This window comes from Microtus oregoni, unplaced genomic scaffold (assembly GCF_018167655.1).
Source record: "Microtus oregoni isolate MIOR12 unplaced genomic scaffold, Mior012 000118F_ref0000498, whole genome shotgun sequence".
Lineage (NCBI taxonomy): Eukaryota > Metazoa > Chordata > Mammalia > Rodentia > Cricetidae > Microtus > Microtus oregoni.
The window spans coordinates 1,893,350-2,180,404 of record NW_024544747.1 but is presented as its reverse complement, the minus strand read 5'-3'; the positions used below and the strand labels follow the sequence as shown (position 1 = coordinate 2,180,404).

The window sequence follows — 287,055 nt, the reverse complement described above, 5'->3', positions numbered from 1 at the left end:
TCTGTGGTCATGCGTGTATGAAAGTGAGGGAATCTTGTGGGTGTCTTCCTCTTCTCTCCCCAGCTTACATTTTGAGACAAGGACTCTCACTGACCCTGGAGCTCACAGACTGGCTAGACTGCTGGGGAGGAGCTTCAGGGATCTGCCTGTCCCAACTGTCCCCAGCTTTTACATGATGCAAGGAATCTGAACTCCAGTCTTCATGCTTACACAGCAGGCATTTTACTGACCGAGGCTTCTCCCTCGCCCCTCTTTCCAACCTTTGCAAAGTCTCAAGTTGCTTCTCAATAAGAAAGTGTTTTAAAACTGGACTGATAACTCGGCGGTGGTGGCACAAGGTCTTTGGAGGCAGGCAGAGGCAGGCAGATTTCAGTGAGTTCAAGGCCAGCCTGCTCTACAGAGTGAGTCCTAACTGCTTCCATCACTACTTAGATGCCATGTCTTGAAAAAGCAAAAATACACAGAGAGATAAAATAAAATAAAAAAGCTCCAAATTTAGACCATACAAGATAGCGACACATTGTCTCTTGAGTGGTAGGATTGCACGCATGTGCTACCACATCCGGCTTTATACAGAAACTTTGAGGGCTCAGTTGGGGTAGGCGCTTGCTACCAAGCCTGATGAATTCCGTCCTCTAGACCTCCATTGTGAGAGGTGAGAACAGACTCCCTTGGGTTGTCCTCTGGCTTCCACATATGCTCCATGCCACGAATATTCACTCATAAACAAATAAGCACATAATAAAATGATGATAAAAGGAAACAGGACCAAGCTGGGCATGGCGACACGTAGCTTTAATCCCAGCACTTAGACATGATCCTTATACTTTTAGACCTTGAACTTCTGATTCTTCTAAGTTGAAGGAGAAGGATCAGAACTCTCAGGCCAACCTTGGCTCAACAATTCCCAGTTGGAGGCTAGCCTGGGTTATATGAGACATGGTCGTAAGTAATAAACAAGTGGACCTAGAACCCGTGTGATGCCCGTATGCCTGAAATCTCACCAGCTGGGAGGCAGACAGAAGGATTATAAATTCAAAGCCAGCCTGAGTTACATACCAAGTTCCATGCCTGCCTGGACTGTATAGTAAGATCCTGGCTCCACAAAAAAACCCAACAAGGATTAGTTGAATATGGCAGCACACGCCTTTAATCCCCGCACTCAGAAGCAAGAGATCTTTGTGGGTTCAAGATTAGTCTATATATGGAGTTTCAGGACTACAAAGAGACCCTGTCAAAGCAATGACAAAAAAACAAAATCAATAATTGATTGAGGGAAGAAAAGGGAGAAGGAGGTAAAGACATCACGCACTAATTGAGTATACGTACACACACATGACCACACATGTTACATACATACATACACACAAACACACACAAGCTGGGGTGGTGGCACATGTCTATACTTGAGTTCTTCAAAGGTCCTGCAAATATGATGTCCCTATTGCAAAATAAATAGATACGTAAATAAAAGAAAGAATTAAAGTAAGGACAGTTAAATGCACCATGGGATCCACTACATTATGGAATAATATGGATCTGGAAAGATGAATAAAAATTTCTTAGCCAGCCTCAGTGGCACATGCCTGTAACTCCAACACCTGAGAGGCAGAGACAGGAAGATCAGAAGTTCAAGGCCATCCTCAGTTAAATATTGAATTTGAGGTCAATTTGGGTTTCAAGAAATCATCTCTCAAAAATGAATAAAACCTTGCAGTAAGAGCCTCAGTTTTTAAGTAGACACACCTGGCGAGACAGAACCTCAAAGAGTTGCCTTCACCTGATTGGCCAGCAGACATGACTACAGGGTGTGTTCTTAATTGTTAATTCATGCAGGGGAGCCTAGGCTCATTGTGGTGGATAATGTGATCCTGGGACAGGTGGTTCTGTTGTACAAGGAAGGTAAAGGCAGAGAGACAAAGCCAGTAAGCAGCCTTCATCCATGGTCTCTGCTTCAGTTCCTGCCTCCAGCTTTGAACCTCAGCTTTCCTCATTGATGGATGGTGAAGTGTAGTAGAAAACAAACCCCAGTCTATCCGAGTTGCTATCAGTCATGGCGTTTATCACAGCAGTGGAAACCTAACTAGGAAAGACCCAAAATGTGAGTAGACCTCTCAGCCATTTCAGTCCCTTGGGGGAGCCTCCCATTGACTATCACAATAAAGACCAGTATTTCCTGAGGGTCTAATTCTCTACAGTGGTGCAACCACCCTAGAAGATTCCAGCCAGGGCTTGTTAAGATTAACCCTTTCTGGTCCTGACTGAAGGCAGGTTTTGCTGTGAGGCCACTCTACCTTGAGACCAAATAAGGCTTGGTCCCAGCCATCCATCCCAGAAGGCTGTTCACGTCACCCCTGAGAGATAAGCAAGGTCAAAGCGCTGACAAGAGTCAAAGGTCACCTTCCAGAGCAGATCTAGAGCTGCAAGTGGCTCTAGCAGATGTGATAACTCAAATGGACTTATAACAGACATCGATAGAAAATTCCATCCAAACAGAAAAGAAAATACCTTCTTCTCAGCACCTCATGGAACCTTCTCAAAAATTGAGCACATACTAGGTAACAAAGCAAACCTCAACAGATACAAAAAATTTTAAACACCCCATGCATCTTATCAGATCTCCATGGCTTAAAATTAGACTTCAACAGCAATGCTAATTCCAGAGCCCACAAACACACGGAAATTAAACAATGCTCACCAGCCACAGGTCTCCTTGCCTTCCAGCTTGCTGGATGAAAGCAGGCTATGTAGATTCAGGTAGGGGTTCGGGGAGATGCGGTAGTCCTTTGGGGTCTTAACCAACAGTGACACCCCAGGGGTGGTTGGCAGGGGCACATTGTCCTTCAGGAGGCTTCTAACAAAGACTGGGGCCTCAGAGCCCCACAGCGGCTGGGTGTGGAGTGAGCTGGGATGTTGGGGGATGCAGACTCATGAGCTCCCGGTCACCCCAGAAGGGCAGAGCAGTGGTGGTAGTAAGGGATTGTGGCTTCCCTCAGCAGGTTGCAGTTCCAGAGCCAGCATCACCACCTGAAGACACCTCGCTAAGGAGGGAATTGGCAGGTTGGGCACCTGCCTGGAGGGTACCCAGAGGGGAGTCTCCCAGGATCTCAGGTTTCTCCTGGCTCTGGGTATGCAAGGCTAACTGGAGCAGTGCAGTGGACAGGGAAGGTCCGCTGAGCCGTAGAATGAGGGGGCACAACCAAAAGGCCCTGCTGGCCACTGGCACTTCATGCAGCAGAGGACTGAGCAGCAGCTGGAGGGAGGCAGATGGGCCCAGAATGTCCAACAGCAGCAGAATGTTTGGCTCAGGCGGGAGTCCCTTGCCTCGATTGGGAGCCGTGGCCTGGGCAGCAATGAGTGCTGTCAGCTTACTGTGGCCAGGAGGACCTGGAGCACAGAAGGACACACGTAGGTGACTGCCACCCATGGCCAGGCCACCTGCCCTCTGTTCTGCAGCCTCTGCCATCTCTGCTGTCTCATACTCCAGTACTGAAAAGCCCCTCAGCTGCCCACCCTGGTCACATGGCAGGTGAAAGAAGGTGGGCACATCGACCGCGGACAGTGCCTGGTGCAGGGCATCCACATCATTGAAGCCAGGTGGCAGGTGGTCCACACAGAGGCACCGGGAGTGCAACGAGGCAGGGGACAGCTGCCCAGCATCTGTGCGATGCACATACAGTGTTTGGGGGCTCCAGTGGTTTGCCCGGTAAATCAGCCTTGCCCTGGCAGCCGAGTCTTTCTTCATGTACTCTGCAAAGCCATAGCCCAGAGAGCGGCCTGTGGGCTCTCTGTAAAATACGAAGCAGCGCTCCAGGCTGCCAAAGGGTCACACCAGCTTCTCACACTGTGCCTGGGTCACGCTGGAGGCAGCTTGGGCACACACAACAGAGCATGTGTAGGCTGCAGCTGAACTGACAGCTCCTGCTCTCGAAGCCGGCTCTGGTGGAAGGCCGCGATGGCAGCTTCACCCTGCTCCCCTTCCAGCAGGGTCACGAAAGTTGTCCCTTTGTATTTGTCCACCAACTGTCCTTGAATTCATAGTCGCTCAGACGATCGCGATCGCCTACTTCCTGGTTGATCAAGTCCCCCGGAAGACCCCTATTAGTATCATGGCGGCAGTTAAGGAACTGGCACTCAGTAAGGTCCAGGCGCTTCCGGATCTCTTCCGGTTCCAAGGACAGCAGCTCCTGTGCAGGTGCTCATCGATAGGCGGTCCACAAAGTTTCCCCTTTGGCCTCCGCCGCCAAGTTGACCAGCGGCCAGTGAGTCAAGAACTTTAAATCTTTGAAGAAAGAATTTGAAGAAGACACTAGAAGATGGAAAGATGTCCCATGCTCTCGGGTAGGCAAAATTAACGTAGTAAAAATGGCAATCTTACCAAAACCAATCTACAGATTCAAAGCCATGTCTATCAAAATCCCAGCAAAATTCTTCACAGACCTCAAAAGAACAATACTCAACCTCATATGGAAAAGCAAAAAGTCCACGATAACCAAAAGAATCGTGTACAATAAAGGAATTTCTGAAGGCCACACAATCCCTGACTCAAACTCTACTACAGAGCTACAATACTGAAACCGCCTGGTATTGCCATAAGAACACACAGGAGGACCAATGGAACTGAATCAAAGAATGGATATCAATCCACACACCTGCAAACACCTGATTTTTGACAAAGAAGTAAAACATAAAATGGAAAAAAGAAAGCATATTCAACAAGTGGTGCTGGCATAACTGAATATCAATATGTAGAGGAATGAAAATAGATCCATATCTATTGCCATGCACAAAGCTCAAATCCAGAAGGATCAAAGACCACAACATGACACTAACCACACTGAACCTCATGGAAGAAAAAGTGGGAAATACACTTGCACAGACTGACACAGGAGACCACTTCCTAAATATTACCCCAGTAGCACAAACACTGAGAGCAACAGTAATAAATGGGACGTCCTGAAACTGACAAGCTTCTGTAAAGCAGAGAACATGCATGCTCAACAAGACAAAATGGCAAGCTACAGATTTGGAAACGATCTTCACCAACCCAACCACCCCCCATCAGACAAAGGGCTGTTCCACAAAATATACAGAGAACTCAAGAAATTGGTCATCAAAGGAACAAATATTCCAGTAAAAAATGTGGTATGGAACTAAACAGAGAACTCTCAAAGGATGAATCTAAAATGGCTGAAAGACACTTAAGGAAATGTTCACCATCCTTAGCCTTCAGAGAAATGCAAATGAAAATAACTCTGATATAACATCTTATACCTGTCAGAATGGCCAAGATCAAAACACCGATGACAGCATATTCTGGAGAGGATATATGGTGGGGTAAATGCTACACTCCTGCATTGCTGGTGGGAGTGCAAGCTGATACAGCCACTTTGAGCATCAGTATGGTGATTTTTCCAAAAATTAGAAAACAACGTTCCTCAAGACCCAGCAATACCACATTTGTATATATATATATATATATATATATACATATATATATACACAAATATTTATATTTTGGATATATATATATCCAAAAGATGAGCAATCATACCACAAGGGCATGTGCTCAACTATGTTCATAACAGTATTGTTTGTCATAGTCAGCACCTGGAAACAACCTAAATGCCCCTCGACTGAAAAATGGATAAGGAAAATGTGGTACATTTACACAATGGAGTAATACAGCGCAGAAAAAAATAATGACATCTTGAAATTTGCAGACAAATGGATGGATGTAGAAAGCATCATTTTGAAGGAGGTAACCCAGACCCAGAAAGACAAATACCATGCACTCCCTCATGAGTGGACATAAAGCAAAGAAAACCCAGCCAATCATGCACAAACCAGAGAACCTGGACAACAAAGAGGACCTTAAGAGTGACATACATGGATCTAATGGACATGTCAAGTAGGAAAAGACAACTCCTGAGTAAATTGTGAGCATGGGGGTCATAGGAGAGGGTGGAGGGGAAGGGGAGGCTGGGAGGGGAAGGGAGAAAATTATATCTCACTAAAAACGATAAATGATTGAAAAATGTAGAGCTTGGAGTGGATAGCTGATCTTGTGGTTTCGTCTTGGGTTCGACTGGCAGGACAAACAGGCAGTGGAGACATTTGGAGAAGGTGGGGTGTGGCTGTGAGGGACTGGAGGTCAGACGGTGACAACAATGAGAGCCCTACCAGTAGGAGAAGGCTCAATGCAGGTGTCCATAGCTGTTATTTCTGAGGCATGAGATCATAAAGGCCTGGAATTGGAACAACACTAACTGTACCAGGGTTTAGAATCCACAAAGACAGAGACACAAAACAGAATTAAAATCATCAAAGGGGCCATGAGAGCTAAAGGAGTCTAAGAACACTCAAAAAGGTACTTGGGAGTTGCCCTAGCTCTGAGGTCTGCTCTAAATTTTTCATTTGCATTCTCAAGTATTTTGGTGGTTATTTGGTTTATTTTGGGAGGATTTCCCCCTCTACTTTCCCTAAAATATTGGCCCAGAAGATCAGGTGTCATTGAAGAAACCACATGTGCCAACCCCCTTCAGGAGGTGCGGATTCCGGGACCACTGATGGATTTTTTTCCTCTGATCACTTTGAACATATCAACCCACTGCCTGCTGAGGTCCTAGTTTTCTGTCTGGTGGGAAATTGGATGAAGAATTTATGGAGAAAATGTGACAAAGTCTATTCCTCTCAGCCCCGAAGAAGTTAGTCACTTGCCCTGGAGTGTCCTGGGAAACAGAGCATTGCCACAGCATCCCAGAGTCAGTCAGAGGCTACCATGTTATTCTGATCAATGTGAGTCTACTAAAAAAGGAATTGATTGCTTTGAGGATATATGTGATGGGTTCCATGAACCAAAAGTCATGTCAGTATGTTAGGGTCTGTGAGAAGTGGACCATGCTCCCCATCCACTAATAGATGGGTGTCAGTGTGTGCCAGTTGGATTTTGTCAACTTGACACACGCTGGAGTAATCTGAGGAAGAAGGAACTTAACTATCTAATAGGTAAGTCTATGGGGAATTTCAATCAGTGACTGATGTCCCTAGGCCGGAGATCATGGGTGTATATATAAAATAAGCTGGCTTAGAGAGTCAAGGACAGCAAGTCAGTAAGTGGCTTTACTCCATGGTACCTGCTTTGGTTCATGCCTCGAGGTTCTGGTCTTGACTTCCGGCCCTGACTTCCACTCATGGTAGCTTCTGATAGGAAAGTGAAAGGGAAGTAAAGCTTCCTTCCTCCAGTTGTTTTAGGTCATGATGTTTCTTCACAGGAAGAGAAAGCAAGTATACAGTGTCCATACCCGGTGAAGGACAACCTCCAGTGCCTGTTATAATTCACATGATTCTACCTACTGTGATTATTAAAGTGGAAAGGGTTTCTATTAGGGATTGGATGTGTAATACCCAAGGAAGGATCCTGTGTTTGAACTCTGATCCCTAGCATGTGGACATGTTTCAAAGTTGGGGAAAACCTAGTAAATAAACCCAGAAGGAAAAGGTAGGTCATGGGGTGTTGAAGAATATTATTTTAAGGTGTGTGACTTCTGTTTAGGTTGCACTTGTTGAACTCTGTGAAGCTGTGATGCTTTGCCTGTCTAAAACACCTGGTAGGCTAATGAAGATTTTAATGGCCAAACGTAAGGCAGGAGAAAGGATAGGTTTGTCAGTCACACAGAGAGTATAAATGGAAGGAGAAATCGTAGAGGAAGGAACAGAGAAAGAGCAAGAGAACAAGGAGAGGAGGATGCTAGGGGAAGCTATCCAGTTACCCAGCCACTGAGTAATAATCAAAGTAAGATACACAGAGTTTTGTTTTTTTTTTATTAAAAAAAAAGCCTAAAAAGCCCAGAGCCAGAGTCAAAGGTGGACAGAATAATTCAAAGATAAGAAAAACTGGAAAGGAACAAGCCAAGCTAAGGCTAGGCATTGTAAGTAAGAAGAAGCTACTGTGTATAATTTAATTGGGAGCTGGGTGTCAGGTCCCCAAAAGAACAAAAGAATGAAAAGAACAGACACGATCAACAAAAAAGGGAGATACAGTGAAGGCTAACTGGGTGTAACCAGCCTCCCCAGGCCCCTACCTGCCAACTGACCAGGGTAGCCTTCCTGTACTTAGGGACAGAATGTGAAGAAAACCAGTGATCTAAGCCAAGCCATCATTGGTCCATTTCTTGCTCTGACCTCACAATGACAGAACCCTGTTTCTTAACTGCTCTGGCTGAGGCTGCCTCCTCTCCTTACAGTTGAGAGGCTGATCTTCAGTTGAAATAGTGATTTAGATAGAAGTGAGCTGGTCCACTTGGTGGATATTCATTAGCTGTTGAATCTGAACACAGTGAGTTTCCTTCTAAGGTCACAGATTTGGGGTTTAGAGGTTTGTGTTTCCAGGATTGAAAATAACCCTTTCTTCCTTTCTTTCTTCCTCGGTCTGGGGTATAATTTGGGGCAATTTTTATTATCTGCATCAATTAGATGTTTACTCTATTTTAATCTTTAGTTTTAATATTTTCTCTGGGTTCATTCCTTCGTTCACCATTTTAAAACATTTGTTTACATTGACTCTCCAACATGAGTATTCTGACAGTGACATTGACCTTCACGCACATGGAAAGCTTTGACCACATTCCCCTGATTTCACTGCCTCCTTCCCACCCTTTCCAAGTCCCTTGGGGTTCTCACTTACTAACTCAGTCAGGTACTTTTCTAGTCCAGGCCCAGTCATGTGGACTCCTGTCCAGAGGACTGACAGGCACACTGGATGGTGTCCTAAGGAAGGGCAGAGATGGATTTCTGCCTGTGCTCTAGCAGAAAGCCTCCTTCAAAGTGGTTATCTTAGGATCTTCCTGGCAGTTCAAAGTCAGGGCTGGAGAGGGCCAGAAGTAAGAGTTAGATCCCATTTTGGGATGCTAATGATGGAACAGGCAGCTGAAAAGGATTCAAGAACAGAAAACGTGAAAGTCTAAAAAGAACCTGTTCTTTGAGGAAGAGAGGAAGTTTCCTTGGTGGGACATAGCACACCAGGTCCCTCCACTATCTTCTGTCCTTCTGTGTGCCTGAAACTGGCCTTTTGTGGGACGTTTTCATTTTCTATCAGGGGGCAGGGCGATTGCTCGTGTGTTATCAGGCACGGGGTGGGGGCAATAATCATTTGGAAGCAAAGGATCAGTTCTGTTGGCCAGAGACCTCAAGGAACACATTCTTGAACAAAACTACCTAGTGCTGGGATGTTCTGCCCAGCACTCTAGAGACCCACCCCAAATACCTGTCCTTTTGGAAAAACAGGGGGACATTTTGTGGACAAGGACTGCCTTTATTTGATTATCACAAGCCTGGGCTAGAGGAAAACTCTTTCATCTCATCCTTTCTTTATTTTTCCAGACAGGGAGCCTCTCAGTGTGGCTCTGGCTGTTATGGAACTTGGTTTGTAGACCAGGCTGGCCTGGACCTCACAGAGAGCTGCTAGCCAGTAACTAAGTGTGTAATGTGTGCATATACGATGCCTTAGGGGAGTGAACTTTGTATTGACAGAGAAGGAAAGTCCTGCTTGAACTCTCATAAACTTCCATCCAGTTTCTTTGGCTTCTGCCCCATAGCTGGTTCTGGGTGGGTCCTGTGAGGTCCATTTAAAGGGTAAATCTGTTGATTACTTAGGCAAGGTGAAGACAGCATAGCTTCAAGAACACAAAAAGGCTGAGTGCCACCCTCCCACCTCAGGCGTTGATGTCACACTCATGACACACTTGTGTCCATTGTGATGAGGAGCAGCGGGCCGCTTCCTGCCACCCGGCTAGCTTTGCCTGAAATAATTACACAGAAACTGTATTCTTTTAAACACTGCCTGGCCCATTAGTTCCAGCCTCTTATTGGCTAGCTCTTACATACTGATCTAACCCATTTCTAATAATCTGTGTAACACCACAAGGTGGCTTACAAGGAAAGATCTTAACCTGCATCTGTCTGGAGTGGGAGAATCATGGCGACTACTTGACTCAGCTTCTTCCTCCCAGCATTCTGTTCTGTTTACTCTGCCTACCTAATTTTCTGTCCTTTGAAAGGGCCAAGGTTAAATTTCATTTAACCAATGAAATTAACACAAAACAGAAGACTCTCCCCCATCATTTTCCCTTTTTCTGCTTAAACAAAAAAGAAAGGCTTTCACTTTAACATAGTAAGATTACATATAACAAAACAGTTATCAAGCAAGAATTACAGGTACAATATCTATTTTGTCCTTTATCATAACTAAGGAAAACTATAACTATCTATCTATTCTTCAACTCCATCAAAGACTCCAGAAGGATATAATATTACCTAAGTAAATGAGAAGTAAGCAACTTACAAAACTCTAGAAATCACAGAGACATCTCGCTGCCTGGACAGTCACCCAAAGTTCCTCTGTACCGTTGGGGCATCCATCTTCAGCCTACAGGCCCATGGTATCCAGAGCCATTTCCATGAAGCAGGAAATTTCAAAGGCAGTTCAGTCACTATCTGTTCTGTCCTGCAGAATGTCTCACAGACTCTTTCATGAATCAGGAACCCCAAAAGATCATCTCACCTTTAGGCAAGTTCAGCAGTCCTCTTTCTGCGGGTTCTTTGTGTCCAGTCCAGTTTATGCAACAGTCCAGGCAAGAGCAGTTTCTTGCCAAAATGGCTATCAAACTCCATAAGGAGCCTCTTCGATGCCCATCTTCCTCTTGAAGTAGATTGGTGCTGCCAGAAGCAGACGTGTCTCATTGTCATAAATTATTAAAACATCAAATGCCATATTCTGCAGTCTTTGAAAGATATGAAGAATGTCTATCTAATTGAAATGTATCTATATATATCTAGAAAATCTAATGAACATGACTACAAATTTGACTATTATAGATGATTATCCATTAACAACCTATATACATTACATTTTTAAATGAACTACACAATCACAATACCTTAATCAAGATTAGAAATACATATACATATAACAAAATTGACCTTAAAATCCACAAAACTGCAAATTATTCATATCTCTATCAGTCCATGTCCTGTGTCTCACAGCCAAGGTTACTTTTGAAGCACTGGGACCCTCAATATGTACAAGACAAAAGCAGTCCTTGCCCTTCTGTTTGCTTTTGCTTTTTGGTTTGGTGAGAGAGGGTGTCCTGTAGTACAGGCTGGCCTCAAGACCACTGTGTAGCCAACGATGACCTGAACTGCTGGTCCTCCTGCCTCAACTTTCCTAGCTTTAATAATTGCCATGTGCCGGGCCACAGTGGTGCATGCCTTTAATCCCAGCAATCGGTAGGCAGAGGCAGCTGAACCTCTGTGACTTTGAGGCCAGTCTGGTCTACAGAGTGACTTCCAGGACAGCCGTGATTGTTAAATAGAGAAACCCATCCTGACAAACCAATAAAAAAAGCCAAGTGCTCACCTTTATAAGACTTTTCTTGTTTTTCTGTCAATTTAATGGCCTAACCCGAATCTACCTGTATTTTAATTACTATCTTCTCCCCAGGGCCTGACAGTCAACACCTCACCATATAGGCTGAGGCCTAGCGGGATTTCTGGTCCCGCTGGTACCAGCTTGGCCACAGTCACCAAATGTAAGTTTTAACTAAGCCCCTTTTCTTCTATTTACCAATAAAGACTTGGGAGTCAGAGCCGGGCAGTGTTGGCGCACGCCTTTAATCCCAGCACTCAGGAGGCAGAGGCAGGCGAATCTCTGTGAGTTCGAGGCCAGCCTGGTCTACAAGAGCTAGTTCCAGGACAGGAATCAAAAGCTACGGAGAAACCCTGTCTCGAAAAAATCCAAAAAAAAAAAAAAAAAACACAAAAAAACTTTGGACTCAGATGTTGGGGTGATAACCTGCTAGCTCAGAGAGTCCAAGAAGCAACGAATCTACTTTCCTATTTGGACAGAGACCCAGCAAGAAAAGCATCTCTTCACTCATCCCAAACTAAAAAGACCCCGAATAGCTAAGTGCCTCCCTACAACTTCCTGTGCATCCCTCTCTTCCTATATTGCTGGCTGGTTTGTTCTTCCTTGGCTAATTCTTGTCAACTAGTTGCTCACTCCACTCCCTGAGTTTCTTTGTTTTTCTTTTCTTTCTTTATTTCAGCTTGTTGAGACAGATGGATAGGTACGCCTTGCAGAGTGAGGTTGGATATTTATTTAGTGGGTATGGAGAGAAGGGGAAAGAGGAGAGGAGCAGAGAGGAAGAGGAAGACAGAAACAGAAGAGGGAAGAGGAGTAGTGGGGAGAATGGAGCAAGGCAGAAGCTGCGTCTTCGGGAGTTGAGATGGGAAAAGCCATATTCTCCTGATCGCACTGCCTCCTGCCCACCCCTCCCAAGTCCCTTCGTGTTCTCATTTTTTCACTCAGCCGTCCTGTACATGGTGACAGAAGGGGAAAAACAACCCGTGAGCCGTGAAAAGCCACCATTTGTCCTTTTCTGTTCTGACCTCACAATGACAGGTGCCAGTGCCATCACAGCTCTGGCTGAGGTTGCCTCCTCTCCTTACAGTGCAAGCGGGCTCGTGAGGTGGAAAGTGGTTGGAGCTCTGTGCTGGTGAAAGAGACTATTTGGACTTTCAAGATCTGCTGGACTCCAACATAGTAAGTTTCCCTCCAGCTTTGTTGCCTTTGATTGTTGTTGTTGTTGTTGTTGTCTGTGTATTTATTCATTTTCTGGCTTGATTTATTAGCTTACTTTTTCATGTTTTTTTTTTTACTCTGTTTATTTTGTAAGTGTATAGGAGGAGAATTCAAGACAGAAAGTCTCTGTGTAGCTATGGCCTTCCTGGAACTCAGTCTGTAGATATGGCTGGCCTCAAACTAAAAGATTACCTGCTTTGCCTTCTGAGTGTTGGGATTAATGGCATGTGCCACCACAGCCCGGTAGTTTTTATATTTAAGTTGTGCATCTTGGGGTATAACTTTTATTATTTTTATTTTATGTGTATGAGTATATTGTTTTCTTTCTTTGTGTGTACCAAGAGCCTCGCACCTGTGGAGGTCACAAGAAGAAGACAGATTAGCTAGAACTCAAATAACAATTGATTGTGAGCACCATGTGTGTTGGGCCTGGAACCAGGGTTCTCTGAAAGAGCAGGAGGTGCTGTTAAACACTAACTCATCTCTCCAGAACCTCTCTCTTTAGTTTTGCTTCTTCATTTACTTTTGTTATGTGTTCTTTGGTCTGTTTCTCTTTTCTCATTTCAAGCCTTTCCTTGTTATGGCGTACCATATCATAGGAACAATTTAGTCCTGGCAATCGCAGGAACATCTCTAATGCATTCTGAGCACTTGATCATGTGATTAACCCACGCAGCTATGCTTTCTTCTCACACGACCTCCTCCACATTCCTAGGAGCCTCCTCTTATGTTGAGGACCTCCTCCTGCTCCCATGTTCCACATATGAGAGAAGAAAAGTGACACATTTGAAGGACTGGCTTTTCCCATGTAGAGCGATCTTCTCCAGTGACAACCATGTTCTTGAGAGCCCCACAGATTCATCCTTCTCTATGGCCGTCCTTATGTATGACTGTGGCACTCTTGCCCTTAATTCTGTTTCAATGTTGTGTTGTCAGGCTAAATGCGTAGAGATATCCTTGCAAGGATCCTTGGGAGCATATTGTAACCATGAAGTATGGCCTGACTTACGTGAATTTGGTGAAAAGTATTAAGTGGTATTATTAAGGACTTTACATCTATGTTCATCATGGAAATAGCCTCTATTATTCTTCATTGTGTTTTCCTGGTTTGGACATGAATGAGTTTGACCTTTCTATTTTGTGGAGTATTGAGGAACACTGACATTTGATTTCAAGAGATTGGAAGGATTCATCAGTAGGTTTGCCTGCTCCTGGGCTTTCCTATGCAGATTCTTTCCTCATAAATATTTCAATCTTGTTCTTTATCATATCTTCTTACTTGAATTTATATCAAGAAGTTTCTCAATTCCATCCACATTTTCCAGTCCATGAGAAGGACTCTCAGGGTTTTCAAAAACAGATTTCTTTGGGAGATGGGTTAGCCTGGAGAGACAGCCCAGCAGTTAGGAGCATGGACTCTTCTTGCAGAAGACCAGGTCTGCAATCCCATGACAACATAACTTCCTGAAGTGCCGCACCTAGGGGATCTATTGCCGTCTTATGTCTTTCCAGGTCATAAAAATAAAATTAATCAAAAAGACTTATATCACTATTATATATAGTACACGTGAGTATACATTTAGGCGACCTCAAGTGTGTGTTTGTGTGTATACATATGTGTGTGTGTGCGTGGGCGTGTGTGTGTCTGTGTTTGCCCTTGTGATCATCCACGCATGTGTTTGGATGCCCTCAGAGGTCAGAGGTATAGGATCTCCTAGAACTGGAGGCAGTGATCCACCTGACCTGGGTCCTGAGAACCAAACACAGGTCCTCTGCCGAAATAATAAACCTTCTGACCTCCTGAGCCATCTCCCCACCAAGACACTCTGGGTTTTCGGGGTTTCTGTTGTCTCATCAACTTCTCATGCATATGATTTTATTAGTATCTTGTCTCTCAATGAGTGTTCAGCTCAAGTAAGAGGATGATTCTCCTGTCCAATCAGTGGCTCGTAGCTTCTGCGACCCTTTGTTTTATTCTCTCCATTTCTGGGTGAATCCGGCCAACCTGACCTGTGTTATGTTCTGCTGTCCACTGCTTTGGAAGGTACTTCCTTCCCTTCCTGAGCACTACGTAGCTGGTTAGGTTGCCTGAAATATCGGTGACTCTTTTTCTCTTTGGAATGTAGGAATTGATAGTGATAAACATTCTCATTGGTGTGATTTAAACTGTTTGTTTAAAGTTCCCGTTGTGTTTCAGCGAGAACCTGGCCATGGAGGAGGTCAGAGAGACCCTCTACTGTGACAAGGAGACATTTAGCAGTATCTATCAAATGCTGACAACTCTGGGACGAGGAACCTTTGCCACAGTCAAACTGGCCTTTCACATGCCCACTGTCAGCTACGTGGCTGTGAAGATTCTGGCAAATGTGAATGGCGACTGCGCCCGGAACAACAATGAGGTTGATATAATGAGATCCCTCGTTCATCCGCATATAATCAGGTTCCTTCAGGAGGTGCAGACACGGGACATGACGTATCTCATAATGGATTACGCCTCCAAAGGGGACCTGTTGCGTCAGATTCGCAAACCGGGAGGCTTACAGGAGTGCGAGGCTCGAAGGCTGTTTGGACAGGTAGTACAGGCAGTGAAGTACTGCCACGACAACTGTATCGTCCACAGGGACATTAAGGCAAATAACATCTTGATCGACGCCTCTGGAAATGCCAAGCTCTGTGATTTTGGCCTGGCAGTCAGAGTTGTCCCTGGGACAAAACTAAAGACTTTCTGCGGCACTCTGGCCTACTGTGCCCCGGAACTCTTTGGAGTGGAGCCATACGATGGCTATGCCAGCGATGTTTGGAACTTAGGCGTGCTCCTCTACTACATGGTGGCCAGGCACCTTCCGTTCCAAGCGAGCTCTCCTATGGGGTTGAAGCAGCAAATTTTGGCTGCAAACTTCAGCGTTCCTCATCATGTCCCACTTGATATTTTCAATGTAATCGTGGAAATCTTCATGATCAGCCCCAACAGGAGGCCCACCATCAGTCAAATCCTGACGCGCCCCATGATCAGGGACAGCCAGGCACGGGCATCCATCCAGAGTCTCCCAGGCACCCTGAGCCCTAGCATTGTCGGCACCATGGCAGGTGAAGAAATACTTGAGTGTCCAGAAGACCAAAAATTTAATCAGGCGACGGCCACACACCTGAGACTGCAACACCAGGCACCCGGGGGAGACAGCTGCCATCACCGGGTGAAACCCACAAAACCCAAGGAGCCAGGCCTTGTCCTCAACCTGGCCGATCTTCACACCTTTTCTGGGACTCTCAGGAGAGCTGCTGAGCCTACTTCCCCAACCTTCATCGTGCCATCTGAGCCCCAGGAGAAAGAAGATGGGAATTCCAGGCAGGGTGGCAGAAGGCATAGCGTGCCTGCCACCCTGTGCTGCCAGCCAAGGAGGATCCACCTTGCCCACCTATCCCACCTGCGCTGTCCTGTGGCTGATTCCCTCATGAGCAGCAGCCTGGACAGCAGCAAGAGTTTCTCTCCATCGATGATCAGGTTGTGTGGCAGCCTGACGGCGAGTGCCCAGCCATTTTGCTCTCTGTACCACCCTCATGGGGCAGACAACAATGAGGCAGCAAATGATGCAAAGAAAGGCTGGAGCTCACTGGGGATGGCTCTGCATGTAACCCCCAAAGGCTCCTCCCTTGGAGACACACTGCAGGAAGAAGTGACCACCAGACAGGAAGAGGCCATCAGCCATGGTCAGCGCCAGGATGCCGGGCCAGCTTCCTCCCAAAACCAGAGGCATCAACGCTGGAAGAGGGTCAAGAAAACCATTGTCAATGGCTTCCGACACCTATGTTGCTGCCTGCCTCCTGCAGAGAGTAACCATGCCTCCCATGAGAACCAGGCTCCACAGTCAGGGGATCCTAGAGGCACCCACAGACCCAGGTGAGCACCTTTCTCACTTCATCTGATTTGTACTTTTCCTCCTGTCCTTTGTGATAAATGATGCCTGTGTCCACTCGTGGCACACTGTGAGCATAACAATCTGTCACTTCAGAAAGACCAGGTGTCCCCTGCAGTGTGACCTCAGGCTTGTTGAGCAACAGGGGGACAGCAGAGATGCTGAGTGAAGCAGGGAGAGGTGGGGCAAGGCCAAAGGAGGCAAAGATTCCTTGGAGGACCAGTCAGGTACTTGGGTACTGCAGGGCAGTGCACTAAGTCTTGTGTGTTTTGAAGTCACTAAGAGTCTCCTTCCTGTGCCTTTCTCTTTGAAGCCCCGAAGAGGTCAAGCCCCAGCTCAGTGGCTTCTGAGCCACGAGTTGGGGATCGGTCTGGATGAGATTCAGACAGCCCCTCTGGGGACCCATGCCAGATGCCCAGGACACTGTCTGGCCACAGGCACCTCCCGCAGAGGAAGAGCTGTCTACTCCAGAGTACATCTATCTCTCCAGGTAAAATCCCAGGCAGGAAGGGTAGGCTTCCCACAGGGTCTAGCTCAGTGTGGAGGACTGAAGTGCAAAGGTGCCCTAGGCTGTCTTGTGGAACAATAGCGCCTTGCCCTCTCCCCATGCCTGCGGAAACATCAGAAGAGGTGCTCTGGGTAGTGACTGTCCTTTGCCCCTTTTCTCTGCAGAGAACATGGTCTTCTCCATAGGGTGAGCCTTCCCTCCCCCAAGGAGAGTATTCCTAGTCAGCCTGCCCTAAGTTGGGTTGCCAGGTTGAGAATGTGTCCTGCAAGCAGCCCTGTAGAGGGCTCCTCTAGAGGGCAGGCTCCTGCAAGAACCTTTAGCAGGAATCCCCACAAGTCATCCCAGCAGGTTCCATTGCTTGAGTCCTCAGACCCAAAGCTTGGGAAAATCTGAGCTGGGGAGTGAGTGACCCCAGGGCAGCAGAGTCCCCCCTCTCCACCAATTCTGCCTTCCAGCTACTCACCTCCTGCCTCTGCCTGCTTGCTCCTTCAAGGCCACCATTCTCATCAGTGACAACTAGCTCCTGCACTTACCACCATGTGCCACACCCTGAGGGACTGGTAGGTGTCAGATTGGAGTGAAACCTGAAAACCTAATGAGGGGTCAGCAACCTGCTGTGCCTCCTGCCTCCAGCTTGCCTGAGTCTGCCTGAGTCTGCAACTGGCCAGTGAAATTCTTTAAGAAGGCTTCTGTTTTTCTCAGCCTTTTAAAGGTGAGCAGGCTTTTCCACTTCTTTGGAGGTGGGTGGGGTGTGCTTCCCGGAAGCTGCCTCGTCCATGCCACAGTCACAATGGTAAAATCTCATCTCGTGTTCTTTCTGCCTAGACCTGTCAACCTGTGACAGCAAGAGACCCAGAGAAGACTGTGCGACTGGTGTGGTGGTCCATCTCTCCAGCTGTCTTCCTCATTAGAACCATCCTGGGTATCTTCTATATTCAAGAATGTGTCCCAGCATTCAGCGCAGGTCGTTGTGGTGGCGGATATCCCGCCCTCTGGTGCCACTCTATTCTCCTGCCTCCCCACCAAATTTTATGGCGAAATCTCCGACTCGGATCCCCCTCATTTCTCCTTGGAGCGCTGCGGTTACAAGATACAGAATTGTGGCTTATTCGAGCCCCTCCAGACTTTACCCCACAGTGGTGAGTCGTCACTCCCACCCTGCCCGCTAGGAGAATCCCCCAAACACACACACACACTGGAAACTGAACCCACCCCACACTGTGAACCTAGAACTGTAGACAGCCTTTCTGATAACCCGGACAATCAGCCATGTTCTGTCTAGCCCAGGCTGGTTTCTTACGTCCCAGCATCGTCTGGCCTCAGTTTCTTGAGTCTGGAACTACAAGTGGGTGTCACATGTTCTTTTGTTTTTTAGAATCATTTTTAGTTTGTTTGTTTGTTTGTTTTTCAAGACATGATTCTCTGTAGCTTTGGAGTCTGTCCTGCTGTCCTGGAACTAGCTCTTTTAGACCAGGCTGGCCCTCAAATCACCTGCCTCCCGAGTGCTAGGATTAAAGGCGAGCACAGCCACCACTGCCTGGCTTTGTTTTGGAGAATCTTAACATCCTATGCAGTAGTTAAACTCGGATCTTTCTGCTTCTACCTCCCAAGGGCAGCTACCGAGCCCAATTTTATACAATGCTGGTGATGAAATCCAGGGCCCATTCATACTAGGCACAAACTCCATATCTGAGCCTCGTCCCTTGCCCGCCTGCCTTAAACATTACTTAACCATTTTGATGGGGATTAGATTTAATGTCAGCACTCAGGAGACTGAGGCAGGAAAATGGTAGGCTTCGCGGCCAGCATGAGATAGGGAATACCAAGCTAGCATCACACACAAAGGGTCTGTCTCAAGAAACAGCCAGGAGCCGGGTAAAGCCAGGTCGTGATGGTGCAGCACATGGGAGGCAAAGGCTGGTGGATCTCCGAGTTCCCTGCCAGCCTGGTCTACAGAGTGAGTTCCAGGACAGACAGGGCTACACAGAGAAACCCTGTTTTGAAAAGCAAATATTAAAAAACGAAGCAAGCAAGCCAGGAACGGTGGCACGTGTCTGTTTGCAGTACCTGGGAGGTGATGCAGGCTGATCAGGAGTTCTAGGCCTCACACAAGCCCCACACAACAGAAGTTAGTTGAGACAAAACTCAGGGTTTTAGCACCCTAGCCTAGAAAAGCTGCTTCTTCTAGCCCCGGCCTCCCGCTTTGCAAAGGATCTAGCCAGCCTCTGCCTTCTCCCTTTCTTTCCTCAGCCTCAATGGGTGGGGTGTGCCTCTCTCTGGCTCAAAGACTGTTAAGGGCAAACTGGATGGCAAGAGGTGCCGATGCCGGGTCCTTACCGGCAGCCCTCAAGCTGGAGAAGCCACCTTGCTGGCATCGTCAACAGAGGTGGGAGGAAGACTCACTTGCCTTTTGTAGAGTTCTTCAACCCTGTCCTTGTCTGTTCCCCTTCACTGCTGACTGTCTGTACCTTGTACTCATGGTCGTCTATTTTCTTTGCGAAAGCATATGACTCTTAAACCCCACAGTGGCATATCTATTGTTTCCTTCTAATGAAGAATCCTTTCTTTTTCTCTCCTCTTGTTTGGACTCCGGTTTACTGTATGTAGTCCCGGCTGCCAAGGACTGTCGATCCTCCTGCCCTCAGCCAACTGAGTGTAGGTGGTATAGGTATGTAACTTGTCTCAGTGTATTTTAGAAGTTTTACTTTTTAAATCATCTATGTAGGGTTGGATATCCTTGGTCTTTTAATTCTTCTGCCTCCGTGTACAAATGTAGAGATTACAGGAATTCCACACCAAGCCTGGTTTGTTTGGTTCTGGAAACCAAACACAGGTTTCTGCATGGTGGGCAAGAGTTACCCCAACTGAGTCACACCTGGAGCTCAGGCAGGCTAGCCTCAGACTAGGTATTTCTCTCTGTAGCTGAGAAATACCTCCTGATGGAACTGCAGATCTTACCCATTGACCCTGATTTTTCTCTTGCTCTCTCTCTCTCTCTCTCTCTCTCTCTCTCTCTCAATTTTTTTTCTTTTAGCCTTTCTAGATGACCTGTTTTTCTGACTGAGAGTCTTTAGAAGTTGCACACACAAGGGGTGTAGCTGGACATCACTCTTCTTCTGAAGCTAGTGAGCTGTGTTCTGGGTGGGAGGGAGGAAGAGGAGGCTGTCCCAGTAATGTATCATCTCAGAGTCCCCAGACTCTCCCCTGTGTATCCAGGCAGCGTTGAAAGTATGTTCTGACCAGAAGCCCTCGAGTTGCCCGCAACTAACTCCCTATGAACCTGCGTGAAGCAAAATGGAAGTCACCAGCCCTAACCAGCCCGTGTCCCGAACTCAGGCTGATGAAACTAGGAAGATGGAGACTCACTCCCACTCCTTGAAGGTTTAGTCACCTCACCCCTTGGGGCAATCTCCTATCCCTCACATTTAGACAGTTCTAGGGAGTTTGTGGATTTGTCTTAAAACTAGATGGTAGAGCTAGGGTGAAGGTGTATGCCTATTATCCCAGGACTCTGGAGGTTTAGACTAGTGACTAGCCATGAATTCAAGGCCAATCTGTTCTCCATGAGGCACAGTAGTCTAGGCTTTGGTGGCTCTCTCTCTAAAACACAGAAAGTGAACGACAGGACTAATGCTCAGTGTGCCTAGCATACACACTGGCTCTGGGCCTGGCTTCTTTAGCATAAAATGAAACCAGGTGGAGCATGCCACAAATGCCGGTATTGGGGGGCAGACACAAGAGGATCAGAGAGTCAAGGCCATCTTCCAACACAGAAAGTTGGAGGCCAGTCTAGGAGGAATGCCACTCCTTTTGAAAAACCAACAGCACCTACCCCCAAATCTTAATGCCCCAATCTGAGAAAACAGTGACATTCCATTCACGTATTCCTAGTGAATCAAAAGATCTTTCTGACAGAGAGAAGAAAATATGGCTTCCAGATGTGCAGGGTTATTTTCTGCGACTCACATCTGGAATTATCCTGAGCCAATTGAGTTCATCCTTGTGCACAGCGCTGAGGACTGTTGGGTAAGTACTCCCTGCTGGCCCTGTGGGAGGCACTGACAGGAAGGTTTGGGGAGCATAGAGACCCCCACCTGTGCCAAAAAGAAAAGCAGGAAGGCTGCTGGCCCTGCCACCCATCAGAAACTCTGATGTTGTGCTGCCCCCTTGTGGCACTTCTGTACCAGCTCCGTTTTTTTTTATTTATTATGTATACAATATTCTGTTTGTGTGTATGTCTGCAGGCCAGAAGAGGGCACCAGACCTCATTACAGATGGTTGTGAGCCACCATGTGGTTGCTGGGAATTGAACTCAGGACCTTTGGAAGAGCAGGCAATGCTCTGAACCGCTGAGCCATCTCTCCAGCCCAGTTCTGTAGTAATAAGAGCGGCGGGGCTTTGTTCCCAGCACCCCGGCCGCCTGCCCGGCTAGCTTATGCCCGAAATAACAACACACAAACTGTATTCATTTAAACACTGCTTGGCCCATTCTCTTCTAGGCTAATTCTCAAATATTAATTTAGCCCATTTCTAATCATCTGTGTATGGCACCCCAAGGTGTGCTTACCAGGAAGATTCTAGCCTATGTCCATCCTGGGTCGGAGCTTCATCCCGGGAGCGGGGCATGGCATCTCTCTCAGGCGTCTGCTCCCGAGAGGAGAGCTGTCGAGACTCTGACCTCACTTCCTCTTCCTCCCAGCATTTTGTTCTGTTTACTCCACCCACAGGGCCAAGCAGTTTCTTTATTGGCCGATGACCTTCCTCCATCACAGTTCCGTTTTAATGCGCCTGGTTTGCTGGGATCTCTGCTTCAATTCCTGCCACAAACTGGGGTGAGTGGGTTTGCTCAGAGTTGGGGTGGAGGGACGCTTCCACTGCTCTGTACCCATCTGACGTGATTCTATCCTTCTTTACTTCATTCCATTTCTACAGTATCCTAATAAAAGAACAAAATAGCTGTCATAGATGTTCTGTCCAGGGGTTGTCCCTGAAGAAACTTCGTAAACTACATTGCTGCTTCTTCCTGGCCCCGCTGTCTATAATGAGAAATGATTGGCACTAAGCAAGAGTGTGAAATCGACGCCCTGGGTGAGATTCAGAAGCACAAGAAGCCTGACAGTGACTGTCTGTCTGTACAGTGTCTAGTTACCTTGTTTGGTATGTGTTCATGTGCAGAATCCAAGGAAAAGACCCGGCAGGCTTGCTGAAGCTGGCCACCCCAGCAACTGGAGATGGAGACAGGTGAATCTCCATTTTTGTTCTGTTGTTGTGATTTTTTTCTTTTGGGGACAGGGTTTTTCTGTTTGGCCCTTCCACTCTAGACCAGGCTGGCCTTGAACTCATAGAGATCTGCCAGCTTCTGACTCCTGAATGCCAGGATTGTGGGTGTGTGCCACCATTTGAGGCAGATGCATTTCCTCCTCAGTGGCCTTGAGAAAGCCTGTGTTAAAAAACAAGGTGCCCAGCATTCGTGAAGTGACATCTGACACCGAACACCTGTGCTACACACACATCCCTTGAGCTTGCAAGTGTGTGTGTCTACGGACACCGCTGCACACTTACACAGTGTTAGCATATAGTGTGTGAGTGCATCTGCACACACTTAAGTCAAAATAGTGTGAGGAAGCACAAGGACAGCCTGGGGCGCTGTGGACCTTTAGTCCCAGCACTTGGGAGGCAGAGGCAGGCAGATCTTTGTGACGTCAGTTTGATCTACAACTGCAGAACTTGCTGTCCCAGGAATCCTGGGCTACCCACTGAAGTTGGTCTATAAAAAAAACAAACAAGGTGAAGGTAAAAGAGGAAGCAGTACAAAGTTAGTTGAAGAAGCAGGTAGAAGATCTGACCTCCTCTGCAGGAGCATCCTGCTGGCCAGACCTGGGAGAACGAGACAGGACGCTGCTGCTGAGAACACTTGGTGGTCCTCTCTGGATGCTAGATGGTTGGCAGAGCCCAGCAAGCCAAGCCCTGGGGAATCTTATTACTGCTGAGTAGAATTCAGTTTGTGGGCTGACAAGGTGATCCCAGCTTTGTTAGCACTGTGGGTCACCTGGATGTCTCACTTCTCTGCAGCACGGGAGTAGATGCCTCTAGAAGCCAAGACCCTGCACTAGGGAGAAAAGAAGGCCACCCTGATTGATTCTACTGGTGCTAACCCCTGCTTCTTCCCCAATCATGGCAATATATGTTTTCTATGTTGGAAATAAAATGGCATTGTTAAATGAGCTAGCTTTTGGTTGTTTGGATGCAGGGCCTGTTGTCTGAGAAATCACATCTCCATCACACACAGGAAGTAGAGAGGGAGAATTAGCTGTAAGTAGAGAGGGCAAGGCTTTAAGTTCTCTAAGCCCACCCACAGTGACATACTTCCCCTAAGAGGCTCTTGTGCTACAAGTTCCATAATCTCCCGAAACTGCACCACCAACTGAATTTAGAGAAGACATTTCTCTTTCAAACTACCATGCCCACTGGGCTAATCCACAAGCCCCAGGGTAATCTTTAGTTCTAAGGAACCCTTTGCTACAAAATTAAGTCTCAAAAAAAAAATCCAAAGGGAAGGCTGGGCATGTGGGTGCATCACTTTAATCCCAGCATTCAGGAGGCAGTGGCAGATAGCTCTCTGTGAGTGCCAGGTCTACATAGTGAGACTCGGTCTCCAAAGTAAATAAATAAATAAATCAGGCGGTTACCACCTGTAAATTGAAAAGAGAGAGAGATTTTTGCCAAGTGAGATGGTGTGCGCTCTAGTCCTTGTACTGGGGAGTGGAGGGAGGGAGATTTATTGGACGTTATCCTTGGCTAATTAGCAAGCTCAACAAGTCTAGGATTTGTGAGATATTTCTGTCTCCACATAAAGAAAGAGCCGGGTGGGGGTGATACACGTCTTTAATCCCAGCACTCGAGAGGCAGAGGCTGAGGATCTCTGTGATTTGGAGAGGAGGTCTAGGAAGAAAGACCTTTTCGAGCCTTTCCTGATGATCCCTTGGACTCTCAGAGCAATAGAAAAGCACTAGCCAGGTGTAAATGCCTATAATCCCAGCTCTGTGGAGCCCAAGCAGGAGGATCACAAACTCAATGGCAGCCTAAGAGCCCGTCTCAAAACAAAAGCTGGAGGTGGAATTCAACAGCAGAATACTTGTGTTGCATGCCTGCAGCCCTGGGTTTGAGACTCAGCAGAGCAGAAACTACAGGATAAGAGCGGCCTTTGTGCCCATTGGGCTGATAAACTGCTCTGCAGACAATATTCCTGTCAAGAAGAACCATGTCTATAACATGTTTAAATGTTTCAGGGAATACAAAATAAGTGATTAGAAATGTAAATGTTTAGGGAAATGTAAATGACTTTTGTACATTCAGGGCTGCTGCTTCTTCTTCATCGTCTTTGTCTCCTTCTTATTATTCTTATTCTTATTCTTATTCTTATTCTGCATCTTGGTATTTTGAGAGAAGGTTTCTGTGTAGCTTTGGTGGCGGTCCTAGCACTAGTTCTTGTAGACCCGGTTGGTCTTCTGCCTCGCGAGTGCTGGGATTAAAGGCATGTGCCACCAACAGCCAACCATACAGGGCTTCTTTTTCTGCCTTTCAGGTTTTTTGTTTGTTTTTTTGTTTGTTTTTTGGAATTTCATGTTGTCAAGGCTGGCCTTGAACTCACTATGGAATGAGGCTGGTTTTGATTTCCTTGCATCCAGTATTCATTTCCTTGCATTCAGTATTTTGAGTTCAGACATGTGGCAGCAGCCTACCTTGTGTGTATGTATGTGTGCATCTGTGGTCATGCGTGTATGAAAGTGAGGGAATCTTGTGGGTGTCTTCCTCTTCTCTCCCCAGCTTACATTTTGAGACAAGGACTCTCACTGACCCTGGAGCTCACAGACTGGCTAGACTGCTGGGGAGGAGCTTCAGGGATCTGCCTGTCCCAACTGTCCCCAGCTTTTACATGATGCAAGGAATCTGAACTCCAGTCTTCATGCTTACACAGCAGGCATTTTACTGACCGAGGCTTCTCCCTCGCCCCTCTTTCCAACCTTTGCAAAGTCTCAAGTTGCTTCTCAATAAGAAAGTGTTTTAAAACTGGACTGATAACTCGGCGGTGGTGGCACAAGGTCTTTGGAGGCAGGCAGAGGCAGGCAGATTTCAGTGAGTTCAAGGCCAGCCTGCTCTACAGAGTGAGTCCTAACTGCTTCCATCACTACTTAGATGCCATGTCTTGAAAAAGCAAAAATACACAGAGAGATAAAATAAAATAAAAAAGCTCCAAATTTAGACCATACAAGATAGCGACACATTGTCTCTTGAGTGGTAGGATTGCACGCATGTGCTACCACATCCGGCTTTATACAGAAACTTTGAGGGCTCAGTTGGGGTAGGCGCTTGCTACCAAGCCTGATGAATTCCGTCCTCTAGACCTCCATTGTGAGAGGTGAGAACAGACTCCCTTGGGTTGTCCTCTGGCTTCCACATATGCTCCATGCCACGAATATTCACTCATAAACAAATAAGCACATAATAAAATGATGATAAAAGGAAACAGGACCAAGCTGGGCATGGCGACACGTAGCTTTAATCCCAGCACTTAGACATGATCCTTATACTTTTAGACCTTGAACTTCTGATTCTTCTAAGTTGAAGGAGAAGGATCAGAACTCTCAGGCCAACCTTGGCTCAACAATTCCCAGTTGGAGGCTAGCCTGGGTTATATGAGACATGGTCGTAAGTAATAAACAAGTGGACCTAGAACCCGTGTGATGCCCGTATGCCTGAAATCTCACCAGCTGGGAGGCAGACAGAAGGATTATAAATTCAAAGCCAGCCTGAGTTACATACCAAGTTCCATGCCTGCCTGGACTGTATAGTAAGATCCTGGCTCCACAAAAAAACCCAACAAGGATTAGTTGAATATGGCAGCACACGCCTTTAATCCCCGCACTCAGAAGCAAGAGATCTTTGTGGGTTCAAGATTAGTCTATATATGGAGTTTCAGGACTACAAAGAGACCCTGTCAAAGCAATGACAAAAAAACAAAATCAATAATTGATTGAGGGAAGAAAAGGGAGAAGGAGGTAAAGACATCACGCACTAATTGAGTATACGTACACACACATGACCACACATGTTACATACATACATACACACAAACACACACAAGCTGGGGTGGTGGCACATGTCTATACTTGAGTTCTTCAAAGGTCCTGCAAATATGATGTCCCTATTGCAAAATAAATAGATACGTAAATAAAAGAAAGAATTAAAGTAAGGACAGTTAAATGCACCATGGGATCCACTACATTATGGAATAATATGGATCTGGAAAGATGAATAAAAATTTCTTAGCCAGCCTCGGTGGCACATGCCTGTAACTCCAACACCTGAGAGGCAGAGACAGGAAGATCAGAAGTTCAAGGCCATCCTCAGTTAAATATTGAATTTGAGGTCAATTTGGGTTTCAAGAAATCATCTCTCAAAAATGAATAAAACCTTGCAGTAAGAGCCTCAGTTTTTAAGTAGACACACCTGGCGAGACAGAACCTCAAAGAGTTGCCTTCACCTGATTGGCCAGCAGACATGACTACAGGGTGTGTTCTTAATTGTTAATTCATGCAGGGGAGCCTAGGCTCATTGTGGTGGATAATGTGATCCTGGGACAGGTGGTTCTGTTGTACAAGGAAGGTAAAGGCAGAGAGACAAAGCCAGTAAGCAGCCTTCATCCATGGTCTCTGCTTCAGTTCCTGCCTCCAGCTTTGAACCTCAGCTTTCCTCATTGATGGATGGTGAAGTGTAGTAGAAAACAAACCCCAGTCTATCCGAGTTGCTATCAGTCATGGCGTTTATCACAGCAGTGGAAACCTAACTAGGAAAGACCCAAAATGTGAGTAGACCTCTCAGCCATTTCAGTCCCTTGGGGGAGCCTCCCATTGACTATCACAATAAAGACCAGTATTTCCTGAGGGTCTAATTCTCTACAGTGGTGCAACCACCCTAGAAGATTCCAGCCAGGGCTTGTTAAGATTAACCCTTTCTGGTCCTGACTGAAGGCAGGTTTTGCTGTGAGGCCACTCTACCTTGAGACCAAATAAGGCTTGGTCCCAGCCATCCATCCCAGAAGGCTGTTCACGTCACCCCTGAGAGATAAGCAAGGTCAAAGCGCTGACAAGAGTCAAAGGTCACCTTCCAGAGCAGATCTAGAGCTGCAAGTGGCTCTAGCAGATGTGATAACTCAAATGGACTTATAACAGACATCGATAGAAAATTCCATCCAAACAGAAAAGAAAATACCTTCTTCTCAGCACCTCATGGAACCTTCTCAAAAATTGAGCACATACTAGGTAACAAAGCAAACCTCAACAGATACAAAAAATTTTAAACACCCCATGCATCTTATCAGATCTCCATGGCTTAAAATTAGACTTCAACAGCAATGCTAATTCCAGAGCCCACAAACACACGGAAATTAAACAATGCTCACCAGCCACAGGTCTCCTTGCCTTCCAGCTTGCTGGATGAAAGCAGGCTATGTAGATTCAGGTAGGGGTTCGGGGAGATGCGGTAGTCCTTTGGGGTCTTAACCAACAGTGACACCCCAGGGGTGGTTGGCAGGGGCACATTGTCCTTCAGGAGGCTTCTAACAAAGACTGGGGCCTCAGAGCCCCACAGCGGCTGGGTGTGGAGTGAGCTGGGATGTTGGGGGATGCAGACTCATGAGCTCCCGGTCACCCCAGAAGGGCAGAGCAGTGGTGGTAGTAAGGGATTGTGGCTTCCCTCAGCAGGTTGCAGTTCCAGAGCCAGCATCACCACCTGAAGACACCTCGCTAAGGAGGGAATTGGCAGGTTGGGCACCTGCCTGGAGGGTACCCAGAGGGGAGTCTCCCAGGATCTCAGGTTTCTCCTGGCTCTGGGTATGCAAGGCTAACTGGAGCAGTGCAGTGGACAGGGAAGGTCCGCTGAGCCGTAGAATGAGGGGGCACAACCAAAAGGCCCTGCTGGCCACTGGCACTTCATGCAGCAGAGGACTGAGCAGCAGCTGGAGGGAGGCAGATGGGCCCAGAATGTCCAACAGCAGCAGAATGTTTGGCTCAGGCGGGAGTCCCTTGCCTCGATTGGGAGCCGTGGCCTGGGCAGCAATGAGTGCTGTCAGCTTACTGTGGCCAGGAGGACCTGGAGCACAGAAGGACACACGTAGGTGACTGCCACCCATGGCCAGGCCACCTGCCCTCTGTTCTGCAGCCTCTGCCATCTCTGCTGTCTCATACTCCAGTACTGAAAAGCCCCTCAGCTGCCCACCCTGGTCACATGGCAGGTGAAAGAAGGTGGGCACATCGACCGCGGACAGTGCCTGGTGCAGGGCATCCACATCATTGAAGCCAGGTGGCAGGTGGTCCACACAGAGGCACCGGGAGTGCAACGAGGCAGGGGACAGCTGCCCAGCATCTGTGCGATGCACATACAGTGTTTGGGGGCTCCAGTGGTTTGCCCGGTAAATCAGCCTTGCCCTGGCAGCCGAGTCTTTCTTCATGTACTCTGCAAAGCCATAGCCCAGAGAGCGGCCTGTGGGCTCTCTGTAAAATACGAAGCAGCGCTCCAGGCTGCCAAAGGGTCACACCAGCTTCTCACACTGTGCCTGGGTCACGCTGGAGGCAGCTTGGGCACACACAACAGAGCATGTGTAGGCTGCAGCTGAACTGACAGCTCCTGCTCTCGAAGCCGGCTCTGGTGGAAGGCCGCGATGGCAGCTTCACCCTGCTCCCCTTCCAGCAGGGTCACGAAAGTTGTCCCTTTGTATTTGTCCACCAACTGTCCTTGAATTCATAGTCGCTCAGACGATCGCGATCGCCTACTTCCTGGTTGATCAAGTCCCCCGGAAGACCCCTATTAGTATCATGGCGGCAGTTAAGGAACTGGCACTCAGTAAGGTCCAGGCGCTTCCGGATCTCTTCCGGTTCCAAGGACAGCAGCTCCTGTGCAGGTGCTCATCGATAGGCGGTCCACAAAGTTTCCCCTTTGGCCTCCGCCGCCAAGTTGACCAGCGGCCAGTGAGTCAAGAACTTTAAATCTTTGAAGAAAGAATTTGAAGAAGACACTAGAAGATGGAAAGATGTCCCATGCTCTCGGGTAGGCAAAATTAACGTAGTAAAAATGGCAATCTTACCAAAACCAATCTACAGATTCAAAGCCATGTCTATCAAAATCCCAGCAAAATTCTTCACAGACCTCAAAAGAACAATACTCAACCTCATATGGAAAAGCAAAAAGTCCACGATAACCAAAAGAATCGTGTACAATAAAGGAATTTCTGAAGGCCACACAATCCCTGACTCAAACTCTACTACAGAGCTACAATACTGAAACCGCCTGGTATTGCCATAAGAACACACAGGAGGACCAATGGAACTGAATCAAAGAATGGATATCAATCCACACACCTGCAAACACCTGATTTTTGACAAAGAAGTAAAACATAAAATGGAAAAAAGAAAGCATATTCAACAAGTGGTGCTGGCATAACTGAATATCAATATGTAGAGGAATGAAAATAGATCCATATCTATCACCATGAACAAAGCTCAAATCCAGAAGGATCAAAGACCACAACATGACACTAACCACACTGAACCTCATGGAAGAAAAAGTGGGAAATACACTTGCACAGACTGACACAGGAGACCACTTCCTAAATATTACCCCAGTAGCACAAACACTGAGAGCAACAGTAATAAATGGGACGTCCTGAAACTGACAAGCTTCTGTAAAGCAGAGAACATGCATGCTCAACAAGACAAAATGGCAAGCTACAGATTTGGAAACGATCTTCACCAACCCAACCACCCCCCATCAGACAAAGGGCTGTTCCACAAAATATACAGAGAACTCAAGAAATTGGTCATCAAAGGAACAAATATTCCAGTAAAAAATGTGGTATGGAACTAAACAGAGAACTCTCAAAGGATGAATCTAAAATGGCTGAAAGACACTTAAGGAAATGTTCACCATCCTTAGCCTTCAGAGAAATGCAAATGAAAATAACTCTGATATAACATCTTATACCTGTCAGAATGGCCAAGATCAAAACACCGATGACAGCATATTCTGGAGAGGATATATGGTGGGGTAAATGCTACACTCCTGCATTGCTGGTGGGAGTGCAAGCTGATACAGCCACTTTGAGCATCAGTATGGTGATTTTTCCAAAAATTAGAAAACAACGTTCCTCAAGACCCAGCAATACCACATTTGTATATATATATATATATATATATATATATATACAAATATTTATATTTTGGATATATATATATCCAAAAGATGAGCAATCATACCACAAGGGCATGTGCTCAACTATGTTCATAACAGTATTGTTTGTCATAGTCAGCACCTGGAAACAACCTAAATGCCCCTCGACTGAAAAATGGATAAGGAAAATGTACATTTACACAATGGAGTACTACACAGCAGAAAAAAATAATGACATCTTGAAATTTGCAGACAAATGGATGGATGTAGAAAGCATCATTTTGAAGGAGGTAACCCAGACCCAGAACGACAAATACCATGCACTCCCTCATGAGTGGACATAAAGCAAAGAAAACCCAGCCAATCATGCACAAACCAGAGAACCTGGACAACAAAGAGGACCTTAAGAGTGACACACATGGATCTAATGGACATGGCAAGTAGGAAAAGACAACTCCTGAGTAAATTGTGAGCATGGGGGTCATAGGAGAGGGTGGAGGGGAAGGGGAGGCTGGGAGGGGGAGAAAATTATATCTCACTAAAAACGATAAATGATTGAAAAATGTAGAGCTTGGAGTGGATAGCTGATCTTGTGGTTTCGTCTTGGGTTCGACTGGCAGGACAAACAGGCAGTGGAGACATTTGGAGAAGGTGGGATGTGGCTGTGAGGGACTGGAGGTCAGACGGTGACAACAATGAGAGTCCTACCAGTAGGAAAAGGCTCAATGCAGGTGTCCATAGCTGGTATTTCTGAGGCATGAGATCATAAAGGCCTGGAATTAGAACAACACTAACTGTACCAGGGTTTAGAATCCACATAGACAGAGACACAAAACAGAATTAAAGTCATCAAAGGGGCCATGAGAGCTAAAGGAGTCTAAGAACACTCAAAAAGGTACTTGGGAGTTGCCCTAGCTCTGAGGTCTGCTCTAAATTTTTCATTTGCATTCTCAAGTATTTTGGTGGTTATTTGGTTTATTTTGGGAGGATTTCCCCCTCTACTTTCCCTAAAATATTGGCCCAGAAGATCAGGTGTCATTGAAGAAACCACATGTGCCAACCCCCTTCAGGAGGTGCGGATTCCGGGACCACTGATGGATTTTTTTCCTCTGATCACTTTGAACATATCAACCCACTGCCTGCTGAGGTCCTAGTTTTCTGTCTGGTGGGAAATTGGATGAAGAATTTATGGAGAAAATGTGACAAAGTCTATTCCTCTCAGCCCCGAAGAAGTTAGTCACTTGCCCTGGAGTGTCCTGGGAAACAGAGCATTGCCACAGCATCCCAGAGTCAGTCAGAGGCTACCATGTTATTCTGATCAATGTGAGTCTACTAAAAAAGGAATTGATTGCTTTGAGGATATACGTGATGGGTTCCATGAACCAAAAGTCATGTCAGTATGTTAGGGTCTGTGAGAAGTGGACCATGCTCCCCATCCACTAATAGATGGGTGCCAGTGTGTGCCAGTTGGATTTTGTCAACTTGACACACGCTGGAGTAATCTGAGGAAGAAGGAACTTAACTATCTAATAGGTAAGTCTATGGGGAATTTCAATCAGTGACTGATGTCCCTAGGCCGGAGATCATGGCTGTATATATAAAATAAGCTGTCTAAGAGAGTAAAGGAGAGCAAGTCAGTAAGTGGCTTTACTCCATGGTACCTGCTTTGGTTCCTGCCTCGAGGTTCTGGTCTTGACTTCCGGCCCTGACTTCCACTCATGGTAGCTTCTGATAGGAAAGTGAAAGGGAAGTAAAGCTTCCTTCCTCCAGTTGCTTTAGGTCATGATGTTTCTTCACAGGAAGAGAAAGCAAGTATACAGTGTCCATACCCATTGAAGGACAACCTCCAGTGCCTGTTATAATTCACATGCTCCCACCTACTATGATTATTAAAGTGGAAAGGGTTTCTATTAGGGATTGGATGTGTAATACCCAAGGAAGGATCCTGTGTTTGAACTCTGATCCCTAGCATGTGGACATGTTTCAAAGTTGGGGAAAACCTAGTAAATAAACCCAGAAGGAAAAGGTAGGTCATGGGGTGTTGAAGAATATTATTTTAAGGTGTGTGACTTCTGTTTAGGTTGCACTTGTTGAACTCTGTGAAGCTGTGATGCTTTGCCTGTCTAAAACACCTGGTAGGCTAATGAAGATTTTAATGGCCAAACGTAAGGCAGGAGAAAGGATAGGTTGGTCAGTCACACAGAGAGTATAAATGGAAGGAGAAATCGTAGAGGAAGGAACAGAGAAAGAGCAAGAGAACAAGGAGAGGAGGATGCTAGGGGAAGCTATCCAGTTACCCAGCCACTGAGTAATAATCAAAGTAAGATACACAGAGTTTTTTTTTTTTATTAAAAAAAAAAAGCCCAGAGCCAGAGTCAAAGGTGGACAGAATAATTCAAAGATAAGAAAAACTGGAAAGGAACAAGCCAAGCTAAGGCTAGGCATTGTAAGTAAGAAGAAGCTACTGTGTATAATTTAATTGGGAGCTGGGTGTCAGGTCCCTAAAAGAACAAAAGAATGAAAAAAACAGACACGATCAACAAAAAAGGGAGATACAGTGAAGGCTAACTGGGTGTAACCAGCCTCCCCAGGCCCCTACCTGCCAACTGACCAGGGTAGCCTTCCTGTACTTAGGGACAGAATGTGAAGAAAACCAGTGATCTAAGCCAAGCCATCATTGGTCCATTTCTTGCTCTGACCTCACAATGACAGAACCCTGTTTCTTAACTGCTCTGGCTGAGGCTGCCTCCTCTCCTTACAGTTGAGAGGCTGATCTTCAGTTGAAATAGTGATTTAGATAGAAGTGAGCTGGTCCACTTGGTGGATATTCATTAGCTGTTGAATCTGAACACAGTGAGTTTCCTTCTAAGGTCACAGATTTGGGGTTTAGAGGTTTGTGTTTCCAGGATTGAAAATAACCCTTTCTTCCTTTCTTCCTCGGTCTGGGGTATAATTTGGGGCAATTTTTATTATCTGCATCAATTAGATGTTTACTCTATTTTAATCTTTAGTTTTAATATTTTCTCTGGGTTCATTCCTTCGTTCACCATTTTAAAACATTTGTTTACATTGACTCTCCAACATGAGTATTCTCACTGTGACATTGACCTTCATGCACATGGAAAGTTTTGACCACATTCCCCTGATTTCACTGCCTCCTTCCCACCCTTTCCAAGTCCCTTGGGGTTCTCACTTACTAACTCAGTCAGGTACGTTTCTAGTCCAGGCCAAGTCATGTGTACTCCTGTCCAGAGGACTGACAGGCACACTGGATGGTGTCCTAAGGAAGGGCAGAGATGGATTTCTGCCTGTGCTCTAGCAGAAAGCCTCCTCCAAAGTGGTTATCTTAGGATCTTCCTGGCAGTTCAAAGTCAGGGTTGGAGAGGGCCAGAAGTAAGAGTTAGATCCCATTTTGGGATGCTAATGATGGAACAGGGCAGCTGAAAAGGATTCAAGAACAGAAAACGTGAAAGTCTAAAAAGAACCTGTTCTTTGAGGAAGAGAGGAAGTTTCCTTGGTGGGACATAGCACACCAGGTCCCTCCACTATCTTCTGTCCTTCTGTGTGCCTGAAACTGGCCTTTTGTGGGACGTTTTCATTTTCTATCAGGGGGCAAGTTGATTGCAGTACTAAAGCTCGTGTATTATCAGGCACGGGGTGTGGGCAATAATCATTTGGATGCAAAGGATCAGTTCTGTTGGCCAGAAAACTCAAGGAACACATTCTTGAACAAAACTACCTAGTGCTGGGATGTTCTGCCCAGCACTCCAGAGACCCACCCCAAATACCTGTCCTTTTGGAAAAACAGTGGGACATTTTGTTGACAAGGACTGCCTTTATTTGATTATCACAAGCCTGGGCTAGAGGAAAACTCTTTCATCTCATCCTTTCTTTATTTTTCCAGACAGGGAGCCTCTCAGTGTGGCTCTGGCTGTTATGGAACTTGGTTTGTAGACCAGGCTGGCCTGGACCTCACAGAGAGCTGCTAGCCAGTAACTAAGTGTGTAATGTGTGCATATACGATGCCTTAGGGGAGTGAACTTTGTATTGACAGAGAAGGAAAGTCCTGCTTGAACTCTCATAAACTTCCATCCAGTTTCTTTGGCTTCTGCCCCATAGCTGGTTCTGGGTGGGTCCTGTGAGGTCCATTTAAAGGGTAAATCTGTTGATTACTTAGGCAAGGTGAAGACAGCATAGCTTCAAGAACACAAAAAGGCTGAGTGCCACCCTCCCACCTCAGGTGTTGATGTCACACTCATGACACACTTGTGTCCATTGTGATGAGGAGCAGCGGGCCGCTTCCTGCCACCCGGCTAGCTTTGCCTGAAATAATTACACAGAAACTGTATTCTTTTAAACACTGCCTGGCCCATTAGTTCCAGCCTCTTATTGGCTAGCTCTTACATATTGATCTAACCCATTTCTAATAATCTGTGTAACACCACAAGGTGGCTTACAAGGAAAGATCTTAACCTGCATCTGTCTGGAGTGGGAGAATCATGGCGACTACTTGACTTAGCTTTTCCTCCCAGCATTCTGTTCTGTTTACTCTGCCTACCTAATTTTCTGTCCTTTGAAAGGGCCAAGGTTAAATTTCATTTAACCAATGAAATTAACACAAAACAGAAGACTCTCCCCCATCATTTTCCCTTTTTCTGCTTAAACAAAAAAGAAAGGCTTTCACTTTAACATAGTAAGATTACATATAACAAAACAGTTATCAAGCAAGAATTACAGGTACAATATCTATTTTGTCCTTTATCATAACTAAGGAAAACTATAACTATCTATCTATTCTTCAACTCCATCAAAGACTCCAGAAGGATATAATATTACCTAAGTAAATGAGAAGTAAGCAACTTACAAAACTCTAGAAATCACAGAGACATCTCGCTGCCTGGACAGTCACCCAAAGTTCCTCTGTACCGTTGGGGCATCCATCTTCAGCCTACAGGCCCATGGTATCCAGAGCCATTTCCATGAAGCAGGAAATTTCAAAGGCAGTTCAGTCACTATCTGTTCTGTCCTGCAGAATGTCTCACAGACTCTTTCATGAATCAGGAACCCCGAAAGATCATCTCACCTTTAGGCAAGTTCAGCAGTCCTCTTTCTGTGGGTTCTTTGTGTCCAGTCCAGTATATGCAACAGTCCAGGCAAGAGCAGTTTCTGGCCGAAATGGCTATCAAACTCCATAAGGAGCCTCTTTGATGCCCATCTTCCTCTTGAAGTAGATTGGTGCTGCCAGAAGCAGACGTGTCTCATTGTCATGAAAAGCCCTAAGTTATTAAAACATCAAATGCCATATTCTGCAGTCTTTGAAAGATATGAAGAATGTCTATCTAATTGAAATGTATCTCTATTCATCTAGAAAATCTAACGAACATGACTACAAATTTGACTATTATAGATGATTATCCATTAACAACCTATATACATTACATTTTTAAATGAACTACACAATCACAATACCTTAATCAAGATTAGAAATACATATACATATAACAAAATTGACCTTAAAATCCACAAAACTGCAAATTATTCATATCTCTATCAGTCCATGTCCTGTGTCTCACAGCCAAGGTTACTTTTGAAGCACTGGGACCCTCAATATGTACAAGACAAAAGCAGTCCTTGCCCTTCTGTTTGCTTTTGCTTTTTGGTTTGGTGAGAGAGGGTCTCCTGTAGTACAGGCTGGCCTCAAGACCACTGTGTAGCCAACGATGACCTGAACTGCTGGTCCTCCTGCCTCAACTTTCCTAGCTTTAATAATTGCCATGTGCCGGGCCACAGTGGTGCATGCCTTTAATCCCAGCAATCCGGAGGCAGAGGCAGCTGAACCTCTGTGACTTTGAGGCCAGTCTGGTCTACAGAGTGACTTCCAGGACAGCCGTGATTGTTAAATAGAGAAACCCATCCTGACAAACCAATAAAAAAAGCCAAGTGCTCACCTTTATAAGACTTTTCTTGTTTTTCTGTCAATTTAATGGCCTAACCCGAATCTACCTGTATTTTAATTACTATCTTCTCCCCAGGGCCTGACAGTCAACACCTCACCACATAGGCTGAGGCCTAGCGGGATTTCTGGTCCCGCTGGTACCAGCTTGGCCACAGTCACCAAATGTAAGTTTTAACTAAGCCTCTTTTCTTCTATTTACCAATAAAGACTTGGGAGTCAGAGCCGGGCAGTGTTGGCGCACGCCTTTAATCCCAGCACTCAGGAGGCAGAGGCAGGCGAATCTCTGTGAGTTCGAGGCCAGCCTGGTCTACAAGAGCTAGTTCCAGGACAGGAATCAAAAGCTACGGAGAAACCCTGTCTCAAAATAATCCAAAAAAAACAAAAAAAAAACAAAAAAAACCTTGGGAGTCAGATGTTGGGGTGATAACCTGCTAGCTCAGAGAGGCCAAGAAGCAACGAATCTACTTTCCTATTTGGACAGAGACCCAGCAAGAAAAGCATCTCTTCACTCATCCCAAACTAAAAAGACCCTGAATAGCTAAGTGTCTCCCTACACCTTCCTGTGCATCTCTCTCTTCCTATATTACTGGCTACTTTGTTCTTCCTTGGCTAATTCTTGTCAACTAGTTGCTCACTCCACTCCCTGAGTTTCTTTGTTTTTCTTTTCTTTCTTTATTTCAGTTTGTTGAGACAGATGGATAGGCATGCCTTGCAGAGTGAGATTGGATATTTATTTAGTAGGAATGGAGGGAAGGGGAAAGAGGAGAAGAGCAGAGAGGCAGAGAGAGACAGAAACAGAAGACGAAGATTAGAGGTAGGGAGAATGGAGTAAGGCAGAAGCTTCCTCTTCGGGAGGAGAGATGGGAAAATCCACATTCCCCTGATCTCACTGCTTCCTGGCCACCCCTCCCAAGTCCCTTCATGTTCTCATTTTTTCACTCAGCCGATCTGTACTAGGTGACAGAAGGGGAAAAAAACCCGTGAGCTGTGAAAAGCCACCATTTGTCCTTTTCTTGCTCTGACCTCACAATGACAGATGCCTGTGCCATCACATCTCTGGCTGAGGTTGCCTCCTCTCCTTACAGTGCAAGCGGGTTCGTGAGGTGGAAAGTGGTTGGAGCTCTGTGCTGGTGAAAGAGACTGTTTGGACTTTCAAGATCTGCTGGATTCCAACATAGTAAGTTTCCCTCCAGCTTTGTTTCCTTTGATTGTTGTTGTTGTTGTTGTCTGTGTATTTATTCATTTTCTGGCTTGATTTATGAGCCTACTTTTTCATGTTTTTTCTTTAATCTGTTTATTTTGTGAGTGTATGGGAGGAGAATTCAAGACAGAAAGTCTCTGTGTAGCTATGGCCTTCCTGGAACTCAGTCTGTAGATATGGCTGGCCTCAAACTAAAAGATTACCTGCTTTGCCTTCTGAGTGTTGGGATTAATGGCATGTGCCACCACAGCCCGGTAGTTTTTATATTTAAGTTGTGCATCTTGGGGTATAACTTTTATTATTTTTATTTTATGTGTATGAGTATATTGTTTTCTTTCTTTGTGTGTACCAAGAGCCTCGCCCCTGTGGAGGTCACAAGAAGAAGACAGATTAGCTAGAACTCGAATAACAATTGATTGTGAGCACCATGTGTGTTGGGCCTTGAACCAGGGTTCTCTGAAAGAGCAGGAGGTGCTGTTAAACACTAACTCATCTCTCCAGAACCTCTCTCTTTAGTTTTGCTTCTTCATTTACTTTTGTTATGTGTTCTTTGGTCCATTTCTCTTTTCTCATATCAAGCCTTTCCTTGTTATGGCGTACCATATCATAGGAACAATTTAGTCCTGGCAATCGCAGGAACATCTCTAATGCATTCTGAGCACTTGATCATGTGATTAACCCACACTGCTATGCTTTCTTCTCACACGACCTCCTCCACATTCCTAGGAGCCTCCTCTTATGTTGAGGACCTCCTCCTGCTCCCAATTTCCACATATGAGAGAAGAAAAGTGACACATTTGAAGGACTGGCTTTTCCCATGTAGAGCGATCTTCTCCAGTGACAAACATGTTCTTGAGAGCCCCACAGTTTCATCCTTCTCTATGGCCGTCCTTATGTATGACTGTGGCACTCTTGCCCTTAATTCTGTTTCAATGTTGTGCTGTCAGGCTAAATACGTGGAGATAGCCTTGCAAGGATCCTTGGGAGCATATTGTAACCATGAAGTATGGCCTGGCTTATGTGAATTTGGTGAAAAGTATTAAGTAGTATTATTAAGGACTTTACATCTATGTTCATCATGGAAATAGCCTCTGTTTTTCTTCATTGTGTTTTCCTGGTTTGGGCATGAATGAGTTTGGAACTGCTAAGGACCTTTCTATTTTGTGGAGTATTGAGGAACACTGACATTTGTTTTCAAGAGATTGGAAGGATTCATCAGTAGGTTTGCCTGCTCCTGGGCTTTCCTATGCAGATTCTTTCCTCATAAATATTTCAATCTTGTTCTTTATCATATCTTCTTACTTGAATTTATATCAAGAAGTTTCTCAATTCCATCCACATTTTCCAGTCCATGAGGAGGACTCTCAAGGTTTTCAAAAACAGATTTCTTTGGGAGATGGGTTAGCCTGGAGAGACAGCCCAGCAGTTAGGAGCATGGACTCTTCTTGCAAAAGACCAGGTCTGCCTCACAGCAATCCCATGACAACATAACTTCCTGAAGTGCCGCACCTAGGGGATCTGTTGCCGTCTTATGTCTTTCCAGGTCATAGAAATAAAATTAATCCAAAAGACTTATAGCACTATTTAAAATTATATATAGTACATGTGAGTATACATTTAGGCGACCTCAAGTGTGTGTTTGTGTGTATACATATGTGTGTGTGTGCGTGCGCGTGTGTGTGTTTGCCCTTGTGATCGTCCACGCATGTGTTTGGATGCCCTCAGAGGTCAGAGGTATAGGATCTCCTAGAACTGGAGGCAGTGATCCACCTGACCTGGGTCCTGAGAACCAAACACAGGTCCTCTGCCGAAATAATAAACCTTCTGACCTCCTGAGCCATCTCCCCACCAAGACACTCTGGGTTTTCGGGGTTTCTGTTGTCTCATCAACTTCTCATGCATATGATTTTATTAGTATCTTGTCTCTCAATGAGTGTTCAGCTCAAGTAAGAGGATGATTCTCCTGTCCAATCAGTGGCTCGTAGCTTCTGCGACCCTTTGTTTTATTCTCTCCGTTTCTGGGTGAATCCGGCCAACCTGACCTGTGTTATGTTCTGCTGTCCACTGCTTTGGAAGGTACTTCCTTCCCTTCCTGAGCACTACGTAGCTGGTTAGGTTGCCTGAAATATCGGTGACTCTTTTTCTCTTTGGAATGTAGGAATTGATAGTGATAAACATTCTCATTGGTGTGATTTAAACTGTTTGTTTAAAGTTCCCGTTGTGTTTCAGCGAGAACCTGGCCATGGAGGAGGTCAGAGAGACCCTCTACTGTGACAAGGAGACATTTAGCAGTATCTATCAAATGCTGACAACTCTGGGACGAGGAACCTTTGCCACAGTCAAACTGGCCTTTCACATGCCCACTGTCAGCTACGTGGCTGTGAAGATTCTGGCAAATGTGAATGGCGACTGCGCCCGGAACAACAATGAGGTTGATATAATGAGATCCCTCGTTCATCCGCATATAATCAGGTTCCTTCAGGAGGTGCAGACACGGGACATGACGTATCTCATAATGGATTACGCCTCCAAAGGGGACCTGTTGCGTCAGATTCGCAAACCGGGAGGCTTACAGGAGTGCGAGGCTCGAAGGCTGTTTGGACAGGTAGTACAGGCAGTGAAGTACTGCCACGACAACTGTATCGTCCACAGGGACATTAAGGCAAATAACATCTTGATCGAAGCCTCTGGAAATGCCAAGCTCTGTGATTTTGGCCTGGCAGTCAGAGTTGTCCCTGGGACAAAACTAAAGACTTTCTGCGGCACTCTGGCCTACTGTGCCCCGGAACTCTTTGGAGTGGAGCCATACGATGGCTATGCCAGCGATGTTTGGAACTTAGGCGTGCTCCTCTACTACATGGTGGCCAGGCACCTTCCGTTCCAAGCGAGCTCTCCTATGGGGTTAAAGCAGCAAATTTTGGCTGCAAACTTCAGCGTTCCTCATCATGTCCCACTTGATATTTTCAATGTAATCGTGGAAATCTTCATGATCAGCCCCAACAGGAGGCCCACCATCAGTCAAATCCTGACGCGCCCCATGATCAGGGACAGCCAGGCACGGGCATCCATCCAGAGTCTCCCAGGCACCCTGAGCCCTAGCATTGTCAGCACCATGGCAGGTGAAGAAATACTTGAGTGTCCAGAAGACCAAAAATTTAATCAGGCGACGGCCACACACCTGAGACTGCAACACCAGGCACCCGGGGGAGACAGCTGCCATCACCGGGTGAAACCCACAAAACCCAAGGAGCCAGGCCTTGTCCTCAACCTGGCCGATCTTCACACCTTTTCTGGGACTCTCAGGAGAGCTGCTGAGCCTACTTCCCCAACCTTCATCGTGCCATCTGAGCCCCAGGAGAAAGAAGATGGGAATTCCAGGCAGGGTGGCAGAAGGCATAGCGTGCCTGCCACCCTGTGCTGCCAGCCAAGGAGGATCCACCTTGCCCACCTATCCCACCTGCGCTGTCCTGTGGCTGATTCCCTCATGAGCAGCAGCCTGGACAGCAGCAAGAGTTTCTCTCCATCGATGATCAGGTTGTGTGGCAGCCTGACGGCGGCGAGTGCCCAGCCATTTTGCTCTCTGTACCACCCTCATGGGGCAGACAACAATGAGGCAGCAAATGATGCAGAGAAAGGCTGGAGCTCACTGGGGATGGCTCTGCATGTAACCCCCAAAGGCTCCTCCCTTGGAGACACACTGCAGGAAGAAGTGACCACCAGACAGGAAGAGGCCATCAGCCATGGTCAGCGCCAGGATGCCGGGCCAGCTTCCTCCCAAAACCAGAGGCATCAACGCTGGAAGAGGGTCAAGAAAACCATTGTCAATGGCTTCCGACACCTATGTTGCTGCCTGCCTCCTGCAGAGAGTAACCATGCCTCCCATGAGAACCAGGCTCCACAGTCAGGGGATCCTAGAGGCACCCACAGACCCAGGTGAGCACCTTTCTCACTTCATCTGATTTGTACTTTTCCTCCTGTCCTTTGTGATAAATGATGCCTGTGTCCACTCGTGGCACACTGTGAGCATAACAATCTGTCACTTCAGAAAGACCAGGTGTCCCCTGCAGTGTGACCTCAGGCTTGTTGAGCAACAGGGGGACAGCAGAGATGCTGAGTGAAGCAGGGAGAGGTGGGGCAAGGCCAAAGGAGGCAAAGATTCCTTGGAGGACCAGTCAGGTACTTGGGTACTGCAGGGCAGTGCACTAAGTCTTGTGTGTTTTGAAGTCACTAAGAGTCTCCTTCCTGTGCCTTTCTCTTTGAAGCCCCGAAGAGGTCAAGCCCCAGCTCAGTGGCTTCTGAGCCACGAGTTGGGGATCGGTCTGGATGAGATTCAGACAGCCCCTCTGGGGACCCATGCCAGATGCCCAGGACACTGTCTGGCCACAGTCACCTCCCGCAGAGGAAGAGCTGTCTACTCCAGAGTACATCTATCTCTCCAGGTAAAATCCCAGGCAGGAAGGGTAGGCTTCCCACAGGGTCTAGCTCAGTGTGGAGGACTGAAGTGCAAAGGTGCCCTAGGCTGTCTTGTGGAACAATAGCGCCTTGCCCTCTCCCCATGCCTGCGGAAACATCAGAAGAGGTGCTCTGGGTAGTGACTGTCCTTTGCCCCTTTTCTCTGCAGAGAACATGGTCTTCTCCATAGGGTGAGCCTTCCCTCCCCCAAGGAGAGTATTCCTAGTCAGCCTGCCCTAAGTTGGGTTGCCAGGTTGAGAATGTGTCCTGCAAGCAGCCCTGTAGAGGGCTCCTCTAGAGGGCAGGCTCCTGCAAGAACCTTTAGCAGGAATCCCCACAAGTCATCCCAGCAGGTTCCATTGCTTGAGTCCTCAGACCCAAAGCTTGGGAAAATCTGAGCTGGGGAGTGAGTGACCCCAGGGCAGCAGAGTCCCCCCTCTCCACCAATTCTGCCTTCCAGCTACTCACCTCCTGCCTCTGCCTGCTTGCTCCTTCAAGGCCACCATTCTCATCAGTGACAACTAGCTCCTGCACTTACCACCATGTGCCACACCCTGAGGGACTGGTAGGTGTCAGATTGGAGTGAAACCTGAAAACCTAATGAGGGGTCAGCAACCTGCTGTGCCTCCTGCCTCCAGCTTGCCTGAGTCTGCCTGAGTCTGCAACTGGCCAGTGAAATTCTTTAAGAAGGCTTCTGTTTTTCTCAGCCTTTTAAAGGTGAGCAGGCTTTTCCACTTCTTTGGAGGTGGGTGGGGTGTGCTTCCCGGAAGCTGCCTCGTCCATGCCACAGTCACAATGGTAAAATCTCATCTCGTGTTCTTTCTGCCTAGACCTGTCAACCTGTGACAGCAAGAGACCCAGAGAAGACTGTGCGACTGGTGTGGTGGTCCATCTCTCCAGCTGTCTTCCTCATTAGAACCATCCTGGGTATCTTCTATATTCAAGAATGTGTCCCAGCATTCAGCGCAGGTCGTTGTGATTACGGATATTCCGGCCTCCGGTGCCACTCTATTCTCCTGCTTCCCCCCCAAATTTTATGGCGAAATCTCCAGACTCGGATCCCCCTCATTTCTTCTTGGAGCGCTGTGGTTACAAGATACAGAATTGTGGCTTATTCGAGCCCCTCCAGACTTTACCCCACAGTGGTGAGTGGTCACTCCCACCCTGCCCGCTAGGAGAATCCCCCAAACACACACACACACTGGAAACTGAACCCACCCCACACTGTGAACCTAGAACTGTAGACAGCCTTTCTGATAACCCGGATAATCAGCCATGTTCTGTCTAGCCCAGGCTGGTTTCTTAAGTCCCAGCATCGTCTGGCCTCAGTTTCTTGAGTCTGGAACTACAAGTGGGTGTCACATGTTCTTTTGTTTTGGAGAATCACTTTTAGTTTGTTTGTTTGTTTGTTTGTTTGTTTTTCAAGACAGGGTTTCTCTGTAGCTTTGGAGTCTGTCCTGCTGTCCTGGAACTAGCTCTTTTAGACCAGGCTGGCCCTCAAATCACCTGCCTCCCGAGTGCTAGGATTAGAGGCGAGCACAGCCACCACTGCCTGGCTTTGTTTTGGAGAATCTTAACATCCTATGCAGTAGTTAAACTCGGATCTTTCTGCTTCTACCTCCCAAGGGCAGCTACCGAGCCCAATTTTATACAATGCTGGTGATGAAATCCAGGGCCCATTCATACTAGGCACAAACTCCATATCTGAGCCTCGTCCCTCGCCTGCCTGCCTTAAACATTACTTAGCCATTTTGATGGGGATTAGATTTAATGTCAGCACTCAGGAGACTGAGGCAGGAAAATGGTAGGCTTCGCGGCCAGCATGAGATAGGGAATACCAAGCTAGCATCACACACAAAGGGTCTGTCTCAAGAAACAGCCAGGAGCCGGGTAAAGCCAGGTCGTGATGGTGCAGCACATGGGAGGCAAAGGCTGGTGGATCTCCGAGTTCCCTGCCAGCCTGGTCTACAGAGTGAGTTCCAGGACAGACAGGGCTACACAGAGAAACCCTGTTTTGAAAAGCAAATATTAAAAAACGAAGCAAGCAAGCCAGGAACGGTGGCACGTGTCTGTTTGCAGTACCTGGGAGGTGATGCAGGCTGATCAGGAGTTCTAGGCCTCACACAAGCCCCACACAACAGAAGTTAGTTGAGACAAAACTCAGGGTTTTAGCACCCTAGCCTAGAAAAGCTGCTTCTTCTAGCCCCGGCCTCCCGCTTTGCAAAGGATCTAGCCAGCCTCTGCCTTCTCCCTTTCTTTCCTCAGCCTCAATGGGTGGGGTGTGCCTCTCTCTGGCTCAAAGACTGTTAAGGGCAAACTGGATGGCAAGAGGTGCCGATGCCGGGTCCTTACCGGCAGCCCTCAAGCTGGAGAAGCCACCTTGCTGGCATCGTCAACAGAGGTGGGAGGAAGACTCACTTGCCTTTTGTAGAGTTCTTCAACCCTGTCCTTGTCTGTTCCCCTTCACTGCTGACTGTCTGTACCTTGTACTCATGGTCGTCTATTTTCTTTGCGAAAGCATATGACTCTTAAACCCCACAGTGGCATATCTATTGTTTCCTTCTAATGAAGAATCCTTTCTTTTTCTCTCCTCTTGTTTGGACTCCGGTTTACTGTATGTAGTCCCGGCTGCCAAGGACCGTCGATCCTCCTGCCCTCAGCCAACTGAGTGTAGGTGGTATAGGTATGTAACTTGTCTCAGTGTATTTTAGAAGTTTTACTTTTTAAATCATCTATGTAGGGTTGGATATCCTTGATCTTTTAATTCTTCTGCCTCCGCGTACAAATGTAGAGATTACAGGAATTCCACACCAAGCCTGGTTTGTTTGGTTCTGGAAACCAAACCCAGGTTTCTGCATGGTGGGCAAGAGTTACCCCAACTGAGTCACACCTGGAGCTCAGGCAGGCTAGCCTCAGACTAGGTATTTCTCTCTGTAGCTGAGAAATACCTCCTGATGGAACTGCAGATCTTACCCATTGATCCTGATTTTTCTCTTTCTCTCTCTCTCTCTCTCTCTCTCTCAATTTTTTTTCTTTTAGCCTTTCTAGATGACCTGTTTTTCTGACTGAGAGTCTTTAGAAGTTGCACACACAAGGGGTGTAGCTGGACATCACTCTTCTTCTGAAGCTAGTGAGCTGTGTTCTGGGTGGGAGGGAGGAAGAGGAGGCTGTCCCAGTCATGTATCATCTCTGAGTCCCCAGACTCTCCCCTGTGTATCCAGGCAGCGTTGAAGGTATGTTCTGACCAGAAGCCCTCGAGTCGCCCGCAACTAACTCCCTATGAACCTGCGTGAAGCAAAATGGAAGTCACCAGCCCTAACCAGCCCGTGTCCCGAACTCAGGCTGATGAAACTAGGAAGATGGAGCCTCACTCCCACTGCTTGAAGGTTTAGTCACCTCACCCCTTGGGGCAATCTCCTATCCCTCACATTTAGACAGTTCTAGGGAGTTTGTGGATTTGTCTTAAAACTAGATGGTAGAGCTAGGGTGAAGGTGTATGCCTATTATCCCAGGACTCTGGAGGTTTAGACTAGTGACTAGCCATGAATTCAAGGCCAATCTGTTCTCCATGAGGCACAGTAGTCTAGGCTTTGGTGGCTCTCTCTCTAAAACACAGAAAGTGAACGACAGGACTAATGCTCAGTGTGCCTAGCATACACACTGGCTCTGGGCCTGGCTTCTTTAGCATAAAATGAAACCAGGTGGAGCATGCCGCAAATCCCGGTATTGGGGGGCAGACACAAGAGGATCAGAGAGTCAAGGCCATCTTCCAACACAGAAAGTTGGAGGCCAGTCTAGGAGGAATGCCACTCCTTTTGAAAACCAACAGCACCTACCCAGAAATCTTAATGCCCCAATCTGAGAAAACAGTGACATAGTAGCCCATTGCAACCACGTATTCCTAGTGAATCAAAAGATCTTTCTGACAGAGAGAAGAAAATATGGCTTCCAGATGTGCAGGGTTATTTTCTGCGACTCACATCTGGAATTATCCTGAGCCAATTGAGTTCATCCTTGTGCACAGCGCTGAGGACTGTTGGGTAAGTACTCCCTGCTGGCCCTGTGGGAGGCACTGACAGGAAGGTTTGGGGAGCATGGAGACCCCCACCTGTGCCAAAAAGAAAGGCAGGAAGGCTGCTGGCCCTGCCACCCATCAGAAACTCTGATGTTGTGCTGCCCCCTTGTGGCACTTCTGTACCAGTTCCGTTTTTTTTTTTTTATTTATTATGTATACAATATTCTGTTTGTGTGTATGTCTGCAGGCCAGAAGAGGGCACCAGACCTCATTACAGATGGTTGTGAGCCACCATGTGGTTGCTGGGAATTGAACTCAGGACCTTTGGAAGAGCAGGCAATGCTCTTAACCGCTGAGCCATCTCTCCAGCCCAGTTCTGTAGTAATAAGAGCGGCGGGGCTTTGTTCCCAGCACCCTGGCCGCCTGCCCGGCTAGCTTATGCCCGAAATAACAACACACAAACTGTATTCATTTAAACACTGCTTGGCCCATTCTCTTCTAGGCTAATTCTCAAATATTAATTTAGCCCATTTCTAATCATCTGTGTATGGCACCCCAAGGTGTGCTTACCAGGAAGATTCTAGCCTATGTCCATCCTGGGTCGGAGCTTCATCCCGGGAGCGGGGCATGGCATCTCTCTCAGGCGTCTGCTCCCGAGAGGAGAGCTGTCGAGACTCTGACCTCACTTCCTCTTCCTCCCAGCATTTTGTTCTGTTTACTCCACCCACAGGGCCAAGCAGTTTCTTTATTGGCCGATGAGCTTCCTCCATCACAGTTCCGTTTTAATGCGCCTGGTTTGCTGGGGTCTCTGCTTCAATTCCTGCCACAAACTGGGGTGAGTGGGTTTGCTCAGAGTTGGGGTGGAGGGAGGCTTCCACTGCTCTGTACCCATCTGACGTGATTCTATCCTTCTTTACTTCATTCCATTTCTACAGTATCTTAATAAAAGAACAAAATAGCTGTCATAGATGTTCTGTCCAGGGGTTGTCCCTGAAGAAACTTCGTAAACTACATTGCTGCTTCTTCCTGGCCCCGCTGTCTATAATGAGAAATGATTGGCACTAAGCAAGAGTGTGAAATCGACGCCCTGGGTGAGATTCAGAAGCACAAGAAGCCTGACAGTGACTGTCTGTCTGTACAGTGTCTAGTTACCTTGTTTGGTATGTGTTCATGTGCAGAATCCAAGGAAAAGACCCGGCAGGCTTGCTGAAGCTGGCCACCCCAGCAACTGGAGATGGAGACAGGTGAATCTCCATTTTTGTTCTGTTGTTGTGATTTTTTTCTTTTGGGGACAGGTTTTTCTGTTTGGCCCTTCCACTCTAGACCAGGCTGGCCTTTAACTCATAGAGATCTGCCAGCTTCTGACTCCTGAATGCCAGGATTGTGGGTGTGTGCCACCATTTGAGGCAGATGCATTTCCTCCTCAGTGGCCTTGAGAAAGCCTGTGTTAAAAAACAAGGTGCCCAGCATTCGTGAAGTGACATCTGACACTGAACACCTGTGCTACACACACATACCTTGAGCTTGCAAGTGTGTGTGTCTACGGACACCGCTGCACACTTACACAGTGTTAGCATATAGTGTGTGAGTGCATCTGCACACACTTAAGTCAAAATAGTGTGAGGAAGCACAAGGACAGCCTGGGGTGCTGTGGACCTTTAGTCCCAGCACTTGGGAGGCAGAGGCAGGCAGATCTTTGTGACGTCAGTTTGATCTACAACTGCAGAACTTGCTGTCCCAGGAATCCTGGGCTACCCACTGAAGTTGGTCTATAAAAAAAACAAACAAGGTGAAGGTAAAAGAGGAAGCAGTACAAAGTTAGTTGAAGAAGCAGGTAGAATATCTGACCTCCTCTGCAGGAGCATCCTGCTGGCCAGACCTGGGAGAACGAGACAGGACGCTGCTGCTGAGAACACTTGGTGGTCCTCTCTGGATGCTAGATGGTTGGCAGAGCCCAGCAAGCCAAGCCCTGGGGAATCTTATTACTGCTGAGTAGAATTCAGTTTGTGGGCTGACAAGGTGATCCCAGCTTTGTTAGCACTGTGGGACACCTGGATGTCTCACTTCTCTGCAGCACGGGAGTAGATGCCTCTAGAAGCCAAGACCCTGCACTAGGGAGAAAAGAAGGCCACCCTGATTGATTCTACTGGTGCTAACCCCTGCTTCTTCCCCAATCATGGCAATATATGTTTTCTATGTTGGAAATAAAATGGCATTGTTAAATGAGCTAGCTTTTGGTTGTTTGGATGCAGGGCCTGTTGTCTGAGAAATCACATCTCCATCACACACAGGAAGTAGAGAGGGAGAATTAGCTGTAAGTAGAGAGGGCAAGGCTTTAAGTTCTCTAAGCCCACCCACAGTGACATACTTCCCCTAAGAGGCTCTTGTGCTACAAGTTCCATAATCTCCCGAAACTGCACCACCAACTGAATTTAGAGAAGACATTTCTCTTTCAAACTACCATGCCCACTGGGCTAATCCACAAGCCCCAGGGTAATCTTTAGTTCTAAGGAACCCTTTGCTACAAAATTAAGTCTCAAAAAAAAAAAAATCCAAAGGGAAGGCTGGGCATGTGGGTGCATCACTTTAATCCCAGCATTCAGGAGGCAGTGGCAGATAGCTCTCTGTGAGTGCCAGGTCTACATAGTGAGACTCGGTCTCCAAAATAAATAAATAAATAAATCAGGCGGTTACCACCTGTAAATTGAAAAGAGAGAGACATTTTTGCCAAGTGAGATGGTGTGCGCTCTAGTCCTTGTACTGGGGAGTGGAGGGAGGGAGATTTATTGGACGTTATCCTTGGCTAATTAGCAAGCTCAACAAGTCTAGGATTTGTGAGATATTTCTGTCTCCACATAAAGAAAGAGCCGGGTGGGGGTGATACACGTCTTTAATCCCAGCACTCGAGAGGCAGAGGCTGAGGATCTCTGTGATTTGGAGAGGAGGTCTAGGAAGAAAGACCTTTTCGAGCCTTTCCTGATGATCCCTTGGACTCTCAGAGCAATAGAAAAGCACTAGCCAGGTGTAAATGCCTATAATCCCAGCTCTGTGGAGCCCAAGCAGGAGGATCACAAACTCAATGGCAGCCTAAGAGCCCGTCTCAAAACAAAAGCTGGAGGTGGAATTCAACAGCAGAATACTTGTGTTGCATGCCTGCAGCCCTGGGTTTGAGACTCAGCAGAGCAGAAACTACAGGATAAGAGCGGCCTTTGTGCCCATTGGGCTGATAAACTGCTCTGCAGACAATATTCCTGTCAAGAAGAACCATGTCTATAACATGTTTAAATGTTTCAGGGAATACAAAATAAGTGATTAGAAATGTAAATGTTTAGGGAAATGTAAATGACTTTTGTACATTCAGGGCTGCTGCTTCTTCTTCATCGTCTTTGTCTCCTTCTTATTATTCTTATTCTTATTCTTATTCTTCATCTTGGTATTTTGAGAGAAGGTTTCTGTGTAGCTTTGGTGGCGGTCCTAGCACTAGTTCTTGTAGACCCAGTTGGTCTTCTGCCTCGCGAGTGCTGGGATTAAAGGCATGTGCCACCAACAGCCAACCATACAGGGCTTCTTTTTCTGCCTTTCAGGTTTTTTGTTTGTTTTTTTGTTTGTTTTTTGGAATTTCATGTTGTCAAGGCTGGCCTTGAACTCACTATGGAATGAGGCTGGTTTTGATTTCCTTGCATCCAGTATTCATTTCCTTGCATTCAGTATTTTGAGTTCAGACATGTGGCAGCAGCCTACCTTGTGTGTATGTATGTGTGCATCTGTGGTCATGCGTGTATGAAAGTGAGGGAATCTTGTGGGTGTCTTCCTCTTCTCTCCCCAGCTTACATTTTGAGACAAGGACTCTCACTGACCCTGGAGCTCACAGACTGGCTAGACTGCTGGGGAGGAGCTTCAGGGATCTGCCTGTCCCAGCTGTCCCCAGCTTTTACATGATGCAAGGAATCTGAACTCCAGTCTTCATGCTTACACAGCAGGCATTTTACTGACCGAGGCTTCTCCCTCGCCCCTCTTTCCAACCTTTGCAAAGTCTCAAGTTGCTTCTCAATAAGAAAGTGTTTTAAAACTGGACTGATAACTCGGCGGTGGTGGCACAAGGTCTTTGGAGGCAGGCAGAGGCAGGCAGATTTCAGTGAGTTCAAGGCCAGCCTGCTCTACAGAGTGAGTCCTAACTGCTTCCATCACTACTTAGATGCCATGTCTTGAAAAAGCAAAAATACACAGAGAGATAAAATAAAATAAAAAAGCTCCAAATTTAGACCATACAAGATAGCGACACATTGTCTCTTGAGTGGTAGGATTGCACGCATGTGCTACCACATCCGGCTTTATACAGAAACTTTGAGGGCTCAGTTGGGGTAGGCGCTTGCTACCAAGCCTGATGAATTCCGTCCTCTAGACCTCCATTGTGAGAGGTGAGAACAGACTCCCTTGGGTTGTCCTCTGGCTTCCACATATGCTCCATGCCACGAATATTCACTCATAAACAAATAAGCACATAATAAAATGATGATAAAAGGAAACAGGACCAAGCTGGGCATGGCGACACGTAGCTTTAATCCCAGCACTTAGACATGATCCTTATACTTTTAGACCTTGAACTTCTGATTCTTCTAAGTTGAAGGAGAAGGATCAGAACTCTCAGGCCAACCTTGGCTCAACATTTCCCAGTTGGAGGCTAGCCTGGGTTATATGAGACATGGTCGTAAGTAATAAACAAGTGGACCTAGAACCCGTGTGATGCCCGTATGCCTGAAATCTCACCAGCTGGGAGGCAGACAGAAGGATTATAAATTCAAAGCCAGCCTGAGTTACATACCAAGTTCCATGCCTGCCTGGACTGTATAGTAAGATCCTGGCTCCACAAAAAAACCCAACAAGGATTAGTTGAATATGGCAGCACATGCCTTTAATCCCCGCACTCAGAAGCAAGAGATCTTTGTGGGTTCAAGATTAGTCTATATATGGAGTTTCAGGACTACAAAGAGACCCTGTCAAAGCAATGACAAAAAAACAAAATCAATAATTGATTGAGGGAAGAAAAGGGAGAAGGAGGTAAAGACATCACGCACTAATTGAGTATACGTACACACACATGACCACACATGTTACATACATACATACACACAAACACACACAAGCTGGGGTGGTGGCACATGTCTATACTTGAGTTCTTCAAAGGTCCTGCAAATATGATGTCCCTATTGCAAAATAAATAGATACGTAAATAAAAGAAAGAATTAAAGTAAGGACAGTTAAATGCACCATGGGATCCACTACATTATGGAATAATATGGATCTGGGAAGATGAATAAAAATTTCTTAGCCAGCCTCGGTGGCACATGCCTGTAACTCTAACACCTGAGAGGCAGAGACAGGAAGATCAGAAGTTCAAGGTCATCCTCAGTTAAATATTGAATTTGAGGTCAATTTGGGTTTCAAGAAATCATCTCTCAAAAATGAATAAAACCTTGCAGTAAGAGCCTCAGTTATTAAGTAGACACACCTGTGAAGACAGACCCTCAAAGAGTTGCCTTCACCTGATGGCCAGCAGACATGACTACAGGGTGTGTTCTTAATTGTTAATTCATGCAGGGGAGCCTAGGCTCATTGTGGTGGATAATGTGATCCTGGGACAGGTGGTTCTGTTGTACAAGGAAGGTAAAGGCAGAGAGACAAAGCCAGTAAGCAGCCTTCATCCATGGTCTCTGCTTCAGTTCCTGCCTCCAGCTTTGAACCTCAGCTTTCCTCATTGATGGATGGTGAAGTGTAGTAGAAAACAAACCCCAGTCTATCCGAGTTGCTATCAGTCATGGCGTTTATCACAGCAGTGGAAACTTAACAAGGAAAGACCCAAAATGTGAGTAGACCTCTCAGCCATTTCAGTCCCTTGGGGGAGCCTCCCATTGACTATCACAATAAAGACCAGTATTTCCTGAGGGTCTAATTCTCTACAGTGGTGCAACCACCCTAGAAGATTCCAGCCAGGGCTTGTTAAGATTAACCCTTTCTGGTCCTGACTGAAGGCAGGTTTTGCTGTGAGGCCACTCTACCTTGAGACCAAATAAGGCTTGGTCCCAGCCATCCATCCCAGAAGGCTGTTCACGTCACCCCTGAGAGATAAGCAAGGTCAAAGCACTGACAAGAGTCAAAGGTCACCTTCCAGAGCAGATCTAGAGCTGCAAGTGGCTCTAGCAGATGTGATAACTCAAATGGACTTATAACAGACATCGATAGAAAATTCCATCCAAACAGAAAAGAAAATACCTTCTTCTCAGCACCTCATGGAACCTTCTCAAAAATTGAGCACATACTAGGTAACAAAGCAAACCTCAACAGATACAAAAAATTTTAAACACCCCATGCATCTTATTAGATCTCCATGGCTTAAAATTAGACTTCAACAGCAATGCTAATTCCAGAGCCCACAAACACACGGAAATTAAACAATGCTCACCAGCCACAGGTCTCCTTGCCTTCCAGCTTGCTGGATGAAAGCAGGCTATGTAGATTCAGGTAGGGGTTTGGGGAGATGCGGTAGTCCTTTGGGAGCTCAACCAACAGTGACACCCCAGGGGTGGTTGGCAGGGGCACATTGTCCTTCAGGAGGCTTCTAACAAAGACTGGGGCCTCAGAGCCCCACAGCGGCTGGGTGTGGAGTGAGCTGGGATGTTGGGGGATGCAGACTCATGAGCTCCCGGTCACCCCAGAAGGGCCCAGCAGTGGTGGTAGTAAGGGATTGTGGCTTCCCTCAGCAGGTTGCAGTTCCAGAGCCAGCATCACCACCTGAAGACACCTCGCCAAGGAGGGAATTGGCAGGTTGGGCACCTGCCTGGAGGGTACCCAGAGGGGAGTCTCCCAGGATCTCAGGTTTCTTCTGGCTCTGGGTATGCAAGGCTAACTGGAGCAGTGCAGTGGACAGGGAAGGTCCGCTGAGCCGTAGAATGAGGGGGCACAACCAAAAGGCCCTGCTGGCCACTGGCACTTCATGCAGCAGAGGACTGAGCAGCAGCTGGAGGGAGGCAGATGGGCCCAGAATGTCCAACAGCAGCAGGATGTTTGGCTCAGGCGGGAGTCCCTTGCCTCGATTGGGAGCCGTGGCCTGGGCAGTAATGAGTGCTGTCAGCTTACTGTGGCCAGGAGGACCTGGAGCACAGAAGGACACACGTAGGTGACTGCCACCCATGGCCAGGCCACCTGCCCTCTGTTCTGCAGCCTCTGCCATCTCTGCTGTCTCATACTCCAGTACTGCAAAGCCCCTCAGCTGCCCACCCTGGTCACATGGCAGGTGAAAGAAGGTGGGCACATCGACCGGGGACAGTGCCTGGCCCAGGGCATCCACATCATTGAAGCCAGGTGGCAGATGGACCACACAGAGGCACCGGGAGTGCAACAAGGCAGGGGACAGCTGCCCAGCATCTGTGCGATGCACATACAGTGTTTGGGGGCCCCAGTGGTTTGCCCGGTAAATCAGCCTTGCCCTGGCAGCCGAGTCTTTCTTCATGTACTCTGCAAAGCCATAGCCCTTAGAGCGGCCTGTGGGCTCTCTGTAAAATACGAAGCAGCGCTCCAGGCTGCCAAAGGGTCACACCAGCTTCTCACACTGTGCCTGGGTCACGCTGGGCGACAGCTTGGCCACACACAACAGAGCATGTGTAGGCTGCAGCTGAACTGACAGCTCCCGCTCTCGAAGCCAGCTCTGGTGAAAGGCCACGATGGCAGCTTCACCCTGCTCCCCTTCCAGCAGGGTCACGAAAGCTGTCCCTTTGTATTCGTCCACCAACTGTCCTTGAATTCATAGTCGCTCAGACGATCGCGATCGCCTACTTCCTGGTTGATCAAGTCCCCCGGAAGACCCCTATTAGTATCATGGCGGCAGTTACGGAACTGGCACTCAGTAAGGTCCAGGCGCTTCCGGATCTCTTCCGGTTCCAAGGACAGCAGCTCCTGTGCAGGTGCTCATCGATAGGCGGGCCACAAAGTTTCCCCTTTGGCCTCCGCTGCCAAGTTGACCAGCGGCCAGTGAGTCAAGAACTTTAAATCTTTGAAGAAAGAATTTGAAGAAGACACTAGAAGATGGAAAGATGTCCCATGCTCTCGGGTAGGCAGAATTAACGTAGTAAAAATGGCAATCTTACCAAAACCAATCTACAGATTCAAAGCCATGTCTATCAAAATCCCAGCAAAATTCTTCACAGACCTCAAAAGAACAATACTCAACCTCATATGGAAAAGCAAAAAGTCCAGGATAACCAAAAGAATCCTGTACAATAAAGGAACTTTTGAAGGCCTCACAATCCCTGACTCAAACTCTACTACAGAGCTACAATACTGAAACCGCCTGGTATTGCCATAAGAACACACAGGAGGACCAATGGAACTGAATCAAAGAATGGATATCAATCCACACACCTGCAAACACCTGATTTTTGACAAAGAAGTAAAACATAAAATGGAAAAAAGAAAGCATATTCAACAAGTGGTGCTGGCATAACTGAATATCAATATGTAGAGGAATGAAAATAGATCCATATCTATTGCCATGCACAAAGCTCAAATCCAGAAGGATCAAAGACCTCAACATGACACTAACCACACTGAACCTCATGGAAGAAAAAGTGGGAAATACACTTGCACAGACTGACACAGGAGACCACTTCCTAAATATTACCCCAGTAGCACAAACACTGAGAGCAACAGTAATAAATGGGACGTCCTGAAACTGACAAGCTTCTGTAAAGCAGAGAACATGCATGCTCAACAAGACAAAATGGCAAGCTACAGATTTGGAAACGATCTTCACCAACCCAACCACCCCCCATCAGACAAAGGGCTGTTCCACAAAATATACAGAGAACTCAAGAAATTGGTCATCAAAGGAACAAATATTCCAGTAAAAAATGTGGTATGGAACTAAACAGAGAACTCTCAAAGGATGAATCTAAAATGGCTGAAAGACACTTAAGGAAATGTTCACCATCCTTAGCCTTCAGAGAAATGCAAATGAAAATAACTCTGATATAACATCTTATACCTGTCAGAATGGCCAAGATCAAAACACCGATGACAGCATATTCTGGAGAGGATATATGGTGGGGTAAATGCTACACTCCTGCATTGCTGGTGGGAGTGCAAGCTGATACAGCCACTTTGAGCATCAGTATGGTGATTTTTCCAAAAATTAGAAAACAACGTTCCTCAAGACCCAGCAATACCACATTTGTATATATATATATATATATATATATATATATATATATATACACACAAATATTTATATTTTGGATATATATATATATCCAAAAGATGAGCAATCATACCACAAGGGCATGTGCTCAACTATGTTCATAACAGTATTGTTTGTCATAGTCAGCACCTGGAAACAACCTAAATGCCCCTCGACTGAAAAATGGATAAGGAAAATGTGGTACATTTACACAGTGGAGTACTACACAGCAGAAAAAAATAATGACATCTCGAAATTTGCAGACAAATGGATGGATGTAGAAAGCATCATTTTGAAGGAGGTAACCCAGACCCAGAAAGACAAATACCATGCACTCCCTCATGAGTGGACATAAAGCAAAGAAAACCCAGCCAATCATGCACAAACCAGAGAACCTGGACAACAAAGAGGACCTTAAGAGTGACACACATGGATCTAATGGACATGGCAAGTAGGAAAAGACAACTCCTGAGTAAATTGCGAGCATGGGGGTCATAGGAGAGGGTGGAGGGGAAGGGGAGGCTGGGAGGGGAAGGGAGAAAATTATATCTCACTAAAAACGATAAATGATTGAAAAATGTAGAGCTTGGAGTGGATAGCTGATCTTGTGGTTTCGTCTTGGGTTCGACTGGCAGGACAAACAGGCAGTGGAGACATTTGGAGAAGGTGGGGTGTGGCTGTGAGGGACTGGAGGTCAGACGGTGACAACAATGAGCGCCCTAGCAGTAGGAGAAGGCTCAATGCAGGTGTCCATAGCTGGTATTTCTGAGGCATGAGATCATAAAGGCCTGGAATTAGAACAACACTAACTGTACCAGGGTTTAGAATCCACATAGACAGAGACACAAAACAGAATTAAAATCATCAAAGGGGCCATGAGAGCTAAAGGAGTCTAAGAACACTCAAAAAGGTACTTGGGAGTTGCCCTAGCTCTGAGGTCTGCTCTAAATTTTTCATTTGCATTCTCAAGTATTTTGGTGGTTATTTGGTTTATTTTGGGAGGATTTCCCCCTCTACTTTCCCTAAAATATTGGCCCAGAAGATCAGGTGTCATTGAAGAAACCACATGTGCCAACCCCCTTCAGGAGGTGCGGATTCCGGGACCACTGATGGATTTTTTTTCTCTGATCACTTTGAACATATCAACCCACTGCCTGCTGAGTTCCTAGTTTTCTGTCTGGTGGGAAATTGGGTGAAGAATTTATGGAGAAAATGTGACAAAGTCTATTCCTCTCAGCCCCGAAGAAGTTAGTCACTTGCCCTGGAGTGTCCTGGGAAACAGAGCATTGCCACAGCATCCCAGAGTCAGTCAGAGGCTATCATGTTATTCTGATCAATGTGAGTCTACTAAGAAAGGAATTGATTGCTTTGAGAATATATGTGATGGGTTCCATGAACCAAAAGTCATGTCAGTATGTTAGGGTCTGTGAGAAGTGGACCATGCTCCCCATCCACTAATAGATGGGTATCAGTGTGTGCCAGTTGGATTTTGTCAACTTGACACACGCTGGAGTAATCTGAGGAAGAAGGAACTTAACTATCTAATAGGTAAGTCTATGGGGAATTTCAATCAGTGACTGATGTCCCTGGGTTGGAGATCATGGCTGTATATATAAAATAAGCTGGCTTAGAGAGTAAAGGAGAGCAAGTCAGTAAGTGGCTTTACTCCATGGTACCTGCTTTGGTTCCTGCCTCGAGGTTCTGGTCTTGACTTCCGGCCCTGACTTCCACTCATGGTAGCTTCTGATAGGAAAGTGAAAGGGAAGTAAAGCTTCCTTCCTCCAGTTGTTTTAGGTCATGATGTTTCTTCACAGGAAGAGAAAGCAAGTATACCGTGTCCATACCCGGTGAAGGACAACCTCCAGTGCCTGTTATAATTCACATGCTCCCACCTACTATGATTATTAAAGTGGAAAGGGTTTCTATTAGGGATTGGATGTGTAATACCCAAGGAAGGATCCTGTGTTTGAACTCTGATCCCTAGCATGTGGACATGTTTCAAAGTTGGGGAAAACCTAGTAAATAAACCCAGAAGGAAAAGGTAGGTCATGGGGTGTTGAAGAATATTATTTTAAGGTGTGTGACTTCTGTTTAGGTTGCACTTGTTGAACTCTGTGAAGCTGTGATGCTTTGCCTGTCTAAAACACCTGGTAGGCTAATGAAGATTTTAATGGCCAAACGTAAGGCAGGAGAAAGGATAGGTTTGTCAGTCACACAGAGAGTATAAATGGAAGGAGAAATCGTAGAGGAAGGAACAGAGAAAGAGCAAGAGAACAAGGAGAGGAGGATGCTAGGGGAAGCTATCCAGTTACCCAGCCACTGAGTAATAATCAAAGTAAGATACACAGAGTTTTGTTTTTTTTTTTATTAAAAAAAAAGCCTAAAAAGCCCAGAGCCAGAGTCAAAGGAGGACAGAATAATTCAAACATAAGAAAAACTGGAAAGGAACAAGCCAAGCTAAGGCTAGGCATTGTAAGTAAGAAGAAGCTACTGTGTATAATTTAATTGGGAGCTGGGTGTCAGGTCCCCAAAAGAACAAAAGAATGAAAAGAACAAACACGATCCACAAAAAAGGGAGATACAGTGAAGGCTAACTGGGTGTAACCAGCCTCCCCAGGCCCCTACCTGCCAACTGACCAGGGTAGCCTTCCTGTACTTAGGGACAGAATGTGAAGAAAACCAGTGATCTAAGCCAAGCCATCATTGGTCCATTTCTTGCTCTGACCTCACAATGACAGAACCCTGTTTCTTAACTGCTCTGGCTGAGGCTGCCTCCTCTCCTTACAGTTGAGAGGCTGATCTTCAGTTGAAATAGTGATTTAGATAGAAGTGAGCTGGTCCACTTGGTGGATATTCATTAGCTGTTGAATCTGAACACAGTGAGTTTCCTTCTAAGGTCACAGATTTGGGGTTTAGAGGTTTGTGTTTCCAGGATTGAAAATAACCCTTTCTTCCTTTCTTTCTTCCTCGGTCTGGGGTATAATTTGGGGCAATTTTTATTATCTGCATCAATTAGATGTTTACTCTATTTTAATCTTTAGTTTTAATATTTTCTCTGGGTTCATTCCTTCGTTCACCATTTTAAAACATTTGTTTACATTGACTCTCCAACATGAGTATTCTGACAGTGACATTGACCTTCACGCACATGGAAAGCTTTGACCACATTCCCCTGATTTCACTGCCTCCTTCCCACCCTTTCCAAGTCCCTTGGGGTTCTCACTTACTAACTCAGTCAGGTACTTTTCTAGTCCAGGCCCAGTCATGTGGACTCCTGTCCAGAGGACTGACAGGCACACTGGATGGTGTCCTAAGGAAGGGCAGCGATGGATTTCTGCCTGTGCTCTAGCAGAAAGCCTCCTCCAAAGTGGTTATCTTAGGATCTTCCTGGCAGTTCAAAGTCAGGGCAGGAGAGGGCCAGAAGTAACAGTTAGATCCCATTTTGGGATGCTAATGATGGAACAGGGCAGCTGAAAAGGATTCAAGAACAGAAAACGTGAAAGTCTAAAAAGAACCTGTTCTTTGAGGAAGAGAGGAAGTTTCCTTGGTGGGACATGGCACACCAGGTCCCTCCACTATCTTCTGTCCTTCTGTGTGCCTGAAACTGGCCTTTTGTGGGACGTTTTCATTTTCTATCAGGGGACAAGGTGATTGCAGTACTAAAGCTCGTGTGTTATCAGGCACGGGGTGGGGGCAATAATCATTTGGATGCAAAGGATCAGTTCTGTTGGCCAGAGACCTCAAGGAACACATTCTTGAACAAAACTACCTAGTGCTGGGATGTTCTGCCCAGCACTCCAGAGACCCACCCCAAATACCTGTCCTTTTGGAAAAGCAGGGGGACATTTTGTTGACAAGGACTGCCTTTATTTGATTATCACAAGCCTGGGCTAGAGGAAAACTCTTTCATCTCATCCTTTCTTTATTTTTCCAGACAGGGAGCCTCTCAGTGTGGCTCTGGCTGTTATGGAACTTGGTTTGTAGACCAGGCTGGCCTCGACCTCACAGAGAGCTGCTAGCCAGTAACTAAGTGTGTAATGTGTGCATATACGATGCCTTAAGGGAGTGAACTTTGTATTGACAGAGAAGGAAAGTCCTGCTTGAACTCTCGTAAACTTCCATCCAGTTTCTTTGGCTTCTGCCCCATAGCTGGTTCTGGGTGGGTCCTGTGAGGTCCATTTAAAGGGTAAATCTGTTGATTACTTAGGCAAGGTGAAGACAGCATAGCTTCAAGAACACAAAAAGGCTGAGTGCCACCCTCCCACCTCAGGTGTTGATGTCACACTCATGACACACTTGTGTCCATTGTGATGAGGAGCAGCGGGCTGCTTTCTGCCACCCGGCTAGCTTTGCCTGAAATAATTACACAGAAACTGTATTCTTTTAAACACTGCCTGGCCCATTAGTTCCAGCCTCTTATTGGCTAGCTCTTACATATTGATCTAACCCATTTCTAATAATCTGTGTAACACCACAAGGTGGCTTACCAGGTAAGATCTTCACCTGCTTCTATCTGGAGTGGGAGAATTATGGCGACTACTTGACTCAGCTTCTAGCTCCCAGCATTCTGTTCTGTTTACTCTGCCTACCTAATTTTCTGTCCTTTGAAAGGGCCATGGTTAAATTTCATTTAACCAATGAAATTAACACAAAACAGACGACTCTCCCCCATCATTTTCCCTTTTTCTGCTTAAACAAAAAAGAAAGGCTTTCACTTTAACATAGTAAGATTACATATAACAAAACAGTTATCAAGCAAGAATTACAGGTACAATATCTATTTTGTCCTTTATCATAACTAAGGAAAACTATAACTATCTATCTATTCTTCAACTCCATCAAAGACTCCAGAAGGATATAATATTACCTAAGTAAATGAGAAGTAAGCAACTTACAAAACTCTAGAAATCACAGAGACATCTCGCTGCCTGGACAGTCACCCAAAGTTCCTCTGTACCATTGGGGCATCCATCTTCAGCCTACAGGCCCATGGTATCCAGAGCCATTTCCATGAAGCAGGAAATTTCAAAGGCAGTTCAGTCACTATCTGTTGTGTCCTGCAGAATGTCTCACAGACACTTTCATGAATCAGGAACCCCGAAAGATCATCTCACCTTTAGGCAAGTTCAGCAGTCCCCTTTCTGTGGGTTCTTTGTGTCCAGTCCAGTTTATGCAACAGTCCAGGCAAGAGCAGTTTCTGGCCGAAATGGCTATCAAACTCCATAAGGAGCCTCTTCGATGCCCATCTTCCTCTTGAAGTAGATTGGTGCTGCCAGAAGCAGACGTGTCTCATTGTCATGAAAAGCCCTAAGTTATTAAAACATCAAATGCCATATTCTGCAGTCTTTGAAAGATATGAAGAATGTCTATCTAATTGAAATGTATCTATATATATCTAGAAAATCTAACGAACATGACTACAAATTTGACTATTATAGATGATTATCCATTAACAACCCATATACATTACATTTTTAAATGAACTACACAATCACAATACCTTAATCAAGATTAGAAATATATACATATAACAAAATTGACCTTAAAATCCACAAAACTGCAAATTATTCATATCTCTATCAGTCCATGTCCTGTGTCTCACAGCCAAGGTTACTTTTGAAGCACTGGGACCCTCAATATGTACAAGACAAAAGCAGTCCTTGCCCTTCTGTTTGCTTTTGCTTTTTGGTTTGGTGAGAGAGGGTCTCCTGTAGTACAGGCTGGCCTCAAGACCACTGTGTAGCCAACGATGACCTGAACTGCTGGTCCTCCTGCCTCAACTTTCCTAGCTTTAATAATTGCCATGTGCCGGGCCACAGTGGTGCATGCCTTTAATCCCAGCAATCGGTAGGCAGAGGCAGCTGAACCTCTGTGACTTTGAGGCCAGTCTGGTCTACAGAGTGACTTCCAGGACAGCCGTGATTGTTAAATAGAGAAACCCATCCTGACAAACCAATAAAAAAAGCCAAGTGCTCACCTTTATAAGACTTTTCTTGTTTTTCTGTCAATTTAATGGCCTAACCCGAATCTACCTGTATTTTAATTACTATCTTCTCCCCAGGGCCTGACAGTCAACACCTCACCACATAGGCTGAGGCCTAGCGGGATTTCTGGTCCCGCTGGTACCAGCTTGGCCACAGTCACCAAATGTAAGTTTTAACTAAGCCTCTTTTCTTCTATTTACCAATAAAGACTTGGGAGTCAGAGCCGGGCAGTGTTGGCGCACGCCTTTAATCCCAGCACTCAGGAGGCAGAGGCAGGCGAATCTCTGTGAGTTCGAGGCCAGCCTGGTCTACAAGAGCTAGTTCCAGGACAGGAATCAAAAGCTACGGAGAAACCCTGTCTCGAAAAAATTCATAAAAAAAAAAAACACAAAAAACCTTGGGAGTCAGATGTTGGGGTGATAACCTGCTAGCTCAGAGAGGCCAAGAAGCAACGAATCTACTTTCCTATTTGGACAGAGACCCAGCAAAAAAAGCATCTCTTCACTCATCCCAAACTAAAAAGACCCTGAATAGCTAAGTGCCTCCCTACACCTTCCTGTGCATCTCTCTCTTCCTATATTACTGGCTACTTTGTTCTTCCTTGGCTAATTCTAGTCAACTAGTTGCTCACTCCGCTCCCTGAGTTTCTTTGTTTTTCTTTTCTTTCTTTATTTCAGTTTGTTGAGACAGATGGATAGGCATGCCTTGCAGAGTGAGATTGGATATTTATTTAGTGGGTATGGAGGGAAGGGGAAAAAGGAGAAGAGCAGAGAGGCAGAGAGAGACAGAAACAGAAGAGGGAAGAGGAGAGGTAGGGAGAATGGAGTAAGGCAGAAGCTTCCTCTTCGGGAGGAGAGATGGGAAAATCCACATTCCCCTGATCTCACTGCTTCCTGGCCACCCCTCCCAAGTCCCTTCATGTTCTCATTTTTTCACTCAGCCGATCTGTACTAGGTGACAGAAGGGAAAAAAAACCCGTGAGCTGTGAAAAGCCACCATTTGTCCTTTTCTTGCTCTGACCTCACAATGACAGATGCCTGTGCCATCACATCTCTGGCTGAGGTTGCCTCCTCTCCTTACAGTGCAAGCGGGTTCGTGAGGTGGAAAGTGGTTGGAGCTCTGTGCTGGTGAAAGAGACTGTTTGGACTTTCAAGATCTGCTGGATTCCAACATAGTAAGTTTCCCTCCAGCTTTGTTTCCTTTGATTGTTGTTGTTGTTGTTGTCTGTGTATTTATTCATTTTCTGGCTTGATTTATGAGCCTACTTTTTCATGTTTTTTCTTTAATCTGTTTATTTTGTGAGTGTATGGGAGGAGAATTCAAGACAGAAAGTCTCTGTGTAGCCGGGCAGTGGTGGCGCACGCCTTTAATCCCAGCACTTGGGAGGCAGAGGCAGGAGGATCTCTGTGAGTTCGAGACCAGCCTGGTCTACAAGAGCTAGTTCCAGGACAGGCTCCAAAACCACAGAGAAACCCTGTCTCAAAAAAACCAAAAAAAAAAAAAAAAAAAAAAAAAAAAAAAAAAAAAAGAAAGTCTCTGTGTAGCTATGGCCTTCCTGGAACTCAGTCTGTAGATATGGCTGGCCTCAAACTAAAAGATTACCTGCTTTGCCTTCTGAGTGTTGGGATTAATGGCATGTGCCACCACAGCCCGGTAGTTTTTATATTTAAGTTGTGCATCTTGGGGTATAACTTTTATTATTTTTATTTTATGTGTATGAGTATATTGTTTTCTTTCTTTGTGTGTACCAAGAGCCTCGCCCCTGTGGAGGTCACAAGAAGAAGACAGATTAGCTAGAACTCGAATAACAATTGATTGTGAGCACCATGTGTGTTGGGCCTTGAACCAGGGTTCTCTGAAAGAGCAGGAGGTGCTGTTAAACACTAACTCATCTCTCCAGAACCTCTCTCTTTAGTTTTGCTTCTTCATTTACTTTTGTTATGTGTTCTTTGGTCCGTTTCTCTTTTCTCATATCAAGCCTTTCCTTGTTATGGCGTACCATATCATAGGAACAATTTAGTCCTGGCAATCGCAGGAACATCTCTAATGCATTCTGAGCACTTGATCATGTGATTAACCCACACTGCTATGCTTTCTTCTCACACGACCTCCTCCACATTCCTAGGAGCCTCCTCTTATGTTGAGGACCTCCTCCTGCTCCCAAGTTCCACATATGAGAGAAGAAAAGTGACACATTTGAAGGACTGGCTTTTCCCATGTAGAGCGATCTTCTCCAGTGACAACCATGTTCTTGAGAGCCCCACAGTTTCATCCTTCTCTATGGCCGTCCTTCTGTATGACTGTGGCACTCTTGCCCTTAATTCTGTGTCATTGTTGTGTTGTCAGTCTAAATGCGTAGAGATATCCTTGCAAGGATCCTTGGGAGCATATTGTAACCATGAAGTATGGCCTGGCTTATGTGAATTTGGTGAAAAGTATTAAGTAGTATTATTAAGGACTTTACATCTATGTTCATCATGGAAATAGCCTCTATTTTTCTTCATTGTGTTTTCCTGGTTTGGGCATGAATGAGTTTGGAACTGCTAAGGACCTTTCTATTTTGTGGAGTATTGAGGAACACTGACATTTGTTTTCAAGAGATTGGAAGGATTCATCAGTAGGTTTGCCTGCTCCTGGGGTTCCTATGCAGATTCTTTCCTCATAAATATTTCAATCTTGTTCTTTATCAAATCTTCTTACTTGAATTTATATCAAGAAGTTTCTCAATTCCATCCACATTTTCCAGTCCATGAGAAGGACTCTCAAGGTTTTCAAAAACAGATTTCTTTGGGAGATGGGTTAGCCTGGAGAGACAGCCCAGCAGTTAGGAGCATGGACTCTTCTTGCAAAAGACCAGGTCTGCCTCACAGCAATCCCATGACAACATAACTTCCTGAAGTGCCGCACCTAGGGGATCTGTTGCCGTCTTATGTCTTTCCAGGTCATAGAAATAAAATTAATCAAAAAGACTTATATCACTATTTAAAATTATATATAGTACATGTGAGTATACATTTAGGCGACCTCAAGTGTGTGTTTGTGTGTATACATAAGTGTGTGTGTGCGTGCGCGCGTGTGTGTCTGTGTTTGCCCTTGTGATCGTCCACGCATGTGTTTGGATGCCCTCAGAGGTCAGAGGTATAGGATCTCCTAGAACTGGAGGCAGTGATCCACCTGACCTGGGTCCTGAGAACCAAACACAGGTCCTCTGCCGAAATAATAAACCTTCTGACCTCCTGAGCCATCTCCCCACCAAGACACTCTGGGTTTTCGGGGTTTCTGTTGTCTCATCAACTTCTCATGCATATGATTTTATTAGTATCTTGTCTCTCAATGAGTGTTCAACTCAAGTAAGAGGATGATTCTCCTGTCCAATCAGTGGCTCGTAGCTTCTGCGACCCTTTGTTTTATTCTCTCCGTTTCTGGGTGAATCCGGCCAAACTGACCTGTGTTATGTTCTGCTGTCCACTGCTTTGGAAGGTACTTCCTTCCCTTCCTGAGCACTACGTAGCTGGTTAGGTTGCCTGAAATATCGGTGACTCTTTTTCTCTTTGGAATGTAGGAATTGATAGTGATAAACATTCTCATTGGTGTGATTTAAACTGTTTGTTTAAAGTTCCCGTTGTGTTTCAGCGAGAACCTGGCCATGGAGGAGGTCAGAGAGACCCTCTACTGTGACAAGGAGACATTTAGCAGTATCTATCAAATGCTGACAACTCTGGGACGAGGAACCTTTGCCACAGTTAAACTGGCCTTTCACATGCCCACTGTCAGCTACGTGGCTGTGAAGATTCTGGCAAATGTGAATGGGGACTGCGCCCGGAACAACAATGAGGTTGATATAATGAGATCCCTCGTTCATCCGCATATAATCAGGTTCCTTCAGGAGGTGCAGACACGGGACATGACGTATCTCATAATGGATTACGCCTCCAAAGGGGACCTGTTGCGTCAGATTCGCAAACCGGGAGGCTTACAGGAGTGCGAGGCTCGAAGGCTGTTTGGACAGGTAGTACAGGCAGTGAAGTACTGCCACGACAACTGTATCGTCCACAGGGACATTAAGGCAAATAACATCTTGATCGACGCCTCTGGAAATGCCAAGCTCTGTGATTTTGGCCTGGCAGTCAGAGTTGTCCCTGGGACAAAACTAAAGACTTTCTGCGGCACTCTGGCCTACTGTGCCCCGGAACTCTTTGGAGTGGAGCCATACGATGGCTATGCCAGCGATGTTTGGAACTTAGGCGTGCTCCTCTACTACATGGTGGCCAGGCACCTTCCGTTCCAAGCGAGCTCTCCTATGGGGTTGAAGCAGCAAATTTTGGCTGCAAACTTCAGCGTTCCTCATCATGTCCCACTTGATATTTTCAATGTAATCGTGGAAATCTTCATGATCAGCCCCAACAGGAGGCCCACCATCAGTCAAATCCTGACGCGCCCCATGATCAGGGACAGCCAGGCACGGGAATACATCCAGAGTCTCCCAGGCACCCTGAGCCCTAGCATTGTCGGCACCATGGCAGGTGAAGAAATACTTGAGTGTCTAGAAGACCAAAAATTTAATCAGGCGACGGCCACACACCTGAGTCTGCAACACCAGGCACCCGGGGGAGACAGCTGCCATCACCGGGTGAAACCCACAAAACCCATGGAGCCAGGCCTTGTCCTCAACCTGGCCGATCTTCACACTTTTTCTGGAACTCTCAGGAAAGCTGCTGAGCCTACTTCCCCAACCTTCATCGTGCCATGTGAGCCCCAGGAGAAAGAAGATGAGAATTCCAGGCAGGGTGGCAGAAGGCATAGCGTGCCTGCCACCCTGTGCTGCCAGCCAAGGAGGATCCACCTTGCCCACCTATCCCACCTGCGCTGTCCTGTGGCTGATTCGCTCATGAGCAGCAGCCTGGACAGCAGCAAGAGTTTCTCTCCATCGATGATCAGGTTGTATGGCAGCCTGACGGCGAGTGCCCAGCCATTTTGCTCTCTGTACCACCCTCATGGGGCAGACCACAATGAGGCAGCAAATGATGCAGAGAAAGGCTGGAGCTCACTGGGGACGGCTCTGCGTGTAACCCCCAAAGGCTCCTCCCTTGGAGACACACTGCAGGAAGAAGTGACCACCAGACAGGAAGAGGCCATCAGCCCTGGTCAGCGCCAGGATGCCGGGCCAGCTTCCTCCCGAAACCAGAGGCGTCAACGCTGGAAGAGGATCAAGAAAACCATTGTCAATGGCTTCCGACACCTATGTTGCTGCATGCCTCCTGCAGAGAGTAACCATGCCTCCCATGAGAACCAGGCTCCACAGTCAGGGGATCCTAGAGGCACCCATAGAACCAGGTGAGCACCTTTCTCATTTCATCTGATTTGTACTTTTGGTCCTGTCCTTTGTGATAAATGATGCCTGTGTCCACTCGTGGCACACTGTGAGCATAACAATCTGTCACTTCAGAAAGACCAGGTGTCCCCTGCAGTGTGACCTCAGGCTTGTTGAGCAACATGGGGACAGCAGAGATGCTGAGTGAAGTAGGGAGAGGTGGGGGCAAGGCCAAAGGAGGCAAAGATTCCTTGGAGGACCAGTCAGGTACTTGGGCGCTGCAGGGCAGTGCACTAAGTCTTGTGTGTTTTGAAGTCACTAAGAGTCTCCTTCCTGTGCCTTTCTCTTTGAAGCCCCGAAGAGGTCAAGCCCCAGCTCAGTGGCTTCTGAGCCACGAGTTGGGGATCGGTCTGGATGAGATTCAGACAGCCCCTCTGGGGACCCATGCCAGATGCCCAGGACACTGTCTGGCCACAGGCACCTCCCGCAGAGGAAGCGCTGTCTACTCCAGAGAACATCTATCTCTCCAGGTAAAATCCCAGGCAGGAAGGGTAGGCTTCCCACAGGGTCTAGCTCAGTGTGGAGGACTGAGGTGCAAAGGTGCCCTAGGCTGTCTTGTGGAACAATAGCGCCTTGCCCTCTCCCCATGCCTGCGGAAACATCAGAAGAGGTGCTCTGGGTAGTGACTGTCCTTTGCCCAGTTTCTCTGCAGAGAACATGGTCTTCTCCATAGAGTGAGACTTCCCTCCCCCAAGGAGAGTATTCCTAGTCAGCCTGCCCTAAGTTGGGTTGCCAGGTTGAGAATGTGTCCTGCAAGCAGCCCTGTAGAGGGCTCCTCTAGAGGGCAGGCTCCTGCAAGAACCTTTAGCAGGAATCCCCACAAGTCATCCCAGCAGGTTCCATTGCTTGAGTCCTCAGACCCAAAGCTTGGGAAAATCTGAGCTGGGGAGTGAGTGACCCCAGGGCAGCAGAGTCCCCCCTCTCCACCAATTCTGCCTTCCAGCTACTCACCTCCTGCCTCTGCCTGCTTGCTCCTTCAAGGCCACCATTCTCATCAGTGACAACTAGCTCCTGCACTTACCACCATGTGCCACACCCTGAGGGACTGGTAGGTGTCAGATTGGAGTGAAACCTGAAAACCTAATGAGGGGTCAGCAACCTGCTGTGCCTCCTGCCTCCAGCTTGCCTGAGTCTGCCTGAGTCTGCAACTGGCCAGTGAAATTCTTTAAGAAGGCTTCTGTTTTTCTCAGCCTTTTAAAGGTGAGCAGGCTTTTCCACTTCTTTTGGAGATGGGTGGGGTGTGCTTCCCGGAAGCTGCCTCGTCCATGCCACAGTCACATTGGTAAAATCTCATCTCGTGTTCTTTCTGCCTAGACCTTGTCAACCTGTGACAGCAAGAGACCCAGAGAAGACTGTGCGACTGGTGTGGTGGTCCATCTCTCCAGCTGTCTTCCTCATTAGAACCATCCTGGGTATCTTCTATATTCAAGAATGTGTCCCAGCATTCAGCGCAGGTCGTTGTGGTGGCGGATATCCCGGCCTCTGGTGCCGCTCTATTCTCCTGCCTCCCCCCCAAATTTTATGGCGAAGTCTCCAGACTCGAATCCCCCTCGTTTCTCCTTGGAGCCCTGAGGTTTCAAGATGCAGAAGTGTGGATTACCCGAGCCCCTCCAGACTTTACCCCACAGTGGTGAGTGGTCACTCCCACCCTGCCCGCTAGGAGAATCCCCCAAACACACACACACACTGGAAACTGAACCCACCCCACACTGTGAACCTAGAACTGTAGACAGCCTTTCTGATAACCCGGATAATCAGCCATGTTCTGTCTGCCCAGGCTGGTTTCTTAAGTCCCAGCATTGTCTGGCCTCGGTTTCTTGAGTCTGGAACTACAAGTGGGTGTCACATGTTCTTTTGTTTTGGAGAATCACTTTTAGTTTGTTTGTTTGTTTTTCAAGACAGGGTTTCTGTAGCTTTGGAGTCTGTCCTGCTGTCCTGGAACTAGCTCTTTTAGACCAGGCTGGCCCTCAAATCACCTGCCTCCCGAGTGCTAGGATTAAAGGCGAGCACAGCCACCACTGCCTGGCTTTGTTTTGGAGAATCTTAACATCCTATGCAGTAGTTAAACTCGGATCTTTCTGCTTCTACCTCCCAAGGGCAGCTACCGAGCCCAATTTTATACAATGCTGGTGATGAAATCCAGGGCCCATTCATACTAGGCACAAACTCCATATCTGAGCCTCGTCCCTTGCCCGCCTGCCTTAAACATTACTTAACCATTTTGATGGGGATTAGATTTAATGTCAGCACTCAGGAGACTGAGGCAGGAAAATGGTAGGCTTCGCGGCCAGCATGAGATAGGGAATACCAAGCTAGCATCACACACAAAGGGTCTGTCTCAAGAAACAGCCAGGAGCCGGGTAAAGCCAGGTCGTGATGGTGCAGCACATGGGAGGCAAAGGCTGGTGGATCTCCGAGTTCCCTGCCAGCCTGGTCTACAGAGTGAGTTCCAGGACAGACAGGGCTACACAGAGAAACCCTGTTTTGAAAAGCAAATATTAAAAAAGAAGCAAGCAAGCCAGGAACGGTGGCACGTGTCTGTTTGCAGTACCTGGGAGGTGATGCAGGCTGATCAGGAGTTCTAGGCCTCACACAAGCCCCACACAACAGAAGTTAGTTGAGACAAAACTCAGGGTTTTAGCACCCTAGCCTAGAAAAGCTGCTTCTTCTAGCCCCGGCCTCCCGCTTTGCAAAGGATCTAGCCAGCCTCTGCCTTCTCCCTTTCTTTCCTCAGACTCAATGGGTGGCATGTGCCTCTCTCTGGCTCACAGACTGTTAAGGGCAAACTGGATGGCAAGAGATGCTGATGCCAGGTCCTTACCGGCAGCCCTCAAGCTGGAGAAGCCACCTTGCTGGCATCGTCAACAGAGGTGGGAGGAAGACTCACTTGCCTTTTGTAGAGTTCTTCAACCCTGTCCTTGTCTGTTCCCTTCACTGCTGACTCTCTGTACCTTGTACTCATGGTCGTCTATTTTCTTTGCAAAAGCATTTGACTCTTAAACCCCACAGTGGCATATCTATTGTTTCCTTCTAATGAAGAATCCTTTCTTTTTCTCTCCTCTTGTTTGGACTCCGGTTTACTGTATGTAGTCCCGGCTGCCAAGGATCGTTGATCATCCTACCTTCAGCCAACTGAGTGTAGGTGGTATAGGTATGTAACTTGTCTCAGTGGGTTTTAGAAGATTTACTTTTTAAATCATTTATGTAGGGGTAAATATCCTTCATCTTTAATCCTTCTGCCTCTGCATAGAAATGTAGGGATTACAGGAATACCACACCAAGCCTGGTTTGTTTGGTTCTGGAAACCAAACACAGGTTTCTGCATGGTGGGCAAGAGTTACCCCAACTGAGTCACACCTGGAGCTCAGGGAGTCTAGCCTCAGACTTCGTATTTCTCTCTGTAGCTGAGAAATACCTCCTGATGGAACTGCAGATCTTACCCATTGACCCTGATTTTTCTCTTGCTTTCTTTCTGTCTCTCTTTCTCTCTCACTTTTTTTCTTTTAGCCTTTCTAGATGACCTGTTTTACTGACTGAGAGTCTTTAGAAGTTGCACACACAAGGGGTGTAGCTGGACACCACTCTTCTTCTGAAGCTAGTGAGCTGTATTCTGGGTGGGAGGGAGGAAGAGGAGGCTGTCCCAGTCATGTGTCATCTCAGAGTCCCCAGACTCTCCCCTGTGTATCCAGGCAGCGTTGAAGGTAGGTTCTGACCAGAAGCCCTCGAGTCGCCCGCAACTAACTCCCTATGCACCTGCGTTAAACAAAATGGAAGTCACCAGCCCTAACCAGCCCATGTCCCGACCTCAGGCTGATGAAACTAGGAAGATGGAGACTCACTCCCACTGCTTGAAGCTTTAGTCACCTCACCCCTTGGGGCAATCTCCTATCCCTCACATTTAGACAGTTCTAGGGAGTTTGTGGATTTGTCTTAAAACTAGATGATTGAGCTAGGGTGAAGGTGAATGCCTATAATCCCAGGACTCTGGAGGTTTAGACTAGTGACTAGCCATGAATTCAAGGCCAACCTGTTCTCCATGAGGAACAGTAGTCTAGGCTTTGGTGGCTCTCTGTCTAAAACACAGAAAGTGAACGACAGGACCAATGCTCAGTGTGCCTAGCATACACACTGGCTCTGGGCCTGGCTTCTTTAGCATAAAATGAAACCAGGTGGAGCATGCCGCAAATCCCGGTATTGGGGGGCAGACACAAGAGGATCAGAAAGTCAAGGCCATCTTCCAACACAGAAAGTTGGAGGCCAGTCTAGGAGGAATGCCACTCCTTTTGAAAAACCAACAACACCTACCCCCAAATCTTAATGCCCCAATCTGAGAAAACAGTGACATAGCAGCCCATTCCAACCACGTATTCCTAGTGAGTCAAAAGATCTTTGTGACAGAGAGAAGAAAATATGGCTTCCAGATGTGCAGGGTTATTTTCTGCGACTCACATCTGGAATTATCCTGAGCCAATTGAGTTCATCCTTGTGCACAGCACTGAGGACTGTGGTAAGTACTCCCTGCTGGCCCTGTGGTAGGCACTGACAGGAAGGTTTGGGGAGCATGGAGACCCCCACTTGTGCAAATGAGAAAGGCAGGAAGGCTGCTAGCCCTGCCACCCCTCAGAAACTCTGATGTTGTGCTGCCCCCTTGTGGCACTTCTGTACCAGTTCCGTTTTAATGCGCCTGGTTTGCTGGGGTCTCTGCTTCAATTCCTGCCACAAACTGGGGTGAGTGGGTTTGCTCAGAGTTGGGGTGGGGGGATGCTTCCACTGCTCTGTACCCATCTGACGTGATTCTATCCTTCTTTACTTCATTCCATTTCTACAGTATCTTAATAAAAGAACAAAATAGCTGTCATAGATGTTCTGCCCAGGGGTTGTTCCTGAAGAAACTTCATAAACCACATTGCTGGTTCTTCTGGCCCTGCTGTTTATAATGAGAAACGATTGGCACTAAGCAAGAGTGTGAAATCGACGCCCTGGGTGAGATTCAGAAGCACAAGAAGCCTGACAGTGACTGTCTCTCTGAACAGTGTCTAGTTACCTTGTTTGGTATGTGTTCATGTGCAGAATCCAAGGAAAAGGACCTGACTGCAAAGTGTTCTAAGACTAGAGTCTCGTGCCCCATGTGCTAAAAGTCGACCCCAAGCCTTGCCCGTGTTAGCAATTCTTCATTATGTTGTGCGAGTTTGTTCAGAAAGGTCAGACTTCAAAGGGGAAATTGTGGAACTGTGAGTGTTGCTCAAGGGTAGAAAGCTTGCCCAGCAGGCCAAGGTCTGGTAATAGGTTTTCTGCCCCTCCCCCACAATAGGTTTACTGATATGCCAACGAAGCCGAATGGAAAAATAAACAACAGGTTTATTAGAACAATGCCACTCCCAGGTGGGCCCTGTGGTCCCAGAGATTGGGACCTGAAAAGTCATTCCCCTGAAAAAAAGCAGGAAGATTTTCTAGGTTGTAGACAAGGGATCATGACATGTCAACCATACAAACCATGGGCTTAGGCCAGGACTTGGGTGACTGGCAACTTCAGAGGAGGAAGCTACAATAGCCACCAATAGTATGGCTTTTTGACACCTTTCCTTTGTTGGAGACTCTCTAGGCGGGCAAGGTTTGGAGCGGGAGAGAGACAGGAATGGGGCTTTCTGGATTGTGCAGGGGGTGAGGTTCCAACCAAACACTTCAATTTGATCCTCAGCACTGGAAAAAGAAAGCAGTGAAAAAGACATGGAATTTTCACTGTGCAGAGGAGGACCCATGCCCAGGCTTTTGCTTTGTGGTAGGAGGAGTGACCCATTCAAGGGGGGGAGATGGTCACTGTGCAGGCACTTTGAAGTTGTATTTGAGGGAAACCACACACCCTAACATTGGTAATTGTTGTGTGTGTGTCTTAATGTTGTCCTTGCGATCCTGTAACTCACTCTGTAGACCAGGCTGGGTTCACACTCACAGAGATCTGCCCGCCTCTGCCTCCTGAGTGCTGGGATCAAAGGTGTGTGCAGAGTCAGGGAGGGATGGAGGCAGGAGCTGAAGCAGAGATCACGGAGGAGGTTACTTAGCCGCTGGCTGGCTGGCTCTCTCATAGTTGCTTCAGTCTATTTCCTTATGCACCCCAGGACCGCCTGCCCAAGGGGGCACTACCCACAGCAGGTTAAGTCTTCCCACATCAACCATCAATCAGGATGATGCCTCTCAGGCTGGCCCACGGGCCAATGCGATGGGGAGGAACCCCTCGTCTCAGATGACTTAATTTGGCAAAGAAACCACACAGAGTTGTGGCTCAGCCACTGTCTCAGGCAGCCCTGGGTTGGCCTAAGCAGTGGGAACATGGCTCTGAATCGGGTCCAGAAGGAACTGCCTGGTCACAGAGGGATCGTCTTGCTCAGTGTTATGCAATAAGGACAGTCTTACCAGGAAGGGGTTTTCTCACTGACCATCCACTCCCTTACAGGTTATCCTTCCAAACCCCTAAAGGTTTGCTTTCACTACCAAAATCTATCACCCTAATATCAGCAGCAATGGCAGCATCTGCCTGGACATCCTGAGGTCCCAGTGGTCCCCAGCATCGACTTTGTCCAAAGGTAGAGACACAGACATGGACTCAGCATGTCTGTCTCCTGTACTTTCCCCTCTTGCTGGTAGTGTACATGGGAACTCAGGAGGAGCAGACGGCTTGCCCAGACCACAGAGCCCTGCCCAGTCCTGTGCCCACTGTAAGGAGATGGCATGTGAAGCCCAGTACCTTTGCCCTAGTAGTTCTCAGCAGTCAGTTACTGTGTGAAGCTCAGAACTGCTAGGTGGGGAGAAGAAGACAGCATCAACCCAACTTGCATTTCAGCTAAAAGTCAAAAAGGCAAATATTAAATATGAAACGCTTCTTTTCCTTCCTTCCTTCATCCAAGGAGGACCAACACACACACACACACACACACACACACACACACACACACACACACAGAAGCTTGGCTATCACAGTGCTCTTAGCCACGGCTCCATCACGAGCATCTTTAGTTTCTAAATGGTCCACTTATCAACAGGGCAAGGGAAGGCAATCTTAAAAGGGCTCATGTACTTTGAAGACAAATGACAAAATGATGAGTTTAAAAGTTGAGAGTGTTGGGCTGGAGAGATGATTAAAAGCACAGGTCCTGAATTCAATTCCCAGCAACCAAATTGGGTCTCACAATCACCTAGAATGAGATCTGGTGCCCTCTTCTGGCTTGCAGGCACACATGCAAACAGAACAATGTAGACATAATAAATAAACCTTTTTTAAAAATTGAGTGTGTGGAATTATAGAGGTGAAGGTGGGATATATGTGCTGGAATCAAACCTAGGGCCTGACCACCTAGGTAAATGCTCTAGCACAGAGTTGTTACACACAGACACACAGACACACACACACACACACACACACACACAGCCTCTGATCTCTACAGAGGTTGGATTTGCTGCCACCTTAAGGCCAGGCCAGGCCCGAGGGCTAGAAGTGAGCCAAGAACTTCCTGCCTAAGTAGAACTGATCTCATCCCAAGAAGATAAGGTACAGAGTGAAACTACTTTAAACAAACATTTCTGAGCAGGGTTACACTTGGTTAGAAACAGATAAGACAAATGTGTTTAGCATAACATAAAAGGGCTCAGATTTGGTATCAAGAGCTTTGGCAAGAGATGCCTTGGGAACACCTGCTTCTTGCAAATTCCCGACATGCTTCCCGTCAGGGTCCTGTAGTTCCACAGTGCCTTTTCTCTGGGCCCCACTTGCAGGTGACACTTTTCCAGGACTTGTTTTTCTGTTTGTTCTGCTTCCCCTTTCCCTCCTCTGCTTCTGTCTAGACTTGTCAATCAGGGTTGCAAAGAAGGCGGGGGTGGGGCAGGTCTTTGCCTCTGTCTTTGCACTTCATCTCAGAGTCGCTAGTCTGGAGCAAGGTGTAAAAGAGTCGGGCACAAGGAAGCTCTCTGGATGATGCTGATGGTGAGGGGGAGTGATTCTCAGTCAGGAGCTGGCTCTCCTCTCGGGATGTATGTGTGTGGTATTTGGTTTTCTTTCCTGTGACACGCAGTGTTCCAGGCTGGCAGCATGCTGTGAACAAAGACAATTGCATTCTCTCATCTCCTTAGCTGGGACTTGGCAAAGGCTGAAAACAAATCATGCACCTGCTTAAACTTTCTGGCATGACAAAGAAGCCTGTCCCCTTCTCTTCCACAGGAAGTGCTTCTAGACTGCACTCGAACAAGCCCTAATTAAGTCTTTCCTGGATCCATCTTTTTCTCCAGCCTTTTCTTGGACTTAGATGTGTAATTAAGAGGAATATCAAGAGACAACATTTCTCTTGACCAAAGGGCTGGGATGTAGCTCGGTTGATAGAATGCTTGCTTGCTTGTCTGGCATGTCCAGTGTGCCCCGAGTTCAGTCCTCAGTGCTGGGGTGGGGAGCGGGGAGAAACAAGAAAAAACCAAAACAACAAAAACCAAAGAAACAAAACTGGCATAGGGCTCAGCTGGAGAGCCTGGGGTGTAGGTCTGGAGGTAGAAACACCTGCCTAATGTAGACGAGGTCCCTGGTTGGAGCGGAAAAGCAAGCTAACAGGAAAAATTAAGATGATTTTGATGGAAAAAATTGATTGCAATTATAGAACATTTTCTCAGATGTTTGTTTCTCGCATTTTTGTCATTTTGTCTCTTAGGAAGAAATGCTTCCAGCCAATACAGTCACACTCACATGCTCACTCTCTGACACAAATGCATACACATTCACACATTCTTACACACACATACACATTCATACACACATGGATACACAGTCACACACACATGCATACACATTCACCCACACATGCATACACAGTCACACATACTTACACACCTGCATACACATTCACACGCACATGGATACACAGTCACACACAAATGCACACACAGTCACACACACATGCATACACATTCACACACACATGCATTCACAGTCACACATACTTACACACCTGTATACACATTCACACAACATGCATACACAGTCACACAAACTCACAGACGTGCATATACATTCACACTCACATGCATACACATTCATGCACACATGCATACACAGTCACACACAAATGCATACACAGTCACACATACTCACACACACATGCATACACAGTCACAGACACATGCATACACAGTCACACACACATGTATACACAGTCACACACACATGCATACACAGTCACACACACATGCATACGCAGTCACACATACTCACACACACATGCATACACAGTCACACATACACACACATGCATACACAGTCATATATACTTACTCACATGCATACACAGTCACACACAAATGCATACACAGTCACACATACTCACACATGTATACATAGTCACTCATCACACATGCTTATACAGTCACACATATACACATATGCATATATAGTCATACATACATACATGCAAACACATACACACATACATTCACATTCACACTCACATACTCACATGAATTCACATACACACATGCATACACAATCACATACACACATATACATTCATGCATTCACACACAGCAACTAACACTCACCTGCATTCCTATTCACATACACACACGCATTCCATTCACACTCGCACACACATGCATACACACTCACACATAACGACATTTTGGTTAAGGGTAGAACATGTGGACACGGTGGTCCTTTAGGATTGTGTCGCGGAGTGACACGGTAGTCCTCTTAATTTGTGTTAGTAGACTCTGTTTGTGTGCAGTGTACATTACATGTTTGCACAGGGATAGACCTGCCTACCGGTGAGTATCTTAGGACCATCCTCGTCCCCAGCTATGTCTGTACACACTGCAAATTTGTGTGCTTTGTATACAGAGAGAGACTTAAACAATTTGTCATGTATCAGGGCTTTCAAGACAAACCTCTTTCTCCCAAGTGTGTGAACCACCGATGTTAAAGAGCAGAGAGAAGCAGAGACTACATCTGGAGGACAGAAAGAGAGGGTGGGGTCTATACGAGACAGGGAAGCCAGGGCTTCCAAGAGCCATCCTGCCTGGATCAGACGCACCTGGCCTCAGCTGCTGGCATCTCCACAAACCTACTGTTCTGGCTGGGTGACCTGGGGCATGGCTTCTCTAAGCCTCAGTTTCTCAACTGTGAAATGGGATGAGAGAATCTACTTCACAGAGGCGTGGCAAGGATTAGATGAGGTCATGCCCATCGAGTATCCTGCTAATTTGATGTGCCTGTATGACTTCTGTCTCTCTGTGTGTGTTTTTGTATTTTCCTGTCCACTTTACTCCCCTTCCAGGGGTCTGCTAATGCTGTTTCTTAGTTGAATGTTTTTTCTCCACCTGCTCCAGGGCCCATTTGCACTTTTTACACCAGCGTAGGGAGTGCTGGGAGCTAGAAGACTGATTCCTGGTAGCAAGGCAGCTACCCAGCTTGGGAAGGAGAGACCAAATGAGCTCTAGGAGAGAGGTCTCAGCCTCAGAAGCTCTGGCTCTGGCCTACTTTCCTTCTGTAATTCTCGTACAGGCCAGAAGATGGGACTCTGGACCCTGAAGTCAAGGGCCAGGGCACTGCCTCCACATCTGAACTAAAGGGAAATCAGATCCCTTGCCCTGCCCTGCCTCTCTTACTGTGCTGAGACCTGTCTTATGGGGCGGCCAGGTAACAGGGACATTCTCCCTTTGGCCACCACCTTTGTTCAGGGCCAGTCTAATGCTTCAGGGTTGTCCTATCAACCATCCCACCCTCTGGCAGCTTTTCCAAGATAGGGCAGCACATCCTCCAGGAACTCCAGGACCAGCCAGGCTCATTGTCCTCAGCTCCATGGAGACACGTCCCCTGTCACATAACCAGGTTCCTTCTGTCACATACCTTTGCAGTTTCCTTCACAGTGGCTGTCATAACTTACAGAATGACCTTGTTGACTTACTAACCCTAACCTAACCCCTAAGTCCCAAGGGGGCAAACTTTTCTCATTGCTGGTTCCCCAGCACTGAACAACCAGGTCTGGGTACATGAGATCTCAGCAAAGCCATTGTAATCAACAAATGCTGATTGAATCCCTGCTTAGTGATTGCCTGATCAAGACTTTGTTTAGTTTTCCTGTGATGCTGCTTTCTCACTAGTGAAACAGAGAGGATAGAGACACCACAACTGCTGCAATGAACGACACATTTTATATCATTAGGTCCTGGTATGTAGAGGGGCTCCTGAAAACCTTTAATGGTCTGATTTCTTGTTATACAGGGAAATGAAGTCTGCACTCAGTACCCAGCGCTCCACAGTCGACAAGAGCATTTTCTAAGGCAACACTCACTTCTACTGCGCCTTTCGACAGCACTTTCTGTGTTGGCCTGGTTGTGGCTACTCTGCACGTGTTACCATGCTTAATCTTCACTCTAGACTTGAGCTGTTGGCGTGCTCTTTATTTCGGCTCAATAAGATGTGTGCTGCGCATGTCGAGGCCTGAGGACAGCTTACAAGAGCTGGTTTTCTTTTTATTTCATGTCGGTCCTACTGATGAAACTCAGACAATAAGGTCCTGCTGGACCTCCATACATTGATGAGTAGACTGCATAGTGCACATGTGTTTGCAGACCTCTAGATGCTCAGCATCCTTAGTGGCTGTGTGGAGTGCAGAGGCACAAATCATTGTTTGTGAGATTAGAAACTGGGCAGCGGGTTTTTTATAGAAGATCAGAAATAAAGGTGCATGGTGTGTGTGTGTGTGTGCGTGTGTTTTGCACATTCCTGTGTGACTCACATGGGGAGGCCAGAGGTCTAGGTCTCAATAGCTCTTTACTTATTTTTTTAATGTGCACCAGTTGTTTTCCTGCGTGTGTGTCTGTGCACCACATTCATTTCTGGTGTCTGAGGAGACCAGAAGAGGTGGACCGATTCTGGGACCGCCATTGTGGATGGCTGTGAGACACCATGGGAAACCAGCCCAGGTCCTCTATGAGAGCAACAGCTTCTCTTGCTGCTGAGCCATCTCTCTAACCCTTTCCACCTTATTTGTTAAGACAGAGCCTCTCAATAGATGGAGCTCCTGGTAGATTGGTCTATACTGGTTGACTAGCAAACCCCAGAACGCACGGTTTCTATCTTCCCCAGTTCTGGGGTTACAAGCTTTTGCCACCAAACCCAGCTTTTTTCTCAGGTTCTGGGCAGGGGACTCAGGTCCTTAAACTTTCATAGGAAGCCTGTCTTAGACAGAGCCATCTCTCCAGGTATATAGTCCCTTTCCAGGGACATCAAGGCTCAGTCTTGTTTCCAGTTTTGGTTCCAGACAATGGATGGTATGCAGAAGTTGTGACTTATTTGTTCATTTATTTTGAGATAGGGTGTCACCAGGAGTCTAAACTGACCTTGAACTTCTTGCGGCCTCAGCCTCCCAGACTGGACGGTAGGCCCGCACCACCACAGGGATAGAACTTGGACTTGTCATATTCCCTTCTGGAGCTTTGGCAGAGGCTGCGAATGATTTGCATGGTTGCTTTGCCACCAACAGAGTGGACTCACCTCCAGCCTCAAGTGATAGTGCCTATGAGATAAAGGGCCCTTTCTCTCTCTTAAGACTCGCTCAGAGGATTAACTACTTTGCTTTCTTTTAAAACCAGATGGACGGGCAGTGGTGGCGCACGCCTTTATCCCAGCACTTGGGAGGCAGAGGCAGGCAGATCTCTGTGAGTTCGAGACCAGCCTGGCCTACAAGAGCTAGTTCCAGGACAGGCTCCAAAACCACAGAGAAACCCTGTCTCGAAAAACCAAAAAAAAAAAAAAAGTTTTAAAACCAGATGGAATTGACTGTGTTACTCATCATTTTCCAACCTTGCCTCAGATCTGTTAGTTCTGCTGTTAGATAGTAATTTGTCTTAAAGCTTTTTTTTCTTATCCTTTTTTGTTATTTATGTACTTATTTTTTAAGGACGAGTTGAAATTATCCTCAGTTCAAACTCCACTGTCTGCTGTCAGGCTTAGAGGCAGGTAGACCTAAGTCTCAGCCTGTGGAGGGGCCTGCCTGCTGCCTGTCTGCGCTCTCTAACGCTCTTCAATCTGGAGTTAATAAGCCAATTAAGAAGCCCCTCTTCTCATCATTGCTTCCTCCTGCCATCTTTGTTTCTGAGAGGGATTTTCTCCTAATTTAAAAATCCATCATCCGAGAAAGAAAATCCGAATAGCTAAACCCAGCACTTTCCCAGAGTCGGTGCTGCAATGCAAACAGAAGCAGTGGTTTTCCTTCCTAGCAGGCAGTTGAAAGGACCTCTGAGCCCAGAACCCCCAGCCCACCCTGAGGGAGAAGAGGAGGCGGTTTCCAAGGCAACCGGCCCAGGGAGGGGTTGGCTCTCTGGCGCCCTCCTGCCCTCTTCCTGGTAGTTCAGGATACTGCCAGATAGCGTCCACCCGTGCTCGGCGCTCCGATTGGCTGCTCGGTCCGCTCTCTGATTGGTTGTGGCGGGCGCCTCGCCGGCTGATGGTTGAGCGTTGGCTTCAGGGTTGGGGTCGCCGCATGTGCGATCCGCTCCCACGGGATCAGAGGGCGAGGACTGCTGCTGCTCAACCTGGAATCCACCGGCGAGACCGGGCTCCGCCCGGCCATGCCCGCCGGGAGCAACGAGCCGGACGGCGTCCTCAGCTATCAGGTGGGCCCCGCCTCCCGCTCCTCCCCGGCTCAGTCTGGGTCGGGTGCCCACCGCCCGGCTCCCGTTCCAGCCTGGGCTCCGGGCGTGTCCCCGAGAGCCGGGGGATGGGGGGGGGGGGGGCGCGTGGGACGCCAGGGGGCGCTCAGGGTGGCCAGGAAGGGTGACCTTGGGCCGAACCCTGAGCCGCCGGCACCGCCGCAGCCCCCGCATCGCCTGCTGCCCGGTGTCCCGGACCAGTGACCTCTGTCCGCGGGTCCCCTTTGGCGGCAGACGCCGGCTTCTGGCCTTGCCTCGCATTGCCTTAGGTGGTCGAGAGGGTATCCGGGGACCTTCGCGGGTCTTTGTGTTTTGATTCTGGTTCCTCGGTGGCTAAGAGGAAGCCTTGCAAAGACCCTGAGAATGTGGCCAGCTTTGTGTATCGTCGCCCTGCTGTCCAGACAGCCGATAAGTTCTGAGGAAGGGATTGCACATGGACCAGGGAAGCCAGGAACGACACCACCAGCCTTAAGTAGTTGATGGTGGAACTGCAGGGGCGGTTGATATTAGGAAGCATTTGGACTAGGTAGTAAGAGTGTGTGGGTTCAAGTCCCGGTCTGTTTCTTCTAGGCTTTCTCACCTTGTGCGTGCTACTTGCCTCTTTGAACCTCAGTTTCCCCATCTATTAAAATGGAAATAGTAATGTTTGTACGGTTTACTTCACAGGGCTGTTTTAAGGACTCTGTGAATCACGGTTTATTGTGTGAGCCCTAATAAGCGAGTAGTAGCTTTTTGAATTCTCACCCACCCGCCTTGTGAAACCCGGATCAGATGTGATTGCTGCCCTGGAAAGAGGATTTGAAGGAGGGAAGGGAACCGAGACGATGTTGTTGCAGAAGGGTGGTGGGTTTTGGAAACAAATGCCCGGTTGACATGGTAGTGGGGTCTGGGAAAGGCAGGGGAAACTTCCTGAGTGTTGCGATACGGGTGTGACACTCCCTACTCCTCTTCTTTCCTGGCAGTACTATTTGCTTGCCAGTCACCAAAATAAATACATGTGAGATTTTTGGGAAATCTTTCCATATCTGATCTCATGACATACCATGTTATAGTCAGCTTCTGTTTGGGAGACAGAAGCAAAAAGAGGCCAAGGTCTTGCTCCTCCCAGCTGCTGGGAAAGGAAGAGAATTAGCTTCGTTTGTTTTGACGTTGAGAATGCTGGGGATGGACTGCCTTCTTACTTAAAGGCAGACACCCTGCTGCTGAGCCATATCCCCAGCCTGTGTGTGTGTGTGTGTGTGTGTGTGTGTGTGTGTGTGTGTGTTCGGTGGCCAGAGTTTGATAACTGGTATCTTTATCACTCTATCTTTATTTACTGAAAACATGTTCTTGCACAGAACCTGGAACCATTTTAGCTGGCCAGTGAGCCCCTGGGATCTGCTTGTCTCCCCCACCCACTCGCCCCACCCCCACCCCCACCCCCAATGCTGGCTGCTTCCATGGGTGCTGGGGTCTGCGTCCAGGTCTTTATTCTGTGAGACAAGCACGTCACCCATCTTCATTTCACACAAAATACTAGGAGCCTGAGGCAGGAGGATCATGTGTTTGGGGTTCACATAGACTACGTAATGAGACCCTGTCTCAAAAGATCTGCACAAGGAACTGTGTTGTTATAAAATCAGGTGCTTTGACACATCTCAGACCATCCTGTGAGTGTACATTGACGCACATCGTAGGAGATTTTTCTAAGAAGAAAATGGGCAAAGGTCTGAAGAATGACTCTCAGCTGAAGGAAAGGGGAGGTCAGAGACTTGGAAACAGAGGAGAGGATGTACAACAGTCCTGTGGCCGATAGGGGGCGCGTTCTGCAAGGACGTATGGTGGAGCCCAGGGAGCAAGGAGGAAATGGCGGGGTGTGTCCTGGGTTCCTAACAGCTAGACACCTTGGCCCCCACTGAAGAAGCTGATATGTACCTGAGGACCAAGAGCAGTCATGATGAGCTTTAGTCCTGCTCAGATTTCCTCTGTTGAAAGATTTCTCTGGCTTCTGTGGGCGATCAAGCTCGGATGTGAGCAGACCCTGTGTCTAACATGCAGAATGTGTGCGGGTTATGGCCAGTACATAGGCACCCTTAGGTTTCTGCTGATGGTCGGTGGTTTGGGTTTCTGAACAAACAATAAATATGTTCTTTACATTGAGCTATTATTATTGTGGGTCACGGAGTGGAGAGAGAAAAGGGAGGGACCAGCAGGTGCTCGTGAAGTCAGGCTTTAGACACAGGAACTTGAGAATTCGGAAGGGGAGGAGAATGGGGACTGAAAGAGAAAAGGAAGTGGGAATGGCCTGGAGGAGACATAGTCAACCAATGGGCAGTGACCTTAGTGACCAAGCCCCCTGTGTGCCCACCCGAGAGAGCTGGGCCTTGCAAAGAGAGTAGATTGTGTGACTCGATGGAAGCAGAGAGGTTCCAGACATCTCATCCCCCATCCCAAGACTAGAGTTTTCTCTGGTGGACTCCAGCCCTTCCCTTTGATTCTCTTCACAGCCGGCTCCACCGTGCAGCCAGCGGGGTTTAGAAATGCCAGCCAGATCATGTCCTCACTTGACCCCTGCCAGCGGCTTCCTAGTGAATTTTAGAATAAAATCCTAACTCTGCGGTGGCTTACCAAGGTTGGACCTGACTGAAGCCTTGCCCATCGTGCCGGGAGTGCCCTTCTCTCTCGCCGTGCACTCCGACTCTGGCTTGCTTTGTGTTTCTTTAGTGTGACCAGCTCCCTCACAGCTCGGGAATGTGTCCTCTTTCTAGGACACTCTTCCAGCTCGGTGTCGTCATGACTCATTTGTATCTCCTGAAGAATAGCTTCCCCTGACCTCCACCCTGAGTCACACTGCTCCGTAGGATGCTCTTTGTGTTCCTCCCTAGCACACTGTGTATGAGTCTTCTTGTTTTGATGTCCTGCTGTCTTCTTGAGGAAGTTTCAGGAGGGCAGGGCGTGCAGGTGACCCTGTCTCATACATCGCCCAGTGTCCAGTTAGTGCTTGGCTGCTGGAGGGGAAGACTCGGGAGGCTGAAGTCTTTCTCTTAGGAGCTCGTGGTCTACTAACAGGATTTGCACGAAGCAGCAGATGGCTGTTAGTGGCACACTCATAAGCTCCCCGTTCTTTGGTACCTTTGCTCAGGTTAGCGAGCTGCAGAAACTTTCCCGTCTCTTCTCTGAGGAAATTCCATTCTGGCCTTCAGAGCTGGTTCCATGGAGCTCCACCAGGATTTGCCACTCGGTCTCCTCTGCCCACTCCTCCCGCCAAGCACTCCCATGTGTCCACTCTGCTCCTGCCACTTGCCCGATCTTCCCTTCGTTGCTGTGTGAGCAGGGAATGCTTTCTATGTGCCGGGCACCAAGCTGGCTGCTTTCCACGTGTTCCCCTTTCTTTAGTGACAGCGCTGAGGATTGCACCCGAGCCTCACACATGCCCGGCAAGCACTCTGTGGCTGTACTGCCCAACCTCACATCCCAGTTATCTTCCTGTCATCCTGAGAATATGCACCTGTATTGGTCCCACTGCATAAACAAAGAAATGGAGATGCAGTGAGGTGAAGGGACTTCCAGAAAGGGCAGAGCCGCTGCTCTCCCAAGGCTGTGCCCTCAACTACTGTGCGTTACCACAGCTGTTTGTCTTGCCATCTGGAGCTGCGCCTGGCCCTGAGTGAGGACCAGAAGAGCTTGGAAAGGCACACAAGGAATGCATTGGAGTACAGCCGGCTGGAGTGAGGGAGGCCAGCCCGAGGCTGCTGGCATGATGCAGGCTGTGTCAACGTGGCCTGCATCATCCACCTTGCTAAGCTCTCTGAGGTGTTACTGACATTTTAGGAGTTGATGAGCCCTTACAAGTTGGGAGTAATAGAAAGCAACCAGACAGCTTAGGGAAAGCCCTACTTTGTGCTAGAACACCCGACAGCCTCTCAGTTCTGCTGAACAGCACTTTCAGAATTGACCAGAAGGAAGTGCTGGAAGGACTGGGAGGTCGGGCATCACAGCGTCCAGGTAAGGTAGTGCTGGGCATCACTGGACGTCCAGGGAGCGTGGGGACAGTGGACAGAGGGCATCGGTGGGACGTCCAGGGAGCGTGGAGACACTGAACAGAAGGGCATCGACGGGACGTCGAGGGAGCGTGGAAATAGTGACAAGGAAAGCAAAGAAGCCTGGCTTTTATGTGCACCAGTGCTAGAACAGTTGTACCAACTCCAAACCCTGGAGACAGACATAGGAGCAAATGGCTGTGATCCCCGCACTTGGAATGTAGAAGCAGGAGAATTAGTTCAAGGTCAAAGCTAGGGAGATGGAACAATGGATAGAGCACTTCTGGACAAGTATGACCACTTGAGTTTGAACTGTGAGACCTGCATAAAGGTAGGAAAAGACAGACTGGACAGAGTTGTCCTCTGACCTTGATAGGTACACCATGGCAGCACATGCCTGCATACACTATACATACGTGCACACACACACACACAGACACACACACGGTGTAATGCTTAAAAAAAGATGAATCAACAGTTAAAAACACTTGTTGCTCTTGCAGAGTACCCTAGTTCAATTCCCAGCACCCGATGGTGGCTCGTAACCATAACTCCAGTTCCAGGGGCTCTGATGCCTTCTTCTAAAACTGGGCACACAAGTAGTGCACACACACATATACGTGCAGGTAAAGCACTCATACACATAAATCTAGAAAAAAGTTCACAATTGATGTTGGCTACATAGATAGTTCAAGGCCAGCCTGGGCTGTGTGAGACTCTGGCTAAACAAACAGCCAGGAAACGGTGCCAAACCCTGGCGTGTGTTTGATGACTGAGGCATATAGCCGGCTGGAAGAGCATGCCCCTGTCTCTTACGGTAGACCGGGAACAAACACGCAGGACAAGAGTTCCCGAAGGAGCTGTGGCTTCTAGTGTCCATTGACTTTGGCACAGGAACACAGAACCTGTTTGCTGAACAAATGAACGAGCGACTCCAGGGAGAGCAGATTGGCATCCCAAGGGTCATGGTCAGTTTGTGGTAAGCAGATGATAAGAATTTGCTCAACACTACTGAACAAAAGTGCCAATCCTGGATGGAGTTTGCCCTGTCACCTCATTGCAGAATAACAAGCCGACCCCGTCCTCTCCTAGCAGGTGGGGTGGCGTGAGAACCTGTGGGTACCCTCTGCCATGCCCTTCCAGCTCTGCTGGGAAGCTTTGTAGCAGAGCTGTGGGCCAAGCAGAGCCGTGGGCAGAAAACGGGGCAGCTCAGGCTGCACGATTACTTTCTAGGAGCCTTAGATACCCATCTCAGTGCTGTTTGCCCTGGCAGCGTAACCAGGGCCCGTAGTCATCAACACAAGGAAAAGCAGCAAGTCGGCTCTAAATGCGCTGCTAGGTTACAGCAGCACACCTTAGGAGCCTTGGTCATTTCCCATAAGGTAAGAACAAGTTCACGCTAGCTGTGGTTGTTAGGGAGTCCAAATACACACACTGCACTAGCCTCTTACTGCCTCCGTGACATTACCAGAGGCAGAGTGTCTCAAACTACCTGTGTCTACATGGGAACAGTTCTGCAGTGGTAGTCTGATGCCTTTGCTTGTAAGCATAAGCTGTCGCCAGGGCTGTGGTTCTGGAAGCCTCAGGACAGAGTCTCTTTGTTCCTTCCCATCCTGTTAGATTAAGACTAGCCCATGTTCTTTGGCTCTTCGTTTCCCCCTTCTCTTCTTCCTGCCTCAGGGCCAGAAATCACGTCTTAAAGGCCAAAAATTTTACCTCAAATCTTCCTCTCTGATTCTACTACTCTGCCTCTTTTGTTTGTGGATGAATTTTGGAAAATATTTACATGGCTGAGAGTTTTCCTTGCATGCATGTGGATGCTTCAGTTACCCCAGAGACCAGAAGAAGGCATTGAATTCCCTGGAACTGTAGTTACAGGTGGTTATGAACAATTATGTGGGTGCTGAGAACTAAACCCAAGTCCTTGGCAAAAGCAACCAGTGTATCTAACAAACCATCACAACAACCTCTAAAAGAAAGCATCTCCCTGTGTAGCCAAGTCTGGCCTAGAATTCACTGTGTAGACCAGGCTGGCCTGGAATTCACTGTGTAGACCAGGCTGGCCTGGAATTCACTGTGTAGACCAGGCTGGCCTGGAATTCACTGTGTAGACCAGGCTGGCCTGGAATTCACTGTGTAGACCAGGCTGGCCTGGAATTCACTGTGTAGACCAGGCTGGCCTGGAATTCACTGTGTAGACCAGGCTGACCTGGAATTCACTGTGTAGACCAGGTTGGCCTGGAATTCACTGTGTAGACCAGGCTGGCCTGGAATTCATTGTGTAGACCAGGCTGGCCTGGAACTTGTGCTCTTTCTGCTTCAGTCCCCCACGTGCTGGAGTACAACCACACCTGGCTTTACAATGCTTTAGATTACAGGAAGTTACTCTGGAGTTTACGTAATTTCCAACAGACTTCTTGGAAGGTCAGTTGATCAGTGATGTGACCTTTAGCTGTAGTCTTAATTCTCTTTTGCCAGGTAAAGTCACAAACTCAGATCACTGGGGATCAGATGGGCATCTCTCCAAGAGCCATTATTCTCCAAGTCTGTGCTAATTAGGAGCGACTCTAAGTGGGGTTCAAGGGAAGAATGGCAGAGCCACTGTGGAGTCTCTTTTCCCAGCAAACTGCTGGAGGGTGCGAGGGACAGGGCAGCTCATGGCTCACGACTCCTGCCACAGGCCTTGTGGACCGGTGTTTGTAGGCAGTGAGGAAGTTAGTGAAGGCACTCAGGCATGTCCAACCTTTCAGCATGAGGCAGGCACATGGCTGTCATCCACAGAGTTCACGCTCGAGAACTGCATGGCTCTTTGTTTCAGAAAGCCACCAAAAAGATCTCCTCTTTGCTTCTTTTGTTCTAAGCCAAAGTTGGACATGCGCAAGAAAAGTAGAGAGCTGGCTCAGGCTCGGCGGCCAGGCTTCCACTGAGGGCCAGAATCCAGGTGAAGAGGCAGATGGACCAGGGGCTGGAAACAGCTGAGAGCTGCTGAGCAAAAGGACTCTTGGGTATGTGAGGTCCTGGAGCACTGACGGCTTGGGAAGATGGTGTGAATCTCAAGCTGTGGGTATGAATCCATGATTAGTTTTCTGGAACACTCAAAATTGGCACTGCCTTTGCTTTGGGCACTATCAATACATAATTAATAACAAACTTGAACCTTGTAACCCCTCTCGGCTCCTGTGAGATCTTACTTTGTCTTGATTTAGGACCTTGTGAAGATTAAGTATGTGATATCTGTAGCAAAACTGGTAGGCGTTAAGTAAGCCTTTTGTTGAAATTAGTTCCTGTTCTTTGGTTGACTAGAAACCCAGGAGGTAGGTCTGAGGATGTCCTCTGTGCGGAGTGCTCGCCTGGGGGACCTGGAGCTCACTCTGCAGCACTCAGCAAAAGCTTTCTTGATGTTCTGGGTGCGAATGATGGTTGGGGGGAGTGCCGCAGCTGAAGACTGCAAACATTGGCTCCATGGGGTGGACTGGGGCTGGGGATGGAAGAGGTGTTTGAGATAAAGTTGGGATGCTCGTACCAGAAGAGGGATGGAGTTCATTTGGGCACAAGTCCAGAATAGCCAGCAGGGGCAATGTGTCTAGAAGGGGTTCTGCGTGGCCTGTGCCCACAACCTTCATTCTCCCTGCAGCTTCTTGGCTGTGTCTAGGAGTTAGGGCATTATGTAATAATAATTAGCCCTGTTTTTGTCTTTTTCTTTGTTCATCACTGAAAGCAAGGCTTTAATTTACCAAAATCAGACTCATTTTTTTTTTTCTTGAGACCGGGTCTCACTCTGTAGCCGTGACTGTCCTGGAACTCAGTTTGTAGACCAGGTTGATCTTGAACTTAGAGATCACCTGTCTGTGCCTCCTGCGTGCTGGGATTAAAGATGTGTCACCGTGTCCTGCTTCATTCATTTTCTTTAGTAATAATTTTTATGTTTTGTAATTATAATATAGTCATGTCCCAGCTCCCTTTTCCTTTCCTCTCTCCAACCCTTCTCATTCACTCTCTTGCTCTCTTTCTCACATCATAGTCTGGTTTTCTTTAATTGTTCACACAGACACACACACACGTGCGCGCGAACACACACACAACACACACAGTATATAAATACAGCCTGCTCGGTCCACATGTCGGCTGTATGGATGTGCTCTCAGAGCTGACCTCTCTCAAGTGTTGGATAACTAGTTTGGGGAGCTTTCTCCTGGAAAAGACAATTTTTTAAGGATTATAAACAGCACTTTATCTCTCAAGACATGCCATGCAATGTCAATGATTTAATTTAAAAAGTTTATTATCATTTTTGTTCGTGTGTACGTGTGTATTTGTCTCTGAGTGTGTATGTGTGTGTGCTTGCGCACATAGGCACTTGCGAGCACACATGCCTGTGGAGGCCAGAAGAGGGTGTCAGATCCCCTGGAGCTGGAGTTATTGTGGTTGATTGAAAGCTGCCTGATTTGGGTGCTGGAAAGCAAACTCTGGTTCTCTATATGAACAGCAAGTGCTTAGCAACTGACTCTCTCTCCAGCATCCCAGTGTCAAAGCTTTAGTTGAATTAGCCACCTCAGCTCTAACTAATCCCTGGGACCGTCCAATTCAGGCTTAATAGGAGGCATCATTCATGAGCCACTCAGAGGAAATATAAAAAGAGGATTACTTTACATGTTGTTTTTCCAATTCACTACTTCCCTCCCTCCTGCCCTCCCTCTCCTTTTCTCTTAAGCGTGTTTAATGTGTTTCCTGTGAATATAATCGTTCTTGAGTCACAAGGCCCTCTGAGACTCTGGTAAAAGTCGTGGGCAGCCCCCACACCACCAAACGTACATGCACACATACCGCCCCCTCCTCTGAAGCATCCACAGGTATTCTAGGAATTCATGGACTCCACATTGGTAAATCTTGCTTTCTGTGGACAGTGATGGTGGCAGAGGCAAATACAACCGTACTGGGTGGCCCCTGCAGCAGCCATAGACCAGGAGGCCCAGTCTTTTTTTTCTTTTAAACTTAACAGTTTCAGACAATTTTGGCATATGCTTGAAATTTGGGGAACATTTCAAATGTCTATCAAAGGAGAAACATTTGCATAGTGAATCACCCTGTGCCCATGACTTGGCATCAAGAATGAACACACATCTTGTTTCTTCTCTGTCTCTCTCCAGGCTCAAATCCCAGCTGAAGGGCGCCTTTTACAATGTATTGATGGCACATCACAGGATTATTAACTGAAAAGGTTTTGCAGCCTGATAAGCCTCTCTGCTGCTGCAATAGTCTAAGTCAGAGCAAACCGAATTAGAGAAAGCCTGGGTTTAACAGATACCAGCGCTCCCAGGTGGCATTCCAGCCCCCCAGAGAGGAGAAGGAAGGAAGACCAGAAACCACTGTTTGTTGTCTGTGGGGCAGTTTAAATACCCTGTGGGTGTGGTCTTGAGCATCTCTGGGGAGGGTCATCTTTTGTTGGTCTTTCTTGGAGCTGGAGTCTGGACTGAGACAACTCCCAGGAGAGGGGGCTTGGGATGGAACTTCCAAACAATTACCATACCTTAAAAAGTACCTGAGAGCAGGCAGATCTCTGTGAGTTCAAAGCCAGTCTGGTCCACATAGCAAGTTCCAGGACATCCAGGGTTACATAGAAAGACCCCGTCTCAACAACAAATTATAAATAAAGGAATATAATCAGATAGCCATTCTGTTTAAATTTCTGTGAATTAGTTATAATTATAATTATTTTTTCTTTTATTTTTTAAACATGACTTTATGTGAGCCAGGACGCACGTTCATATTCCAGTGTGGCCTTTTCAGTGTTCCAGCTGCTAATGGATGCGGATAGTGACTGCTCCTCTGGCGGACAAAGAGGACGAACATCTGTCAGTGAGCTCAGCTCTGGATAACCAAGATAAGAAAGCTTGAAGTTTTCCAGTAGTTGACTTTACTCTCTCTCTCCATACACAACGACATACATACATACATACACATAACACACATATAGATATGTATATATACATATATAATGTTGAAGATGTGTTTTTTAAATTGTTATAATTAATTTTATTCTTTGAGATTATAATGTATTTGTATCAGTTATCCCTTTCCTTCCCTCCCTCCCACCGCTATTGATTTATAGTCTTAGAGAAATCTATAAGTTCTACCTCTCTTCCTCCCTCTCCATATTGGCACCTTGTTCTGTGCTATGCCGGCTGTCTGCTGAGATGGTACTAACTATTATAAGTGATGCTGGATATTTAAATATCAGCTTGGAGACTAGCTCTAGCTGGATAGTAACTTGGTAGTCAACATTAATAATTACCTCCATATAAAATTATACCTGGCTTCAAGAGACTATATGATAACATAAAGAGTTCAGAAAGTAGGCCAGGTGGTAGTGGCGCACATCTTTAATCCCAGAACTTGGGAGGCAGAGGCAGGTGGAACTCTTGTTAATTCAAGGCCAGCCTGATCTACAGAGCAAGTTCCAGGACAGGCTCCAAAGCTACACAGAGAAACCACACACACACACACACAACATGAGTTCAGAAACTAATATTCCTCATTGGAAGTTACTTGTCACGTGCTGGCATTGTCCTAGTCAGGAAGTGACACCTGTCCTGGAGCTTACAGGGACGCATGCTGGGTTCAGTGTAGGCCACTGTGCTGGGCTCTAGGGGACACTCACGGATGACAGTGTGTTTCCATGCTAAGTGTGGTGGTACATGCCTTTAAGCCCAGCAGAGGCAGGTAGATTTCTGAATTCCAGGCTAACCAGGGCTACATACTGAGACCCTGTCTTAAAAAACAAATCAAGAAGGCAAGAAGGGAGGGAGAGCAGGAGGGAGGGGAAACTCAGGACCTGAAAGATAAGCTAGGTAAGCAGAGCGCATGTGAGTAAAGTCAGTTGTTTTCCACTAAAACGTGATTCCTAGCCCCTCGTGCACACAAAAGAGAACAGAAAATGATTCTGCAGGGAAGACTGTGGACTCTGCAACTTCTCTGCAAGTAGGAGCCTCTGTGCGCTGGAAATCGTGTTCATCATATGGGGCTGAGGGAGGTGCGGAGGTTAAAAGGTGCATCTGAGGATTAACTGAGCCACAGTGGGCAGGCCTTTAATCCCTGCACTGGGGAGGCAGAGGCAGGTGGATCTCTGTGAGTCTGAGGCCAGCGTGGTTTATAGACTGAGTTCCAGGACAGCTAGGGCTGTTAAGCAGAGAAACACTATGTCGAAAAAAAAGAAATACTATATAGGCCAATTTCAGTCTTTTTCCTTCCTCCTTTTCCTGCCACCCCTCTCCAGGGTCTTTCTGTGTAGCCTCCCAGACCTGGTTCTCACTATAGAGCCCAGGCTGGCTTTAAACTCATGGCCATCTTTTTGCCTCATCTGTGATTACAAGTGTGAACGTCGTGCTTGGCTCTGAAACATTAGCTTCATCTGATAATTCTTCGGTGTGTCTCTACACTTACGGCCTGCACCACACCAGCCCGTGGTCCAAAGGGAAGCAGGCTTCGCTGACCACAAGTGGCCTTGTCACCATTCGCATTGGCACTTGGCCCACATGTCCCATGTTTGTTCTGATTTGAGAGACTTTGAGGCAAACAGCTTTATTTTCACAGTACACTGCAGAGGGCACAGAACATTCTCTTTTGTCCCTGTCCCACCCCCTGCCCGCCCTCTTTTATTATCCACTTCCCCAGCAGAGCAGCTTTCTGTGCTAAGTCCGTAGCTTGCACTAGGGTGATGCCTTAGTGCAGGACATTCTGTAGGCTTAGATGTTTGATGACATGGGCCCCCCATGCTTAGACCATGCAGACTCATTCCCGTGCCCCCAAATGCTTTGTGTGTGACCTTTTAGCTCCTCCCCCCAGCTCTTCTTTTTTGGTCGGGGGGGAAGGAAGGTTTCCAGACAAGGTTTCTCCCTGTAGCCTTGGCTGTTCTGGAACTCACTCTGTAGGCCAGACTGGCCTTGAACTCACAGTTCAAATGGATAGATCTAGGAAAAAACATATTGAGTGAGGTAACCCAGACCCAGAAACACAGATATAAAATCTACTCACTCATAAGTGGCTTTTAGACATAAAGCAAAGAAAAACCAGCCTACAATTCACAACCCCAGAGAACCTAGACAACAATGATGACCCTAAAAGAGACTTACATGGATCTAATCTACATGGGAAGTAGAAAATACAGTATCTCCTGAGTAAATTGGGAGTGTGGGGGTAATGGGCAAGGGTAGAAGGGAGGGGATGGAAAGGAGTAGAGAGGAGAAAAGGTATAGCTTAATAAAAACAGTAAAAAACAAACAAACAGATCTGTCTGCCTCTACCCTCCTGAGTGCTGGGATTAAAGATATGCGCCATCACAACCAGTACATTCTTCTTCTTCGTTTTTTTTTAAAGATAGATTTATTTATTTATTTATTTATTTATTTATTTATTTATTTATTATGTACACAACATCCCTTCCATGTATGCTTGCATGCCAGAAGAGGGCACCAGATCTCATTATAGATGGCTGTGAGCCACCATGTGGTTTCTGGGAATTGAACTCGGGACCTCTGGAAGAGCAGTCAGTGCTCTTAACCTCTGAGTCATCTCTCTAGTCCCTACATTCTTCTTTTTTATTGTTTCCATAGCTTTGTCTTTTCCTGAATATCACAGGGCTGGAATTATTCAGTACATGGAATTTTCTTCCTTTCCTTTCCCCTTTCTTTCTTCCTTCCTTCCTCCTTCCTTCCTTCCTTCCTTCCTTCCTTTCTCTCCCTTTCTTAAAAGCAATAACAAAACACTCCAAACCCAACTTCCCTAGAACTAGTGATTGTCCTGCCTCGGCTTCCTGAGTTCTGAGGTTACAGGAGTGTGCTACCACACTGGGTTAAAAGTTTATGGAGAGTTAATAATTCTTTTTCAGTTTTCTTTTCTCTTCTCTATGCAGTGCTATAGATGGAGCACAGGGCCTCATGCATGCCAGGCTTGCTCTCCCCCACCGTCCTGTGTCTGCAGGGCCTCATGCATGCCAGGTCAGCTCTCCTCCACCGTCCTGTGTCTGCAGGGCCTCATGCATGCCAGGCCAGCTCTCCCCCACCGTCCTGTGTCTGCAGGGCCTCATGTATGCCAAGTCAGCTCTCCCCCACCGTCCTGTGTCTGCAGGGCCTCATGCATGCCAGGCCAGCTCTCCCACACCGTCCTGTGTCTCCAGGTCTCATGGCCTCTTGAATTGGCTTCTTTCACTTAATAAAATGCATTTAAGGCATTCATCTTCTTATGACTTAATAGTTCATTTCTTTTTCAAGCCCACACTACTCCATTGTCTAGATTGACCACAGTTTATCTGTTCACCAAGAAGGACATCTTGGTTGCTTCTAAATTTTAGCAATTATGAATAAAACTTCTGCATGCTTTTATGTTCAGGTTTTTGTGTTGATTTAAAACTTTTTATAACTGGGTTTCCCTGTGTAATAGTCCTGGCTGTCCTGGAACTTGCTCTATAGACCAGGCTGGCCTTGAACTCACAGAGATCTGCCTGCCTCTGTCTCCGGAGTGCTGGGATTAAAGGTGTGCTCCACTACCGCCAAAATAATGATAATAATAATAAAAATAATAAAGTTTTGGGTGGTAACTATCAACACTGATTTATAAAGTAAGAATTTGTTTTTGGAAGAAACTGTCTTCTAGTGTGGCTGCAGAATTGTGTTTTTCCCCAGCAGCAAAGAGGGAGGTCTGTTGTTACTAGTGTCCTAGATTCTTGACCATCCCAATAGCTGTGCAGACCTTGCTTTTGAACAGGGTCTGGCTGTGTACTGCATAGTCCAGGCTGGTGTGGAACCCATTGATCCTTGCCTTAGCTTCCCAAGTGCTAGGATCAAAGGTGTGCGCCACCACCGCCTGCCCCTAGATACATTTTAAAATCACGTTTCTTATCTACTTGTTTTGTATCTTGTGCACACATGCACATGCCATGGCGCCCATGGAGAGGTCAGAAGACAACGTGGGGAGTCAGTTTTCTTTCCATCGTGCGGGTCCTGTCTCAAGGATTGAGCTCAGGTTGTCAGGCTTGGTGGTGAGGGCCTTTACCTGCTGAGACATCTTGTTGGCCCTGCACAATTTTTTTTTTTTTTAAAAAGAAACAGCTAATGGTTTGAATAAAAATCTACTAGGCTTATTGTTTAACCTGCTTGAATTTTCTGGAACAGAAAATGGTGTAAGAGCCCGCGATCCCAGTGCTAATGGCGCTGTGCTGACGGCACCCGGCTGAGTGGACGGAGTGCAGTGTTGCTGACTGTATTCCATGGTGGTGTTTTCTGTGAAACCCTGTGAAAACCCTGGATTCTCGGTGAATTTGTATTTGGGTTTAGATTCTTTATCAGACTCAGGGACGATTTATACCGCAGTCCCCAGTCACTCATTGTCTCTCGTTGCTCGCTGGCAGCCACTGAAAGCCTGTGCAGTCCGCAAGCGGTTTTCAAGTGGTGTTTGGGAATTTTTAAAAGATATTTTTCATTTATTCTGTAATGAAAAGCCTCTCTCATCTGCTCTGGTTCACGTGGAAGAGAGCCTAGACAAACTGTCACCTTCCCAAGTGAAGAGTTACCTTGATAGCACTGTCCTTCAACGAAGGCTGATCAGTTCAAGTGTGTGTGTGTGTGCGCACGCGCGCAAGCGTGTGTGTGTGTGTGTGTGTGTGCATGCGTGTGCGTTTGTGTGTGCGTGTGCGTGTCGTGTGTGTGTTGAACCCAAGGCCCTGCACAGGCCAGACAATGCTTCTTGTTAGATGTTACAGTGCACAGACTCACAGATCTTAGCATATTTGTTCTGTGTAGCCTACTGAAATCCTGTCCACACTGAAGCGCAGGTTACTTGTGGTTGGCAAGGACCCTCCAAAGCAGCTGCTGGTGCCCGTGGCCGTGTGTCTGCTGCTCTTCTTGCTTTCTTACTGTCTGATAAAACGGGAGGGTTCAAACACGTTCCAGACCTGTAGCCAGCCAATTTTTGTTTTGTTTTGAGAGGGTCTTACTGTGTGGGCCAGGCTGGCCTGTAACAGTCACAGATATTCTTGCTCCTGCTTCTGAAGTGCTGGGTTTGAAGGCGGACGCCACTATGCCCTTCTATCAGCTGTTTTGTTTCGTTTTTTTCAAGAAACTCTGATTTCTTTAAGTAGAGAATGATATTTTCAGAGGTCATAATCTTGGTGCCGATGATACTTCGAGCTACAGTTGATCATGTGTTATAGGCCTTTGAAAGGACAGAGGTTAAAAATATCTACTAATTTAAAGCTATTTATGGACACAGGATGTGTCGTATGTTTTCACTGATGCGTTCCACGTGAGAAAGACGTAGCCTTTTTATTTACCTTCTGTCTCTGCTCTCATGTCTCATTTCGAACCCTTTGAGAGTCCTTCCTCTCAGCCACACTGGGGATGACACAGTTCACACAGTCAGTCACCACACAGCACACTGTGCCCTCAGATGCCGATGCCCAGTGTGAGTGCTGCGACCAAGGGCATGGTGACTGCAGGCCGCTCAGGGGGCTCCACGCAGTGGCTTACACTAATCCCGCTCTCAGGGTGGCTGAAGCAAGACAGCCCGTGGGAGGGCAGCCAGGGCTACAGAGAAAGACTTGTTCTCAAAAGCCAAAAAAGAGAAAAAGCAGTTTATGATCTTCGCTGCTGTTGTCTGTCTCTTGGGAATGTGTACTGCTTGGGCAATTGGCTACTTTGTCCTGGTTTCTCTTTGTCTCCTGTTTTGCCAGGAACTGATCTGGAGTTGGAATGCCAGCCCCAGCCGGCCGTGTTCCAGCTCTGTGCACTCTGACTTAGAATCAATCTTCTGAAATAGCTACACCACCAATTTCACGTCTGCTTGTTTGGTTTTTAATTTGAGAATTCCCTTTGGAAGAGATGTACTTTTATTCATGTGTGTCTGTGTCTGTGAACACCTGCCCTGTGTGTGCAGGTCATGTGGCGACTGGTGGAGCTCTCTCCAGCCCTGTGCTCTAAAGTCTAGCCAGGCGTTTATGTTCCAGCTCCCTTTTCTTTGTTAAGATGGAGCAAATCACAGTTTTCTCCACTTTGCTTTTAAAACTTATTATTATCTCTTAAATATTTTTCATAGTAGTAATATGTAATTTTAAATATCTACAAAAGTAAATTATCAAATTAATCACGACTTGACATTTGACATTCTATTTCTCTAAGAATATCTATGTTAATCTCATTAAAATATCGTCTCGCTGGAGAACTGGATTGCCTGTCTTCAGCATTGTGTTGTGGGGGGGTGGGCGTAGATGGGCTTGATGATGTGGGGGCTTCAGAGTGAGTTGGAGATCTGAGCTATACCTGGAGGGCGATCCTGGCGAGCTAAGGAGCTGGGGGAAGCACCAAGCCTGGCAGTGTGCACAGGCCACGTGGAAGTGAGAGTGTGCCTGTGTCCCTGTGGTGAAGTAGCCCAGTTGGAGCCTCACGCCGGGAAAGGGAAAGTAAGTCCAGAGTAGCACTTAGTGTGTTTGTCTTAGTGGCCCGATGCCTGTGAAGGAGGAGGGGACTGGGTCACAGCATTCTTTTAAGAAAGACTTTCTGGAAGCTGGAGAGATGGTTCCGTGGTTAAGAGCCCTGGCTGCTCTTCCAGAGGACCTGGGTGCAATTCCTAGCACCCACATGGCAGCTCCCAATAGTCTGTAACTCCAAGATCTGACACCTGCACGCAGACATACATGCAGGCAAAACACCAATGCACATAAAATAAAGTTAAATTAAATCTTAAAAAAAGTCTTACTGAGCAGTTACTATGTGAATGTTTCTGTGCTGTGTATGGGGCTAGAGTCTTTTAAAAATATCCCTCTTTTCCTTTCCTTTCTTCTCTGAGACAGTTTCGCTATGCAACACTGGCTGGCCTGGAACTTGCTCTATAGACAAGGTTGGCCTCTGCCTCCCGAGTGCATCATGCCTGGCTTGTTTTGTTTTGAATTATGTACACGTGTGTGAGTGTGTGTGCACGAGTGCAGTTGCCCCACGGAGCCCAGAAGAGGGCATCGGATCTCCTGGAGCTGGAGTTAGAGGCTGGAAACGGCAAGAGTATACACACTCTTAACCACTGGTCCATCTCTCTAGCCCCCACATCTCTGTTTCCTTGCTAAGCAGAATTGCAGTATGCCTTTAGGACATAAAAACTGGGGGCTGTTAGGTTAGTTTGGAAGTGAGGGGCAGTCACCATTCAAGGCAAGTGCCTGCTGGAGTTGCCTTTGCAGATGTGTAACTGGGCCATTGGAGAGGATGGAGCTGCTCAGTCTTAACTCCTTCTACCACATCTGTGATCTCGGGGTATGGTTATTTAATGTTACAGCCTGGGAAAGAGAATGACTGCCATATTTGCATCTCAAGGGGATGTGAAGTTCCAACTTAAAAATATATATAAACCACTGTTTTCCCCTCCAGGTATCTCAGAGGAGCCTTGGTATGTACTGTGGTTTGGAGTATTTGAATGATGAATATGCGTGTATTTCCATGGTCGTTTGCATTGGAGAATGAATATGCATGTATTCCTGTGACCATTTGCATATCTGTTTTTAAACAGAGACCAGATGAGGAAGCTGTGGTGGATCAGGGCGGGACCAGCACAACCCTCAACATTCACTATGAGAAGGAAGAGTTGGAAGGTGAGAGGCTGCCTCCCATGGCCAGGGAAAACAAAAGCCCTCTGGAGACCTGGGTTCACATCTGACTCTTTTTTTCCTGGCTGAGGGACCCTGTGGGGAAAACAGCTACCTTCCTTTGCCTCTTGGTCCTTATCTTAAACAAGAGCAGAGATAAGAGTGCCTCTGTCTGATAGGCTTGGTGCAGGACCCAGTAGGCAGCTTGAGACACAGGCATGGAGTACTGGGCCACTCAGCACAGATATCAACAATAGCAAAAACCCTTTCTTTGAAACTGTGAAGTGATCACTTAGTTCACTGACTCTTCGTAACTGCTACCCTTTTGTTTGTAGCACTGGATTTTTTTTTAAAACTTATTTTACATACCAACCAGTTTCCCCTTTCTCTTCTCCTCCCTTTCTCTCCACCACACCTCTTTTTTACCCCCTGCCCCAAATAGGGTAAGGCCTCCCTTAGGGAGTCAATAGAGCCTGGCATATCAATTTCAGGCAGGAGCGAGCTCCTTGCCCCTGCATCAAGGCTGAGCCAGGCATCCCACCATAGGGGGTGGGTTCCAAAAAGCCAGCTCGTGCACGAGGGACTGATTCTGACCCCACTGCTAGGTTGATCCCATGCAGGCTCCCTAGCTGTTTGGTCTAGAGTCTGTGAGCTCCCGCGAGCGGGGGTCAGCTGTCTCTGTGGGTTTCCCAACCATGATCTTGACTCCCACTGCATCTGTAGTACTGTTAATCACACAGGCAAAAATAGGACTATGACCACAATTTCTGAGATATTTGAAGCAAGCTTTATTAAATACTGGCTGGGATTCTGGACTCTGGCCAGGTCCCTACCCAGGATTTCCAGAGTGTTGGGCCAAATTACCTTAGCCAGGGGCTTTATAAAGGCAAACCCTGCAAGACTCTGCACTTCTGGCCTTCGTCCAAGCAGAGGCAAGCATATATCCAGCTGTACTTCCTGCCTCTGTGCCTCCCACTTACCTGTGATGGAGCACATCCTGTGCAGTTGGGGCCGCCAACCTTGTTTACAGAAGTGAGAACACGTGACTTGTTGTCCTACATGAACAAGAGCCCCCACATTCCAGGAAGTTATACCTGTAAGCGGGGCTTACAGGTTAGAAGCACTTTTTAAAATATAAATCTCTTAGACTCAGTAATTTAAACTTAAACATAACTTCAGCCCTCACAGTACCCGAGACACATGTTGGTGCAACTTCCAATTTAGTTTTGAGAACCGACCTGATGGTGGGGGAAGACTGGGTGGAATCCATCTTTTCTCCCTCTCTACTGCAAGGCAGACACACAGGTATCACCTCACCCTCCAGGCCTTGGCACCTTGCTTCCTCGTGCTGTCCCAACGCCTCGCAGGGTATTGTGAGCAGCTCCATTGTCCTCTAGCAATTACCTGTGCACTTTAATCCTCCACTGGGAAGTGGACATGTTTGAATGTTTTTGTGAGGGAATAGAATAGTAAACCCAGACAAGTTCTCTTGGATCTTGAGGGCCAGGTCTCATCCATCGAGGTCAGCTGAGCAACATCTCCAGATGATGTCATGCTCCCCTCTGCTGGGAAAGAAAACTGCAGGATGTCACATTGCTGGGGGACGCCGTGCTGGAAAATGACATTGCTCCTGATTAAGTGCTAGATTTATGACTCCTGATGTCAGCTTAATGCACTTTAACAAAAGCTAGTCCCACTTGGTTGTATTTGTAGTTTTAAGGAGGCTTGCCTGTGTTCCACATGTAGGACTTCCTGTGGTTATCCACTTAGAGTCATCTTGGGAGCCCAAAGGAGCAGAGTCTCCCTTAGGGCTCCCTGGTGGGTGCTCGGCCAACCGCACCAGCTGCAGTGTGGTCTGCAGCCCCATCTCTGTGGTGGCTCCAACCCATGCTTTCTCTTCTGTCCCAAAGACCCCGTGTCTCTCATTTATGGCTGTTCTCAGTGCACATGTGTGTGTGTGTGTGTGTGTGTGTGTGTGTGTGCGTGTGTGTGTGTTTGTGTGTTTATGTGTGTGTTTGTGTGTGTACCTGTGTGTGTGTTTGTGTGTGTGTGTGCGCGTGTGTGTGTTTGTGTGTGTGTGCGCGTGTGTGTGTCTGTTTCTGTGTGTGTTTGTGTCTGTGTTTGTGTCTGTGTGTGTTTGTGTCTGTGTGTGTGCATTCTTATTTTTAAAAACAGCAACATCTTTCTTACAAGTTTTACTAAATTATTTGCACCCGCATGGCCCCAGTAGACTCACTGTGACACTCACTATCGAATGAGCGTGGTTCCACACCAGTGCTGGAGTAGATCTCAGCAGGGACTTGGAGTTCACATATCACAGTTGGGAGTAAGCAGCTGCTCATCTGTAATGCAAGACAGAAAAAAAGGCGCGAGAAAAGCTTCAGCTGGGGCTCTGGGTGGCTTGGAGGAAGGAGACCACACATCTCACCGGGGAGATTAGAAACAATGCCAAGGAGGCAGAGTTTGCCGAGAATTTGGTGAGTGCATGTGCAGACAGTGCCAGCACACTTGAGGAAGAGCAGCCTGGCTCAGGTAGAGAGTGTGAACCACTGTGGATACAGCAGTTATGGAAGGCGGAGGGCGCTGAGACCAACCACTGGGTGCTGGCGAAGCTACAAAGGTGTGCACGTGTATTCTTCTCCAGAATGTTCGTTCTGTGCCAGAGGTAGGGCTACCCGTTTTGCTCTCTTGAGCTGATAACCTGGTTTTTTAGGGTCGTTTATTTCCATGTTAAATATGTAAACTTGACCTAAAGGAAAGAAAATCCAAAGAAGTGAGGAGAACTGAGCACAGTTGTCCTGGACACACAGGATGGATACTGAGAACTGAGCACAGGGATACTGGACACACAATATGGCCACTGAGAACTGACCACAGGGACACTGGACACACAGGATGGACACTGAGATCGAGCACAGGGACACTGGACACACAGGATGGACACTGAGATCGAGCACAGGGACACTGGACACACAGGATGGTCACTGAGAACTGAGAACAGGGGTGCTGCACACACAAGATGGACCATATGACTGTAACCAGGAGAACAACTCTGTAACGTTCAGTTAGTGTGGAGGGCAGGGAAGAGACCCTGCTTCGTCAGAGCAGGAGACGTGAATGGCTTGATGTTCCTGATCTATGGGACCTGTTGTGGGAATTCATTCAGCCAATAGCCTTTTGGGTATCAACCAATGAGGGCATGGTCTGAGGTCTAAGCAGATGAAAACTGTGCTTGCTCTCTGTTGGTTGGTGGTCAGAGTTTGGGTCACAGCTTCCAGCACCCATAGAGGACCGTGGCTCTCCACCCTTATCATGACTTAAAACCAGGGGCTAGGAGAGTCGCGTGTAGAAGTGAACTTGAAATTCAAAGACTGGGTCCCACTGAAAAAGAGGAGAGAGCAAGGGTCAAGAGTCACCCTTGTTTTGGGTTATGAGACATCTGAAGGTGTCCGGCGGCAGCGGCACGAGAGTACAAGGAACCCAGAACACCAAAGAAGACGGGCATCTGGAGTTCCCGGATACATGCCGGGCTCGCCGTGGAGTCTGTGGAACTGGGAGATGTGCTAGACAGAGCTTTGGTGACTAAGTGCCATCTGATGTCCTTACTGCATACAGCTTTACTAGAGGGCAGGGACAGAAGCCACAGTCAGAGGCCATGGGGCAGGAACTTGGCGGGGGGAGTGAGGCCAGTCATGATTCTTGGTGGGAAAGGAAGGAGAGGGGGAAACACGGGGAACAGCCAGTGGGAGTCTTCAAAGGTCAGCCATGGAAGGACTGGATTGAGGAGAGAGTGAGGGTAGCCATCCCAGCAGAGGGACAGGGGAGTGGGAGGCATGGGATGGAGAACTCCCGAGCCGGGCAGAGGAGCCAGACAGTGATGGACAGCGTTTCCATGAGATGCCCCGCGTCTTCTCAGTAAAGCAAGAAACAAGGAGTCAAAGGGAAGGAATGGGTGTAGGTAGGATTCAAAGACACCAGCTAAAGATGCCAGGAGCCATGGGAACAGTGTGGGCACAGCAGTGTTGCGAGTATAAGGCTTTGGAACAGCCCTGAAGCTTCTGATTCTGGGCTCCAGGCTTGGCAGGAAGTCAGGTGGAGGATGGAAACCAAAGGGGGTGTATGGGAGGAGTGGGAGCAGGAGGAGGGGCGAGAAAGGACGGCTGTCGGGTCACTTACTTCCGTGTCCTCCACTCTGTGCCCGTCTTTAGTGTCTCTAAACCCAACCACGCCCCCTCTGAGGTAGAAGGTCCGTCTGCAGCAGTCTAGGTGGTATGGCCTGCGGTGCTGGGCATGGCCTTGAGCAGTTTCTGTCCTAATCTTCTTTGCTGCTCTTGATAACCCCGTGAGTTAAAAAGAAAGAGTGCCAGCGTTCTTTTAGTAGCTGAGTCAAGAGAGGCTTGTTCATCCTCAGACATCCAGTGCTGAAAGGGAGCTTTAAGCCCAGCTGGGCTGACTGGGGCCTTGACCATGCTTAACCACTTCCTGCCAAAACCGGCCAAAGTCCCCATACAGGAATTGTCTCTTAAAATCACCCCATTGTTCTTGTAATAGCAAAAAGTAACATATATCCATAGTTTGTAAGTCATATCCCCTCCTTCCCTTCCTATTCTCCCTCCCTCTTCCAATCCTCCCTCGTCCCCCCTCCCTCTCAGAGCCTTGCACACACCAAGGCGTCCAGCTGCATTCCCGTGCTCTAATATGTGACCTGCTGTGCCCTTCACATGTCCTTCAGTCTCACGTGTTCTTCATTAGATTGCCACACATCCTCGTGAGGTTTATAGCCACATGCAAGACAGAGAAAGACACTGCCAACTCTGTGATTGCTGTCTTTATTAGTGGAGTCTGCGATGTTTAATCATTCCAGAAGGGCCTGGCACAAAAACCCTGTGGTTCTTAGCTCTCGATTACGCTAGACTCCTTTTGGGAACGGCATTCTCACCATAGGTCTTCTGCTTTCATCCAGGTCATAGAACTCTGTATGTGGGGGTTCGGATGCCACTGGGCAGGCAGGGCCATCGGCACCACCGCACTCATGGCCAGAAGCACCGGAGACGAGGAGCGCGGGGCAAAGGAACCAGCCAGGGTGAAGAGGTCCTGGAAGCTTTGGCCCATGGTAATACCTTGGGGATAGAGGGGTAGCGCTCTGGGGAGAGGGGAGGTAACACCCTGGGGAGAGAGGACCAGTGTCTATGATTGGGTGGTATGGTGATTCATGGGAATGCAGGAGGCATAGGCAGGTCGTCTTGATTTTCTAGCCCTTGGCTAGGGTTCCCAGGAAGAAGGAATGTTTCTAAGAACTAAAAATGTCTTCCTGAAATTGACATTTCAACACCTCAGTCAACACTATAAGTAATCCTTTGCTATTTAAAATTCGTCAGCTCTCTAGAAAACTAAAAAAATCTATTTTTATGTGTTTGGGTGTTTTGCCTGCATGTATGTTTATGTGCCACATGCTTGCCTGGTGCCTTTGGTGGCTAGAAGAGGGGATATATCCCTGGGACTGGAGTTAGACAGTTGTGAACTACGTGTGGGTGCTGGGAACTGAACTGATTTCTAGGTTCTCATGGGACTTCTGCAAGTGGTCTTAGTTTATAGTTCTGCTCTCTGGTTTAAATGTTTACCCTTAGCCTTTTCCCAAAGAACAAAAGAACTTTTAAATCTGTATTCAGGACATCTATATATTCCCTTAGCTGTAAGGCAGAATGCTATTTTCATTCTGACTTGGAGCTAGATACACATCCAGACCTTTCTCTGTTGGTTTTCTAGACACCCCTTCTCAGCGTGTTCAGTTCATTCTGGGCACTGAGGACGACGAGGAGCATGTGCCTCATGAGCTGTTCACAGAGCTGGATGAGATCTGTCTGAGAGAGGGAGAGGATGCCGAGTGGAAGGAGACGGCCAGGTGAGGCCCTGAAGGAGCCGGGTCAGGAGCTCAGGACAGGCAGGTGCACACCTCTCAGCAGGTGGCAGGCCTGCTTGCCCTGACTCTTCATGGCTGAAGTGGTAGCTAGGAGGCCTGGCTCCTGCTCACACTGATGTAGCTAGCGTTGATGCATGCCCTACTGTGGCTGTTTCCCAGGGTCCGAGAGAGCTAAACAGGCCAGCTGGCCTGATGCCATGTGACAAGGCTGTTAGTCTTCCGTGTTTCTGTCTTTGTGGATTTCTGAAGTCATACAGAGCACAGATAAAAATGTCATTTTTTATTAATATGGTTTGTCAATATGTCCAAATGATAAAGATTAAATTTTTAAATTCCTATAGACAATAAAATAAGTGAAGGTAAGCAAAAGGAAGAAAATGACAGTTACCTTCAATCCTACTGTCCCAAGGAGAAAACAAAGCATATATTTAGGGTCTTATACATATATGTGTTTATAATTTTAGATTTGTCTTTAAATAAAAGTGGGATTAAGGTTGAGCATTGGTGATCCTCACCTTTAGTCCCAGCACTCAGGAGACAGAGGCAAAGGAGTTCAAGGCCAGCCTGGTCTACAACGTGAGTTCCAGGACAGCAAGGGCTGTTACACAGAGAAACCCGGTCTCAAAAAATAAAACAAAAAAGATTTGCACTGTGCCACAACTTGCTTTTCCAGTTTTTTTTTTTGTGTGTGTGTCTGGGTCAGCTGTTCTCTATGACCTTTTAGATATTTTGTTCTCTTGGAAAAAAAAAACATCTTCTGTCTGTGGCATCTCATTATTGGCCGTGTTTGCAGGTGGCTGAAGTTTGAAGAGGATGTTGAAGATGGGGGAGAGCGCTGGAGCAAGCCTTATGTGGCTACCCTCTCTCTGCACAGTCTGTTTGAGCTGAGGAGCTGCCTCATCAATGGCTCTGTCCTCCTGGACATGCGTGCAAGCAGCATAGAAGAAATTTCAGGTAAGGCTAACAAAGGGCCGAGACATTTTGTATAAGTAGAAAGTATAAGAGGCAGGTGTTCTGGTGCACACCGGTAATTCTGGAAGTTGGCAGGGCTGAAGCAGGGGAAAGACGGGTTCAAGGCCTGCACTATACAGTGGTACTTTATCTTAAGCAAAACAGACAGAACAAGGAAGTCAGAAAGAAAGAAAATGAAAGGGCTGCTCAGGTGGCTCAGTTAGTAAACATATTTGCTGGGCAACTTGAGTCCCACCCAGAAACTCATAACGGAAGAAGTGACTTACGAAAGTTGTCCTCTGTCCTCCACGAAGACCCGATGGCGCACGCCTTCATCACACACACGTGCACACTAATAATTGTGACAGTCATAAAAACTCCAAGAAGAAAATTAAATTAAAGATTTAGCAGTATAGCCGGGCGGTGGTGGCGCATGCCTTTAATCCCAGCACTTGGGAGGCAAAGGCAGGTGGATCTCTGTGAGTTCGAGACCAGCCTGGTCTACAAGAGCTAGTTCCAGGACAGGCTCCAAAACCACAGAGAAATCCTGTCTCGAAAAACCAAAAAAAAAAAAAAAAAAGATTTAGCAGTATAAAATATGTCATCTAGAACAGATATGCAGGAACGTGAGCCGTAGCATTCCCATGTTTCAGCGTGGCATGCAGGATAGACCCGTCTGGTGGGGTTTTCTGATGTGAACAGACTTTAAGATACTGTGTTTGGGGCGCAGCTTTGGAGACTACCAGATGGCATATGGAACACTTCCCCTCAGATTGACTCCATTCTACTAGACAGGTTAAAGATTTCTCCATTCCAAGTGTCTAAATAATCATGCCTCTTTAAGGACTTTTGGGACCCCGGGGGATGGAGGTCAGTACTGATGGACTCCTGTGCGAACTCTTTCCGAAGGCGGTGCCCCAGTTGTACTCCCAACTGTGGGGGAAGTAGAATTAAAAAAAAAAAGTGAGTTCAGGGTTAGAGTCACGTTCACTGCTCTAGAGATAGTGGAACCTGCGAGAATGGAGCCCCAAAGTACAGTTTATACCCTGAAGACAGCACCACAGGCAAGTCTCAGGTAGTGGGCAAGCTGCCCTTAGCAATTGACAAAAACATGTTCTCTGTGGAGGCTTATAAAAACAGTAGCCAATCAGAAAGAGTGGACTCACCCTGTCCAATCAATACACCTCATACAAACAGTAGCCAGTCATAAAGAATAAACTTACTCCTGTCCAATCAATACACCTCATACAAACAGTAGCCAGTCATAAAGAATAAACTTACTCCTGTCCAATCAATACACCTCATACAAACAGTAGCCAGTCGTAAAGAATAAACTTACTCCTGTCCAATCAATACACCTGGAAGGGGCACAAAAGCACATCCCAGAACAGTTAGGTGTTTTTTAAGAAACTGAGGTCCCAACACTCATGGTTTCTTGGAGTTTTCCCAGAGCACTTTTATCTTCCCTCACACGACTCAACTCATAGACTGTAGTCCAAGTGGGTCGCATCTGTATTTCATCAACTTCTGACTATGTGTCTAAATGCCCGTGAAGTACCCCAGAAAGTTTGTGCCCTGTTTTTAGTGGAGGAGCCCCGGAGAGTTAGTGATATTATAATCATCAAGAATGAGGAGACCCTGCTGAAGTCTTGGGGGTAGTACTTGATCAAATTAGCTGTAAGAAAGACGGAGGGTGAGCTAAAGGGAGCGTGAACCAGGTTGTTGGATCTGACCAGATGAGATGGTGCTCCACTGCAGAGGAAGGAGACCTTCCCTCCGCCACCCCCTGCTCAGGGCTGCTCCTTCCTGGACCCCAGATTTGGTACAAACCACATCCAAGCACCTGTTTCTAAGGCAATCTTTTATAAGTGGGGAAGAAAAGTTTAAGTGGCTGCTGTCTGACTCAGGCAGAAAAAGAAGCAGCAGATGACCTTGCAGGTGGAATTTTAGGAGAAGGGAAGGGGGTCCATGTTACAGTGGGCTAGGATGCAGTGGTGACAGAGGTAGGGCTGAGTGGGGAAGGGGAAGCAGATGAGGGAAGGGGGTCCTCTTAAGTGGGCTAGGATGCGGTGATGACAGAGGTAGAGCTGAGGGAGGATGGGGAAGCTGATGAGGGAAGGGGGGCAGGAATATTTGTCCCAGAGGGACAAAGGACCGCCTCCAGATAGGAGGAGACAGATGTGGCACATAGGCACATAACGGTAAAGTAGGAGAAATCTGTATTAGGGTGAGGTGTTTAATTTTAATTGGGCATGTTAATTAGGTGAGTCAAAGGGGGCTTCTGATAGCTGGACTCGAGTCAGCCTCAGGAGGAGGAGGTGGAAAACAAGGGAAGAAACCTTGGTGGCAGCTTTAGGAATGCAACCCAAAGGTTTTTAAGCAAGGCAGAGGGGCTGGGGGAGAAGGGTAAGACCTGGCAGAGCCACCTGCTCCAGTGGGCCAGTGTCCCCTCAGTGGACCCTACAGCAAGGGCTGATTGCTAGAGCAGCTCAGGAGGTAGAGTGGTGGGAATCACTTGATGGACTGGTTTGGGGCAGGAAGGGAAGAATGTTCAGGATTCTAGTTTGTGGCTGGATGACTAGAAAATCCGCAGATCTGGTGGCTGGAAAGAGGATGAGTTTTATTTTGTACTTGCTAAGTTTTAGGGTGTGGGTACATCCAGATGATGTCTGCTCATGATCGGATCTTTGATGTGACTTGAGATAGGTCACACCGGTCCATGGCATTTGGTGCTTACAGTCTCCTTGCAGTTGAGATCATTGAGGATAAAAATGGGGGTGGGGACACCACCTGTCTGAGGATGACTGCGGGGACATAAGCAGGCTGATAGAAGCGAGTCTCCCGTGGAGACTGAGCTCAGGAGTGCAGATGGTGAGGGGACAGCCAGTGCCAGCTGCCAAGCCTGTGTTAGCCACCAGGACTGCTGCAACCCAAGTCCACATGTGTGGTGGTAACACCTGGAATGCCAGCACTCAGAGGGTAAGGCAGGTAGATCAAGTTCAAGACCACTCTGGGCTTGTGGCAAGATCTCGTCTCAAAACCAATCAAACAATCAGTTCGGAAGCCGGAAATCTGAAATGAGTTCTTGGCAGAGCTGTGTTCTTAAAGGCCCAGAGCAGACACGGATTTTCGTGACACTTTGGCGCTTGGCAGGGAGCGGCAGGTGATTCTTAAAGTAGGATTGTTTGCTTTTGAGAATTTTAAGTGGGAAGAGAAAAGCTAAAAACAATAGCTAGAAAAGGGCCCTCGTGGAATTTTCTTCTTTCAAAGTGCAGGATTTTGAAGCATGAGTGTATATGAGAGAAGAAATAATCATTATAAAGGCTAAATATGCAGGACTCCCGCCTTGATTGCTCACCCCTCTGGTCCCGGCACATAGAACAGGTAGGAGGACCAGCTGCTCACAGCTCAATGTGGCGGCCATCAGCATGGGGAGACATCGGCGCTGTCCTCTCTGTATAGGGGAGACTGAGAAGAGAGTGGTCATGTAATTCCAAGGTCAGATGGGTCAGGAATAATGGAACTAGGGATAGAGTGTAGGGCCTGAAGCTCTGGACATTTATCTAGAGCCCTGATGACAGAACCAAGTAAGACCTTCCGCAAACCTTGATAGTTTGAATGCTGGTGATTGGCTTCAGTGAGCAGTTAACTAATTTAAATAATACATTTTTAAACTTTATTATTTCATTTTATATTCGTATTTTGTCTGCATGTATGTCTTCTGGAAGAGCCGCCCATGCTCTAAACCACGGAACCATCTCTCCATCCCCAATTTAACCTTTCTTTAGGCTGCGCTTTCTTTTTTTTATATATACTTTTTTTAAATTTATTTATTTATTAAAGATTTCTGCCTCCTCCCCGCCACCGCCTCCCATTTCCCTCCCCCTCCCCCAATCAAGTCCCCCTCCCTCATCAACTCAAAGAACAATCAGGGTTCCCTGACCTGTGGGAAGTCCAAGGACCACCCACCTCAATCCAGGTCTAGTAAGGTGAGCATCCAAACTGCCTAGGCTCCCACAAAGCCAGTACGTGCAGTAGGATCAAAAACCCATTGCCATTGTTCTTGAGTTCTCAGTAGTCCTCATTGTCCGCTATGTTCAGCAAGTCCGGTTTTATCCCATGCTTTTTCAAACCCAGGCCAGCTGGCCTTAGTGGGTTCCCGATAGAAAATCCCCATTGTCTCAGTGTGGGTGCACCCCTTGTGGTCCAGAGTTCCTTGCTCGTGCTCTCTCTCCTTCTGCTCCTTATTTGGACCTTGAGATTTCAGTCCGGTACTCCAATGTGGGTCTCTGTCTCTGTCTCCTTTCATTGCCTGATGAAGGTTAATATTCAGGAGGATGCCTATATGTTTGTCTTTGGATTCACCTTCTTATTTAGCTTCTCTAGGATTGCGAATTATAGGCTCAATGTCCTTTATTTATGGCTAGAAACCATTATGAGTGAGTACATCCCATGTTCCTCTTTTTGGGTCCGGCTTACCTCACTCAGGATAGTGTTTTCTATTTCCATCCATTTGTATGCAAAATTCAAGAAGTCCTTGTTTTTTACTGCTGAGTAGTACTCTAATATGTATATATTCCATACTTTCTTCATCCATTCTTCCATTGAAGGGCATCTAGGTTGTTTCCAGGTTCTGGCTATTACAAACAATGCTGCTATGAACATAGTTGAGCATATACTTTTGTTGTATGATAGGGCCTCTCTTGGGTATATTCCCAAGAGTGGTATTGCTGGGTCCAGGGGTAGGTTGATCCCGAATTTCCTGAGAAACCGCCACACTGCTTTCCAAAGTGATTGCACAAGTTTGCATTCCCACCAGCAATGGATGAGTGTACCCCTTTCTCCACAACCTCTCCAGCAAAGGCTATCATTGGTGTTTTTGATTTTAGCCATTCTGACAGGTGTAAGATGGTATCTTAAAGTTGTCTTGATTTGCGTTTCCCTGATCGCTAAGGAAGTTGAGCATGACCTTAAGTGTCTTTTGGCCATTTGAACTTCTTCTGTTGAGAATTCTCTGTTCAGCTCAGTGCCCCATTTTATAATTGGGTTGATTATAGGCTGCACTTTCAAGAATCCACTGGATTTCAAGGTTGCAGCATCCCTGACAGTTACAACAATGCAGGGCTCATGGAGGAAGGACAGTAGAGTTAAGACAGTAATCGTGGGCTCTTAGTCAGCCAGAGCTGGACACGAACCCTGGCTCTTCGGCTTCGCAGATGTAAGAGCTTGGGGACTTTTGTAAGAACCGTCCCTTGGTTTCTTTGTTTGGAAGAACTCTGGCTGAGAAGTTAAGAGCATTTGCTCCTCCTGCAGAGGACTCAAGTTTGGTTCCCAGGACCACATTGTGTGGCTCATGGCCACTTGTAACTCCAGCTACAGGGGAGCTGATGATTCTCTTCCAGTCTTCCTGGGTACCTGCACACATATGGGGCATATACACACACATAAATAAAGATAAAAAATCCATTTTAAAATAGAATTAAAAAAGAATTTTCATCAAAATGCCCACTTTTTGAGTTTCAGTGAGGACTGGACAGATGAAAACCCCATGGTACAGTTCTGGGCATGCATTAAATACTCAGAGACTTCATTCCCTAAGCAATGGTTGGAGCTAAGTATAATGGTATAGTCACCGTGATTAAGTCCTACCTTAAAATTTTTTTAATTAATTAGATTTATTTTATATGGATTAGTCATTTGATATCATGTGTGCATGTACACCGCATGCCTGGTGCCCTTGGGGGCTATAAGAGGGTGTTGGGTCTCCTAGAACTGGAATTACAGATGGTTATGACCACCATGGGGGTACTCGGAATAGAACCCAGGTTCTTTGTAAGAGCAGTCAGTGTTCTTATCCATGGGGCCATCTCTCCAGCTCCGGTAAGCCCCACTCTTGCAGAAAGGTCACATTAACCCAGGAATTCATGGCAGCCTATGTAGCATAGTGACACTCTGTCCCTAAACCATGTGTTCACATTGTTGTCTCGTTGTTAAATAAGCAAAGGACGGTGTTCCATAGCTACAAAACCCAAATGCTCCTTCAGACAGGAAGCTGAAACCACCTTGGTGACCCTAGGAGAGCAGCTCGTCTCTGCCTTTTGCCCATTCCCCTGCCACCTCATACCCTTCCCCTTGGGTTCCTGAACTCTCCGTCTGAGTGTTGCTGTGAATGTCTCTTTCCTAGACCTGATACTGGACCAGCAAGAACTGTTCAGTGACCTGAATGACAGTATGAGGGTTAAAGTGCGGGAAGCCCTTCTCAAGAAACACCACCATCAGAATGAGAGGCGGAGGAACAACCTCATCCCCATTGTCCGCTCCTTTGCTGAGGTTGGCAAGAAGCAATCGGACCCACATTCCATGGACAAAGATGGTAAGGACTTGGGGGGGGGTCTCTCTTTTTTCCTCTCTGTTGAAAACACATTTGGGGACCAGTTGGTGATGCGAAATTACTGGAGGGAGAGGCTGTGACACTTAGACCCCTGGACTCTTTGATGGGTAGTGAGCTGGGTGACTAGGATGCTCCCTTCTCCCTGTGCCCTTGGATAGCATCCCAGGGGGGACTGCGAGGTGAGGGATGTATCCCCGCGTGCTCCCAAAGAAGGTGTAGCTCTGGGGAGAATGGTCACATCGATGAGGAGCTGGGCCAGAGAAGGTGAGCTGCAGCCTTGTCCAGTTAAACAAAAGTCTGCTTAGACACAAACTACCGTGGTCTAGCCAGGCCTCCAGGCTTGTGCTTTGGCTCCACCCCCTGGAGAGTGTATGGCCCTGGACAATCTTCACATGGCACTTAATAAAGACAATGGCGGGACCTTCCTTCCATTTGTTGTGGGATTTCTGTGTGTTAGCTTAGGTCCAGAGCCTGTGTACAGGCGTGGGTGGGCCCAGCTGTTAACCGCTTCTCTTGCCATGGCTGGGCAAGGCCTCACCTGCAGCTTCTCCTCCTTTGCTGGCAAGCTGTTTGCTAAGCTCTCTGCAGAGGTGCTCGCGCACTGAGGGTCAGGATGGCTCTCTGCAGAGAGAAAGGAAGATAGGAAGGTAATGGAGGACTAGACCTCTGCCTTCTTAGCACTGAGTGCTGGGACAGACGTGACGGACCCTGCTTCATAGTCCTCCCAGCCTGTAGAGGTCACAGCTGGCTGTGATGGATGGCTGGATCTGAGGGGAAGGAGGGGCAAGCCATTGGCAGATTCTGTTTGACTGTCTCCAAATAGGTCAGACTGTTTCTCCTCAGTCTGCTCCAACTACAAGTCTCGAGGTGAAAAATGGAGTGAATTGCGAGCACAGTCCTGTGGATCTAAGCAAGGTGAGGAGACATGGCAGGTTGACTTCTAGACCGAAGGTTATCTGTAGTGGAGCCCAGGGTCTTCTGGAATCTTTCTGGGGTCTGGTAAGCTCCGACGGCTCATGAGCCTTCCCCAAGAGCAGCACTGCTTCTGTGGAAAGGGACGCCATCTTCCTTGTTGTCTCCCTCTGCACACTCAGCCGGCCGACTCAGCACAGCGAAGGCAGACTGCTGCTGAGGCCCCACTGACCCTGCTCCCGGTGCATTAGTGACCCTCTGGCACCTGATGCCGTGCAGTCCCTCTCACTGTTGTCACTGCAGTATTTGCCGCTGCCTCCTAAAGCTCGTGATGGAGGGCTGTGGCTGCTGCATCTGATGGAGCAGTCAGTATTTGCAAGGAGACATAACATGACCCAGAACTCCCGAGGCGCTTCCTCCCAGCGGAGCATGGTGGGGTGGGATGAAAGTTCTCGGACTTAAACTTTGATTCTTGAGGTGGCTCAGTGGCTAAAGGTGTTGCTGCCTGAATTCTGCCCTGAAACCCACACAGTGGTGGAGGAACTGATTTTCACAAGGTGTTCTCTGGCTTCCATACATGGACTGCAGCATGTGTAGACACACACACATACAACACTCACACCCACACCCACACCCCACACACTAAATTATATATAGTGTATATGTGCTATAAATGATAAATGTGTGTATGTGTGCGTGCACACACGTGCAGGTATTCTAAACTCCGTAGTTGTAGTCAGCTTTCTTTCCCTGAATCTTAATCACTTCCCCCCTTTGTTTTTAAGTAGTGGACTGATCTGATCTATGATCGCTCCATTCAGGGTTTTTATAAAGATCAAATAAAACAGTGAGGAACTCTTCTGTAGCCTTGAGTGATACTTGAAGAGAATGATTGCCAGCGAAGCCGATGGCTCCTAAATTCTCAAAGACTCCTGTGTACTTTCAGGTGGACCTTCATTTCATGAAAAAAATTCCCACTGGGGCAGAGGACTCCAATGTCTTGGTTGGAGAAGTGGACACTCTGGACCGTCCCATCGTCGCCTTTGAGAGGCTGTCCCCAACTGTGCTCCTCTCCGGCTTGAGAGAAGTACCTGGAACAAAGCAGAGGCTGGTCTGGCTGGTCTCTGCCTCGCCAGTGCTGGGATTATGAACCTGTGCTGCCAACTCCGGCTCCTCCCACTCCCCTACCTCATGGGCTCTGGGGATCTAGCTCAGCTCCTTATCTGTTGCAGGAGATTTGTTTGTATTGTTGCTCCAAAACTATCATTGGGGTTGAACTTTGGTTCAGAGGAGCCACATTCAGCTGGCTGGAATAAACCATAGAGTTTCCTGATGGACCCAGATGAAGAATAGAGAAGACACAGAGAGAAGTAAGGAGGGGCTTGGAAAGAACTGTGGCCCTTTTAGATTTGGGAAGGTGGAGAGGAGGGTCAGTTGAACATTTCTTGTGCTGCTCTGTGAAACTAAAGGTATCCAAAGAAATGAAATTTGGCAAATGGATATACTTCATTTTGCAGAGTTTGAAAAATTAAAGTATGTGTACCATACCATAGATATATATTCAGGATTTCAATGGGCAACTGCTTGAGTTTTGAAAAGGCTGATTCTATAATCACACATTTATTAGAAGTTATGGCCATCATGTGGATACCTAGGCAAATGAAATAGTTTTTTGCTTCTTATACTATAAAGCATGCTATAGGTATACCACACAATCCCACAGGGCAGGCAGTTATAGAAAGCTCTAATCCAACTCTAATAGAGATGCTTAATAAACAGAAAGGGGTAATTAAAACCCCCAGAGATAGATTGCACAGTGCTCTAGTAACTTTAAAGATTTTTAATGCTAATGAGAAAGGAACTAGAGCTGTAGAGAAATGTTGGATAACAGAAAAATCTGCTGAATTAAATCAGCCTCTATACTTTAAAGATGTGTTGACTTCAGAATGGAAACCAGAACGTGTGTTACACTGGGGAAGAGGTTTTTCTTTTGTTTCCACTGGAGAAGAAAAGCTATGGATACCATCACGACTGATAAAGATTAGATTCAAATGGGAGGGCCCTCTTGTTTAGGAGAGGCAATAGTTCATGAAACAGCATGGCCAGACGTCTAAATTAACTTACAAGACTAACCAATGCCTTTCATTTCATCAGACTTAACCTGCCAGAGAGGGAAACTCCCCAGAGTTAGAGAGGGTTTTGTTTTTTATCTTTCAGGAGAATGAAAGCATCCAACTAAAGAATCTAGAGATCACTGGACAAAGAAGACATCTGACTAAGAAGGATGAATCATGCAGAGAAAATGTCCCGAGGAAAAGCGTATATTGGCTTAAGGGTATAGCACATTTTCAGCAGGAAAAAATTAGATAAATTTTCCCAAATCTTTGTTTCTGCTGTTCCCTACAGACATTGAAGGGAAATGGTCTTTTTGTAGCCCCGGTCCAATTAACAATTAAAGCTGACTTTAGAGTTGGGGTGTGGCTCAGTCCTCTATTCTGTGTTCTTTTGTTTTGATTATTATATTGCGTGGGGATGCTTTCTTTTTATCCAGTCTATTTGGTTTTCTTGTACCTTCATAGGAATATCCTTCTTTAGGTTGAGAAAGTTTTCTTGTATAATTTTGTTGAATATATTTTCTGGGCCTTTTAGCTGTAATTCTTCTCCTTCTTCTACTCCTATTATTCTTAGGTTTGGTCTTTTCTTGGTGTCCCAATTTCCTGGATGTTTTGGGTTAAGAATTTGTTGGATTTGTTTTGTTCTTTAATCAGTGAGTTTATTTCCTCTATAGTATCTTCAGTGTCCGAGATTCTTTCTTCTATCTCTTGTATTCTGTTGGTAATACGTGTCTCTGTAGTTCCTGTTCCTTTACCCAGTATTTCCATATCCAGCCTTCCCTCGGTTTGTGTTTTCTTCACCTCAGTCCTTCTCTAAACTCAAGCATGCTTGCTAAAGGAAAAATCCAAAATCTCTGTTTCATGTCAGAAGAGTCACCTGGTATGGGACAAAAGAAAACCCAAAGTAAGGGACTATTCTATTGTCACTAATCTCATAATTCTTTGATTTTATTTTGACTTTTAAATTTAAAACTTTTCTTAAGATATAAATATTGTCTCAAAATTTATAAGGTTGATACATACATATTTCAACTTTCTGTCATGATATTAATGGTCATATAGAGTACTACATAATTTTAGAAATAGACTTAATGTGACTCTATGTGTGATTTTGGGCTTGACCCTAAACAGGTAATTAGGAATGAGGCTTGTGTATCTCAGGTGTATTTAGTAGATTGTGGTCCTTTATTCTCTCTGAGATCTGCTGCATATGACATTTAAAATGTTTAAATTTTCTGCAGTGAACCATGACACTAACAGTGACCTTTGAAGTCTCCAAAAGAGTAATGGGGCCCCACATCAATGATTCCACCTGGATTGTCGTAATGCCACTAAGGTGACAAACACTACTCGAAGATCGGCTTTGGACTGCAAACTGCTCAGGGCAATTTCAAGGCAGTCAGCTAAAACAGTCCAGCATCAGAGACTACTCCAGCCAGGCCTTCAGATGAGCCTCGCATTTTCCCTTCACACTGAGACTAGACAACAAGTAATACAGCCTGATTTCCCAAGACTTGATCTTTCTTTTCTTACCATGAAGGTTTATTTATGATCAGTTATTTCAAAGGCAGAAGTGACTGTCAAGTTAGACTTGAGATTGGAGTGTCTTCCATCAAACTAAACAGAGTCTCTCTGAACTGTGTTCATTTATGTCTGTTTATTCAGCAAGCAATGCCACGAACATACAGTGAGCACAAGGACGTTGACATCCAATGCATCAGCCATCCGGGCGCAGAACACTCCTGTCTTTAGTGACACACCGAGAATGTGATCTGCAAGGATGCCAGTACCCAATGTATCAGACATTCAGGCACAGAACACTCCCGTCTTTAGTGACGCACCCAGGATGGTACTCAATGTATCAGCCATCCGGGCGCAGAACACTCTTGTCTTTAGTGACACACCCAGGATGTGAGCTGCAAGGATGCTGGTACTTAATGTATCAGCCATCTGGGCGCAGAACACTCCTGTCTTATTGATGCACCCAGGATGGTGAGCTATAAGGATGCTGGTACCCAATGTATCAGCCATCCAGGTGCAGAATCACCAGTGGAATCAAATAGAAGACCCGGATATTAACCCACAAATCTATGAACACCTGATTTTCGACAAAGGAGCTAAAAGTATACAATGGAAGAAAGAAAGCATCTTCAACAAATGGTGCTGGCACAACTGGATGTTAACCTGTAGAAGAATGAAAATAGATCCATATCTTTCACCATGCACAAAACTCAAGTCCAAATGGATTAAAGACCTCAATATTAATCTGGACATATGCTTATCTTATAATGTATACAAGTGCATCCTCTCTGGCAAGCATGGACACATGCTTATCTTAGAACCTATACAAGCACATCAAAGTCATCAGACCAACAGTCATCCTTTATTTTTAATTACTTATTTCAACAAATTTATTTCCTTTTCAAATCTAAAAAAAATTTTTTAAAGTTTTTTATTTTATATACCAACCATAGTTCCCTCTCCCTTCCCTCCTCCCACTCTCTGCCACCTTTCCCCCCACCCCATCCCCCCATCCAATACTCAGAAAGGGTAAGTCCTTCCTTGGAAAGTCTACAAAGTATGGCATATCAAGTTGAGGCAGGATCAAGCTCCTCCCCTGACCCATGAATGAGCAAGGTATCCCTCCATAGGGAATGGGCTCTACAAAGCCGGGTCATACACTGGGAATAAATCCTGGTCCCACTGCCAGTGGCCCCACAGACTGCCCAAGCCATAGAACTATTACCCACTTTCAGAGGATCTAGTTCCATTCTATGTAGGTTCCCCAGTTATCAGTCCAGAGCCAATGAGCTTCCATTAGCTCAGATCAGTTGTCTCTGTGGGTTTCTCCATCATAACCTTGACCCTTTGCTCATTTACCAGGACTTGATCTTTATCTCAATATTCTAAGAGTTCCCTAAAAGATACCATCACCCCCAGACAACAGGAAGTAATTTTAAGAACACGACATCCAGATACCCAAGAGGTGGGGTGGGTGGGTTTGGGTCGTTCGGTGGTTGTTTGTCATGATTTGGGGGGTTGGTTACAAGTTGTTATTGCTCATGGTCAGGGAGGAGGCTAAGTGAAGGAGATTAGATTCCTTAGTTATGACAGAAATAAATTAGGTACAAAACTTTGGATTCATCAAGAGAAGAGAGATAATGGAATATTTTCTCTGAATTTTCCAGATACAAATAGACTGGACATTGTGAATATAATTCTTATCTGATAATTGATCTTACTTTCTATATTTTACTGTGTTAGAGTTAAAACCTTTCCTTTTTATTTAGACAGAAGGGTTGGAAATGTGGGAGATCGGTTTGTATTGTGACTTTGAAACTCCCAGTGGAACTAAACCTTGATCAAGAGAGCAGAGTGCACATTCAGCTGGCCGGGAATAAACCCGAGAGTTTTCTGGTGGGCCCAGATGAAGATAGAGAGACACGGGGAGGAAAATGAGGGGCTTGGAAAGATTGGGCTTTATATCTGGGAAAGTAGAGAGGAGGGTCAGCTGAACCTTTTCTCTGTCACTCTGTGGACCTGTCATGCTTTACCTTAATATCTGACTCCTCAGCTTTATTTATTAATAGAACAATAAAAGAAGCTGCTATATGTATCCTCTCAAGACAAACATTTTACTAACCGAGCTATCTCCAGCCAGTCTGCTAACACTGCATGAGGCTGTTCAGGACCTGACTACCCACTTCATGAGAGTCCACTCAGACAATCCCCGCTTGTGTCGACCTCTTGCAGTGTTCCTTCCTCACCCGTCCCCATCAGGTTGAGTTCTTACAGCGAGGTCTTTGATCCATTTGGGCTATTTCTGCACAAGGGAGAGGACTCGGCTTCAGTTTCTCTATGTGGATATGCAGTTTTGCTGGTGCCATTTGTTTTGAAGTTGACTTTCTCCCAAGTGTGCTTTTCAGTAACTTCGTCAGAATTCGGGTGGCTACAGAAGCATGATTTTATACCTGGACACTCTGTCTGCTTCCACTGAGTGTGTTTCTGTGCCAATGCCACACTGGTTTTGTTGCTTTGGCTTTGCAGTAGAACTTGAAGAAAATGTGGCCATCCCTCCAGTGGTTTTCTTCTCTCTTGAGATCTCTTCTATCTTTATGGCCTTTGGTGCCTCCATGTACAGTTTAGGATTGTTTTTCTAGTTCTGAGAAGAATGGTATCGGAATTTTGACGAGAACGCTATTGAATGGTTGAAATTTGCTTGTGTTTCTGGCACTTTCAACTAAAAGGATACGACAAAAGAATAATGGGAATGATTATACTAACATTGCTATAGGGAAGTAGGATAACAATAAATCAAAGAATAACATCAAGAGAGTTGATTTTGTGTATGTTCACTCAAACTCAGGTCCAGTGAAGAGGAAACATAGGAAATGAGGCCTCTGATCCACAGGCCCTGAGCAGTCACTCACACTGTAGGAGTGACCTGCTGTCCTTCGAGGCTATGAACCAAGCAAATCCCTAGGTCTTAGCAGTGGACGGAAGACTGGGGAAGTGGTCACCATGGAAGGTGAGCAGAGGTGATCTTCAAATAGAGAGGCTGATCCAGAGTATTCAGAGTCTGCCCACCTACCTCTCTGTGTGGGGATCCCTGCAAACACTATAGCCAGCTGTGCCAGCTGTGCCAGCTGTGCTGTGACCGAGGATGTCAGGAAAGAAATTGGTTCAGCGTGGTTGAACCTAGACTGGCTCAAACTGACTCTGACTCCTCGTAGTTTATTTTTGGTCTATTTAGGCACAGCACAGATTTGGAAGAAAGATTCCTTGTGACAATTATCACAACAAAGCTTAAGGCGTGGGCACATCAAAACTCCTTTGCAAAGTACCTGTGACCTCTTCTGCAAGAATAGGCTCTGGGGCTGGAGAGATGGCTCAGAGCACTGGCCGCTCTTCCAGAGGACCTGAGTTCAATTCCCAACACCCACAAGGCAGCTTACAACTGTCTGTAATTCCTGTCACACAAGCACACCTGTGGGCAAAACACCAGTGCACATAAAATACAAATAAACAAATTGTGTCTATTGACTGACAATGCTGGGAGTGTGGGGGATTCAGGGGATGCCTAGCTCTACAGACAGCAAATGATCACCAGGCTATAAAGAACATCCACACCAGCCTTCGCAGTAGAAACCAGGTGAGATCCCTTTTGCTGAAGAGAAAAGCCTGCCTGTATAACATTCTTTCTTTCTTTACTGCTTCCTGTGAGCAGGAGGTGGACATTGTGCTCTCTGCACATCAGGGCACCCTCTTGCTGGAAATCACCGTTCCCATTTCCTTAGGAGCGTGGACTCTGTGTTGTGGATGTTCCGTGAAACTCCTCATTCCTGGCCCTTGTGGGGGTCTCCTCTACTGTACATAAGTGGTTTTTCTGTAACTTGCATTGTGTGTAGGTATGGTCATGGCTGTAACGATCCCTGCCTTTTTTTCCCCCGTTTCTTTCTTTTGGGTGCTGGCTGGAGCTTAAGTATGTTCCTCTGGAGCCCGGCAGTGGTGGCGCATGCCTTTAATCCCAGCACTCGGGAGGCGGAGGCAAGCAGCTCTCTGTGAGTTTGAGGCCAGCCTGGTCTACAAGAGCTAGTCCAGCACAGGCACCAAAGCTACAGAAAAACGTTTTCTCAAAAAACAAGCAAAAAAAAAAAAAAAAAAACCAACCCAAAATGTAAACAACAAACACAAAAACAAAACCCACAAAACAAAACCCAAAACAAGTATGTTCCTCTGGTAGTTTGGGCATTTGCACTCTTCCTCTGAGATGTAAACCCTGCCTCACCCTCTTCTCACTGTCTCCTGTGTGGCCACAGGCACACAGCATGGCTCTCTCCCTCTCTCCCTCCTTTTCCCTCCTCCCCCAGCTGCTAGGATTTACAGCTTGCTTGCCTTGGTGCTGTCCTTCTAACTCTGTCAGAATTATCCTCAAGATTAAAAAAGCCCAAACCAACCAACATCAAGAAAACAAAACGAAACTTACCGCCCATAAAAACAAAACTAAAAAAAGTTCATAATGATTTTGATTCGCACTCCATGCGTAAACATTATCCATTTGTAGAAAAAAGATGTGAAAAGTTCCTGTCATTATCAATTAGAGGGTTAATTGCTGGATACTGAATGCAAGAGATGAGTTATTCAGAAAAACAGACCCAAGTCACAGTATTGCAATAAATTCAATTAAGGTGGCAAATATGGCTGGAGTGTGGTAGATCATATGGCATTAAACAAATCGGGCTTTGTGTCTCCCTGGAGACACACAGGACAGAAAACAGCAGAGGTGATGTACGAGGGTTATGAGCCTGTTTCCTATCTATCTCAAAAGTAGGAAGTAAGGTAGTCGTGTATATCAGTCTGCTTCCTGTTGCATAAACACCATGACACCAAAAGAAACTCAGGAGGAAAGGGTTTGTTTACCTTACAGCTTACAGTCCACTATGAAGAGAAGCCAGGGAGGAACCTGAGAAAGGACCTGAGGCAGAGGCCCAGGGGTGACTCTGCTTGCAGTGAGCTGAGCCCTTGCACATCAATCATAATCAGGAAAATACCCAATAGACATGCCTCCAGCCAGTTCAACAATGGAGGCCTTTTCTTCATTGAGGGTCTTCACATTTAACTCTTTCTGCATCAAGTTGACAAAAAACACAGCAACAAAGTCCAGGCAGGACACAGCAGGCACAGCAGGTGGGCACGGCAGCACGGGCACACCACAGGCACTGCAGTGCCTGCAAGGCAGCAGGCATAGGCACATTTGTTCCTGTAGAAATGGCCATAAGAAGCGGGAATGTGCACTCCTAGGTCATAGGTTTCCTGCCTCCTGATAGTAAGTTTCTCTACTAATGCAGTGGGCCAGGTGAAGCTGAACCAAAAATATGACAATAGGTTTATTAGAGCAAAGTAACTCCCAGGTGAGTTCTCTGGTCCCAGAGATTGAGGCCCAACAAGTTGCACCTCCAAGCTAAAGCACGGACACTTTATAGGTTTTAGGTGAGGAGCAATGATGTGTTCACCACAAGCTGGGCTTGTGCCCAAGTATGGTCAAAAGTTGACAGCTTAGGTGGGGATTTGGGCTGCTGGTGGCAACAGGGAAGGAAACTGCATAATTGCCAAGAATGTGGAAGTGCAAGGCAGAGAAACAAGGCCAGTAAGCAGCCTCCATCCATGTTCTCTGCTTCAGTTCCTGCCTCCAGCTTTGAACCTCAGCTTTCCTCATTGATGGATGGTGAAGTGTAGTAGAAAACAAACCCCAGTCTATCCGAGTTGCTATCAGTCATGGCGTTTATCACAGCAGTGGAAACCTAACTAGGAAAGACCCAAAATGAGACTAGATCCCTCATCTTTTTAAGTCCCTTGAGGGAGACTCCCATTGACTATCACAATAAAGACCAGTATTTCCTGAGGGTCTAATTCTCTACAGTGGTGCAACCACCCTAGAAGATTCCAGCCAGGGCTTGTTAAGATTAACCCCTTCTGGTCCTGACTGAAGGCAGGTTTTGCTGTGAGGCCACTCTACCTTGAGACCAAAGCAGGCTTGGTCCTAGCCATCCATCCCAGAAGGCTGTTCATGTCACCCCTGAGAGATAAGCAGGGTCAAAGCACTGACAAGAGTCAAAGGTCACCTTCCAGAGCAGATCTAGAGCTGGGAGTGGCTCTAGCAGATGTGATAACTCAAATGGACTTAACAGACATCGATAGAAAATTCCATCCAAACAGAAAAGAAAATACCTTCTTCTCAGCACCTCATGGAACTTTCTCAAAAATTGAGCACATACTAGGTAACAAAGCAAACCTCAACAGACACAAAAAATTTGACATACACCATGCATCTTATCGGATCTGCATGGCTTAAAATTAGAATTCAACAGCAATGCTAATTCCAGAAGCCACAAACACATGGAAATTAAGCAATGCTCACCAGCCCCGGGTCTCCTTGCCTGCCAGGTTGCTGGATGAAAGCAGGCTATGTAGATTCAGGTAGGGGTTCAGGGAGATGCGGTAGTCCTTTGGGGGCTCCTCCAACAGTGACACCCCAGGGGTGTTGGCAGGGGCACATTGTCTTTCAGGAGGCCTCTAATAAAGACTGGGGCCTCAGAGCCCCACAGGGTCTGGGTGTGGAGTGAGCTGGGATGCTGGGGGATGCAGACTCATGTGCTCCCGGTCACCCAAGAAGGGCCCAACAATGGAGGTAGTAAGGGATATGGCTTCCCTCTGTGGGTTGCAGTTCCAAAGCCAGCACCACCACCTGCAGACAGCTCCCCAAGGAGGAAATTGACAGGTTGCGCCCCAGCTTGGAGGGTACCCAGAGGGGCGTCTCCTAGGATCCCAGGCTTCTTCTGGCTCTGGGTGTGCAGGACTAACAGAAGCAGTGCAGTGGACAGGGCAGGTCCATGAGCCTTGGCATGGAGGGGGCGCACCCAAAAGGCCCTGCTGGCCACAGGCACTTCATGCAGCAGAGGATTGAGCAGCAGCTGGAGGGAGGCTGATGGGCCCAGATTGTTCAACAGCTGCAGGATGTTTGGCTCAGGCGGGAGTCCCTTGCCTCGATTGGGAGCCGTGCCCTGGCAGCAATGAATGCTGTCAGCTTGGTGCGGCCAGTAGGACCTGGAGCACAGAAGGACACACGAAGGTGACTGCCACCCAGGGCCAGGCCATCTGCCTGCTGTTGTGCAGCCTCTGCCATCTCTGCTGTCTCATACTCCAGTACTGCAAAGCCCTTCAGCTGCCCACCCTGGCCACATGGCAGGTGAAAGAAGGTGGGCATATAGACCGCGGACAGTGCCTTGCGCAGGGCATCCACATCATTGAAGCCAGGTGGCAGGTGGTCCACACAGAGGCACCGGGAGTGCAACAAGGCAGGGGGCAGCTGCCCAGCATCTGTGAGATGCACATACAGTGTGCGTGGGGGACTGTGGGAACTGCAGCCCCGAGTTGATATCCCTGCCCCCATTTGAGGTGCTTATCTGCAAGGAAAACATAATAAATTCCTTCTGCTCCTGGAGTGGGGAAGGAAGGAATTTTAAGTGCATTGTGACCAGTCCTTGATCCCTGCCAGGATCAGGTTACAGTCTCTTTGCAGCCCCCTCCTCATTTGGTGCCAAGTTATTAAACCAACCCAGCAGACAATAAAGAAAAGCTGTTCCACCTCAAGATCGTGCTCTGTGTATTCATTCAACCTGGACACCCTCTGCCTGAGACTCTTGGTTCCAGCCCACGCTGGCGTGGCATCTGAAGGTCCCAACTGAGATCGGAAAGTGAAGTAAGTGGACTGGGTCGTCCCGTAAGCCGGCCGGGATGCATTGGGGAATTATATAGAATTAATTAATTAAGGGGCTGGAGAGATGGCTCAGAGGTTAAGAGCATTGCCTGCTCTTCCAAAGGTCCTGAGTTCAATTCCCAGCAACCACATAGTGGCTCACAACCATCTGTAATGGGATCTGGTGCCCTCTGCTGGCCTGCAGGCATACACACAGACAGACTATTGTATATATAATAAATAAATAAATAAAAGAATTAATTAATTAAGAAATATGGGAAATATTACGAGTAAATCGGAGTTAAAGTTTCAGTTAAAGAGATTGTTGAAAGAGCAGGGAACAGCTGTAAAATCTGACTTTAGAAGATTTTCTTAAAACTATAGAGACGTGGAGTCCCTGGTTCGTCACCAGTGGAGCCCTCAATATTTCTGAATGCGAACAGGTCCTCAGGGATCTTCAGAAAACGTTGAGAGAGGAAGGGCCAGAGGTCCTGCCCATGGCCACATTCTCCCTTTGGAGACTGATCAGGAATGCTTTGCTTACAGAGGAAGTCCAAGTTAAGCAGGCTTTGGAAGCAACAAAAAAGGTGTTATCTGAGATCCAAGATTGTGAGACTAAGGCTTCCTTTTGTTCTGAGATTGCCTCTGACATGGAGGCAGAACAGCTATCTTAGCCAGCTAAGGGAAGGCCCGGTAAGGTAGAGGAGAGAAAGATTAAAAGAAAGCGCAAACCTCCAGACGGGGGAGGGAAGTGAGTCCTGGGACGAGTTTCCTCTCAGAGCTTAGGGGCTCATCCCAAGCAAAATTCTTTGGTGCAAACACGCCTCTACCCTTCTTTGTCTGACTTTGAAGAGAGCTTGGGGGAATCAACAGGTTCAGAAGAAGTTTTGGAGGGAGAAATTGCAGACAAAGACAAAGAAAGGGGACCTCTGGGGAGCAGGAAAAGCCCCCTCCCTATCCTCTTTCTGACCAGTTCAGGACCTCTCCAGCCCCTCCCACTTGGTTGGGCTCAGAGGTGGCTTTGCTAGGAGGAGGCTCCCCGTGGAGGCGTTAAGTGCTACCCAGTGATTGCCCCTGTTGTAAAAATTCCTGACCCTAACAATCCAGGACAGGGCTGCCAGTACTTCAATTTGTTAAATGTATGTTGCAGCTTGTTTGGATCCACTTAGGCATAAGTTTTCCTCCTTCCATATTGTCCATTATATGGACGATATACTTCTGGCAGCACCAACAAAAGAGGAAAGTTTATTAATGTTTGCAGAGTTACAGACCCTTCTAGAGGGACATGAGTTCATTTTGGCCCCAGAGAAGGTGCAGAGGCAGCCCCCCTATTCCTATCTGGGCTTTCAAATCCAATCCATTGGGCTTCAGCCTCAGAGGCTGCAGCTGGATTGCTCACATTTGCAGACCCTCCATGACTGGCAGCGATTATTGGGAGATGTTCAGTGGATCCGTTCCTCCCTTTCCATTCCTACGGGAGCTCTTAAGCCCCTGTATGACATGCTACCTGGGGACCCTTCCCCTGCCTCCCCCAGGATCATGACTCCAGCAGCAAAAGAAGCCCTATATGCCTTGCTTAATGCTCTTGAGCGAGCACATCTCTGCTGCCTTGATTATGCGCACCCTTTTTATTTCATGGTCTTTTCTTCACAATTTTCTCCTACTGCTGTTTTTTGGCAAGGGGAACCCATTTATTGGCTGCATTTACCTGCTTCCCCTAAGAAGGTGGTGACCCCATATTATGAAATGGTTCTACAGCTCCTATGGAAGGCATATGATTTTAGTTTACAAGTTTTTGGCAGAATTCCAAATAAATTTCTAATTCCTTATCAAAAAGAGGAAATAACAAGGCTACAGAGGGTTCGAGATGGATGGACCTTGTTCATTGCCACCGCTGGAGCGATTTTGATAACCATTATCCTGATTCCCATTTAATTTCCTTTTTTAAGAATCATCCTGTTATTTTTCCAAGAATTATTAAAACCTCCCCCCTTAAGGGAGTGTGCTCAGTGTTCACTGATGGTTCTTCCAAGGGCTATGCAGTGGTAGTCTCTGATTCGATTAAAGAAAAGCAGCCCCTAGATCCAATTTCTGCCCAAGCTGCAGAACTCACGGCCTGCCTTATGGCCTTTTCTCTTTTCAAGGATCAACCCTTCAACTTGTATACTGATAGTATATATGTGGCAAGGATTGTTGGGCCATTGGAAACCTCACCATACATATTACCTGCCTCTCAGGTTTCCCACCTTTTGGTTCAGCTGCAAAGTCTTATATGCCAAAGAGTGTTTCCTGCCTTTGTTGGCCACATTCGGGCCCATACTGATCTGCCAGGGCCCTTGGCAGAGGGAAATAAGCTTCCTGATTCCCTCACTCGCCCAATGGCATTGTTCGTTTCTGAGGAACAACGAGCCCGTCATCTTCATGAAAAGTATCATTTAAATGCCTCTCTCTAAAGTTTCACTCTGGCTGTTCTCTAGCCACGGCTACTCAAACCACGTCCCAATGTCCAGCTTGTGCTCCATTTCATAATACCCCCAACGAAGGTGTTAATCCTCGAGGCCTCCGTCCTAACCACCTTTGGCAGATGGATGTTACCCATTTGTCCCAAGCTGGTAGACTTAAATTTTTACATGTCTCTGTAGATACTTATTCCAAGGTAATTTATGCCTCCCTACATTCAGGGGAAAAGATTAAGGACATTATTGCCCATTGCCTACAGGCTTTTGCCTATATGGGCATCCCAGACTTTCTTGGACCAGCTTATACCAGCCAATGGTTTGCAAAATTTTGCCAAGAACAACAAATTACACATACCTTTGGAATTCCACATAATCCTACAGGACAGGCCATAGTGGAGCGCACACATGCTACCCTTAAACAGTTCTTTTGTAAAATAAAGAAGGGGGAGTATATCACCTCCCCAAATACCCAATTATCTACAATTTTATACATTTTAAATTTTTTAACAGTAGATAAACAAGGTCTATCAGCAATGGAAAGACATTGGCAGAAACCCTCCCAATCTCTGGGCTGGGTTATATGGAAGGATAGTATCACAGGACAATGGCAATCACCCACACCTATGCTGGCTAGGGTGAGGGGAGCCATTTGTGTCTTCCCTCCAGGAACCAAAAAACCCATCTGGGTGCCAGAGCGGAATGTTCAGCCGGTGGAGTCGAGCCCTACTGGCCTTGATAATATGGGTTCAAGAGAAGAACATCGAGGGAGGCCTGAGATGGGCACTGGTGAGGAATCCACCCATACTGATGCCGGTAAGTAAAATAAGCTCTGTTTTCCATCCTTTTACTCCACCAATTATACCTTGGGAGTTCCTGCAGCAAATACAGCATTAGAAAGATGGGTAATTTAACGTTTGATATATCCCATGCCCTCTGCCTCCAGAGGATTAACAATATTTCAGTGATGCCTAGTGTCTCCCTTTCTGGACCGTGTGTGGTCCTTAGTAATTATTCTCTGGGAGACTTCTCTTCTAATTCTTCTGGGCATCCCTGTTTTGGATTGAGAGATATCTTTTATCCAATAAATTTTAAAAGAAGTGTTTCTGGACTCCCTACCCCTCTGAGACCGGCTCCTTTATGTTGGAAGACGCCACAGTCCTTCAAATTATATTTACCATTGCCTTGGGGAAATTGTGCTCCTAAGGAACCATGGAAATTGGAGGGAGATAAATATTTATGGTGGTTTGGTCACCGACCTACCTTTAAAAACTCCTTGGGAGGGGCCTTTGATTTTTCCTATAGAAATCCAAATATGGCAGGAGTTTCACCTACGTTCGCAGGCATGTTTCTCTGTGGCCCTCATGCATGTACAGATATTAGACCTTTAGCCCTTCAAAGGGGCTTGGCCTTCAATGCCACAGCCCGATGGAACACATCGGACGTCTTTGAAACCTCCCTCCAGATTAATTATGCAGCAGGAATGAATTTCTCTATTGTCAGCCTAGCTTGTGTTCTACCTCCCTTTATGTTTGTCTCCTTTAATGGGTCGGTCAGGGAGGATGGTGTCCTTAATTGTTCTTCCAGCTCCTGCTTTTTGAGCAACTGCTGGTCTCCGACGATGAGTCCGTGCTGATGGTGAGAATTCCTGCCCTGGTTCCCCTGGTGGTAGAAGACCCACATGATGGACGAGAGCTTATCTTGTATAGAGAAAGAAGAGACTTTGGGATCACCGCCGCTGTCATCGCAGCTATCGCCATATCAGCCAGAGCCGCCACCATTGCAGGAATCACCGTGTCCCAGAGTGCAGCTACTGCAGAGACTGTCACTCTTGCTGCCCTTGTTACCCAGGCCTTAGAAACTCAAAATACCATTAACTCACATATTCAGTTGGGGATGTTAAATTTAAATCAGCAAACGGCCTTATTATAGGAACAGATTAATGTGCTGTGGATGGTGCAACAAGCCTCTTGTTCTCATTTTTATCATTCTGCCTGTGTGACCCTTATGGAAGTGAAAAATATGTCCTTTGAGGTGCAACGCCTTAATGCTTACCTTAGGGGGCCTTGGGATGATTCCTTTGTAAACTTTACCCACTCTTTGGTACATCAAATTATTGCAATTAATGAAACTCGTGTTGAACCTGTATCTGCTGAGGGATGCTGGAATACCATGGCCCAGATTGGGGGTTGGGCACAGCAATGGGGAGGTGCCTTAAACTTGGAGATCTTGGGACTAGTAGGGGTGGCAGTAGGCCTGCTCCTCTTAAAAGGAGTCTTAAATATCTTCACCCTGACTGAGCTTGTCCACCATCAGGTGTTACTCAGTCTGGCACATGACTCTTCCAGAAGTCATGAAGTGTGGCTACAGATGCTGAAAAAATGAGGGTCTCTAAGGACGGGCAACCTGTGGGGAGACCCACCACCTAAGACAGGGCATCGGGGGCCCTATGACGGGTAAGGGAAGGTATTTCTCTCGCAGGACCTAAGACAGGACCCCTCATTATAAAATAAAATAGGGGGAATTGTGGGAACTGCAGCCCCGAGTTGATATCCCTGCCCCTATTTGAGGTGCTTATCTGCAAGGAAAACACAATAAATTCCCTCTGCTCCTGGAGCGGGGAAGGAAGGAATTGTAAGTGCATGGTGACCAGTCCTTGATCCCTGCCAGGATCAGGTTACAGTCCCTTTGCAGCCCCCTCCTCATTTGGTGCCATGTTATAAAAGCAGCCCAGCAGACAATAAAGAGAAGCTGTTCCACCTCAAGATCGTGCTCTGTATATTCATTCAACCTGGACACCCTCCGCCTAGACTCTTGGTTCCAGCCCAGGCTGGCACGGCAGGGGGCCCCAGGGGCTTGCCCAGCAAATCAGACTTGGCCCTGGCAGCTGAGTCTTTCTTCATGTACTCTGCAAAGCCATAACCCTTAGAGTGGCCTGTGTGCTTGCTGTACACTACGAAGTAGCGCTCCAGGCTGCCAAAGGGCCGCACCAGCTCCTCACACTGCCTGGGTCACGCTGGGTGGCAGCTTGGCCACATACAACAGAGCATCTGTAGGCTGCAGCTGAACTGACAGCTCCCGCTCTCGAAAGCAGCTTTGGTGTAAGGCCTTGATGGCAGCTTCAGCGTGCTCCCTGTTCATCATGATCACGAAAGCTGTCCCTTTGTATTTGTCCACCAACTGTCCTTGAGTTTGTAGTCCCTCAGAAGATCGTGATTGCCTACTTCCTGGTTGGTCAAGTCCCCCTGAAGACCTCGGATCAGTATCATGGCAGTGATTACTTGGAACTGGCACTCAGTACGTTCCAGGCACTTCTGGATCTCTTCCGGATCCAAGGACAGCAGCTCCTGTTCAGGTGCTCATCAATAGGTGGTCCAAAAATTTCCCCTTTGGCCTCTGCCTCCAGGTTGAGCAGCGGCCAGTGAGTCAAGAACTTTAAATCTTTGAAGAAAGAATTTGAAGAAGACACTAGAAGATGGAAAGATGTACCATGCTCTTGGGTAGGCAGAATTAACATAGTAAAAATGACAATCTTACCAAAAGCAAATTACAGATTCAAAGCCATGTCTATCAAAATCCCAGCAAAATTCTTCACAGACCTCAAAAGAACAATACTCAACCTCATATGGAAAAGCAAAAAATCCAGGATAACCAAAAGAATCCTGTACAATAAAGAAACTTCTGAAGGCCTCACAATCCCTGACTTCAAATTCTACTACAGAGCTACAATACTGAAAACAGCCTGGTATTGGCATAAGAACACACAGGAGGACCAATGGAACTGAATCAAAGAATGGATATCAATCCACACACCTACAAACACCTGATTTTTGACAAAGAAGTAAAACATAAAATGGAAAAAAGAAAGCATATTCAACAAGTGGTGCTGGCATAACTGAATATCAATATGTAGAGGAATGAAAATAGATCCATATCTATCACCATGAACAAAGCTCAAATCCAGAAGGATCAAAGACCTCAACATGACACCAACCACACTGAACCTCATGGAAGAGAAAGTGGGAAATACACTTGCACAGACTGACACAGGAGACCACTTCCTAAATATTACCCCAGTAGCACAAACACTGAGAGCAACAGTAATAAATGGGACCTCCTGAAACTGACAAGCTTCTGTAAAGCAGAGAACATGCATGGTCAACAAGACAAAATAGCAAGCTACAGACTGGGAAAAGATCTTTACCAACCCCCACCCCCATCAGAAGGGCTGTTCTCCAAAATATACAGAGAACTCAAGAAATTGGTCATCAAAAGAACAAATATTCCAGTAAAAAATGTGATGCAGACCTAAACAGAGAACTCTCTACAGATGAATCTAAAATGGCTGCAAGACACTTAAGGAAATGCTCATCATCCTTAGCCTTCAGAGAAATGCGAATGAAAATAACTCGGATATAACATCATATACTTGTCAAAATGGCCAAGATCAAAACACCGATGACAGCATATTCTGGAGAGGATATATGGTGGGGTAAATGCTACACTCCTGCATTGCTGGTGGGAGTGCAAGCTGATACAGCCACTTTGAGCATCAGTATGGTGATTTCTCTGAAAAATAGAAAACAACCTTTCTCAAGACCCAGTAATACTACTTTTGGATATACATACATATACATTATGTATATACAAAGGATGATCAGTCATACCACAAAGACATGTGCTCAACTATGTTCATAGCAGTATAGTTTGTCAAAGCCAGCACCTGGAAACAACCTAATGCCCCTCGACTGAAAAATGGATAAGGAAAATGTGGCAAATTTACACAATAGACTACTACGCAGCAGAAAAAATAATGACATCTTGAAATTTGCAGGCAAAAGGATGGATGTAGAAAGCATCATTTTGAAGGAAGTAACCCAGACCCAGAAAGACAAATATCATGCACTCCCTCATGACCTGACATAAAGCAAAGAAAACCCAGCCAATCGTTTACAAACCAGAGAGCCTGGACAACAAAGAGGACCCTAAGAGTGACACACATGGATCTAATGGACATGGCAAGTAGGAAAAGACAAGTCCTGAGTAAATTGTGAGCATGGGGGTCATAGGAGAGGGTAGAGGGGAGGGGGAGGCTGGGAGGGGAAAGGAGAAAATTATATCTTACTAAATGATAAATGATTGAAAAAAGTAGAGCTGGGAGTGGATAGCTGATCTTGTGGTTTGGTCTTGGATTCGACTGGCAAGACAAACAGGCAGGTGGAGACATTTGGAGAAGGTGGGGTGTGGCTCTGAGGGACTGGAGGTCAGAGGGTAACAACAATGAGAGCCCTAGCAGTAGGAGATGGCTCAATGCAGGTGTCCATAGCTGATATTTCTGAGGCATGAGGTATTAAAGGCCTGGAACTAGGACAGCACCAATTGTACCAGGGTTTAGAATCCACATAGACAGAGACACAAAACAGAACTAAAATCATCAAAGGGGCCATGAGAGCCAAAGGAGTCTAAACACACTCAGACAAGCTACTTGGGAGTTTCCCAAGCTCCAAGGTCTGCTCTGAATTTTCATATGCATTCTCAACTATTTTGGTTGTTATTTGGTTTGTTTTGAGAGGATTTTCCCCTCTACTTTTCCTAAAATATTGGCCCAGAACATCAGGTTTCATTAAAGAAACCACATGTGCATCCTCCTTCAGGGGTGCGGATTCCGGGACCACTAATGGAGTTTTTTCCTCTGATCACTTTGAACATATCAACCCACTGCCCGCTGGGGTCCTAGTTTTCTGTGTGGTGGGAAATTGGATGAAGAGTTTATGGAGAAAATGTGATAAAGTCTATTACTCTCAGCCCCGTAGAAGTTTGTAATTGCCTTGGAGTGTCCTGGGAAACAGAGCATTGCCACAGCATCCCAGAGTCAGTCAGAGGCTACCATGTTACTCTGATCAATCTTAATCTACTAAAAAAGGAATTGATTGCTTTGAGGATGGATGTGATGGGTTCCATGAGCCAAAAGTCATGACAGCATGTTAGGGTCTGTGAGAAGTGGACCATGCTCCCCATCCACTAATAGATGGGTGTCAGTGTGTGCCAGTTGGATTTTGTCAACTTGACACAAGTTGGAGTAATCTGAGGAAGAAGGAACTTAACTATCTAATAGGCAAGTTTATGGGGAATTTCAATCAGTGACTGATGTCCCTAGGCTGGAGGTCATGACTGTATGTATAAAATAAGCTGGCTTAGAGAGTCAAGGAGAGCAAGTCAGTAAGTCACTTTACTCCATGGTAACTGCTTTGGTTCTGCCTCGAGGTTCTGGTCATGACTTCCTGCCCTGACTTCCACTCATGGTAGTACTGATAGGAAAGTGAAAGGGAAGTATGGCTTCCTTCCTCAAGTTGTTTTTGGTCATGATGTTTTTCACAGGAAGAGAAAGCAAGTATATTTACCTGCCCAGCAGGTCCAGTTATTCCAGGGTCTAGAGAGGTGCTACCTGAAAGAACATGGGCGCGTGAGAAGAATCAGGCCAAGCCAAATTCTCTTGTCAAAGCCTTCGTTTATTAGCCTAATGGCAGCGGCTTATATAGCCCCTGGATCGGGGACCTGAATTCGGGTGGAGGGCTTTGCCAGGGCAGCAAATGTCACTATTCAGCACACCTGGTAAGTGGAAACATTATTTTTGTGGCTCTCAAGGTAGTTGGGATGTGGGGGCTCTCTACAAACATTCTTTGGACAATGGTCCCTGCTATCAAGATAGTTGGGATGTTAGGCAGGTTCTGTGAGCAAATAGCTCTCAAGGTAGAGGGGCTTTCTGCAAACATTCTTAGGACAATGGTCCCTTCTATCATCTTTGGGAAAATGGCTCCTGACAAATCCCCCTTCCTTGTATAAGGCAGGTAGCTATTAAGTGGAGGGCACCAGGTCAGAATCTAACCACATTGTCAGACCTAAAATAGAAGGGACTTGAACAAGGAGAGACCCTCCTCTCGAGTGGTGGAGCATTTTTTCCTCTCCTGGGAACAGAGGGGTGTCTCATGGGTCACATTAGTTCCTCAGAGCTCCTCAAATAAGCAGGTCTTTGACTGCAGGGTCCCTGTCTTAGGCTATGTGGAGGGCAATCCTCGACATCTGACATCATGCCATGTTGAGCCGGCCTGTACGGCCTCTGTATGATGTGCTGTTCAGGGGAGGGCTCCACAATATTCCCGTCATTGGGCCTCTGCGTGAATCATTAATGAAAAGACTGCGAGGAGCTCCTCAAATAAAAGGTATCTCCTATAGTTGAGTAAAGGTATAATTTGAACACTAATGGCTTGATCTCTGGACCAGAAGAAAGAACACCTTCCAAACCCAGTATACACCTTTAGTCTGGCCTATGGTATATACTCCTTCCTAAGTACCTACTCCAACATAAAATTGTGAGTGCTGCCTGCCAAAAATTAGGGTAGTGTAAAGGGATCAAAATCTAAAATTCTTAACATATGCATTAAACCCAAATATTTTACAGTGTGTGTCAAACTTTTCCCAACATCTATTAGCAGTTACAAATATCATTAGGTCAATTCCAGTAAGAGCACAATGACAGACGTTGTTAAACACCACCAGTTCCAGTCTCTGAGCAACAGTTAAAAACCGAATGTTCCCCCTTCTACGTGAAGAGGGGTTAATATTTTAATCCAAATGAGTTCTGTTTCCCAAAGATTAAAACAGTCAGATATTTAGTCTGCATCTTAGCTCCAAACCAAACAGAATTTAGACTGCAGAAAATTGTAGTCTCTATGGTCAGGTCATCTCAGCAGGGCATCTGTGTCTGCTCCCAGGTTTGGAAGCAGCTCAGCATTTGTGCTTCAGGGCAGGTGGGATTCCTGGGTGAAGCGAGCTGGATTCAGCTACCTGAAGCACATCTTGGCAATTCTCTCAAGCTTTGTTTGGACTCTGGAGGCAGAATGACACCCTGTAGAGAGGTGCAGCAGGTCCTGTTATCAGGCATTCCTCTCCATGGGGGCAGGGAAGACTGGATCAAGGATTCCTTTCCAACTCGTTTCTGGAACTCCTTTATGGGGTGTTTGCAGCTACAACATCATCGGGTCCAGCTTTTATTTTCTTTCTGTGAAAAAAGCATAAACATATCCTCGACCCCAAATATATATATATATATAGGTCGGGTCTTTTCAAAATTCATTGCAGACCCTTTCTTTTTTACCTTGCCTTAATAAAGGTCAGCTTGGTGTCATCATGTCAGATCTGTTGGCATCAGGGTCTGTTTGCAACTTTTATAAGTTGCTTTCAAGGAGCCTTGGTACGCTCCATAATTTCTTTTTATTATTAACCATATATGCAGTTCTTCCATTGGAAGAGCCATTTGTAAAATTTAGTATAAATCTTTTAAGGGATTTTTAGCTATAACATTAGCAAAATACAGTTGTGTGAATTGTAGCAATGAACATCTGGGAAAAGATTATTGTTCTGGCCTTTGAATTGAGCAAACACAATTGTCCAGGAATCAATCTTAAAATTATCAATGAATTTATTGTTTAGTTTAAGAAACATTGATCATAGTCAATATTCTGTCAAACCATCTTCCAGATTTTTCTCTGCCCTTTTGTATCAGACAGGCTACTGTTCTAAATTAAGAGTTTAATATCTTAACTGGCTAAACTGGGAAGGTTTAGCCATAAAAAGCATTTTGTCTTTTCATAAAACTGTTGTAGAATAAGTTTACATTTACTACACATACTTGCCATAGCTGTAATATACTGTACTTGTTGATTATTGTATACTTTACCTGTGATTTATCCTTTACTTGCTTGAGTACCTGTTAGGCAGCTTTTATAAGCTCTCTATTGGAAACTGGCTCATTGTTGTTTGTAAGAATTTTACCTAGCGGCTCAAGGTCTCCCATAAGAATATTATAACTAGGGCTTTAACCATTGAATATCTAATTAAAAATTTATAAGCTATCCTCCTCTTAAGTTATAAGTCTGCCTAGCAGATAGGAAAATGGGGAAAGGAAGCATTTTAACTAATGATTTAGACTACATTAGAAATCAACATGTAGAAGAATAAAAATAGATCCACATCCATCTCTGTGTATAAAATTCAAGTTTAAATGAGTCAGAGGCCTCAACATATAAAAATTACATTGAAACTCACAGAGAAAAAATTAGAAGTACACTTTGCCACATCTCAAACACAGCCTCAGTGGCATAAACACAGAGAGAAATAATAAATTAGATCTCCTGAATTGAGAAACTTCTGTATAACAAGACTATAGAGTGGGAAAAGATCTTTACTTATCATAAACCCACTCCAAAAACATATGAAGAACTCAGGAAATTACTTATCAAAAAGTTAATCCAATAAAAATATATGTTACAGACCTAAACTGAAGACTCTCAACACACGAACTTAAAAATGACTGAGAGACACTTAAAAAATGCTCAAACATAACATCCTTTAGCCATCAGAGAAATGCAAATCAAAACCCTGAGATTCCATCTTATCCTTGTACAAATGACCAAGGTTAAAAATTACTACTAACAGTTTATCCTTAAGAAAATGTGGGTAGGGGGCTGGAGAGATGGCTCAGAGGTTAAGAGCATTGCCTGCTCTTCCAAAGGTCCTGAGTTCAATTCCCAGCAACCACATGGTGGCTCACAACCATCTGTATTGGGGTCTGGTGCCCTCTTCTGGCCTGCAGGCATACACACAGAATATTGTATACACAATAAATAATAAATAAATATTTAAAAAAAAAATGTGGGTAAAGAAAAAACTCCATTGCTGGAAGTGCAAATTGACACAGCCACTTTTGGATCATACATAGTATTGAAAGACCTGGATAAATCCAGACCCCCCTCCCCCAGCAGGAAGAGAAGAATCAAAAATCCAGGACCAGCCAGCTAAGCGACTGGGTTTCAGGAACTAGCTGAAGACAAAGCCAGACTGCAATCCCAAGAACAATCCCGAGAAACAGGGAGTCTCCCCCTTGCGACCATCACCATACTGTTCTAGGAACTAGCTGATCACGACCCTGGGAGTGGTCCTGAGAGGCAGGGAGTTGCCCCCTTGTGACCATCACTGGATTTTAGGAACTTTCCATGACCCCTCTGGATTACTGGGCAGTGGCTTCTTCCCTCAAAAACTCCTTCTCCAGGTCACTCAGGGTCGAACTCCTTCCCTGCGTGGGCTATGAGCCCAGGCCCCAGTGCACCGGTCCCCGTGCCATCCCATCAACCAAAGCCCCGTGTGACCACAGCAAGGACGGTCTCCTGTGAGTCACCTGGGGGGCCGTGCCATCCCGAGACCTGAGTGAGAGACTCCCCAGCACTGGAGGCCCCTCATTATGGCAATTTTTTTTAAATTAGGCAAATATCTACCTTAAAACTCAGCAATACCCCCTTTTGGGCCTAAATACAAAAGTTGTTCAACCATATTATAAGGACATGTAGAATTACTTTATCATAGCCAGAATCTGAAAACAACCCAAATGTATCTCTTTTACACCTAGCATAAATGAGACATCATCCTTCTAAATAGCCATAAATACCACAAAATATCTTGGAGTAACTCTAAGCAAGTAGGACTGAAGTTTGGGTCCTGTTATCTCTGCTTGTGAAGGGGGAAATGTTTTTTTATTTTTAACCATTATCACTTGCTAGAGTATAACTCTGGCCCTTGATAAATTTAGTAAGAAGTCCGAGTCTCAGCAGTCCACCCTGAAGCAACACCTGGCAGCAGGAAAGGACCACAAGCTGAGACAACTCGACTCCCACCCAAGAGCAGACCATACAAATGGAAAAACTTGTATGATAAGAACTTTAACTCTTTTAAGAAAAAAATTTAAGACATTAGAAACTAAAAAGATCTCCTATTTCTTTGGGAAAGTAGAAGAATCACAGCAAAAATGACAGTCTCACTGAAAGCAATCTACAGATTCAGTGTAAATGTCCATTAAAAATTATAGCAACATTCCTCACAGAACTCACCTACAGATTTAATGTAAAAGTTCATTAAAATTATAGAAAAATTTCTCATAGAACTCAAAAGAACAATCCTCAACTTTATAAGAAAGAAATCAAAACTCAGGATAGCCTAAACAATGTTAAAATCCTCTGAATGTATGACAGTCTTATTTTAAAACTTTCCTAAAGACCCACAGTACTGAAATTAATCTACCTTGGATATAAATTTATATGCCTACAAACTAAAGACTTTTGACCAAGAAGCAAAATTAAAAAATGGATAAGAAGCATATTTAACCTCCTTTTACTGTCCTGAAGCTGTAGTTTTCTGAGGCTAGTTCCCTTTATAGCAAACCTGCCTGACAGCTTTTGCTCCCTATGGCAGGGGGTTAACACATAGGCTCTCTAGGCCTGGCAGCCAGCCTGCTTGGCAGGCATACCTGTGTGGATTGTATTATTACTTCTGGCATCTAGAGGGACTCCTTTTTGAGTCTGCAACAAACACATCCTGTTTACCGAATGCCTGCCCCATGTTTGAGGGTGAATTTCTGGCCCTGTCAACACCAACCAAGGGCATTTTATATCAATAAAATAAAAAGACGTCTACTAAATCTTTCTGTTTAACTCTTACTCCTCTCTCCCTGAGTGACTATTTAAATTCTTGTATGAATTTCTCTTCCTTTGAAATTGACTGTCCCATGTGTATTGGGCGACAGTGAACCTGCACCTACCTCGTCCTGCAGAACTGTCCGAGTCCTACAGCCAGCAGAACCTTCTTTTATTTCTTGTTGTCGTGCCGGGACTGCGATTTCATAGTCCAATAGTTGGCTGTTCGTCAGTTCCCTGTTCGGGTGCCACTGTACCCACCCAGCAGGTCCAGTTATTCCAGGATCATCAGAGGCGCTACATGAAAGAACATGGGCAAGAGAGAGGAACGAGGCCAAGCAACATTCTCTTGTCAAAGCCTCCGTTTTTTAGGATAATGGCAGCGGGTTATATAGCCCCTGGATGAGAAACCTGGGTTGAGGTGGGGGACTTTGCGGGGGCAGCACACACCGGGTAAGCAGAAACATTCTTTTTGTGGCTCTGCTTAACAAACAGCTGCAAGGTAGTTGGGATGTGGGGGCTCACTACAAACATTCTTAGGACAATGGTCCCTGCTATCAATAGTTGGGATGTGAGGCAGGTTCCATTAGCAAATAGCTCTCAAGGTAGTGGGGCTTTCTGCAAATATTCTTAGGACAATGGTCCCTGCTATCATATTTGGGAAAATAGCTACTGACAAGTATACAGTGTCCATACCGGATGAAGGACAACATCCACAGCCTTGATATTTTCAACGTAATCATGGAAATCTTCATGATCAGCCACAACAGGAGGCCAACCATCAGTCAAATGCTGACACGCCCCAAGATCAGGGACAGCCAGGCACGGGCATCCATCCAGAGTCTCCCAGGCACCCCGAGCCCTAGCATTGTCGGCACCATGGCAGGCATGGGGTACCAAAGTGAAGAAACGATTGAGTGTCTAGAAGACCAAAAACTTAATCAGGCGATGGCCACACACCTGAGTCTGCAACACCAGGCACCCGGGGGAGACAGCTGCCATCACCGGGTGAAACCAACAAAACCCATGGAGCCAGGCCTTGTCCTCAACCTGGCCGATCTTCACACCTTTTCTGGGACTCTCAGGAAAGCTGCTGAGCCTACTTCCCCAACCTTCATCGTGCCATCTGAGCCCCAGGAGAAAGAAGATGAGAATTCCAGGCAGGGTGGCAGAAGGCATAGCGTGCCTGCCACCCTGTGCTGCCAGCCAAGGAGGATCCACCTTGCCCACCTATCCCACCTGCGCTGTCCTGTGGTTGATTCCCTCATGAGCAGAAGCCTGGACAGCAGCAAGAGTTACTGGCAATCAAAGATCGGGTTGTATGGCAGCCTAATGGCGAGTGCCCAACCATCCTGCTCTCTGTACCACCCTCATGGGGCAGACCACAATGAGGCTGCAAATGATGCAGAGAAACTCTGGAGCTCGCTGGGGACGGCTCTGCATGTAACCCCCAGAGGCTCCTCCCTTGGAGACACACTCCAGGAAGAAGTGACCTCCAGACAGGAAGAGGCCATCAGCCATGGTCATCCTCAGGATGCCGGGCCAATTTCCTCCTGACACCAGAGGCATCAACGCTGGAAGACGGGCAAGAAAACCATTGTCAATTGCTTCTGACACCTATGTTGCTGCCTGCCTCCTGCAGAGAGTAACCATGCCTCCCGTGAGAACCAGGCTCCACAGTCAGGGGATCCTAGAGGCACCCACAGAACCAGGTGAGCACCTTTCTCACTTCATCTGATTTGTACTTTTCCTCCTGTACTTTGTGATAAATGGTGCCTGTGTCCACTCGTGGCACACTGTGAGCATAACAATCTGTCACTTCAGAAAGACCAGGTGTTCCCTGTAGTGTGACCTCAGGCTTGTTGAGCAACAGGGGGACAGCAGAGATGCTGAGTGAAGCAGGGAGAGGTGGGGCAAGGCCAAAGAAGGCAAAGATTCCATGCAGGACCAGTCGGGTACTTGGGCGCTGCAGGGCAGTGCACTAAGTCTTGTGTGTTTTGAAGTCACTAAGAGTCTCCTTCCTGTGCCTTTCTCTTTGAAGCCCCGAAGAGGTCAAGGCCCAGCTCAGTGGCTTCTGAGCCACGGGTTGGGGATCGGTCTGGATGAGATTCAGACAGCCCCTCTGGGGACCCATGCCAGATGCCCAGGACACCGTCTGGCCACAGGCACCTCCCGCAGAGGAAGAGCTGTCTACTCCAGAGTACATCTATCTCTCCAGGTAAAATCCCAGGCAGGAAGGGTAGGCTTCCCACAGGGTCTAGCTCAGTGTGGAGGACTGAGGTGCAAAGGTGCCCTAGGCTGTCTTGTGGAACAATAGCACTTTGCCCTCTCCCCATGCCTGCGGAAACATCAGAAGTGGTGCTCTGGGTAGTGACTGACCTTTGCCCCGTTTCTTGGCAGAGAACACGGTCTTCTCCATAGGGTGAGCCTTCCCTCCCCCAAGGAGAGTATTCCTAGTCAGCCTGCCCTAAGTTGGGTTGCCAGGTTGAAAATGTGTCCTGCAAGCAGCCCTGTAGGACCGACTCCTCTAGAGGGCAGGCTCCTGCAAGAACCTTTAGCAGGAATCCCCACAAGTCATCCCAGCAGGTTCCATTGCTTGAGTCCTCAGACCCAAAGCTTGGGAAAATCTGAGCTGGGGAGTGAGTGACCCCAGGGCAGCAGAGTCCCCCCTCTCCACCAATTCTGCCTTCCAGCTACTCACCTCCTGCCTCTGCCTGCTTGCTCCTTCAAGGCCACCATTCTCATCAGTGACAACCAGCTCCTGCACTTACCACCATGTGCCACACCCTGAGGGACTGGTAGGTGTCAGATTGGAGTGAAACCTGAAAACCTAATGAGGGGTCAGCAACCTGCTGTGCCTCCTGCCTCCAGCTTGCCTGAGTCTGCCTGAGTCTGCACTGGCCAGTGAAATTCTTTAAGAAGGCTTCTGTTTTTCTCAGCCTTTTAAAGGTGAGCAGGCTTTTCCACTTCTTTTGGAGGTGGGTGGGGTGTGCTTCCCGGAAGCTGCCTCGTCCATGCCACAGTCACATTGGTAAAATCTCATCTCGTGTTCTTTCTGCCTAGACCTTGTCAACCTGTGACAGCAAGAGACCCAGAGAAGACTGTGTGACTGGTGTGGTGGTCCATCTCTCCAGCTGTCTTCCTCATTAGAACCATCCTGGGTATCTTCTATATTCAAGAATGTGTCCCAGCATTCAGCGCAGGTCGTTGTGGTGGCGGATATCCCGGCCTCTGGTGCCACTCTATTCTCCTGCCTCCCCCCCAAATTTTATGGCGAAATCTCCAGACTCGGATCCCCCTCATTTCTCCTTGGAGTCGCTGTCATTTCCAGATACAGAAGTGTGGCTTATCCGAGCCCCTCCCGACTTTGCCACACAGTTGTGAGTGGTCACTCTCACCCCACCCGCTGTGAGTACCCCCCCCCCACCATAGAAACTGAACCCACCCCACACTGTGAACCTAGAACTGTAGACAGCCTTTCTGATAACCCGGACAATCAGCCATGTTCTGTCTAGCCCAGGCTGGTTTCTTAAGTCCCAGCATCGTCTAGCCTCAGTTTCTTGAGTTCTGGAACTACAAGTGGGTGTCACATGTTCTTTTGTTTTGGTGAATTTTTCTGTTATTTGTTTGTATTAAATCATCTACGTAGGGGAGGATATTCTTGATCTTTTAATCCTTCTGCCTCTGCTTACAAATGTAGGGATTACAGGAATTCCACACCAAGCCTGGTTTGTTTGGTTCTGGAATCCAAACCCAAGTTTCTGCATGGTAGCCAAGAGTTACCCCAACTGAGTCACACCTGGAGCTCAGGCAGGCTAGCCTCAGACTAGGTATTTCTCTCTGTAGCTGAGAAATACCTCCTGATGGAACTGCAGATCTTACCCATTGACCCTGATTTTTCTCTTGCTTCTCTCTCTCTCTCTGTCTCTCTCTGTCTTTGTCTCTGTCTCTCTCTTTTAGCCTTTCTAGATGACCTTTTCTTCTGACTGAGAGTCTTTAGAAGTTGCACACACACGGGGTGTTGCTGGACATCACTCTTCTTCTGAAGCTAGTGAGCTGTGTTCTGGGTGGGAGGGAGGGACAGGAGGCTGTCCCAGTCATGTGTCATCTCAGAGTCCCCAGACTCTCCCCTGTGTATCCAGGCAGCGTTGAAGGTATGTTCTGACCAGAAGCCCTCGAGTCGGCCTCCTCTAACTTCCTATGCTCTTCCATGTGACAAAATGGAAGTCACCAGCTCTAACCAGCCCTTGTCCTATCCTCAGGCTGATGAAACTAGGAAGATGGAGCCTCACTCCCACTGCTTGAAGGTTTTGTCACCTCACCCCTTGGGGCAATCTCCTATCCCTCACATTTAGACAGTTCTAGGGAGTTTGTGGATTTGTCTTAAAACTAGATGATAGAGCTAGGGTGAAGGTGTATGCCTATAATCCCAGGACTCTGGAGGTTTAGACTAGTGACTAGCCATAAATTCAAGGCCAACCTGTTCTCCATGAGGAACAGTAGTCTAGGCTTTGGTGGCTCTCTCTCTAAAACACAGAAAGTGAACGACAGGACTAATGCTCAGTGTGCCTAGCATACACACTGGCTCTGGGCCTGGCTTCTTTAGCATAAAATGAAACCAGGTGGAGCATGCCGCGAATCCCGGTATTGGGGGGCAGACACAAGAGGAAAGGAGAGTCAAGGCCATCTTCCAACACAGAAAGTTGGAGGCCAGTCTAGGAGGAATGCAACTCTTTTTGAAAAACCAACAGCACCTACCCCCAAATCTTCATGCCCCAGTCTGAGAAAACAGTGACATAGCAGCCCATTCCAACCATGTATTCCTTGTGAATCAAAAGATCTTTCTGACAGAGAAAAGAAAGTATGGCATCCGGATGTGCAGGGCTATTTCCTGTGACTCACATCTGGAATTGGCCTGAGCCAATTGAGTTCATCCTTGTGCACAGCACTGAGGAGCTGTTGGGTAAGTACTCCCTGCTGGCCCTGTGGGAGGCACTGACAGGAAGGTTTGGGGAGCATGGAGACCCCCACCTATGCCAAAAAGAAAGGCAGGAAGGCTGCTGGCCCTGCCACCCCTCAGAAACTCTGATGTTGTGCTGCCCCCTTGTGGCACTTCTGTACCAGTTCCGTTTTAGTGCCCCTGGTTTAATGGGGTCTCTGCTTCAATTCCTGCCACAAACTGAGGTTACTGGGTTTTCTCAGAGGTGGGATGGGGGGAGGCTTCCACTTCTCTGTACAAATCTGACGTGATTCTGTCCTTCTTTACTTCATTCCATTTGTACAGTATTCTAATGAAAGAACAAAATAGCTGTCATAGATGTTCTGCCCAGGGGATATTTCTGAAGAAACTTTGTAAACCACATTGCTGGTTCTTCTTGGCCTTCTGTTTATAATGAGAAACGATTGGCACTAAGCAAGAGTGTGAAATCGACGCCCTGGGTGAGATTCAGAAGCACAAGAAGCCTGACAGTGACTGTCTGTCTGTACAGTGTCTAGTTACCTTGTTTGGTATGTGTTCATGTGCAGAATCCAAGAAAAGGACCCGTAAGCTTGCTGAAGCTGGTTAATTTGAAAATTTTACCATCATTTGCTTTCACAGGACCCCCTACGAAGAACGTCGCCCCCATATCATCTAGAAGCAATCTTAGAGGATGACGTCCCCTCTCCCAACAGAGTTTGCCCTCAGGGTTAGGGACATCATTTAGTGGTTGGTTTTTGGTTGAGAGGATGGGGAGATATTATTTGAAATTAGGGGTATTTTCAAAAAAAGGGGGGGATTAACTGGTTTAATGGGATGATTGGTATTTGTGAATTACTGTTTTTAGAAAATTGTATTGGTACTGTTTCTTGTATATTGATATATTGAATATTAACGCTTCACGAATTTGCGTGTCATCCTTGCGCAGGGGCCATGCTAATCTTCTCTGTATCATTCCAATTTTAGTATATGTGCTGCCGAAGCGAGCACTGATATATTGAATATTAAATGTGAGTGTTCCTACCTCTATTTTTGTAAAAGAATATGCTTATAACTTTGTCTATATTGTATTCATACATCTACCATATTACAATGTACATTTCTACCTCTGATACTATTTATATAATAACATTGTTTACAGTTGAAGATCATTGTCTTCATATATTGCACAGTAGTTTATTCTCTTAGTCTCCAGATTAGATAGGTATTGAGAATTATATGTTTGTCATATTTATTTTTAGGTTAATCAGGTCTTTTAGATCCATAGAGATTATATTTAGTATAGATAGTATAATCTTCAGACACTTCGAAGAGCTGTAAAAAATGGCCTATAATCTAACCTAAAATCTTCTTAATCTAACCTAGAACTCTGTGCCAACAAGACACAATCACTCCTGGCAACACCACTCTACTCCCGAGAGAACATTGAGCACCAAAGACACTCCACTGGGAGCTTGTGTTCTTGGCAGAACTGGCCTTTGGGTTAAAAAAAGCACATACCTCAACTACTGACAAAGATACAGAATATCCATAACTGGATAAAACAGGATTGTCTTATCTTGCCAAGACAGGATTGGATAGTTCTAAAAAAGTTTCTTGCCTTTAATAATGGCATGTCAGTTATGTTAGGCTTTAACCAAAGTTGGTTGACTCAACATTACAAAGAAGACTTTAGGTGATTGCCCAGATAGTCAGTTGTCTCTGTCATTTGTTGCACATTTTGGATATCTCTGGTTTGTTAAGTAATATTTGTTCCCTTCTCAGATCTTTGACGGAGTTAAAGATTATATAATTGTAGTTACTCTCTACATTATTTAGACTCCTTGAATTAGAATGTTTAGCAAAACTTTTGATCTCAATATTGTTTGTTATAATTATGATTTGTTATTATTGTATATAGTTGTATTTGGTTTAGTTCTGACTTATTTAGACAAAAGGGGGAGATGTAAGGATAGCCCAACACCCTTAGGGGGCGTGTTCGCCTCGGGCTAATGTTTACATAGAAATCTGGCTAGCTTGAGCCTACAGTCCATCTGCTTTCCTGTTCTCTGCGGGAACCTGTGGTTCTGTAAGTCTATTTCCCCATTAAAGCTGTATATATTATTACAATCGGTCTACATTCATTTTCGCCAGTATATGAGTGCATCCCCACACACTTAAGTCAAAATAGTGTAAGGAAGCACAAGGTCAGCCTGGGGCGCTGTGGACCTTCAGTCCCAGCACTTGGGAGGCAGAGGCAGGCAGATCTCTGTGACGTCAGCTTGATCTACAACTGCAGAACTTGCTGTCCCAGGAATCCTGGGCTACCCACAGAAGCCGGTCTATAAAAAAACAAACAAGGTGAAGGGAAAAGAGGAAGCAGCACAAAGTTAGTTGAAGAAGCAGGTAGAAGACCTGACCTCCTCTGCAGGAGCATCCTGCTGGCCAGACCTAGGAGAACGAGACAGGACGCTGCTGCTGAGAACACTTGGTGGTCCTCTCTGGATGCTAGATGGTTGGCAGAACCCAGCAAGCCAAGCCCTGGGGAATCTTACTACTGCTGAGTAGAATTCAGATGGTGGGCTGACAAGGTGATCCCAGCTTTGTTAGCACTGTGGGTCACCTGGATGTCTCACCTCTCTGCAGCACAGGACTAGGCGCCTCTCAGAAGCCAAGGTCCTGCACTAGGGAGAAAAGAAGGCCATCTTGATCAATTCTACTGGTGCTAACCCCTGCTTCTTCCCCAATCATGGCAATATATGTTTTCTATGTTGGAAATAAAATGGCATTGTTAAATGAGCTAGCTTTTGGTTGTTTGGATGCAGGGCCTGTTGTCTGAGAAATCACATCTCCATCACACACAGGAAGTAGAGAGGGAGAATTAGCTGTAAGTAGAGAGGGCAAGGCTTTAAGTTCTCTAAGCCCACCCACAGTGACATACTTCCCCTAAGAGGCTCTTGTGCTACAAGTTCCATAATCTCCCGAAACTACACCACCAACTGAATTTATAGAAGACATTTCTCTTTCAAACTACCATGCCCACTGGGCTAATCCACAAGCCCCAGGGTAATCTTTAGTTCTAAGGAACCCTTTGCTACAAAATTAAGTCTCAAAAAAAAAAAATCCAAAAGGAAGGCTGGGCATGTGGGTGCATCACTTTAATCCCAGCATTCAGGAGGCAGTGGCAGATAGCTCTCTGTGAGTGCCAGGTCTACATAGTGAGACTCGGTCTCCAAAATAAATAAATAAATAAATCAGGCGGTTACCACCTGTAAATTGAAAAGAGAGAGAGATTTTTGCCAAGTGAGATGGTGTGCGCTCTAGTCCTTGTACTGGGGAGTGGAGGGAGGGAGATTTATTGGACGTTATCCTTTGCTAATTAGTAAGCTCAACAAGTTTGGATTTGTGAGATTTTTCTGTCTCCACATAAAAGAAAGAGCCGGGTGGGGGTGATGCACGTCTTTAATCCCAGCACTTGAGAGGCAGAGGCTGAGGATCTCTGTGATTTGGAGAGGAGGTCTAGGAAGAAAGACCTTTTCGAGCCTTTCCTGATGATCCCTTGGACTCTCAGAGCAACAGGAAAGCAGTAGCCAGGTGTAAATGCCTATAATCCCAGCTCTGTGGAGCCCAAGCAGGAGGATCACAAACTCAATGGCAGCCTAAGAGCCCGTCTCAAAAGAAAAGCCGGAGGTGGAATTCAACAGCAGGATGCTTGTGTTGCATGCCTGCAGCCCAGGGTTTGAGACTCAGCAGAGCAGAAACTACAGGAAATAGCGGCCTTTGTGCCCATGGGCTGATAAACTGCTCTGCAGACAATATTCCTGTCATGAATAACCATGTCTATAACATATGTTTAAATGTTTCAGGGAATATAAAATAAGTGATTAGAAATGTAAATGTTTAGGGAATTGTAAATGACTTTTGTACGTTCAGGGCTGCTTCTTCTTCTTCTTCTTCTTCTTCTTCTTCTTCTTCTTCTTCTCCTTCTCCTTCTCCTTCTCCTTCTCCTCCTTCTCCTTCTCCTTCTTCTTCTTCTTCTTCATCTTCATCTTGGTATTTTGAGGGAAGGTTTCTGTGTAGCTTTGGTGACGGTCCTAGAACTAGCTCTTGTAGACCCGGTTGGTCTTCTGCCTCCCGAGTGCTGGGATTAAAGGCATGTGCAACCAACATTCAACCATACAGGGCTTCTTTTTCTGCCTTTCAGGGTTTTTTTTTTTTTTTGTTTGTTTGTTTGAATTTCATGTTGTCAAGGCTGGCCTTGAACTCACTATGGAATGAGGCTGATTTTGATTTCCTTGCGTCCATTTGCTCAGTACTTTGAGTTCAGACATGTGGCAGCAGCCTACCTTGTGTGTATGTGTGTGTGCACCTGTGGTCATGCGTGTATGAAAGTGAGGGAATCTTGTGGGTGTCTTCCTCTTCTCTCCCCAGCTTACATTTTGAGACAAGGACTCTCACTGACCCTGGAGCTCACAGACTGGCTAGACTGCTGGGGAGGAGCTTCAGGGATCTGCCTGTCCCAACTGTCCCCAGCTTTTACATGATGCAAGGAATCTGAACTCCAGTCTTCATGCTTACACAGCAGGCATTTTACTGACCGAGGCTTCTCCCTCGCTCCTCTTTCCAACCTTTGCAAAGTCTGAAGTTGCTTCTCAATAAGAAAGTGTTTTAAAACTGAACTGTATAACTGGGCGGTGGTGGCACAAGGTCTTTGGAGGCAGGCAGAGGCAGGCAGATTTCTGTGAGTTCAAGGCCAGCCTGCTCTACAGAGTGAGTCCTAACTGCTTCCATCACTACTTAGATGCCATGTCTTGAAAAAGCAAAAATACATAGATAGATAAAATAAAATAAAAAAGCTCCAAATTTAGACCATACAAGATAGCGACACATTGTCTCTTGAGTGATAGGATTGCACGCATGTGCTACCACATCCGGCTTTATACAGAAAATTTGAGGGCTCAGTTGGGGTAGGCGCTTGCTACCAAGCCTGATGAATTCCGTCCTCTAGACCTCCATTGTGGGAGGTGAGAACAGACTCCCTTGGGTTGTCCTCTGGCTTCCACATATGCTCCATGCCACGAATATTCACTCATAAACAAATAAGCACATAATAAAATGATGATAAAAGGAAACAGGACCAAGCTGGGCATTGCGACACGTAGCTTTAATCCCAGCACTTAGACATGATCCTTATACTTTTAGACCTTGAACTTCTGATTCTTCTAAGTTGAAGGAGAAGGATCAGAACTCTCAGGCCAACCTTGGCTCAACATTTCCCATTTGTAGGCTAGCCTGGGTTATATGAGACATGGTCGTAAGTAACAAACAAGTGGACCTAGAACCCGTGTGATGCCCGTATGCCTGAAATCTCACCAGCTGGGAGGCAGACAGAAGGATTATAAATTCAAAGCCAGCCTGAGTTACATACCAAGTTCCATGCCTGCCTGGACTGTATAGTAAGATCCTGGCTCCACAAAACAAAACAACAAGGATTAGTTGAATATGGCAGCACATGCCTTTAATCCCCGCACTCAGAAGCAAGAGATCTTTGCGGGTTCCAGATCAGTGTATATATGGAGTTTCAGGACTACAAAAAGACCCTGTCAAAGCAATGACAAAAAACAAAATCAATAATTGACTGAGGGAAGAAAAGGGAGAAGGAGGTAAAGACATCACGCACTAGTTGAGTATATGTACACACACATGACCATACATGGTACATACATACACACACACACACAAGCTGGGGTGGTGGCACATGTCTATACTTGAGTTCTTCCAAAGGTCCTGCTTATATGATGTCCCTATTGCAAAATAAATAGATACGTAAATAAAAGAAAAGATTTAAAGTAAGGACAGTTAAATGCACCATGGGATCCCCTACATTATGGAATAATATGGATCTGGGAACATGAATAAAAATTTCTTAGCCAGCCTCGGTGGCACATGCCTGTAACTCTAACACCTGAGAGGCAGAGACAGGAAGATCAGATGTTCAAGGTCATCCTCAGTTAAATATTGAATTTGAGGTCAATTTGGGTTTTAAGAAATCATCTCTCAAAAATGAATAAAACCATGCAGTAATAGCCTCAGTTATTAAGTAGACACACCTGGTGAGACAGAACCTCAAAGAGATGCCTTCACCAGATTGGGCTGCAGACATGACTACAGGGTGTGTTCTTAATTGTTAATTCATGCAGGGGAGCCTAGGCTCATTGTGGTGGATAATGTGATCCTGGGACAGGTGGTTCTGTTGTACAAGGAAGGTAGAAAGGCAGAGAGACAAAGCCAGTAAGCAGCCTTCATCCATGGTCTCTGCTTCAGTTCCTGCCTCCAGCTTTGAACCTCAGCTTTCCTCATTGATGGATGGTGAAGTGTAGTAGAAAACAAACCCCAGTCTATCCGAGTTGCTATCAGTCATGGCGTTTATCACAGCAGTGGAAATCTAACTAGGAAAGACCCAAAATGTGAGTAGACCTCTCAGCCATTTCAGTCCCTTGGGGGAGCCTCCCATTGACTATCACAATAAAGACCAGTATTTCCTGAGGGTCTAATTCTCTACAGTGGTGCAACCACCCTAGAAGATTCCAGCCAGGGCTTGTTAAGATTAACCCTTTCTGGTCCTGACTGAAGGCAGGTTTTGCTGTGAGGCCACTCTACCTTGAGACCAAATAAGGCTTGGTCCCAGCCATCCATCCCAGAAGGCTGTTCACGTCACCCCTGAGAGATAAGCAAAGTCAAAGCACTGACAAGAGTCAAAGGTCACCTTCCAGAGCAGATCTAGAGCTGGGAGTGGCTCTAGCAGATGTGATAACTCAAATGGACTTAACAGACATCTATAGAAAATTCCATCCAAACAGAAAAGAAAATACCTTCTTCTCAGCACCTCATGGAACTTTCTCAAAAATTGAGCACATACTAGGTAACAAAGCAAACCTCAACAGATACAAAAAATTTAACATACCTCATGCATCTTATCGGATATCCATGGCTTAAAATTAGACTTCAACAGCAATGCTAATTCCAGAAAGCCCACAAAGACATGGAAATTAAAAAATGCTCACCAGCCACAGGTCTCCTTGCCTTCCAAGTTGCTGGATGAAAGCAGGCTATGTAGATTCAGGTAGGGTTTGGGGAGATGCGGTAGTCATTTGGGGTCTTAACCAACAGTGACACCCCAGGGGTGGTTGGCAGGGGCACATTGTCCTTCAGGAGGACTCTAACAAAGACTGGGGCCTCAGAGCCCCACAGGGGCTGGGTGTGGAGTGAGCTGGGATGCTGGGAGATGCAGACTCATGAGCTCCCGGTCACCCCAGAAGGGCCCAGCAGTGGTGGTAGTAAGGGATTGTGGCTTCCCTCAGCACGTTACAGTTCCAGAGCTGGCACCACCACCAGCAGACAGCTCCCCAAGGAGGGAATTGGCAGGTTGGGCACTGACTGGAGGGTACCCAGAGGGGAGTCTCCCAGGATCCCCCGTTTCTTCTGGCTCTGGATGTGCAGGGCTAACTGGATTAGTGCAGTGGACAGGGAAGGTCTGTTGAGCCGTAGAATGAGGGAGCACACCCAAAAGGCCCTGCTGGCCACTGGCACTTCATAGAGCAGAGGATTGAGCAGCAGCTGGAGGGAGGCAGATGGGCCCAGAATGTCCAACAGCTGCAGGATGTTTGGCTCAGGCGGGAGTCCCTTGCCTCGATTGGGAGCCATGGCCTGGGCAGCAATGAGTGCTGCCAGCATGCTGCAGCCAGTAGGACCTGGAGCACAGAAGGACACACGAAGGTGACTGCCACCCATGGCCAGGCCACCTGCCCTCTGTTCTGCAGCCTCTGCCATCTCTGCTGTCTCATACTCCAGTACTGCAAAGCCCCTCATCTGCCCACCCTGGTCACATGGCAGGTGAAAGAAGGTGGGCATATCGACCGGGGACAGTGCCTGGCGCAGGGCATCCACATCATTGAAGCCAGGTGGCAGAGGACAGCTGCCCAGCATCTGTGCGATGCACATACAGTGTTTGGGGGCTCCAGTGGTTTGCCCGGTAAATCAGCCTTGCCCTGGCAGCCAAGTCTTTCTTCATGTACTCTGCAAAGCGGCCTGTGGGCTCTCTGTAACTACGAAGCAGCGCTCCAGGCTGCCAAAGGGCCACACCAGCTTCTCACACTGTGCCTGGGTCACGCTGGAGGCAGCTTGGCCACACACAACAGAGCATGTGTAGGCTGCAGCTGAACTGACAGCTCCCGCTCTCGAAGCCGGCTCTGGTGGAAGGCCCCGATGGCAGCTTCACCCTTCTCCTCTTCCAGCAGGGTCACGAAAGCTGTCCCTTTGTATTTGTCCACCAACTGTCCTTGAATTCATAGTCGCTCAGACGATCGCGATCGCCTACTTCCTGGTTGATCAAGTCCCCCGGAAGTCCCCTATTAGTATCATGGCGGCAGTTACGGAACTGGCACTCAGTAAGGTCCAGGCGCTTCCGGATCTCTTCCGGTTCCAAGGACAGCAGCTCCTGTGCAGGTGCTCATCGATAGGCGGTCCACAAAGTTTCCCCTTTGGCCTCCGCCGCCAAGTTGACCAGCGGCCAGTGAGTCAAGAACTTTAAATCTTTGAAGAAAGAATTTGAAGAAGACACTAGAAGATGGAAAGATGTCCCATGCTCTTGGGTAGGCAGAATTAACATAGTAAAAATGGCAATCTTGCCAAAACCAATCTACAGATTCAAAGCCATGTCTATCAAAATCCCAGCAAAATTCTTCACAGACCTCAAAAGAACAATACTCAACCTCATATGGAAAACCAAAAAGTCCAGGATAACCAAAAGAATCCTGTACAATAAAGGAACTTTTGAAGGCCTCACAATCCCTGACTCAAACTCTACTACAGAGCTACAATACTGAAATCGCCTGGTATTGCCATAAGAACACACAGGAGGACCAATGGAACTGAATCAAAGAATGGATATCAATCCACACACCTACAAACACCTGATTTTTGACAAAGAAGTAAAACATAAAATGGAAAAAAGAAAGCATATTCAACAAGTGTTGCTGGCATAACTGAATATCAATATGTAGAGGAATGAAAATAGATCCATATCTATAGCCATGCACAAAGCTCAAATCCAGAAGATCAAAGATCTCAACGTGACACCAACCACTCTGAACCTCATGGAAGAAAAAGTGGGAAATACACTTGAACAGATTGACACAGGAGATCACTTCCTAAATAGAACCCCAGTAGCACAAACCCTGAGAGCAACAGTAAATAAATGGGACCTCCTGAAACTGAGAAGCTTCTGTAAAGCAGAGAACATGCATGGTCAACAAGACAAAATGGCAAGCTACAGATTTGGAAACGATCTTCACCAACCCCACCACACCGCAATCAGACAAAGGGCTTTTTCCAAAATATACAGAGAACTCAAGAAATTGGTCATCAAAGGAACAAATATTCCAGTAAAAAATGTGGTATGGACCTAAACAGAGAACTCTCAACAGGTGAATCTAAAATGGCTGAAAGACACTTAAGGAAATGGTCACATCCTTTGCCTTCAGAGAAATGCAAATGTAAATAACTCTGATATAACATCTTATACCTGTCAGAATGGCCAAGATCAAAACACTGATGACAGCATATTCTGGAGAGGATATATGGTGGGGTAAATGGTACACTCCTGCATTGCTGGTAGGAATGAAAGCTGATACAGACACTTTGAGCATCAGTATGGTGATTTTTCCAAAAATTAGGAAACAACCTTCCTCAGGACCCAGCAATACCATATATATATCCAAAGGATGAGCAATCATACCACAAGGGCATGTGCTCAACTATGTTCATAACAGTATTGTTTGTCATAGCCAGAACCTGGAAACAACCTAAATGCCCCTCGACAGAAAAATGGATAAAGAAAATGTGGTACATTTACACAATGGAACAAAAAAAAAATGACATCTTGAAATTTGCAGACAAATGGATGGATGTAGAAAGCATCATATTGAAAGAGGTAACCCAGACCCAGAAAGACAAATATCATGCACTTCCTCATGAGTGGACATAAAGCAAAGAAAACCCAGCCAATCATTCACAAACCAGAGAACATGGACAACAAAGAGGACCCTAAGAGTGACACACATGGATCTAATGGACATGGCAAGTAGGAAAAGATACCTCCTGAGTAAATTGTGAGCATGGGGGTCGTAGGAGAGGGTAGAGGGGAAGGGGAGGCTGGGAGAGGAAGGAAGAAAATTATATCTCACCAAAAACGATAAATGATTGCATAAAGTAGAGCTGGGAGTGGATAGCTGATCTTGTGGTTTGGTCTTGGGTTCTACTGCAGGACAAACAGGCAGTGGAGACATTTGGAGAAGGTGGGGTGTGGCTGTGAGGGACTGGAATTCACATTTTGACAACAATGAGAGCCTTAGCAGTAGCAGATGGCTTAATGAAGGTGGCAATGGATGGTATTTCTGAGGCATGAAATCATAAAGGCCTGGAATTGGAACAACACTAACTGTTCCAGGGTTTAGGATCCACATAGACAGAGACACAAAACAGAATTCAAATCGTCAAAGGAGCCATGAGAGCTAAAGGAGTCTAAGAACACTCAAAAAGGTACTTTGGAGTTGCCCTAGCTCCGAGGTCTGCTCTAAATTTTTCATTTGCATTCTCAACGATTTTGGTGGTTATTTGGTTTATTTTGGGAGGATTTTCCCCTCTACTTTCCCTAAAATATTGGCCCAGAACATCGAGTTTCATTGACGAAACCACATGTGCCTCCCCCTTCAGGGGTGAGGATTCTGGGACCACTGATGGATTTTTTCCTCTGATCACTTTGAACACATCAACCCACTGCCTGCTGGGGTCCTAGTTTTCTGTCTGGTGGGAAATTGGATGAGGAGTTTATGGAGAAAATGTGATAAAGTCTATTCTTCTCAGCCCCGTAGAAGTTAGTCACTTGCCCTGGAGTGTCCTGGGAAACAGAGCATTGCCACAGCATCCCAGAGTCAGTCAGAGGCTACCATGTTACTCTGATCAATCTGAGTCTACTACAAAAGGAAATGATTGCTTTGAGGATGGATGTGATGGGTTCCATGAGCCAAAAGTCATGACAGCATGTTAGGGTCGGTGAGAAGTGGACCATGCTCCCCATCCACTAATAAATGGGTGTCAGTGTGTGCCAGTTGGATTTTGTCAACTTGACACACGCTGGAGTAATCTGAGGAAGAAGGAACTTAACTATCTAATAGGTAAGTCTATGCGGAATTTCAATCAGAGTCTGATGTCCCTGGGTTGGAGATCATGGGTGTATCTATAAAATAAGCTGGCTTAGAGAGTAAAGGACAGCAAGTCAGTAAGTGGCTTTACTCCGTGGTACCTGCTTTGGTTCCTGCCTCGAGGTTCTGGTCTTGACTTCTTGCCCTGACTTCCACTCATGGTAGCTTCTGATAGGAAAGTGAAAGGGAAGTAAAGCTTCCTTCCTCCAGTTGTTTTAGGTCATGATGTTTCTTCACAGGAAGAGTAAGCAAGTATACAGTGTCCATACCCATTGAAGGACAACATCCAGAACCTGTTACAATTCACACGATTCCACCTACTGTGATTATTAAAGTTGAAAGGGTTTCTATTAAGGTTTGGATGTGTAATACCCAAGAAGGATCCTGTGTTTGAACTCTGATCTCTAGCATGTGGCTATGTTTCAAAGTTGGGGAAAACCTGGTAAATAAACCCAGAAGGAAAAGGTAGGTCATGGGGTGTTGTAGAATATTAATTTAAGGTGTGTGACTTCTGTTTAGGTTGCACTTGTTGAACTCTGTGAAGCTGTGATGCTTTGCCTGTCTAAAACACCTGGTAGGCTAATGAAGATTTTAATGGCCAAACGTAAGGCAGGAGCAAAGATAGGTTGGTCAGTCACACAGAGAGTATAAATGGAAGGAGAAATCGCAGAGGAAGGAACAGAGAAAGAGCAAGAGAACAAGGAGAGGAGGATGCTAGGGGAAGCTATCCAGTTACCCAGCCACTGAGTAATAATCAAAGTAAGATACACAGAGTTTGTTTTTTTTTTTTTAAAGTAAAAAGCCCAGAGCCAGAGTCAAAGGTGGACAGAATAATTCAAAGATAAGAAAAACTTGAAAGGAAAAAGCCAAGCCAAGGCTAGGCATTGTAAGTAAGAAGAAGCTACTGTGTATAATTTAATTGGGAGCTGGGTGTCAGGTCCCCAAAGGAACAAAAGAATGAAAGAACCGACATGATCAACAAAACAAAGGTAGATATCGTGAATGCTAACTGGGTATAATCAGCCTTCCCAGGCCCCTACCTGCCAACTGACCAGGGCAGCCTTCCTGTACTTAGGGACAGAATGTGAAGAAAACCAGTGATCTAAGCCAAGCCATCATTGGTCCATTTCTTGCTCTGACCTCACAATGACAGAACCCTGTTTCTTAACTGCTCTGGCTGAGGCTGCCTCATCTCCTTACAGTTGAGAGGCTCCTGACAGATCTGCAGTTGAAACAGTGATTTAGATAGAAGTGAGATGGTTGCACTTGGTGGATATTCATGAGCTGTTGAATCTGAACACAGTGAGTTTCCTTCTAAGGTCACAGATTTGGGGTTTAGAGGTTTGTGTTTCCAGGATTGAAAATAACCCTTTCTTCCTTTCTTTCTTCCTCGGTCTGGGGTGTAATTTGGGGCAATTTTTATCATCTGCATCAATTAGATGTTTACTCTATTTTAACCTTTAGTTTTAATATTTTCTCTGGGTTCATTCCTTTTTTCACCATTTTAAAACATCTGTTTACATGGACTCTCCAACATGAGTATTCTCACAGTGACATTGACCTTCACGCACATGGAAAGCTTTGACCACATTCCCCTGATCTCACTGCCTCCTGCCCACCCTTTTCAAGTCCCTTGGTGTTTTCACTTAATAACTCAGTCAGGTACTTTCCGAGTCCAGGCCAAGTCATGTGAACTCCTATCCAGAGGACTGACAGGCACACTGGATGGTGTCCTAAGGAAGGGCAGAGATGGATTTCTGCCTGTGCTCTAGCAGAAAGCCTCCTACTAAGAGGTTGTCTTAGGATCTTCCTGGCAGTTCAAAGTCAGGGCTGGAGAGGGCCAGAGGTAAGAGTTAGATCCCATTTTGTGATGCTAATGATGGAACAGGGCAGCTGAAAAGGATTCATGAACAGAAAAAGTGAAAGTCTAAAAAGAACCTGTTCTTTGAGGAAGAGAGGAAGTTTCCTTGGTGGGACATAGCACACCAGGTCCCTCCACCATCTTCTGTCCTTCTGTGTGCCTGAACTGGCCTTTTGTGGTACATTTTCATTTTCTATCAGGGGGCAGGGCGATTGCTCGTGTGTTATCAGGCACGGGGTGGGGGCAATAATCATTTGGAAGCAAAGGATCAGTTCTGCTGGCCAGAGACCTCAAGGAACACATTCTTGAACAAAACTACCTAGTGCTGGGATGTTCTGCCCAGCACTCCAGAGACCCACCCCAAATACCTGTCCTTTTGGAAAAACAGGGGGACATTTTGTTGACAAGGACTGCCTTTATTTGATTATCACAAGCCTGGGCTAGAGGAAAACTCTTTCATCTCATCCTTTATTTTTGCAGACAGGGAGCCTCTCAGTGTGGCTCTGGCTGTTATGGAACTTGGTTTGTACACCAGGCTGGCCTCGACCTCACAGAGAGCTGCTAGCCAGTAACTAAGTGTGTAATGTTTGTACATACGATGCCCTAGGGGTGTGAACGTTCTATTGACAGAGTACGAACATCCTGCTTGAACTCTCATAAACTTCCATCTAGTTTCTTTGGCTTATGCCCCATAGCTGGCTCTGCGTGGGTCCTGTGAGGTCCATTTAAAGGGTAAATCTGTTGATTACTTAGGCAAGGTGAAGGCAGCATACCTTCAAGAACACAAAAAGGCTGAGTGCCACCCTCCCACCTCAGGCATTGATGTCATACTCATGACATACTTGTCTCCATTGTGATGAGGAGCAGCGGGCCGCTTCCTGCCACCCGGCTAGCTTTGCCTGAAATAATTACACAGAAACTGTATTCTTTTAAACACTGCCTGGCCCATTAGTTCCAGCCTCTTATTGGCTAGCTCTTACATATTGATCTAACCCATTTCTAACGATCTGTGTAACACCACAAGGTGCCTTACCAGGAAAGATCTTCACCTGCTTCTGTCTGGAGTGGGAGAATCATGGTGACTACTTGACTCAGATTCTAGCTCCCAGCATTCTGTTCTGTTTACTCCGCCTACCTAATTTCCTTTTCCATTAAAGGGCCATGGCAGTCTCTTTATTTAAACCAATGAAATTAACACAAAATAGAAGACTCTCCCCCAACATTTCTGCTTTTTCTGTTTAAACAAAAGAAAGGCTTTCACTTTAACATAGTAAGATTACATATAACAAAACAGTTATCAAGTAAAAATTACAATTACGATATCTATTTTATCCTTTATCATAACTAAGGAAAACTATAACTATCTATCTATTCTTCAACTCCATCAAAGACTCCAGAAGGATATAATATTACCTAAGTAAATGAGAAGTAAGCAACTTACAAAACTCTAGAAATCACAGAGACATCTCGCTGCCTGGAGAATCACCCAAAGTTCCTCTGTACCATTGGGGCATCCATCTTCGGCCTACAGGCCCATGGTATCCAGAGCCATTTCCATGAAGCAGGAAATTTCAAAGGCAGTTCAGTCACTATCTGTTGTGTCCTGCAGAATGTCTCACAGACTCTTTCATGAATCAGGAACCCCGAAAGATCATCTCACCTTTAGGCAAGTTCAGCAGTCCTCTTTCTGCGGGTTCTTTGTGTCCAGTCCAGTTTATGCAACAGTCCAGGCAAGAGCAGTTTCTTGCCAAAATGGCTATCAAACTCCATAAGGAGCCTCTTCGATGCCCATCTTCCTCTTGAAGTAGATTGGTGCTGCCAGAAGCAGACGTGTCTCATTGTCATGAAAAGCCCTAAGTTATTAAAACATCAAATGCCATATTCTGCAGTCTTTGAAAGATATGAAGAATGTCTATCTAATTGAAATGTATCTATATATATCTAGAAAATCTAATGAACATGACTACAAATTTGACTATTATAGATGATTATCCATTAACAACCTATATACATTACATTTTTAAATGAACTACACAATCACAATACCTTAATCAAGCTTAGAAATACATATACATATAACAAAATTGACCTTAAAATCCACAAAACTGCAAATTATTCATATCTCTATCAGTCCATGTCCTGTGTCTCACAGCCAAGGTTACTTTTGAAGCACTGGGACCCTCAATATGTACAAGACAAAAGCAGTCCTTGCCCTTCTGTTTGCTTTTGCTTTTTGGTTTGGTGAGAGAGGGTCTCCTGTAGTACAGGCTGGCCTCAAGACCACTGTGTAGCCAACGATGACCTGAACTGCTGGTCCTCCTGCCTCAACTTTCCTAGCTTTAATAATTGCCATGTGCCGGGCCACAGTGGTGCATGCCTTTAATCCCAGCAATCCGGAGGCAGAGGCAGCTGAACCTCTGTGACTTTGAGGCCAGTCTGGTCTACAGAGTGACTTCCAGGACAGCCGTGATTGTTAAATAGAGAAACCCATCCTGACAAACCAATAAAAAAAGCCAAGTGCTCACCTTTATAAGACTTTTCTTGTTTTTCTGTCAATTTAATGGCCTAACCCGAATCTACCTGTATTTTAATTACTATCTTCTCCCCAGGGCCTGACAGTCAACACCTCACCACATAGGCTGAGGCCTAGCGGGATTTCTGGTCCCGCTGGTACCAGCTTGGCCACAGCCACCAAATGTAAGTTTTAACTAAGCCTCTTTTCTTCTATTTACCAATAAAGACTTGGGAGTCAGAGCCGGGCAGTGTTGGCACACGCCTTTAATCCCAGCACTCAGGAGGCAGAGGCAGGCGAATCTCTGTGAGTTCGAGGCCAGCCTGGTCTACAAGAGCTAGTTCCAGGACAGGAATCAAAAGCTACGGAGAAACCCTGTCTCGAAAAAATCCAAAAAAAAAAAAAAAACACAAAAAAACTTTGGAGTCAGATGTTGGGGTGATAACCTGCTAGCTCAGAGAGGCCAAGAAGCAACGAATCTACTTTCCTGTTTGGACAGAGACCCAGCAAGAAAAGCATCTCTTCACTCATCCCAAACTAAAAAGACCCCAAATAGCTAAGTGCCTCCCTACAACTTCCTGTGCATCCCTCTCTTCCTATATTGCTGGCTGGTTTGTTCTTCCTTGGCTAATTCTTGTCAACTAGTTGCTCACTCCACTCCCTGAGTTTGTTTGTTTTTCTTTTCTTTCTTTATTTCAGCTTGTTGAGACAGATGGATAGGTACGCCTTGCAGAGTGAGGTTGGATATTTATTTAGTGGGTATGGAGAGAAGGGGAAAGAGGAGAGGAGCAGAGAGGAAGAGGAAGACAGAAACAGAAGAGGGAAGAGGAGTAGTGGGGAGAATGGAGCAAGGCAGAAGCTGCGTCTTCGGGAGTTGAGATGGGAAAAGCCATATTCTCCTGATCGCACTGCCTCCTGCCCACCCCTCCCAAGTCCCTTCGTGTTCTCATTTTTTCACTCAGCCGATCTGTACTAGGTGACAGAAGGGGAAAAAAAACCCGTGAGCTGTGAAAAGCCACCATTTGTCCTTTTCTGTTCTGACCTCACAATGACAGGTGCCAGTGCCATCACAGCTCTGGCTGAGGTTGCCTCCTCTCCTTACAGTGCAAGCGGGCTCGTGAGGTGGAAAGTGGTTGGAGCTCTGTGCTGGTGAAAGAGACTATTTGGACTTTCAAGATCTGCTGGACTCCAACATAGTAAGTTTCCCTCCAGCTTTGTTGCCTTTGATTGTTGTTGTTGTTGTTGTTGTCTGTGTATTTATTCATTTTCTGGCTTGATTTATTAGCTTACTTTTTCATGTTTTTTTTTTTACTCTGTTTATTTTGTAAGTGTATAGGAGGAGAATTCAAGACAGAAAGTCTCTGTGTAGCTATGGCCTTCCTGGAACTCAGTCTGTAGATATGGCTGGCCTCAAACAAAAAGATTACCTGCTTTGCCTTCTGAGTGTTGGGATTAATGGCATGTGCCACCACAGCCCGGTAGTTTTTATATTTAAGTTGTGCATCTTGGGGTATAACTTTTATTATTTTTATTTTATGTGTATGAGTATATTGTTTTCTTTCTTCATGTGTACCAAGAGCCTCGCACCTGTGGAGGTCACAAGAAGAAGACAGATTAGCTAGAACTCAAATAACAATTGATTGTGAGCACCATGTGTGTTGGGCCTGGAACCAGGGTTCTCTGAAAGAGCAGGAGGTGCTGTTAAACACTAACTCATCTCTCCAGAACCTCTCTCTTTAGTTTTGCTTCTTCATTTACTTTTGTTATGTGTTCTTTGGTCTGTTTCTCTTTTCTCATTTCAAGCCTTTCCTTGTTATGGCGTACCATATCATAGGAACAATTTAGTCCTGGCAATCGCAGGAACATCTCTAATGCATTCTGAGCACTTGATCATGTGATTAACCCACGCAGCTATGCTTTCTTCTCACACGACCTCCTCCACATTCCTAGGAGCCTCCTCTTATGTTGAGGACCTCCTCCTGCTCCCATGTTCCACATATGAGAGAAGAAAAGTGACACATTTGAAGGACTGGCTTTTCCCATGTAGAGCGATCTTCTCCAGTGACAACCATGTTCTTGAGAGCCCCACAGATTCATCCTTCTCTATGGCCGTCCTTATGTATGACTGTGGCACTCTTGCCCTTAATTCTGTTTCAATGTTGTGTTGTCAGGCTAAATGCGTAGAGATATCCTTGCAAGGATCTTTGGGAGCATATTGTAACCATGAAGTATGGCCTGACTTACGTGAATTTGGTGAAAAGTATTAAGTGGTATTATTAAGGACTTTACATCTATGTTCATCATGGAAATAGCCTCTATTATTCTTCATTGTTTTTTCCTGGTTTGGGCATGAATGAGTTTGGAACTGCTAAGGACCTTTCTATTTTGTGGAGTATTGAGGAACACTGACATTTGATTTCAAGAGATTGGAAGGATTCATCAGTAGGTTTGCCTGCTCCTGGGCTTTCCTATGCAGATTCTTTCCTCATAAATATTTCAATCTTGTTCTTTATCATATCTTTTTACTTGAATTTATATCAAGAAGTTTCTCAATTCCATCCACATTTTCCAGTCCATGAGAAGGACTCTCAGGGTTTTCAAAAACAGATTTCTTTGGGAGATGGGTTAGCCTGGAGAGACAGCCCAGCAGTTAGGAGCATGGACTCTTCTTGCAAAAGACCAGGTCTGCAATCCCATGACAACATAACTTCCTGAAGTGCCGCACCTAGGGGATCTGTTGCCGTCTTATGTCTTTCCAGGTCATAGAAATAAAATTAATCAAAAAGACTTATATCACTATTATATATAGTACACGTGAGTATACATTTAGGCGACCTCAAGTGTGTGTTTGTGTGTATACATATGTGTGTGTGTGCGTGGGCGCGTGTGTGTCTGTGTTTGCCCTTGTGATCGTCCACGCATGTGTTTGGATGCCCTCAGAGGTCAGAGGTATAGGATCTCCTAGAACTGGAGGCAGTGATCCACCTGACCTGGGTCCTGAGAACCAAACACAGGTCCTCTGCTGAAATAATTAACCTTCTGACCTCCTGAGCCATCTCCCCACCAAGACACTCTGGGTTTTCGGGGTTTCTGTTGTCTCATCAACTTCTCATGCATATGATTTTATTAGTATCTTGTCTCTCAATGAGTGTTCAGCTCAAGTAAGAGGATGATTCTCCTGTCCAATCAGTGGCTCGTAGCTTCTGCGACCCTTTGTTTTATTCTCTCCGTTTCTGGGTGAATCCGGCCAACCTGACCTGTGTTATGTTCTGCTGTCCACTGCTTTGGAAGGTACTTCCTTCCCTTCCTGAGCACTACGTAGCTGGTTAGGTTGCCTGAAATATCGGTGACTCTTTTTCTCTTTGGAATGTAGGAATTGATAGTGATAAACATTCTCATTGGTGTGATTTAAACTGTTTGTTTAAAGTTCCCGTTGTGTTTCAGCGAGAACCTGGCCATGGAGGAGGTCAGAGAGACCCTCTACTGTGACAAGGAGACATTTAGCAGTATCTATCAAATGCTGACAACTCTGGGACGAGGAACCTTTGCCACAGTCAAACTGGCCTTTCACATGCCCACTGTCAGCTACGTGGCTGTGAAGATTCTGGCAAATGTGAATGGGGACTGCGCCCGGAACAACAATGAGGTTGATATAATGAGATCCCTCGTTCATCCGCATATAATCAGGTTCCTTCATGAGGTGCAGACACGGGACATGACGTATCTCATAATGGATTACGCCTCCAAAGGGGACCTGTTGCGTCAGATTCGCAAACCGGGAGGCTTACAGGAGTGTGAGGCTCGAAGGCTGTTTGGACAGGTAGTACAGGCAGTGAAGTACTGCCACGACAACTGTATCGTCCACAGGGACATTAAGGCAAATAACATCTTGATCGACGCCTCTGGAAATGCCAAGCTCTGTGATTTTGGCCTGGCAGTCAGAGTTGTCCCTGGGACAAAACTAAAGACTTTCTGCGGCACTCTGGCCTACTGTGCCCCGGAACTCTTTGGAGTGGAGCCATACGATGGCTATGCCAGCGATGTTTGGAACTTAGGCGTGCTCCTCTACTACATGGTGGCCAGGCACCTTCCGTTCCAAGCGAGCTCTCCTATGGGGTTGAAGCAGCAAATTTTGGCTGCAAACTTCAGCGTTCCTCATCATGTCCCACTTGATATTTTCAATGTAATCGTGGAAATCTTCATGATCAGCCCCAACAGGAGGCCCACCATCAGTCAAATCCTGACGCGCCCCATGATCAGGGACAGCCAGGCACGGGCATCCATCCAGAGTCTCCCAGGCACCCTGAGCCCTAGCATTGTCGGCACCATGGCAGGTGAAGAAATACTTGAGTGTCTAGAAGACCAAAAATTTAATCAGGCGACGGCCACACACCTGAGTCTGCAACACCAGGCACCCGGGGGAGACAGCTGCCATCACTGGGTGAAACCCACAAAACCCATGGAGCCAGGCCTTGTCCTCAACCTGGCCGATCTTCACACCTTTTCTGGGACTCTCAGGAAAGCTGCTGAGCCTACTTCCCGAACCTTCATCGTGCCATCTGAGCCCCAGAAGAAAGAAGATGCGAATTCCAGGCAGGGTGGCAGAAGGCATAGCGTGCCTGCCACCCTGTGCTGCCAGCCAAGGAGGATCCACCTTGCCCACCTATCCCACCTGCGCTGTCCTGTGGCTGATTCCCTCATGAGCAGCAGCCTGGACAGCAGCAAGAGTTTCTCTCCATCGATGATCAGGTTGTGTGGCAGCCTGACGGCGAGTGCCCAGCCATCCTGCTCTCTGTACCACCCTCTTGGGGCAGACCACAATGAGGCAGCAAATGATGTAGAGAAACTCTGGAGCTCGCTGGGGACGGCTCTGCTTGTAACCCCCAAAGGCTCCTCCCTTGGAGACACACTGCAGGAAGAAGTGACCACCAGACAGGAAGAGGCCATCAGCCATGGTCAGCGCCAGGATGCCGGGCCAGCTTCCTCCCGAAACCAGATGTGTCAACGCTGGAAGAGGGTAAAGAAAACCATTGTCAATGGCTTCCGACACCTATGTTGCTGCATGCCTCCTGCAGAGAGTAACCATGCCTCCCGTGAGAACCAGGCTCCACAGTCAGGGGATCCTAGAGGCACCCACAGAACCAGGTGAGCACCTTTCTCATTTCATCTGATTAGTACTTTTCCTCCTGTCCTTTGTGATAAATGATGCCTGTGTCCACTCGTAGCACACTGTGAGCATAACAATCTGTCACTTCAGAAAGACCAGGTGTTCCCTGTAGTGTGACCTCAGGATTGTTGAGCAACAGGGGGATAGCAGAGATGCTGAGTGAAGCAGGGAGAGGTGGTGGCAAGGCCAAAGGAGGCAAAGATTCCTTAAAGGAACAGTCGGGTACTTGGGCGCTGCAGGGCAGTGCACTAAGTCTTGTGTGTTTTGAAGTCACTAAGAGTCTCCTTCCTGTGCCTTTCTCTTTGAAGCCCCGAAGAGTTCAAGCCCCAACTCAGTAGCTTCTGAGCCACAAGTTGGGGATCGGTCTGGATGAGATTCAGACAGCCCCTCTGGGGACCCATGCCAGATGCCCAGGACACTGTCTGGCCACAGGCCCCTCCTGCAGAGGAAGAGCTGTCCACCTGAGAGAACATCTATCTCTCCAGGTAAAATCCCAGGCAGGAAGGGTAGGCTTCCCACAGGGTCTAGCTCAGTGTGGAGGACTGAGGTGCAAAGGTGCCCTAGGCTGTCTTGTGGAACAATAGTGCCTTGCCCTCTCCCCATGCCTGCGGAAACATCAGAAGAGGTGCTCTGGGTAGTGACTGTCCTTTGCCCCCTGTTTCTTGGCAGAGAACACGGTCTTCTCCATAGGGTGAGACTTCCCTCCCCCAAGGAGAGTATTCCTAGTCAGCCTGCCCTAAGTTGGGTTGCCAGGTTGAGAATGTGTCCTGCAAGCAGCCCTGTAGGGGGCTCCTCTAGAGGGCAGGCTCCTGCAAGAACCTTTAGCAGGAATCCCCACAAGTCGTCCCAGCAGGTTCCATTGCTTGAGTCCTCAGACCCAAAGCTTGGGAAAATCTGAGCTGGGGAGTGAGTGACCCCAGGGCAGCAGAGTCCCCCCTCTCCACCAATTCTGCCTTCCAGCTACTCACCTCCTGCCTCTGCCTGCTTGCTCCTTCAAGGCCACCATTCTCATCAGTGACAACCAGCTCCTGCACTTACCACCATGTGCCACACCATGAGAGACTGGTAGGTGTCAGATTGGAGTGAAACCTGAAAACCTAATGAGGGGTCAGCAACCTGCTGTGCCTCCTGCCTCCAGCTTGCCTGAGTCTGCCTGAGTCTGCAACTGGCCAGTGAAATTCTTTAAGAAGGCTTCTGTTTTTCTCAGCCTTTTAAAGGTGAGCAGGCTTTTCCACTTCTTTTGGACATGGGTGGGGTGTGCTTCCCGGAAGCTGCCTCGTCCATGCCACAGTCACATTGGTAAAATCTCATCTCGTGTTCTTTCTGCCTAGACCTTGTCAACCTGTGACAGCAAGAGACCCAGAGAAGACTGTGCGACTGGTGTGGTGGTCCATCTCTCCAGCTGTCTTCCTCATTAGAACCATCCTGGGTATCTTCTGTATTCAAGAATGTGTCCCAGCATTCAGCGCAGGTCGTTGTGGTGGCGGATATCCCGGCCTCTGGTGCCACTCTATTCTCCTGCCTCCCTTCCCAAATTTTATGGCGAAATCTCCAGACTCGGATCCCCCTCATTTCTCCTTGGAGCGCTGCGGTTACAAGATACAGAATTGTGGCTTATTCGAGCCCCTCCAGACTTTACCCCACAGTGGTGAGTGGTCACTCCCACCCCGCCCGCTAGGAGAATCCCCCAAACACACACACACACTGGAAACTGAACCCACCCCACACTGTGAACCTAGAACTGTAGACAGCCTTTCTGATAACCCGGATAATCAGCCATGTTCTGTCTAGCCCAGGCTGGTTTCATAAGTCCCATCATCGTCTGGCCTTGGTTTCTTGAGTCTGGAACTACAAGTGGGTGTCACATGTTCTTTTGTTTTTTAGAATCATTTTTAGTTTGTTTGTTTGTTTGTTTGTTTTTCAAGACAGGGTTTCTCTGTAGCTTTGGAGTCTGTCCTGCTGTCCTGGAACTAGCTCTTTTAGACCAGGCTGGCCCTCAAATCACCTGCCTCCCGAGTGCTAGGATTAGAGGCGAGCACAGCCACCACTGCCTGGCTTTATTTTGGAGAATCTTAACATCCTATGCAGTAGTTAAACTCGGATCTTTCTGCTTCTACCTCCCAAGGGCAGCTACCGAGCCCAATTTTATACAATGCTGGTGATGAAATCCAGGGCCCATTCATACTAGGCACAAACTCCATATCTGAGCCTCGTCCCTCGCCTGCCTGCCTTAAACATTACTTAACCATTTTGATGGGGATTAGATTTAATGTCAGCACTCAGGAGACTGAGGCAGGAAAATGGTAGGCTTCGCGGCCAGCATGAGATAGGGAATACCAAGCTAGCATCACACACAAAGGGTCTGTCTCAAGAAACAGCCAGGAGCCGGGTAAAGCCAGGTCGTGATGGTGCAGCACATGGGAGGCAAAGGCTGGTGGATCTCCGAGTTCCCTGCCAGCCTGGTCTACAGAGTGAGTTCCAGGACAGACAGGGCTACACAGAGAAACCCTGTTTTGAAAAGCAAATATTAAAAAACGAAGCAAGCAAGCCAGGAACGGTGGCACGTGTCTGTTTGCAGTACCTGGGAGGTGATGCAGGCTGATCAGGAGTTCTAGGCCTCACACAAGCCCCACACAACAGAAGTTAGTTGAGACAAAACTCAGGGTTTTAGCACCCTAGCCTAGAAAAGCTGCTTCTTCTAGCCCCGGCCTCCCGCTTTGCAAAGGATCTAGCCAGCCTCTGCCTTCTCCCTTTCTTTCCTCAGCCTCAATGGGTGGCATGTGCCTCTCTCTGGCTCAAAGACTGTTAAGGGCAAACTGGATGGCAAGAGGTGCCGATGCCGGGTCCTTACCGGCAGCCCTCAAGCTGGAGAAGCCACCTTGCTGGCATCGTCAACAGAGGTGGGAGGAAGACTCACTTGCCTTTTGTAGAGTTCTTCAACCCTGTCCTTGTCTGTTCCCCTTCACTGCTGACTGTCTGTACCTTGTACTCATGGTCGTCTATTTTCTTTGCGAAAGCATATGACTCTTAAACCCCACAGTGGCATATCTATTGTTTCCTTCTAATGAAGAATCCTTTCTTTTTCTCTCCTCTTGTTTGGACTCCGGTTTACTGTATGTAGTCCCGGCTGCCAAGGACCGTCGATCCTCCTGCCCTCAGCCAACTGAGTGTAGGTGGTATAGGTATGTAACTTGTCTCAGTGTATTTTAGAAGTTTTACTTTTTAAATCATCTATGTAGGGTTGGATATCCTTGGTCTTTTAATTCTTCTGCCTCCGTGTACAAATGTAGAGATTACAGGAATTCCACACCAAGCCTGGTTTGTTTGGTTCTGGAAACCAAACCCAGGTTTCTGCATGGTGGGCAAGAGTTACCCCAACTGAGTCACACCTGGAGCTCAGGAGGGTAGCCTCAGACTAGGTATTTCTCTCTGTAGCTGAGAAATACCTCCTGATGGAACTGCAGATCTTACCCATTGACCCTGATTTTTCTCTTGCTCTCTCTCTCTCTCTCTCTCTCTCTCTCTCTGTCTCTCTCTCTCTCTCTCTCTCTCTGTCAATTTTTTTTCTTTTAGCCTTTCTAGATGACCTGTTTTTCTGACTGAGAGTCTTTAGAAGTTGCACACACAAGGGGTGTAGCTGGACATCACTCTTCTTCTGAAGCTAGTGAGCTGTGTTCTGGGTGGGAGGGAGGAAGAGGAGGCTGTCCCAGTAATGTATCATCTCAGAGTCCCCAGACTCTCCCCTGTATATCCAGGCAGCGTTGAAGGTATGTTCTGACCAGAAGCCCTCGAGTCACCCGCAACTAACTCCCTATGAACCTGCATGAAGCAAAATGGAAGTCACCAGCCCTAACCAGCCCGTGTCCCGAACTCAGGCTGATGAAACTAGGAAGATGGAGACTCACTCCCACTGCTTGAAGCTTTAGTCACCTCACCCCTTGGGGCAATCTCCTATCCCTCACATTTAGACAGTTCTAGGGAGTTTGTGGTTTTGTCTTAAAACTAGATGGTAGAGCTAGGGTGAAGGTGTATGCCTATTATCCCAGGACTCTGGAGGTTTAGACTAGTGACTAGCCATGAATTCAAGGCCAATCTGTTCTCCATGAGGCACAGTAGTCTAGGCTTTGGTGGCTCTCTCTCTAAAACACAGAAAGTGAACGACAGGACTAATGCTCAGTGTGCCTAGCATACACACTGGCTCTGGGCCTGGCTTCTTTAGCATAAAATGAAACCAGGTGGAGCATGCCACAAATCCCGGTATTGGGGGGCAGACACAAGAGGATCAGAGAGTCAAGGCCATCTTCCAACACAGAAAGTTGGAGGCCAGTCTAGGGGGAATGCCACTCCTTTTGAAAACCAACAGCACCTACCCAGAAATCTTAATGCCCCAATCTGAGAAAACAGTGACATAGCAGCCCATTCCAACCACGTATTCCTAGTGAGTCAAAAGATCTTTGTGACAGAGAGAAGAAAATATGGCTTCCAGATGTGCAGGGTTATTTCTGCGACTCACATCTGGAATTATCCTGAGCCAATTGAGTTCATCCTTGTGCACAGCACTGAGGACTGTTGGGTAAGTACTCCCTGCTGGCCCTGTGGGAGGCACTGACAGGAAGGTTTGGGGAGCATGGAGACCCCCACCTGTGCCAAAAAGAAAGGCAGGAAGGCTGCTGGCCCTGCCACCCATCAGAAACTCTGATGTTGTGCTGCCCCCTTGTGGCACTTCTGTACCAGCTCCGTTTTTTTTTTATTTATTATGTATACAATATTCTGTTTGTGTGTATGTCTGCAGGCCAGAAGAGGGCACCAGACCTCATTACAGATGGTTGTGAGCCACCATGTGGTTGCTGGGAATTGAACTCAGGACCTTTGGAAGAGCAGGCAATGCTCTTAACCGCTGAGCCATCTCTCCAGCCCAGTTCTGTAGTAATAAGAGCGGCGGGGCTTTGTTCCCAGCACCCCGGCCGCCTGCCCGGCTAGCTTATGCCCGAAATAACAACACACAAACTGTATTCATTTAAACACTGGTTGGCCCATTCTCTTCTAGGCTAATTCTCAAATATTAATTTAGCCCATTTCTAATCATCTGTGTATGGCACCCCAAGGTGTGCTTACCAGGAAGATTCTAGCCTATGTCCATCCTGGGTCGGAGCTTCATCCCGGGAGCGGGGCATGGCATCTCTCTCAGGCGTCTGCTCCCGAGAGGAGAGCTGTCGAGACTCTGACCTCACTTCCTCTTCCTCCCAGCATTTTGTTCTGTTTACTCCACCTACAGGGCCAAGCAGTTTCTTTATTGGCCGATGACCTTCCTCCATCACAGTTCCGTTTTAATGCGCCTGGTTTGCTGGGGTCTCTGCTTCAATTCCTGCCACAAACTGGGGTGAGTGGGTTTGCTCAGAGTTGGGGTGGAGGGAGGCTTCCACTGCTCTGTACCCATCTGACGTGATTCTATCCTTCTTTACTTCATTCCATTTCTACAGTATCCTAATAAAAGAACAAAGTAGCTGTCATAGATGTTCTGTCCAGGGGTTGTCCCTGAAGAAACTTCGTAAACTACATTGCTGCTTCTTCCTGGCCCCGCTGTCTATAATGAGAAATGATTGGCACTAAGCAAGAGTGTGAAATCGACGCCCTGGGTGAGATTCAGAAGCACAAGAAGCCTGACAGTGACTGTCTGTCTGTACAGTGTCTAGTTACCTTGTTTGGTATGTGTTCATGTGCAGAATCCAAGGAAAAGACCCGGCAGGCTTGCTGAAGCTGGCCACCCCAGCAACTGGAGATGGAGACAGGTGAATCTCCATTTTTGTTCTGTTGTTGTGATTTTTTTCTTTTGGGGACAGGGTTTTTCTGTTTGGCCCTTCCACTCTAGACCAGGCTGGCCTTGAACTCATAGAGATCTGCCAGCTTCTGACTCCTGAATGCCAGGATTGTGGGTGTGTGCCACCATTTGAGGCAGATGCATTTCCTCCTCAGTGGCCTTGAGAAAGCCTGTGTTAAAAAACAAGGTGCCCAGCATTCGTGAAGTGACATCTGACACCGAACACCTGTGCTACACACACATACCTTGAGCTTGCAAGTGTGTGTGTCTACGGACACCGCTGCACACTTACACAGTGTTAGCATATAGTGTGTGAGTGCATCTGCACACACTTAAGTCAAAATAGTGTGAGGAAGCACAAGGACAGCCTGGGGCGCTGTGGACCTTTAGTCCCAGCACTTGGGAGGCAGAGGCAGGCAGATCTTTGTGACGTCAGTTTGATCTACAACTGCAGAACTTGCTGTCCCAGGAATCCTGGGCTACCCACTGAAGTTGGTCTATAAAAAAAACAAACAAGGTGAAGGTAAAAGAGGAAGCAGTACAAAGTTAGTTGAAGAAGCAGGTAGAAGATCTGACCTCCTCTGCAGGAGCATCCTGCTGGCCAGACCTAGGAGAACGAGACAGGACGCTGCTGCTGAGAACACTTGGTGGTCCTCTCTGGATGCTAGATGGTTGGCAGAACCCAGCAAGCCAAGCCCTGGGGTATCTTATTACTGCTGAGTAGAATTCAGTTGGTGGGCTGACAAGGTGATCCCAGCTTTGTTAGCACTGTGGGTCACCTGGATGTCTCACTTCTCTGCAGCACGGGAGTAGATGCCTCTAGAAGCCAAGACCCTGCACTAGGGAGAAAAGAAGGCCACCCTGATTGATTCTACTGGTGCTAACCCCTGCTTCTTCCCCAATCATGGCAATATATGTTTTCTATGTTGGAAATAAAATGGCATTGTTAAATGAGCTAGCTTTTGGTTGTTTGGATGCAGGGCCTGTTGTCTGAGAAATCACATCTCCATCACACACAGGAAGTAGAGAGGGAGAATTAGCTGTAAGTAGAGAGGGCAAGGCTTTAAGTTCTCTAAGCCCACCCACAGTGACATACTTCCCCTAAGAGGCTCTTGTGCTACAAGTTCCATAATCTCCCGAAACTGCACCACCAACTGAATTTAGAGAAGACATTTCTCTTTCAAACTACCATGCCCACTGGGCTAATCCACAAGCCCCAGTGTAATCTTTAGTTCAAAGGAACCCTTTGCTACAAAATTAATCTCAAAAAAAAAAAATCCAAAAGGAAGGCTGGGCATGTGGGTGCATCACTTTAATCCCAGCATTCAGGAGGCAGTGGCAGATAGCTCTCTGTGAGTGCCAGGTCTACATAGTGAGACTCGGTCTCCAAAATAAATAAATAAATAAATCAGGAGGTTACCACCTGTAAATTGAAAAAAGAGAGAGATTTTTGCCAAGTGAGATGGTGTGCGCTCTAGTCCTTGTACTGGGGAGTGGAGGGAGGGAGATTTATTGGACGTTATCCTTGGCTAATTAGCAAGCTCAACAAGTCTAGGATTTGTGAGATATTTCTGTCTCCACATAAAGAAAGAGCCGGGTGGGGGTGATACACGTCTTTAATCCCAGCACTCAAGAGGCAGAGGCAGGAGGATCTCTGTGATTTGGAGAGGAGGTCTAGGAAGAAAGACCTTTTCGAGCCTTTCCTGATGATCCCTTGGACTCTCAGAGCAATAGAAAAGCACTAGCCAGGTGTAAATGCCTATAATCCCAGCTCTGTGGAGCCCAAGCAGGAGGATCACAAACTCAATGGCAGCCTAAGAGCCCATCTCAAAAGAAAAGCTGGAGGTGGAATTCAACAGCAGAATACTTGTGTTGCATGCCTGCAGCCCTGGGTTTGAGACTCAGCAGAGCAGAAACTACAGGATAAGAGCGGCCTTTGTGCCCATTGGGCTGATAAACTGCTCTGCAGACAATATTCCTGTCAAGAAGAACCATGTCTATAACATGTTTAAATGTTTCAGGGAATACAAAATAAGTGATTAGAAATGTAAATGTTTAGGGAAATGTAAATGACTTTTGTACATTCAGGGCTGCTGCTTCTTCTTCATCGTCTTTGTCTCCTTCTTATTCTTATTCTTATTCTTCATCTTGGTATTTTGAGAGAAGGTTTCTGTGTAGCTTTGGTGGCGGTCCTAGCACTAGTTCTTGTAGACCCGGTTGGTCGTCTTCTGCCTCACGAGTGCTGGGATTAAAGGCATGTGCCACCAACAGCCAACCATACAGGGCTTCTTTTTCTGACTTTCAGGTTTTTTGTTTGTTTGTTTGTTTGTTTTTTGGAATTTCATGTTGTCAAGGCTGGCCTTGAACTCACTATGGAATGAGGCTGGTTTTGATTTCCTTGCATCCAGTATTCATTTCCTTGCATTCAGTATTTTGAGTTCAGACATGTGGCAGCAGCCTACCTTGTGTGTATGTGTGTGTGCACCTGTGGTCATGCGTGTATGAAAGTGAGGGAATCTTGTGGGTGTCTTCCTCTTCTCTCCCCAGCTTACATTTTGAGACAAGGACTCTCACTGACCCTGGAGCTCACAGACTGGCTAGGCTGCTGGGGAGGAGCTTCAGGGATCTGCCTGTCCCAACTGTCCCCAGCTTTTACATGATGCAAGGAATCTGAACTCCAGTCTTCATGCTTACACAGCAGGCATTTTACTGACCGAGGCTTCTCCCTCGCCCCTCTTTCCAACCTTTGCAAAGTCTGAAGTTGCTTCTCAATAAGAAAGTGTTTTAAAACTGAACTGTATAACTCGGCGGTGGTGGCACAGGTCTTTGGAGGCAGGCAGAGGCAAGCAGATTTCTGTGAGTTCAAGGCCAGCCTGCTCTACAGAGTGAGTCCTAACTGCTTCCATCACTACTTAGATGCCATGTCTTGAAAAAGCAAAAATACATGGAGAGATAAAATAAAATAAAAAAGCTCCAAATTTAGACCATACAAGATAGCGACACACTGTCTCTTGAGTGGTAGGATTGCACGCATGTGCTACCACATCCGGCTTTATACAGAAACTTTGAGGGCTCAGTTGGGGAAGGCGCTTGCTACCAAGCCTGATGAATTCCGTCCTCTAGACCTCCATTGTGAGAGGTGAGAACAGACTCCGTTTGGTTATCCTCTGGCTTCCACATATGCTCCATGCCACGAATATTCACTCATAAACAAATAAGCACATAATAAAATGATGATAAAAGGAAACAGGACCAAGCTGGGCATGGCGACACGTAGCTTTAATCCCAGCACTTAGACATGATCCTTATACTTTTAGACCTTGAACTTCTGATTCTTCTAAGTTGAAGGAGAAGGATCAGAACTCTCAGGCCAACCTTGGCTCAACATTTCCCAGTTGGAGGCTAGCCTGGGTTATATGAGACATGGTCGTAAGTAATAAAGAAGTGGACCTAGAACCCGTGTGATGCTCTATGCCTGAAATCTCACCAGCTGGGAGGCAGACAGAAGGATTATAAATTCAAAGCCAGCCTGAGTTACATACCAAGTTCCATGCCTGCCTGGACTGTATAGTAAGATCCTGGCTCCACAAAAAAACCCAACAAGGATTAGTTGAATATGGCAGCACATGCCTTTAATCCCGCACTCAGAAGCAAGAGATCTTTGTGGGTTCAAGATCAGTGAATATATGGAGTTTCAGGACTACAAAGAGACCCTGTCAAAGCAATGACAAAAAACAAAATCAATAATTGACTGAGGGAAGAAAAGGGAGAAGGAGGTAAAGACATCACGCACTAGTTGAGTATATGTACACACACATGACCATACATGGTACATACATACATACACACACACACACAAGCTGGGGTGGTGGCACATGTCTATACTTGAGTTCTTCCAGAGGTCCTGCAAATATGATGTCCCTATTGCAAAAATAAATCGAAACGTAAATAAAAGAAAAGATTTAAAGTAAGGACAGTTAAATGCACCATGGGATCCCCTACATTATGGAATAATATGGATCTGGGAAGATGAATAAAAATTTCTTAGCCAGCCTCGGTGGCACATGCCTGTAACTCTAACACCTGAGAGGCAGAGACAGGAAGATCAGAAGTTCAAGGTCATCCTCAGTTAAATATTGAATTTGAGGTCAATTTGGGTTTCAAGAAATCATCTCTCAAAAATGAATAAAACCTTGCAGTAAGAGCCTCAGTTATTAAGTAGACACACCTGTGAAGACAGACCCTCAAAGAGTTGCCTTCACCTGATTGGCCAGCAGACATGACTACAGGGTGTGTTCTTAATTGTTAATTCATGCAGGGGAGCCTAGGCTCATTGTGGTGGATAATGTGATCCTGGGACAGGTGGTTCTGTTGTACAAGGAAGGTAAAGACAGAGAGACAAAGCCAGTAAGCAGCCTTCATCCATGGTCTCTGCTTCAGTTCCTGCCTCCAGCTTTGAACCTCAGCTTTCCTCATTGATGGATGGTGAAGTATAGTAGAAAACAAACCCCAGTCTATCCGAGTTGCTATCAGTCATGGCGTTTATCACAGCAGTGGAAACTTAACAAGGAAAGACCCAAAATGTGAGTAGACCTCTCAGCCATTTCAGTCCCTTGGGGGAGCCTCCCATTGACTATCACAATAAAGACCAGTATTTCCTGAGGGTCTAATTCTCTACAGTGGTGCAACCACCCTAGAAGATTCCAGCCAGGGCTTGTTAAGATTAACCCTTTCTGGTCCTGACTGAAGGCAGGTTTTGCTGTGAGGCCACTCTACCTTGAGACCAAATAAGGCTTGGTCCCAGCCATCCATCCCAGAAGGCTGTTCACGTCACCCCTGAGAGATAAGCAAGGTCAAAGCACTGACAAGAGTCAAAGGTCACCTTCCAGAGCAGATCTAGAGCTGCAAGTGGCTCTAGCAGATGTGATAACTCAAATGGACTTATAACAGACATCGATAGAAAATTCCATCCAAACAGAAAAGAAAATACCTTCTTCTCAGCACCTCATGGAACCTTCTCAAAAATTGAGCACATACTAGGTAACAAAGCAAACCTCAACAGATACAAAAAATTTTAAACACCCCATGCATCTTATCAGATCTCCATGGCTTAAAATTAGACTTCAACAGCAATGCTAATTCCAGAGCCCACAAACACACGGAAATTAAACAATGCTCACCAGCCACAGGTCTCCTTGCCTTCCAGCTTGCTGGATGAAAGCAGGCTATGTAGATTCAGGTAGGGGTTTGGGGATATGCGGTAGTCCTTTGGGAGCTCAACCAACAGTGACACCCCAGGGGTGGTTGGCAGGGGCACATTGTCCTTCAGGAGGCTTCTAACAAAGACTGGGGCCTCAGAGCCCCACAGCGGCTGGGTGTGGAGTGAGCTGGGATGTTGGGGGATGCAGACTCATGAGCTCCCGGTCACCCCAGAAGGGCCCAGCAGTGGTGGTAGTAAGGGATTGTGGCTTCCCTCAGCAGGTTGCAGTTCCAGAGCCAGCATCACCACCTGAAGACACCTCGCCAAGGAGGGAATTGGCAGGTTGGGCACCTGCCTGGAGGGTACCCAGAGGGGAGTCTCCCAGGATCTCAGGTTTCTTCTGGCTCTGGGTATGCAAGGCTAACTGGAGCAGTGCAGTGGACAGGGAAGGTCCGCTGAGCCGTAGAATGAGGGGGCACACCCAAAAGGCCCTGCTGGCCACTGGCACTTCATGCAGCAGAGGACTGAGCAGCAGCTGGAGGGAGGCAGATGGGCCCAGAATGTCCAACAGCAGCAGGATGTTTGGCTCAGGCGGGAGTCCCTTGCCTCGATTGGGAGCCGTGGCCTGGGCAGTAATGAGTGCTGTCAGCTTACTGTGGCCAGGAGGACCTGGAGCACAGAAGGACACACGTAGGTGACTGCCACCCATGGCCAGGCCACCTGCCCTCTGTTCTGCAGCCTCTGCCATCTCTGCTGTCTCATACTCCAGTACTGCAAAGCCCCTCAGCTGCCCACCCTGGTCACATGGCAGGTGAAAGAAGGTGGGCACATCGACCGGGGACAGTGCCTGGCCCAGGGCATCCACATCATTGAAGCCAGGTGGCAGATGGACCACACAGAGGCACCAGGAGTGCAACAAGGCAGGGGACAGCTGCCCAGCATCTGTGCGATGCACATACAGTGTTTGGGGGCCCCAGTGGTTTGCCCGGTAAATCAGCCTTGCCCTGGCAGCCGAGTCTTTCTTCATGTACTCTGCAAAGCCATAGCCCTTAGAGCGGCCTGTGGGCTCTCTGTAAAATACGAAGCAGCGCTCCAGGCTGCCAAAGGGTCACACCAGCTTCTCACACTGTGCCTGGGTCACGCTGGGCGACAGCTTGGCCACACACAACAGAGCATGTGTAGGCTGCAGCTGAACTGACAGCTCCCGCTCTCGAAGCCGGCTCTGGTGGAAGGCCACGATGGCAGCTTCACCCTGCTCCCCTTCCAGCAGGGTCACGAAAGCTGTCCCTTTGTATTCGTCCACCAACTGTCCTTGAATTCATAGTCGCTCAGACGATCGCGATCGCCTACTTCCTGGTTGATCAAGTCCCCCGGAAGACCCCTATTAGTATCATGGCGGCAGTTACGGAACTGGCACTCAGTAAGGTCCAGGCGCTTCCGGATCTCTTCCGGTTCCAAGGACAGCAGCTCCTGTGCAGGTGCTCATCGATAGGCGGTCCACAAAGTTTCCCCTTTGGCCTCCGCTGCCAAGTTGACCAGCGGCCAGTGAGTCAAGAACTTTAAATCTTTGAAGAAAGAATTTGAAGAAGACACTAGAAGATGGAAAGATGTCCCATGCTCTCGGGTAGGCAGAATTAACGTAGTAAAAATGGCAATCTTACCAAAACCAATCTACAGATTCAAAGCCATGTCTATCAAAATCCCAGCAAAATTCTTCACAGACCTCAAAAGAACAATACTCAACCTCATATGGAAAAGCAAAAAGTCCAGGATAACCAAAAGAATCCTGTACAATAAAGGAACTTTTGAAGGCCTCACAATCCCTGACTCAAACTCTACTACAGAGCTACAATACTGAAACCGCCTGGTATTGCCATAAGAACACACAGGAGGACCAATGGAACTGAATCAAAGAATGGATATCAATCCACACACCTGCAAACACCTGATTTTTGACAAAGAAGTAAAACATAAAATGGAAAAAAGAAAGCATATTCAACAAGTGGTGCTGGCATAACTGAATATCAATATGTAGAGGAATGAAAATAGATCCATATCTATTGCCATGCACAAAGCTCAAATCCAGAAGGATCAAAGACCTCAACATGACACTAACCACACTGAACCTCATGGAAGAAAAAGTGGGAAATACACTTGCACAGACTGACACAGGAGACCACTTCCTAAATATTACCCCAGTAGCACAAACACTGTGAGCAACAGTAATAAATGGGACGTCCTGAAACTGACAAGCTTCTGTAAAGCAGAGAACATGCATGGTCAACAAGACAAAATGGCAAGCTACAGATTTGGAAACGATCTTCACCAACCCAACCACCCCCCATCAGACAAAGGGCTGTTCCACAAAATATACAGAGAACTCAAGAAATTGGTCATCAAAGGAACAAATATTCCAGTAAAAAATGTGGTATGGAACTAAACAGAGAACTCTCAAAGGATGAATCTAAAATGGCTGAAAGACACTTAAGGAAATGTTCACCATCCTTAGCCTTCAGAGAAATGCAAATGAAAATAACTCTGATATAACATCTTATACCTGTCAGAATGGCCAAGATCAAAACACCGATGACAGCATATTCTGGAGAGGATATATGGTGGGGTAAATGCTACACTCCTGCATTGCTGGTGGGAGTGCAAGCTGATACAGCCACTTTGAGCATCAGTATGGTGATTTTTCCAAAAATTAGAAAACAACGTTCCTCAAGACCCAGCAATACCACATTTGTATATATATATATATATATATATATATATATATATATACACAAATATTTATATTTTGGATATATATATATATATATCCAAAAGATGAGCAATCATACCACAAGGGCATGTGCTCAACTATGTTCATAACAGTATTGTTTGTCATAGTCAGCACCTGGAAACAACCTAAATGCCCCTCGACTGAAAAATGGATAAGGAAAATGTGGTACATTTACACAATGGAGTACTACACAGCAGAAAAAAATAATGACATCTTGAAATTTGCAGACAAATGGATGGATGTAGAAAGCATCATTTTGAAGGAGGTAACCCAGACCCAGAAAGACAAATACCATGCACTCCCTCATGAGTGGACATAAAGCAAAGAAAACCCAGCCAATCATGCACAAACCAGAGAACCTGGACAACAAAGAGGACCTTAAGAGTGACACACATGGATCTAATGGACATGGCAAGTAGGAAAAGACAACTCCTGAGTAAATTGCGAGCATGGGGGTCATAGGAGAGGGTGGAGGGGAAGGGGAGGCTGGGAGGGGAAGGGAGAAAATTATATCTCACTAAAAACGATAAATGATTGAAAAATGTAGAGCTTGGAGTGGATAGCTGATCTTGTGGTTTCGTCTTGGGTTCGACTGGCAGGACAAACAGGCAGTGGAGACATTTGGAGAAGGTGGGGTGTGGCTGTGAGGGACTGGAGGTCAGACGGTGACAACAATGAGCGCCCTAGCAGTAGGAGAAGGCTCAATGCAGGTGTCCATAGCTGGTATTTCTGAGGCATGAGATCATAAAGGCCTGGAATTAGAACAACACTAACTGTACCAGGGTTTAGAATCCACATAGACAGAGACACAAAACAGAATTAAAATCATCAAAGGGGCCATGAGAGCTAAAGGAGTCTAAGAACACTCAAAAAGGTACTTGGGAGTTGCCCTAGCTCTGAGGTCTGCTCTAAATTTTTCATTTGCATTCTCAAGTATTTTGGTGGTTATTTGGTTTATTTTGGGAGGATTTCCCCCTCTACTTTCCCTAAAATATTGGCCCAGAAGATCAGGTGTCATTGAAGAAACCACATGTGCCAACCCCCTTCAGGAGGTGCGGATTCCGGGACCACTGATGGATTTTTTTCCTCTGATCACTTTGAACATATCAACCCACTGCCTGCTGAGGTCCTAGTTTTCTGTCTGGTGGGAAATTGGATGAAGAATTTATGGAGAAAATGTGACAAAGTCTATTCCTCTCAGCCCCGAAGAAGTTAGTCACTTGCCCTGGAGTGTCCTGGGAAACAGAGCATTGCCACAGCATCCCAGAGTCAGTCAGAGGCTACCATGTTATTCTGATCAATGTGAGTCTACTAAGAAAGGAATTGATTGCTTTGAGAATATATGTGATGGGTTCCATGAACCAAAAGTCATGTCAGTATGTTAGGGTCTGTGAGAAGTGGACCATGCTCCCCATCCACTAATAGATGGGTATCAGTGTGTGCCAGTTGGATTTTGTCAACTTGACACACGCTGGAGTAATCTGAGGAAGAAGGAACTTAACTATCTAATAGGTAAGTCTATGGGGAATTTCAATCAGTGACTGATGTCCCTGGGTTGGAGATCATGGCTGTATATATAAAATAAGCTGGCTTAGAGAGTAAAGGACAGCAAGTCAGTAAGTGGCTTTACTCCATGGTACCTGCTTTGGTTCCTGCCTCGAGGTTCTGGTCTTGACTTCCGGCCCTGACTTCCACTCATGGTAGCTTCTGATAGGAAAGTGAAAGGGAAGTAAAGCTTCCTTCCTCCAGTTGTTTTAGGTCATGATGTTTCTTCACAGGAAGAGAAAGCAAGTATACCGTGTCCATACCCGGTGAAGGACAACCTCCAGTGCCTGTTATAATTCACATGCTCCCACCTACTATGATTATTAAAGTGGAAAGGGTTTCTATTAGGGATTGGATGTGTAATACCCAAGGAAGGATCCTGTGTTTGAACTCTGATCCCTAGCATGTGGACATGTTTCAAAGTTGGGGAAAACCTAGTAAATAAACCCAGAAGGAAAAGGTAGGTCATGGGGTGTTGAAGAATATTATTTTAAGGTGTGTGACTTCTGTTTAGGTTGCACTTGTTGAACTCTGTGAAGCTGTGATGCTTTGCCTGTCTAAAACACCTGGTAGGCTAATGAAGATTTTAATGGCCAAACGTAAGGCAGGAGAAAGGATAGGTTGGTCAGTCACACAGAGAGTATAAATGGAAGGAGAAATCGTAGAGGAAGGAACAGAGAAAGAGCAAGAGAACAAGGAGAGGAGGATGCTAGGGGAAGCTATCCAGTTACCCAGCCACTGAGTAATAATCAAAGTAAGATACACAGAGTTTTGTTTTTTTTTTTTATTAAAAAAAAAAGCCTAAAAAGCCCAGAGCCAGAGTCAAAGGTGGACAGAATAATTCAAAGATAAGAAAAACTGGAAAGGAACAAGCCAAGCTAAGGCTAGTAAGTAAGAAGAAGCTACTGTGTATAATTTAATTGGGAGCTGGGTGTCAGGTCCCCAAAAGAACAAAAGAATGAAAAGAACAAACACGATCCACAAAAAAGGGAGATACAGTGAAGGCTAACTGGGTGTAACCAGCCTCCCCAGGCCCCTACCTGCCAACTGACCAGGGTAGCCTTCCTGTACTTAGGGACAGAATGTGAAGAAAACCAGTGATCTAAGCCAAGCCATCATTGGTCCATTTCTTGCTCTGACCTCACAATGACAGAACCCTGTTTCTTAACTGCTCTGGCTGAGGCTGCCTCCTCTCCTTACAGTTGAGAGGCTGATCTTCAGTTGAAATAGTGATTTAGATAGAAGTGAGCTGGTCCACTTGGTGGATATTCATTAGCTTTTGAATCTGAACACAGTGAGTTTCCTTCTAAGGTCACAGATTTGGGGTTTAGAGGTTTGTGTTTCCAGGATTGAAAATAACCCTTTCTTCCTTTCTTTCTTCCTCGGTCTGGGGTATAATTTGGGGCAATTTTTATTATCTGCATCAATTAGATGTTTACTCTATTTTAATCTTTAGTTTTAATATTTTCTCTGGGTTCATTCCTTCGTTCACCATTGTAAAACATTTGTTTACATTGACTCTCCAACATGAGTATTCTCACTGTGACATTGACCTTCACGCACATGGAAAGCTTTGACCACATTCCCCTGATTTCACTGCTCCTTCCCACCCTTTCCAAGTCCCTTGGGGTTCTCACTTACTAACTCAGTCAGGTACTTTTCTAGTCCAGGCCAAGTCATGTGGACTCCTGTCCAGAGGACTGACAGGCACACTGGATGGTGTCCTAAGGAAGGGCAGAGATGGATTTCTGCCTGTGCTCTAGCAGAAAGCCTCCTCCAAAGTGGTTATCTTAGGATCTTCCTGGCAGTTCAAAGTCAGGGCTGGAGAGGGCCAGAAGTAACAGTTAGATCCCATTTTGGGATGCTAATGATGGAACAGGGCAGCTGAAAAGGATTCAAGAACAGAAAACGTGAAAGTCTAAAAAGAACCTGTTCTTTGAGGAAGAGAGGAAGTTTCCTTGGTGGGACATGGCACACCAGGTCCCTCCACTATCTTCTGTCCTTCTGTGTGCCTGAAACTGGCCTTTTGTGGGACGTTTTCATTTTCTATCAGGGGACAAGGTGATTGCAGTACTAAAGCTCGTGTGTTATCAGGCACGGGGTGGGGGCAATAATCATTTGGAAGCAAAGGATCAGTTCTGTTGGCCAGAGACCTCAAGGAACACATTCTTGAACAAAACTACCTAGTGCTGGGATGTTCTGCCCAGCACTCCAGAGACCCACCCCAAATACCTGTCCTTTTGGAAAAGCAGGGGGACATTTTGTTGACAAGGACTGCCTTTATTTGATTATCACAAGCCTGGGCTAGAGGAAAACTCTTTCATCTCATCCTTTCTTTATTTTTGCAGACAGGGAGCCTCTCAGTGTGGCTCTGGCTGGTATGGAACTTGGTTTGTAGACCAGGCTGGCCTCGACCTCACAGAGAGCTGCTAGCCAGTAACTTAGTGTGTAATGTGTGCATATACGATGCCTTAAGGGAGTGAACTTTGTATTGACAGAGAAGGAAAGTCCTGCTTGAACTCTCGTAAACTTCCATCCAGTTTCTTTGGCTTCTGCCCCATAGCTGGTTCTGGGTGGGTCCTGTGAGGTCCATTTAAAGGGTAAATCTGTTGATTACTTAGGCAAGGTGAAGACAGCATAGCTTCAAGAACACAAAAAGGCTGAGTGCCACCCTCCCACCTCAGGTGTTGATGTCACACTCATGACACACTTGTGTCCATTGTGATGAGGAGCAGCGGGCTGCTTTCTGCCACCCGGCTAGCTTTGCCTGAAATAATTACACAGAAACTGTATTCTTTTAAACACTGCCTGGCCCATTAGTTCCAGCCTCTTATTGGCTAGCTCTTACATATTGATCTAACCCATTTCTAATAATCTGTGTAACACCACAAGGTGGCTTACCAGGTAAGATCTTCACCTGCTTCTATCTGGAGTGGGAGAATTATGGTGACTACTTGACTCAGCTTCTAGCTCCCAGCATTCTGTTCTGTTTACTCTGCCTACCTAATTTTCTGTCCTTTGAAAGGGCCAAGGTTAAATTTCATTTAACCAATGAAATTAACACAAAACAGACGACTCTCCCCCATCATTTTCCCTTTTTCTGCTTAAACAAAAAAGAAAGGCTTTCACTTTAACATAGTAAGATTACATATAACAAAACAGTTATCAAGCAAGAATTACAGGTACAATATCTATTTTGTCCTTTATCATAACTAAGGAAAACTATAACTATCTATCTATTCTTCAACTCCATCAAAGACTCCAGAAGGATATAATATTACCTAAGTAAATGAGAAGTAAGCAACTTACAAAACTCTAGAAATCACAGAGACATCTCGCTGCCTGGACAGTCACCCAAAGTTCCTCTGTACCATTGGGGCATCCATCTTCAGCCTACAGGCCCATGGTATCCAGAGCCATTTCCATGAAGCAGGAAATTTCAAAGGCAGTTCAGTCACTATCTGTTGTGTCCTGCAGAATGTCTCACAGACACTTTCATGAATCAGGAACCCCGAAAGATCATCTCACCTTTAGGCAAGTTCAGCAGTCCTCTTTCTGTGGGTTCTTTGTGTCCAGTCCAGTTTATGCAACAGTCCAGGCAAGAGCAGTTTCTTGCCAAAATGGCTATCAAACTCCATAAGGAGCCTCTTCGATGCCCATCTTCCTCTTGAAGTAGATTGGTGCTGCCAGAAGCAGACGTGTCTCATTGTCATGAAAAGCCCTAAGTTATTAAAACATCAAATGCCATATTCTGCAGTCTTTGAAAGATATGAAGAATGTCTATCTAATTGAAATGTATCTATATATATCTAGAAAATCTAATGAACATGACTACAAATTTGACTATTATAGATGATTATCCATTAACAACCTATATACATTACATTTTTAAATGAACTACACAATCACAATACCTTAATCAAGCTTAGAAATACATATACATATAACAAAATTGACCTTAAAATCCACAAAACTGCAAATTATTCATATCTCTATCAGTCCATGTCCTGTGTCTCACAGCCAAGGTTACTTTTGAAGCACTGGGACCCTCAATATGTACAAGACAAAAGCAGTCCTTGCCCTTCTGTTTGCTTTTGCTTTTTGGTTTGGTGAGAGAGGGTCTCCTGTAGTACAGGCTGGCCTCAAGACCACTGTGTAGCCAACGATGACCTGAACTGCTGGTCCTCCTGCCTCAACTTTCCTAGCTTTAATAATTGCCATGTGCCGGGCCACAGTGGTGCATGCCTTTAATCCCAGCAATCCGGAGGCAGAGGCAGCTGAACCTCTGTGACTTTGAGGCCAGTCTGGTCTACAGAGTGACTTCCAGGACAGCCGTGATTGTTAAATAGAGAAACCCATCCTGACAAACCAATAAAAAAAGCCAAGTGCTCACCTTTATAAGACTTTTCTTGTTTTTCTGTCAATTTAATGGCCTAACCCGAATCTACCTGTATTTTAATTACTATCTTCTCCCCAGGGCCTGACAGTCAACACCTCACCACATAGGCTGAGGCCTAGCGGGATTTCTGGTCCCGCTGGTACCAGCTTGGCCACAGTCACCAAATGTAAGTTTTAACTAAGCCTCTTTTCTTCTATTTACCAATAAAGACTTGGGAGTCAGAGCCGGGCAGTGTTGGCGCACGCCTTTAATCCCAGCACTCAGGAGGCAGAGGCAGGCGAATCTCTGTGAGTTCGAGGCCAGCCTGGTCTACAAGAGCTAGTTCCAGGACAGGAATCAAAAGCTACGGAGAAACCCCGTCTCGAAAAAATTCATAAAAAAAAAAAAAAAACACAAAAAACCTTGGGAGTCAGATGTTGGGGTGATAACCTGCTAGCTCAGAGAGGCCAAGAAGCAACGAATCTACTTTCCTATTTGGACAGAGACCCAGCAAAAAAAGCATCTCTTCACTCATCCCAAACTAAAAAGACCCTGAATAGCTAAGTGTCTCCCTACACCTTCCTGTGCATCTCTCTCTTCCTATATTACTGGCTACTTTGTTCTTCCTTGGCTAATTCTAGTCAACTAGTTGCTCACTCCGCTCCCTGAGTTTCTTTGTTTTTCTTTTCTTTCTTTATTTCAGTTTGTTGAGACAGATGGATAGGCATGCCTTGCAGAGTGAGATTGGATATTTATTTAGTGGGTATGGAGGGAAGGGGAAAAAGGAGAAGAGCAGAGAGGCAGAGAGAGACAGAAACAGAAGAGGGAAGAGGAGAGGTAGGGAGAATGGAGTAAGGCAGAAGCTTCCTCTTCGGGAGGAGAGATGGGAAAAGCCACATTCCCCTGATCTCACTGCTTCCTGGCCACCCCTCCCAAGTCCCTTCATGTTCTCATTTTTTCACTCAGCCGATCTGTACTAGGTGACAGAAGGGGAAAAAAAACCCGTGAGCTGTGAAAAGCCACCATTTGTCCTTTTCTTGCTCTGACCTCACAATGACAGATGCCTGTGCCATCACATCTCTGGCTGAGGTTGCCTCCTCTCCTTACAGTGCAAGCGGGTTCGTGAGGTGGAAAGTGGTTGGAGCTCTGTGCTGGTGAAAGAGACTGTTTGGACTTTCAAGATCTGCTGGATTCCAACATAGTAAGTTTCCCTCCAGCTTTGTTGCCTTTGATTGTTGTTGTTGTTGTTGTCTGTGTATTTATTCATTTTCTGGCTTGATTTATGAGCCTACTTTTTCATGTTTTTTCTTTAATCTGTTTATTTTGTGAGTGTATGGGAGGAGAATTCAAGACAGAAAGTCTCTGTGTAGCTATGGCCTTCCTGGAACTCAGTCTGTAGATATGGCTGGCCTCAAACTAAAAGATTACCTGCTTTGCCTTCTGAGTGTTGGGATTAATGGCATGTGCCACCACAGCCCGGTAGTTTTTATATTTAAGTTGTGCATCTTGGGGTATAACTTTTATTATTTTTATTTTATGTGTATGAGTATATTGTTTTCTTTCTTTGTGTGTACCAAGAGCCTCGCCCCTGTGGAGGTCACAAGAAGAAGACAGATTAGCTAGAACTCGAATAACAATTGATTGTGAGCACCATGTGTGTTGGGCCTTGAACCAGGGTTCTCTGAAAGAGCAGGAGGTGCTGTTAAACACTAACTCATCTCTCCAGAACCTCTCTCTTTAGTTTTGCTTCTTCATTTACTTTTGTTATGTGTTCTTTGGTCCGTTTCTCTTTTCTCATATCAAGCCTTTCCTTGTTATGGCGTACCATATCATAGGAACAATTTAGTCCTGGCAATCGCAGGAACATCTCTAATGCATTCTGAGCACTTGATCATGTGATTAACCCACACTGCTATGCTTTCTTCTCACACGACCTCCTCCACATTCCTAGGAGCCTCCTCTTATGTTGAGGACCTCCTCCTGCTCCCATGTTCCACATATGAGAGAAGAAAAGTGACACATTTGAAGGACTGGCTTTTCCCATGTAGAGCGATCTTCTCCAGTGACAACCATGTTCTTGAGAGCCCCACAGTTTCATCCTTCTCTATGGCCGTCCTTCTATATGACTGTGGCACTCTTGCCCTTAATTCTGTGTCAATGTTGTGTTGTCAGTCTAAATGCGTAGAGATATCCTTGCAAGGATCCTTGGGACCATATTGTAACCATGAAGTATGGCCTGGCTTATGTGAATTTGGTGAAAAGTATTAAGTAGTATTATTAAGGACTTTACATCTATGTTCATCATGGAAATAGCCTCTATTTTTCTTCATTGTGTTTTCCTGGTTTGGGCATGAATGAGTTTGGAACTGCTAAGGACCTTTCTATTTTGTGGAGTATTGAGGAACACTGACATTTGTTTTCAAGAGATTGGAAGGATTCATCAGTAGGTTTGCCTGCTCCTGGGCTTTCCTATGCAGATTCTTTCCTCATAAATATTTCAATCTTGTTCTTTATCATATCTTCTTACTTGAATTTATATCAAGAAGTTTCTCAATTCCATCCACATTTTCCAGTCCATGAGAAGGACTCTCAAGGTTTTCAAAAACAGATTTCTTTGGGAGATGGGTTAGCCTGGAGAGACAGCCCAGCAGTTAGGAGCATGGACTCTTCTTGCAAAAGACCAGGTCTGCCTCACAGCAATCCCATGACAACATAACTTCCTGAAGTGCCGCACCTAGGGGATCTGTTGCCGTCTTATGTCTTTCCAGGTCATAGAAATAAAATTAATCAAAAAGACTTATATCACTATTTAAAATTATATATAGTACATGTGAGTATACATTTAGGCGACCTCAAGTGTGTGTTTGTGTGTATACGTAAGTGTGTGTGTGCGTGCGCGCGTGTGTGTCTGTGTTTGCCCTTGTGATCGTCCACGCATGTGTTTGGATGCCCTCAGAGGTCAGAGGTATAGGATCTCCTAGAACTGGAGGCAGTGATCCACCTGACCTGGGTCCTGAGAACCAAACACAGGTCCTCTGCCGAAATAATAAACCTTCTGACCTCCTGAGCCATCTCCCCACCAAGACACTCTGGGTTTTCGGGGTTTCTGTTGTCTCATCAACTTCTCATGCATATGATTTTATTAGTATCTTGTCTCTCAATGAGTGTTCAGCTCAAGTAAGAGGATGATTCTCCTGTCCAATCAGTGGCTCGTAGCTTCTGCGACCCTTTGTTTTATTCTCTCCGTTTCTGGGTGAATCCGGCCAACCTGACCTGTGTTATGTTCTGCTGTCCACTGCTTTGGAAGGTACTTCCTTCCCTTCCTGAGCACTACGTAGCTGGTTAGGTTGCCTGAAATATCGGTGACTCTTTTTCTCTTTGGAATGTAGGAATTGATAGTGATAAACATTCTCATTGGTGTGATTTAAACTGTTTGTTTAAAGTTCCCGTTGTGTTTCAGCGAGAACCTGGCCATGGAGGAGGTCAGAGAGACCCTCTACTGTGACAAGGAGACATTTAGCAGTATCTATCAAATGCTGACAACTCTGGGACGAGGAACCTTTGCCACAGTCAAACTGGCCTTTCACATGCCCACTGTCAGCTACGTGGCTGTGAAGATTCTGGCAAATGTGAATGGGGACTGCGCCCGGAACAACAATGAGGTTGATATAATGAGATCCCTCGTTCATCCGCATATAATCAGGTTCCTTCAGGAGGTGCAGACACGGGACATGACATATCTCATAATGGATTACGCCTCCAAAGGGGACCTGTTGCGTCAGATTCGCAAACCGGGAGGCTTACAGGAGTGCGAGGCTCGAAGGCTGTTTGGACAGGTAGTACAGGCAGTGAAGTACTGCCACGACAACTGTATCGTCCACAGGGACATTAAGGCAAATAACATCTTGATCGACGCCTCTGGAAATGCCAAGCTCTGTGATTTTGGCCTGGCAGTCAGAGTTGTCCCTGGGACAAAACTAAAGACTTTCTGCGGCACTCTGGCCTACTGTGCCCCGGAACTCTTTGGAGTGGACCCATACGATGGCTATGCCAGCGATGTTTGGAACTTAGGCGTGCTCCTCTACTACATGGTGGCCAGGCACCTTCCGTTCCAAGCGAGCTCTCCTATGGGGTTAAAGCAGCAAATTTTGGCTGCAAACTTCAGCGTTCCTCATCATGTCCCACTTGATATTTTCAATGTGATCGTGGAAATCTTCATGATCAGCCCCAACAGGAGGCCCACCATCAGTCAAATCCTGACGCGCCCCATGATCAGGGACAGCCAGGCACGGGAATACATCCAGAGTCTCCCAGGCACCCTGAGCCCTAGCATTGTCGGCACCATGGCAGGTGAAGAAATACTTGAGTGTCTAGAAGACCAAAAATTTAATCAGGCGACGGCCACACACCTGAGTCTGCAACACCAGGCACCCGGGGGAGACAGCTGCCATCACCGGGTGAAACCCACAAAACCCATGGAGCCAGGCCTTGTCCTCAACCTGGCCGATCTTCACACCTTTTCTGGGACTCTCAGGAAAGCTGCTGAGCCTACTTCCCGAACCTTCATCGTGCCATCTGAGCCCCAGAAGAAAGAAGATGCGAATTCCAGGCAGGGTGGCAGAAGGCATAGCGTGCCTGCCACCCTGTGCTGCCAGCCAAGGAGGATCCACCTTGCCCACCTATCCCACCTGCGCTGTCCTGTGGCTGATTCCCTCATGAGCAGCAGCCTGGACAGCAGCAAGAGTTTCTCTCCATCGATGATCAGGTTGTGTGGCAGCCTGACGGCGAGTGCCCAGCCATTTTGCTCTCTGTACCACCCTCATGGGGCAGACCACAATGAGGCAGCAAATGATGCAGAGAAAGGCTGGAGCTCACTGGGGACGGCTCTGCGTGTAACCCCCAAAGGCTCCTCCCTTGGAGACACACTGCAGGAAGAAGTGACCACCAGACAGGAAGAGGCCATCAGCCCTGGTCAGCGCCAGGATGCCGGGCCAGCTTCCTCCCGAAACCAGAGGCGTCAACGCTGGAAGAGGATCAAGAAAACCATTGTCAATGGCTTCCGGCACCTATGTTGCTGCCTGCCTCCTGCAGAGAGTAACCATGCCTCCCGTGAGAACCAGGCTCCACAGTCAGGGGATCCTAGAGGCACCCATAGAATTAGGTGAGCACCTTTCTCATTTCATCTGATTTGTACTTTTCGTCCTGTCCTTTGTGATAAATGATGCCTGTGTCCACTCGTGGCACACTGTGAGCATAACAATCTGTCACTTCAGAAAGACCAGGTGTCCCCTGCAGTGTGACCTCAGGCTTGTTGAGCAACATGGGGACAGCAGAGATGCTGAGTGAAGTAGGGAGAGGTGGGGGCAAGGCCAAAGGAGGCAAAGATTCCTTGGAGGACCAGTCAGGTACTTGGGCGCTGCAGGGCAGTGCACTAAGTCTTGTGTGTTTTGAAGTCACTAAGAGTCTCCTTCCTGTGCCTTTCTCTTTGAAGCCCCGAAGAGGTCAAGCCCCAGCTCAGTGGCTTCTGAGCCACGAGTTGGGGATCGGTCTGGATGAGATTCAGACAGCCCCTCTGGGGACCCATGCCAGATGCCCAGGACACTGTCTGGCCACAGGCACCTCCCGCAGAGGAAGCGCTGTCTAATCCAGAGAACATCTATCTCTCCAGGTAAAATCCCAGGCAGGAAGGGTAGGCTTCCCACAGGGTCTAGCTCAGTGTGGAGGACTGAGGTGCAAAGGTGCCCTAGGTGCAAAGGCTGTCTTGTGGAACAATAGCGCCTTGCCCTCTCCCCATGCCTGCGGAAACATCAGAAGAGGTGCTCTGGGTAGTGACTGTCCTTTGCCCAGTTTCTCTGCAGAGAACATGGTCTTCTCCATAGAGTGAGACTTCCCTCCCCCAAGGAGAGTATTCCTAGTCAGCCTGCCCTAAGTTGGGTTGCCAGGTTGAGAATGTGTCCTGCAAGCAGCCCTGTAGGACCGACTCCTCTAGAGGGCAGGCTCCTGCAAGAACCTTTAGCAGGAATCCCCACAAGTCATCCCAGCAGGTTCCATTGCTTGAGTCCTCAGACCCAAAGCTTGGGAAAATCTGAGCTGGGGAGTGAGTGACCCCAGGGCAGCAGAGTCCCCCTCTCCACCAATTCTGCCTTCCAGCTACTCACCTCTTGCCTCTGCCTGCTTGCTCCTTCAAGGCCACCATTCTCATCAGTGACAACTAGCTCCTGCACTTACCACCATGTGCCACACCCTGAGGGACTGGTAGGTGTCAGATTGGAGTGAAACCTGAAAACCTAATGAGGGGTCAGCAACCTGCTGTGCCTCCTGCCTCCAGCTTGCCTGAGTCTGCCTGAGTCTGCAACTGGCCAGTGAAATTCTTTAAGAAGGCTTCTGTTTTTCTCAGCCTTTTAAAGGTGAGCAGGGTTTTCCACTTCTTTTGGAGATGGGTGGGGTGTGCTTCCCGGAAGCTGCCTCGTCCATGCCACAGTCACATTGGTAAAATCTCATCTCGTGTTCTTTCTGCCTAGACCTGTCAACCTGTGACAGCAAGAGACCCAGAGAAGACTGTGCGACTGGTGTGGTGGTCCATCTCTCCAGCTGTCTTCCTCATTAGAACCATCCTGGGTATCTACTATATTCAAGAATGTGTCCCAGCATTCAGCGCAGGTCGTTGTGGTGGCGGATATCCCGGCCTCTGGTGCCGCTCTATTCTCCTGCCTCCCCCCCAAATTTTATGGCGAAGTCTCCAGACTCGAATCCCCCTCGTTTCTCCTTGGAGCCCTGAGGTTTCAAGATGCAGAAGTGTGGATTACCCGAGCCCCTCCAGACTTTACCCCACAGTGGTGAGTGGTCACTCCCACCCTGCCCGCTAGGAGAATCCCCCAAACACACACACACACTGGAAACTGAACCCACCCCACACTGTGAACCTAGAACTGTAGACAGCCTTTCTGATAACCCGGATAATCAGCCATGTTCTGTCTGCCCAGGCTGGTTTCTTAAGTCCCAGCATTGTCTGGCCTCGGTTTCTTGAGTCTGGAACTACAAGTGGGTGTCACATGTTCTTTTGTTTTGGAGAATCACTTTTAGTTTGTTTGTTTGTTTGTTTGTTTTTCAAGACAGGGTTTCTGTAGCTTTGGAGTCTGTCCTGCTGTCCTGGAACTAGCTCTTTTAGACCAGGCTGGCCCTCAAATCACCTGCCTCCCGAGTGCTAGGATTAAAGGCGAGCACAGCCACCACTGCCTGGCTTTGTTTTGGAGAATCTTAACATCCTATGCAGTAGTTAAACTCGGATCTTTCTGCTTCTACCTCCCAAGGGCAGCTACCGAGCCCAATTTTATACAATGCTGGTGATGAAATCCAGGGCCCATTCATACTAGGCACAAACTCCATATCTGAGCCTCGTCCCTTGCCCGCCTGCCTTAAACATTACTTAACCATTTTGATGGGGATTAGATTTAATGTCAGCACTCAGGAGACTGAGGCAGGAAAATGGTAGGCTTCGCGGCCAGCATGAGATAGGGAATACCAAGCTAGCATCACACACAAAGGGTCTGTCTCAAGAAACAGCCAGGAGCCGGGTAAAGCCAGGTCGTGATGGTGCAGCACATGGGAGGCAAAGGCTGGTGGATCTCCGAGTTCCCTGCCAGCCTGGTCTACAGAGTGAGTTCCAGGACAGACAGGGCTACACAGAGAAACCCTGTTTTGAAAAGCAAATATTAAAAAACGAAGCAAGCAAGCCAGGAACGGTGGCACGTGTCTGTTTGCAGTACCTGGGAGGTGATGCAGGCTGATCAGGAGTTCTAGGCCTCACACAAGCCCCACACAACAGAAGTTAGTTGAGACAAAACTCAGGGTTTTAGCACCCTAGCCTAGAAAAGCTGCTTCTTCTAGCCCCGGCCTCCCGCTTTGCAAAGGATCTAGCCAGCCTCTGCCTTCTCCCTTTCTTTCCTCAGCCTCAATGGGTGGCGTGTGCCTCTCTCTGGCTCACAGACTGTTAAGGGCAAACTGGATGGCAAGAGATGCTGATGCCAGGTCCTTACCGGCAGCCCTCAAGCTGGAGAAGCCACCTTGCTGGCATCGTCAACAGAGGTGGGAGGAAGACTCACTTGCCTTTTGTAGAGTTCTTCAACCCTGTCCTTGTCTGTTCCCCTTCACTGCTGACTCTCTGTACCTTGTACTCATGGTCGTCTATTTTCTTTGCAAAAGCATTTGACTCTTAAACCCCACAGTGGCATATCTATTGGTTCCTTCTAATGAAGAATCCTTTCTTTTTCTCTCCTCTTGTTTGGACTCCGGTTTATTGTATGTAGTCCCGGCTGCCAAGGATCGTCGATCATCCTACCTTCAGCCAACTGAGTGTAGGTGGTATAGGTATGTAACTTGTCTCAGTGGGTTTTAGAAGATTTACTTTTTAAATCATTTATGTAGGGGTAAATATCCTTCATCTTTAATCCTTCTGCGTCTGCATAGAAATGTAGGGATTACAGGAATACCACACCAAGCCTGGTTTGTTTGGTTCTGGAAACCAAACACAGGTTTCTGCATGGTGGGCAAGAGTTACCCCAACTGAGTCACACCTGGAGCTCAGGGAGTCTAGCCTCAGACTTCGTATTTCTCTCTGTAGCTGAGAAATACCTCCTGATGGAACTGCAGATCTTACCCATTGACCCTGATTTTTCTCTTGCTTTCTTTCTGTCTCTCTTTCTCTCTCACTTTTTTTCTTTTAGCCTTTCTGGATGACCTGTTTTACTGACTGAGAGTCTTTAGAAGTTGCACACACAAGGGGTGTAGCTGGACACCACTCTTCTTCTGAAGCTAGTGAGCTGTATTCTGGGTGGGAGGGAGGAAGAGGAGGCTGTCCCAGTCATGTGTCATCTCAGAGTCCCCAGACTCTCCCCTGTGTATCCATGCAGCGTTGAAGGTAGGTTCTGACCAGAAGCCCTCGAGTCGCCCGCAACTAACTCCCTATGCACCTGCGTTAAACAAAATGGAAGTCACCAGCCCTAACCAGCCCATGTCCCGACCTCAGGCTGATGAAACTAGGAAGATGGAGCCTCACTCCCACTGCTTGAAGCTTTAGTCACCTCACCCCTTGGGGCAATCTCCTATCCCTCACATTTAGACAGTTCTAGGGAGTTTGTGGATTTGTCTTAAAACTAGATGATTGAGCTAGGGTGAAGGTGAATGCCTATAATCCCAGGACTCTGGAGGTTTAGACTAGTGACTAGCCATGAATTCAAGGCCAACCTGTTCTCCATGAGGCACAGTAGTCTAGGCTTTGGTGGCTCTCTGTCTAAAACACAGAAAGTGAACGACAGGACCAATGCTCAGTGTGCCTAGCATACACACTGGCTCTGGGCCTGGCTTCTTTAGCATAAAATGAAACCAGGTGGAGCATGCCGCAAATCCCGGTATTGGGGGGCAGACACAAGAGGATCAGAAAGTCAAGGCCATCTTCCAACACAGAAAGTTGGAGGCCAGTCTAGGAGGAATGCCACTCCTTTTGAAAAACCAACAGCACCTACCCCCAAATCTTAATGCCCCAATCTGAGAAAACAGTGACATAGCAGCCCATTCCAACCACGTATTCCTAGTGAGTCAAAAGATCTTTGTGACAGAGAGAAGAAAATATGGCTTCCAGATGTGCAGGGTTATTTTCTGCGACTCACATCTGGAATTATACTGAGCCAATTGAGTTCATCCTTGTGCACAGCACTGAGGACTGTGGTAAGTACTCCCTGCTGGCCCTGTGGGAGGCACTGACAGGAAGGTTTGGGGAGCATGGAGACCCCCACTTGTGCAAATGAGAAAGGCAGGAAGGCTGCTAGCCCTGCCACCCCTCAGAAACTCTGATGTTGTGCTGCCCCCTTGTGGCACTTCTGTACCAGTTCCGTTTTAATGCGCCTGGTTTCCTGGGGTCTCTGCTTCAATTCCTGCCACAAACTGGGGTGAGTGGGTTTGCTCAGAGTTGGGGTGGGGGGAGGCTTCCACTGCTCTGTACCCATCTGACGTGATTCTATCCTTCTTTACTTCATTCCATTTCTACAGTATCTTAATAAAAGAACAAAATAGCTGTCATAGATGTTCTGCCCAGGGGTTGTTCCTGAAGAAACTTCATAAACCACATTGCTGGTTCTTCTGGCCTTGCTGTTTATAATGAGAAACGATTGGCACTAAGCAAGAGTGTGAAATCGACGCCCTGGGTGAGATTCAGAAGCACAAGAAGCCTGACAGTGACTGTCTGTCTGAACAGTGTCTAGTTACCTTGTTTGGTATGTGTTCATGTGCAGAATCCAAGGAAAAGGACCTGACTGCAAAGTGTTCTAAGACTAGAGTCTCGTGCCCCATGTGCTAAAAGTCGACCCCAAGCCTTGCCCGTGTTAGCAATTCTTCATTATGTTGTGCGAGTTTGTTCAGAAAGGTCAGACTTCAAAGGGGAAATTGTGGAACTGTGAGTGTTGCTCAAGGGTAGAAAGCTTGCCCAGCAGGCCAAGGTCTGGTAATAGGTTTTCTGCCCCTCCCCCACAATAGGTTTACTGATATGCCAACGAAGCCGAATGGAAAAATAAACAACAGGTTTATTAGAACAATGCCACTCCCAGGTGGGCCCTGTGGTCCCAGAGATTGGGACCTGAAAAGTCATTCCCCTGAAAAAAAGCAGGAAGATTTTCTAGGTTGTAGACAAGGGATCAAGACATGTCAACCATACAAACCATGGGCTAAGGCCAGGACTTGGGTGACTGGCAACTTCAGAGGAGGAAGCTCCAATAGCCACCAATAGTATGGCTTTTTGACACCTTTCCTTTGTTGGAGACTCTCTAGGCGGGCAAGGTTTGGAGCGGGAGAGAGACAGGAATGGGGCTTTCTGGATTGTGCAGGGGGTGAGGTTCCAACCAAACACTTCAATTTGATCCTCAGCACTGGAAAAAGAAAGCAGTGAAAAAGACATGGAATTTTCACTGTGCAGAGGAGGACCCATGCCCAGGCTTTTGCTTTGTGGTAGGAGGAGTGACCCATTCAAGGGGGGGAGATGGTCACTGTGCAGGCACTTTGAAGTTGTATTTGAGGGAAACCACACACCCTAACATTGGTAATTGTTGTGTGTGTGTCTTAATGTTGTCCTTGCGATCCTGTAACTCACTCTGTAGACCAGGCTGGGTTCACACTCACAGAGATCTGCCCGCCTCTGCCTCCTGAGTGCTGGGATCAAAGGTGTGTGCAGAGTCAGGGAGGGATGGAGGCAGGAGCTGAAGCAGAGATCACGGAGGAGGTTACTTAGCCGCTGGCTGGCTGGCTCTCTCATAGTTGCTTCAGTCTATTTCCTTATGCACCCCAGGACCGCCTGCCCAAGGGGGCACTACCCACAGCAGGTTAAGTCTTCCCACATCAACCATCAATCAGGATGATGCCTCTCAGGCTGGCCCACGGGCCAATGCGATGGGGAGGAACCCCTCGTCTCAGATGACTTAATTTGGCAAAGAAACCACACAGAGTTGTGGCTCAGCCACTGTCTCAGGCAGCCCTGGGTTGGCCTGAGCAGTGGGAACATGGCTCTGAATCGGGTCCAGAAGGAACTGCCTGGTCACAGAGGGATCGTCTTGCTCAGTGTTATGCAATAAGGACAGTCTTACCAGGAAGGGGTTTTCTCACTGACCATCCACTCCCTTACAGGTTATCCTTCCAAACCCCTAAAGGTTTGCTTTCACTACCAAAATCTATCACCCTAATATCAGCAGCAATGGCAGCATCTGCCTGGACATCCTGAGGTCCCAGTGGTCCCCAGCATCGACTGTGTCCAAAGGTAGAGACACAGACATGGACTCAGCATGTCTGTCTCCTGTACTTTCCCCTCTTGCTGGTAGTGTACATGGGAACTCAGGAGGAGCAGACGGCTTGCCCAGACCACAGAGCCCTGCCCAGTCCTGTGCCCACTGTAAGGAGATGGCATGTGAAGCCCAATACCTTTGCCCTAGTAGTTCTCAGCAGTCAGTTACTGTGTGAAGCTCAGAACTGCTAGGTGGGGAGAAGAAGACAGCATCAACCCAACTTGCATTTCAGCTAAAAGTCAAAAAGGCAAATATTAAATATGAAACGCTTCTTTTCCTTCCTTCCTTCATCCAAGGAGGACCAACACACACACACACACACACACACACACACACACACACACAGAGAAGCTTGGCTATCACAGTGCTCTTAGCCACGGCTCCATCACGAGCATCTTTAGTTTCTAAATGGTCCACTTATCAACAGGGCAAGGGAAGGCAATCTTAAAAGGGCTCATGTACTTTGAAGACAAATGACAAAATGATGAGTTTAAAAGTTGAGAGTGTTGGGCTGGAGAGATGATTAAAAGCACAGGTCCTAAATTCAATTCCCAGCAACCAAATTGGGTCTCACAATCACCTAGAATGAGATCTGGTGCCCTCTTCTGGCTTGCAGGCACACATGCAAACAGAACAATGTAGACATAATAAATAAACCTTTTTTAAAAATTGAGTGTGTGGAATTATAGAGGTGAAGGTGGGATATATGTGCTGGAATCAAACCTAGGGCCTGACCACCTAGGTAAATGCTCTAGCACAGAGTTGTTACACACAGACACACAGACACACACACACACACACACACACACACACACACACACAGAGCCTCTGATCTCTACAGAGGTTGGATTTGCTGCCACCTTAAGGCCAGGCCAGGCCCGAGGGCTAGAAGTGAGCCAAGAACTTCCTGCCTAAGTAGAACTGATCTCATCCCAAGAAGATAAGGTACAGAGTGAAACTACTTTAAACAAACATTTCTGAGCAGGGTTACACTTGGTTAGAAACAGATAAGACAAATGTGTTTAGCATAACATAAAAGGGCTCAGATTTGGTATCAAGAGCTTTGGCAAGAGATGCCTTGGGAACACCTGCTTCTTGCAAATTCCCGACATGCTTCCCGTCAGGGTCCTGTAGTTCCACAGTGCCTTTTCTCTGGGCCCCACTTGCAGGTGACACTTTTCCAGGACTTGTTTTTCTGTTTGTTCTGCTTCCCCTTTCCCTCCTCTGCTTCTGTCTAGACTTGTCAATCAGGGTTGCAAAGAAGGCGGGGGTGGGGCAGGTCTTTGCCTCTGTCTTTGCACTTCATCTCAGAGTCGCTAGTCTGGAGCAAGGTGTAAAAGAGTCGGGCACAAGGAAGCTCTCTGGATGATGCTGATGGTGAGGGGGAGTGATTCTCAGTCAGGAGCTGGCTCTCCTCTCGGGATGTATGTGTGTGGTATTTGGTTTTCTTTCCTGTGACACGCAGTGTTCCAGGCTGGCAGCATGCTGTGAACAAAGACAATTGCATTCTCTCATCTCCTTAGCTGGGACTTGGCAAAGGCTGAAAACAAATCATGCACCTGCTTAACCTTTCTGGCATGACAAAGAAGCCTGTCCCCTTCTCTTCCACAGGAAGTGCTTCTAGACTGCACTCGAACAAGCCCTAATTAAGTCTTTCCTGGATCCATCTTTTTCTCCAGCCTTTTCTTGGACTTAGATGTGTAATTAAGAGGAATATCAAGAGACAACATTTCTCTTGACCAAAGGGCTGGGATGTAGCTCGGTTGATAGAATGCTTGCTTGCTTGTCTGGCATGTCCAGTGTGCCCCGAGTTCAGTCCTCAGTGCTGGGGTGGGGAGCGGGGAGAAACAAGAAAAAACCAAAACAACAAAAACCAAAGAAACAAAACTGGCATAGGGCTCAGCTGGAGAGCCTGGGGTGTAGGTCTGGAGGTAGAAACACCTGCCTAATGTAGACGAGGTCCCTGGTTGGAGCGGAAAAGCAAGCTAACAGGAAAAATTAAGATGATTTTGATGGAAAAAATTGATTGCAATTATAGAACATTTTCTCAGATGTTTGTTTCTCGCATTTTTGTCATTTTGTCTCTTAGGAAGAAATGCTTCCAGCCAATACAGTCACACTCACATGCTCACTCTCTGACACAAATGCATACACATTCACACATTCTTACACACACATACACATTCATACACACATGGATACACAGTCACACACACATGCATACACATTCACCCACACATGCATACACAGTCACACATACTTACACACCTGCATACACATTCACACGCACATGGATACACAGTCACACACAAATGCACACACAGTCACACACACATGCATACACATTCACACACACATGCATTCACAGTCACACATACTTACACACCTGTATACACATTCACACAACATGCATACACAGTCACACAAACTCACAGACGTGCATATACATTCACACTCACATGCATACACATTCATGCACACATGCATACACAGTCACACACAAATGCATACACAGTCACACATACTCACACACACATGCATACACAGTCACAGACACATGCATACACAGTCACACACACATGTATACACAGTCACACACACATGCATACACAGTCACACACATGCATACGCAGTCACACATACTCACACACACATGCATACACAGTCACACATACACACACATGCATACACAGTCACATATACTTACTCACATGCATACACAGTCACACACAAATGCATACACAGTCACACATACTCACACATGTATACATAGTCACTCATCACACATGCTTATACAGTCACACATATACACATATGCATATATAGTCATACATACATACATGCAAACACATACACACATACATTCACATTCACACTCACATACTCACATGAATTCACATACACACATGCATACACAATCACATACACACATATACATTCATGCATTCACACACAGCAACTAACACTCACCTGCATTCCTATTCACATACACACACGCATTCCATTCACACTCGCACACACATGCATACACACTCACACATAACGACATTTTGGTTGAGGGTAGAACATGTGGACACGGTGGTCCTTTAGGATTGTGTCGCGGAGTGACACGGTAGTCCTCTTAATTTGTGTTAGTAGACTCTGTTTGTGTGCAGTGTACATTACATGTTTGCACAGGGATAGACCTGCCTTCCGGTGAGTATCTTAGGACCATCCTCGTCCCCAGCTATGTCTGTACACACTGCAAATTTGTGTGCTTTGTATACAGAGAGAGACTTAAACAATTTGTCATGTATCAGGGCTTTCAAGACAAACCTCTTTCTCCCAAGTGTGTGAACCACCGATGTTAAAGAGCAGAGAGAAGCAGAGACTACATCTGGAGGACAGAAAGAGAGGGTGGGGTCTATACGAGACAGGGAAGCCAGGGCTTCCAAGAGCCATCCTGCCTGGATCAGACGCACCTGGCCTCAGCTGCTGGCATCTCCACAAACCTACTGTTCTGGCTGGGTGACCTGGGGCATGGCTTCTCTAAGCCTCAGTTTCTCAACTGTGAAATGGGATGAGAGAATCTACTTCACAGAGGCGTGGCAAGGATTAGATGAGGTCATGCCCATCGAGTATCCTGCTAATTTGATGTGCCTGTATGACTTCTGTCTCTCTGTGTGTGTGTTTGTATTTTCCTGTCCACTTTACTCCCCTTCCAGGGGTCTGCTAATGCTGTTTCTTAGTTGAATGTTTTTTCTCCACCTGCTCCAGGGCCCATTTGCACTTTTTACACCAGCGTAGGGAGTGCTGGGAGCTAGAAGACTGATTCCTGGTAGCAAGGCAGCTACCCAGCTTGGGAAGGAGAGACCAAATGAGCTCTAGGAGAGAGGTCTCAGCCTCAGAAGCTCTGGCTCTGGCCTACTTTCCTTCTGTAATTCTCGTACAGGCCAGAAGATGGGACTCTGGACCCTGAAGTCAAGGGCCAGGGCACTGCCTCCACATCTGAACTAAAGGGAAATCAGATCCCTTGCCCTGCCCTGCCTCTCTTACTGTGCTGAGACCTGTCTTATGGGGCGGCCAGGTAACAGGGACATTCTCCCTTTGGCCACCACCTTTGTTCAGGGCCAGTCTAATGCTTCAGGGTTGTCCTATCAACCATCCCACCCTCTGGCAGCTTTTCCAAGATAGGGCAGCACATCCTCCAGGAACTCCAGGACCAGCCAGGCTCATTGTCCTCAGCTCCATGGAGACACGTCCCCTGTCACATAACCAGGTTCCTTCTGTCACATACCTTTGCAGTTTCCTTCACAGTGGCTGTCATAACTTACAGAATGACCTTGTTGACTTACTAACCCTAACCTAACCCCTAAGTCCCAAGGGGGCAAACTTTTCTCATTGCTGGTTCCCCAGCACTGAACAACCAGGTCTGGGTACATGAGATCTCAGCAAAGCCATTGTAATCAACAAATGCTGATTGAATCCCTGCTTAGTGATTGCCTGATCAAGACTTTGTTTAGTTTTCCTGTGATGCTGCTTTCTCACTAGTGAAACAGAGAGGATAGAGACACCACAACTGCTGCAATGAACGACACATTTTATATCATTAGGTCCTGGTATGTAGAGGGGCTCCTGAAAACCTTTAATGGTCTGATTTCTTGTTATACAGGGAAATGAAGTCTGCACTCAGTACCCAGCGCTCCACAGTCGACAAGAGCATTTTCTAAGGCAACACTCACTTCTACTGCGCCTTTCGACAGCACTTTCTGTGTTGGCCTGGTTGTGGCTACTCTGCACGTGTTACCATGCTTAATCTTCACTCTAGACTTGAGCTGTTGGCGTGCTCTTTATTTCGGCTCAATAAGATGTGTGCTGCGCATGTCGAGGCCTGAGGACAGCTTACAAGAGCTGGTTTTCTTTTTATTTCATGTCGGTCCTGCTGATGAAACTCAGACAATAAGGTCCTGCTGGACCTCCATACATTGATGAGTAGACTGCATAGTGCACATGTGTTTGCAGTCCTCTAGATGCTCAGCATCCTTAGCGGCTGTGTGGAGTGCAGAGGCACAAATCATTGTTTGTGAGATGAGAAACTGGACAGCGGCTTTTTATAGAAGATCAGAAATAAAGGTGCATGGTGTGTGTGTGTGTGTGTGTGCGTGTGTTTTGCACATTCCTGTGTGACTCACATGGGGAGGCCAGAGGTCTAGGTCTCAATAGCTCTTTACTTATTTTTTTAATGTGCACCAGTTGTTTTCCTGCGTGTGTGTCTGTGCACCACATTCATTTCTGGTGTCTGAGGAGACCAGAAGAGGTGGACCGATTCTGGGACCGCCATTGTGGATGGCTGTGAGACACCATGGGAAACCAGCCCAGGTCCTCTATGAGAGCAACAGCTTCTCTTGCTGCTGAGCCATCTCTCTAACCCTTTCCACCTTATTTGTTAAGACAGAGCCTCTCAATAGATGGAGCTCCTGGTAGATTGGTCTATACTGGTTGACTAGCAAACCCCAGAACGCACGGTTTCTATCTTCCCCAGTTCTGGGGTTACAAGCTTTTGCCACCAAACCCAGCTTTTTTCTCAGGTTCTGGGCAGGGGACTCAGGTCCTTAAATTTTCATAGGAAGCGCGTCTTAGACAGAGCCATCTCTCCAGGTATATAGTCCCTTTCCAGGGACATCAAGGCTCAGTCTTGTTTCCGGTTTTGGTTCCAGACAAAGGATGGTATGCAGAAATTGTGACTTATTTGTTCATTTATTTTGAGATAGGGTGTCACCAGGAGTCTAAACTGACCTTGAACTTCTTGCGGCCTCAGCCTCCCAGACTGGACGGTAGGCCCGCACCACCACAGGGATAGAACTTGGACTTGTCATATTCCCTTCTGGAGCTTTGGCAGAGGCTGCGAATGATTTGCATGGTTGCTTTGCCACCAACAGTGTGGACTCACCTCCAGCCTCAAGTGATAGTGCCTATGAGACAAAGGGCCCTTTCTCTCTCTTAAGACTCGCTCAGAGGATTAACTACTTTGCTGTCTTGTAAAACCAGATGGAATTGACTGTGTTACTCATCATTTTCCAACCTTGCCTCAGATCTGTTAGTTCTGCTGTTAGATAGTAATTTGTCTTAAAGCTTTTTTTCTTATTCTTTTTTGTTATTTATGTACTTATTTTTTAAGGACAAGTTGAAATTATCCTCAGTTCAAACTCCACTGTCTGCTGTCAGGCTTAGAGGCAGGTAGACCTAAGTCTCAACCTGTGGAGGGGCCTGCCTGCTGCCTGTCTGCGCTCTCTAACGCTCTTCAATCTGGAGTTAATAAGCCAATTAAGAAGCCCCTCTTCTCATCATTGCTTCCTCCTGCCATCTTTGTTTCTGAGAGGGATTTTCTCCTAATTTAAAAATCCATCATCCGAGGAAGAAAATCCGAATAGATAAACCCAGCACTTTCCCAGAGTGGTGCAATGCAAACAGAAGCAGTGGTTTTCCTTCCTAGCAGGCAGTTGAAAGGACCTCTGAGCCCAGAACCCCCAGCCCACCCTGAGGGAGAAGAGGAGGCGGTTTCCAAGGCAACCGGCCCAGGGAGGGGTTGGCTCTCTGGCGCCCTCCTGCCCTCTTCCTGGAAGTTCAGGATACTGCCAGATATCGTCCACCTGTGCTCCGCGCTCCGATTGGCTGCTCGGTCCGCTCTCTGATTGGTTGTGGCGGGCACCTCGCCGGCTGGTGGCTATGAAGGTGGCGCTGGCTGATGGTTGAGCGTTGGCTTCAGGGTTGGGGTCGCCGCATGTGCGATCCGCTCCCACGGGATCAGAGGGCGAGGACTGCTGCTGCTCAACCTGGAATCCACCGGCGAGACCGGGCTCCGCCCGGCCATGCCCGCCGGGAGCAACGAGCCGGACGGCGTCCTCAGCTATCAGGTGGGCCCCGCCTCCCGCTCCTCCCCGGCTCAGTCTGGGTCGGGTGCCCACCGCCCGGCTCCCGTTCCAGCCTGGGCTCCGGGCGTGTCCCCGAGAGCCGGGGGATGGGGGGGGGGGGGGCGCGTGGGACGCCAGGGGGCGCTCAGGGTGGCCAGGAAGGGTGACCTTGGGCCGAACCCTGAGCCGCCGGCACCGCCGCAGCCCCCGCATCGCCTGCTGCCCGGTGTCCCGGACCAGTGACCTCTGTCCGCGGGTCCCCTTTGGCGGCAGACGCCGGCTTCTGGCCTTGCCTCGCATTGCCTTAGGTGGTCGAGAGGGTATCCGGGGACCTTCGCGGGTCTTTGTGTTTTGATTCTGGTTCCTCGGTGGCTAAGAGGAAGCCTTGCAAAGACCCTGAGAATGTGGCCAGCTTTGTGTATCGTCGCCCTGCTGTCCAGACAGCCGATAAGTTCTGAGGAAGGGATTGCACATGGACCAGGGAAGCCAGGAACGACACCACCAGCCTTAAGTAGTTGATGGTGGAACTGCAGGGGCGGTTGATATTAGGAAGCATTTGGACTAGGTAGTAAGAGTGTGTGGGTTCAAGTCCCGGTCTGTTTCTTATAGGCTTTCTCACCTTGTGCGTGCTACTTGCCTCTTTGAACCTCAGTTTCCCCATCTATTAAAATGGAAATAGTAATGTTTGTACGGTTTACTTCACAGGGCTGTTTTAAGGACTCTGTGAATCACGGTTTATTGTGTGAGCCCTAATAAGCGAGTAGTAGCTTTTTGAATTCTCACCCACCCGCCTTGTGAAACCCGGATCAGATGTGATTGCTGCCCTGGAAAGAGGATTTGAAGGAGGGAAGGGAACCGAGACGATGTTGTTGCAGAAGGGTGGTGGGTTTTGGAAACAAATGCCCAGTTGACATGGTAGTGGGGTCTGGGAAAGGCAGGGGAAACTTCCTGAGTGTTGCGACACGGGTGTGACACTCCCTACTCCTCTTCTTTCCTGGCAGTACTATTTGCTTGCCAGTCACCAAAATAAATACATGTGAGATTTTTGGGAAATCTTTCCATATCTGATCTCATGACATGCCATGTTATAGTCAGCTTCTGTTTGGGAGACAGAAGCAAAAAGAGGCCAAGGTCTTGCTCCTCCCAGCTGCTGGGAAAGGAAGAGAATTAGCTTTGTTTGTTTTGCCATTGAGAATGCTGGGGATGGACTGCCTTCTTACTTAAAGGCAGACACCCTGCTGCTGAGCCATATCCCCAGCCTGTGTTTGTGTGTGTGTGTGTGTGTGTGTGTGTGTGTATGTTCGGTGGCCAGAGTTTGATAACTGGTATCTTTATCACTCTATCTTTATTTACTGAAAACATGTTCTTGCACAGAACCTGGAACCATTTTAGCTGGCCAGTGAGCCCCTGGGATCTGCTTGTCTCCGCCACCCACTCGCCCCACCCCCACCCCCACCCCCAATGCTGGCTGCTTCCATGGGTGCTGGGGTCTGCGTCCAGGTCTTTATTCTGTGAGACAAGCACGTCACCCATCTTCATTTCACACAAAATACTAGGAGCCTGAGGCAGGAGGATCATATGTTTGGGGTTCACATAGACTACATAATGAGACCCTGTCTCAAAAGATCTGCACAAGGAACTGTGTTGTTATAAAATCAGGTGCTTTGACACATCTCAGACCATCCTGTGAGTGTACATTGACGCACATCGTAGGAGATTTTTCTAAGAAGAAAATGGGCAAAGGTCTGAAGAATGACTCTCAGCTGAAGGAAAGGGGAGGTCAGAGACTTGGAAACAGAGGAGAGGATGTACAACAGTCCTGTGGCCGATAGGGGGCGCGTTCTGCAAGGACGTATGGTGGAGCCCAGGGAGCAAGGAGGAAATGGCGGGGTGTGTCCTGGGTTCCTAACAGCTAGACACCTTGGCCCCCACTGAAGAAGCTGATATGTACCTGAGGACCAAGAGCAGTCATGATGAGCTTTAGTCCTGCTCAGATTTCCTCTGTTGAAAGATTTCTCTGGCTTCTGTGGGCGATCAAGCTCGGATGTGAGCAGACCCTGTGTCTAACATGCAGAATGTGTGCGGGTTATGGCCAGTACATAGGCACCCTTAGGTTTCTGCTGATGGTCGGTGGTTTGGGTTTCTGAACAAACAATAAATATGTTCTTTACATTGAGCTATTATTATTGTGGGTCACGGAGTGGAGAGAGAAGAGGGAGGGACCAGCAGGTGCTCGTGAAGTCAGGCTTTAGACACAGGAACTTGAGAATTCGGAAGGGGAGGAGAATGGGGACTGAAAGAGAAAAGGAAGTGGGAATGGCCTGGAGGAGACATAGTCAACCAATGGGCAGTGACCTTAGTGACCAAGCCCCCTGTCTGCCCACCCGAGAGAGCTGGGCCTTGCAAAGAGAGTAGATTGTGTGACTCGATGGAAGCAGAGAGGTTCCAGACATCTCATCCCCCATCCCAAGACTAGAGTTTTCTCTGGTGGACTCCAGCCCTTCCCTTTGATTCTCTTCACAGCCGGCTCCACCGTGCAGCCAGCGGGGTTTAGGAATGCCAGCCAGATCATGTCCTCACTTGACCCCTGCCAGCGGCTTCCTAGTGAATTTTAGAATAAAATCCTAACTCTGCGGTGGCTTACCAAGGTTGGACATATGACTGAAGCCTTGCCCATCGTGCCGGGAGTGCCCTTCTCTCTCACCGTGCACTCCGACTCTGGCTTGCTTTGTGTTTCTTTAGTATGACCAGCTCCCTCACAGCTCGGGAATGTGTCCTCTTTCTAGGACACTCTTCCAGCTCGGTGTCGTCATGACTCATTTGTATCTCCTGAAGAATAGCTTCCCCTGACCTCCACCCTGAGTCACACTGCTCCGTAGGATGCTCTTTGTGTTCCTCCCTAGCACACTGTGTATGAGTCTTCTTGTTTTGATGTCCTGCTGTCTTCTTGAGGAAGTTTCAGGAGGGCAGGGCGTGCAGGTGACCCTGTCTCATACATCGCCCAGTGTCCAGTTAGTGCTTGGCTGCTGGAGGGGAAGACTCGGGAGGCTGAAGTCTTTCTCTTAGGAGCTCGTGGTCTACTAACAGGATTTGCACGAAGCAGCAGATGGCTGTTAGTGGCACACTCATAAGCTCCCCGTTCTTTGGTACCTTTGCTCAGGTTAGCGAGCTGCAGAAACTTTCCCGTCTCTTCTCTGAGGAAATTCCATTCTGGCCTTCAGAGCTGGTTCCATGGAGCTCCACCAGGATTTGCCACTCGGTCTCCTCTGCCCACTCCTCCCGCCAAGCACTCCCATGTGTCCACTCTGCTCCTGCCACTTGCCCAATCTTCCCTTCGTTGCTGTGTGAGCAGGGAATGCTTTCTATGTGCCGGGCACCAAGCTGGCTGCTTTCCACGTGTTCCCCTTTCTTTAGTGACAGCGCTGAGGATTGCACCCGAGCCTCACACATGCCCGGCAAGCACTCTGTGGCTGTACTGCCCAACCTCACATCCCAGTTATCTTCCTGTCATCCTGAGAATATGCACCTGTATTGGTCCCACTGCATAAACAAAGAAATGGAGATGCAGTGAGGTGAAGGGACTTCCAGAAAGGGCAGAGCCGCTGCTCTCCCAAGGCTGTGCCCTCAACTACTGTGCGTTACCACAGCTGTTTGTCTTGCCATCTGGAGCTGCGCCTGGCCCTGAGTGAGGACCAGAAGAGCTTGGAAAGGCACACAAGGAATGCATTGGAGTACAGCCGGCTGGAGTGAGGGAGGCCAGCCCGAGGCTGCTGGCATGATGCAGGCTGTGTCAATGTGGCCTGCATCATCTACCTTGCTAAGCTCTCTGAGGTGTTACTGACATTTTAGGAGTTGATGAGCCCTTACAAGTTGGGAGTAATAGAAAGCAACCAGACAGCTTAGGGAAAGCCCTACTTTGTGCTAGAACACCCGACAGCCTCTCAGTTCTGCTGAACAGCACTTTCAGAATTGACCAGAAGGAAGTGCTGGAAGGACTGGGAGGTCGGGCATCACAGCGTCCAGGTAGGTAGTGCTGGGCATCACTGGACGTCCAGGGAGCGTAGGGACAGTGGACAGAGGGCATCGGTGGGACATTCAGGAAGCGTGGAGACACTGAACAGAAGGGCATCGACGGGACGTCGAGGGAGCGTGGAAATAGTGACAAGGAAAGCAAAGAAGCCTGGCTTTTATGTGCACCAGTGCTAGAACAGTTGTACCAACTCCAAACCCTGGAGACAGACATAGGAGCAAATGGCTGTGATCCCCGCACTTGGAATGTAGAAGCAGGAGAATTAGTTCAAGGTCAAAGCCAGGGAGATGGCACAATGGATAGAGCACTTCTGGACAAGTATGACCACCTGAGTTTGAACTGTGAGACCTGCATAAAGGTAGGAAAAGACAGACTGGACAGAGTTGTCCTCTGACCTTGATAGGTACACCATGGCAGCACATGCCTGCATACACTATACATACGTGCACACACACACACACAGACACACACACGGTGTAATGCTTAAAAAAAGATGAATCAACAGTTAAAAACACTTGTTGCTCTTGCAGAGTACCCTAGTTCAATTCCCAGCACCCGATGGTGGCTCGTAACCATAACTCCAGTTCCAGGGGCTCTGATGCCTTCTTCTAAAACTGGGCACACAAGTAGTGCACACACACATATATGTGCAGGTAAAGCACTCATACACATAAATCTAGAAAAAAGTTCACAATTGATGTTGGCTACATAGACCGTTCAAGGCCAGCCTGGGCTGTGTGAGACTCTGGCTAAACAAACAGCCAGGAGACGGTGCCAAACCCTGGCGTGTGGGCGATGACTGAGGCATACAGCCGGCTGGAAGAGCATGCCCCTGTCTCTTACGGTAGACCGGGAACAAACACGCAGGACAAGAGTTCCCGAAGGAGCTGTGGCTTCTAGTGTCCATTGACTTTGGCACAGGAACACAGAACCTGTTTGCTGAACAAATGAACGAGCGGCTCCAGGGAGAGCAGATTGGCATCCCAAGGGTCATGGTCAGTTTGTGGTAAGCAGATGATAAGAATTTGCTCAACACTACTGAACAAAAGTGCCAATCCTGGATGGAGTTTGCCCTGTCACCTCATTGCAGAATAACAAGCCGACCCCGTCCTCTCCTAGCAGGTGGGGTGGCGTGAGAACCTGTGGGTACCCTCTGCCATGCCCTTCCAGCTCTGCTGGGAAGCTTTGTAGCAGAGCTGTGGGCCAAGCAGAGCCGTGGGCAGAAAACGGGGCAGCTCAGGCTGCACGATTACTTTCTAGGAGCCTTAGATACCCATCTCAGTGCTGTTTGCCCTGGCAGCGTAACCAGGGCCCGTAGTCATCAACACAAGGAAAAGCAGCAAGTCGGCTCTAAATGCGCTGCTAGGTTACAGCAGCACACCTTAGGAGACTTGGCCATTTCCCATAAGGTAAGAACAAGTTCACGCTAGCTGTGGTTGTTAGGGAGTCCAAATACACACACTGCACTAGCCTCTTACTGCCTCCGTGACATTACCAGAGGCAGAGTGTCTCAAACTACCTGTGTCTACATGGGAACAGTTCTGCAGTGGTAGTCTGATGCCTTTGCTTGTAAGCATAAGCTGTCGCCAGGGCTGTGGTTCTGGAAGCCTCAGGACAGAGTCTCTTTGTTCCTTCCTATCCTGTTAGATTAAGACTAGCCCATGTTCTTTGGCTCTTCGTTTCCCCCTTCTCTTCTTCCTGCCTCAGGGCCAGAAATCACGTCTTAAAGGCCAAAAATTTTACCTCAAATCTTCCTCTCTGATTCTACTACTCTGCCTCTTTTGTTTGTGGATGAATTTTGGAAAATATTTACATGGCTGAGAGTTTTCCTTGCATGCATGTGGATGCTTCAGTTACCCCAGAGACCAGAAGAAGGCATTGAATTCCCTGGAACTGTAGTTACAGGTGGTTATGAACAATTATGTGGGTGCTGAGAACTAAACCCAAGTCCTTGGCAAAAGCAACCAGTGTATCTAACAAACCATCACAACAACCTCTAAAAGAAAGGATCTCCCTGTGTAGCCAAGTCTGGCCTAGAATTCACTGTGTAGACCAGGCTGGCCTGGAATTCACTGTGTAGACCAGGTTGGCCTGGAATTCACTGTGTAGACCAGGCTGGCCTGGAATTCATTGTGTAGACCAGGCTGGCCTGGAATTCATTGTGTAGACCAGGCTGGCCTGGAACTTGTGCTCTTTCTGCTTCAGTCTCCCACGTGCTGGAGTACAACCACACCTGGCTTTACAATGCTTTAGATTACAGGAAGTTACTCTGGAGTTTACGTAATTTCCAACAGACTTCTTGGAAGGTCAGTTGATCAGTGATGTGACCTTTAGCTGTAGTCTTAATTCTCTTTTGCCAGGTAAAGTCACAAACTCAGATCACTGGGGATCAGATGGGCATCTCTCCAAGAGCCATTATTCTCCAAGTCTGTGCTAATTAGGAGCGACTCTAAGTGGGGTTCAAGGGAAGAATGGCAGAGCCACTGTGGAGTCTCTTTTCCCAGCAAACTGCTGGAGGGTGCGAGGGACAGGGCAGCTCATGGCTCACGACTCCTGCCACAGGCCTTGTGGACCAGTGTTTGTAGGCAGTGAGGAAGTTAGTGAAGGCACTCAGGCATGTCCAACCTTTCACCGTGAGGCAGGCACATGGCTGTCATCCACAGAGTTCACGCTCGAGAACTGCACGGCTCTTTGTTTCAGAAAGCCACCAAAAAGATCTCCTCTTTGCTTCTTTTGTTCTAAGCCAAAGTTGGACATGCGCAAGAAAAGTAGAGAGCTGGCTCAGGCTCGGCGGCCAGGCTTCCACTGAGGGCCAGAATCCAGGTGAAGAGGCAGATGGACCAGGGGCTGGAAACAGCTGAGAGCTGCTGAGCAAAAGGACTCTTGGGTATGTGAGGTCCTGGAGCACTGACGGCTTGGGAAGATGGTGTGAATCTCAAGCTGGTCTCACTGTGGGTATGAATCCATGATTAGTTTTCTGGAACACTCAAAATTGGCACTGCCTTTGCTTTGGGCACTATCAATACATAATTAATAACAAACTTGAACCTTGTAACCCCTCTCGGCTCCTGTGAGATCTTACTTTGTCTTGATTTAGGACTTTGTGAAGATTAAGTATGTGATATCTGTAGCAAAACTGGTAGGCGTTAAGTAAGCCTTTTGTTGAAATTAGTTCCTGTTCTTTGGTTGACTAGAAACCCAGGAGGTAGGTCTGAGGATGTCCTCTGTGCGGAGTGCTCGCCTGGGGGACCTGGAGCTCACTCTGCAGCACTCAGCAAAAGCTTTCTTGATGTTCTGGGTGCGAATGATGGTTGGGGGGAGTGCCGCAGCTGAAGACTGCAAACATTGGCTCCATGGGGTGGACTGGGGATGGAAGAGGTGTTTGAGATAAAGTTGGGATGCTCGTACCAGAAGAGGGATGGAGTTCATTTGGGCACAAGTCCAGAATAGCCAGCAGGGGCAGTGTGTCTAGAAGGGGTTCTGCGTGGCCTGTGCCCACAACCTTCATTCTCCCTGCAGCTTCTTGGCTGTGTCTAGGAGTTAGGGCATTATGTAATAATAATTAGCCCTGTTTTTGTCTTTTTCTTTGTTCATCACTGAAAGCAAGGCTTTAATTTACCAAAATCAGACTCATTTTTTTTTTCTTGAGACCGGGTCTCACTCTGTAGCCGTGACTGTCCTGGAACTCAGTATGTAGACCAGGTTGATCTTGAACTTAGAGATCACCTGTCTGTGCCTCCTGCGTGCTGGGATTAAAGATGTGTCACCGTGTCCTGCTTCATTCATTTTCTTTAGTAATAATTTTTATGTTTTGTAATTATAATATAGTCATGTCCCAGCTCCCTTTTCCTTTCCTCTCTCCAACCCTTCTCATTCACTCTCTTGCTCTCTTTCTCACATCATAGTCTGGTTTTCTTTAATTGTTCACACAGACACACACACACGTGCGCGCGAACACACACACAACACACACAGTATATAAATACAGCCTGCTCGGTCCACATGTCGGCTGTATGGATGTGCTCTCAGAGCTGACCTCTCAGTGTTGGATAACTAGTTTGGGGAGCTTTCTCCTGGAAAAGACAATTTTTTAAGGATCATAAACAGCACTTTATCTCTCAAGACATGCCATGCAATGTCAATGATTTAATTTAAAAAGTTTATTATCATTTTTGTTCGTGTGTACGTGTGTATTTGTCTCTGAGTGTGTATGTGTGTGTGCTTGCGCACATAGGCACTTGCGAGCACACATGCCTGTGGAGGCCAGAAGAGGGTGTCAGATCCCCTGGAGCTGGAGTTATTGTGGTTGATTGAAAGCTGCCTGATTTGGGTGCTGGAAAGCAAACTCTGGTTCTCTATATGAACAGCAAGTGCTTAGCAACTGACTCTCTCTCCAGCATCCCAGTGTCAAAGCTTTAGTTGAATTAGCCACCTCAGCTCTAACTAATCCCTGGGACCGTCCAATTCAGGCTTAATAGGAGGCATCATTCATGAGCCACTCAGAGGAAATATAAAAAGAGGATTACTTTACATGTTGTTTTTCCAATTCACTACTTCCCTCCCTCCTGCCCTCCCTCTCCTTTTCTCTTAAGCGTGTTTAATGTGTTTCCTGTGAATATAATCGTTCTTGAGTCACAAGGCCCTCTGAGACTCTGGTAAAAGTCGTGGGCAGCCCCCCACACCACCAAACATACATGCACACATACTGCCCCCTCCTCTGAAGCATCCACAGGTATTCTAGGAATTCATGGACTCCACATTGGTAAATCTTGCTTTCTGTGGACAGTGATGGTGGCAGAAGAAAATACAACCGGACTGGGTGGCCCCTGCAGCAGCCATAGACCAGGAGGCCCAGTCTTTTTTTTCTTTTAAACTTAACAGTTTCAGACAATTTTGGCATATGCTTGAAATTTGGGGAACATTTCAAATGTCTATCAAAGGAGAAACATTTGCATAGTGAATCACCCTGTGCCCATGACTTGGCATCAAGAATGAACACACATCTTGTTTCTTCTCTGTCTCTCTCCAGACTCTAATCCCAGCTGAAGGGCGCCTTTTACAATGTATTGATGGCACATCACAGGATTATTAACTGAAAAGGTTTTGCAGCCTGATAAGCCTCTCTGCTGCTGCAATAGTCTAAGTCAGAGCAAACCGAATTAGAGAAAGCCTGGGTTTAACAGATACCAGCGCTCCCAGGTGGCATTCCAGCCCCCCAGAGAGGAGAAGGAAGGAAGACCAGAAACCACTGTTTGTTGTCTGTGGGGCAGTTTAAATACCCTGTGGGTGTGGTCTTGAGCATCTCTGGGGAGGGTCATCTTTTGTTGGTCTTTCTTGGAGCTGGAGTCTGGACTGAGACAACTCCCAGGAGAGGGGGCTTGGGATGGAACTTCCAAACAATTACCATACCTTAAAAAGTACCTGAGAGCAGGCAGATCTCTGTGAGTTCAAAGCCAGTCTGGTCCACATAGCAAGTTCCAGGACATCCAGGGTTACATAGAAAGACCCTGTCTCAACAACAAATTATAAATAAAGGATTATAATCAGATAGCCATTCTGTTTAAATTTCTGTGAATTAGTTATAATTATAATTATTTTTTCTTTTATTTTTTAAACATGACTTTGTGTGAGCCAGGACGCACGTTCATATTCCAGTGTGGCCTTTTCAGTGTTCCAGCTGCTAATGGATGCGGATAGTGACTGCTCCTCTGGCGGACAAAGAGGACGAACATCTGTCAGTGAGCTCAGCTCTGGATAACCAAGATAAGAAAGCTTGAAGTTTTCCAGTAGTTGACTTTACTCTCTCTCTCCATACACAACGACATACATACATACGTACACATAACACACATATAGATATGTATATATACATATATAATGTTGAAGATGTGTTTTTTAAATTGTTATAATTAATTTTATTCTTTGAGATTATAATGTATTTGTATCAGTTATCCCTTTCCTTCCCTCCCTCCCACCGCTATTGATTTATAGTCTTAGAGAAATCTATAAGTTCTACCTCTCTTCCTCCCTCTCCATATTGGCACCTTGTTCTGTGCTATGCCGGCTGTCTGCTGAGATGGTACCAACTATTATAAGTGATGCTGGATATTTAAATATCAGCTTGGAGACTAGCTCTAGCTGGATAGTAACTTGGTAGTCAACATTAATAATTACCTCCATATAAAATTATACCTGGCTTCAAGAGACTATATGATAACATAAAGAGTTCAGAAAGTAGGCCAGGTGGTAGTGGCGCACATCTTTAATCCCAGAACTTGGGAGGCAGGTGGAACTCTTGTTAATTCAAGGCCAGCCTGATCTACAGAGCAAGTTCCAGGACAGGCTCCAAAGCTACACAGAGAAACCACACACACACACACACACAACATGAGTTCAGAAACTAATATTCCTCATTGGAAGTTACTTGTCACGTGCTGGCATTGTCCTAGTCAGGAAGTGACACCTGTCCTGGAGCTTACAGGGACGCATGCTGGGTTCAGTGTAGGCCACTGTGCTGGGCTCTAGGGGACACTCACGGATGACAGTGTGTTTCCATGCTAAGTGTGGTGGTACATGCCTTTAAGCCCAGCAGAGGCAGGTAGATTTCTGAATTCCAGGCTAACCAGGGCTACATACTGAGACCCTGTCTTAAAAAACAAATCAAGAAGGCAAGAAGGGAGGGAGAGCAGGAGGGAGGGGAAACTCAGGACCTGAAAGATAAGCTAGGTAAGCAGAGCGCATGTGAGTAAAGTCAGTTGTTTTCCACTAAAACGTGTTTCCTAGCCCCTCGTGCACACAAAAGAGAACAGAAAATGATTCTGCAGGGAAGACTGTGGACTCTGCAGCTTCTCTGCAAGTAGGAGCTGCTGTGCGCTGGAAATCGTGTTCATCATATGGGGCTGAGGGAGGTGCGGAGGTTAAAAGGTGCATCTGAAGATTAACTGAGCCACGGTGGGCAGGCCTTTAATCCCTGCAGTGGGGTGGCAGAGGCAGGTGGATCTCTGTGAGTCTGAGGCCAGCGTGGTTTATAGACTGAGTTCCAGGACAGCTAGGGCTGTTAAGCAGAGAAACACTATGTCGAAAATAAAAAATACTATATAGGCCAATTTCAGTCTTTTTCCTTCCTCCTCTTCCTGCCACCCCTCTCCAGGGTCTTTCTGTGTAGCCTCCCAGACCTGGTTCTCACTATAGAGCCCAGGCTGGCTTTAAACTCATGGCCATCTTTTTGCCTCATCTGTGATTACAAGTGTGAACATCGTGCTTGGCTCTGAAACATTAGCTTCATCTGATAATTCTTCGGTGTGTCTCTCCACTTATGGCCTGCACCACACCAGCCCGTGGTCCAAAGGGAAGCAGTCTTCACTGACCACAAGTGGCCTGGTCACCATTCGCATTGGCACTTGGCCCACATGTCCCATGTTTGTTCTGATTTTAGAGACTTTGAGGCAAACAGCTTTATTTCCACAGTACACTGCAGAGGGCACAGAACATTCTCTTTTGTCCCTGTCCCACCCCCTGCCCGCCCTCTTTTATTATCCACTTCCCCAGCAGAGCAGCTTTCTGTGCTAAGTCCGTAGCTTGCACTAGGGTGATGCCTTAGTGCAGGACATTCTGTAGGCTTAGATGTTTGATGACATGGCCCCCCCATGCTTAGACCATACAGACTCATTCCCGTGCCCCCAAATGCTCTGTGTGTGACCTTTTAGCTCCTCCCCCCAGCTCTTCTTTTTTGGTCGGGGGGAAGGAAGGTTTCCAGACAAGGTTTCTCCCTGTAGCCTTGGCTGTTCTGGAACTTACTCTGTAGGCCAGGCTGGCCTTGAACTCACAGTTCAAATGGATAGATCTAGGAAAAAACATATTGAGTGAGGTAACCCAGACCCAGAAACACAGATATAAAATCTACTCACTCATAAGTGGCTTTTAGACATAAAGCAAAGAAAAACCAGCCTACAATTCACAACCCCAGAGAACCTAGACAACAGTGATGACCCTAAAAGAGACTTACATGGATCTAATCTACATGGGAAGTAGAAAATACAGTATCTCCTGAGTAAATTGGGAGTGTGGGGGTAATGGGCAAGGGTAGAAGGGAGGGGATGGAAAGGAGTAGAGAGGAGAAAAGGTATAGCTTAATAAAAACAGTAAAAAACAAACAAACAGATCTGTCTGCCTCTGCCCTCCTGAGTGCTGGGATTAAAGATATGCGCCATCACAACCAGTACATTCTTCTTCTTCGTTTTTTTTTTAAAGATAGATTTATTTATTTATTTATTTATTTATTTATTTATTATGTACACAACATCCCTTCCATGTATGCTTGCATGCCAGAAGAGGGCACCAGATCTCATTATAGATGGCTGTGAGCCACCATGTGGTTTCTGGGAATTGAACTCGGGACCTCTGGAAGAGCAGTCAGTGCTCTTAACCTCTGAGTCATCTCTCTAGTCCCTACATTCTTCTTTTTTATTGTTTCCATAGCTTTGTCTTTTCCTGAATATCACAGGGCTGGAATTATTCAGTACATGGAATTTTCTTCCTTTCCTTTCCTCTTTCTTTCTTTCTTTCTTTCTTTCTTTCTTTCTTTCTCTTTATTAAAAGCAACAACAAAACACCCCAAACCGACTTCCCTAGAACTAGTGATTGTCCTGCCTCGGCTTCCTGAGTTCTGAGGTTACAGGAGTGTGCTACCACACTGGGTTAAAAGTTTATGGAGAGTTAATAATTCTTTTCAGTTTTCTTTTCTCTTCTCTATGCAGTGCTATAGATGGAGCACAGGGCCTCATGCATGCCAGGCTCACTCTCCCCCACCGTCCTGTGTCTGCAGGGCCTCATGCATGCCAGGTCAGCTCTCCTCCACCGTCCTGTGTCTGCAGGGCCTCATGCATGCCAGGCCAGCTCTCCCCCACCGTCCTGTGTCTGCAGGGCCTCATGTATGCCAGGTCAGCTCTCCCCCACCGTCCTGTGTCTGCAGGGCCTCATGCATGCCAGGCCAGCTCTCCCACACTGTCCTGTGTCTCCAGGTCTCATGGCCTCTTGAATTGGCTTCTTTCACTTAATAAAATGCATTTAAGGCATTCATCTTCTTATGACTTAATAGTTCATTTCTTTTTCAAGCCCACACTACTCCATTGTCTAGATGGACCACAGTTTATCTGTTCACCAAGAAGGACATCTTGGTTGCTTCTAAATTTTAGCAATTATGAATAAAACTTCTGCATGCTTCTATGTTCAGGTTTTTGTGTTGATTTAAAACTTTTTATAACTGGGTTTCCCTGTGTAATAGTCCTGGCTGTCCTGGAACTTGCTCTATAGACCAGTCTGGTCTTGAACTCACAGAGATCTGCCTGCCTCTGTCTCCGGAGTGCTGGGATTAAAGGTGTGCTCCACTACCGCCAAAATAATGATAATAATAATAGTAATAATAATTATAATAAAGTTTTGGGTGGTAACTATCAACACTGATTTATAAAGTAAGAATTTGTTTTTGGAAGAAACTGTCTTCTAGTGTGGCTGCAGAATTGCGTTTTTCCCCAACAGCAAAGAGGGAGGTCTGTTGTTACTAGTGTCCTAGATTCTTGACCATCCCAATAGCTGTGCAGACCTTGCTTTTGAACAGGGTCTGGCTGTGTACTGCATAGTCCAGGCTGGTGTGGAACCCATTGATCCTTGCCTCAGCTTCCCAAGTGCTAGGATCAAAGGTGTGCGCCACCACCGCCTGCCCCTAGATACATTTTAAAATCACGTTTCTTATCTACTTGTTTTGTATCTTGTGCACACATGCACATGCCATGGCGCCCATGGAGAGGTCAGACGACGACGTGGGGAGTCAGTTTTCTTTCCATCGTGCGGGTCCTGTCTCAAGGATTGAGCTCAGGTTGTCAGGCTTGGTGGTGAGGGCCTTTACCTGCTGAGCCATCTTGTTGGCCCTGCACAATTTTTTTTTTTTAAAAAAAAAGAAACAGCTAATGGTTTGAATAAAAATCTAATAGGCTTATTGTTTAACCTGCTTGAATTTTCTGAAACAGAAAATGGTGTAAGAGCCCGCGATCCCAGTGCTAATGGCGCTGTGCTGACGGCACCCGGCTGAGTGGACGGAGTGCAGTGTTGCTGCTGACTGTATTCCATGGTGGTGTTTTCTGTGAAACCCTGTGAAAACCCTGGATTCTCGGTGAATTCGTATTTAGGTTTAGATGCTTTATCAGACTCAGGGACGATTTATACCGCAGTCCCCAGTCACTCATTGTCTCTCGTTGCTCGCTGGCAGCCACTGAAGGCCTGTGCAGTCCGCAAGCGGTTTTCAAGTGGTGTTTGGGAATTTTTAAAAGATATTTTTCATTTATTCTGTAATGAAAAGCCTCTCTCATCTGCTCTGGTTCACGTGGAAGAGAGCCTAGACAAACTGTCACCTTCCCAAGTGAAGGGTTACCTTGATAGCACTGTCCTTCAACGAAGGCTGATCAGTTCAAGTGTGTGTGTGTGCGCACGCGCGCAAGCGTGTGTGTGTGTGTGTGTGTGTGTGTGTGCATGCGTGTGCGTGTGAAAGTGTGTGCATGTGTGCGTGTGCATGTATGTGTGTGTGAAAGTGTGTGCATGTGTGTGCGTGAGCCTGTGCGTGTGCGTGTGTGTGTGTTGAACCCAGGGCCCTGCACAGGCTAGACAATGCTTCTTGTTAGATGTTACAGTGCACAGACTCACTGATCTTAGCATATTTGTTCTGTGTAGCCTACTGAAATCCTGTCCACACTGAAGCGCAGGTTACTTGTAGTTGGCAAGGACCCTCCAAAGCAGCTGCTGGTGCCCGTGGCCGTGTGTCTGCTGCTCTTCTTGCTTTCTTACTGTCTGATAAAACGGGAGGGTTCAAACACGTTCCAGACCTGTAGCCAGCCAATTTTTGTTTTGTTTTGAGAGGGTCTTACTGTGTGGGCCAGGCTGGCCTGTAACAGTCACAGATATTCTTGCTCCTGCTTCTGAAGTGCTGGGTTTGAAAGCGGACGCCACTATGCCCTTCTATCAGCTGTTTTGTTTCGTTTTTTTCAAGAAACTCTGATTTCTTTAAGTAGAGAATGATATTTTCAGAGGTCATAATCTTGGTGCCAATGATACTTCGAGCTACGGTTGATCATGTGTTATAGGCCTTTGAAAGGACAGAGGTTAAAAATATCTACTAATTTAAAGCTATTTATGGACAAAGGATGTGTCGTATGTTTTCACTGATGCGTTCCACGTGAGAAAGACGTAGCCTTTTTATTTACCTTCTGTCTCTGCTCTCATGTCTCATTTCGAACCCTTTGAGAGTCCTTCCTCTCAGCCACACTGGGGATGACACAGTTCACACAGTCAGTCACCGCACAGCACACTGTGCCCTCAGATGCCGATGCCCAGTGTGAGTGCTGCGACCAAGGGCATGGTGACTGCAGGCCGCTCAGGGGGCTCCACGCAGTGGCTTACACTAATCCCGTTCTCAGGGTGGCTGAAGCACGACAGCCCGTGGGAGGGCAGCCAGGGCTACAGAGAAAGACTTGTTCTCAAAAGCCAATAAAGAGAAAAAGCAGTTTATGATCTTCGCTGCTGTTGTCTGTCTCTTGGGAATGTGTACTGCTTGGGCAATTGGCTACTTTGTCCTGGTTTCTCTTTGTCTCCTGTTTTACCAGGAACTGATCTGGAGTTGGAATGCCAGCCCCAGCCGGCCGTGTTCCAGCTCTGTGCGCTCTGACTTAGAATCAATCTTCTGAAATAGCTACACCACCAATTTCACGTCTGCTTGTTTGGTTTTTAATTTGAGAATTCCCTTTGGAAGAGATGTACTTTTATTCATGTGTGTCTGTGTCTGTGAACACCTGCCCTGTGTGTGCAGGTCATGTGGCGGCTGGTGGAGCTCTCTCCAGCCCTGTGCTCTAAAATCTAGCCAGGCGTTTATGTTCCAGCTCCCTTTTCTTTGTTAAGATGGAGCAAATCACAGTTTTCTCCACTTTGCTTTTAAAACTTATTATTATCTCTTAAATATTTTTCATAGTAGTAATATGTAATTTTAAATATCTACAAAAGTAAATTATCAAATTAATCACGAATTGACATTTGACATTCTATTTCTCTAAGAATATCTATGTTAATCTCATTAAAATATCGTCTCACTGGAGAACTGGATTGCCTGTCTTCAGCATTGTGTTGTGGGGGGGTGGGCGTAGATGGGCTTGATGATGTGGGGGCTTCAGAGTGAGTTGGAGATCTGAGCTATACCTGGAGGGCGATCCTGGCGAGCTAAGGGGCTGGGGGAAGCACCAAGCCTGGCAGTGTGCACAGGCCACGTGGAAGTGAGAGTGTGCCTGTGTCCCTGTGGTGAAGTAGCCCAGTTGGAGCCTCATGCCGGGAAAGGGAAAGTAAGTCCAGAGTAGCACTTAGTGTGTTTGTCTTAGTGGCCCGATGCCTGTGAAGGAGGAGGGGACTGGGTCACAGCATTCTTTTAAGAAAGACTTTCTGGAAGCTGGAGAGATGGTTCCGTGGTTAAGAGCCCTGGCTGCTCTTCCAGAGGACCTGGGTGCAATTCCTAGCACCCACATGGCAGCTCCCAATAGTCTGTAACTCCAAGATCTGACACCTGCACGCAGACATACATGCAGGCAAAACACCAATGCACATAAAATAAAGTTAAATTAAATCTTAAAAAAAAGTCTTACTGAGCAGTTACTATGTGAATGTTTCTGTGCTGTGTATGGGGCTAGAGTCTTTTAAAAATATCTCTCTTTTCCTTTCCTTTCTTCTCTGAGACAGTTTCGCCATGCAACACTGGCTGGCCTGGAACTTGCTCTATAGACAAGGTTGTTCTCTGCCTCCCGAGTGCATCATGCCTGGCTTGTTTTGTTTTGAATTATGTACACGTGTGTGAGTGTGTGTGCACGAGTGCAGTTGCCCCACGGAGCCCAGAAGAGGGCATCGGATCTCCTGGAGCTGGAGTTAGAGGCTGGAAACGGCAAGAGTATACACACTCTTAACCACTGGTCCATCTCTCTAGCCCCCACATCTCTGTTTCCTTGCTAAGCAGAATTGCAGTATGCCTTTAGGACATAAAAACTGGGGGCTGTTAGGTTAGTTTGGAAGTGAGGGGCAGTCACCATTCAAGGCAAGTGCCTGCTGGAGTTGCCTTTGCAGATGTGTAACTGGGCCATTGGAGAGGATGGAGCTGCTCAGTCTTAACTCCTTCTACCACATCTGTGATCTCGGGGTATGGTTATTTAATGTTACAGCCTGGGAAAGAGAATGACTGCCATATTTGCATCTCAAGGGGATGTGAAGTTCCAACTTAAAAATATATATAAACCACTGTTTTCCCCTCCAGGTATCTCAGAGGAGCCTTGGTATGTACTGTGGTTTGGAGTATTTGAATGATGAATATGCGTGTATTTCCATGGTCGTTTGCATTGGAGAATGAATATGCATGTATTCCTGTGACCATTTGCATATCTGTTTTTAAACAGAGACCAGATGAGGAAGCTGTGGTGGATCAGGGCGGGACCAGCACAACCCTCAACATTCACTATGAGAAGGAAGAGTTGGAAGGTGAGAGGCTGCCTCCCATGGCCAGGGAAAACAAAAGCCCTCTGGAGACCTGGGTTCACATCTGACTCTTTTTTTCCTGGCTGAGGGACCCTGTGGGGAAAACAGCTACCTTCCTTTGCCTCTTGGTCCTTATCTTAAACAAGAGCAGAGATAAGAGTGCCTCTGTCTGATAGGCTTGGTGCAGGACCCAGTAGGCAGCGTGAGACACAGGCATGGAGTACTGGGCCACTCAGCACAGATATCAACAATAGCAAAAACCCTTTCTTTGAAACTGTGAAGTGATCACTTAGTTCACTGACTCTTCGTAACTGCTACCCTTTTGTTTGTAGCACTGGATTTTTTTTTAAAACTTATTTTACATACCAACCAGTTTCCCCTTTCTCTTCTCCTCCCTTTCTCTCCACCACACCTCTTTTTTACCCCCTGCCCCAAATAGGGTAAGGCCTCCCTTAGGGAGTCAATAGAGCCTGGCATATCAATTTCAGGCAGGAGCGAGCTCCTTTCCCCTGCATCAAGGCTGAGCCAGGCATCCCACCATAGGGGGTGGGTTCCAAAAAGCCAGCTCGTGCACGAGGGACTGATTCTGACCCCACTGCTAGGTTGATCCCATGCAGGCTCCCTAGCTGTTTGGTCTAGAGTCTGTGAGCTCCCGCGAGCGGGGGTCAGCTGTCTCTGTGGGTTTCCCAACCATGATCTTGACTCCCACTGCATCTGTAGTACTGTTAATCACACAGGCAAAAATAGGACTATGACCACAATTTCTGAGATATTTGAAGCAAGCTTTATTAAATACTGGCTGGGATTCTGGACTCTGGCCAGGTCCCTACCCAGGATTTCCAGAGTGTTGGGCCAAATTACCTTAGCCAGGGGCTTTATAAAGGCAAACCCTGCAAGACTCTGCACTTCTGGCCTTCGTCCAAGCAGAGGCAAGCATATATCCAGCTGTACTTCCTGCCTCTGTGCCTCCCACTTACCTGTGATGGAGCACATCCTGTGCAGTTGGGGCCGCCAACCTTGTTTACAGAAGTGAGAACACTTGACTTGTTGTCCTACATGAACAAGAGCCCCCACATTCCAGGAAGTTATACCTGTAAGCGGGGCTTACAGGTTAGAAGCACTTTTTAAAATATAAATCTCTTAGACTCAGTAATTTAAACTTAAACATAACTTCAGCCCTCACAGTACCCGAGACACATGTTGGTGCAACTTCCAATTTAGTTTTGAGAACCGACCTGATAGTGGGGGAAGACTGGGTGGAATCCATCTTTTCTCCCTCTCTACTGCAAGGCAGACACACAGGTATCACCTCACCCTCCAGGCCTTGGCACCTTGCTTCCTCGTGCTGTCCCAACGCCTCGCAGGGTATTGTGAGCAGCTCCATTGTCCTCTAGCAATTACCTGTGCACTTTAATCCTCCACTGGGAAGTGGACATGTTTGAATGTTTTTGTGAGGGAATAGAATAGTAAACCCAGACAAGTTCTCTTGGATCTTGAGGGCCAGGTCTCATCCATCGAGGTCAGCTGAGCAACATCTCCGGATGATGTCATGCTCCCCTCTGCTGGGAAAGAAAACTGCAGGATGTCACATTGCTGGGGGACGCCGTGCTGGAAAATGACATTGCTCCTGATTAAGTGCTAGATTTATGACTCCTGATGTCAGCTTAATGCACTTTAACAAAAGCTAGTCCCACTTGGTTGTATTTGTAGTTTTAAGGAGGCTTGCCTGTGTTCCACATGTAGGACTTCCTGTGGTTATCCACTTAGAGTCATCTTGGGAGCCCAAAGGAGCAGAGTCTCCCTTAGGGCTCCCTGGTGGGTGCTCGGCCAACCGCACCAGCTGCAGTGTGGTCTGCAGCCCCATCTCTGTGGTGGCTCCAACCCATGCTTTCTCTTCTGTCCCAAAGACCCCGTGTCTCTCATTTATGGCTGTTCTCAGTGCACATGTGTGTGTGTGTGTGTGTGTGTGTGCGTGTGTGTGTTTGTGTGTTTATGTGTGTGTTTGTGTGTGTGTTTGTGTGTGTGTGTGCGCGCGCGTGTGTGTGTTTGTGTGTGTGTGCGCGCGTGTGTGTCTGTTTCTGTGTGTGTTTGTGTCTGTGTGTGTGTCTGTGTGTTTGTGTCTGTGTGTGTTTGTGTCTGTGTGTGTGCATTCTTATTTTTAAAAACAGCAACATCTTTCTTACAAGTTTTACTAAATTATTTGCACCCGCATGGCCCCAGTAGACTCACTGTGACACTCACTATCGAATGAGCGTGGTTCCACACCAGTGCTGGAGTAGATCTCAGCAGGGACTTGGAGTTCACATATCACAGTTGGGAGTAAGCAGCTGCTCATCTGTAATGCAAGACAGAAAAAAAGGCGCGAGAAAAGCTTCAGCTGGGGCTCTGGGTGGCTTGGAGGAAGGAGACCACACATCTCACCGGGGAGATTAGAAACAATGCCAAGGAGGCAGAGTTTGCCGAGAATTTGGTGAGTGCATGTGCAGACAGTGCCAGCACACTTGAGGAAGAGCAGCCTGGCTCAGGTAGAGAGTGTGAACCACTGTGGATACAGCAGCTATGGAAGGCGGAGGGCGCCGAGACCAACCACTGGGTGCTGGCGAAGCTACAAAGGTGTGCACGTGTATTCTTCTCCAGAATGTTCGTTCTGTGCCAGAGGTAGGGCTACCCGTTTTGCTCTCTTGAGCTGATAACCTGGTTTTTTAGGGTCGTTTATTTCCATGTTAAATATGTAAACTTGACCTAAAGGAAAGAAAATCCAAAGAAGTGAGGAGAACTGAGCACAGTTGTCCTGGACACACAGGATGGATACTGAGAACTGAGCACAGGGATACTGGACACACAATATGGCCACTGAGAACTGACCACAGGGACACTGGACACACAGGATGGACACTGAGATCGAGCACAGGGACACTGGACACACAGGATGGACACTGAGATCGAGCACAGGGACACTGGACACACAGGATGGTCACTGAGAACTGAGAACAGGGGTGCTGCACACACAAGATGGACCATATGACTGTAACCAGGAGAACAACTCTGTAACGTTCAGTTAGTGTGGAGGGCAGGGAAGAGACCCTGCTTCGTCAGAGCAGGAGACGTGAATGGCTTGATGTTCCTGATCTATGGGACCTGTTGTGGGAATTCATTCAGCCAATAGCCTTTTGGGTATCAACCAATGAGGGCATGGTCTGAGGTCTAAGCAGATGAAAACTGTGCTTGCTCTCTGTTGGTTGGTGGTCAGAGTTTGGGTCACAGCTTCCAGCACCCATAGAGGACCGTGGCTCTCCACCCTTATCATGACTTAAAACCAGGGGCTAGGAGAGTCGCGTGTAGAAGTGAACTTGAAATTCAAAGACTGGGTCCCACTGAAAAAGAGGAGAGAGCAAGGGTCAAGAGTCACCCTTGTTTTGGGTTATGAGACATCTGAAGGTGTCCGGCGGCAGCGGCACGAGAGTGCAAGGAACCCAGAACACCAAAGAAGACGGGCATCTGGAGTTCCCGGATACATGCCGGGCTCGCCGTGGAGTCTGTGGAACTGGGAGATGTGCTAGACAGAGCTTTGGTGACTAAGTGCCATCTGATGTCCTTACTGCATACAGCTTTACTAGAGGGCAGGGACAGAAGCCACAGTCAGAGGCCATGGGGCAGGAACTTGGCGGGGGGAGTGAGGCCAGTCATGATTCTTGGTGGGAAAGGAAGGAGAGGGGGAAACACGGGGAACAGCCAGTGGGAGTCTTCAAAGGTCAGCCATGGAAGGACTGGATTGAGGAGAGAGTGAGGGTAGCCATCCCAGCAGAGGGACAGGGGAGTGGGAGGCATGGGATGGAGAACTCCCGAGCCGGGCAGAGGAGCCAGACAGTGATGGACAGCGTTTCCATGAGATGCCCCGCGTCTTCTCAGTAAAGCAAGAAACAAGGAGTCAAAGGGAAGGAATGGGTGTAGGTAGGATTCAAAGACACCAGCTAAAGATGCCAGGAGCCATGGGAACAGTGTGGGCACAGCAGTGTTGCGAGTATAAGGCTTTGGAACAGCCCTGAAGCTTCTGATTCTGGGCTCCAGGCTTGGCAGGAAGTCAGGTGGAGGATGGAAACCAAAGGGGGTGTATGGGAGGAGTGGGAGCAGGAGGAGGGGCGAGAAAGGACGGCTGTCGGGTCACTTACTTCCGTGTCCTCCACTCTGTGCCCGTCTTTAGTGTCTCTAAACCCAACCACGCCCCCTCTGAGGTAGAAGGTCCGTCTGCAGCAGTCTAGGTGGTATGGCCTGCGGTGCTGGGCATGGCCTTGAGCAGTTTCTGTCCTAATCTTCTTTGCTGCTCTTGATAACCCCGTGAGTTAAAAAGAAAGAGTGCCAGCGTTCTTTTAGTAGCTGAGTCAAGAGAGGCTTGTTCATCCTCAGACATCCAGTGCTGAAAGGGAGCTTTAAGCCCAGCTGGGCTGACTGGGGCCTTGACCATGCTTAACCACTTCCTGCCAAAACCGGCCAAAGTCCCCATACAGGAATTGTCTCTTAAAATCACCCCATTGTTCTTGTAATAGCAAAAAGTAACATATATCCATAGTTTGTAAGTCATATCCCCTCCTTCCCTTCCTATTCTCCCTCCCTCTTCCAATCCTCCCTCGTCCCCCCTCCCTCTCAGAGCCTTGCACACACCAAGGCGTCCAGCTGCATTCCCGTGCTCTAATATGTGACCTGCTGTGCCCTTCACATGTCCTTCAGTCTCACGTGTTCTTCATTAGATTGCCACACATCCTCGTGAGGTTTATAGCCACATGCAAGACAGAGAAAGACACTGCCAACTCTGTGATTGCTGTCTTTATTAGTGGAGTCTGCGATGTTTAATCATTCCAGAAGGGCCTGGCACAAAAACCCTGTGGTTCTTAGCTCTCGATTACGCTAGACTCCTTTTGGGAACGGCATTCTCACCATAGGTCTTCTGCTTTCATCCAGGTCATAGAACTCTGTATGTGGGGGTTCGGATGCCACTGGGCAGGCAGGGCCATCGGCACCACCGCACTCATGGCCAGAAGCACCGGAGACGAGGAGCGCGGGGCAAAGGAACCAGCCAGGGTGAAGAGGTCCTGGAAGCTTTGGCCCATGGTAATACCTTGGGGAGAGAGGGGTAGCGCTCTGGGGAGAGGGGAGGTAACACCCTGGGGAGAGAGGACCAGTGTCTATGATTGGGTGGTATGGTGATTCATGGGAATGCAGGAGGCATAGGCAGGTCGTCTTGATTTTCTAGCCCTTGGCTAGGGTTCCCAGGAAGAAGGAATGTTTCTAAGAACTAAAAATGTCTTCCTGAAATTGACATTTCAACACCTCAGTCAACACTATAAGTAATCCTTTGCTATTTAAAATTCGTCAGCTCTCTAGAAAACTAAAAAAATCTATTTTTATGTGTTTGGGTGTTTTGCCTGCATGTATGTTTATGCGCCACATGCTTGCCCGGTGCCTTTGGTGGCTAGAAGAGGGGATATATCCCTGGGACTGGAGTTAGACAGTTGTGAACTACGTGTGGGTGCTGGGAACTGAACTGATTTCTAGGTTCTCATGGGACTTCTGCAAGTGGTCTTAGTTTATAGTTCTGCTCTCTGGTTTAAATGTTTACCCTTAGCCTTTTCCCAAAGAACAAAAGAACTTTTAAATCTGTATTCAGGACATCTATATATTCCCTTAGCTGTAAGGCAGAATGCTATTTTCATTCTGACTTGGAGCTAGATACACATCCAGACCTTTCTCTGTTGGTTTTCTAGACACCCCTTCTCAGCGTGTTCAGTTCATTCTGGGCACTGAGGACGACGAGGAGCATGTGCCTCATGAGCTGTTCACAGAGCTGGATGAGATCTGTCTGAGAGAGGGAGAGGATGCCGAGTGGAAGGAGACGGCCAGGTGAGGCCCTGAAGGAGCCGGGTCAGGAGCTCAGGACAGGCAGGTGCACACCTCTCAGCAGGTGGCAGGCCTGCTTGCCCTGACTCTTCATGGCTGAAGTGGTAGCTAGGAGGCCTGGCTCCTGCTCACACTGATGTAGCTAGCGTTGATGCATGCCCTACTGTGGCTGTTTCCCAGGGTCCGAGAGAGCTAAACAGGCCAGCTGGCCTGATGCCATGTGACAAGGCTGTTAGTCTTCCGTGTTTCTGTCTTTGTGGATTTCTGAAGTCATACAGAGCACAGATAAAAATGTCATTTTTTATTAATATGGTTTGTCAATATGTCCAAATGATAAAGATTAAATTTTTAAATTCCTATAGACAATAAAATAAGTGAAGGTAAGCAAAAGGAAGAAAATGACAGTTACCTTCAATCCTACTGTCCCAAGGAGAAAACAAAGCATATATTTAGGGTCTTATACATATATGTGTTTATAATTTTAGATTTGTCTTTAAATAAAAGTGGGATTAAGGTTGAGCATTGGTGATCCTCACCTTTAGTCCCAGAACTCAGGAGACAGAGGCAAAGGAGTTCAAGGCCAGCCTGGTCTACAACGTGAGTTCCAGGACAGCAAGGGCTGTTACACAGAGAAACCCGGTCTCAAAAAATAAAACAAAAAAGATTTGCACTGTGCCACAACTTGCTTTTCCAGTTTTTTTTTTTGTGTGTGTGTCTGGGTCAGCTGTTCTCTATGACCTTTTAGATATTTTGTTCTCTTGGAAAAAAAAAAACATCTTCTGTCTGTGGCATCTCATTATTGGCCGTGTTTGCAGGTGGCTGAAGTTTGAAGAGGATGTTGAAGATGGGGGAGAGCGCTGGAGCAAGCCTTATGTGGCTACCCTCTCTCTGCACAGTCTGTTTGAGCTGAGGAGCTGCCTCATCAATGGCTCTGTCCTCCTGGACATGCGTGCAAGCAGCATAGAAGAAATTTCAGGTAAGGCTAACAAAGGGCCGAGACATTTTGTATAAGTAGAAAGTATAAGAGGCAGGTGTTCTGGTGCACACCGGTAATTCTGGAAGTTGGCAGGGCTGAAGCAGGGGAAAGACGGGTTCAAGGCCTGCACTATACAGTGGTACTTTATCTTAAGCAAAACAGACAGAACAGGAAGTCAGAAAGAAAGAAAATGAAAGGGCTGCTCAGGTGGCTCAGTTAGTAAACATATTTGCTGGGCAACTTGAGTCCCACCCAGAAACTCATAACGGAAGAAGTGACTTATGAAAGTTGTCCTCTGTCCTCCACGAAGACCCGATGGCGCACGCCTTCATCACACACACGTGCACACTAATAATTGTGACAGTCATAAAAACTCCAAGAAGAAAATTAAATTAAAGATTTAGCAGTATAGCCGGGCGGTGGTGGCGCATGCCTTTAATCCCAGCACTTGGGAGGCAGAGGCAGGTGGATCTCTGTGAGTTCGAGACCAGCCTGGTCTACAAGAGCTAGTTCCAGGACAGGCTCCAAAACCACAGAGAAATCCTGTCTCGAAAAACCAAAAAAAAAAAAAAAAAAAGATTTAGCAGTATAAAATATGTCATCTAGAACAGATATGCAGGAACGTGAGCCGTAGCATTCCCATGTTTCAGCGTGGCATGCAGGATAGACCCGTCTGGTGGGGTTTTCTGATGTGAACAGACTTTAAGATACTGTGTTTGGGGCGCAGCTTTGGAGACTACCAGATGGCATATGGAACACTTCCCCTCAGATTGACTCCATTCTACTAGACAGGTTAAAGATTTCTCCATTCCAAGTGTCTAAATAATCATGCCTCTTTAAGGACTTTTGGGACCCCGGGGGATGGAGGTCAGTACTGATGGACTCCTGTGCGAACTCTTTCCGAAGGCGGTGCCCCAGTTGTACTCCCAACTGTGGGGGAAGTAGAATTAAAAAAAAAAAGTGAGTTCAGGGTTAGAGTCACGTTCACTGCTCTAGAGATAGTGGAACCTGCGAGAATGGAGCCCCAAAGTACAGTTTATACCCTGAAGACAGCACCACAGGCAAGTCTCAGGTAGTGGGCAAGCTGCCCTTAGCAATTGACAAAAACATGTTCTCTGTGGAGGCTTATAAAAACAGTAGCCAATCAGAAAGAGTGGACTCACCCTGTCCAATCAATACACCTCATACAAACAGTAGCCAGTCATAAAGAATAAACTTACTCCTGTCCAATCAATACACCTCATACAAACAGTAGCCAGTCGTAAAGAATAAACTTACTCCTGTCCAATCAATACACCTCATACAAACAGTAGCCAGTCATAAAGAATAAACTTACTCCTGTCCAATCAATACACCTCATACAAACAGTAGCCAGTCGTAAAGAATAAACTTACTCCTGTCCAATCAATACACCTGGAAGGGGCACAAAAGCACATCCCAGAACAGTTAGGTGTTTTTTAAGAAACTGAGGTCCCAACACTCATGGTTTCTGGGAGTTTTCCCAGAGCACTTTTATCTTCCCTCACACGACTCAACTCATAGACTGTAGTCCAAGTGGGTCGCATCTGTATTTCATCAACTTCTGACTATGTGTCTAAATGCCCGTGAAGTACCCCAGAAAGTTTGTGCCCTGTTTTTAGTGGAGGAGCCCCGGAGAGTTAGTGATATTATAATCATCAAGAATGAGGAGACCCTGCTGAAGTCTTGGGGGTAGTACTTGATCAAATTAGCTGTAAGAAAGACGGAGGGTGAGCTAAAGGGAGCGTGAACCAGGTTGTTGGATCTGACCAGATGAGATGGTGCTCCACTGCAGAGGAAGGAGACCTTCCCTCCGCCACCCCCTGCTCAGGGCTGCTCCTTCCTGGACCCCAGATTTGGTACAAACCACATCCAAGCACCTGTTTCTAAGGCAATCTTTTATAAGTGGGGAAGAAAAGTTTAAGTGGCTGCTGTCTGACTCAGGCAGAAAAAGAAGCAGCAGATGACCTTGCAGGTGGAATTTTAGGAGAAGGGAAGGGGGTCCATGTTACAGTGGGCTAGGATGCAGTGGTGACAGAGGTAGGGCTGAGTGGGGAAGGGGAAGCAGATGAGGGAAGGGGGTCCTCTTAAGTGGGCTAGGATGCGGTGATGACAGAGGTAGGGCTGAGGGAGGATGGGGAAGCTGATGAGGGAAGGGGGGCAGGAATATTTGTCCCAGAGGGACAAAGGACCGCCTCCAGATAGGAGGAGACAGATGTGGCACATAGGCACATAACGGTAAAGTAGGAGAAATCTGTATTAGGGTGAGGTGTTTAATTTTAATTGGGCATGTTAATTAGGTGAGTCAAAGGGGGCTTCTGATAGCTGGACTCGAGTCAGCCTCAGGAGGAGGAGGTGGAAAACAAGGGAAGAAACCTTGGTGACAGCTTTAGGAATGCAACCCAAAGGTTTTTAAGCAAGGCAGAGGGGCTGGGGGAGAAGGGTAAGACCTGGCAGAGCCACCTGCTCCAGTGGGCCAGTGTCCCCTCAGTGGACCCTACAGCAAGGGCTGATTGCTAGAGCAGCTCAGGAGGTAGAGTGGTGGGAATCACTTGATGGACTGGTTTGGGGCAGGAAGGGAAGAATGTTCAGGATTCTAGTTTGTGGCTGGATGACTAGAAAATCCGCAGATCTGGTGGCTGGAAAGAGGATGAGTTTTATTTTGTACTTGCTAAGTTTTAGGGTGTGGGTACATCCAGATGATGTCTGCTCATGATCGGATCTTTGATGTGACTTGAGATAGGTCACACCGGTCCATGGCATTTGGTGCTTACAGTCTCCTTGCAGTTGAGATCATTGAGGATAAAAATGGGGGTGAGGACACCACCTGTCTGAGGATGACTGCGGGGACATAAGCAGGCTGATAGAAGCGAGTCTCCCGTGGAGACTGAGCTCAGGAGTGCAGATGGTGAGGGGACAGCCAGTGCCAGCTGCCAAGCCTGTGTTAGCCACCAGGACTGCTGCAACCCAAGTCCACATGTGTGGTGGTAACTCCTGGAATGCCAGCACTCAGAGGGTAAGGCAGGTAGATCAAGTTCAAGACCACTCTGGGCTTGTGGCAAGATCTCGTCTCAAAACCAATCAAACAATCAGTTCGGAAGCCGGAAATCTGAAATGAGTTCTTGGCAGAGCTGTGTTCTTAAAGGCCCAGAGCAGACACGGATTTTCGTGACACTTTGGCGCTTGGCAGGGAGCGGCAGGTGATTCTTAAAGTAGGATTGTTTGCTTTTGAGAATTTTAAGTGGGAAGAGAAAAGCTAAAAACAATAGCTAGAAAAGGGCCCTCGTGGAATTTTCTTCTTTCAAAGTGCAGGATTTTGAAGCATGAGTGTATATGAGAGAAGAAATAATCATTATAAAGGCTAAATATGCAGGACTCCCGCCTTGATTGCTCACCCCTCTGGTCCCGGCACATAGAACAGGTAGGAGGACCAGCTGCTCACAGCTCAATGTGGCGGCCATCAGCATGGGGAGACATCGGCGCTGTCCTCTCTGTATAGGGGAGACTGAGAAGAGAGTGGTCATGTAATTCCAAGGTCAGATGGGTCAGGAATAATGGAACTAGGGATAGAGTGTAGGGACTGAAGCTCTGGACATTTATCTAGAGCCCTGATGACAGAACCAAGTAAGACCTTCCGCAAACCTTGATAGTTTGAATGCTGGTGATTGGCTTCAGTGAGCAGTTAACTAATTTAAATAATACATTTTTAAACTTTATTATTTCATTTTATATTCGTATTTTGTCTGCATGTATGTCTTCTGGAAGAGCTGCCCATGCTCTAAACCACGGAACCATCTCTCCATCCCCAATTTAACCTTTCTTTAGGCTGCGCTTTCTTTTTTTTATATATACTTTTTTTTTTTTTTAAATTTATTTATTATATTATGTGTATAGCATTCCTTCCACGTGTGCCTGCAAGCCAGAAGGGGGCACCAGGTCTCATTATAGCTGGTTGTAAGCCACCATGTGGTTGCTGGGAATTGAACTCAGGACCTCTGGAAAAGCAGTCAGTGCTCTTAACCTCTGAGCCATCTCTCCAGCCCCCTATATATACTTTTTTTTAAATTTATTTATTTATTAAAGATTTCTGCCTCCTCCCCGCCACCGCCTCCCATTTCCCTCCCCCTCCCCCGATCAAGTCCCCCTCCCTCATCAACTCAAAGAACAATCAGGGTTCCCTGACCTGTGGGAAGTCCAAGGACCACCCACCTCAATCCAGGTCTAGTAAGGTGAGCATCCAAACTGCCTAGGCTCCCCCAAAGCCAGTACGTGCAGTAGGATCAAAAACCCATTGCCATTGTTCTTGAGTTCTCAGTAGTCCTCATTGTCCGTTATGTTCAGCAAGTCCGGTTTTATCCCATGCTTTTTCAGACCCAGGCCAGCTGGCCTTAGTGGGTTCCCGATAGAAAATCCCCATTGTCTCAGTGTGGGTGCACCCCTTGTGGTCCAGAGTTCCTTGCTCGTGCTCTCTCTCCTTCTGCTCCTTATTTGGACCTTGAGATTTCAGTCCGGTGCTCCAATGTGGGTCTCTGTCTCTGTCTCCTTTCATTGCCTGATGAAGGTTAATATTCAGGAGGATGCCTATATGTTTGTCTTTGGATTCACCTTCTTATTTAGCTTCTCTAGGATTGCGAATTATAGGCTCAATGTCCTTTATTTATGGCTAGAAACCATTATGAGTGAGTACATCCCATGTTCCTCTTTTTGGGTCCGGCTTACCTCACTCAGGATAGTGTTTTCTATTTCCATCCATTTGTATGCAAAATTCAAGAAGTCCTTGTTTTTTACTGCTGAGTAGTACTCTAATATGTATATATTCCATACTTTCTTCATCCATTCTTCCATTGAAGGGCATCTAGGTTGTTTCCAGGTTCTGGCTATTACAAACAATGCTGCTATGAACATAGTTGAGCATATACTTTTGTTGTATGATAGGGCCTCTCTTGGGTATATTCCCAAGAGTGGTATTGCTGGGTCCAGGGGTAGGTTGATCCCGAATTTCCTGAGAAACTGCCACACTGCTTTCCAAAGTGATTGCACAAGTTTGCATTCCCACCAGCAATGGATGAGTGTACCCCTTTCTCCACAACCTCTCCAGCAAAGGCTATCATTGGTGTTTTTGATTTTAGCCATTCTGACAGGTGTAAGATGGTATCTTAAAGTTGTCTTGATTTGCGTTTCCCTGATCGCTAAGGAAGTTGAGCATGACCTTAAGTGTCTTTTGGCCATTTGAACTTCTTCTGTTGAGAATTCTCTGTTCAGCTCAGTGCCCCATTTTATAATTGGGTTGATTATAGGCTGCACTTTCAAGAATCCACTGGAGTTCAAGGTTGCAGCATCCCTGACAGTTACAACAATGCAGGGCTCATGGAGGAAGGACAGTAGAGTTAAGACAGTAATCGTGGGCTCTTAGTCAGCCAGAGCTGGACACGAACCCTGGCTCTTCGGCTTCGCAGATGTAAGAGCTTGGGGACTTTTGTAAGAACCGTCCCTTGGTTTCTTTGTTTGGAAGAACTCTGGCTGAGAAGTTAAGAGCATTTGCTCCTCCTGCAGAGGACTCAAGTTTGGTTCCCAGGACCACATTGTGTGGCTCATGGCCACTTGTAACTCCAGCTACAGGGGAGCTGATGATTCTCTTCCAGTCTTCCTGGGTACCTGCACACATATGGGGCATATACACACACATAAATAAAGATAAAAAATCCATTTTAAAATAGAATTAAAAAAGAATTTTCATCAAAATGCCCACTTTTTGAGTTTCAGTGAGGACTGGACAGATGAAAACCCCATGGTACAGTTCTGGGCATGCATTAAATACTCAGAGACTTCATTCCCTAAGCAATGGTTGGAGCTAAGTATAATGGTATAGTCACCGTGATTAAGTCCTACCTTAAAATTTTTTTAATTAATTAGATTTATTTTATATGGATTAGTCATTTGATATCATGTGTGCATGTACACCACATGCCTGGTGCCCTTGGGGGCTATAAGAGGGTGTTGGGTCTCCTAGAACTGGAATTACAGATGGTTATGACCACCATGGGGGTACTCGGAATAGAACCCAGGTTCTTTGTAAGAGCAGTCAGTGTTCTTATCCATGGGGCCATCTCTCCAGCTCCGGTAAGCCCCACTCTTGCAGAAAGGTCACATTAACCCGGGAATTCATGGCAGCCTATGTAGCATAGTGACACTCTGTCCCTAAACCATGTGTTCACATTGTTGTCTCGTTGTTAAATAAGCAAAGGACGTTGTTCCATAGCTACAAAACCCAAATGCTCCTTCAGACAGGAAGCTGAAACCACCTTGGTGACCCTAGGAGAGCAGCTCGTCTCTGCCTTTTGCCCCTTCCCCTGCCACCTCATACCCTTCCCCTTGGGTTCCTGAACTCTCCGTCTGAGTGTTGCTGTGAATGTCTCTTTCCTAGACCTGATACTGGACCAGCAAGAACTGTTCAGTGACCTGAATGACAGTATGAGGGTTAAAGTGCGGGAAGCCCTTCTCAAGAAACACCACCATCAGAATGAGAGGCGGAGGAACAACCTCATCCCCATTGTCCGCTCCTTTGCTGAGGTTGGCAAGAAGCAATCGGACCCACATTCCATGGACAAAGATGGTAAGGACTTGGGGGGGGGGGGTCTCTCTTTTTTCCTCTCTGTTGAAAACACATTTGGGGACCAGTTGGTGATGCGAAATTACTGGAGGGAGAGGCTGTGACACTTAGACCCCTGGACTCTTTGATGGGTAGTGAGCTAGGTGACTAGGATGCTCCCTTCTCCCTGTGCCCTTGGATAGCATCCCAGGGGGGACTGCGAGGTGAGGGATGTATCCCCGCGTGCTCCCAAAGAAGGTGTAGCTCTGGGGAGAATGGTCACATCGATGAGAAGCTGGGCCAGAGAAGGTGAGCTGCAGCCTTGTCCAGTTAAACAAAAGTCTGCTTAGACACAAACTACCGTGGACTAGCCAGGCCTCCAGGCTTGTGCTTTGGCTCCTCCCCCTGGAGAGTGTATGGCCCTGGACAATCTTCACATGGCACTTAATAAAGACAATGGCGGGACCTTTCTTCCATTTGTTGTGGGATTTCTGTGTGTTAGCTTAGGTCCAGAGCCTGTGTACAGGCGTGGGTGGGCCCAGCTGTTAACCGCTTCTCTTGCCATGGCTGCGCAAGGCCTCACCTGCAGCTTCTCCTCCTTTGCTGGCAAGCTGTTTGCTAAGCTCTCTGCAGAGGTGCTCGCGCACTGAGGGTCAGGATGGCTCTCTGCAGAGAGAAAGGAAGATAGGAAGGTAATGGAGGACTAGACCTCTGCCTTCTTAGCACTGAGTGCTGGGACAGACGTGATGGACCCTGCTTCATAGTCCTCCCAGCCTGTAGAGGTCACAGCTGGCTGTGATGGATGGCTGGATCTGAGGGGAAGGAGGGGCAAGCCATTGGCAGATTCTGTTTGACTGTCTCCAAATAGGTCAGACTGTTTCTCCTCAGTCTGCTCCAACTACAAGTCTCGAGGTGAAAAATGGAGTGAATTGCGAGCACAGTCCTGTGGATCTAAGCAAGGTGAGGAGACATGGCAGGTTGACTTCTAGACCGAAGGTTATCTGTAGTGGAGCCCAGGGTCTTCTGGAATCTTTCTGGGGTCTGGTAAGCTCCGACGGCTCATGAGCCTTCCCCAAGAGCAGCACTGCTTCTGTGGAAAGGGACGCCATCTTCCTTGTTGTCTCCCTCTGCACACTCAGCCAGCCGACTAAGCACAGCGAAGGCAGACCCTCTGGCAACTGATGCCATGCAGTCCCTCTCACTGTTGTCACTGCAGTATTTGCCGCTGCCTCCTAAAGCTCGTGATAGAGGGCTGTGGCTGCTGCATCTGATGGAGCAGTCAGTATTTGCAAGGAGACATAACATGACCCAGAACTCCCGAGGCGCTTCCTCCCAGCGGAGCATGGTGGGGTGGGATGAAAGTTCTCGGACTTAAACTTTGATTCTTGAGGTGGCTCAGTGGCTAAAGGTGTTGCTGCCTGAATTCTGCCCTGAAACCCACACAGTGGTGGAGGAACTGATTTTCACAAGGTGTTCTCTGGCTTCCATACATGGACTGCAGCATGTGTAGACACACACACATATAACACTCACACCCACACCCACACCCCACACACTAAATTATATATAGTGTACATGTGCTATAAATGATAAATGTGTGTATGTGTGCGTGCACACACGTGCATGTATTCTATACTCCGTAGTTGTAGTCAGCTTTCTTTCCCTGAATCTTAATCACTTCCCCCCTTTGTTTTTAAGTAGTGGACTGATCTGATCTATGATCGCTCCATTCAGGGTTTTTATAAAGATCAAATAAAACAGTGAGGCACTCTTCTGTAGCCTTGAGTGATACTTGAAGAGAATGATTGCCAGCGAAGCCGATGGCTCCTAAATTCTCAAAGGCTCCTGTGTACTTTCAGGTGGACCTTCATTTCATGAAAAAAATTCCCACTGGGGCAGAGGCCTCCAATGTCTTGGTTGGAGAGGTGGACACTCTGGACCGTCCCATCGTCGCCTTTGTGAGGCTGTCCCCAGCTGTGCTCCTCTCGGGCCTGACGGAAGTGCCCATCCCAACAAGGTACCTGGGTCCTGCCCCGTGCTGAGTGACCTGTGTGAGCACTGGCGCTAGTAGCTAGTTAGTACCAGAAGTTAGGGTGGGCCGTTTGGAGAGAGTGTTTAAAATTCCTTGGTGAGCTATGAAAGTGGGGGTGAAGGGAGGATGAGGGGTGGGGGGAGTGAGTTCTAAGTTTTAAGGCTGTGACCATGAGTACTGTTGGCCTTGGAAGAGGAGCCCAGGGGAACAGGGAAAGAGCACAGCAAGGTCCAGTGGATTGTCACACCAGGAGGCCTTCGTCTCCAGGGAACTGTCTCTAGGGAAAGGTACTGATGTCTTTCCACAGTGCTGGTAGGACTTGGCTATTTGTGTGCCCCAAGGTGGTGACGTGGTGACTCAGAGCCCCACTGATTATAGAGAGTGCACAGATGTCCAGAACACAATTCACACTCCTCTCCAGGACTTGGTCATTTCAACTTCTTATCCTTCCCTTTCTCTGTCATTTTCTTAATAGAACAATGGATGGGGATTAGATAACCTTGAATTTACACAGCGGTGCAGTGTTTTGAAAAGACATCCTTTCTATGGCTAGGAACTGTGTCTATGGTAACGCTAAGAAGCCCAGCCAGCCACATTATTGAATGATGTCTCATTAATAGCTCTGAATGGCGCCTGGCCATAGCAGGCTGATGTTCTTCTTGAAGGCGGTGATGGTCTCTGTGTGGTAGTCGGGGCAAGGTTTGCTATTTAGAGTGGATAAAATGTCCCTTCTCCTTCTTTATTTATGTAGCTCCCTCTTTTGTGTGTTTTGGCAGATTTTTGTTTATCTTGCTGGGCCCAGTAGGAAAAGGTCAGCAGTACCACGAGATTGGCAGATCCATGGCCACCATCATGACCGATGAGGTACAGACCACTTCTGCCTTCCATCCACTCAATTCGTAATTAGTGAGCATTTCTCTCTCGCGGAAGCTGTGTGCGTTGTTGGGGATACGATAAGGACTGTGGCAGCATCTGCTGGGAAGCATCCAGGACTTCTCTAGGAGCCGTTCAAGAGAACCACACCTTCTGGGAGACTTTCCTTGCAGTTCCATTGCTTGTTTGTTTGTAGACAGGTTCTTAGTAGCCCAGGTTGGCCTTGAACACCTAGTGCTGGGATTATAAGCATGTACCACTATGGCCACTTAACTCTCCCTTTTTTAAGTAATCCAAGATGCAAAGACATCATTTTCTGGGAGAATTATTATTGCCAAGTAAAATGTGTCAACTCATATTTAATGTAGCTCATGAAGCCTGAGTTAACTTTCTAGAGAATATAGTTAATTAAATATGTTGAACTTATTTGTATAAAGAAACACTCCTGTTCCCTGGAAAGAGGTTTGCATAAGGTCAGGCTGTGCCCTCGGGCAGTGTCATGTGGAGGTGTCATGGTCACTCTGTACCTGGTGAGGGCTGCTGTGCAGTGGGTTCCAAGGCACACATCTGTGCGCTAAGTTCATGTGTGATCTCTCTCTGGTCCTTTCACAGATGACCTCCATTAGCAAGACCGTCTATTTTCAGACGTGACTAAGAGAATTTCTGTGTCTTGTTCTTTCTCCCGTGGAGACAATAAAATGACTTTAGAGTGGTGTCTTATCTCCTTGACACAGGGTCTCACTCCATGAGAGGCCTGGCCTTCCACTTGAGGTACCCTCCTGCTGTGGTCTGGGGTGTGCCTGGATTCACGGGCACAGGCACCTCCGCACTCTGCGTTAGGTTCCTTTAAGCACTAAGTTTTATGTCTTAGATATCCATGCCAGAAATAAAAATCAAGAGGCTGTATCCATTTCTCAGTGGATATCTTTACAAGCACAGTAATGTTGAGTTTTCCTAAGGTTTTTCCCTCCCTTCTGTAGATTTTTCATGATGTGGCATATAAAGCCAAGGAGCGAGATGACCTTCTGGCCGGGATAGATGAGTTCCTGGACCAGGTGACCGTGCTCCCTCCAGGGGAGTGGGACCCATCCATTAGAATTGAGCCACCCAAAAATGTCCCTTCCCAGGTAACGTATGCATATAAGCTATTTGTGGCTGCTGTTCTTTCCACAGACAAGCAAAAGTTATGTCTGTTTATGCCAAATATACTAAGACTTGTCCCTGTTTGGGAGCTCTTGAATGTCAGACTAGGAATAAAAGACTAATCTGTAATAACAGGTAGGCCCTGATGTGATGAGATATCATTGTCTTTTGTTTTGTTGTTGTTGTTGTTGTTGTTGTTGTTGTTTTCTTTTGGTTTTGAGACAGGGTTTTGCTGTAGCTTTGGAGCCTGTCCTGGAAACTAGTTCTTGTAGACCAGGCTGGCCTCGAACTCACAGAGATCCATCTGCCTCTGCCTCCCAAGTGCTGGGATTAAAGGAGTGTGCCAACCCTGCCCGGCTAAAATATCATTGTTAACTGGGAATGGAGTTCTCGCCACACTGGGAAGAACTGATCTAGAGTGAAGGAGGGGAGAGGGAAAGTATTTCCTGGAAATACATTGTATACAAAATAATCAAGTTAAAAAAAAAAAAAACATGGTATAATGAAAGAACAAATAGGTTTCTAGTGGTTCTCTGACATACCGAGGATGGGAAGAGAGCTTCTGTATGTACCAGATGAGGACAGACATTTTTATCCATGTAAATTTGGCCTTCCCAGATGCCCGCCCCTGCTCTTGTCTCTAGTTTACAGAATTGACTGATCTAGGGCAAGATTTTAAAGGTCGGTGAGACAGGGATGCAGACCAGAAACTGAGGCTTCAGTCATACCTTGTCTCTGGAAAGTTCTAGGTAGGCATCAGATTCTGTTGGGGAAGTTGTTTCCTATATGTAAACACGTGTCTCCCACCCCATGAAAGTCAGTTGCATCAAATCAGCAATGCATGTGGAAGCCATGAACATTTGAACATTTTTCTGGCTTTCAGACGTGGAGGAAGAACAAAGATAGAGATGTCAACTTGACGCATTTTGTGATCTTTGTCAAAAGGAAAAAAGGAAAATGCCTGGAGTCCCGAATGGAAACATTTGCCACATGGAGCCAGAGCCACATGGGGGACACAGTGGACCTGAGCTGGAACGGACTGGGCGGTAAGTTCTGAGACCTGCTCCCTGGGTGCTGCTCACTGGCAGCCGCTGCGTTAAGGAATGAGGCATCCTTGTCTGTGCTTGGCTTTCAGGTGGGACCATCTACTGTACACATGATGGATGTGTCTAATACTGTATTCATTCATTCATTCATTCATTCATTCAGGTTTGAAATGTTCTGTCTGTCCTCTAGTCCTTTCTAGAAATTGTTTCTTCTGATGTGAGCACACGCTTCCCCTTCCTCGTTTCCTGGTGTCCCCACTTCTCCTTTATCTCTGCTTAGATGCTAGTCCATTTGGAAAGCCTTCTAGTATTCTCTGTGCAACATGGCGTGGACAAGGTCTGAGTAAATGCGGGGTCATCGCTTCAGGATGAAAAACTCCCCGAGGGTAGGAGGATAGCTGTTATATTAGGTGTGTGTGTCTAAGGGAAAATCTACAATTCCAGGCCAGTGTTGTAAAGATGGGTGTCCTTTATGGTAAGTGACAGTAACTAGTCCACAGACCAGGAAGCTTATATCCCAGGTAGGAAAGAGATAAAAGAGAATGACAATGGCATTGGTGTGGGAGAAGGCTGGACTGGGTCTAGACGTTGTGTTTTGTCTACAGAGGATCCAGTGGGTGGGAGTCCTCAGGGCAGGACTCACTGTGGCGATAATTTTCATGTCATCTTCCTCTTTGTTTCTCTCCCTCTAGAAGTTCAGGTGTTTCTGTTTAATTTTTTGTTTGTTTGTTTGTTTGTTTTTTGTTTTTCGAGACAGGGTTTCTCTGTGGTTTTGGAGCCTGTCCTGAAACTAGCTCTTGTCCAGGCTGGTCTCGAACTCACAGAGATCCGCCTGCCTCTGCCTCCCAAGTGCTGGGATTAAAGGCGTGCGCCACCACCGCCCGGCTCTGTTTAATTTTTTAAAAAATATAGTGCATGGCTTATTTTTCTACTCTTGGAAATTCATGGGGAAGTTAGGAAGGGGACAGAGAAATTGGGAGTGGGGATGGCCCTTACCCTGGCACTGTGCTGACAGGAGTACATTTTCTGGCAGGAAGGATGTGTTGAAGGTAACGGTTCTGGGATAGCATTGGCAGGAAGGAGGAACCCTTGAACGCAGGTGGCTATTGCTAAAGGGAGCAGCCTAAAAGAGAGTTGAACATTTTGTTTCAAGTTGAGAAAGAAGCATGGGAAATGTGTCTAGCAGCAGTGAGGGGAGCATCCGGAGAGAGGCTCCAGGGCTGCCCCGTAGGGGGCGGGGTCTGAGAGCACCTCAGAGTTACAGTGTATCTTTTTGATGTATAACTACGTCTGTACCCAGCTGTAGGTGAAGAAGTTGGATTGAGGCCCCACAGTTTTCTCAAACAGGCATCTGTGCAGAAGTGACATTTCAGGTTTCCTCCAGTCCTGAGGAAAATAGAACATGAGAATCTTGTGTTTAAAATCAGTTCCCTGTAATGCTGTGGGCCACCGCTAGATTGTATTTCAACAGGTATAGGATCCTGGAAATAGTATCTGATTTTCCCATGGAAAACACCAGTGACAGGATTATCACACACTTCATCACAAACCCAATGATCTTAACTCACAAGTTCAAATAGGATTCGGAAGAGTTCTGCATGTTTCACACAAGGACTTCTGGGTGTGGCAATGCTTGACTGTCCTCTTCCTGAGCTAATGTCAACCTCAGACTACCTAAGGAAGGACAAGAGGGCCATAGCCTTCCTGTCACACCGCCTCTGTGAGAAAGCACAGTTCCATGCCAGCTCTGGCCCCTAACCCACTTAAAGTTATATATAAAAGGTGAATGGGAACCCTGGACATGTTAAGCGTTTCTGGAGCCTTCTGGACTGCATAATCACGAAAATGTGTCTAACTCTTCCCACCGTTTGTTATATGGTTCCAAACGCAGATGTCTATTTATGCATATTGTGTTGCAGGACCTCGAGCCAAATGCAGAGACTTAGGGATAGTTATTCATGTTAGGTGAAGAGGGTTGGGAGATGAGGTAGAGGGGACTCGAGGAGCCCGATGACAGTGGGACGCACCCTCTGCATTCTGTGTCTTCTGACCATCTGAGCCAGGGTTAAGACCATGTTGTGGACCTTCCTGATGCCGACACAGGAGGGGATATCATGGAAGGAAGCTGGAAGTGTGACGAGACGCTTCCTCTGCAGCAGGGTCCTCTGGGACGGGGTTTGGGTAGATTTATATCCCTTATTTGGGATACAAATTTTTGGGAAGGGTTAATGAAAAAAGAATCCAGAGCTGCTGTCTCGATGATCCCCCACGCTTCAAACAGGTTTCTTTCAAAGCACACCAGACAAATGGATGGCTGGCCTGTCCCTAAAGCCCTCCAGGGAAGGGCTCCCTAAGTCAGTGTTCCAGAGCCTAGTGACCCTCTGCACTGGTAAGTCTGCTCTTGCATTGAGCTTAAATTCATCTCTGTGTGCCTCCTGCCCCCAACACTTGAACAGTAAGGATGATGTCAGAGGGAAAGGAAGTTCCAAATATGAAGAGAAGCAGCTATATTATATCTGATCACTGTCTGCATTCTGTTCTGATTTTATGCATGTATGTCTAAAAGAAGTAATCAGTGCTGGGCAGTGGTAGCTCACGCCTTTAATCCCAGCACTCCGGAGGCAGAAGCAGGCGGATCTCTGTGAGTTCAAGGCCAGCCTGGTCTATAGAGCTAGTTTCAGGATAGCCAGAGCTGTGTAATAGAGAAATCTTACCTCAAAAATAACTGAAATAATCAGAAATTGTTCTAGTCGTGCCGTTAGTGTGGCCCTGGTGTCTGCTTCTCCCTAGCAGTTCTAGGCAGATGCCTCTCTTTCATATAACTCATGTGTTATTCGCCTTCATGAAGCCTCCTTGCCCAGAAGTGTGCTGGTCAATGGTGTAGCGTCTCAAGGAGCCTCAGTGAGGTGCATGAGATTCTTTTCCCTTCAGATGGAGGTTGCTGGTGAGAGGTAATGGGCTCCTGGTGCAAGACACTGTTGTAGGGAGGCCCCTGAAACACTTTTATAATGCCCAGATTAATCACTGCCACCGCAAAGGTTCCTGAGGGTCTGTTTGTACAGAGAGAGTAAGACAAAATGGCACTCTGTTTATAATCAGTCTTTGGTCCCAACCCCAAGGCTGACTTTCAGTGTGCTAGGCCGGATCCTGGAGAGAGCTCTTTTGCCTGAGCTGTTGGCTATACATACCAATGCTAAAGCATGTTCTGGGGTTTCTTATCACCTCCCAAGACCACAGTCAGATGGTGATGTTACTGGTATAGCTGGCAGCACAGCCAGAGGAAAACAGTGAGTGAGCAGTTCCACCCTGTGTCCCCTTCTGCACCCCAACCTCAGGCCAGTGCTGTGTAGAGGAGGCTTGCCTGGCTTGTCTCCTGGGTGCAGGTCCTGACCTCTTCCTAATTCCCTGGGGTCTTAGGAGAGGCCAGGGACAGCCACACTGCCCTCCAGTGGAGAAAATGGGTTTGTTGTAGCTTTTTGATGGTCCCTAGCTGTCACCAACATTTTGCCATTTTGTCTCATTTTTTTCCTCTCATTTGTTTTTATGTTTTCTAGATTATTTAAAACTAAATCATCGATATCATTTTCCTGTAAATACCTCAGTATATATCTCCTTTAATAAGGACGTTTCAAAAGCAATTATGCCAATCTCAAGTCTAAAAAGATTAACCATCTCATTACTTGCTGATATAGGATCCAATCAAAGTTTTCATGTACTTGTAGCTTCCCTGTGGTGCTGAGGCCCGGCTTAGGAAATGACTCAGCTGGAAGCGGTGTTCCTCCTTGGTGTGTGTCCTGCTCTTCATTGGCCTCTTCTGGAGGGCTTAAGCTACAGTGGAGCCCTACTGATTCTCCCTCCTGAGTAGCCCTTGAACTTACCATTCCTCCTCTCAGCCCACACTCCCTTCCCGCGGCCACAGGCGACCACAGAGCAACCACGGGGCGACGGTTCTAGAACTAGAACATTTGTTGGACACTGCTCCACTGTTTAAATTCTTTAGTAACTTGGCATGCTGTTAGGGTTAGGCTCCATCTCCTCAAAACCATTCACATCCTCTGATACTCAGTTTCTCCAACCTGTCTGTCAGTTTTTTGCCCTTGTGCTGTTGATCTCTGCTAGCGCCTTGAACCTAACGCATGTTCTCACCTGGGTGTCCCCATGCTGGTCCCTCTGCCTGGTCTGTCTGTCTCCCAGTCCTCCTTTGAGTCCCCGCTGATGCCCCCCCCCCAGCCTGAGCTGCCATAGCGCCCATCATCATTGCTGTCCCCTGGGAGGACAGGGCTGTGCTGGTCTTGCTCACTGCTGCATCTCCAGTGCCTGGCCCGGTGCCTGGCACTTGTTCTCTTCCGCTCATCAAGGGCATGAGTCAGTCGTTGTGCAGAGACCGAGGCAGGGGCTGCTCGGAGTGGGAATGTGCATGCATAGAGCTGTATGCCTGGAAAGCCTTAATAACACTGGTAATCTGAGCTGCTTTCGCATTTCCTCTAACGGCATAGAAATGGAAACTGATGCTAATATTTGCTTTCTTGTTAATTTTTTGAATATTGATAAGTGGGCAATGTGCATACCTAAACTGACTTTTTAATGCTTGGTACACATTCAGTTTTCCCATACATCATCCCCTTGATTATAACAGAGTCTGTCTGTACCAAAATGATGTGCTTGGGGTGAAGCTGAAGCTAAAACATTCCTGAGCACATGTGAAGTACTCTCAGGTGCGTTCTGCTTATGCCCTTGTGGAGGAGGGACTGCGTTAGAGGCCTGTCCACCCTGTCTCTGCAGGCTGTTTGGGGGCTTGGTGCTGGACATCAAGCGGAAGGCCCCCTGGTACTGGAGTGACTACCGGGACGCACTCAGCTTACAGTGTCTGGCCTCCTTTCTGTTCCTGTACTGTGCCTGCATGTCACCTGTTATCACCTTTGGGGGACTGCTTGGAGAAGCCACTGAAGGACGGATAGTAAGAGCTTTCATCATTTCTAGTGGTCCAAAACAAGACTTAAATATTGTGACCCTGAGAGAGACATACGTGGATCCACTTAGGAAGGAGAAAAAGACAAGATCTCTGAAGTAAACTGGGAGCATGGGGGATGGGAGGATAGAAAGAGAGGGCGAGGGAAAAGTAGTGGAGAAAAAAACAATAATAAAAAATATTGTAGTGGCATCCAAGTTCCTTGGGGGCATCTTCTGTAGTCAGTGCTGAGGAGAATGGATCCTGTGTCCTGAATGACTGGGTTTTCTGACTTATGATGGAGCCCAGCTCTGCCTCCTGCACACACCCCTGGTTTCACTAACTGGTGCCCAGGAATGTAAATGGACCCACTGATAACATCTGAGAGCAAGATCCAGTGACTGTGTGTGATAGGTGTTGTGACCGACATGTGTGCTTTCTATATCTTTAAATACTGAACTGAGCTAAAGGACGAAACTCAGTTGAGGAATCATGGCAGATGGTTTGGTACCTGAATTATTAGAGTGGCATTGGTTTGCAAGAGCTCTGGGTTCTGTGTACCCCTCCCTCTTGAGTAGAAGAAATACAAGCAATGACTGTCAAGGCGCGGAGCAGCTAAGTCAGTGTGGGTAAGGCAGCTGTTCTCTGTGGACAGCTATGGACTCTGATTGTTTTTTCTCCTCCTCAGAGTGCAATTGAATCCTTGTTTGGAGCATCCATGACGGGGATCGCCTACTCCTTGTTTGCTGGGCAGCCCCTTACCATCTTGGGGAGCACTGGCCCTGTGCTCGTGTTCGAGAAGATTCTGTTCAAGTTCTGCAAGTAAGACATTGTTTTTCTGGAAGTTACTGGACGTGGCTGCCGTCTGCCAACGCCGAGCACCAGCTCCTGTGCAGGTGCACAGCACACAAACCCGAGGGCCAGGCATCTCTGGCCTGCCGTCCTCCTGCAGCTCTGTAGCCACAGGCCTCCCTCTCTCCAGAGCCTGCCTGGTGACTCCTCACCATTACCAAAAGTCTTTACAGCTTTAGTCTCTTAAATTTATGAGTTTTTGAGATTTATTTATATTTATTCTATGTATGGAGGCATTTTGCCTGCATGTATGCCTGTTCACCATGTTGTGCAGTGCCTATGGAAATCAGAAGAGGGTGTTGGATCCTCTGGAACTGGAGTTGCAAGTGGTTGTGAGCTACCCACTTGGGAGCTGGGAATCAAATCCAGGCTCTCTAGAATTGAAGCCAGTGCTCTTAACCATTAAACCGTCTCTCCAGCTCTATTTATTTATTCTGAGCTAAGGTCTTTTTGTGTAGTCCGGGCTGGCCTGGAGCTGTGTAGCCCAGGCTGGCCTTGCACTCATATTCCTCTTACCGTGACTCCCTGAGTGCTGGATCGTGGGCTTTTTGTCTGTTTGTTTGTTTGTTTGAGATACAAGGTTTCTCTGTAGCTTTGGAGCCTGTCCTAGAACTAGCTCTTGTAGACCAGGCTGGCCTTGAACTCACAGAGATCTGCCTGCCTCTGCCTCCCGAGTTCTGGGATTAAAAGTGTAAGCTACCACCGCCCAGCACTTTTTAATTTTTAAGAAAACCATCTTAACTGATTCTGACTCCTTCCCTTTTATATTTTAGAATAATTTTAAATTGGGTCTACTGTCCTTTCTTCATCTTCTGTTTGTGGATGTGGTGGGCCTGACAGTGCTCTGGTTTCCACCCTGTAAGACCCTTTCCCCACATTGTATTAGAAGTAGAAATACATGGGACCTGAGCCAGCCCCGTCTTCCCATTCACAACCACGCTTATAATCAATCACATTGGGTAGTAACGGCAGAATGATTTATTGCAGATGCAGTGTTTTCTTCCTTCTCTGTTTTCTGTGCCTTTGCCCGGCAAACAGCTCCAGTGAAGATGTTGAACACGTTGTCCTAGGGCTTTACTGCGGTGTGCAGTACTTGCAGCCTTAGGGACAAAGGGTTGCAGTGCTGCTGTGGATAAGCTGAGCCGGCCCTTTGTCTCTCGGTGCCTCCCTTCCGTGTTCTTCACGAGCTCCGGTGTTTTGCAGGGACTATGCCCTTTCGTACCTCTCCCTGCGAGCCTGTATTGGGCTGTGGACTGCCTTCCTGTGTATTGTTCTTGTGGCCACTGATGCCAGTTCCCTCGTCTGCTACATCACCCGCTTCACCGAAGAAGCATTTGCCTCCCTGATTTGCATTATTTTCATCTATGAAGCAATAGAAAAGCTGATTCACCTGGCAGAGACCTACCCCATACACATGCACAGCCAGCTGGACCACCTTAGCCTCTATTAGTAAGTGTGCTTCCTGCCTTTCTTCATTCCCCGGCCTCCACTTACAGAATTGGGAACTTTCTCTTTACCAAGACATGGTAATCAAGTAATTTACACTGCTACATATTTATCATTGTAATGCATGTGTTTAAGTATTAATTTATCTTGATCATGTTCACCCCAATATACTTTTCTTTATATTCCTCCACCCTGTCACCTTCCACCGATCTTTTTCTTCTGTCCAAACCAGTCCTCCTTCTCCTTTCATGTCTTCATGTGTAAGTGTGTGTGTGTGTGTGTGTGTGTGTGTGAGAGAGAGAGAGAGAGAGAGAGAGAGAGACCCACTGAGTTTGATTGGGGTTGCTCACATGAACATGGGTTACTGACAAGGACACAGACCTTTTGCCAATGGTTAGGCCACTGAAGAAATTGTCGTCCTTTTTTTCTAGCAGCCTGCCACTTTGTTTGGCATGGAGTCTCTGTTGTTTGACACTGTGTTCCCAGCCAGCTGACCTGCAGGTTCCAGGTCCTCTGTCTCCACGTTATCTTTATCGTAGGTGCGAGGGATTGCAGCTGCATGCAGCATTTCTAGGTGTCTGGATCTAGAGGTTTCAACTCAGGCTCTCGTGCTTGTATAGCAAGCAAGCACTTTGCCCACTCAGCCACCTTCCCAGCCTTGAGACTGATTTTCCTTTAAATCAAAATGTAGTTTTGTGACTTCTTTCTGCCGAGATCTGAATTTTAATTCTGTTATAAAAGGCATGGTTTCTGAAAGCACAGGTGAAGCAATGGTGGTGAGAATGGCAGTCAGTTGGCCATGCTGACGCAAGGCATGCTGAGGCTGGGAGGCAGCATGGTGGCCTGCAGGACACTGTGCCTAACCTGGATGCATGAGAGAGGAGGGAGGGAACACTGGAGCAAGCAGGAAATACTGGGTATGCGAGACACACTCCAGGAGGTGCTGCTGTTTGCACAGAAGCATGGGGTCAAACCCTCGCTGTGCAGATTGATTCACAGCAAGAGCTTAAGAGATAGAAACTAAACAAGTCACGTCCCTGGCTTATTGTGGGCATATCGCATGGCCGGCATAGATTGTCCATACCATTTTATCCAAGGCTTACATGCTGACTGAGTGGAACACACCTTTAGTCATGACCAACTGAAAATCAGTGTGTGGTTGTGTTGATAAATTGTCTTCAACCAATAGGACCCATCTTCAAGATCTGAAGTGTATGAGAAATAGATAGCTCTGACAGAGCCTTTAACCTAAGCATGGCCAAGAGCACTTAGTAACTAGCGGGCAGCTTCCGTTAGGGATGTTTTCATCTTTCCCTAGCTGCAGGTGCATGCTCCCGGAGAATCCAAACAACCATACTTTACGGTACTGGAAGGACCACAACATCGTGACCACAGAAGTGAACTGGCTGAACCTGACTGTTAGCGTAAGTCTGGGGATGGGCAGGTCCTCTGTTGTGACCACCGGGTCTATAAAGGACTTCTAGATTGAGGTAGAGCAACCCTTTGCCGGACCCTGGCATTTAAGCTTAAGCCGGGTTCAGTGACATTCACCTATAACCTTGGGAGCCCGAGGTAGGGACACTGTAAGTTTAAGGCCACTAGGGCTGTGCGGAGAGACCCATCTGGGGGTTTAAGAAAAACCATTTTGATCATATAAACTGTAACTGTGTGGGGGCGCATTGATTAGCTCTATTTCATCATATTGATATACTTAGAGATCTCTTTTTCTTTATCATGCTAAAATTGATATGTTTTATTTATTTATTAATCTCTGTAGCGTCCTTTGGGGAAACAGTTGGCTGGTACACATTCTGCCACATGAACTCAAGAGTCACCTCTTGTGTTTATTTTTGAAAACTGCCTTGAGATTTGTAAGAATCTGTAAGATATACTTGGAAGAAAAACTGGTCTATTATTGTGACCGTGTTTGCCCCTCCAGTGACATGGGTTTCCCTAAGATTTTTAAGATGACTTTTATACTCTGAACTGTTGCGTTTCCCATTAGTGTGTGCTCATTTCTTACCAGATTCTCTCTGTGACATTTAGAAAATTTGCTACTAATGGCAGTGATAGCTTTATTTCATTTCTTTGTTTTATACAAGCATGATGGCTGATTTTCATAAAAAAAAAACTCACAAAAATGAATGAAAACATAGGGACAAGGACAGGTCCAGGCTCTGTGTAGCTGGAAAAATATTTAAGTTTCAAAGGTTGTCTAATAAGAATAATACCACCTAAGTTCTTCCCAGAGCCTCAGAAGTGTTTGTTCCAGACAGTTCTAACTTCATGCCTAAGTGTGTTGGTTAGGACCACCCAGTGGTCTTGACAGGGACCTGCTAGTGAGGGCCCTAGCTGCATGGTGGTCACATGGCCAGTGCTGGTGGCCTGTGCTTGCCTGCAGCCATGGGATGGCAGTGCATGGTGAGCTGGGAGGTGGCAGCTGTTTGTCCCCATGTGCCAGCCATTTTGTAACCCAGAATTCTTGTTCCTCCAGGAATGCCAGGAGATGCACGGAGAGTTCATGGGCTCAGCGTGTGCTCATCATGGACCCTACACTCCCGATGTGCTCTTTTGGTCCTGTATTCTCTTCTTCACCACCTTCATCCTCTCAAGCACCTTAAAGACATTTAAGACGAGCCGCTATTTCCCGACCAAAGTAAGTAGCTGCTCAGACGTTGCTTTTGTGTTAGGATTCTAACTACAGAACTGACTCTCAGCCCCATGCTGCTGTGGAGATTGGCAGCATGGAGCGTACCAGCTTTCCTGAGAAGCTGCACTGGGGCAGGGTTTTCCAGTGCATGGCAGCCTCCTTCACAGCTCCATGGTATGGAGTGAGGATGCCTAAAGCCTTTCTGATTGAAAAGGACCGGGTAGGTTGAAGGTGGTGGTACTGTCCCCTTCTCGGTTCCAGAAGGCTGTTCAAGTTCGTGTCTGAGATTCTGAGATACATGGGATATAAAACTAGAGCTTGCATGTTGGAGAGATTGACTTATGTTCTGTAAAGGACCCAGAAGCCCCTTCCTAGGCATGGTTCCTGCCATAGATTACAAACTCTGTGGCTGCAGGAACCAGCCCGGGCTGGTCTTTGTCTTGGATTCCTTCCCTGACCATCTGAAGCCTCAAGAGCCATTGTTCATGTCCCAGGCAGGATTTCTGGTTCGGGCAGAGCAGAGCTAGAGGCCCGAGTTGAGCGGCCGTGTGAGCCATGGCTTCAGCCAGTCCACCGTTTAGGCACATCCACACAATAGAGTATGGGGGAGGGGGCTCGGTTGTTCACCATGATTAAATCCATGTTTAAAGCCCATTCACAGGCGTTAGTGAGTTTGCAGAGTAGCTGAGGGAAGCAACACATTAGTAAGTTCACAGTCTGTTTCCTATCTAGACAAATAGTTGACAAGTGGCTGCTAGAACCCGACCAGTTGCCAAGCCTGGGTAAGTGTGGGGTGGTCAGGGTCTGAGTACTCAGAGAATGTACAGAACAGTGAGGGATGAACAAAACCATGGAGAGTGTGCTTCAGATCTGAGGCCTCAGAGAAAAGGGACATTAGTAGTGATGCTGTGTGTGCCAAGATGTGGGGAGCTGAGACCAGGGTTCTTGTCCCTATCTGTTATTAAAGCTCACCCAAGCTCTAAAATGGGGTGATTCTCTTGGGATAGGCCTTAAAATGAATGGGAATACATGCGCACACACACAAGCACACATACAATACACACATAAACACACACCACACACACAAGCACACGCATGTATATACTACTAAATGCACACAAATACACACATACCACACACACATAAATGCATACATATCACAAACATGCACACACGATACATGTGCAGGTGTACACACACCACACACACAGACACAAACAAGAAGCTTTATTGGAAAAAATGAAACAGGAAAGAAGTCATGGGGGGGTGGGCAATGGCAAGTTTTCAGTGGTACCATAAGGGTGTTAGCAGTGCTGAGAGGACTCTGTCCAACAAAGCTCTAGCCTGAGGTGTTTGAGTTAAAGCCAGTCCTTGACTACACTGTTGTTCCCCAGAAGGCCCCTGAGCGTAGCTCGCCTGGGGAGCTACATTTCCTAGGAGCCCCTAGTGTTCCACGCAAAGGCTGCACAGGCGCAGAACGTGGTGTTTGATGCACGTGCATGGGGAACCCTTTAAAAGCTGGAAAGCCGTCTGTTCGTTCTCTTTTCCCCTTCTCTCCCTCATGCTGCAATAAAGCTCGCGCTCCACGTGGGGTTTTGTTGTGTCCTCCTTTCGGGAGGTAAGTTATTAGACAGGATCATAAAAATGTCATGGAAAGTAAGGTTGTAGGATTGGGTAATATATTTAAATTCTTTTATAAAAGTGGTAGGATTAGATGTATAGGACCCAAGTAATTTGGCTATATGGGAAGGTTCCGACAGGGAAAATGGAACATGAACCCTAACCAACCCGTCTGCACCAGCCACCTCCCACAGTGGCAGGATGGCAGCAGGCTTGGCTTGGTTGGGATTAGGCTCCGTGGAGGCACGTGAACGCGTGAGCAGAGGAGTGAAGGAAGGTGCTAGCACTAGACGGCCGGCGTGAGAGGGAGAGGAAGGGGAACTCGCGGGGCTTTGGAAGACCGAGGAGGCGGAGTAGGGTGGAAGGGAGATGGGGAGGATGAATCTGAAGAGACTTCTGATGACCTGTATGACCTATGACAAGGAGAGGGGGGATGGGAGGAAGCGGAGCCTGAGGAGTCGGATGGAGACCTGCTGGCAGAAGAAGGGTGTTGAAGTGAGACTCTCTTAGATCTGGAATAGGATTTGGGGGGGTCTCCGGGGACCTAGAAGGAGAAAGGTTAGGTGAGGTTCTCTTATGCCTGGACCTGGAAGATTTACGTGGCACTTCTGGATACCTAGAACTGGAAGGTTTACATGAGGTGTCATAGTGAAAAAGCTCAGGTGAGGGCTTTGTATGCCTGGAAGAAACTTTGGAAGAAGAAGGCTTAGGTGAGGTGTCGCTTGACCGGGCAGAGCGGGAGGAGGTGGCTCTCCGAGACGAGGGGGGGGGTAGAGGTTCGTCCGCGGGGTCCATGGCAGGAGCAGAGGGTTCCTGGAGGGACGGCATTGCTAAGACCATGTGGGCAGGTGAACAGTGAGCAGCAGCGGAGGGGTCAGTTTTAAGGGCCATGTAAAAGAATGCCATTATATACATCATTTCTTTCCATTTAGCTGAACAGTGGCAATAGTTAGCTAACTGCCGTAGAATATCGGGGTCAAAGGAGCCATGAGGAGGCCATTTAAAATTTCCGTCTAATGAATATTTTGGCCATGTTTTTGAGCAGAGACGGATAAGTGTAGATAACTTAATGGAAGGAATTAGGGCGTGAGGCTGAAGAGCTTCCAAAAGCTGTCCTAGGGGAAGAGGATGGGGGAACTGTTTTTGAAGGCTTAGCACCCATGGCTAGAACCGTGGAAACTCCCGCAAAAGGCACCCAAAAGATGCCACGAACACTGGCAAGCCCTGGACACAGGCGTCCGAGTGACCAGGGGGCAGTGTTATAGCCTGACTGAACCATCCTAGCCTCCGACAGGAAACGAAGTCCCGGGTAGGAGGGAACAGTTAGGCCTGAAGGCCGCCCGTTGCAGCCGAAGTGCTCACACCATAGTGAGCCTTAGGCAGAGAGGACAGAAAAAGAGCAGAAAGAAGAGGTGAGAACTGGAAGCTTCCAGGCGCAGGTGAAAACACGGGTCCAGCCGAGGGTGGAAGGCCGGAAGGGGGGGTGTGAGTGTTAGCACCCCAGAGAAAGCCAGGCCCTCAACCAGACAATTTCCGGGTGAGAGGGAAGCCGGGAGCTCAATTTCCAGGTGAGAGGGGCAGTTCAGGTAGCCGAAAGGGAAAACTCACGATTGAGCCTTGACTACTTGGGTCTCGTTCTGGAGCGGTCCTCGGTCCTGATCGTGCCCTGGAGCAAGGAGGGAGCTCCGGGCAAAGCCGAAGCTCTGGCCCCGAGTGGAGATCTGGGGCGGACGGGTCTCCCGAGTCGTTTTGGCACCAATGTTCTTCTGTTCTGTCTGCTTCTTGCTTGCTCTTGTTCACGAAAGGAGGACGCAACAAAACCCCACGTGGTGCGCGAGCTTTATTGCAGCATGAGGGAGAGAAGGGGAAAAGAGAACGAACAGACGGCTTTCCAGCTTTTAAAGGGTTCTCCACGCACGTGTGTCAAACGCCACGTTCTGCGCCTGTGCAGCCTTTGCGTGGAACACTAGGGGCTCCTAGGAAATGTAGTTTCCCAGGCAAGCTACGCTCAGGGGCCTTCTGGGGAATAACATACACCACAGAAAAGAATTTCAGATGAGCTGGCCTGAACAAGATTGGTGAGTTTATTTAAAGTATTTAGACATGGCCTTGTAGGGCAAGGACAGTACACACTGAAGACAAGCCGATGCCCTTAATTACGTGCAGAGTCACACTTAGGTGCCGTTAGTGGCATATAATAAGTTACTGTACTCACAGGGTGTAATTCACAGCAAGGTTTGAGGATTGAAACTTAAAAATTAAGTAAAAACTTATTAGGCCTCTGGGAGATAGCTTCATTAGTAAAGTGCTTGCCTTGTAAACATGAGACCGTGGTGGTAAAAAACATGAACTCAGGTAAAAAGGCCCGGTGTCATGGCGCACACTTGTGATTCTAGTTGTAGGAAGGTATAGACGGGTCCCTGGGGCTTGCTGGCGACCACTCTAGCCTAACTGGTGAGCTCCAGGCTCCCTGTCTCAGAGCGGGTGATGGTGCTTCTAAAGGGTGCCCAAGGGTGACCTCTGGTTCTCCAGTACACGTGCACATATATGCACATGTACCCATGTGTGAGTTCATAAACAAAACAACAACAAGCTGGTTTACTTAAAAATTCTCCGAAAGTATTGTCTTTTGTATGAGATTGTGAGGTTGTGCCCTGTGGTGCACTGTTTAGATGTAGGGCCAAGCGAGGAGTGCTGATGTAGTTGACACCCCAGCCTGCAGACATTCAGGCCCTCTTGTCTTTTTTTTTTTTTTTATTTTAATTTTTTTCTTATTTATTTATTTATTATGTCTGTGTGCCTGCAGGCCAGAAGAGGGCACCAGACCCCATTACAGATGGTTGTGAGCCACCATGTGGTTGCTGGAAATTGAACTCAGGACCTTTGGAAGAGCAGGCAATGCTCTTAACCTCTGAGCCATCTCTCCAGCCCAGGGCCCTCTTGTCTTCACAGCTTCAGGAACACCAGCACTCTGCAGGCGAATTCCAGAGTGGGCGGATCTCTCTCTTCCAGTGTCCCCTTAGAGTCCCTGTCTTTTTCTCCTGTCTCAAGAAAAAAAAGAATGTGTTTGAGTTAAACTGCAGGGGACTTGAGTTCGCAGAGGTCACTGGCAGAAGCCTAGTCAGGCCAAGATGTGGAGGGGGAGCGAGCTGGGCTGGCGTCAGAGCTGGCATGAGAGCCGCACACTAAAGGGAGGAGGCTAGAGCAGCATGAACAGGTGGGACAGCATTGGAGGGCAAAGGTGAAGCAGTTACCCCACTGAGAGATGGCAGGGACTGTGGCCGAGTGTGGGCACAGCTGGGGTGACAAGTCATGCTCAGGTTCTGGGCATGTTCTGAATATTGGCTGATAGGCCCTGTGGATGGAGTGGATGGATCCAGGATGTGGGGAGGACGTTAAGGTGCTGCTGCTAAGACAACCTCGGCTGGACCCGTGCACCCCAGTCGGGGCTCTCTAGAGACTGGTCTCGATACATTAGATGTGAATGTGGTCAGAGGTTTGTTGCTCCATATTAAACACACAAACGTTGTGCATCACTTTGAGTATACTAAAATAGTCTTGATTAACTAGTTTGTGTAGTTCAGCTGCTAAGTGTTTTCTGAGGAACAGTAGCTCTTGAGGTGCTAACTTCTCTGCTCTGATTCTTTCTCACGCCAGGCACGCTCCATGGTGAGCGACTTTGCCGTCTTCCTCACCATCTTCACAATGGTGATCATCGACTTCTTGATTGGAGTCCCATCGCCAAAGCTTCAGGTTCCCAGTGTGTTCAAGGTGCGTAGATCCTGAGTGTAGATGGGTCTGAAGTTGAGCTCAGAGGTCCAGTAGGCAAAAGGTAATGTGTGTTGTTATGAATACCTGCCCTGCTAACCTTTAGTTGAATGGAAAATGCCATTTCCATAAAGATGTGCTGGTGGAGAGGTGGCCCCAGGAGCACTTGGGTGATGCTTCACAGAGCTCCAACTTTAAGGAACTGGGAAGGAGGAAAAATGACGTAAGACCTAAGAAGATCTTGTTTGGAGTCCAGGGCTCCTGCTGAGCCATCAGGACATCTCTTCAACCATATTTTACGTTTGTTTATTTATAATCCATAGCAGTTTAACAGCTCATATGCAAACTGAAATTCTGCTGATTCATTGGGATCCCAACTCTATTTCAGTGCAAGGGTTATAAGCAGACGAGACTGGAGAGCCGAGCTTAGTTTAACTCCACAGATCCTCATTGGGTGGAGAAGGCAGAGAGCCTGGATATGCTCAGCTTCTTCAGAAAACTCCAGAGCAGGAGGGGCTGAGGATGGCAGGAAGACAGACGATAGTAGAGGCGGTTCTCGAGGCTCCACGGCGCACTCCTTAATCCCAGCATTCGGGAGGCAGAGGCAGGCAGATCTCTGTGAATTTGAGGCCAGCCTGGTCTATTGAGCGAGTTCCAGGACAGGCAGGGATGCTCCATGGTGAGCAACTTTGCCCTCTTCCTCTCTATAAGGACTCTCTCTCTCTCTCTCCCTCTCTTTTGTCTGTTTAATTTTGTTAAACTTGTTAAAATGCTGAAAGGGTTAAGAAACACCTCCAAGGGCCTGGTGTTCTCATCCCTGTGTGAATGGTCACTATCAGCTTTGTCTCTAATACCTAGCTGGCTACAGGACAAATAGATTTTGTATAAAAGCAGGCAAATTTGGAGCATTAAGCAGTCCTTGGGGAAGTTCCATGGTGCACAGGCTTAAGACCTGAGTTGATTTCTGGGTCCTCTGGGAGGCAGGAGAAGATGCGAGGAAATGTGGCTGGTGCAGACAGCTTAGGAAGCAGAGAAGAAGCAGGTCTCTTGCCTTCTCTCCTTACGTAGCCAGCCCCAGCTCCCAAGGCCGGGCTGAAGGCTGGCAGAGTCACTTCTTATCCACTGGGGACTAGTTCTGTGCTCCGTTCTAGAAAGGAAACGCTGTATTTGCAGACAGCCTGTGTGCAAGCGCCTCGGTTCTTCCAGCATCTCTAGACCGCTCTTAGCTACAGCAGTTGTGTGTTGTTACCCTGCAGTGTTAGAGAGCAGTGTAACCCAGCTGATGGAGTCGACAGAGATAGCAGGCCCGGCTGAGCGACCACCTATAATATCATTAAAGCATTAGCAAGCTTCCATGGTGGCCTGAGAACTTAACTACTACCTATGCCTACATAGTCTTACTATGGAAACAGAGGTTGTAAAGTTTTAGAATTATTTAACTGATTCAAAATCCAGGACTTCCCAGCATTACTGAAGAGTTCTTTAATCCAAGTATCGTAACTAATGTAGCATCCAAATGCTCCAGACATAGTGATCTCTCTTGTATTTGCTGAGTTTGGGGTCATTCTGGGTCAGAGACTTTTCTCCTCTGGTACCATTTGTCTGTTCTTGGTGTGCACCAAGGGTGGGGCTCAGAGTTTGAACAAATGCTTAGAAAGCCATTGAAGAGAGTCCTAGGTCAGACATCCCCAAGCTCTGGGACTCTTAAGTCTCCAGTTCCTGGGCTCCTTTTCACCTCTGCTGAGGGCTGATGGACAAAAATCTGAGTGACTGGGGTCCACATGGCTGTCGTTTGTACTTCAGATAGTCCTCGGCTCTGGGAGGAGTGGCGAGAATCATCCACATTACAGACATTTGTCTGGGGAAGTCATTTTATTTTAAACAACAGATTTAGTTACTAATAAATTTACTTGGACTGACATTGAGATAAAGTTGCTTTCTCTGCACTTGGGGACTTGGGGAATGAATAGAAGGCCATGTAGGATTAAGGAATATTCCACAGGAAGCTGTTAAGTGATGATTGATTGCTGAGGGGGATTTGGGGAAAAAGGCCAGAGATTTCCTCAGGGGTTGCTGTATTTCATGTTTTGTTTTGTTTTTCTAAGGATTTTCATTCAAATGAGAACAAAAAGAAGAGTAGACTAATGATTAAGCTTGGTTTGTTTTGCTCGAATCTCCAGAGTTAAGATGCAAAAATCCAGCTTGTTTTTAATCTCTCAGCCAACACGGGATGACCGAGGATGGTTTGTTAGTCCCGTCGGCCCTAACCCCTGGTGGACTGTGATAGCTGCGGTTATCCCTGCGCTTCTCTGCACTATCCTGATATTCATGGACCAGCAGATCACCGCTGTCATCATTAACAGGAAGGAGCATAAGCTCAAGGTAACCAGAGCTTCCAGTCTGGACAGCTGAAATGGCAGCTTCTTAACGTTTGTATTTTAGGATAGGCCTGGCTCTACCAGGAACTGAACTGAATAAAGTCTCAGAAGGGCTTTTCATTGCTGGAGGTGTTCTCACCTCCAGCCAAGAACGAAGATTGGCTGGAGGTGAGAACAGTGGACCCTGAGATGTGGTGTGGGAGGAGTGTGGACTCAGTACTCCCCTCTCAGACTGTGTAGAGATGGGTGGCCCGAGATCCTGCTAGTCCTAAATAGCTACACTTCTGAATCAACAACCAAACAGCTTTTCCAGGAGCAGGATTTCTCCCGCTGAGATACAGCGTGAGACTTTAAGATGAATCTTGAGTTTAGGATTACAGACTAGGGTTAGCTCTGACTCCCGTATTAGTGAGATGCCACACGCCTTCTATCTCTGTGGCAAAATCCAGACTTAGCAAGGATGGGGACAGTGTCCAGGAGCTCAATAAAAGCGTTGCTCTCTAGTATCTAGAATGGTCACTATGTGGCTTGCTTTCTGCCGCTCTTCTAGAGGAGGCTGGTTTTGAATCTGTGAGACTCAGGCAAAGGAAGCTGGAGGCCACTGTATAAAGACCAGATATTTGCATATATATAGGACAAACCAAACTTCCCTTTTTCTTCTGTTTCCTCCTAACTGGGAGGGCTATAAGAATTCTCCAGACTCTTTCCCTTACACTCCTGATAGCTTTGAGTCTGAAGCCTTTAGCTCACCGTTACACGACCTGCTTCAGCCGGCTCACTGAAGGTGCCTGTTTCCCCACAGAAAGGCTGTGGCTACCATCTGGACTTGCTGATGGTGGCCGTCATGCTGGGCGTCTGTTCCATCATGGGGCTGCCTTGGTTTGTGGCTGCGACTGTCCTGTCCATCACACATGTGAACAGCCTCAAGCTGGAGTCTGAGTGTTCTGCTCCTGGGGAACAGCCCAAGTTCCTGGGCATCCGAGAGCAGAGAGTTACAGGCCTTATGATCTTCGTACTGATGGGCTGCTCTGTCTTCATGACGGCTGTCTTAAAGGTAATCAGTCATTGAGGGTCTTTGTGCGAGGAACCCTGCTGGGGATGCAGTGGCTCCGATATATAAATATGCAGATCCCTGTCCCGGAAGAGTTCATCCTTGTGAGTAAGGCCATTAAATGTGCTTAAGAAAACAAGCATGGTAATTATAAAATGTAATAAGTCATCTGATGGACTACTGTCTAGCCATTTTCTTTCTTTTTGAATAGGTCCCTTCATGTTGGAAGACCAACCCAGGGCCTCTGCATGCAAAGCAAACACTGTTGCTGAGCCTTGTCCCAGCCCTTCTTACTCCTGGGATTTTTTTTTTTTTTGATACAGGTCTTATATGGCCCTGGCTGGCTAAAACTCACTATGTAGACTAGGCTGGCCTTGAACTTGTGGCACAGGATTGTAGATATTATTCTAGGATTTTTTTTTTTTTTTTTTTACTGCTGTGATAAAGACAATGACCAAAAACCACTTGGGGAGGAAAGGGTTTATTTCACCTTGTACTTCTAGGTAACAGTCCATCATGAAGGAAAGGCAGGGTGGAACTGAAGTAGAAACCGTGTGGCATATTGGCTCATACGCTGGTCCATGCCCAGCTGACCTTCTTATACAATCCGGGCCCATTTGCCTAGGGATGCTGCTGCCCACAGTGGGCTCTACAGTAATCATTAACCAAGACATGCCCACAGGCTGTTCTTTACTGACATTTCCTCTTTCCAGGTGACTCTTAAGTTATATCAGGTTGGTAATAGACTCACTGGCACAGACAACCGTCCAGCAGTGCTGCAGACTCGTCAGCAGACCAGGATGTCACTCTAGAGTGGGGCAACACGAGAATCCAGTGTGGACTCTGTAACCCTGGGAGGAGTCGAGTTGTTCTTTAGCCCAGGGTAAAAGCAAACCGAGAGACTAGGCATACAGGATACTGGGCAGCGGCTCCAGGCTCAGCACTGCAGAAGCCAGGCAGGGTGGGGACATGGTAGAGGTAGGAAAATCATGTTTAAGACCTTCCTTCTGTGCACAGCAAATTCAAGGCCAACTGTGTGGAAGCTGAAAGACATGATGTGACAGGAAAGCCACGTTCACATGCTGTGTCCACCATGTAAAAACCCAGCATGACAACATGTTCTCAGCTAGTTTCCTCTCTGCTGCCCTCAAGTCTCTAGGTCAATAAAAATGAATTTTTTATAGTTTGTGGCAAAATACATTAAGTTTCTGAGGAGGTACCTGACAATGATATGGAAGATTTAAATCACAACAGTGATGTATGTGTTTGCATTTGACCACACATGTGTATGTGCATGTGCATGCATGTGTGTGCACATGACCACAAGTGTGTGCGTGTATGTTTATGTATGCATGTGTGTGCACATGACCACAAGTGTGTGTACATGAGCACAATGTGTACGTGTATACATGTGTGTGTGCATGTGTATGCATGTGTGTGCACATGACCACAAGTGTGTGTACATGAGCACAATGTGTATGTGTATACATGTGTGTGCACATGTGTATGCATGTGTGTGCACATGACCACAAGTGTGTGCGTGTATGTTTATATATATATATGTGCGTGCACATGACCACAGTGTGTGTACATGAGCACAATGTGTACGTGTATACATGTGTGCACGTGTATGCACATGTGTGTGCACATGACCACAAGTGTGTGCGTGTATGTTTATGTATATATGTGCGTGCACATGACCACAAATGTGTGTACATGAGCACAATGTGTATACATGTGTGTGCACATGACCACAGTGTGTGTACATGAGCACAATGTGTACGTGTATACATGTGTGCACGTGTGTGCACATGTGTGTGCACATGACCACAAGTGTGTGCGTGTATGTTTATATATGTGCGTGCACATGACCACAAGTGTGTGTACATGAGCACAATGTGTATACATGTGTGTGCACATGACCACAGTGTGTGTACATGAGCACAATGTGTACGTGTATACATGTGTGTGCACATGTGTATGCATGTGTGCTTGCACATGATGAGTGTTTGTGAATATTGTGCACATGACCACAAATGTGTGTACATGAGTGTGCATGATCATGAGTGTGTGCACATGACCGTAACTGTGTAGCTACCCCATCTGTGTCCTCATGTTGAGGAAGGAGGATGGTTGGCAGAGGGAGAAGCTGGAGACACAAGGTCCATGTTACATATACGTAACAATTTCATTTCAAAATAAAAAGATTTTGATCGTCATTGACTTATCCTTTTGTTTCCACTTTAATGGAAGGAGAGATTTATGAAATTGTCTGTGGTTTGCTTTTATGTTCAGAGTTTAAAATGTATATAGATGTACACGGTAGCACAGGCCTTTAACCCAGCACTCTGGAGGCAAAGATGGGCAGGCGTCTGTGAGTTCAAGGCAAACCTGGTCTACATATTGAGTTCCAACCAGCTAAGGCCACACAGTAAGACCCTGTCTCAAAAAAAATAAATAAGATTTGACGGCTTTAAGTCCTGCTGGTGTCCTACATTTCCTGTCTTGCTCCCTTGTCTGCAGTTTATCCCGATGCCAGTGCTTTATGGAGTTTTCCTCTACATGGGAGTCTCTTCTCTGCACGGAATCCAGGTACTGTGTGGTTCAGCTGGGCCATGGCTCTTGCTATATTCACTTGTCTCGACCAGAGAGGCACAGCTGGTTCCTGAGACATTGGCTAAGAAATGTCTTCAGATATGGGGTACGAAATACGGTCGTGCTGGTGTGAGAGGCCTGTCTGCAGGATGACACGGCTCGATGTCACAGTCGTGTTGTGATTATTTGGCATTAAACCAGGGATACTTTGTCAAATTCCTGTAGATCAGGACCTGAAACATTAGTCAAGAACCAAAGAATGACCAAGATGGCTCAGCAGGAAAGGACTTGCTACCAAGCCCTTAAGATGCTTACTACTAAGACCAGAAGGCACTTGCTACCAAGCCTGACGAATCTGAGTTCCATCCTTGGAACCTGTGGTTGAAGAAGAGAACCATCTTCTATAAGTAGTCCTTTGACTTCCACATGCATGGTGGAGTGTGTGTGTGTTTGTGGGTGCACATGCTGCAGCAGGCATGTTGCAGTCAAAGGACACTTTGTGGGGCTATTTCTCTCCTTCCACCTTCATGTGGATCCCAGCATTTGAACTCAGGTCGTCAGGCTTGCACACCAGCCCTTCTCCTGGACCACCTTTCTAGCCCCAGAACATCATCCTCGATCCAGAATTTGAAGAGGTCTTTTTTGATCTTGTAAATCAGGAGCTTCAAACCTTTCAAAGAAGCAAGAGAGCTGGGTCTGGGAACTTGGGGATTTGTGGAGAGAGAATTTCTTCATTGAAACAGTGTTCTATTCTGTAGCTCAGTTCGACTGGGGACCCACAGTGTAGCCTAGACTGGCTTCAAACTCTTGGCCAAACTTTTGACCCAGCCTGTCTGTGTAGCCACACCTGGGTGGAGTTGGTTTTGATAGTACGCTCAAAGGTGCAGTTGGCTTCTGGTCACCCACCTGGGAACACTCTCTGCAGCTGCATTGTGTGTATTGGGCGGGGGCTGCACCTGGAACTAGAAAAGGTGGCTTTTCATCTTGACTGCCACTTCCAGGCCTTGGCCAAATCTGTTGTCTCAGAGACCCAGTTTCCCTTCTCTCCGGGAGAAATGGCCCCAGCTGCTGTGCGCAGCAGGTGGTGGGGGCTACCGTGGGCTTGAGGTTCCTAACCAGGGACCTCCAGAGCCAGTGTGTCTTCTTCCTTCCAGTTCTTTGATCGTCTGAAGCTTTTTGGGATGCCTGCAAAACACCAGCCAGATTTCATCTACCTGCGGCACGTGCCCCTGCGGAAAGTCCACCTCTTCACCCTCATCCAGCTCACCTGCCTCGTCCTGCTCTGGGTAATCAAGGCATCGCCAGCTGCCATTGTTTTCCCGATGATGGTAAGGGTTCTCTCCCGTCCCCCACACCCCATATGGTTTCTCTGTGTAGCCCTGGATGTCCTAGAACTCACTCTGTAGATCAGGCTGGCCTAGAACTCAGAGGTCTGCCTACCTCTCCCTCCTGAGTGCTGGGATTAAGGTATGTGGCCTGGTTACTGAGTGAAGGTTGCTTTAATAAAAAATATCCATGTTATTTTTTGAAGCAGTGGTTTAAAAAAAATGTATACCATAAAGTTTCTGTGTTCACCATTTATTTATTTATTTATTTGAATTTTCAAGACAAGATTCCGCTATGTAGCCCTGGCTGTCCTGGAACTCAGAGACCCACCTGCCCCTCCCTCCAGAGTGCTGGGATTAGAGGCGTGCCCCATCATTACCCAGCGTTGTATTCACCACTTTTAAGGGTGTGGGTCAGGGGGATTAAGAACATTGTTGAGGTACCAACATCACTATCCATGTCTAGACCCTTATTGCAAAACAGAGACTTCAGGCTGTCACCCCTCATTCTCCTTTTCTGCAAATGTGGAGGCACCCACAGTGCTGCTGTCTGTCTCTGACTTCTGCTCCCTTAGCTACTCATGTGGCATTGCCTCACTTCCCTGCTGTTCATGTCTCATGGGTCTGAATTTGCTTAAGTTTGAATAATGGAGGCTCAGTTCATTTATGTTGTAGGTTAAATGTCAGTTCCTGGTAAACTGATTCCTTCTCTGACCTCCATGGCACCAGGCATTCACATAGTACACATGCATGCATAGTTACATAGTCCACACACATACATAGTTACATAGTCCACACACATACATAGATACATAGTACACGTGCATACATGGATGCATAGTATACGTGCATGCATAGATACACAGTGCATGTGCATACATAGATGCATAGTACACATGCATACATAGTTACATAGTCCACACACATAGATAGATACATAGTGCACGTGCATACATAGATACATAGATACATAGTACACATGCATATATAGATGCATAGTACACACACATACATTGATACATAGTGCACGTGCATATATAGATACATAGTACACATGCATATATAGGTGCATAGTACACATACATACATAGTACACATGCATACATAAACACATAGTATACATAACAATATATATCTTAAAAATATATAAAAATTTAAAAGTAAATAATGTCAAAAGCCTCGTGCTGGGTGCCAGTGGCCCACAGTGAGTGGCTACTGCTGCAGCCATCAAGAGTGCAGTTCTGCTTGAGATGTCCTCGCCTGCTGTGGAAGTCCTTTTGCTTGACTTCCTCAGGAGAGACTCCCCTTTACCACCTTCCCTTCTTGTCAGGTCCTGGCCTTGGTCTTCGTCAGGAAAGTCATGGATCTCTGCTTCTCCAAGCGTGAGCTGAGCTGGCTGGATGACCTCATGCCTGAAAGCAAAAAGAAGAAGATAGATGACGCGAAGAAGAAGGCTAAGGAGGAGGAGGTAGAGCCTTGCTGTGCTCCAGTCTTATTTCAGGGTCTCAATCCCAGAGTGGAAAGAGGGAGGGAGGACGGTGTGTGAGGATACCTTGTCTGAGATCCTGAAAGTAACACTGGGGGGCTGAATGTTACCTCAGCTGTGGAAGGGTTAAGGGGTTCTGGCCCTGTGTTACCTTGATGTTTTGAAGTTGGTAACTAGGCATTTCCTCCTTTGATTTTACCCCAGGATCAAACTAGCATATAAACATACACTCTGAGAGGCTCAGATCCAGTGGCTCATTTGCTTCCAGAAGATCTGATTTGACACGTGCATAAACCCATTGTTTCTGAGAGTATTGGTTATGCATCTAATTGCAGATGGTGCAAATGCAGCTTGTGAGGGACTTTCTGTCTTCATCACCCTCAGCAGTTGGCACCTTGCCATCTTACACAGTGGACCATGAGCCATGGCCTGAACATGCACAGAAAGGATGTGTAGCAAGACTAAGAAATGAAAGGCCTGGGCATGTCTCAGCACATTTGCTGCCCCGAATAGTGTCCTTCCATCTGTCTGTCTGTCTACCTACCTACCTACCTACCTATCCATTCATCTGTCTATCTATCCATCTATCTATCTATACACATATACATACATACATATTTTCCTGCTGCATGCTCTGGCCTAGTCAGACCCTGTCACTCAGCAGACACCGCTATCTTTTTAAACTATATTTTAAAATAAAATTTCCTAATGTCTAATGTCTTGAATTTTTTTAAATCTTATATTATTAAATGAACTAAAATTTTAAATATGAAAGCAATGAAAAAACCCGTTCCTCCTCCTGTTGTGCTGCAATCTCTGTCTGGGAATATTCTTTTCCACCTATCAAATGACAGCAGTGCTTAAGAGGGTAGAACTAACCCTTCAGCACTGTGGTTGGGATGGGCCACACATATACTGAGTGCCAGTATGAACTGGAGACATATAGACTTGTGCCAGGAATGGAGATATGGCTCATGGCTGATAGCACTGACGGCTCTTCCAGAGGATCCAGGTTTGGTTCCCAGCATCCATGTGGCCGCTCACCTATCTGGAACTCCGGTTCCAGGGGACACAGTACCCCATTCTGGCCTCCTCAGGCACCAGGCAACCACATGATGTAAATATGTACATGTAGACAAAATACCCCCCAACATGACATACACACATGGTGTTTGTGCACAAGTGCACACATGAGCACGCACACAAATACATACTAAGTTAGGTGCTGCAGCATATACCTACATTCCCAACACTCGGGAGGTGAGGCAGGGGACGGCTTGAACCTGGGAGTTCAGTCTGATTAACATGAGATCCTGCATCAGAAAGAAAAATGTTTGTGCATTTGATCCAGAAACACTAATTTTCCTTCCTTCCTTCCTTCCTTCCTTTCTTCTTGTGGTTTTTCAAGACAGGATTTCTCTATATATCTCTGGTTGTCCTGGAGCTCACTCTGTAGACCAGGCTGGCCTCAAACTCATAGAGATTCTCCTGCCTCTGAATCCTGAGTTCTGGGATTAAAGGCATGTGACACCACCGCCATGCTTAAGTTTTATTATTGTTATGCTCTAAACATGTTTCTTGGTAATTTTTACCTCTATAATTATTCCTGTTTTAAGTCATTTATTTTTTTTATTTTTCTAGTAAGATAGGATCTCACTATGTAACCCAGGCTATCCTCAAACTCCAAATCTTTTTGTGTTATCATAATTTTTTAAGAAAATATTTTAATATAAAACATTTTAAGTATATGTAAAAATAAGAAAACTCTTTCCCTAATTTCCTTATTACTGGTGTCCATGTGAATGTGTGTGTGTGTGTGTGTGTGTGTGTTTCTGCATGTGGAGGCCAGAGGTTAACGTCAGATATCTCACTTGATTGCTTCCCTCCCTGTTTGTAGAACTACTGTCTCTGGCTGAATCTGGAGCTCATGCTTGTGCTGGTCAGCTGACCACCAACCCTGCCTGTCTCTCCTCCCAAGCGCCAGGGTTACAGGGATGCTGGCGTGCTTGGCTTTGTATGTGGGGCCTGCTAATTTGAACTCAGGTTCCCACACTTATGCCACAAGTGCTTTGCACCTCAGCCATCTTCCAGATGCCCCGTTACTATTTTAACAACTTGTTTATTTGGACCAAATCTAACAAAGGACCATCCATACGTTATAGTATACCTATTTCCACTTCAAATCAGCTTAGAGCTCTCCTTCTTCTTTCTGCTAGGAAGCTGGGCTTTGACTGCAGGGTGTCTCTCTCATCAGACAATTGTTGCTATTGTCGTCTTTGGCAACACTGACATGTTCTTCTGTCTCTTGTGTTCCTAGTAATTGGTCATTGGCTCTAGAGCAGTGGTTCTCAGCCTTCCTAATGCTGTTACCCTTTAATACAGTACTTCATGTAATTATCATAGAATTATTTTCACTGCTACTTCATAACTGTAATTTTGCTACTGTTATGAATATCTGATATGCAGGATGTCTGTTATGCAACTTCCCCAAAAGGGTCTCCATCCACAGGCTGAGAGCCGCTGCCATAGAGGCTTACATTCAGGTTCTTATTCTTTTCTGATAGTGTCCCATATGTGTTATTATTCAGTCGCCTCGCTCTTGGGAGGAGTCAAACCAGGGAAGGACCTAGCTCTCCAAATATGAGTCAAACTGAAAACGGCCGGGAGACACTGGGTCGCCCTGGTCCGAGAAGGAATCATAAGTTAGGGCTCAGTAAAGAGACCACCGAAATGTCCGCTCCGTGGCTAAGGGGAGGCTTTATTGTGGGTAAGAGAGAGAACATTCAGAGGCACTTGAAAGAGTCCAGAACAGAAAGAAAAAGAAGCACACTGGACATATCCAGAGCTGTCTGCAAGAGAAGTGAGAATGGTGTGTGTTGAGCACACACACACACACATACACACACACACACACACACACACACACACGTGCGCGCGCGCACACGACAAGCTACACAGAGCAGGTATCTGGGAGGAGGGAGGCCTGTGAACTGCCGGCAGCTAGCGACCACAGGTATACCCACTGGCAGTGACCCTTTCTGGCAGGCGGAAACCAATTTCGCAGGTTCCTGAGAGATGCTGGCTTGTAGGCTTGTAGCAACCCTATATATAGTCCAGCTTGAGCTGAACCTAGGCTCATTCCTGGCCATATGCATGGCCTTCTGGAGTTCAGGGAGTTAGAATTTTCTTTGGACCTTACAATAATAAGGTTCCCTTTTCTTCTAGGAGGCTGAGAAGATGTTGGAAATAGGGGGTGATAAGTTCCCGCTCGAAAGCAGGAAGTTGCTAAGTAGTCCTGGCAAGAACAGCAACTTCAGGTAAGCCCCTAGATACCACAGCTTGCTGCCCGATTCCTGCCACAATCCTGCTGCTGTTCTGAGGAGCCAAGAAGATGGCCCACCTTGTGGAAGCAGCTTTCCATTCCACTGTGTTCTGAACGCCTGCTGCGTGCCCCACTTTGTAGAGTTGGGAGTCAGGGAGCCAGTGTCCCCGGTGCCTTCTGCCGTGTCCGGGTGGACAGAGGCTTTGCTCGTGTCCCCACCAGTCTTTACAACAGCCCTCTAAGGGTCATTAGCTGCTTTGAACAACTGAGAAAACTGATTAGGGAATGTGCCAGGGTTACAAAGCTGCTAATACAAATTCAGGATTAAGGCGGGACCTCTCTGCTTCTCAACCCCGTGTTCTTCTCGTCCACTTTCCTAAGGTCAGTAGGGTATGTTATCATTTCCAGGGGGCTCCTCGGCCTGGTGGGCATGTTGTGCCTGCACTGGAGGCTGACTTTGGGGACAGGAAGAGACAGTTCACTCCAATGTGGGCTATAGCATTTTCAGTTCAGGGAGTCAAGAGGACACTGACCTTGAAGCCCAGACAAACCCTGTGCTGGTGTCTCAGCCCCTTTCTCTACCAAACTCATTGCTCTCCACGAAGCACAGGGCACCAACTGCTCTGATGTCCGCGTCTGTCTGGGAGCAGCATACTTACGCTGTGGGAGCCTGGAGGTGAGGACAGCGGGAGGAGGGAAGAGGCCTGATGGCCACCACCTCCAGATCCCGGGAATTAGCTGTGATTTAGACTGCAGATAAAGCGGGGAATCTCATCTTTGGTCCCTGAGAAGGCGTCTGTGTGTTGTATGGGAGAGACTGTCAGCTCTGATGTCTGGCAGCGAAGCAGGATCATGGCTCCTTTTCCTGTGGGATGCCGCTACTTCTCTTTGCTTTTCAGGAGACCGTCTGGCCCATAGATGGTTCTAGAGTAGTCTGGGGTTTTCCAGGACCAGGGGCTGTGTTTAGGGTCTTGGTTCTGTGCAGTTGTTTAACTTTTGATGGACACTTAGCCCAGAAAACTTTGGGTTTTACACCTTCAAAATGAGTATTATGATTATTCATCTCTGTCCCTGTGATTGTTAAGCTAATAGAGTATGGAAGTCTTTTGTAAACTATAATGAAAGAGATTCTGTTATGTAAATGAGAACGAACAAGAGTGCCTGCCACACCGCCACAGCCACAGTGGCAGCATCCTCTGTCAGCTCTTTGAAAGCACCAGCCCCAACGCAGCCCTGCTCAAAACTATTTTGCCCCTCCTGCCCTGGCCTCTCCTGGCTGCAGACGGACCACCCAGCTCCATGCTCAAGCCGCTCACCCTCCTTGTGGGGTGATGCTCACGGGAAACTAGGGTGTGTCTTTTACTTACATGTTTGATATTTACTGCCTAAGCTTTTATTTCAGATGTGACCCCTCTGAGATTAATATATCAGATGAAATGCCCAAAACCACAGTCTGGAAGGCTCTCAGTATAAATTCTGGAAATACAAAGGAGAAAAGGTAAAGAGAATTCTAATTTTTCATTTTTATTTACTTCTGACTTTTGAAATGGCAGTAGTGTTAAAGGTAAGATGTAGGTTACTTGTAGGATTGGAATTCCCTGGTAAACAACAAAACTATTGCTAACTGTACAGTAAGAGAAATAAAAACACAAAGTTCCCAAATACTTGAAAAGACGGGCTGTTCTGGGCTGCCCATTTACTTTGGTCCCAAAGGCAGGCTCTAATTATTTTGGAATGTAAATTTGCTTTACCTGTTTAGTTTCTTTAATTCACTTGGAGAAAGTTTCTCATTTCAGAACCTAAAGGTTGTCTCTGATTACTACAACCACACAAACTGGAAAATTGCTAAAAGCCTGTTAACACTAATAAATAATATAATAATGATAATATTGGCTCAAACTTTGACCCATTTAACTTAGGTTCTGAAATAAGAATTTTGCTAAACATAACAGTTTTCATATTCTGCAAAGAAATTTCTCTGTCATTTAACAATAGCATAGATCAGTTTTAATCAGAAAATGAAAGGATCAGAGGTATCTTTGCCTACATTAAGGAATGCTATGTATATAAGTTAGAATTTTAGCCTAAACACCACTTACATCTAAGTCCTCAGATAAATGAAGGCAAAAAATGTGAGTCTTGATATAGATAACAGGTTTTGTTAAAACAAACAAGCCAGGAACTGGGAAAGCTGGTCCTGCTCCTACTTCCGGGCTTAACTTGGCATTTTGCCGCTTCTGGCATTTGACTCAGTGGTAAAGTGGGGGTACTAGTGAGATCACTCTGGGGAGCAACCGAGTGCTTCCCAGGGTCATAGCTGCCAGTGTGTGCCGCCACTTCCTCCCTAAGTGGGTTAAAATAGATCTCTGTTCAATGCAAGTGAAACACAGAATCTTTTTCTCTCAGAGGAAAATCCAGGCAGCTGTGGAAATGTATAACACATGTGGTTATTTTTAGTTTAGAACTAGTCTACTTGTAAATGAATTTAAAATATAGCTAGATCCAAGTTGTGGTGGCATCTTCAAAGTATTGTGTTGAGAGCAGGAGCATGTCATGTGTCCCTTTGTCTCACTGTGACATTGTTATCCAGCCTCTTCAATTGAGACTCTGCTGGGGTGGAAGATTTGGGCCATGAGTTGCCTCAGAGAAGTTCTGGTTTTCGAGAAATTGGTGAGTCTCTCAGAGAAGAAGCCAGGCTGAGTCAGGCCCTGTCCTTGGTCATCTCAAAGCCATGCCACATGGAAGCTTTCAGTCGCTCAGTGTGCATTGGAAGACATCCAGCTACCCTCATGCCAGCAGCCAGGCACCAGCAGGGCCACCGGCAGGACCACCGGCAAGACGACCTCCTGTTGCTTCCTCTCCTCTTTCTTCTTCCTCTTCAGAACTGCCACCATTAAGGAGCCAGCTTCCCATTTTTCAGACATTTTCTCCTGTACTCTCTGCTGGCCTCAGAAGCCACACGAGTCCATTCTGTCATGAGGATTCCTTCATGAGATCCCTCTTCATGAACGGTGGCTTGGGGTGGTAGCAGAGGGGCTAAGAAGGGAGGTTCCTGGGCTGTTGCCAGCTGCAGCTCAAGGGCAGCCTCCCTTCCATCTCTACTTGAAAGGGGTGCTGGTCAGACCAGACACTGTAGGAGGTTTGCTGCCTGAGATCGACCATCCGGGCATCAACAGTGGCCACCACCAGAAGTGGCAAGATGCCGCTGACCTGGGGTCATCCGTATCAATTCCCAGACAACACGATGTCAGCAGACCTTTGGAAGATGCAGGGCCAAGTGTGAGATCAAGAGTTTAGCTGACTAAAGGAAGGCTTCAGAGAAGTCGGCAACATTAGGGGATTGAACATCTTTTCTTGGGTTCCCTTGAAACTAGAGAAAGAGAAGGGGACTGTGACTGACGCGACCAGGGCAGACTTCCTAGCCTGGGGTTTGGTGTCAGGTCTATTTTGTAGCCCTTTAGGAAAGATTCGGTGGCAGTTCTTTATGAGTCAAAAGGTGGCTCTGGGGTTGTTGTTGGCTGTTTTGTGGGACTGTTTGACATTCTGCTGTTGTCTCTTGAGGCTACATTGTTATTTCACCCTGGAGAAGTAACAACACAGTGCTCCTCGACATCTCCTTAGCTGCCTTGGTAGCGAACACCATCACTCAATGGACCAAAGCCGCCTTCAGCCCTGTGGCTTCCTTGTCACACAGATTTCTTTTGGTTGACAGAAGTTCTGCATCTCAGATATAAAAATCCATACTAAGAAATGAACTGTAAGTGGTGAAGTCAGTTTGGGCACTTGGTTTCAAAGTATGTGAGTGATTTTACAACTACCGTCATGGGTTTCGGCCCCAGCGCTCGTAGACCTCCCCTTCCTTTGTGCACAGAGAGTGACTAGCGAGCTGGTCCTGCTGGCTTTCCATCGGCATCTTTGTACACAAGACCTCCCCATACACAGTGTGTGCTTTCTTTCCCTGGGTGAGGACACGTGCACCATTTGATGCGGTTTGCACCCTCAGACTCTGACTGCACATTAAGGCATCTGCTTACTCTCTGAAGGCGTTTGCTGTTGAGGGACCCTTGTCGCCACCACTTCCCTGCCTGTGCAGGCCACTGTCCTGTGGATGCAAAGATGATTTTCAATATATTTAACAATTGGTACAGGACAGACACAAGGCACGCAGAGCAGATACCCTTTGTAAAATAGTGGCAGGCATTGCTGCTCTGTGCCTGGTGGATGAATGCCACCCTACTCTCAAATCCTGACGTCCTCTGAAATAGGGGTTTTGTTCCTGGTTTGTCTGATCTCTACGCACAGGAGATGTCTGTTCTGTTTCAGCAGCAGCCCTGACTTGCTCTCAGGTATTCCGTACTGGAACAGGCAGGTTCTACAGAAATCAGTGGGCATTAAAGTCTCTGGGAACCAAATTTCCCGAGCGGGTCACTTCAGGGCAGATCTAATCATTGTAACCCTTTGTCATCTGGGAATGATTCTGAAGCAGCCTGTCAGTGGGAAAACTTTCTTGATAACTTCATGGCTGCTCTTTTTCATTGCTTTTGTCCCCTGGGAACATCCCCCTTTTCTTGCCCCATCTTTTTTCTCCTGTATTTCCATGCAACCTTTTGTGTAGGGAAATTGGTGACTGCTTCACCTCCTGCTCTGGCCTCCGTGCACCTGAGGCGTGTGAGGTGCCCATCCAGCAACCTGCAGTGGCAGTGTCGCTGAGGACAGTGGCTCTTCCCAAGCCCTGATGCTGAGTCGCCCTGGGGGGGGGGGGGGCTGCCTTTGTTAACCCTGAGCAATGTAGCTGTGGGACCTCTGGTTTTTTTCTCATGCCAACGTTTGCTGGGACCAGAGAAGTGGTCATCTGTTCTCTGAAAGGGTAGCTCTCAGCTGCCAGCCAATGTCCTGACACGCTGGTGCTGTCAGCTGGCCATGTGACCCGAGTGGAGGGAGGCAGAGACTCAAGAACATGTTGGCAGTGAAGCCTTGGCTCTAGGGTCGCTTCCTGACGACTCTCAGGGAGAAGGTGAAGACCTGAAGAGATAGATACACTGTGCGGTTGCCAGTGTGTTTGGTTGCCTAACACGCAGCGTGGGTAGGGTCAGGAGGCCGTGTGCTTCACCACCCTCAGCCCCGTTCCAGGTCTCCTTCACTCATGAAACCTGCCTTTTTTGTAGACAGAAAGTAGCCATATCTTCCCCAAAGACAATGTGAATAGTCATAGTTTCTCTTTGTTGGTGATGGGACTTTTAAATTTCTTATAAACGCTGGATAAAAATCTGGCATCGACTAAGTCCCCAGCCTGCCCAAAGGCTAGGGCAGCCTTCCAGCCTCCCCTCTGGACAGTCTGTGGTTTGTGCTCATCCTAAAGGACAGCTCCTAATCCCACTTTCTCCTCCACCTGCCCAGCTCTCCAGACTCCTTCATCAGTCAGGGAAGCAGGGATTGTCCTTGTACCCTGTCTAGTGACCCATTGTTCGTATACTGAAGCGTAGGATTGGTTAGGGTCTAGGACCCCTGGGATTTTTTAGTCTTTAATGAACATCAGAGACACCATTATCATATTGTCTCCCCTGTGACTTTGCCAGTGTCTTTGAAGGTCTTTTGAAAGAGTGACAGTACCTTCACCTAGGACTTTAACTGTATATGTGTGGGTGTTTGTCTACATTGTATGTCTTTGTACCATGTGTGTGCCCGGGGCCTGAAGAGAGCAGAGGGCATCAGACTTCCTGGAACCAGATTTACAGATCATTGTGAGCATCCATGTGGGTGCTGGGACTCATCCCTGGGTCCTCCTGACTGTGGAACCTTGTCCTCAGCTTCCTGGGCTCTTAAGCTGTGGGGTCAGGCCAGTTTGTCCCTCGTGGCCCTCACCATCCTCGCTGGACATTCCCAGGCCCTGCGCCGAGTGTTCTCTTAGTGGAGACCCTTTAGCTAGCCCTGGCTGGATGGGCGAGACCTCACCCTCGCTCCTGCCTCTTCTGCCTCGGCTTTCCTGGAACCATTTCTTTCTCTCCTTCAGCTCTTCCTGCCATTGTTCAAGTTCCTTCTGTGGAAAGAACCCTGACCAGCTCCTGACAGCACCAGCAGCTGAGATGACCAGGACTTCGAGTTCAGCTGCTGCTGCTGCCTCTCAGAAAAGGACCTCTATGGTTATGCTCTGGCATGACTTGTTGAGGAGCTCTAAGTTCCTAAGCTCCCATGTTCATCTGTACTGATCACATGACATGTTGAGGAGCTCTAAGTTCCTAAGCTCCCATGTTCGTCTGTACTGATCACATGACATGTTGAGGAGCTCTGAGCATTCCAAAGCACCCATGTTCATCTATACTGATCTACATTTGCTCTAGGCAGGAAAATAAATTCAAAATTGAAATAGAAGCAAATTTCTGCTCTATTTTTGAGTGATTCTCGGTGCCCCCCGACACTCCTGCTCTGAGATAGGGTCTCACTGTGTAGACCAAGCTAGTGTCAGCTTGTGGCAGTTTTCCTGCCTCCCCAGCGCTGGGGTTCTGAGCACGCGCCACCATACCTGGCTTGCCCTTGGTCTTCATGGCATTAATTATAGAGAATGAATGACTGACCCAGTCACACTCTTTCTTCAGTTGCCTTTTTTGTGGCCAGAAATGAGGATAATTTTCATAAGCAAAGGAGGTATGAAGTAACCATTGCTGTTCGGCGTGTGCGCAAGGAGTGGAGTCTTTTCAGTAGCCGTCAGGAGTGAGCCATCCAGACTGGGTCCTTAGAGGAGATTCTGTGCTCAGAAGAATGGAATGGGTTTGGTCCTTCCCTAGAGAGAAGGAATAGCGCCCTCCCCCAGATCTAACCCACTTCCTGTGAATATGGAGTGTTTACCCCTAGCTGCCATTCTCAGAGCAGGAGGCATAGCCCATCCCCCCACCCTCCCACAACCTCTTCCTAAACCCAGGCACAATTGGCTGGCCTGGGCATTGCTTAACAGGCATATGGGTGACTTCTCCAGCAGGCTTTTACTTGTGTGATTGCCTTGGAACCTGAAGCACTAACCTGAATGTGCAATTGATCCTTTTGTGAGAGAAGCCAAAATCCTTCCTGCCCCTCTCCACTCCTGAGATGCTAAGCCTGCCTCTTGTCTCTTGTCTGTCATTGGTTAGAAGTGGCTGATGGTGTCCGTGGAGAGCAGGGCAGCCTTCCCACGGAAGGGGACTGATGGTGTCCGTGGAGAGCAGGGCAGCCTTCCCACAGACAGGGCGACTCGAGGTGCTGGAACTTTCCCCTCCGTTTCTATGTTCTCTCTAGTAGGTCTCATGCAGAAGCAGATATTTTGTTTTAGAAATTCCAAAGTCTATATTTTTAGTGTAAGAAGTGTACCCTCACCACACTCCATGTTGTAAATAGAACTGGGAATAAAATGTGTCATTGTGATTATCCCATAGCAGTGTGTGCTAGAAACAAAACCCCCGTTCTGGTCTGTCTATGGCGAGCAGGTGACTGTGACAGTGTATCTCTTAGCCCTCAGCCTGCCCTCATTTGTGTGTGCTCACCTCTCTGGGCGACAAATAAAGTCCGTATAAACTGTTTGCTTCTGTGCTGTTTTTTAAGCCTGAGTTCAGGTCGTGTGGAGAAGATTCATGAAGATAGTGGAACAAAGGATTGGGGGGAGGGGTCTGCCAAGGATGAGGCATATGGGGCTTTGTGGCTCCTATGTGCTGTCCTGAGCCTCTAGAATGCTTACAGCTGGACCATGGCACAGGCTACTGGGCCTCTCTTAGAGCCAGCAGGAAAGGAAAGGGCTATTTTGAAGACACCCCTGGACTATGAGATCAATATCTAAGCACTACCCAGTGCCTCAAAATACAGATTTTAGAATATGGCTCGTAAAGGTTGGTTCTGGGAGAGTGGGGGGCACTTGGTTGCTTTAACTCTCAAACTTCACAGTTCAACGGTTAGGGACAAGGGGAAGATGGACATGGTGGAGTAGGAACAGCCAGTGGGGGAGTGAAAGAAAAGGGGATGTGGGAAGCCGGGCAAGGATGCCCGACTGGATGACAAAAAACTTATCTCCTGGAAGCATCCAGTGTGGATATTCAGAGAGGTGAGAGTCAGCCATGCTGGACATGCAGTCTGTAGGCTTAGGACTCCCCAGCTCCCAGACTTTTGCTGTCTTTTGGCTGTTTTCCCAACTCCTCCAGTGTGCGCATGCCCTCTGCCTACTTCTGGGCGTGCTTGGTCTGTGCTATGTAGTGCTAGTGCTGGAAAAGCTGCTCTTGCAGGACAGCCAGCTCTGATGTCGTGAGCTCCAGAGGGCGGGAATCATCGTTCCCTACCCAGGGTTTGGGAGTCTATAAATTGATAAGTCGAATGTCCTTAGGAAGGACCTGGCTTGTAGCAGCGGAGAGAACTGATAAACACAGAGATTGAGGACTCCTAGACTAATTCAGCATTGATCGCATCAGGTCTTTGCTGCATCTTCCTTTTTTAGCTTCACCGTTAGAAGATGGCTCCTGAAACTAGTAGGAGCTACATTAGCCAAGATCACTGCCACATGCAAGATAGGCAGTCTTCCCGTCTCTCTCTCTTTACCTCTGGTCCTCTCCACCTCTCATTTAAATAATGAGGAGGGCACCAGAAGCAGCCCACACAGCACTGGTCAAAACTAGGTCACACACTGTCTCTTAAGGATGATCACAGGTCAACTTTATCTTTTGGGGTCAGCACTCATTTTCCTGGTCATGTTCTGTTCCAGCACCTGTACAGGATCAGCATTCTACAGCAAAGAATAAGCTGTCGAGCCCAGGAGATGCTCTCCGTGGCTGGAGAGATGTCCCAGGGAGGGGCGCAGGTGCCAGAACATGCTTGAACATCACCTGCCAGCGTGCCTCACCTTGGCCATGGCGCAGTACTTGCTGCCGGGCTTCACCTCCAGCTAGCTTGTTCCCACCCAGTTCTAGAATGTTCCCCCTGCATTTGAGCTCTTGCCCAGACTCTCACAGCCTTACCACCTCCAGATCCTTCCAACTTCAGCCCCCGCAGCTCCCAGCTTTGGGAGTCTCTGCTTAGTCTCTGCACTTCCAAAATGATTACCAAGCCTGACAGTGCTGTGGGTCCCACTTTTTTTGTAGGCCACAGTATAGGGTCCTGACAGCTCGGGCAGAGGAGAAAGGTGTGTGTGGCACTGTAGAGAAAGGGCTGTGGGACCCAGCAGTTAGGAGCACTTGCTGCTTTTCCTGCAACCCACATGGCAGCTCACCTCCATCTGTAACTCCAATTCCAGGGGATCCGAAGCCCACCTCTGGCCTTCACAGGGACTAGGCATGCAAGTGGTGCAGAGGCATACATGCAGGCAAACACCCATACTCATAAATAAAAAAATTAAAAAGCCAGAAGGCGTGGCTGTGAAGGACTGTTTCCTTCTGGGTTTACGAGCCTAAGAGATGCAGTAACGCTGCGTTCAGTTACCTAGTCATGGCCAAAGACAGTATTTCCTGCTTACATTTGGGTGATTTTAATTGTAGGGGTACACGGGCACATGCTTGCAGGATGCTATGCTGCCCACTTGCCCACCACACATGCCGTGTACGCTGACCCTTACTGTCAGGTGTTTCTGATAGAGGGATGCACCTGTTGGGAGGCTGCACCCCTCAGAAGACGCCCGCCCTATAGCTGTCAATTCAGCAGCAAGCCTGCCCCATCTCTTTCTACAGCAGTTTACCCCAGTGGTGCCTGACTTTCTTCACCTGCAAAATGGGGAAGATGATTCTATTGTACACAGCCAGTGGTAGAGGCAGGGTGAGGGAAGGGGTGCAGAGTGCAAAAGCCAGCTCTTCTGTGTTCCCCACACCTCCTCCGGTCTCAGCACGGCTCCCCCATCTTCTTGCCTTTTGGCATTTCAGCTGCATTGCTGGATTGGTCTCCCTGCCCCAGAGTCTGCTCCAGGCAAAGGGGTGGCCGTCACTGGGACTGGCTTCTGAGTGGTTTGCACTATTCATAAGAAGAAAAAGACCTTGTTCAGGCCTCTTGGGATACACATGCTCTCCAGCGTAGGGGTCTAGCTATCACCTGTCCTGTGGGGTCATGGGACACTAGCTCCCAGATTTGCCAACACTTCGCCTGGAGGGAAGAAGACCAGTGAGCAGGTTTACCGAGTTCCTACAGGTGAGTGACCTCTGTTACTATCCTAACTCCAAAATCCCTCTTATGAGCTAGGGAATCACAGTGGGCTGTCCTCACCAAATCCCTAGCAGTCAGTCACATGGAAAAGACAGTGCCAGGCTTGACTGCCCACTCACTTGCTCTTCATGAAACACTGAACTGTGAGAGTCTAGCATCAGTTGGGGGTCTCTGTCTTAGTGTCTCTATTGCAGTGAAGAGACACCATGACCACAGCAACTCTTATAAAGGAAGCATTTAATTCGGGCTGGCTCACAGTTTCAGCAGTTTAGCCATTTTCATGGTGGGGAGCATGGCAGCACACAGGCAGACATAGTAGTAAAAGTAGTTGAGAATTCTACATCTGGATCCATAGGCATCAGGAAGAGAGATGCTGAGAGCCCACACTTCCTCCAACAAGGCCATACCTAATCCCAAGCAGAGTCATTATGACCCTAGGAAGTCATCATTCTTGCTCAAACCACCACAGGGTCACTAGGGCTTCCCTGCTTTGCTCCAACTCCAATAATTGCTGTCTTCTTACTCAAAGGCCTCTGACTTTTTGTGACCCATTTTACAGCGCTGAAGACTTAACCTGGCCAGTGTCTGCTGTTCTGTGTGCTTCAGTCATTCTGATCCAATGTCTGCAGTGCGTGCAGTGGGTGCTGCAGCTGAGGGCCAGTGTCTGCTGTTCTATGTGCTTCAGTCATTCTGATCCAGTGTCTGCAGTGTGTGCAGTGGGTGCTGCAGATGAGGGTCAGTGTCTGCTGTTCTGTGTGCTTCAGTCATTCTGATCCAGTGTTTGCAGTGTGTGCAGTGGGTGCTGCAGGTGAGGGCCAGTGTCTGCTGTTCTGTGTTCTTCAGTCATTCTGATACAGTGTCTGCAGTGCGTGCAGTGGGTGCTGCAGATAAGGGTCAGTGTCTGCTGTTCTGTGTTCTTCAGTCATTCTGATACAGTGTCTGCAGTGCATGCAGTGGGTGCTGCAGATGAGGGTCAGTGTCTGTTGTTCTGTGTTCTTCAGTCATTCTGATACAGTGTCTGCAGTGCGTGCAGTGGGTGCTGCAGGTGAGGGCCAGTGTCTGCTGTTCTGTGTGCTTCAGTCATTCTGATACAGTGTCTGCAGTGCGTGCAGTGGGTGCTGCAGATAAGGGTCAGTGTCTGCTGTTCTGTGTTCTTCAGTCATTCTGATACAGTGTCTGCAGTGCATGCAGTGGGTGATGCAGATGAGGGTCAGTGTCTGCTGTTCTGTGTTCTTCAGTCATTCTGATACAGTGTTTGCAGTGCGTGCAGTGGGTGCTGCAGATAAGGGTCAGTGTCTGCTGTTCTGTGTTCTTCAGTCATTCTGATACAGTGTCTGCAGTGCATGCAGTGGGTGATGCAGATGAGGGTCAGTGTCTGCTGTTCTGTGTTCTTCAGTCATTCTGATCCAGTGTTTGCAGTGCATGCAGTGGGTGCTGCAGGTGAGGGCCAGTGTCTGCTGTTCTATGTTCTTCAGTCATTCTGATACAGTGTCTGCAGTGCGTGCAGTGGGTGCTGCAGGTGAGGGCCAGTGTCTGCTGTGTGCTTCAGTCATTCTGATCCAATGTTTGCAGTGTGTGCAGTGGATGTTACAGATTAAGAAAATGGTGCTCACCATGATGCTCTCACAACTGAGTAAGAGCCAAGGGTGGAGCCTGGTTTTTGTTCAGATCTGTGCTCTCAGCTTCCACTCTCTGCTAACTCCAAAAGGTTCCTGTTCTGTTTTTGTGGGGGTTTTGTTTGTTTTCCAATTTGACACAAACTAAAATTATCTGGAAAGAGAACGTTAAGTTGAGAAAATGCCCCCATCAAATTGTCTGTAGGGCATTTTTTTCATTTTTAATTCTTTTTATATTAAAAAAATTTCGTAAAATATATTTCGATCATGTTTTTTGTTCCCTCAACTTTCCCAGATCCTCCCCACTCCCTATCCATTCAACTTTATGCTTTCTTTCTCTGTTTTTCTCTCCCAGAAAAGAAAAACAAGAAACAAACAAAAAATATTCCCAAGAAACACACATACAAAAGGACCCCACAAAAACAAAAATCAAATATGCTAATAAATAAAACAAACAACCAAAAAACACAAAAACAAAATGAAACAAAAAGTCTTCAAAAATACCAATAGGGCATTTTCTTGATGCACATAAGGTGGTGTCACCCTGGACGGGTGGCCCTGGGCTCTGTAAGAAAGTACGCTGAGCAAGCCAGGAAGAGCAAGCCAATGAGCAGCGTCCTCTGTGGCCTCTGCTTCAGTTCAGTCTGGCCTCCAGGTTCCTGCCTTGAGTCCTGCTCTGACGTCCCTCTAACGTGATGTGCTAGCCAAGCAAGCTCTCTCCTCAGGCTCCGTTTGGTCACGGTGCTTATCACGGTCACCGAAAGCAAAGCAGGATCGTTCTAGCTGGACCCGCATCTTAAACATCTCGTAGAGAAGGGACGAGATATGCTGGAGAACAAAACGCTAAAGAGAAACAGTTGGAGAGCATCCCAGCTCATTGCCTAGAAATAACAGAAGTCAAGAAATCAAGTTCTTACTCTGGAATGATCGAGCAAATTCAAATAATAAAATATACACCCTGTAAGCATCTTTTACAAATGCTGGACATGCGACTTTCCCCCTCATGAACAACCAAGGCTCAATTGCTGCTCCCAAACACTCTAACCGATCTTCCCCAGGACAAAGGGCGCCAGGGTACAGCGTAAGGGTGCCAGGAAGCCAAAGCACTGATTGGGTGTCCTGGCAGTAAGATGTGATCATTGTGGCCAAATTGTCACATTATAAACCACCACCTGCCTCACTCCCCTCTGGTCTGTATAGTGTGCTCTGTTCAGAGACCACTGGAGAAACAGAGAAACCCAAAGCACGTGTTTAAAAGAAGCTGCTGAGAGGAATAGAAAAGAGACTCAGAGTCCTGGCAACTGGGATGCTCTCATCCTATAAAAGGGAGCATCAGAGTCCTCAGAGGACCTGTGATTGGACAGCACCTGCAAATCAGTCCTGTGGGCAAGGGTCCTTTCAGAGCCAATGAAGCCAAAGAGGAGCTGGGAGCCCAGAGGTGGAAGTGCAGGGAGGAAGTTCAGAGAAGGCGTGCTGAGGGATGAGCTTAGGATAAAGAATCCTGGGTCAGAAGCCACTGATCAGAAAACGGAGCCATCTGAAGGCCTTAACTGCTGTCCAGGACTCCAGTGGCAGGGATATCTTGGCTTTGGGATATTTTGATGTTTCAAAGATGAAGTATGGAAAAGGTTTGAAGTAGCTGGGCCAACAGAAGGTGACAGGAACAGGACAGATGGAGACACAAGGAAAAAGCAGACCGGATCCAAGGAGCAACTGGACATGTGAAGCAGGGTAGGTGGAGTGAACAATGTTTCAGTACCACTCACCTGAGGAAACACTCTAAGACATGCTAGGGCCAGATTATCTCCTGGGCAGCTGACTGCTTGTACACAGGCCCATGCCGTATGTGCCCGTGTGCGCCCGTGCAGAGGCCAGAAGGCAGTGTGATACTTTTCCTCTGCCCCGCTGCACCTTCTGTTTGGAGGCAGGCTCTCTCACTGGAGCTAATCACTCGGGCTAGCTGGTCAGTGAGCTCCAGGGATCCTGTCCCTGCCCATTTCTGGCTTCTTACATGGGAGCTGGGGATTTGAACTCACTACTTCTTGCTTTTACAGCAAGTGTTCTTACCCACGGAACCATCTCCTCAGTCTTTAGACATTTCTGTCTTTTAAAAATTGTTTTCTTGGAGGCAGGAGGTATGGGTCAACAGTTAAGAGCACTTGCTGTTCTTGAAGAGGACTCTGGTTCAGTTCCCAGCACAACTATCTTTAACTCCAGTTCCAGGAGACCCGACACCCTCCTCTGGTCTCTGCAGGAGCCAGGCATCTACACACATGCAGGGAAAACACATTACACACAAAAATCTTTAAAAAATCTGTTTCCTTAAGATTAATAATCACCGGTCTGGAGATCTAATTCAGTAGAGCTCATGTTTAGCACGCATGAAACTCTGGGTTCAATCTCTAGTATTGTCAAGAAATTATTAAAATCATTTAGAAGTGTGTGTGTGTGTGTGTGTGTGTGCGCGCTATTCATGTGTGCATGTGCCTGTGCGTGCATATATGGAGGTCAGAGGTCAACATGGCGTATAACTCTGCACTTTATTTTCTAGACAGGGTCTCACTGAACTTGGAGTTCAATGATTGGCCAGATTGGCTGTCCAGGAGCCCCTTGGACTCTCCAATCTCTGCCTCCCAACTCAGGAATTACAGGTGGACACCAGCACACTCAGCTCTCTACATGGATGCTGGGGTCCACATATGTTATTTTGCGCAGCAAACACTTTACCTACTCTGCCATCTCCCCAGCCACATGTTTAAAATTTTTACAAATTAATGGAGCTCACTGTGATATTTCCATACAAGCAAATGTCACACATTACCACATCCACTGGCCCAGTACGAGGACCTTATTTATGGCCAACGCCGTCCAAGAATGCAGTCGGCGTCTTGGTATGGACCACGCCAGCGCTGGGGCGGCAGGGGGGGGGGGTGCTGCCAGGGTGCTCTAGGTGTGGAAGAGCAGACAGGGGAGTACATGATTCTCTGACAGGGAAAAGAGGTGCTGCAGACAGACAGCGTTTCCTGGGAGCAAGCTGAGAGATAGGAGGGTGGCGGTGAAGAGTGGGTGGGGAACAGATGTCTGAGCAGAGAGGAGGGAGCACATGGGTGCTGAGAAGAGAGGGTGGGATGGATGAGGCTGTCTGCGTCTGAGGCAGAGCAGGTGGGTGAGGGCCTTGGCATTCACATCTCCGTTGCTCTTGGCTGGGTCTCTGGATTCCATGAGAGCCAGGTTAAAGACATAGGATTCCGCAGGACCAGAGGAGGGTGCTACCATGAGGGTCCCCGAGCCTGCCTGCTACTGTACCGCGAGGGTCCCCGAGCCTGCCTGCTACTGTACTTTCTAGGCCTCTTTACAAGATCTCGGGGCTGAATCATGTCCCCTTATGAGCATGAGAACCCTGGTGACAGCTGCTCAGGCTCCAGTTCCATCTCTGCCTTGCCCACATGGAGCAAGACCCTGCTGCTCCCATCATCTCTACCTCCCACAGATACGCTGTGCCAGCCCGCTTCCACCCTGCCAACACCCCTGTGTGTGATGGCATCGGCTTAGCGGCCCTCAGCACAGCAGTGCCCTGATCCAAGGCCAGATCCTTCTCTGCCAGGTTTCGGGTACCTTCTACCTGTGGATTCTTTTTACTGGGGGCAGTGAGCCAAAAGGGGTTTCAGCACAAGGCAGCAACTGCCTACAAGGCCTAGTTCCCAGAGAAGGTGACTAAGTAGTGTGACCCCAGCCACTGACTTCCTCCTCTGGCCAGTGGCCAGGTCCTGTGCAGAGTGGGGTGGCTTCTAGGAAGTGTCAAGGGCAGGGACAGCAATGTTTGAAAAAACACCAGAGTGTGGGGGCTCAGTGTCCACCCGATGCTGGGACAGTCCCTTGAACTGCAGCTCCGGAGTGTGGGTGCCCAGTGTCTACCCGATGCCAGGACAGCCCCTTGAACTGCAGCTCCGGAGTGTGGGTGCCCCTTGGACTGCAGCTCTGGAGTGTGGGTGCCCAGTGTCCACCTGATGCCAGGACAGCCCCTTGGACTGCAGCTCCCCCACAGCTCACTGAGCTATGCACCTGACTCTGAAGTGTGGAAACTGGGCTGACAGTGAGGCAGCTTGGATGCTCATGCACAGCAGGTGACAGTGCTGGGGTGCCAGCTGAGCCTTTCTGGGCCCCAGACACAATCATGTTTCAGTTCACTGTCCTGGCAAAATCTGTTCAGTGTGTTTTCTGGGCCCCAAAGACCCAATGGGATCTGAGTAATTTGCCTTGGTCACGTCTGCATGGATGGCATCCATGACATTTTCACTGTCACGTACTGTCCCCTATGCTCAGGACACACTGGGAAGGGGTGTCATACATGAATATGAATTGAGGAGGAGGCTAGTCTTTTTTATTTTGTGTGTATGGATGTTTTGTCTGCATATATATATACACACACACACACCACTTGCCTGCGGTGCCTGAGGAGGCCTGTAGGCAATGTTAAGTGAACCCATCAGAGCCCAAATAAAAGAATAACCAAGATTTATTAGGGAACACTTAGAGATAACAACAAGGTAGAGAGCCGCCATGGTCTTTGTTCTGTCCTGGGATCAATGGATGCAGTGATCTCATCTCCTCCCACCACCACAGGAGAGCTAGAGAGCCCCATCCTCTTCCTCATAAGAGATCATGCCCACACATAGAAGCCATGCCCTAAAGGCCAATATCCCAAAATTATTGGTGGAATGAATTTCCACAACACTGGCCAGAAGAGGGCATCAGATCCCCCGGAACTGAAGTTACAGGTGGTTGCTGGGAATCAAACCCCAAGCTCTGAGAGAGAAGCCAGTGCTCTTGACTGCTGAGCTGCCCCTTCCAGGGCCAGGAGACTGATCATACCCGTGGGGACCGGCTGAAGAAACTTTCCTGAGGGTTCACATTTGTACCATGGTCGCAGCTGGAGAGGAGTTGCTAGATTCCATGCTGGCTCTAGTCCTGATGCTGCTCGCTGGAAACCTCCATTTCTTTCCCAGGGATCCAGTTTCCCTCTCAGTATAATTGCAGAGCTGTGATAACACGGCTCCTAAGCTCCCTTACAATCCCAACATTCCATGAATCTAGGTTGGAGGTGGGAACCAATCAGCAGGCTTGTCCTGGGGGTCAGAGCCATACAAATGTGACAACTGCCAGAGTAGACAGGTGTATCCTGGGAGTCAGTTGAGGAAACCAGAGACAACCAGAAGTCTCCAGGCAGACTGAAGTCTGGAATCCAGCAGCCGAGAACCTGAGCCCTTAGACCCCCAAAACCTCAAAGAGACCGTTTAGTGCTTGTGACCCCGTGTGTCCCCTAGCGCTGACATACTGATGTTGATACCAAGTGCAGAGTGTGTGACCTTCAATATCTTGTCTGTAGAACACAGCTTCATATTATCGCAGCGTTGGGGACTCGGCCTTTAATGAACTATTGGAAAAATCTGACCAGAGGAGACCTGCATTATGGAACTGTGAGAAGAGACCCACTCCCCACCTGGTCGTTGTACTGACCTTGTAGATCAAATGCATCCCTGGAACAGGAGTCTATCCAGCAAAAAAGGCCCCCACCAAGAAAGGAGAACAGGGACCACAGAGAAAAAAAGGACCAGCCTTGGGCTCCTATCACGTGGTGTGCACCGTGGCTGTCTCAGCCGCTGCCCTGGGAAGAGAAAACATGGCATCCATCCAGCTCAGGACCTGCACACTCTTCAGCTGCCCCTCTCCCCGCTCCAGCTTCAACTGTAGCTCCTCACCTCGCCCCTCCCCTCGTGCAGGACAAAGACACCAGCAGACCCTCAGCTCCAGGTTCCCCTGACTCCCTCTTGCTGACCCTGCAGTCCTTGCCTGCTGGACCCCCAGCTCCATCTCCTCTGCACATACATGTCAATCCCTCCTGGGACTGAAAAGCAAGGGGATGTTTTTGGCTAGACATGGTTTCAGTTAAAACATGCCATTCATGGAATTCTGTGTAGGAGGCATAATTATTCCTATTTTATGGATGAAGACATTGAGGCTCCAGATGCTGAGTAATTTCCCCGAAACTGCACAGCTAGAGTGGCTGATCTGTCTTCACGGCCCTCCTGTTGTGAACGGGAGGAGGGGCTCAGCAGTTCAGGACACTGGCTGCTCTTGCCTCGGGCTGGGTTGGGTTCCCAGCACCCACATGGCTCATAACTGTGTAACTCCAGTTCCAGGGGATCCAACACTGTCTTCTGCCCTTCACAGGCACCAGACACACACAGTGCATAAGCACGCTTGTAAAATAGAACTAAAAGAGAAACAAGAAAAAGGAGAAAGAGGCTTTTTTGACCTCCCAGAGCCTCCGGGGCAGCTTCCCCTGCTTTCTTACACTGGCTCCCCAGGGACAGGATTTTTCCTTGCTTTCATTCCTGTAACATTAGGAAAACAGCTATTTTTTCCATTATCTAAATATACAATTATTTCATAGTATTAAATATACTTTTCCTCACTCTGCATCTTGCTCCCTCCCTGCCTCTGTTAAGCAGTCTCTCAGGCATTCCCAAAAGAGGTTCTTGTTCGGTCAAAAGCATCACCCCAGCTCCCTAACACCCCTTTATACAAAAAGTCTGAATTGTTTGCCTGGGGGCTTCACCCCAGCTCCTGGCATAAGACCCCTCCCTAGAGAGGGTCAAGAAAGCCTGCCAAACAGTAACCCCTCCCCAGGGAAGGTCAAGACCACTCCCAGGGGCTATCTAAACTGCCCCCCAGAGAATGAACATGTGATCTCCAGGTTTCATATGGTATCCCCTTCTCTCTCTTTCCCTCTCCTTGTTTTCCCAGGACTACCGGGAGCGCTGCATTTAACATGGGCACCTTTTATTCGGTCTAATTTGGTCTGATTGGAATTATTTGCATTGACTAAGAGAAATACCTAACAGTTCTCACCACCCCCACCCCAGCTCAGCTGCAGAGGCCAGAGAGATGCTTCAGGGCAGAGTGGTTCCCTCTGGGGAAGTCTATATTCCCCTAGACTCAGAGGAGCATGCCCTGAAGAACAGGGAAGAGCCAGAGTCCTAGGGTGGGGAGGCTTAAGAACCTCTAAACTGGACCCATAATCAGCATTCAAAAGAACAGATCTGCTCAGCCCCCAGGAGGGGACACAGGCCCCGGGCCTCCCTGCCTCCCCTGCTCTCTGCATTAGAAAGCATCCATAGTCCCAGGAGAGTAGAGTCTGTTCATTCCCCAGGCAGAGCCCCCGCATTCTGTGTGGCCAAGATGCACAGGCATGACTCCCTTCTCAGCGGACATTCTTCACACAGTCACACAGTGGACTCTTGAAACTGAGGGTTCTGCTTTCTTCTCACAGTTAAGAACATCCAGGGCCAGTGGGTCAGTCAGTGCTCTCCCTCCTGTCCCCTTGAGTCTCAGGTTTGTCATTTTCAGGACACAGACATTTAACCTACACAACTGTGATGGCCAATCCGCTATCCACTAGTAGTATGTGCCTATCTTTTAGCTTAAAGATATATGCCCTGGGCTTAGTGATTCGTGCAGGAGGATTACAAATTTGAGACTAACCTGGGCTACATGATGTCAGGCTAGCCTAGGATACAGAGAGAGAGGATAGGGATGCAGCTCAGTTGGTAGAGTGCTTGCCTGGCTTTTAGGAAGCCCTGGGGTGGATCCCAGCACCATAGTAGAACCTGGGTGCCAGGGCCAAAGGAAACTCCAGTTCCCAGATTCTAAAAGCAATCCTGGACTAGAGGAGAATGTCTGGCAGCTAGATTAAAGCCAGCATTCTAAAGGAACTTGTGAAGTCAGTTCCCCTCTAGCAAAAGGAGCCTTTTCCCTATGACTGAGACAAATCGTTACCTGTGGTGCCTATTAGGGTACCAAAGCACGTGCTGGCCTCTGAGCAACCGCAGCCTTCTAGCTTCTAGCCCTTCTCACCCTACACTCCCTCCAGTTCATGCCCCCCAACTACCCATTCTCCTTATAACCCTGCTATTTATATATTCTCTCTCTCTCTCTCTTTCTCTCTCTCTCTCTCTCTCTCTCTCTCTCGCTCTCTCTCTCTCTCTCTCTCGCTCTCTCTCTCTCTCTCTCTCTCTCTTGCTCTCGCTCTCTCTTGCTTGCTCACTCCTCTTCCTTTTCCTCTCTCTCTCTCTATGTTCCTCTCTCTTCCTCCATCTCTCTCTGCCCCTGCTTCTCTTCTGGTCAGATCCAGCCTGCTGGCCGTGTTCAGTCTCTGCTTTCTCTCTCGGCTCTGGCCTTGTTCAGTCTCTGCTTTCTCTCTGGGCTCTGGCCTTGTTCAGTCTCCGCATTCTCTCTGGGCTCTGGCCGTGTTCAGTCTCTGCATTCTCTCTGGGCTCTGGATTCGCCCAGCTGTCTAGCTGCTCTCACAGCTACTGTCAAGCCCTTCCCTCTAACATTCCATGGAGTAGTTTAGACACATACAAAATAAGAGGCCTGAGGACAAAGTCACAGGAGCCACCACAGTAAAAGGCCCCGTGGCTTGCTGTCTGAAGGGAGCTGTTAGCATGTGGTATATTTCCTCCTCATCTTTTCCCGACCGGTATTTTCCACACTATTAAAACCACTCAGTGTGTGTTATTTGAACCTGGATTTTCTTTTTCAGCCTTATGGTGTGTACATGACCTAATGTGTTGTTGCTGTTTTATTTAGAGACTGTGTCTCACCACGTAGCCTAGGCTGGCCTTGAACTCAGACATCTGCCTGCTTCTGCCTTCTGAGTTCTGGGATTAAATGTGGGTGTTGTAGGATATTATTTAAACTATGTAAAGACATGTTACATTTGATTATGTCGCAGAATATTTAACTGTGTAAAAGTATGTTACATTTGTTTTTGTTGCATTTGTTTAACAATGTAAGAATGTGTGTTTAATTATGTGGAAATGTATTGCATCTGTTTCACCTTGCTTGCCTAAGGCACCTGATTGGGCTAATAAAGAGCTGAGCAGTCAGTTACTAGGCAGGAGAGGGATAGGTGAGGCTAGCCAGCAAGAGAATAAATAGGAGGAGAAATCTAGGCTTGAGAGAAGGAAGAAGGAGAGAAGGAGGAGGAGAGAAGGAGGGAGACACTGGAGCCAGAAGCCAGGCAGCTGCTGCCAGCCAGACACAAGAAGCAGTGAAAGCAAGATCTATAGAGGTAAGAAAGGTAATAAGCCCCGAGGCAAAAGGTAGGGAAAGAGAAACAGGTAAATTTAAGTTGAAAGAGCTAGCCAGAAAAGAGTTAAGCTAGGCTGAGTGTTCAAACTAATAAAGCTCTGTGTCATGATTTGAGAGCTGGTTGATGCCCCAAAAGAAAAAGCCTGGTACAGGGGAGTGCCACCATGCCTGGCCCAACTTAATGTTTTGTTGTTGTTGCTGCTGTTTTTTCCAACTTAATGTTTTTATATTCATGTGCATTGCAAAATGACCGCAATATCCAGCTAATTATCACATGATCCCTTGTTCATAATTATGTTTTGTAATTTTGCAGGGGGCTGGAGAGATGGCTCAGTGGTTAAGAGCACTGGCTGCTCTTCTAGAGGACCCAGGTTCAATTTCCAGCACCCACAGGGCAGCTCACAACTGTTTGTTACTCCAGTTCCAGAGAATCTGATGCCCATTTCTGGTGTTTGAAAGCTCCAGGCATGTATGCGGTTCACAGACATAAATATGCAGGTGAAACACCCATACACATAAAATAAAATAAGACAATTATTTTTAGTTGTGAAGTCACTGAGGAGCGTTTCAAGGCTGTGAATGTCGATTCGTTGAGGAGCCTTTGCCCAGCATGCGTGAGTCACCCCCAGTACAGGAAAAAACGCATTACAAAGACCCTGTTAGGTCTCAGGTAGTCCGTATATAGTTCTCGGGCTTTCCATATGTCTAGAAATGAGCTCAAGCTGGACTAGAGGAGGATTTCCAGTGGTCTGATGAAAGTCAGCCTTCCTCGGGAACCTGTGAAACCAGACCTGCCATAAGGAGTCATTTTCCTCACTGCTGGCAGAAGGGGCATGGACTCCACTGGCATGTACCCGTGGATGCATGTTAACGTGTGCCGGCTCCTCAGTCCCTGCTTACAAACACTTGCTGTGCATCTCAAAGTCTACACTAGCATCCTGGCCTCCCCCTCAGGTCCCTGCCCTTTGTGCCACCTGTGCCCCTCAGGTATGCTCACTGTTTCTCTTGCTGTCTCACTCCGAC

General features: G+C 47.1%; 4 protein-coding genes, 2 long non-coding RNA genes, 1 other non-coding gene and 9 pseudogenes across 9 annotated transcripts; 9 read left to right on the top strand and 7 right to left on the bottom strand.

Moving 5' to 3' along the window:
- Positions 1–2,694: 2,694 nt before the first annotated feature.
- On the bottom strand, positions 2,695–6,214 carry LOC121444204 (annotated as a pseudogene).
- A 7,414-nt stretch (positions 6,215–13,628) lies between these two features.
- Positions 13,629–16,542, top strand: LOC121444203 (annotated as a pseudogene).
- A 4,527-nt stretch (positions 16,543–21,069) lies between these two features.
- LOC121444175 lies at positions 21,070–22,303 on the top strand. Its single transcript, XR_005973759.1, has 3 exons — positions 21,070–21,088; positions 21,995–22,150; positions 22,238–22,303. It is a non-coding gene; the product is annotated as an uncharacterized LOC121444175 (long non-coding RNA).
- Positions 22,304–27,520: 5,217 nt separating this feature from the next.
- LOC121444202 lies at positions 27,521–31,025 on the bottom strand (annotated as a pseudogene).
- An 8,660-nt stretch (positions 31,026–39,685) lies between these two features.
- On the top strand, positions 39,686–41,380 carry LOC121444200 (sperm motility kinase 3A-like). The gene has a single exon (XM_041645992.1). It carries the CDS (start codon positions 39,686–39,688, stop codon positions 41,378–41,380), a length of 1,695 nt encoding a protein of 564 aa, XP_041501926.1.
- A 10,986-nt stretch (positions 41,381–52,366) lies between these two features.
- On the bottom strand, positions 52,367–64,705 carry LOC121444199 (annotated as a pseudogene).
- A 64-nt stretch (positions 64,706–64,769) lies between these two features.
- On the top strand, positions 64,770–65,670 carry LOC121444198 (annotated as a pseudogene).
- Positions 65,671–79,973: 14,303 nt separating this feature from the next.
- On the top strand, positions 79,974–114,462 carry LOC121444168 (electroneutral sodium bicarbonate exchanger 1-like). Its single transcript, XM_041645964.1, has 8 exons — positions 79,974–80,141; positions 97,739–97,820; positions 102,778–102,927; positions 103,581–103,716; positions 104,528–104,688; positions 110,870–111,058; positions 111,900–111,991; positions 112,935–114,462. Exons 1-8 carry the CDS (start codon positions 80,097–80,099, stop codon positions 113,136–113,138), a joined length of 1,059 nt encoding a protein of 352 aa, XP_041501898.1. The 5' UTR covers positions 79,974–80,096; the 3' UTR covers positions 113,139–114,462.
- Positions 114,463–122,016: 7,554 nt separating this feature from the next.
- On the bottom strand, positions 122,017–137,262 carry LOC121444197 (annotated as a pseudogene).
- Positions 137,263–143,197: 5,935 nt separating this feature from the next.
- Positions 143,198–143,304, bottom strand: LOC121444258. Its single transcript, XR_005973762.1, has one exon. It is a non-coding gene; the product is annotated as a U6 spliceosomal RNA (small nuclear RNA).
- A 6,226-nt stretch (positions 143,305–149,530) lies between these two features.
- Positions 149,531–161,320, bottom strand: LOC121444196 (annotated as a pseudogene).
- Positions 161,321–161,384: 64 nt separating this feature from the next.
- Positions 161,385–162,285, top strand: LOC121444195 (annotated as a pseudogene).
- Positions 162,286–174,088: 11,803 nt separating this feature from the next.
- LOC121444194 lies at positions 174,089–186,229 on the bottom strand (annotated as a pseudogene).
- A 64-nt stretch (positions 186,230–186,293) lies between these two features.
- Positions 186,294–187,985, top strand: LOC121444193 (sperm motility kinase 2B-like). Its single transcript, XM_041645990.1, has one exon. It carries the CDS (start codon positions 186,294–186,296, stop codon positions 187,983–187,985), a length of 1,692 nt encoding a protein of 563 aa, XP_041501924.1.
- A 13,267-nt stretch (positions 187,986–201,252) lies between these two features.
- Positions 201,253–272,670, top strand: Slc4a8 (solute carrier family 4 member 8). 3 transcript variants are annotated; one of them, XR_005973753.1, is made up of 25 exons: positions 201,253–201,535; positions 224,070–224,219; positions 224,873–225,008; positions 225,821–225,981; positions 232,424–232,612; positions 233,457–233,548; positions 234,448–234,605; positions 235,397–235,484; positions 236,474–236,620; positions 237,582–237,682; positions 242,465–242,639; positions 243,319–243,452; positions 244,686–244,931; positions 246,247–246,352; positions 247,423–247,584; positions 252,856–252,969; positions 255,187–255,348; positions 256,147–256,398; positions 258,919–258,987; positions 260,145–260,318; positions 261,646–261,783; positions 265,027–265,118; positions 266,526–266,621; positions 267,714–267,793; positions 271,134–272,670. XR_005973753.1 is itself a non-coding variant. In XM_041645963.1 (25 exons), the coding sequence occupies exons 1-25, from the start codon at positions 201,491–201,493 to the stop codon at positions 267,724–267,726; spliced, it is 3,282 nt and encodes a 1,093-aa protein (XP_041501897.1). In that variant the 5' UTR covers positions 201,257–201,490; the 3' UTR covers positions 267,727–272,670. The 3 variants fall into 3 exon arrangements, 2 of the variants coding, with proteins under 2 accessions (XP_041501896.1, XP_041501897.1); XM_041645963.1 differs by adding an exon at positions 219,035–219,116 and having other exon boundaries at positions 201,257–201,535; positions 267,714–272,670; XM_041645962.1 differs by having other exon boundaries at positions 267,714–272,670.
- On the top strand, positions 206,704–208,621 carry LOC121444169. The gene is made up of 2 exons (XR_005973754.1): positions 206,704–206,971; positions 208,306–208,621. It is a non-coding gene; the product is annotated as an uncharacterized LOC121444169 (long non-coding RNA).
- Positions 272,671–287,055: the final 14,385 nt, after the last annotated feature.

Excerpts from the sequence above, each read along its gene's own strand:
- Slc4a8 (XM_041645962.1), top strand. The coding sequence starts at position 201,367 with ATGGTTGAGCGTTGGCTTCAGGGTTGGGGTCGCCGCATGTGCGATCCG. Across the intron at positions 236,621-237,581 it reads CCAAAAATGTCCCTTCCCAG|GAAAAAAGGAAAATGCCTGG; the intron begins GTAACGTATGCA and ends CTTTGTCAAAAG. Across the intron at positions 247,585-252,855 it reads GCCGCTATTTCCCGACCAAA|GCACGCTCCATGGTGAGCGA; the intron begins GTAAGTAGCTGC and ends TTCTCACGCCAG.
- LOC121444168 (XM_041645964.1), top strand. The coding sequence starts at position 80,097 with ATGCCCGCCGGGAGCAACGAGCCGGACGGCGTCCTCAGCTATCAG. Across the intron at positions 103,717-104,527 it reads GAGTGGAAGGAGACGGCCAG|GTGGCTGAAGTTTGAAGAGG; the intron begins GTGAGGCCCTGA and ends CCGTGTTTGCAG. Across the intron at positions 111,992-112,934 it reads GTCCTGTGGATCTAAGCAAG|GTGGACCTTCATTTCATGAA; the intron begins GTGAGGAGACAT and ends GTGTACTTTCAG.
- LOC121444200 (XM_041645992.1), top strand. The coding sequence starts at position 39,686 with ATGGAGGAGGTCAGAGAGACCCTCTACTGTGACAAGGAGACATTTAGC.
- LOC121444193 (XM_041645990.1), top strand. The coding sequence starts at position 186,294 with ATGGAGGAGGTCAGAGAGACCCTCTACTGTGACAAGGAGACATTTAGC.